A 282,500-nucleotide genomic window follows, 5' to 3' on the forward strand; every position below is an offset into this window, starting at 1 on the left:
GCGTCTCATTAAAACTCAGAGAAGCTGAAAAGCGCTGAATGCTGGAGGCCAGCGTCCAGGGAGGCGCTGCTGCGCATGTGCAGACTGGCTGACATTAGCGTCGCGTTCAGGACAGAAATAAAGTCTAATAAAGTCGTTTGGCCAGAATGGGCTTTAGGGTCAGTGTAGAGCAGATAGTCCACCTGACGGCTGGGGGTAGGAACCGTTAGCTTAGTGAGGGTTATGTGGTGCCCTATGTAGTGCGCAGGGGGCACTGAGCTACTTGAAAGGGAAGGGAAAGCACACGTTATAGCAGTCACCTAGCAGAACACACACACACACACACACACACACACACACTTTCTCTCTCTCTCACTAGTGAACAGGGCTAGTGGGCATCCATCTCAGCCTTCAGTGCAGTTGGGGGCTCGGTTCCTTGGTCAAGGGCACCTCTGAATCCCTACTTCCTGCCAGTCCAGGGGGTCAGATCGTCACCTTTCCAGGCCCAAACCCGCTTTTTCACATAATATAATTCTGGCAGGTGTACTTTATGTTGTGTCCAAATATTTTGATGAAGCGAGGTTACGAGGATACGAGGTTTTTGCTCGGCAACGACAATATGCACTTTCTGTATGTAGATTCTAGAAGATCTCGTTGCATATTTTTTGACGCTGACGCCTTTTTCTGGCTCTCTTTCCACAGCTGTTGGGACGTTTCGGGCACTGAGAGGTGCTGCCCTCTTCTCTCCCTTGACCCAGACTAGGCTGCCCCTTTATGGTCCAGCTGCTGCCGCCCCAGCTCCATGGCAGCAGGCCCGCTCGTCCAGCTTCTTCAACAAACGTAAGCAGCTCCCACTGGATCGGTTAGAGTTACTGAGAGGGAACAGTTCTCTTCACCCAATAAACAGCCAGTTAAGCGTTGCTAAGTGATGCATACTTAGCAACAGCATGGACTTTTTCCATTTGGCTCAAGCCTGCATCATATGGGGTCTAGTCTACACATATCCCCTGTCCACACATATCCCAAACAATCAGGTTTCTAGACCTGGAGTACTATCCCAGAAAACTCACTGAATCTGCTCATGAGCTGCTCATGATCCAAGCCATCAGACCTCATTTGTTAAACATGGTGGAGGTAGTGTTATGGCCTCCAGTGAAACTGCTTGGCTTGTACTTATTGATGATGTAGCTGCTGAAAAAGCCACATGGTGAGTTAGGAAGTGTACAGGGTTCTACTATCTACTCCAATTTGCTGCCAGTAATTCCTTGTCCTACTATTATATAGTAATGTACAGTAGAGCTGGGCAATATGTCTGACGTCTGCAGGCTGGTGCGTGGGAGCCGGGTTCGCGGCGCTTCCTCCAGGCGCGTTGGTTGCACGGTGATGTTGCATCAGTGGCGGCAGTTCGAAACATGAGCGGCTTGGCGGCTGCATTGTGTCGGAGTGGGGGCGGCCTTCGTTAGTCCGGCCTTACTGGTGTCGGGGGAATTGTGTGCGATGGAGGGGGGAGTATGTACGGGTTTGGGGGAGAAATGGGTGTAAAATCGGATAAAATTTATAAAAAAAAAAAAAAACAAACAAAAAAAAATGATCAACTGCACTTTCAGTACAAACAGCGTAATTAAGTCTTTGTTTTTTTATACAAGTGGAAATTTCATCTTGATTACCAGAAATTGTTCATTTGTTCAATATCTCTTATATTTAATCTTTATTGCCATTGCAGTTTGTTTGTTTGTTTGTTTATTGATGTGTGCACTTGTGCAAGGGTGCTCTGATGTTTTGGTTTTTGGGACTTGTTTTGGTGTCTACATTAATTCTTCAGTGGAATTTTATTTTATATTTATATAAATATATATATATTTATACTATTTTTCAACCCCCCATTCTTGTTTTGTCCTGATAGCTGATTTTTAAAAACTATTATTATTATTATTGTATATAAAATATTATAAATATATATAATATGTATGTTTTTATATATATAATGTTATATATCAATTATTATTATTATTATTATTTATATTTGTTTTTTTTTAATGTTTTTTACATTCATTGTCTTTAAATATAAGAAGATAAAGGGCCGGTGTCTTGGACGGGGCTGCGGCTTGTCCTCTTACTTTGGACGCTGACCTCCGGTGTAGACCATGTTCAACTGCACAGAGAAAAAGGAAATGTCAGTGTTTTCTAAACGACACACACACACACACACACACACACACACACACACACACACACACACACAGTATCGCGTGCGGTTCCGGCAGCATATGGCCGCCGCTGCTGCTGCAGCACCGAGAGGCTGAATTATGCTTGAAGTGACGTTTCTAAAACGGGATCTTCCTTCTGTTTAAGTGCTTTTGCTGCTAACAGCGTAGAGGCTTCTCGTTTTGCAAAGCCCTGCTCTTGCGTTCACTGCAGCGTGATGCCATAATGTCTTTGGAGGATTGCCTCGGTTCATAATATATTCAGGCTGGTGGTGGTGAAGTCGTGCTGCAGATGCTTTTGTTAAGCCAGTTATACAAGGATGTGCTCCTCATCTGAGAGCTCGGTTCTTCCCAATAGCCTTTTGAGCTCGAGTAGCCCCCCCCCCCTCCCAAAAACAAAAACATTTTTGCTATGCAGCTAATGAAGTGATGCTTGTGTTTAGATACATATTACTGTTTAGACCGTAACTGCTGTAACTTGCTGCACTTAAGGTGGACCACTGTAAATACAGTCATTTGATATTTCTGTTTTACTGTGATTCAAAACGTAGAACCCCTCCCCACATGTCTTACTACCTTAAATGCCTATGATCAGAATCCGGTGCTCCACATCAGCTCTAGATGCTCAGAACATGGTTCGATGCGTATGAGTCTGAGGACGAATGTTTGGATGTGTTAAAGACCCAGATTTAATCTTAGTGGCGTCCAATTATTTTCTTCCTTTGACCTTTAAACCCTGTACAGAGGCCTACACTTCAGTTCTTCACCCTCATAACGCTCAATGAATTCAGTTCTAACTACATTACTCTCATATTGAACCTCATATGCAAAGGCCCTAAAATAGAACCCTGCGGGACTCCACAAAACAGTGCTATAGTGCAACCCAGTAGTTTCTGCATTAATAGCAGGATTCATAACAGAATAGGAACCCCAGAGTTCAAAAGGTTAACGTATTGGGAAGAACGTAGTGGGTGACACCAGGACCTTCCTCATGGCAGGCTAGGGTTCGATTCCTTGACAGTAGGAGTTATGTAAGCTAGTATGTGACATGTGCAAATGCCTATAATCGGAATCCGGTGCTCCACATCAGCTCTAGATGCTCAGAACATGGTTCGATGCGTATGAGTCTGAGGACGGATGTTCGGATGTGGGCAGATGGGCAACGACAGCAGCCAGAAGACCCCGTCAGGCTCTGCTTCTGTCAGCCAAGACCAGAAAGCTGAGGCTACAGTGGCTCAGCACAGGTTCACTGGACTACTGAATCTCCCTGAGTCAGAATTTGGCACCAACAGCATTGACCCAAGACTCCATGGACCCAACTTGTCTTGTATTGACAGTCCAGGCTAATGGAGGTGATGTAATGGTGTGGGGAAGGTTTTCTGGGCACGCTTTGGACCCCGTCAATACTGATCGATTATGCCTGTGTGAGTACTGTTGCTGACCATACCCATTCCTTTAGGACCACAGTCTGTCATCTTCTACCAGCTACGTCCACAAAGCCGACGTCATCTCAGACTGGTTTCATGAACAAGAGTTCAGTGGCCTTACCAGTTACCAGATCTGCATCCAATGGGACGGAAGATTCCTGGCCATTTTATCAGAAACACCTTTTACAGACTGTAGCTCATCTGGTGATGCACAGTTTACCAGCCTTCCCCATACTGTCCATGAATAACCAGTAGCGGTGGTCCATTGTCAGCACAGCAGTGACTCTGACATGCTGGTGGTGATTTATATATACACTATGTAGTGTCCACATACTTTTATATTTATATATATATATATTTCCTATTATATATTATATATTTCCTGATGTGATCAGGTCAACGTGGTGCAGAACCTCAAAGGAATGTTTCCAGCATCTTGTGGAATCCGTAATGTGAAGAATTGAGGCTCTTTTGGGAGGGGAGAGAGGCACTACCACTACCAGTACGAGTGCAGTGTTCCTAATAAAGTGCTTGGGGAGTGGATGATGTTGTGTGTCTGTGAGCGCAGTGTTTGGGATGCCGGCGCTGTCAGATAGAATTATGATATTTCTTTTTACTGCTTTTGTTGGGATCTGATGCTTCATTAGGCCTGCCAGGCCCTTCCGTCTCTTTTAATTAAGTTCTAATTAAATCAGAACAACATCAAACAACTCCCAACATCCCACAACACACACACACACACACACACACACACACACACACACACAAACATTCCTCTCCAGCAAGGGGACTGTGGTGGTAGGGGTGGTGGGGTAGGCGTAGGGTTAAGGGTAGGGCTAAGGGGTGGTAGGGGTGATGGGGTAGGGTTAAGGGTGATAGGGGTGGTGGTGGGGGGCAGGGGCCTATGGCAATAACAAACTGAACCATTCTGAGAGTAAATGCACTGTTTTTAATCTGAACACACACATACAGGACTAGGCTGCAGTGGAAGTGTGTGTGTGTGTGTTTGTGTATGTTAGAACGGATAGAAACAGATTATGAACAATTATGATACTCACTGGCCATTTTATCAGAAACATCTTCCGTTATAGCTGCACATGTTGATGCACACTGGTGATGCACAGTTTACCAGCCTTTCTCCATCCTGTCCATGAATAACAAGGGACCACCAAACCACTAATCAGTAGTGGTGGTCCTTTGTCAGCACAGCAGTGATCCTGACATGCTGGTGGTGATTTATATATACTATGTAGTGTCCACATACTTTTTTTAGATCTATATATCTGGCTATTGGTGAAGGGCTAGATGATGACTATGGTGGAGGTGGGGAAGGGGGGCAAGCTTCTTTCTGTTCCACCTTAAAAGGCTCCAGTAGTTCCATTCTGGTGCTGGTGCAGATTTTATAATGTAACTACTGCTCCTTTTAAGGTGGATCGGAAGGTTTGCAGAAGAAGCGCCTAACCTCCACCTTATGGATAGTTTATTGTGTGCAGTTTATTTTATAATTGTCTGTGTGTCCAGTTACTTTTGGCCCCCTAAGAATTGAGTTCCTATGCAGCTAGATCTGATGGCTGTAGTTCTGCTTGGTTTTAGGCTACTTTACCTTTTTAATGATCGTTGATGGACGTTCAGTGCCTTTGTGTGGTGCTTTACCTTGCGCTGAGTCGTGTAATCAGCAGCGTACGGGAACGTTGGACATATTGAGTCGAAAATAATGCTGGAAAATACTGATCAAAAATGAATGGTGCTGGTGCAGATCAAGCAGGTCATTGGATTCAGTTGCCTGGTCAGATTGAAATCTGTGTTTTAGGCCAAAATTACAAAGCCATTTGTTGTGTAATAAGTACCTGTGAGGGAGCTTTCAGAGACGCGTCTGGTTCTGTTCACCACCGCTGTTCTCAGTTGTACTCGGCAAGTTTCTCTGGAACTGAGTATTAGTATTTCACCCAAACTCACTCTGAATGACTTTCAAATGATTATAATTTAAGACCACTTTGGAATAAAAGTGACGATTCTTTTGAAGCCGGTCGTTTAATGAACTTGTCATGAAGGCCCCATGAACCCCCTTGTGTAACCGACTGCATATTTCTATGTTTTACAGTGACCGCTGACGAGCTGTGGTGTGGCGTGGTCGCCGACACCGGCAGCGGTGCCAGAAAGGGCAGAGGGAAACGAACCAAGCGCAAGCTGAAGAAGGACCTCAACCGTGGCCAGCTGCTGGGAGAAGGTGCGATCACCCCTCAGTCCACCTCTCGAACTCTTCTCCTTCTCCTTTTCTATTCAGGACCTCTAGAAACCGTTCCCTCTTCCAAAACGACTCCAGACGTGTTCATTCACCCCCAAAATCCAGAGCCTTTCCACCCTGTGGTACAAATACAGCAGATCGATCATCCAATCCATCTTTTAGAGGACCATTGCCCCCCCAGCAGCATTGAGCTGTGGAGCAGTGGAAGACCTGTGTTCTCTGGAATGATGATGGTGATGGTGCTCCATCCAATGTAATCAAAATGCCCTTGGCACTGAATGCAATCAAATCCCCATAGCAATTCTCCAGAATCTAGTAGAAAGCCTTTTTCCCTGGACAGTAGAAATTGATGCCTCCAACAAAAGCAGGACAAACAACTTTTAATACCCTTAATTTTGGACAAAACTATAAGAGAGATGAGGCGTCCTAATACTTTCAGCACAATGACGCAATACTGGACGGCCAATCAGAACAGAGCTCACTTATGGTCTTAATTTATGACCGTATTTGGAATATAAAGGACCACCAATGATGTATGAGGACGTCAAAGGTGAATATCAAATGCAAAAATCAAACAGCATCTTAAAGCGTTTACAAAATCATCCCAGTCTTTAAAAAAAATCTAAAATGAATATGAATATTTTTCATATTTTTGTGAATAAATTTGAAAATAAAAGATTTCATACATTTATTAAAATATACAATTAAGAATTTATATTCTTTTTCTTTTTTTTTCTTCTGCCCTGTTTATTCACTTCCAGCTCCCACCCACTAGTTAGGACTTCCCCATCACCGTGGCCTGTATTTCCAGAGACGATTTGGGTGTTAGCAATGTTAGCTTCCTAAATGCAGCGCTGACCTGCGCATGTGCTAACATGTTTCCCCTGCCTTTTTTCAGGTATTGGTGGTTATCTGTGGCCTGGGCTGAATATTCCGATTGTGAGGGATGGGGTCTTCCGGCCTTTCTCTAAGCGTGGAGAGCAGGAGCAGCAGGAGATGAGGGCAGAGCTTGTGCGGTCGAGGGACGAGTGGGACAAGAAGAGGAAGATGAAAAAAACGAGGGAGAGGGGCTGGACAGGCAACTCCTGGGGTGGGATCAGCCTGGGACCCCCAGACCCAGGCCCTAATGGAGGTGTGTCTCTCTCTCGCTCTCTCTCTATACGTGCATCAAAGCTGCTAAACACTTCACAGTCGCTGTCTTAGTTCTGCGCACACACACACACACACACACACACCAATCTTCCTTTAATATGCGGTCGCAGGACCGGCTGTTTATCTCTTTCTTCCGCTGCGCTCCACGGGTCTGTGACGATTAGATTCCCCGCTTCCCGATTGGCCGGCAGCAGCAGGCCAGGCATCTGGTCGTCATGGTGATGGATTGCTCGGCAGCTCTGCAGATCGGATCCTAAATCACTCAAAGACCGGCCCTAACCCGTCCTCGCCCCCGGGTCGCCGCAGAGGCGCTCTCCTACTTAAATCCGGGAAATGTTCCTGTCTTATCCCATCCGGAGTCAAACACCTGCCATGAGTTACCGCGGCAACAGCGGAGCCTTTAGTCCAGGCCTGATCTTACGGCAGCAAGATTCACAATCTGTCTGTTTTGTGCGGACAATGATCCCGGGATGTCTGTGTCCATGGTGATGATTATTTGTTGTTGTGTAGAACTAATTAGACAAACGTAGAAATGTGTTCTGATGTTTCTGATGTTTTCTCCTTTTCAGAAAAGTATGAGGACTTCGACTCCCGTGTTCTTCAGGTGAGCGCCCAGACATCCACGTCCTTCTCACAGCCCCTCCTTCATCACAGTTGCATTTAGCTGCATTTTGGTGCGTGGAAACAAGCTGCAATACACCAGTTCCTCTTTAAAGGTACCGTAGAACGCAGAACTGTGTTTATCTAAGGTCCGGTACATGGACAACCTCAAACTTTGCTGTTCCTGTAAAAGAACATCCAGCAGAACTAAAAAAAAAAACCCACAACAACAAAAAAAACACAGCTGGTAAACAGGCCAATTCCAAAACCCCCAAACTGTTGCATCACAGTCTTGACACCCCCACAATTTACATAAGCCACGCCCACTCTCAAAAGCTCTCCAAGCTGCCGAAACAGCTAAACACCACAACCACTTCAGGAGAATATAGCAGTGTTGATCCTGTAGAAACCAGGCCCTGTGACCCCCGTGGCTTTTACTGTGCCAGTGTCTGCAGGAGAGAAGCTCAAACTCTGCACGCGACAAAGCTAAAGCCTTGGGGAGCAAATGAGGGTCCGTGCTAGGCTAAAAGCTAGCGCTTGTTGAAACTAGCTTCTCTCCATCGTCCGCTCCCACGAATACCAGAATTTTTTTCTTGTGGAAAGCCAAACCCAGGGAATCTAGTGGGGGCAGGGGCGGCCCCGATTTGACCTCATATGCATGTCATTTGCATAAAATGTGCTATACTACTTGAAGGGGTTACAATAGGGACCCAATAAAAAGAAAGCAGTGTCAGTGAAATTTGCATGCACTCATTTGTTGCTGTGTCTAGTGTGTGTGTGTGTGTGTGTGTGTGTGTGTGTGTGTGTGTGTGTGTCTCTTTCCTAACACCTGCAAGCTTATTACACCGATAACTTTGAAGGTTTCCAGAACCTCCAAATATTTGGTTCCAGGAAGAAGCGCCTGGTTTGATGTGCAAGTGTGTGTATGTATTTTACTGTGTGTGTGAGAGCGAGAGTATAAGTGTGTTCGTCCCAGCTGCAGCAGCTAGATCAAAGTTTCTGCACCTCGGGCTGAACTCTCAGAGGAGAGGCAGTGTGAGGGCATGGTGCAGTAGAAACACTTTACCAACCCAGTTGCAAGGTTCCCGCAACACTAGCGTGACTCCCGTTGTCCCATGTGAACAAATCTGGCAGAAGCTTGACACTGAACGCCCAGACTGGAATTAAACGGGAGTCTACTTCTTAGCACGAGTCTTCCGAAGCTTGGGTCAGTGAAGCCTAAGTAATTAAGTTGATGTAGATTAAGCAGCACAATGAAGTAGTGATGAACAGAGGGTAATATTTATTCAGAAACAGCCTTGGGAATATGAAACGTTTCATGTTGAATGCAGTAACGCTTCATTTCCAGATGTGCCATTAAGCTAATCCTAATGTAAGAGCCGGCCGTACTACACTGGAGGCCGATGTCTCTTCTGCTCAGACGATGAGAATAGTGTCGGGTGATGAGAGTGCTGTGTTTCACATAGTAGCTTATGCTTTACTCGATAAAGCAACTCCACGTAGCATTTTAACCTTAAAATACTAGCTTCAGAGTCATTGTGATGCTCCACTGACTTGCGATGTGGAGAATAGCGTAGTTGCCGGTATGCTGCATTGTGTAAATTTGATAAAGCGGACAGGAGAACACGTACGCTTTTCAGTGACGCTTCCGTATCTCTCAGCTTGTCCAGAAAAACATGTTCTGGAAGGGTGGCTCAAAGTGTGACTTGCACGTCCTGTCTGTAGAGGGAGTTTCTGTAGTGTTGCTTTAAATTGAGCTTCATATGTGGGCTCACGTTAGCTTGAGCTTGAGGAGTATTTCGGTTCTTAGCTTGAGTTTCGAGGATTACCCTACCTGTTCGCTTCGGATTTTCGTTGCGTTTCATGTGTCAACCTTCCTTACTTGTTGTTCTTGAGCTCTTAGAGTCTTTGATGGCTCCTTTTCTGACAGTATTCTTTACGAAAACGAATCGTATAGCTTGCCGATAGGGAGCCATGTTCTTGAACGCAACGGAAAACCACCTGAAGCTTCATTTAATGAAATCGTTAACCAGCCTGACCATGTTTAAATGTGCAACAACTAGCTAGGATTCAAGCCTGTATCCTTTGTATTGCTCTTTTATCCTCACTTGATTACCCCCCCCCCCCCCCCTTTATTTATTTATTTAATTAATTAATTATTCTTCCCTTGTTTCACAAGCTTCATCTTTCCACTTTCTCGCCTCCTTTCGATTTCCATAAAGCGCTGTCTGGCAGAGGAATTGCTGGTTTCACTAGCCAAAGCAATTTTTAGCGACTCGTCCAGCCAGGAGTTACGCTAACGGAGGAGGCAAGTGAACCAACAAAAGTTGAGCGAGTTCTTTAAGGGGCTGTAATAATAGTCATTCGCCGCCTCACTTTCCACTCTCGCGCTCCCTCACGCTCTCCCTTTCCCCCCTGGCTCATTGACTGATGTCGTCAGTGCCTTTTGGCAACCGCGAAAGAATCCAACTTGACAGCCCCTTCGCCCAGTGAGGGATGAGCCTCTGCGCATTAGCGAGACTCTGAAGAGTGGACAGATGAGCAGGAGTCAGGGAGGGGGCAATTAAGGTGTCAGCTGCCTTTGAGACACAATGAACTGTGGGGGTCTCGCTGTTCAGAAGCAAAGGGGGAGGGTATCAATTTTGTGAGTGTTGGTTTCAGACCCGGTATCATTTGAAGTGGCAGCTTTATTAGTATCATTCACTGTAGATAATACAGCGTAGTATTACACACATACCGACACACACACACACACACACGTATGCTTGTAGTAAATGACAGAAAGTGCTGCTTACGACTGAGGTTAAGTGATCCCATCCACTTATAAAGGCCCGTTAATTAAATCAAAAGTTTCCTGGAAGCTGCGGACGCTCCCCCAAGGACATGGCTTTGCTGCCAAGCCTGAGACAGGTCCAGAGAGAGGGTGGTAGAGTAAGAGAGAGAGAGCGTGAATGGAAGTGAAACAAGTGCTTGTGCTAAAGAAGAGAGTGAGCTGGAGCTTGACAGAAAGCCTGATAGATGGAAAGAGGCACCATAACACCGAACAAGGGGGGGGGTTTACACGTGTGGGCCAGTATTAAGCTATTAAGCGCTAATTACAGTAATAAATATCCTTTTATTAGCCATATTTTTTGCTGATTTTCGAAAAAATAAAATTTGGCAATAGAGGTGGCACAACAGTCTAAGCGTTGGGTCTTGCATCGGTGGAATGTATGCTTTCATCTCCGGTGATGCCACAGCCATCCATGAACGGGAGGCCCAGAGAGCCGGACTGGCCTTGCTTCCTTGCTCTCTGGGTGGGTGGGATGGTCAGTCGTCTCCCGGCTCACTCGGCTGGATGCTAGCCAGGGCAGGCATCTGTTAGCTTTCAGCCAGTTAGCATTCTCCTTCGAGGCTGTATGTAGTTTTGTGTCATCGCTGTCCAATGAAAAACATGTATCTCCATGGTTTTCACTGGACAGCAGCGATATGGATGTACAGTATGTGTAGTGTAGTGTTGTAGGTAGGTAGCTAGACTTTCCTTTTCATGAAATTGGTGCCACCCACTGGTACTCAAAAATGGGATTGGTTGATTCCACCAGCACTTCCCAATTATGCTTGTGGTTACGATGGCCTGTATGGCCTTCGGTTCTGCGCCTGAAGTCCTAACCAGTGGGAAAGCTATGGAATAAGTCTATGGAATAAGAGGCAGGGGCTTACCTTACCCTCCCAGTGCCAGGTTCATTGCTAGTGCCTAGAGGGAGGGGTTAATTAGAAACACCAAATCGGTAGAAATAGTCTACAATTCGATAAACAAATTAAAAACAGATGATTAGAGGTTAACATTTACATTGATTTTACTTCAGATTTATTGGCCTCAAGCCTTAAACAAAGCTACATATCCTGCTCTGAACTCTCAGTGCTGTTACAGTGTGCAGGGCAGGTGCTGCTCGCTGCTGGTGCTAGGATGTGGCTGGATAAACAAGCGGCTAGGCCGTATTATTACCCAATCACAACATTTGTTAGCCTAACATGTAATTATCTTTTGAATAAAAGGGAATAGTCGCACTTCACCCCATCCTTGGGCGAAAGAGGCTCTAAGTGCTTGGCGTGTGAGATGAAACACTCCACGGCAGGCCTGTTATTACCACGCAAGGTAGATTTAGCACTTGGATAGGGAAGATTCTTGCCAGGGTGGGGTTATACAGCCGCGTCCGTTCTAGCATTAAGTTCGGCTCTGGAATTTGGGCACGAAACCACTACCGGAAAGCATGGCACCAATTCAGATCTTGGGGTTGGGGTTGGGAAGCATGTTCTCTGTGGATTCTGACCACATTTGGATGCGGATGCTTTCGGGTAGGAGGTTGGGAAGGTTATTAGGTCAAACAATGTTGGCCTACTGGTGTTCTCATTGGCCTACTGGTGTTGGCATTGGCCTACTGGTTGTTTGAATGGGCCTACTGGTGTTCGCATTGTCCTACTGGTTGTTTGAATGGGCCTACTGGTGTTCGCATTGTCCTACTGGTTGTTTGAATGGGCCTACTGGTGTTCGCATTGTCCTACTGGTTGTTTGAATGGGCCTACTGGTGTTCGCATTGTCCTACTGGTTGTTTGAATGGGCCTACTGGTTGTTTGAATGGGCCTACTGGTTGTTCAAATGGGCCTACTGGTTGTTCAAATGGGCCTACTGGTTGTTCATATGGGCCTACTGGTGTTTTGCATTGGCCTACTAGGTGTTTGAATCGGCCTACTGGTGTTTTGCATTGGCCTACTGGTGTTTTTGATCCGGCCTACTGGTGTTTTTGATCCGGCCTACTGGTGTTTTTGATCCGGCCTACTGGTGTTTTGCATCGCCCTGCTGGTTGTTCGAATGGGCCTGCTGGTTGTTCGAATGGGCCTACTGGGTGTTCGAATGGGCCGACTGGGTGTTTGCATGGGCCTACTGGGTGTTTGCATGGAGGTGTGTACTTTTGGGCCTAGCTGTGGTCTGAAGGCAAGAGAAACCTGGCTTGGGACTGAAAGGTCCTCTGGCCCCCCCCAAATACTTTTCAGGCACGGAGGAGGCTGCCCCCTACTCCCAAAACAGATGTTGAATTCCGTCATTCTGCTGTGCAATCTGTGGTTGAAGAAGTGCTGCCGTTTCTTGCGACTCGGACAGTCCTAAATCGTGGGGAGACCACAGAGATGTGTGGGCTGCTTGTGTACAGAGACCATCAGCCTTGCTTGAATCTCCTCTACAACGCTGCACAGTAGAAATGTGCGCTTCCGTTATACAGCTCTACGGTTTTCCAGTCACGCAGATGCTTTCAGATCCACTTTTAGCTCCAAATAATGTCTCCCTGTACACCCCCCCCCCCACCCCCCCCCCCCCAAACACTCCCCCCATCCTTCCCCTTCTCTCTTTCTCCTTGGGAACTCTTCCTGATAGCTTTTTGTTTGCTTAATTAGCCTCCGCAATTAGATTTCTGGTTTTGCTGTCGCAGGCATTCTCTTTTCAAATGCTCGTGCCCTGCTTTTCTGCATTTGTCGGCATGCTGTTTGTTTAGTGTGTGTGTGTGTGTGTGTGTGTGTGTAGATTTGTGTGTGTTGGGGGGTGAAGTGAAGTGAGCTGAGCGGAAGCAGCATATCTGTGTTATTGTCTTCCTCTGTGTGAGCCTCGGCAGTTAAGATGGAAACGGCTACGGCAACAGCAATAAAACATGAAAGCAGCTTAACGACTTGGCCAACTTAATTACCAGGCAAGTTGACTCTCTCTATCTTCCTTCCTTCCCTCCCTCCGTTCGCCCGTCCCTCCCTCCCTGCTTGTGGAATCGGCTCGTTCTCTAAATGGAAATCTGCGCCGAACTTTCCGGTAATGGTTTCGCTCGTAGATTCCGTAATCGCAGACCACCGTTGATTAGGATGAATGAAGGGTGAGCCGATATTAATGCAAGGATTGATCAAGGCAGGAACGGACCGGCTGTCCAGCACCACCACCACCACCCTAACCCTGGAAGTGCAAAATCTTACCTTGCGCTGCATAATAACAGGCCTACTGTGGAATGTTTAATCCCGCATACACAAGCGCTTTCAGAGGCTCTTTCGCCTTTAGGAAGGAGGCGAATTGCCATCATTCCCATGTATTCCGAAGATAATTACACGTTAGCCTAACGAACGCTGTGATTGGCTAATAATACAGCCAAGCCACCACGCCACTAATAAGCAGATGTTTTATGTTTGTTTGAAATCTAGTTAGCAAGGAAATAAGGGCTTATCTGAGAGTGTTGGCGTCTTCTGGTGAGCTTGTGTATTTCGTAACGCCAGTCTGAACAGATGGCCGCTTCGTGCCGGTGTCGCACCCGCAGTCTGCAAGTGGGAGTCGACAATTTTATTATTATTATTATTATTATTATTTGTATTATTTACTCCAGCCACGTTTCCTTACAAACTTTACGAGGAACTGTCCATGGTGATGACTTGCATGTGAGTATCAGTGTGTTGCTATGAGCTTGTCGGTCATCACATTCCAGAACCAGGGCCTTTAGACATGCCTTTGACCCCTCTGTTGTGGCTGGAACGGTCTTCCCTCTTCTGAGAAGGCTTTCCACACGATGTCGGACTGTGACCATTCAGTCAAAAGGGCGTTTGTAAGGTCAGGTATTCTAGGTCATCCTGAAGGTCTTCAGTGGGGTTGAGGTCAAGAGTTTCCCCTTCTGTGATTGGTCCTACTCCTCCCATCATTTTTTCGGATGCCTCCCCTTCCGGTGATTGGTCCTAATCCCCACATCATTTGTTTTGAGACCTTCCCTTACTGCCGATTGGTCCTAATCTCTACATCATTTGTTCGGAGACCTCCCCCTTCCGGTGATTGGTCCTAATCCCCACATCATTTGTTTTGAGACCTTCCCTTACTGCCGATTGGTCCTAATCCCTACATCATTTGTTCTGAGACCTCCCCCTTCCGGTGATTGGTGCTTATCCCCACATTATTTATTATGAGGGAGTAGAACCAAATCACTGGAAGGAGGAGGTCTCGGAAGAAATAGTGTGGGGATGAGAACCAGTTTCTCATAAGGAGTTACTGACGATTGGTCCTCATCCCCACACTATATCTTCTGAGACCTCCCCCTTCCGGTGATTGGTCCTAATCTCTACATCATTTGTTCTGAGACCTCCCCTTACTGCTGATAGATCCTCATCCCCACCCTGTTTTTCGGAGACCCTCCCCCTTCCAGCAGTTACTCCTAATCCCCACGTTATTTCTTGAGACCTCCCCGTTTCGGTAATTGGTCGTAATCCAGACATTATTTCTTCGGAGACCTCCCCATATCGGTTGTTGGTACTTATCTCTCACTTGTTTGTTCCTTCTGCCACCTCCTTTTTGCGATTGGTACTAATACCCACATCTACGCTTAGGCCGGGATTTTTAGCTGGACCGGTCCTCGTAACTCTGCAGAAAAGTTTGTGAAGCTCTGCTGTCCCTCACTGATGGCTGAGGTCATATGGGAGCTAAGCGCATTGTCCTTGCTGAGGGCGGGAGGATGTAACATCAGGGTGACTGACATCACAAGGGGAAGAGACACGAAGCCTCGGTCACCTCCTGACACAGAGGCTAACAAGTCTCAGAGAGACAGGAGGGGAGAGTGAACGGGGAAGGGTGGGAAGGGTGTAGAGACGGGGGGGTAACGGAGAGAGTGACCTTGAGTGTGGTGTGGGTGAACGATCACGTAGCTCAGAGCCTTTGGAGATGTTCTGCCGGTCAGGCCTGGAATGATGGAATTTGCAGTTACACGCACACATGCTGGGGTCGGCAGCCTTTGCTACTGGTGGTGTCTGAACCCGACATGTGGTCACCGACACCCTCCAGCACCAACTCTCCTCCCTCTAAATCTTACATAACACCCCCCCCCCCCCAAAAAAAAATCTCTCCATCCGTTTCCGTCTCTTTCATCCCTCGCTTTTTACTCCACTCCATCGCATGCACTCGCGCCTCGTGTCTCCTTTTTTCCTCTCTCTCTCTCTCTCTCTCTCTCTCTCTTTTCTTTCTCTATTTCTTTCTGCTCTCACTCAGTCTGCCCTCTCCCCCTTCCCTCCTTTCTGCTCTCGCTCTTGTTCTTTCTTCTTTCTTTTCTATCCCCTTACTCACACACACACACTCTCTCTCTCTCTCTCTCTCTCTCTCTCTCTCTCTCTCACACTCTCTCTCTTTCTCTCTCTCTCTCTCTCTCGCACATTCACTCTTGCGCTCTCAACTGATCTAGCTCTCTATCTCTCTCTACTCTCTCTAGCACTCACAGTTTCTCTCAGTGGCTCATGGTCTCTCTCTCATTGTTTCTCTTTCTCTCTTTCTTTCTCTCTCTCTCTCTCTCTCTCTCTCTCTATCTCTTTCTTTCTCTCTCTCTCTCTCTCTCTCTCTCTCTTTGTTTCTCTCTCTCTCTCCTTTCTTTCTCTTTCTCTCTCTCCTTTCTTTCTTTCTCTCTCTTTCTTTCTCTCTCTCTGGCTACATCTTTCTTTCTCACTCTCTCTTGCTCTCGTACTTTCTCTATATCTCTCCTTCTCTGTCCCTCTAACTTGCTCTCACGCTCTTTCACTGTTCTCTAATCTCGCTTGCTCGCTCTTGCTCCCTCTCTCTCTCTCTCTCTGCTCTCTGTCCATTTCTCACAGCCTCTCACTCTCTGCCTATGTCTTTCTCGCTCGTTCTCTAGCTATTTCTCCTGCCCCCCCCCCCCCCCCCCCTCTCTGACCTGCTCTCTTGCTTTATCGTTTCAGGCCACATTTCTTTCTTTCTGCATTTGTTCTGTGTTCTCTTTCTTCGCTCTGTTTCTCTCGCGCTCGCTCTCGCGCTCTCCCAGGCTAACTCCTCCTCCTCCCCTCTGTATTTTAGAGTGTACAGGCTTTCCTCTGCAGGTAGTTTTCCTTTCACGATAACCTGAAGTGCCCAGTGTGAGGGTCTTGGTATCACTCACTCATGCTGGTGTTTAATAATGTATGGGAACAGACTCTCTACCATTGATTTACGTCCGTCTCTCTCTCTCTCTCTCTCTCTCTCTCTCTCTCTCTCTCTCTCGCACTGGCAGTGCATGCTATAGTCATCTAGTGGCTTTGGCTCTGCATTGCTGCCTATGCAGCAGACGTGGCTACTAAAGTGGACCTCAGAGGGTCATTAGCATTCCGATGCTAGATAATATCAAGCTAATGTAGCGAAATCTACAGCTCCAGTGCATCGGGAGAGTTTGGGGGGGGGGGGGTGTATGGGGGTCTGTTCTGCTGTGCTGCAGTGAAATCAAGACCGCTTAATACTGTGGCTGCGGAGGCCCGCTGTGTTTGTGTGTGTGTGTGTGTGTGTGTGTGTGTGTGTGTGTGTGTGTGTGTGTGTGTGTGTGTGTCTGCAGTACGAAAGCTGCACTGCTTAAGCAGCATGCGGCAGTCCTTTTTCTGTGGGGTCCTACTGCCCCCTGCTGGAGGCAAATGGCACCTACAGGCCCTCTGTGATCCTTTTGGGCTGAGGTTAACAATGACCTGCTTATGTTTACGTGTTTATTTACCTCGCTTTGATTGACAGGTGAAGACTGTGTTCAACATGACTGCCAAAGAAGGCAGGAAGAGATCAATCAGCTGCCTCGTAGCCGTGGGCAATGGGAACGGAGCTGCAGGTGAATGAGAACAAGTCTCACACACACACACACACACACACACTCTGAGTTCCAGCTTGACGCACCAAAAGCTCAGATTTGCATTGGGTCGCTCAGACCACTTCAGGAGGTGGTTTGAGACCCGCCTTTCAGCCACTGTACTCACTGTACACCAATGAGCCAAAACATTGGGACCAGCTGGCTACATCATGTTATACTAGCAGACCCTTCAAAGCATCATTCGAGCTATGTCATCACAGTCGCAAAACCTTGTATCTCCAAAACAGCAACTTTTACAACTTTAAAGTTGCTGTTTAAAAGTTAATGAGTTTTTTTTTCCCTTCTCCTGTAAAACTTGCTGTTTTGGAGATTTTTGAGTTTTTGCATCATCAGCGCTTTTTTTTTTTTTTTTTTTTTTTTTTGGCAGATACAAGGTTTTGGTGCGACTGTAATGACATTGCTCGAATGATGCTTTGAAGAGTCTTCAAGTCAGTGTTAAAATATTTGACTCTGCATCTATTTTTTGGAGCTTTTCCATTAGTCCGTTCTCCATGAACTTTCTGGACTATGTAAAGAATAACAGCCATATTCAAATCCAAAAGTGAAAATCTGCAAAATAGAGAGTGGCAATGATATATATATATATAGCATACTGCATGAAGATAAAGGGGGCAAACAAACTGAACATGTACAGGTTATTACTTATTAACAGCTTATTAGTTATTATTAGGCTGTGATTTACTGCCCGTAAGCATTCAGTGTTCAGCTCAGGCTGAGAAAGTGTGTGACTGATGGTGTTAATGACTGTGCGTTTGTGTTTGCCATGCTCTCCTACGCCCTCAGGATTCGCTTTAGGGAAAGCGGCAGACAGAACAACAGCCCTGAGGAAGGTGCGTATCCCTCTATGATCATACACACACTCAGGTTCTGTAGGTGGGGTTGACACGGCAAGCGAAGTACAACAGTGCCTGAAGTTCCAACCCATCTAGTTCCAAGATCGAGGCTGTTGTGGATGTATTGTCTAAATCTCCAGCTAGGCTTGATTGCTCTGCACTTCTTTATATATAATATATAGTTCATTTCTGATAAACCACACCCATTTCCTGGTTGTACCAAAAACACTGCTGACGGTGCAGCATCACCAGCCAACCAATGCACCTAGAGAGCAGCGCCACATACCCGGCCTCGACGCACCAGCCTGCAGACGCCAGTGATGGCTGGAGTGAGAGAGCGCCATCTACCCACCCTGGAGAGAGCAAGGCCAATTGCGCTCTCTTGTGGGCCTCGGCTGCTGATGGCTAGCAGCATGACCGGGATTCGAACCAGCGATCCTCTGATCCCCCCCCCCGAAAAACCTCTGTAAACAGTGCTGACCATCAGCAGCCGGAGCCTGAGTGAGTGCAACTGGCCTTGCTTGCTCTGGGTGGGTAGATGGCCCTCTCTCTCTCTCTCTCTCTCTCTCTCTCTCTCTCATCACATCTCTTCAGTATGGTGCTGCATGGGTGTCTAGTTGTCAGTACTCACCGTCTCTGATTAAAAGAAATTAATAATAAAAAAAAAGGTGCATTAACCTGCAAATGGGCCAAAGACCAACATCAGCATAATGTTTAAAGGTGATAAATAAGGTTTTAAATATTGTATGAATGTTTCATTTTTCTGTAAACACAAGAAAAATTGTTGAAATGTTTGGATTTCAGGCGAAGAACAGGGCAATCCACTATCTCCATTACATCGAGAGATACAACAACCACACCAGTAAGTAATCGTGTGTGTGTGTGTGTGTGTGTGTGTGTGTGTGTGTGTGCTTGGGCGTTGATGACTTCTGAGTTACTGGTTGCCTTGTTTCCCCCAAAGCAATGACACGCACACAACACTACCCCACTGATGAGTGTGTGTGTGTGTGTGTGTGTGTGTGTGTGTGTGTGTGTGTGTGTGTGTGTGTGTACTCTGTGTCAGTAACTGACTCCCTGTTTGCCCTGAAGCTGTTACACACAGACTACAGCACAAACACTGCATGTGTGTAGATATCTGTAATGCACACTCTCGCTTTCTTAGACGCAGATAATACACACACTCTCTGCAGGGGGGGTTGTGTGTGTGTGTGTGTTTGTGTGTGTGTGTGTGAGGCCGATCGCAATAAAGAGAAGTGGTTCTGTGGCCCAGGCTGAGGAAGGAGTGTGTTACCGGTCATTGAGGAGTCCACCGTTTTGTGGAGCGTTAGATCAAGAACGAGCCAGATTAGCTTCTTTGCCGCGTCGCACGTTCTTGCGCTCAAGAACCATAAGTACTATCTGTACTCCGTTCTCCCTCTGAGGGCCGTGTAGAACCCGTGTTGGATCTTTTGGTTCAGGCTTCTTATCTAGAACCTCTGAGCACAGAACGGCAGCAGCAGCCGGCAGCTACATGCTAACACACGCCCGAGGCGTAGCTCCATGCCTCTCTATCAGCACAAATCCATAAAAAACAAGATGAACTAGAGGCTTACGTTCATTTTCCCTTCGTACATCCAGATTTAAAGCCATTTCGTGAATTTATCGCTTGGTTTCGGCGAGCAACGCCTCATAAACTCACGGTTTTCAAGCTAAAAGCAAAGCTGTGAGGTGAAATGCGATGTGACTGGGCTAGCACCGCTAGCTGAGGTAAAAGCAGACCCTTAGCCTGGGTTTGTTTCTCATAAAGTTTAGATTGAGACTTTTTTGACTCATGGTGGACATTTTTAGCCACGTCTCGGCAGTTAATTGTAAGGCATTGACCAGGATCACTGTCTCCGATGGAGGCCGGTGTGTGTTAGCCTCTAGCCTGTAGCCGCTAAGAGCGTTGCTTCCTTATGAGGCTAATGTAGTTAACAAGTAGTGGAAGCTTCGTACGCTGATTTAAGTGATTCTACTTCAGCAATATAAAAAATGAGTACTTAATTACTTAATTGCTGAAATTGAATACTTGGTACTTTTTACTCAATTAGCAATTTTCAATAGGAAATAAACACTGTGGGGAAAAAAAAAAGTATTGGGACGCCTGCACATTCGTTGTTTCCTCTGAAATCAAGGGAGTTGATCCTGCTTTTGTAGGTGTAGCTGTCTCTACTTCCCTGGAAAGAAGGCTTTCTACTAGATTTTTAGAGTAGCATTGCTGTAAGGATTTGATTGCATCCAGATTGGATGCAATCAAAGCAGATTGAAAGCAGGTTGACACCATGCTGCCTAATGCCAGGCGAGTGCTAGGCGAGAGGTGTGAAGCCCACCCAGCATTGAGCTGTGGAGCAGTACAAGAACTGTGTTCTCTGGAATGATGGTTGGTGTCTGATCCAGTACTTTTGGGATGAGTTGGGGAGTTGGTGGATGAGGTGGGGTGGGGGTCATCCAACATCCTGACCTCACTAATGCTTTTGCTGTTGAATGTGATGAGATCCTCGCTGCTGCTCCAACAAAAGTAGGATACTTTTCTTGATTTTGGAAGAACAGTAAATGAGCAGGCGTCCCAATACTTTTTTTTTTTTAGTGTATGCTTTTGTCGGGCCATGCCAGCTTTTGTTAACTGCACTGGTATCTATGGAACTGGTCAAATGCATAGCTGAACACAGTTCTGCTCTGTGTTTGTCCTTTTTGGGGAACAGAAACCTAACAGAAACACCAAACTCTTAGTTTCAGGATATGATCAGATTGTGATGCCGGTGCTGAAATATGCGGCCGTTGCTGGAAAATACAGAAGTAATCTCTGGGAGAGAGTAAGAGCTCCTGTGTGATGGAGTGACGAGAGATGGGAGATGAGCGGAAGGAATGAAATTCCCTTCGTCGTTATATGCGCACAGGGGGGTTGGATAGCAGATTTGTACATTGTGTTTTCTGGCTGTGGCCGTGTTCAATTGATGCGTCTTCTTCACAGCGCAGCCCTGCCGAAAAATTCGAGCATTTCACTGCTTAGTAATTTGCTGTTTGCCTGATTTGTATGCACTTTAGGACTTGAGCCTTTTCCCGTGTGTATCCGGGCACTTGATTGTGTTGACTGCTGTTGTGTTAAAAAAAAATAATAATAATAATAATAATTAAAAAGAAAAAGCTGTACTCTTTTAACACTTGTGATTTGTGTCTCGTCTTTGTCCCGCCTCTAGTATACCACGACCTCACCTCCACCTTCAAAAAGACCACAATACGAATGAAGAAGCAAAATCAAGGTAAATGATCCATCCCGTACCAACAGATTGTCCTATTTCCGACCTCCTTAGTCTTTGTACCCCACGGCCTGTTTGACCATCAGAACCATGGAGGCTTAGTTATCCTGATGTACAGTATACGGACAAATGTTTGTGGACACCCCATTCTAGTGAACAACGCATTCAGCTCCTTATGTGCAAAGCTTGCCTAGGCCCTCTATGCCAACAGAATTTCTAGGACTTCCTAGAGCAGATAAACATGAACCTATTGGCCCCCTGCTTAATGCCAGGCGTGGGCTAGAGGGGTGTAACTGCAACAGACCTTCAGGAAGATTTAGCAGTTCTACTGTGCAGCGATAGTTACTTAGCGCACCTATGGAAAGGTCACCAGAAGAAAGTCTTTCCTGCTTCCTCACCACAAACTTCATATATTTAAATCAAATAAATAATACTAAACTTTGTCCTAACTGTTGTACAATCCTGTACCCCTCTCTCTCTCTAGGTTATGGTCTGCACTGCCACAGGGCTGTGATTACCATCTGCAGGCTGATTGGCATTAAGGACTTGTACGCCAAAGTGGAGGGGTCGGTCAACATGCTCAACATCACCAGAGCTCTGTTCCAGGGACTGGCCAAGCAGGTCAGATGTTGCTCCACCACCATGGAGACCCACATGTTCTCGACTAGTTCTTCACTGAGAAGGCGTCGCGGTGGTCCACACACAGTCCAACAAACACACCACACCAATCATAGAGCAGATCTGTCCCAGAACATTCCATTCGGTATTGCTCTGAGAATAGTTAATAGCACACTACCGTTGAGTGTTTCTGGTTTAACGCTCTAACGAGACCAAACCGGTGAACCGATGACCGAGTCATTGGCACCATCAAGGCTCGTCGATGTGATCCGTGGAGACCCCGCCACACAACTTACAGGACTTAAAGGATCTGCTGCTAACGGCTTGATGCCAGACACCACAGGACGCCTTCAGAGGTCTTGTGGAGGCCATGCCTCAACGCGGCAGAGCTCTTAAGGTGGCACCGGTGGGGGAGGGGCGGTGCCTACACAATATTAGTGTGGCTGGTAGTGTTAATGTTATGCTGGTAATAGTATGACCACAGTACGTGTTGTCTTGCTGGACGAAACCCAGCATGCTTTGTGTTCGGGATTTCAACCAGTTTCGCAATTCTAAACTGGCTGCCATTAACATGAAAAATCAATTTGCCTTCTTTTCAGCCAAACAGGATCCAAGTTTTCAAGGAATCCATCCAAAGCTAAATACCACTGTTGAGTTGAGATTGCATGCTGGAGATTGCCCACAGTGTAATCTCCTAGGATCTCATTATCGGCTCTCGCAATGGCCGACAAAATTCGGCAACCTGGCCGCTGTCTTTTGGCTCCTCTCTTCTGTCTGGTGTCTTTCGCTCAGCCTCCTCTCCCGAGAAGTGGCCTCCCTCTGTCCTGTAGTCGTCCTCAACTCAGCCCAGAGCTTAAAGTAATTGTCCAAGTCTGATGAGACCGAGCTCTGAGGTGGAGTTTCTGAAATATTCGTCAGGCTTGGGTCGGGTTCAGTTTTCACACGTCAGTTCAGCAGCAGCAGGCTTTGGCCTGCATTTACCCTAGCTTACATGCGTAATGGGGCATAGCATGTAGGGCATAGTGATGATAGGGTACGTTTTTAGGGCATAGTGAATAGGGGCAGTGCACGAATACGTACCCGGAGGAGTGGGCAGCTATCCGGAAAGGCCCGGGAAGCAATTGTGGGCTAGGTGCCATGCTCAAGGTTGGCTGTTGAGGGCGGAAAAGGCACTGTCCCTTCCTTCCCCCTGTCTCCACTGTCCGCTGATCCAGGGGATTGAACTGACAACCTTCCAGTCCCAAGCCGACTTCTCTCGCCATTAGGTTACGGCTGCCCCCATGGAGCTTTTCCACTATGTAACTTGAAGTTCACTGAAGTGACTAAATCTGACCCTGCTACGGCACCACTGAGCTAAAAGGGGAATCCTGGCAGCTTATTGGAGTCGGGTATTGAACTCACAACCTTCATCATGATCAATAAGCCTAATTTATAGTGTTGGTCACATCCAGCGCTTTTTGGGGTTCAGTTCTCAGTAGAAGAGGTGAGGAGTGGTGCTCAGAGACCATTAGGTTTGGTCCCCATCAGAGGCATCAGAGAGGGCCCTTTGCCCTCTCTGCTCCCCGGGGGCTGGAGTTGGCTGCCCACCGCTCTGGGTGTGTGTACTCACTGCCCCTAGTGCACTAGTGTGTGTCTGTGTGTGTTCACTACCACAGATGGGTTAAATGCGGAGGACCCATTTCGCTGTACAGTGTACAGTGACAAATATGTGCACCTTTACCTTTACCTTTTTTCAGTAGTACTGTCTAATATTACGTAGGTCCTTCTGGTCCCACCACAACAGATCTGACCATTCGAGGCGTGGACCCCACAAGACCTCGTCAGTGGATCACGTCAATAAGCTTTACGTACCCATTACCCTTCTTGGAGCACTTTTGGTGGGTCCTGACCAGGGCTGGTGTGGACCTGACCTGTTCAGGACGGGTTTGGACCAAAGTTAGTCCGGCTATATTTGAGTACAGACCACAATTTCAAGCCCACCTAAAGCTCCGTCTCATTCTCCGTTCTTGCCGCCTTTACCTAAAAGCCTTAGCTCTGTGCCGCACGTTTAGGCAAATTACATTTATTCTCCGTGACATTATGAAGCCGGAACGAGGAGACGGGCCAAATGGCCGTTTAGCGTGATTGGATTGTGGTGTGCATGAATATGCAAAAGCAGGAGGTAGAGAGCAGAGCGTGGTGTAGAGTCATTGTCAATCAGCCTCATTGTTGCATTCTTGTTAGCCTGGATCATTTGCATAATTGTCTATGAGAAACGAGGTGTTAACAACCCGGCTGATGTGTCGTTAAACGGACGGCTTCATGGCAGAGGAGCTGCTGTGCTGAAATCTCCTTAACCTTGACTTTTTGAAAGTATGGAGCCGTGTGCACTCTGGGGGGGGCGGGGGGGAGCAGACCTGAGCCTGCAGAATTTGGGTAAGAATCCCATCTGTGCCGGGTGCTGATTTGGAGTGGGCCGGGCTCAAGGACGACTTTACTCTGCACAGATCGGTGAGAAGCTGGTTAGCGTTTGCTTAGTTAGCAGCATAACTGTCTCAAATTCAAGTCTGGCGGACAGAAAACCCTGCGTATGAACACCTGATGACCCGAGCGACTGGTCACTACTGATGACCTCGGAAGAGCGACTTCTGAAAGGACAGAAAGCAGAATTTATAGAGGTTTTGGGCCTTGGGTACAGCTACAGCTACAGCTCCGCCGAGTATCAGACGGCCCAGTGCAGATGCTGTTGACTAACTGCTGAGCTACCAACACAAGTGTTGACCATAAACACAGTCGAGCGTCTGGTGTTGGTAGTAACTAGAACAATTCTGCTGTGTTTGGTCTTGTAGCCGACCGGCTGGCTGTCGAGGCTTAGCTAGGTTAGTTAGCAGACTACACACCACGACACAGGCCGTGTTCCAGCTAACTGATGCTAAGCTATGTTTTGCACTGTTTTCAGGCTCATATAGTAGACTGGCTCATCCAGGTTTGCTTGCTCTGCCTTTTTTGAAAGGAACTCATCAATGCTAAACCTGCAACGTCTGTTTTCAGTGAGCTCCTACAGCATATCGACATTTCATAAGTTTGAAATATCATGGTATACGGCCTTACCATTAAACCACCCAAGCCTTGGACAGCTGTTTACCTTCCGTTAAAAGTGACTTGCTGTGAAAATATATATATATATATATATTATATTTATATTATATTTCTTTCTTTTTTTCTCCCAAACAATAGCAATTTACAATAGCAATTTAGTAGTGTCCTACTACCACCACCATGCTTAACAGCTGGTGCAGTGCTCTTGGGGTTGGTAATGTATAACATGTAGTTAATGTCTGACCCCTTATTCTTTTCCGATCCGTAGGAGACTCATCAGTCCTTGGCCGATAGGAAGCAGCTGAATGTGGTGGAGTTCCGCGAGGAGCGAGGCCCGCTGCCCATCGTCGTGGCCAAGCCACAGCTGGGGGCCCGGGAGGAGCCGGAACCGGAGGACGAGGTGTCCAACGCGCGTCTGCACTGGGCCGACGTGCAGGCCGCTCAGGGCATGAAGCGCTCCGTGTGGGCCGGGGTCAAAAGGACAGTCTGGTGAATTTGCTTTAAACATACATCTCAACATCAAAGCCCAAACCCCATGACCGCGTGACTGGCCACAAGGCTCCCTGTGAAACGAGGAGTCTGACTGAGAGCTGAACGTGGAGCTGGGATAAGGAGGGTTGGAAAGGTGGCATTCCAGCCATTTCTGTCGTGCTCTACACTTCTCCAGTCTGCGCTGTGTGAAGGTTGCTTCTTGTTTATATTTGCTCATAGAACCATTGTGAATGATCTAGAACCGAATAAATGTCTTCAGTCTAGCTTCTGGATTTTTGTTGTTTTTATTGAACACTTAGTTTTTATGACCACGTCTCATAGAAACGAGCAGTGTGGTCAAGCTGGGGTTACACTACCCGATTCTAGCCCAGATTCTCAGTCTATGGTGGTTGGCTCTAGTCGGCGAGAGAGTCGAGTAGTGTGTGAGGGGCGCAGACTCTGATTTTTGGCCTCCTGGTCGGGTTCAGACCAGTTGCAGCACATCAGACATTTTTTTTTTATTGTAATCTAGCAAGTCGATCTGAACAGTAGGATCTCATCAATAGCCAATAAAACCTGAACACAAAAAGTGCTCATTTGAATTTTACTTCTCCCCATTAAAGAATGCAGCAGCTGCTCTAGCTCTGGCGCTGGTGCGTGTCCGATTCTGCAGCATCATTTCAAATGGAAATTCGTAGATGAAACCAACATCTACCCTGTACGTGGAATAGCCTAATATACTAGTATGTGCTGTGCTGCTCCCCTCCAACTCCCTCTGCAGTCTATACAGACCATCATAACACTGTCTTCCTACCCAACCACCCACTCAAAGTCAAAACCACCCTTTTGTCAAAATACACAATTATATATATATATATATATATATATATATATATATATATATAATTTAAATATTTATATATATACACACACACACACACACATATATATATATATATATATATATATATATATAGATATATATAGATAGATATATATATATAGATATATATAGATAGATATATATATATATATATATATATATATACACACACACACACAAATCCATACACATGTGTACAAATATATATATATATATATTTGCACACATGTGTGTGTATATATATATTGGAGGAAATTGAAATTTCCTAAATTGAATTGTGAAAAATATGAAAATGTTACATAAACAAAAAACTATATACATACTAAAAAGTCCCCCCCCCCCCCATTTTATCTCACCCGCGCCCTCGCTGCAGTTCCTTCTTGTGCCAGTAGGGGGGTGCGCCCTTCCTCTGCACTCAGGCATCTTTTACATAAATCTACAGTATTAGTGTGTGTGTGTGTGTGTGTGTGTGTGTGTGTGCGTGCGCGCGCGCGCTTGTGCACGTGTTCACTCAACAAGGTGTGTCTCTCCGTAGACGTCTGAACAAAAAGCAAACCCTGCAGGAAAGCAACAGTGTTCAGATGACCCGACATGTCCTCGTGCACAAATGCACCCTGAACGCACGTCCACGCATCTGCTTCCACGCATCCTGCTGGTCACTGTCTTCATAATGTAACACACAGCCCCTCCTAACCAGGGTCTCGTGAACAGCTTCTGAGGAGGTACAATTGGTTACCTAATCCGCTGCCGAATTGCGCAATTTACCCTGTGTGTGTGTGTGTGTGTGTGTGTGTGTCCATGCTGAATTAGTAATGGGACAGCCCTATTATTATAGGATCAGAAGTCCCGATAGATTCAATTATTATATCAATTATTAACGCGCGCGCGCGCGTGTTGGTGAGGGTCTGCAGCGCGGGGTTACAGCCTCCCAGAGGTCCCTCAGAAAGAAGCTCCGGTACAGGAGCAGGGGGTCCCTCACAGCTCCCTGCCCACCTGTTAGAAAGTGTAATTGTAATGTAATGTAATTAAAGTGACGTAATCTGATTACTTTCAGTTCCTCTTGAATTACTCAGTGTTTTAAAGCTATTTATTCAATTCAATAATTCAATAATTCATTTCAATTGAAGACGAGAGATAAACGATCCACGTGACCCCGCCCTGCGCCTCTACACCCCCATAATCTTCTGTTCTCAGGAAGCACATTCATTATTATTTATTAATTTAAAATCCACTATATTATTACAACCATTTTACTGAGGCACGTGCCCCAGAACAATCACTGTGGTGAGAGAGAATGTAAATTATTATTCATTTATTCTTATTCTTATTATTGTTATTATTATTATTATTATTATTATTATTATTATTATTAATCAATAAGTAAAGTTATTACTAACCATGATCGTGAATAGGACAAACACAACTAAGGTCTCTCTAAATGTTGATGTGTCCCACTAAAATCACTGTGATAAAGTCAACTTAATAATAATAATAATAATAATAATAATAATATTGATAATAATAACTAGTAAATGTACTACTCTTGTTAATGGGGAACAGGGCAGACTCAACTAAGGTCTCAGTCAGGGGTAACGACAGATCTAATTATTGGGCATGTAACATTTACTGTGGTTAAAAAGTCATGTATTATTATTATTATTATTATTATTATTATTATTCAAGAGTAGTGGTAATAATAATAATAATAATAATAATAATAATAATAAACACTCATATTATTACTAACCAGACTAGGACAGACACAACTAAGGTCTCAGTAAAGTGTTGCTGTGCCTCACTAAAATCAGTGTGGTGAAAAAGAAAATTATATAATAATACTAATAGTAATACTAGTTACAATAATAATAATAATAATGATGATGATGATGATGATGATTATAACTAGTAATATTATTAGTAACCATGATCGTGAGTAGGGCAGACACAGGTCTCAGTAAAATACTGCTGTGATAAAAAAAAAGTCCTGGATTGCTGAGCAGAACTACAGGAATCCACAGCGTTCACTACAGGCACTACATTTCCCAGGATGCCGCAGCGTCTTTATAAAGGCTCGAGCTGCTCCGCGCTTTCAGTCCGAGTGTGTTTGGGTGTTGGAGCGGAGTGATGGACTTTCATAAGTCTTTAAGAGAAATTCAGCGACTCAGCAGAGAAGGTAAAGATGCTCACAGCTGTGTGTTTTGGTGAAAGTCTCTTATATAACCGTAAAACCCACCAAACACACACATTAGACCCTGAAGCGAAGCCCCCCGGTACTCTAGCGGAGCAGCAGCAGCTCCGTTAGCACAGGCTGTGTTTATGCTACACACAAGAACACAAGCTAAAGAAATCCCTGCATTATTAGTATTATTAATACAGTATTACTAGTATTATTAGTAGTATTAATATTATTATTAATATCCAGTCTTAATACATACAGCTACCTCTCTGCCTCCAGTTCTGACTCTCTCAGTGCTTGTCTGGGAAAACCACCACACCTGTGTTACAACTGAACAGGTAGACCAGTAAAACCAGGAGACCCATCCTGTGCTGGTCAAGAGCCAGTCTGGTCAACCAGCTTAGCAGCCAGAAAGGGAAATGTCTTGAGAAACATCTGTCTGAATACTGTGCAGATGTGCAGATGATGTTGCCATGGGAACACGAGAAGGTGATCAAAAGCATGGTCTTCTTAGACCTCTTTACGTAGGTAAAATGTCCAGGTTACAGCTTCCCCAACCTTGTGTTACCTGCTGTGTGCTGTAGGTCAGGTGTTAATTCTGTATAAAAAAAATGGAATATTGATTATTTGACAATCGATCAAATTAATGGTGAACTCCCAGATGCTGACGAAGGTGAGTGTTGCCACTGAAGAACCACTTTTGGTTCCTTAAATTAACCATTTTTCTAATCGAGAACCTTCACTTTGGCATTGCTTAAAGAATTGAATGTAGATAATTCCATATTAATTATATATATATATATATATATATATATATATATATATATATATATATATATATATATATAAACAGGGCTAAGGCTACACGTCCAATGTGTGATCGACATTTGCTTGACGTTAAAACCCCTGGGAACCTGAGCTAATCTGTCTTAACAAACATCTGTATGCTGTATTTCACCAGAACTGCTCTCCTCTCCCTGTGGAATGGCTGGTCCTAAAAAAAGGGGGGAGCTACAAGGCTACCTGGCCGTAAGCCGTGGCAGCCCGGCGTGCCCCGTCGTCCCTCACATCCGGAGGCTTCACCATGGAGTTCAGCGTCTGGGTGGAGAGGAGGTCCCGACGCAGAACCGCAGCCGGGGAGATCTGCCAAACCCGCCACCCACCCGTAACTCCCTGTAAGGGCATAGCACGTAGCCGGCCGCCGAAGTGGAGAAGCGGGGAGGCGATGGGCAGCCTGGACAAGTGGACCAGGACGATGGATGCAATTATTGAGCCAAGATGACCACCCTTGTCAAGTTAACGGTAAACTCCTAGACGTTGACGCTTCTATTTTGCTCTGCGCTCTTCAAAACAAAGGTGTTATCTGCACTGTCCACAGAAGACCGCCGCCTGGACCAATCAGCCACAAGTGAGAAATAATTCCTATAAAACGACTCCATGCTTTTAATATCAGCTCAACTTCTGATCCCACAAAACACACACAAGCGCGGCACACGCCCTCCTAAAGTGTACACAGCTTTTATTAAAACGTGTTCCTCATGCTTCAGTGTGCGATACCTCGAGCGTACAAAAAAAGCTGATTTCTTTCGGATACAAAGGAGTGGAGTTTTACCTGCTTACCGTTTAAAAGTAAAGAATTCCTCATTTCAAAAGATTCGATTTGCACAAATATACAGAATTCAAGCGCGTTAGAAAGGGAAACTTGAGTTATTCGATAATCAGGCTCTGATTCGTAGAACATCTTGGACGTGATTGCTTTTACAGACGTGCCTACAACTACAAATCTGGGGCAGTGGTGGGAGAGAAAAGGAATCGACTCCTCAGCGAGCCTTCAAGAATGAGCCCTCGCTGTTCATCCTGTCCGGCTCTCTGCGTCATCTTTTCCCGTGCGGTTAAGTGTGCTATTTCTTTCTGTGGATTGTTCATTCTCTCTTCTTCTTCTTCTCCTTCTTCTGCTGGTTCCAGCGCTCAGAAGTTTTTCCATCGTACTGCAGACAGAATGCAGTGAATGAAGTACAGCAGTGTGACCACGTAGGAGAACACCTGCAGAAGCAGAAGGGGAAAGGGTGAGAACCACTTCAGTGCTTTATTAAGGGGTATTTCAGTCTTTGCTAAACGCTAGCTAGCTTGTCTCTGGGGCAGCGGCAGCTCAGTGGTTAGCGCACCAGGCTGGCAGGGTTGTGGGTTCGATAGCCGTGCTCTACAAGCTGTTGGGCGCTGTTGGGCTCTTAAGCAAGGCCCTTCACCCTCTCTGTTCCCTGGCTGCCCACCGCTCCGGTCGCTGTATGTGGTTGCTCACATTGCAATGTCACTTTTCGGCAATATCGTGCAGCCCCAGCTACAGTGTTCACTGGCATATAATGGCATGTAATGCAGCTTCAGTGACCCATGTAGTCCTAATCAGTAAGGGACGCACCGATCCGGCTTTTTCAGTTTCGATACAATACATAAACTTTACATATCGGTCGATACCCAATAACAATGCTGAATTAATTAACCATATCTCTCACCATGTGAGAGAGACTTAAGGCATCAGGACTCACTTAAACATTACTTTATATAATATAACAAATTAACACACATATATAAATGTGCTAAATTGCCATTTCTCATTTATTTATTTGCACATTTAGTGCAGTCTCACACCAACAAATTAAAGTGAAAGGATCAGTTCCATGGATCTGCCTAATTATCCGATACCCATTGTTAATATCCGGCCGATATTTGATCCTGTGGCCCAGCCGCTGTTGTTCTTGTGTCCTCCGGAGACGAAGATGAGGAGCCAGAGGAAAAAATGGACACAAACATCATCCAGTGGAGGCCACCAAGATCCACGCCAGGCCTCCAAACACCTACAGCAAAGGATCAGTTCCATGGATCTGCCTAATTATCCGATACCCAATGTTAATATCGGTCCGAAATTTGATCCTAATATCGGATCGGTGCATCCCTACTAATCAGTTGTTGTTGAAATGGTGGCCAAATTGTATATTTCCAAATGTGTTCCAGATGATCAAAAAAATGTCCAGCAGATCAGTCCTTCCTATTAAACAGACGAGTCTATACTAGGCTGTGGTTTACATGTACAGTAATCTCGTAGTGAAGTTTGTAGGCTGTATATCAAAGCTTGAATAGGCTGTAGATTCATATGTTTGTGAGTCTCAATTTTCTATTATATAATAATACTATTATGATTATTATTATTATTATTATTATTATTCAAGATCATGCTTATACAAGATCAATTGTCATTTTTGGGGAAAATGAGCAATTGCACAGAGCAACCTCATAAGGCGCAGTCCCAGCAGTCCTTGATTGTGCCTCAAATACAACACCTCAAATACCTCAAAGTTTATATAAATATATATATTTGCAGTATACTTTCCACATATGGGCTGTATATACTGGGAGGTAGAGGGTTTGTGAATAGTCTGTAATAAGCCTAGGTCTTCTTATACAGTCTGCTGAATCGTTTAAGCTTCCAGAGATCACAAGACAGACCCTTTTTATGCTGTGTGTGTGTGTGTGTGTGCTTGCTCCTGCTATTTGGATGCTCACCACTGCAGCGATGTCGATTCGGTAGTATCTTAAGCGGTCAACTTCTGAGACGAGGGTGCTGTTCTTCATGTCCAGCGTTACCGTGGCGAGAGGGACTGAGGCACTGAGGTAGAAAATAGCCGCCAGCAGGTGATACACAAAGTCCTGTACACACACACACACACACACACACACACACACTATTCCGTCACACACAGAGACGTCAGTGCACTGTAAAATGCTAAACTGATTGAGCACTTTATTAGGAACACTTACTGAATCATGTTCAGTTTTCAAATCAGCCAATCACTTTGGAGCTTCGCAAGGTATACAGTTATGCAGCTATGGGCCCTCAGCTTCAGCTGATGTTTACATCAACCATCAGGAGATAAAAAAAAAAAGTGACCCCAGTGTTATTTGTGGGTTTTTTTTTTTTTTAGCATGGCCTGATTGATTGTGCTGGTTTGAGGATTTTGAGACCTGCTGATCTCTTGGGATTTTTAGGACAACAGTCTCAAGAGTTTACTCGGAATGGTCGAATAAAGACGACACACCCAGTGAGCGGCAGATCTGCAGATGGACACGCCTTGTTGATGACAGAGGTCAACAGAGAATGGCCAGACTGGTCCTAGCTAATAGAAAGGCTAAAGTGGCTCAGATTACAATCACAACAGCAGAAGACCATGTCAGGTTCTGCTTCTGTCCGCCAAGAACAGAAAGCTGAGGCTGCTGTAGTCAGCTATTTAAGCATCGTCACCAACCATGCGCATCCCTTCATGACCACAACTGACCCATCTTCAACCAGCAGCTACTTCCAGCACGATGATGCACCACGTCACAAAGCAAATGCTGCCTAAAAGCTGTTTCATTAACGCGACAACGAGTTCTTCAGTGTTCTTCAACGGCCTTCTCATGACCTGATCCAATAGAGTCCAATAGAACACCTTTGGGATGTGGTAGAACGGCAATACGGCTAAAAGCTAGCAGTAGACTGTTTGCGCTGCGGCTCGCAGAAGCCCGTGGAGTGTCTGAAAGGCTAAAAGCTAATGCTAGGCCTACCAGAGAAGGGAGAAGGTCCAATCTGGTGCTAGGCTAAAAGCTAAGCCAATCGACCGACTACAATTTTTTAAAGCTGGCTAACCACAACGTGCCAGAACAGTGGTAAGCTAATCATGGGCCCGCCAACAAGGAAAATTGGGCATTTTTTGATTCTGAGGTCAAATAACAGGGTGGTAAATAGGCTTCTGAACATTTCTGACCACAACCACAAACCTAGTCACAAACTTAGTATTTAGACACCAAAAATAACTTAAATTCTCCATAATCCCAATTCTATTGCATATTATATATTATATATTATTATTATTATTATTATTATTATTATTATAATGGCACTCTGACTCATTCACTGAGTTGCCAGCTAACACACACACACAGTCTCTCGCTCACCGCTGTGGCCCAGCCGCTGTTGTTCTTGTGTCCTCCGGAGACGAAGATGAGGAGCCAGAGGAAGGTCATGATGAAGCAAAAAATGGACACAAACATCACCCAGCCCTGTGGGTTCTCCGGCTTCACGTGAGTGGAGGCCACCAAGATCCACACCAGGCCTCCAAACACCTGCAACACACACACACACACACACGCTGAATCTAGACTAGGATAACGTCACTGTCACACAAAACCCTTGTATCTCCTAAATAGAAAGTAGTAAGTCATTTTGGAGCATTTCTATTGGTCCAGTCATCAGCACATGTTCAGGAATGTTCCTCAGGAAATCACTAGCATGTTAGCTTGTGGCTATTATGTTGTATCATGACTAGCTTCTGGCCAGTGTGTTAGATCCTGACTAGCATGTTAGCTTGTGGCTATTATGTTGTATCATGACTAGCTTCTGACCAATGTGTAAGATCATGACTAGCATGTTAGCTTGTGGCTATTATGTTGAATCATGACTAGCTTTAGACCAGTGTGTAAGATCATGACTAGCATGTTAGCTATTATGTTGCATTTCCATCCAGGGTGGGCTATCCTTATACCGAACACCTCCAGTCAAGCCCACACCCCCCTAAACATGTCCACACAGTCTCCAAACAGATTATAGGATATATACGTTATGTGAATGTATTCTTAGTGGCGGTGGATTACTCTCCCAAACCCAGCTGCCCACCTTCAAACCCGCTGTTTTCCGCATTCCCACACACCTGGTTAAACATTAGCAGCGTGTTAGCATGTTAGCCTTTCGTGAACCCAATCAGCCGTGCAGGAGAAAAGCTGCTTAGCGCTTAGAAAGGCTCTCAGGAAGCTTCCAGTGGGCCTGGATTTCAGTCGTACAGCTGTTCTATCAGCACTGTTTCATGAGCCCCGTTTAAAAAGATATACCATCATCCTCTCTGTCTGTGTTTTTGTTTTTTTCTGGTTCTTTATTTATTAATTTAATATATTTTTAATTATCGTTTTTGTAGATTAACTCTGAAACTGCTGAGAAATGTCAGCTTTCACTTTCTCGCTCTCTCTCTCCCTCTCTGCTCTTACGTCTCTCATTATACTCTTACCTCTCTCTCTCTCTCTCTCTCTCCCTCTCTGCTCTTACGTCTCTCATTATACTCTTACCCCCCTCTCTCTCTCTCTCTCTCTCTCTCTCTCTCTCTCTCGCTGCTTTCTCACCTCTCTCTCTCTCTCTCTCTCTCCCTCTCTGCTCTTACGTCTCTCATTATACTCTTACCCCCCTCTCTCTCTCTCTCTCTCTCTCTCTCTCTCTCTGCTCTTACGTCTCTCATTATACTCTTACCCCTCTCTCTCTCTCTCTCTCTCTCTCTCTCTCTCTCTATGGTCTTACCTCTCCCTCTCTGCTCTTACGTCTCTCATTATACTCTTACCCCTCTCTCTCTCTCTCTCTCTCTCTGCTTTCTCACCTTCTGCTTACTTCTCCCTTTTTCTCTCTCTCTGCTCTTAATTCTCCCTCTCTCTCTTTATATTCTCTCTCTTTACCCTCTCTCTTTATGCTCTTACCTCTCTCTCTCCCTCCCTCTCTCTTTCTGCTTTCTCGCCTCTCTGCTCTTACTTTTCTTATCCTCTTCTCTCTCTCTCTTTCTCTCTCTCCCTCTCTTTCTTTCTCAGCTCTCCCTCACTCTCTCTGCTTATTGGCCACAATTTTCAGGAGCAGCTTCTCTCTCTCTCTCTCTCTCTCTCTCTCTCTCTCTCTCTCTCTCTCTCTCTGCCTCACTCCCTTTATTTATGCTCCCTTTTCTTTTCTTTTTTTATGCTTCCTTTTCTTTCTCTCTCTCTCTCTCTCTCCCTCCCTCTCTTTCTGCTCTCTCTCTATCTCTCTATCCTCCCTCTTTCTGCTCTCTCTCTCTCTCTCTCTCCCTTCATCTCTGCCTCACTCCCTTTATTTATGCTCTTCCTTTTCTTTCTCTCTCTCCTCTCTCTCTCTCTATCTCTCTCTCTATCTCTCTCTGCTCTTACGTCTCTCATTATACTCTTACCCCTCTCTCTCTCTCTCTCTCTCTCTCTCTCTCTCTATCTCTCTCTCCTCCCTCTCTTTCTGCTCTCTCTCTCTCTCTCTCTCTCTCTCTCTCTCTCTCTGCCTCTCCCCCTTTTCTCTCTCACCTTGCAGATCAGATGGTGGGATAGTGATATACGCCCTGAGCAACGGGCAGCTAAATAAATACAGGCGATTCCTGCAAACACCACCAGCATCCAACCTAAAGGTCATTTAGGCAGCGAGGTTACGCTTCCACCTGCTTTTCTCAGCTACGTCACAACAAACACTGATTAAGCTCTTCAGCCTCCGTCCTCCTTCCTGTCTTTTCTTTCACAGCGTTGTTTTATTGTGGTCTACAGTGGTTCTGGACTAACAGCTGAGTCAGAAACCCTTACCCATCTCATTAACCTGAGGGTGAAAGGCTCCAGCCGCGGAGGCGACGGGCCGAGACCAGTGGGGTCAGATCACCTGGACCAGCTACGCGTGACCAGCCAGCTACTCCGCGGGCTGCTGGGTGAAGCAGCCCTGGCCGACCCAGAAGGTCAGCGTCTTACAGAGGACAGTGCTGGACTGTCCTCAGGGCACAGTAATGTGACCCACGCGCCCGAGCTCCCTTTTTTAGGAGTTATTTATTTTTTGTAAACAGCCAGTAAATAAAGAACAGGTTAAGCTGCTCCTCATTAAGGGGACAGTTAATGACGTGTCTATAGGTCGAGGCTGAACACAGCGGGTTGGAAAGCCTGTAGAGAATAATTCTGTTAGTGTTAAATGTGCTGCATTCTACAGTAACCTGGAGCTCTTTGTTTATCAGGTTAATAATAGTAATACAGTATAATAATACTGCATTCCTACAGTAACTGTTTGTTATGTAGTGTATTTACCTGGTTTAACAGGTGAGTAATATTAATAATAACAGTAATTGTACTGGATGTCTGGAGTAAAATGTTATTTCTGTTGTCTTTTTCAGTTTAACAGGTAAAAAACATTAATATATTGATAATAAAAGTATTAAACTATTATTTCTAAACTGTCATTTTTTTAATTTAACAGGTAGAAAATATTAATATATCAATAATAAAAGTATTGAACTATTCTAAACTGTCTTTCTCAGTTTAACAGGTAGAAAAAATAATATATAAATAAAAGTATTAAACTATTTTTTTTAAACTGTCTTTCTTAATTTAACAGGTAGAAAATATTAATATATCCTTAATAATAATAATAAACTATTATTTCTAACCTGTCTTTCTTAATTTAACAGGTAGAAAATATGAATATATCCTTAATAATAATAATAAACTATTATTTCTAACCTGTCTTTCTTAATTTAACAGGTAGAAAATATGAATATATGATAATAAAAGTAATGAACTATTATTTCTGAACTGTGTTTCTCAGTTTAGCAGGTAGAACATTTAGGAAAACAGTTCTTCCTGTACTGTCTTTCTAAGATCAACAAGTTATTTTTATTACTATTATTAATACTGTATTTTTGGAAGTCACTGCTGATTTTGTAGTGTCTTTCTCAAGTAAACAGGTCAGCAATATTATTTTTTATTTTTATTATTAGTTTATTATTAATTATTAGTTTAGGATAGGAACAATAAACCTTTTATGGAGTGAACTCCTTATATTATGTTTTACCCAGTTGAACAGGTGGAAAATATTAATAATGATACTGTAAATTCTATAGATTAAGTTGCTATTGCTGTACTATCATGATCAGTTTACCAGGTAGAAAATATTAAATATATCAGTAATAACATTATTAATACTGGCTTATTAAAGGTAACTTATTTCTAAACTGTCTATCAGTTGGACATGTCATATAGTGTGTATATATATCATAGTAGTGAAAATACTGTATTGTATGAGTCACTGCTATTTCTGTAATGTTTAGCAGGTGGCTAATAATAATTGAATTACTGTATTTCTAGCATAAACACCTACTGTAGACTGTAGTGTCTCTCATATTAACAATATTAATCATAATAGCAAAAATACACCATTTATGCAGTAGACTAGTCAGTAATATCAATAACAGTAATAAGGTAGACAATATTAATATATGAAGTATAACATATTAATACTGCATTTCTAGAGTTAACAAAATTTGTGTAGTGTCTTTCTTAGTTTAACAGGTGACTGATATTAATAATAGTAATACTATATTTCTAGAGTACCCTGCTGCTTCTGTAGTGTCTTAACAGGTTAACAATATTAATAATGATTAATTAATCATGTTTAACAGGTGAGTAATGTTATTAACAACAGGAATAAACTGTTCTTCTAGAGTAACCTTACATTTTACAGTCAAATCAGTAGTAATAATGCTTTATAAATAATAACTGGAATTTCTGTAGTGTCTGCAGAGTTTAACAAGTGGGAAATATTAGTAATTTAATAATAATAATTCAACAGTTGCGCTTCTACAACAACCTGATTTTGTTTTCTTAGTTTATTTTGTATTTTTAATATTTCTTTAGCTTATTTTTGTACTGTTTAACAGATAAGTAATTTAGTCATTAGTATTAGTAGTGAGTATTTCTATTAATCTTAGTAATAACACTATTTCTAAAGTTAGTTGTTATGTTAGTAGCGCATTATGATTAAGTGAGTAACTATTATAATAATATAATAATTATAATAGTAATAATGCACCTTTTCTAAACTATTTACACACTGCTTTTCTCAAACCCAAGGTCACCTCACAGCTGACTGAAGAACAGGATAGAAGTCTGACCACAAAACAACAACTAGGATCTCTCCAGCAACCCGAACCCCCTGCTGCATACACACACACACACGGGTCCCGTTATCTCACCAGCTCAGGCAGGTAGAAGATGTCTGGGGCGGTAGTGCATATCCCCACCCCGCTGGGCAGGTTCCCCATTGTCTGCGCCGTTGCCGCTGCCATGTTCGCCCCGTCCGCTATGTGCTGCCGCAGTGAAGCTAACGGAGCTGCAGGTGCGTCTTTTCAGTGTGCAGGACCTGACTAACCTGCTCTGACTCCGCCAGGTTCTCTCTCTTTCGCTGGACACACCCTGTCAATAACAGTCCCCCGCGCGCATGGCCGCTTCCTAGGGCCGCGTGAAAACCGAGACCATGCTGGCCCGGGGCGGAGGCGTGGCCTGTTGTGGTGAAGGTGGTAACATTTAAAGCCGGGCCAGCTTACAGTGATGCAGTGACTGAGTACAGAGCATTTTTGGAGTTCTCCTAACTCAACAGGGTGAACAGTACCCATTGAGTTGAGCCTCAAAAAATATTAGTAATTGAGCTGCAGCTGAAACTGACAGAACTGATTGGGTGAGATGTTTAGTCTGTGGCCCCTCGCCGTTCGCTTTTTTACTGTTTACTCCCCCCATGTGATGCTCTCCTGTTGTCAGACTCCTGACCAGCCTCAAGAGCTTCTCAGGGCTCTAGACCGGCCCTACGATCTAACTGCTGCGCATCATGGGTTAGGAGGTCAATAGTTCAAATGCAAACAAGGCCTCATCACTCAGCATTGTCAAAAGCCTCAAAAGTCTGGATTGGGGATAGTCATGTGATGGGGCAGTTCTAACTGCGAATGGGAGTAAACAGTAAATAAATCGAAGGGGAGGAGCCACAGACTAAACATCTTAAACAATAGAGGGTATGGACATGACATCACAGGTGGCAAGAGTCTATCCTCTGAATGGGTGTAATTTGAGCGTCAGTTAGCTGGACGTTCTTGGCTACACATCAGTGTTCATGGACCATGGGTTCTTTGGTAATTTGGCTGAATCGCTGATGAGTCCAACTGCCTTTAATGTGAGCAGATAATCGCTTGTGTTGAGTTAACTCAGACAGAGTACTGAAGAAATGTATGAAGGCAAGGTGTGTTTTTGGTGCATTATTTTAAATAATGAGCTAGCCAGGATATGATGTACAGTGTTTTGGGGGAAACACAGGCTTATGGTATCTTTGTAAGCATTTAGCCTACATCCTGTCACAGCTTCAGTTGTTGCATCTCCAAACTCTATAGCCTCTATTCACTCAGCAGCTGAGGCAATACATTCCTCAGGCCTCCATGGGGCGTAGAATTGCACACATTGTCTAGAATAAGGAACATGTGCTAGCCTTTACCCTGCCACCACCTGTTGCAATGTTTAATGGTAAGTAGGTGTATTTTGTCAGATACCTCAGCCTGCTGCTATTATGATCTATGTAACTACATCGATCTCCTCATCGATCTCCTCTCTTGACGCCCACTGTTTTAAGGAGCTTTCAGAAAAGGAGAACTACCGAAGGGTAGTTAGAAGTATAGATTAGGGTAGAAATTCATCTTGTCTCGCTAGATATTCCTCAAAGTACAGCTCCGGAAAAATTAAGAGACCACCCTACGTTATCAGTTTCTCTGGTTTTACTATTTATAAGCAATGTGTTTAAAGAAATGAACATTTGCATTGTATTTAATAAACCATGGACAACATTTTAAACATTTTCTTTTGCCATTTAGAGCATTTATTTATTTATTTGCAGAAATGACAACTTCTCAAATAATGCAAAGAAATTATTATAAAAATTATAATGCAAAGAAGTTCAAAATTAAACAACACAGCACTAATAACTAAGAACTTTGAGAGCGTTCAAAAATCACTATGGTGAAATAACCTTGGCAGGCTCTGTTGGGTGGTCTTTTAATTTTTTCCCAGAGCTGTACGTCAAACTTTGGGTTTCTTAAAAAGGTCACAACGTAAGGTTTCCTTCTTATGACCCTTCTGAGATTGTTTGTCTGCAGGCAGTGCTGCACAGTCGAATAATGGACCACTACTCTTGACCCTAGAAGCTAAACCTCCCTACAGTTTCTTGCCAAATGGTTGGATTTGCCTTTCTTACCAGCATATAAGCGGTTCTCACTGAGAGTTTTCTTGTCCTTCCAGCCAGGCGTCGTGGGCACTGTTTTCTTTCCTTTCAGACCTTTTGACAGTTGCTTTGTAGAGCCCATTGTCAGAGAATTTGTGACGCTAGGAAATTTAATTGAGCTGATGCTTCCTATGAGCAGTATTTGATATTCCTCAGGTGCCGACACTGGTTATCTTTCCCCAACAACTCGATTGTTGAAGACTTAGAGGGTACCATTTCAATGTAAACCCCAGGAATTCAATGCTCTTCAGAAATAGTCCTCATGTAAGGTTGCCTGGTCTGATCTAGTGTATACCTTATAGTCCACCCACTATATGCCACCACTTCATCAGTTATAATTATAGAAGGCTGCAAAATTGTGCATTTCAATATCATACATGTGGCTCTGAATGGTTCGACATCTTTATGAATATGGGTTGTAGGTACAAATCTTGCCTTCCTGGATGTTCCTTTTGTTTTGTTTTTTATCCAAATACCTGAAATTCTTTGGCTGCTCAGATCAGTCAGGGCCTTTTATTGATGGACTGACCCAGAACTGTGGTTTTGGCATGTGTAAAGTGTGGGAAACAAGTAGTAGTAGTATTGCTCTTCTTCAACCCAACAATTAGTCAAACAAGGTCAAATAAATGTATAAAATATATTTATTTAACCTATAGTCCCCCCGATCATCCATACAAAAACCCCAATGGTTTCAGTTGAACCATTGTTTTGTGTCTAGTCTAAGTTTTAATTGTAAAGCCATGACATATTTACAGGCCTTTAATCAGAAAAAAAACGCTAGTGGGCCAAGAGGAAACTCTAAAAATCCACAATAGACCTAAAGATGTGTAGGAAAAAAAGCATCAATCCACACACGGCTATGAGATAAGTGCGCTAAGATGTTTGAGAAGGTCCAAGGAGTCTCCAACCTCTATGTAGATTCTCAGTATAGCTGTTATTTGTTTTTGGTTGTTGTTTTTTTAAGATGACCGTGGTTGCCAGATTATCCTTTGGGGCACATTTGCTGATTGCTTTAGGTCGAAGCTGGGGATAGCTGGCATGTTTTGTTCTTGTTTGCTGGCTGGTTTGGAGCACTGGGACGTTCATAAGGATTTCCACCGGAGCGCGGACAGGATGGCGTGGATGAAGTACAGCAGCGTGGCCATGAAAGCCATCACCTAGACATACAGCACAGCAGAGGAACATGCAGGTAAGCATTGCAGGTAAGACATACATGCATACACCCAGTCTAACTTGCCCACTGTCTACTTTACTGCAGAATGAGAAGAAGGTATATCTCACCACAGCAGCAATGTCCTCTTGATAGATCTTGAAAAGGTCAGCAGCGGGGCTGAGGTTATAAAGCGCCCTTATGCCGATGGTGACATTGGCCAAAAGTACTGACGCACTCAAATAGAAGACCACCGCGATGAAGTGATATGCAGCGTCCTGAGAGAGGGGTACATAAAAGTATTCAGAACATTATAACTACCCCTGGTTTGGAATAAACCTTGGACGTCACGGATGCTACGTGATGCCATCTTTATTTTTGTGCTACTAAAGGTTTAGGGCCGTCAGGGTCATCAGAGAAGAGACCTGTCTTTAAATTGGTGTAAGATGAATTACCAGGCCGGGCCAAACGCCGCTCTGGTTCCCACCGCAAACAAAAATGAGGAACCAGATAGTTGTGAAGACGAAGCAGAAGATGGACACGAACATCACCCAGCCTTGAGGATTTTCGATGAACACTCGTGTGGAAGCCACCAGAGTCCATACCAACCCACCGAATATCTGTAAGAGAGCAACAAATACAACAAATCAAGATCCAAAGAAGACACAAAGCCGACTACTGACCCCAGAAACATTAAAACTACTAACTTACAACATGCAGAATCTATTCAAGGACACTATTAGTCTACGTGTACCTACAGCTACATCAACCATTGGTCAAACTATCTAGGGCCCACCTTCTTACCCCCACTATTGGTCTTTACACGCCTGCATCTTTATCAACTGTTTGTAAAACTGCTTACGTCCTGCGCTCTTACCCCCACTTTTGGTCTTTACTTACCTGCATCTATATCAACCATTGGTCAAAGTACTTAGGTCCCACCTTCTCACCACCACTATTGGTCTACAGGTGCCTGCATCTACATCAGCCATTGGTCAAACTACTTACGTCAGGCCTTCTTACCATTACTATTGGTCTACATATACCTACAGCTACATCAGCCATTGGTCAAACTACTTACGTCAGGCCTTCTTATCGTTACTATTGGTCTACATGTACCTACAGCTTCATCAGCCATTGGTCAAACTACTTACGCCAGGCCTTCTTACCGTTACTATTGGTCTACATATACCTACAGCTACATCAGCCATTGGTCAAACTACTTACGTCATGCCTTCTTATCGTTCCTATTGGTCGTCACACACCTGCACCTATATCAACTGCTGGTAAAACAGCTAACGTCCAGCCCTCTTACCCCCACTATTGGTCTACATGTACCTGCATGTACATCAGCCATTGGTCAAACTGCTTCTCACCTCAGTTGATTGACCACAATTACCTACAATTTAACCACAAATGTATATAAAAACACATCAGCCTGGCTTTACCTGATTTTATGCATTTATTAATTTGTTTTACATTGGCATGAAAATACATAAATGTTTTGTAGAAGGTGGTAACCTTTATTTATTTATTTATTTATTTATTTGAACTCCCTCATACATACTCTTACTGCCACATTCCTACAACTTAGGCCTCATTGAAGCCCCCCCAGCCACAACCTCCTAACCACAATGAACGCCAGTGTGTCCCCAGTGTCTTTTAAAAAATGTCTTTTGAAAACCACAATTATATGCATAAACATACTTGGCCGAATTCTGATTCTGTTCATTTGCATAATTCATTTGCACAGTTTACATGATTACAAAGTGAGCTAGAACAGTCGGGTTAAGGGAATATTTGTGTTTTAGGGTACATGTTTCATGAAAGTCAATATTCCAACTTTGTCCCAGTGCTCGGCACACACACACACACACACACACACACGGTTACCTCACTAAATTGTGTACAATTGGGAACAATGAAAGGGATTCTGATAGCTTTAGCACGTACTAATGTTACCGCACACACACGAGTCCGTGCCTCCACCTTCCACAAATAGCGAGTCACAGGAAAATGGACCTTCTTTTCTTTCTTTTTCACGTGTGATACAAGAACAAAATCCGTGACTGAAACAGTCAACAGTCTAATCAGATCCTGATATGACCGGCTAGTGAAACGTCCATCCTCTATCAGTTCTGGCCTATTGGTTAGCAACAGCTGCAACAGTTGACACGCCTTTATTTCATAATAGCACCTTTAAACTTGAATCACGAACAACGTGAAGCTCAAATGTGTTGTTACATAATGTACTTATAGATTGTAATCCGTATCATGTCCAGATCATTTGTGTGGAAAAGTTAGATCCCGGTTGATATCATTCCAAAAAATTGACATAACAGTCGATTTAGTGTTTGGCTTAAACAATATATATGTCTTACATCTCATACTGTAATTCATTTGTATTAATTCATATGTAATATACAGTATGTAATATATATGTTCTTTTGCTAAAACATATTTTTTGTAAATTTCTGAAAATCTAAAAGTTTTTTTTTACATTTAAAAAAATCATGATAAATGGACCAATAGAAATGCTCTGAAATTACTGGAATCTTTATCCTTTGACTTCCATTGAAAAGTTTTTCCATCTTCTGAATGGTTTATAGTTCTGTGTATGTGTGTTAACTTTAATATTACTTTATATATATATATATATATATATATATATATATGAGAGAGAGAGAAGCACACATATATATAATGTGTGTGTATGTATATATATGTGTGTATATATATATATATATATATATATATATATATATATATATATATATATATATACATATATATACACATACATACACACATATACATTATATATGTGTGCTTCTCTCAACAACGTCAACTTTAACCTGCCTGCCACTGTTTCATAATCAAACACGATGTGCCAATCCATCAGAAGGAGACGTTAAAAACGATTTGGTCATTCTGTTTCTAATAGATTTACCATTCTGTGAATTACACAGCAAAATTGACAATTTCCTCCAGATTCATCAAACTTTAATTTCACTTTAGAAAGTTATATTTCAAATGTTTTTAGTGCAGCACGTTAGGTTACCTGATAACCTGACAATGCATTAAATATGAATCATAACATGATAAGTGACTGTGGTCAATCGTACAGCATAAATATGAAATATGCTGTAAAATTCTATGAATAAATATGATTATAAATATAAATTAAGTTGAAAACACTTAAAAACTGTCAGTCTCAGTTTAAATGAACACATCGATCTGAAACTACAGTCATGTTCAAAAGTTTGGGTACCCCAACCACAGCTCCTCTGAAGAACCCATGAACACGTTTTACTGCACCCGTACATTGGTGCATTTGATCAGTTTAGCCTATTGGGGGGGGGGGGAAATAAACAACAACACAAAAAAGAGACCAGTTCTCAGACCCAGATTTAGACTAAACCACATTTCCAAAGCTGACTCACCGCTGACCGAGCAAGTTCGTCTAAGACCAGGGTCTAATGCATGTCCTGCCAGGCTATGGCACATTTAATAATGTAAGATTTAGCATATAAACAGAAATTGCACTGAAAAATGTGCGGAAAAGAAGGCGCAGAGAATGAGCAGAGCAGGTTATTTGAGCGAAGGTGTCCACAAATGCCAAAAAGTCTACAAATAAAATAAAAATAGTGATTGAGGGCTCTCTACTATCAGAAAGGGACTAAGCACAAGTACTTCAGATACGTCCAATCAGCCTCGCCACACCCAGGCTGATTTCTAACAGGTGTGTCCAAACATTTGACCACTACTTGCAATGAAATGCTGGAAAAAGGCCTGATTTACTGGTCTCCTAATCCATAGAAGTTCAACTTTAAGAACCTCCACGTCCACTCAAATGTGGCACCCCCCACCCCACCCCACCCCTCCCTGCACTGACCCTGGCCCAATAGTGTCCAGCAAGCTGGTAGAGAAGATGCCTCAGCGGAGCGTAAACCCTGTAGGCATCTCCTGGGTTGTTTACTTACAAACTCCGGTATGAAGAGGATGTCGGGCAGGGTGGTGAACACACTGCAGCCAGTGGGCAGCCCACTACCGGTCACCGAGGAGGCCATAATCCTGTCTGTGTGCCTATATATGTGTGTGTGTATGTGTGGGTTGATGGCACTCGGCGTGACTGCTCGTCCGAAAAATGAGCGCGGAGGTGAGCGGGGGTTTCTTTTTAAAGTGTGTTCCTCTCCCTGTTTCCACCCCTTTGGCTCTCTTTTGTTATCTGTAGTGGAGAAGGGGATGGACTGGTTGGATGAGAACTGTGCTTCATGACATGTTTGCACAATAACGGGAAAGTGGAGTGTATGAGTGTATGAGTGTGCGCCTATGCGCGCCCTGACAAGGTGTGTCAAGTGTCAAGTTGAGGAGGAGGTCAATGTTTAACAGGTGAGCTCTGAAGTGCCCTGCCTTCCCTACTACCCCACGTTACGAGCTGATGTGAATCTTTGTGTGTTTCCCCACTTAAGGCCGAAAAAAGCACTCCCCCGGGGCGTCTCGCATGGTAATCAGGAGGAATCATGGACAACAGCAAGGTAATGCGTAATCCCAGTGACCCTTGAGAGGCCTTTTCTGACCACGCCCTGAGATTCCTTTCTGACCACTTCTGGCAGGTTATGGAGTGTTTGGAAGGCCGATTGTGCTCCCTCAGGCTCCGGCTGCCGATGGCAGGCAGCGTGACCTGGGATTCGAACTGGGTCGTAGTGGGAGCACCCTAGACATGCTGTTTCTGTTACTGTCCCTTTAAGACATAGGTGATGTACACTATATGGACAAAAGTATTGGGACATATGCTCATTCATTGTTTCTTCTGAAATCAAGGATATTAAAAGGGTTGGAGGAACTGTCTCTACTGTCCAGGGAAGAAGGCTGCATTCAGCGACGAGAGTGTTGGTGAGGTCAGGATGTTGGATGATCAACACCACACCTCATCCCAGCAGTACTGTATGGAGCACCATTCATCATTTTAGAGAACACCGTAGTTCCTATCCCACGCCCGGCATTAGGCACGCAGGGTACCAAAAGGTTCATGTTTATTCTATTGGCTATACTTCCCTCAGGAACTAGACAAGCTGTGTGTGAATGTGTCATCAATGGGTACAATTTAAAGTTAATGAATGCATTCGATAGAAAGGGTGTCCACAAACTTTTGGATATATAGTGTATGTAAATGACCTGTAGCCTGAATAGATGTTTCTGACCTCTGTTCTGATTGGCTGCTGCAGCTTAAACAGGCAGATTTAGGGCCTATGCAATGTGTTTGAGAATGAGAACTTTGCCATAGATAAATCACTTAGTTCCTTAAAGAACCTCTCAATGGTAAATGAGATGTGTGAGCGTGGAGAACCTTTTGAAAGGTGTAAGTAATGAAGTGGAGTAATGAAGATCCCTCAAATTGAGGTAGAGCATTTATGTGATGTGACTTTCAGACTTTTGAGACTTGTTGCCATGTTTCTCTGCAGTGTAGCCAGGAATTAACAGGACAAGCTATCATTATAGCCTTCGCTCTGAAAGAATAGAGGCCGAATCAGTGCTGAAACAGGACACCAGTGACTGTAACAGGAGGATATTTACAGTTTTAAGAGCCTTTAAATGTATCCATCTTGTAACTTTCATTTTGTTGACCCAGGCATGAAATGCTTTTAGCCCTTTACAGTCGGCCGTAAAGCTCCCCCCTGCTGTAATTTCGCCTTTTGTTGATTTTTAACCAACATACATTTCGATCCAGTATGTATTACCAACTTTTTTGGACTTTTGGCTCTTTGGGTGCAGGTGGGACCTTGAGATCACAATTTTGTTTCACCCCTGTACCACATGTGATGCGAATGACAATAAAGTCTCCTTTATCCTTAAAAAAAGAAAAGAAAACATTTTGAACCAGTATGTATTACCTCTGTAAGTCTCATGGATGCAATATCGAGTTGAACAGAATTAAAAACGGCGTCAGGTGGTGCATCACTAATGTAAGCTACTCTAAACTGACTTAGGCCTATTTTGCACCAGTATGTATTACCTGTGTAGGCTTCATGAAAGTTAGAACATGACATGATTTAAAAGGGCTAAAGGGCAACACATGCTGATGTAACTTCTGTTTCAGTTTTGTCTCTGGCATGAAAAGATTTTAATTGCATATTCTGGACCATTAGTTGAAAATTAGTGATGCACCACCTTTTTTAAAATCTGTCCAACTTGATCTTGCATCCATGAGACCTACAGAGGAAGTACATACTGGTCAAAATTGTGTTACTGTATTAAAATTGTGTTACAAAACAGAAACGAAAGTTACACCAGTGTGGTGCAGCAACTGTAGCTCTTTTTAAATCTGTTCAGGGTATTACTTTAATAAACCCTACACAGGAAATACATACTGGTTGAAAATGTGCTATTAAAAGCCTTTTTAGCCTGAGTCAGTTTAGAGTAGCTTACATTAAGGATGCACCACCTGAAGCTGTTTTTAAATCTGTTCCACTTGATATTGCATCCATGAGGCTTGTGCATGTAATACATACTGGTCCAAAATATGTTGTTTAAGAATTTTAAACTTGATTCATCAAAAAGAAAGCTGGCACCCCTGCACTTCTTTTAAAATCATTATCAGGTTATGTTAATAGTAAGTTCGTAAAGCCTTATGGACGTACTATTAACATAACCTGATGGTTTTAAAAGAAGCTTAAAATGTACCCCTGTTGTAATAACGCATTTGGATCAGTTTGTATTTCCCCTACAGGCCTCATGGATGCAATATGAAGTTGAACAGATTTGTAAAAAGTCTACCAATGGTGCATCACTAATGTAACTTTTCTGTTATGTTGGGGTTTTTACCCAGACATAAAAGGATTTCATCGCATATTTTGCACCAGTATGTATTACCTGTGTAAGCTTCAGGTAAGTAATAACATGAACTCATTTAAAGAAGGCTACAGTTAAAACAACTCTGATGTATCATTTGTTTCAGTTTTGTCTCTGGCATTAAAGGATTTTAATAGCATATTTTGGACCAGTATGTATTACCTGTCTACGCTTTATGGACGTACTATTAACATAACCTGATGATGATTTTAAAAGAAGTTAAGGTGTACCAGGTTAAAATGCACCCCTGCTGTAACTTTCGTTTTGTTGAATCAAGTTTGAAATGCTTAAATAACATATTTTGGACCAGTATGTATTTCCTGCACAAGCCTCATGGATGCAATAACAAGTTGAACAGATTTAGAAATGGCTGCAGATGAAGTTTCCCTAATGTGACCTAATTTTACTCAAGAAAATTCTGTAACATACATTTTGGGGCTTTATACCCCAAATAAACATATGTTTATGCAGATGTTATGTTTATGCAGATAAACATAAACCCTTTTGGTACCATGTCTGCCTAATGCCAGGCATGGGCTAGAGGGTATAAAGCCCCCTTGTGAGACTTACAGCGGTAATACATACTGGTTCAAAATGTTTTCTTTTCTTTTTTTTTAAGGATAAAGGAGACTTTATTGTCATTTGCATCACATGTGGTACAGGGGTGGAACGAAATTGTGATCTCAAGGTCCCAGTTACACCCAAAGAGCCAAAAGTAAAAAGCTGCTAATACATACTGGATCAAAATGTATGTTGGTTAAAAATCAACAAAAGGCGAAATTACAGCAGGGGTGTGTTTTATGGCCGACTGTAAAAGGCTAAAAGCATTTCATGCTTCGGTCAACAAAATGAAAGTAACAAGGTGGATACATTTTAACATACATTTTTCATACAGTATGTATTTCCTGTGGAAGTTTCATGGAAATATTAACGTTATGTATTTTCTGCAAAAGCCTCATAGATGTAAAAACTAGTTGAACAGATTTAAAAATGGCTGCAGATGATTTATTTTTGATGTACTCCATTTCCTTTTTTATTTTACTCAAGTATGAAAGGCCAGTATGACCAGTATGATCCACTGTAACTTTCATTTTTGTTGACTCGAGAATGAAATTCTTTAACGTATATTTTGAACCAGTATGTATTACCTGAGTAAGTTTCATGGAAGTCACACTATTGAAAAGCCCCGCCCTGAAAAAGTCCTGGCCATGTCCTCTGCCTCACACATCCCACTGTTCCTTGCTTCCCCTTTGAAAATTTGCATCTTGTTTGCTTCAACAACATCCTCCTTCTTTGTTTATTCATTACTCTTGTACCTTCCCTGAGTTCCAAGTACAGATGAACTAACATGCTTGTGTTCACAGGAACCATTTCTGTGTGTGTGTGTGTGTGTGTGTGTGTGTGTGAACAATTTCATGGCCAAGTCATTCTTGAGTCCAAACTGAAGTGAAACCGAGTCGGGCCAAGTCAAATGATCGTAAGTCTGAGTCAAGCTTGAGTCCAAGTGCAGGTGAAACGGAGTCAGGGCCAAATCCAAATGACTAGTCGAGACCAAGTGTAAATCAAAGCGAGACGGAGTCAGAGTTGAGTCTAAATTAGAGTCAGATATAGTTAAGACCAAGTCCAAATGAAACTGAGTCAAGTCCGGCTCCAAATGAGAATGAGTCGTGTCCGAATCCGAATGAGAATGAGTCAAGTCAGAGTCCAAACGAATGTAAGACAGTCAAGTCTGAGTCCAAATCAGAGTACGACGTAAATCAAAGCAAGACTGAGTCAGAGTTGAGTCTAAATTAGAGTCAGACATAGTTAAGACCAAGTCCAAATCAAACGAGTCTGAGTCAAGTCCGGCTCCAAATGAGAATGAGTCGTGTCAAGTCCAAATCAATGTCTTACTTTTCTCCACTGACAAACATGAAATATCTAGTTTGTTGTCGCCCATCTATCACCATATTATAATTGCACGCATTATAATTGCACACGCCTTCTAGCGAATCCCAGACGAGTCCGAGTCAATAAGGAAAAGAAATTGAGTCGGGGCTCCATAGCCTATGTTGGTTTGCAATCCACAGACACTTTTGGACATTATGGAGCTCAGAATGGCTACGTGTGTGTGTGTGTGTGTGTGTGTGTGTATGTAGCTGTAAAAGCAGCCGAACAGACATGGTTTGCAATAGTAAAGCAGTTAAAAAACCCTGACTGGATTTAGTGGATTTAGTGCAGAAAACCAGCACCACCAGTTCTGTCGTGTATCAGGAGCACGCCTCGAGTTCTCGCGATGCTCCTTTTCTGTTTTCCTGCCACTACTGCAGTACTAGCGCAGGCACAGTCAAGCCTAGGTTTCACTGACGAGACTTTAAGGACCTATGTGTCTCTTTTCGGTTCCACTCCACTGCTCTTACGGATCAACCAGTTAACTACCTAAAAGTCTAACAGCTCCCCTCCCTGCTCTGGGCTGACGTTCGTTGGCCTGACTGGTTCTTGGAGAAACACTCCTTAGCACAAGGAGTAGTAGGATGGATCTTGTGTCTCGTGACATCACACACACACACACACACATACACACACAGAGACCGTCAACCTGTTGCTCATAGGAACGCTCTAACATTGCCATGCCCTAGACAATGCCTGTTTGTTTCTGCAGGCTCCAGTTACCCACAGCAACGTGTGATACAAATTTAAAGAGAGCTTTGTCTCGCTTTTAAGTTTCTGCTCATGGCAAATGTTCAGCCGCCCGGCTCTCGCAGGTCTCGGTGTTGGATGCACACGGTCCACGAGGGTTTCCTGGATTCCACAACAGAGCCAACAGGGCTGTTGACTAGCTTGGGGTTGGCAGACATGTCAGATCTGTGCCTGGGGTTGCATAATCAAAGGTACAGGTGGCGCAGTTGGGCTTAATTCTGGTTTGGGTTCATTCGGTTCAGTCGATTGGGGAACTGATGGATTCCAAAGCAGGTCAAATTATGATCCAGAAAAGTTGGGCCATCCACATCTTGAATTGGTTCTGACTCCAGGCCAATGGATCCCAAAGCAGGTCAAGATATCATCCAGCAGAGTTGGGCCATCCACCTCTTAAATTGGTTGTGACCCCAAAACTGATGGATCCCAAAGCAGGTCAAATTATGATCCAGAAAACCTGGTCCATCCACATCTTGAATTGGTTCTGACTCCAGGCCGATGGATCCCAAAGCAGGTCAAGATATCATCCAGCAGAGTTGGGCCATCCACCTCTTAAATTGGTTCTGACTCCAAAACTGATGGATCCCAAAGCAGCTCAAGTTATCATCCAGCAGAGTTGGGCCATCCACATCTTAAATTGGTTGTGACTCCAAAACTAATGGATCCCAAAGCAGGTCAAATTATGATCCAGAAAACCTGGTCCATCCACCTCTTGAATTGGTTCTGACTCCAGGCCAATGGATCCCAAAGCAGGTCACATTATCATCCAGCAGAGTTGGTCCATCCAGCTCTTGAATTGGTTCTGACTCCAGGCCAATGGATCCCAAAGCAGGTCACATTATCATCCAGCAGAGTTGGTCCATCCACCTCTTGAATTGGTTGTGACTCCAAAACTGAGTGGATCCCAAAGCAGGTCACATTATCATCCAGCGGAGTTGGTCCATCCACCTCTTGAATTGGTTCTGACTCCAAAACTGATGGATCCCAAAGCAGGTCACATTATCATCCAGCAGAGTTGGTCCATCCACCTCTTGCATTGGTTCTGACGCCAAACCCTGGACTGTTTCTAGTCCACTCACCTCCTTGGGCTGAAGAATACCCATTCAGACAGAACCTTCAACAGGCCTTTTGCTCTTCAACAGTTTCGCCCACAAATCTGGAGGTGACTGTGGCCTCTGTAGGCCTCTTTATGTACCAAACATAGCCATCAACCCAACATCTCCCCTTCTGACTGCCTTCCTCCGCCTGGAACTGTGCCTCTTACCTTGAAGCATTGTTCCCACAGGACTCACAGATCTGATTCCACATCATTGATCAAGCCCCTCAGCAGTCAGTAGAGTTGTAATTGTGCATGCGAATATAATAAACCACATTTGACACCATGGGTAGTGCCAGAGGGTGTAGAACATGTGCTAACATGGCTGGTTGACGAACAGGTTGATGGTGAAGAAAGTACACCGTTCCCAATGCTCTCCCTTCCACCTCCATGTTACCGATATAACAGATTAGCCTTCGGTGTAGCTTAAATCCCTCTGGGGCCCCTAGCTACCGCCCACCTTAACCTCACAAGTCCCGTCTAGGCACCCATGTGCAGCATACAACCCCTCCTGGTCCCATCACTGACCCAGGTGGGGATCCAACATTGAAACCCATGGGGATAACTTTCTTCTTCCCAGTTGGGCTACCCAAACAGACCCCACAAGGGCGTGTTATCTGGACATGGGTAGAAGAGACTGTGAGGTTGACCATTTGAGAGTAGTCTCTGGGATGTCGGACAGTAAATTTACAGTCTGTTCTGGATCCGTGATGGATCCGTGTCTGATCCATGGCAGATCCACCACCCAACTGACAGGAGTTAAGAGATCTGCTGCTTCATAGGACTTGTATTGTAGCATTAACTGGTTACGGTGGCATGCAGAGGACCACCAGTATATTAGGCTGGTAGTCTTCATGGTTTGGCTCAGAGATCCACAATGAGACATCAGACAGTACCACTCAACAATTTGGACACACCTGGTTGAATGTGTGCTGATCATTATCTTGAAATATCCTAATAGGTTGACCATATTTAAATTTTCAAAAAAGAGACACTGGGGACATACGGGTGTCCACTGCAGTTAGGTTGTCGTGGCTGGGGCAGTTTCAGGTAGGCCTGAATTGTAGGGTCGTGGCAGTGTGTGTCTGTGTTGTACGTTAGTATTTAAACATCTACTGATTTAGCATTCCTTGTGTCCCCAGTGTCCTCTTCTGTCCTCTGTAAAGTCTCATACGTGGATGATAAGTCTCAACGTAAAAAAAAAAAAAGGTTTCACAGACCCTGGATTAGACATTGATTGAGCTCTAAGGTCAGTTTGGAGGCCATTGTTCAGTGTTTCTTGGCGACTGTGTGTTGAGAAGAAGACACAGGACACTTTGCATTTGTCTCGGCTTCCTTAGCTCTGGAGCTCTGGATCTACATCCAAACCTTTAACACACTTGTCATTATGTGCCTGAACGTAGCCTGATGTTATACTGACCTGTGCATTCTCTTTCTTTAAGGACTTCTTGTCCCTTTCTTTTTCATTGTCTCTCATTCTGTCCCATTCTGATCTGTCGTCTCACTTTCTGTTCATTCTCTTTCTTTCTAATCTTGTCCTATTCTGTCTCATTCTTTGCCAAACCTTTTTATGTTGTCCCATTTGTTGTCTTTTTTCCTGTTCTGTCCTATTCTGTCCTGTTGTGTCTCATTCATTTGAATTTAGTCCCGTTTTGTTATACTGTCTCACGTTGTTGTCCCTTCCTGCCTCATTCGGTCTTATTCTGCCCCTGATGTCCCTTTCTTTCCCATGATCTCTCATTCTGATCTGTAGTCTCTCTTTCTGTCCACTCTCTCATTCTTTCCCATCTTCAGATGTTGTCCCATTCTGTCTCATCCTGACCTGTTCGTTCTCATTTTGTCTCCTGTCTCATTGTTTCGGATTTTATCCCATTCTGTCTCATTCTGTCCCTTGCGGTCCCTTTCTGTCTCATTATGATCTGTTGTCACTCTTTCTGTCCAGCCTCGCTCATTCTATCTCATCTTCAGATTTTGTCCCGTGCTGTCACATTCTAAAGTATTATGTCTCATTGCCTCAGTCTCATTGACCCATTCTGTCCTATTCGTCCTCAGGTTCTCCAATTCTGTCTCAGTCTGACCTGTTCTCTCTCATTTTCTTATTCTGACCCATTTTGTGTAGTCCCTCATTTTATTCTATTTTGTTTCATTTTGTTTCATTCTGTCCTGTTCTGTTGCATTCTGTCCCTGTTTGATTGTGTCATTTTGTCCCTTCCGGTCTCATTCTGTTGCCATCTGTTCAATTTTGTCTCATTCTATTCAGTTTACTTTCATTCTAATCCAGCTTCTTCCCTTCCCTGTGTGTGTGTGTGTGTGTGTGTGTGTGTGTCTTCCTTGGCGTCCAACTCTTTTCTGTCACCACAGCAGCAGGCCACCTGGGCAGGTTGTCTTACTGGCTCCGGTTTCCCGCGCCTCTCAGAAACACGAGCCCCCCTGGAATCCCTCCCCTTTTACACGGGTTCTGCCCGAGACACTCAAAATGCGTCGGCTAACATAACTACGACTCTCGAACACACATTCGCACCCTAATACCGATGTCCTACATCAGCAGAGTAGCAACCGGCCAGGTCCAAACAGACCACATCACTGTCATACAATACGGAGACTGTCCAGCACTTGTTGTTGTTGTTGTTGTTGTTGTTTACACACTCTCTACTGTAGGAAACTGATAGCAGATATGACCTGTTTGACTGTCTAAGTGTGCTGGCAAGCTGATAAGATCACTCGCTGATTATGGTGTAGTTGGGCAAGTTGCTCCTGCATCTCACACACACACACACACAGGTGATGGATATTGTGATCATTCATTAGGCAGGCTATAGGCTGCGCACCCTTAAGTATTATGTCGTATTATGTCGTGAAAGGCCTCAGAAATACCATTTTTTTGGAATTACATGGAGATTTGATACTTTATGTTCTTTGTTCTAGGATGGGCTGTTTGGTTTCTGGGAAGGAGCGCCGTGGAATGGGTAGGGCTGGAATTCTATCGGGCAGTTTCTAAAGCAGGAATGCTGCTGGGCTGGTTTCTCTTTTTATTTCCCCATAAACAGTGCAGACAGCAGGGATAGCTGTTTCCAGGTCAAAACTGAAAACTCATTCTTCCACTGTCCTCTGTTTACTGCTTATCTCTTCCTTTCTCACCCCCCCACCCCCAATCCCCATCCCATTTTATTCTAGACAACTGATTCTACCGTTTGACCTCATCCTGGACGAGTCTAGTTCACGATGTTCCATTCTCCTCAGCTCTGTCATTCGGTTAATGGTATTTCTAAGTTTGAAACACAGGATACTTGAATGTCCTCGAGTTTTCAACATTTTCAGTAAGGGAGCAATGTTTTCCCCTCATATTTGTAGTGGATTTTTCCCACCGTTTAGTCATTTGCGATTTCCGCCCACTAGCTTAGACTCCCCATCACACAATGCCACCAGTGCTGGACAGGTGAAAGCTAGCTTGGGACTGTTGGTGATGGATGGATTACTGAATGCATGGATGATTAGATGGATGGGTGGATGGATAACTGAATGGATGGATGGATGATTAGATGGATGGATTGCTGAATGGATGATTACATGGATGGATGGATTGCTGAATGAATGGATAGATGGATTACTGAATGGATGGATGGATGATTAGATGGATGGATGGATGGATGGATGGATGATTATATGGATGGATGGATGATTATATGGATGGATTGCTGAATGGATGGATGGATTACTGAATGGATGGATGATTAGATGGATGGATGGATGGATTACTGAATGGATGGATGGATGATTAGATGGATGGATGGATGGATTACTGAATGGATGAATGGATGATTAGATGGATGGATTACTGAATGGATTGATGGATGATTATATGGATGGATTACTGAATGGATGGATGATTAGATGGATGGATGGATGGATTACTGAATGGATGGATGGATGATTAGATGGATGGATGGATGGATTGATGAATGGATGATTAGATGGATGGATTACTGAATGGATTGATGGATGATTATATGGATGGATTACTGAATGGATGGATGATTAGATGGATGGATGGATGGATTACTGAATGGATGATTAGATGGATGGATTACTGAATGGATTGATGGATGATTATATGGATGGATTACTGAATGGATGGATGATTAGATGGATGGGTTACTGAATGGATGGATGGATGATTATATGGATGGATTACTGAACGGATGGATGATTAGATGGATGGGTGGATGATTAGACAGATAAAAGGATGGATGGATGGATGAATAGATGAATAACTGAATGGATGGATGATTAGACAGATAAATGGATGGATATATGGCTGGATTGATGAATAAATGGATGGATGAATAGAGGGACACATGAATGAAAAGAGGGTGGATGGATGAATAAATGGATGGATAAATAAAGGGGTGCATGGAGGAATAGATGGATGCTTGGATGGATGGATGGGTGAATGCATGGATGAATTAACAGATGGATTGATGAGTAGATGAATGACTGGATGGATAAATACATGATGAATAGATAGATAAATAGACAGACGGACGGGCATTCATCCCCACACTGTTTAGCTGCCAGTGGAACTGGTTCACTGCACAAAGTGGATGGAATAATGAAGAAGGAGAACTACCTCAGAATTCTTCAGCATTGCCTCAAACCCTCAGCTACACGGTTGAAACTTGACACAACTGGGTTGTCCAACAGGACAGTGACCCTAAACACACATCAAAGGTGGTGGCACAATGGACAGAGCAGGCTAACATAAGGCTTTTGGAATGGCCTTCACAAAGTCCTGACCTCAGTCAGGAGAGTCTTGCTCTCCACCTGTTTAAAGTTTTGCCGTGCCACAGTTGTAGTTATACCTATTGGGCTTGGAATTGCTTTATCCCCTTAGCACTGCATGCTCCGTACTGGACCCTGTTCACACCTACTATTTCTGACAGGCAATGGGAACCAGGAGATGCCATGTCTACATTGCAAATTTAGACATGGAATAACTTTGAATATGGTCTCCTTATGCTACCCAACCTTCTACCGAACAAAGGAAAGACGTTCACAATGGCCTAGAATCACAACCTCCTTATGGCGCTTTTCCACGGTCAAGTGCAAAGCAAATATTATGGCCTCAGCCTTTGTCTCACAATATAATCTCAACACGCCCATGGCTTAAAGGTGTTTTCTTTGGTCCTGGAGTTCCTTTTTAAGGAATAAACCTGATGGACATTTTCAAAAAAGCTTTTATTAGCCACAGTTCCAGTCACTGGGGTCAGGAGACTCAAATGTAGTCCATCAGTGTCCCAGAAACCAAAGAATATTTGTTTTTTCTGAAGTTTGCTTCGTTATTTTTGCGTTGCTCGCTAAACAAAAACAGCCTGGCCAGCTCAGGTTGGTCAAGCTGATTTAGTTTGGTTGACCAGCAGAGGATATGATACCATTTTCAATGTCATAGTTGTCATCTGCCCAAGCTAGTTAACCAGCATGACCAGCTAATCCATCAAACTGAAAAGAAAACTGGTTAAGAGCTAAACTGGCCAACAAGCTTAACCAGCTGATTGACCAGCACTGGGTATCCTTTCCTTTACTGGGTAACCATTGACCATCGAATACCAGCTGAAACACACCAAAACCCAGTCATCTGGCTACATTAGCCTTGTTGCACCTCCCTGCTGGACAATTCAGATGTTCATTTCATTTCGGGTACATCTGGATTTTTCAGCAAGGTGGTGCAACAAGGCTAATGTAGCCAGATGACTGGGTGTTGATGTGTTGCCATTTAGCTTTTCTAACTCAAAAATTAAACCTTGTATTTTTTTTTTTAATAAATCAAAACTGAATCTTCATAAAGTACCTTTTAACCGAAAAACGTTCAAACTACTCTCGTGAACATGTGTGTTTGTTCTATGCAAAAAAAAAAAAAAAAAAAAAAAAACTCAACCCCGTAACGTTTAGCCAGTTTCTTGCTAAAAATTGGCTACATGTATGACAGGGCTAAACGTTACGGGGTTGAGTTTTTTTTTTTTTTTTTTTTTTTATACGCACAAAAATGAGTAGAATTTAAAAAGGCTGAGTATTTGAATGTAGCTACCGTGGGCTAAGACCTCAGTATGAGGCAGTTCATGGACGCTTATACCAAATGGTCAAAATCGAGCAAACGGGGCTCTCAAATTATCACACGCTTCCCTCGCTGCGCTGTTAGCGTTGCTTGTTTACTTCTTGTGACTAACTATCTGAGGTGATTTGGAGACCCCCCCCCCCAATTAAAAATCCTTCCTGCTTATCCAGGTATATTGATTTTTACAATAGTGCACAAATGAACACGGGTATTAGTCACTGTGCTTAAGTCTTAACGCCGTAGTCAGGAACCGTTAGAGCCGATATACCTGTTCTGGGGACTACAACGGCAGCAGCTATGTGGTAATAATGCTTGAGGACTGCACCCATTGAGACACTGTGTATGTAGTCCGTGATTACCAGGAGCAGGTTTAGGATGACACAGGCGGCATTGGGCAATCCCAAATTGCATCCGAGTACAAAAGTACCAGTTAAGCCACTGTGTGTTTCTGATCTCACTCTTTACGATATGCGAGGGTGTGTATGGGTGTCCTTAAGTTGGCTGAATTCATGCATCACCACACGCCTTTGTCGCTTGATGTCACTCCTTGGGATCTTGCGAGGCGAGGCCTGTGAGTTAATGGACGGTGCATGCTGTGCTTTATAGAAATGGAATGTGAGGGAGTGTGCCCAGAAGGTGTGTGCCCAAAAGAGGGAGGACAGAAAGACGTCGGAGGGAGGTGTAGCAGGAGACGTAGGCGTGGCATTGGGACGGGAGGAGTACCTGTTAAAAATAGGCCGCTATTTAAACGGTCACTTCAGTGTTGTTATTACAAAGGGAAGCGAGCACTCCTGTGACACACCGGCGCTCACACCCACATCATGGTTGAATGTAACATTACATTGCATTTTTTTTTATTTCCCCTTGAGTTAGCAAACAACACCAGTCCATAAACTGCAGGAGCACTGATCTGTGCCTTGATAAGCTGAGTCACATCCTCCTCACGTCCCAATTCTACTCTATCAGTGAAGACATGTTTTGTAATGAGGCTAATGTGGCTAACAAGCAATTAAAGCTATTGGCCTCCAGGTAGCATCATGCAAAACTGCATATGCCCATATGATACAATTCTATGAACCTTAACACCCTGGTTGTTCACCAGCATAGGGTGGGTGGGCAGCTTGGTGGCACCACAGGTAGTGCATGTGTCCCACAGAGGTCCAGGGCCTTGGGGTTGTGAGTTCAGTTCCCATTCCAGTCACTATTGCTGAGGAGCTTGGTGTGTTCTCCTCTTGTCTTCATGTGGATTTAATGGATGGATGGATGGATGGTTTAGCAGCTAGTTAGTATTACCAGCTTTGCTGCATACATTAGCTTTTGACCAGCATAGGGTATGACCAACTGGTTGATGTTGATGGATTTGATGGCATTTCTCAAAATATCTTTTTTTTGGGGTCTCATTTCAGATCAGGGGTGGCTTGGTGGCAACACAGGTAGAGCACATGTCACAAGCAGCATCTGGGACCTGGGGTTGTGAGTTCCATTCCCATTCCAGTGACTACTGCCAAGGAGCTTGGGGTGTTCGCCTCCTTTCTGCATGGGTTTTCCTCCAAGGAGGTATTCCTACCCTGCATGATGACCACCACCAGGAAGGGGAGGAACACGAGGAAGGGGAGGATGGACTACCAGCACTTTTGACCAGCCTAAGGTATGACACGACCAATGGTGCATTCTCTGCTTGTCTGCATGTGTTTCACCCAGGTAATACACACATCAGGTGAACTGGCTGTTTAATAATTTAATATGGCAACTTCCACCTGGTGCTGGGACGGAGATGAAAATGTGACCCTTTATTATGATCATAATATAAAAATAAAATCTGATGGCTTTAAGGTGGAGCACCTAAGTACTAAGAACTAAGACTAGTCAGACTTTGAATCTCTTCTCCTGGCTGGTTAGGCCCAGTGTTGAGAGTGGACCGGGGCACAGTTGGTCTTCCATGATCTGATTGATCAGTCTGTTACTGAGCTTGGAGGTAACTCTTCAGCGCCAGGCAGAGGTTAGGAGGTCATAGGTGACCTGAGAGATATCAAAGGCTTTGTGTGTGTGGTTTGGGGACAGCATGGTTTCCTTGGTGACCTTGTGATCAGGGCTGTAGATGAGACGAGCGCGTTGGTTCTCCGTGTTCTCGTCGGCCCAGAGAGGCCCCGGCATCTCGGCTGAGTAAAGCAACGGGAACACGCTGCTCATGTACACACTCTCAAACAGCTTCTTCATTACTGCGATGTCCTTCTGCAACACACACACACACACACACACACACACACACACAATGTTAGTGGTTTTGTGTGTATGTGTGTGTGTGTGTGTGAGATGAGTGTGCTAAGAGTGCTATGGTATCTGAAGTGATTCCTATATTTTGACAAGTGCTAGTTGCTAGGTAGTTAAGTGCTATTCACTAGGTGGGTGCTATGGTATCACAAATAGTTGCTATAATGTTGTCAAGTGGTTGCTAGGGAATTGCTATAGTATTTCCAGTTGTTTTGTATGGTGTAACTTGGTGGTTGCTACGATACTGCTAGATGGGTGCATATAGTGTTGCTTGGTCATTGCTATGGTATTTCAGGTGGTTTCTATGGTGTTGCTTAGTGTTTTGCAATACGGTTTCTATAAGATGGTTCATATGGTGTTCCGAATAGTTGCTATGATGTTGTCAAGTGGTTGCAAGGTGGTTGATATGGTGCTGCTAGGGAATTGCTATGGCATGTTCAGATGTTCTGTATGGTGTCGCTTAGTGGTTGTTACAGAGTTGCTAAGAGATTGCTAGATGGGCAAGTATGGTGTTGTTTGGTCATTGCTATGGCATTTCAGGTGGTTCCTATGTGATTGCTAGGTGGTTCATATGGTACTCCAGATGGTTGAAATGATGTTGCTAGGTGGTTGCTATTGTGATGCTAGATGGTGCTATCAGAAGATAGCACAAGATACTGCTTTGGAATGTGCATCCATAGTTTGGGCCATACGACAATGTGTACACACACGTGTACACACACACACACACACACACACACACACACACACACACACACACTACTACCTTCTCAGACCTCCTCAGGTTGTTTTCTGACTCCACCCACAATTTCTGGAAAATCACAGAGAAATCCGCAAAAATTAATGAATCTTTTCATAAAACCACTTCTTCAATTTTATGTGCGTGTGCACGTGCAAAAGCCTCACTCTGAACGCGTCCATCAGGTCAGGCTGATCTAGAACCTCAGGGAAAGTAGCTAGAACCGCATTGCAGATAAGATCTGGAAGAGAACATGGGACATCCACCAGTCACAAACAAGAATCTCTACAGCCCTGCATGCAAGGAGTTCAACCCACACTCTTAAAAATAAGGGGGCTGCAAAGGAGCCAAGCCACGAAAGAACCACTTTTTGTGGTTCTCTAAAGAACCAGGCTTATAAAAAAACTTGTGAAGAACCTTTAAATTGGTTTAAAGTGTGGTTCTTTAACAATCAAATTCATCAATTTTTGCTTTGTATTAATAATAATATTGTTTTATACACATGCATTATTCAAAAGTTTGGGTACCCCAAGAGATCTGAGCTTTTTAATGACTTCCCAAGATTTCAGACCCTATTTAGCTTGTTAGGGCTGTGGTGTGTTCACAGTCCTCATTAGTAAAGACCAGGCGCTGCAAATCTCAAAACTTTTAACCTCGTCCCAATAATCAGCAGCCGTGGGCTCCCCTAAGTAGCTGCCTCTGAACTTTACAATAACTGATGTAGCTGTAAAACAGGAATATCTGGAGGTCAAGTTAAGGTCTGGACTAGCAAGAAAACAAGATCCTAGGATCACAAGGAAGACAAACCAGAACCCCTGATTCACCATAAAAAGACCTTCAGGTGCACTGTTCTACTGTGCAGTGATACCTGCACACGTATGGGCGCCTTAAACCTGTGGCGTGCATGTAGGTGTGTTTTGCGTACATACCCGCGTTCTGCATGGTGACCCGATCCAAAAGCAGCGCATCTGCAAGCACCTGTCGATACAGCGCTAGCAGGTGGACTGTGGACAGACAGCCTGTTAGAGTATCGGGCAGCAAGCTGAAGGGAAACACAAATACACAGAAAATTAGGATCCACGCCAGTTAAAAAAAAAGTTTCACCCATTTTTTATTTGGCAGATCCAATTTAGCCTGTATCATTCGGATACACTATACGGACAAAAGTATTGGGACACCTGGGGAGTTAAAGAAGGAGTTTATTCTGCTTTTGTTGGAGTAACTGCCTCTTCTGTCCAGGGAGGAAGGCTTTCTACTAGATTTTGGAGGAGCACTGCAGTGAGGATTTGATTGCATTCAGTAACAACAACATTAGTGAGGTCAGGCTGTTGGATGATCACCACCCCACCCCACTGCATCATCCCCAACTAATCCCAAAAGTACTTGATGGAGTACCGCCCATCATTCCAGAGAGCACAGTTCCTCCACTGCTCCACAGCTCAGTGCTGCTGGGGGGCTTTATACCCCTCTAGCCCACGCCTGGCATTAGGCATGTTGATCTGCTCTAGAGAGTCCTATTCTATTGGCAGTATTTCTCTACAGGGAGGTTTAGTGTTGACACTGCCCCCAATGCACCTGATGCAGCTCAACAGCTAATTAACAAGGCAGGGTGTTAGAGCAGGGGGTCCTCCAGGACCGGAGAGCCTAGTGTGGTTTCATGGTCTACATACTTGAGCTGTTCTCTTGTACGTGTGCTTGGGGACTTGAGCTTGACGATGAGTTTGGGTAGCTTCCTGGACATCAGCATCTGCTGAAGCACACCAGTGCTCGTGCCTGGAGCAGAAAAAGAAAATCAGATGCACAGCTGGTAACTCGAGCTCAATCTGTAGGCCAGATTCATTAACACCACTGTCAGATTTGGTGCTCCACTGACTGAGAATGGCATCTCGGTCATTCCCACTCTGGGCCGTGGAACTTTAGTGACGAGAACCGCCTCAGTCTACAAGCTTCTTTACTTTCAGATTCCACTTCTGAAACGCTTAGCTTGTCAACAAATGCATGTGTACAGATGTCCATGAAAGGGAGATCAAGGTGAATTGCACTCCCCAACTATAGGAGGAGCCCAATTCTCACATATTGCTGCTTTAACAGAAGAATAACTGGTGTGTTTTACTGCTGGCTTAAATTTGTACAGCAATCATAATTTGCATGTGCTGTTAGTGACCTGTAAGCAACACCGTCTTGCAAAAAAAAAAAAAAATGTACATGGATGAACCTGATCAATTTAATGATCTTTTCTATGTTGTTTTCAAACATGTTTGGTCAAGCAGGCAAGTCTTGATGCACGTACACACACATATATATATATATATATAAAAATAAGACAACTCCGCATTTAAACTGCCTGTATATCTGGATGCTTTTGCTTTCACTTTCATCGTCTGGCCACAGTGAATAGACTTCTTACATTTGATACCATGTTAATATTGTTTGTTTAACAAATCAGTAGTACTTCTTTCATTAGAATTCATAGAGTTTCTGAGATTTTCTGTCCATTTTGGCTCCAAAACAGGCAGAGTATTGGTCATTAATAGGCATGAGCTCATTACCATGTTGATTTTGACTGCCTGTTATTATTGTAAATTGTAGAAACACTGTGACAGTTTCATGAACCGGGCTATTTATGTTGTTTTGTGTCCGTCTGTAATGAGCAAAACTACACCCTGTGATCGTTTTGAGCATGTCTGATTATAATTATGCGCATAATTTTGCCATATCACTGACCCATAGTGTGCACTCTTAGATTACCTCTTCTAGTAGATGTGGCATCTACATCAGCTTCACCCTCATATGGAGTCCCTCCATGGACTGCGATTTCTTGGGTTCTGTACATACACAAACACACAGCTGTAAGTTTCACGATCATTCAGAGGTGTGGAAACCGTGAATATCATTTTTTTCAATCTGGCACAGTCACAGGGTGTGCAGGAGGGCATGTACCGTAGAGGAATAGGCGCTCCATTTTCATCAAAAAGCTTCAGGAAGGCCCATCCACAACTCAGATCACCTCTTTCTCCTGTGGACTGATAGATAACTCTGCTTTAAAACGGAAATCGGATATTAAACAGATTCAAGATTTCCTGTAGTGTACACAACGTGTGCCCAAAGCCCAGAGTCCCTCGTCTCAGAGTTTACATTTCACGTCAGATTTAAAAAAAAAAAAAATCTGCTATACTACGACACGGTAGACAAACCCGTTCGCATTATGCCAAGACTGAAAAAAGGTTTAACACGGCTGATTTCAGTTCATTCGCGCCATCACCAGTATACACTACTAACGCATTACTGCCGCCCATGGGATATACGTTGAACTGCAGCAACATCTGCAGCACACCTTAAATAATGGTCACTTATGTTACTACAGTTTTGTAGGGTGGCTTTGAGACATATTTACAAACACCAAGGAGTTTTACAGAGCCTGTAAAATTCTGCCCAGGTCATAAATGGCAGATCATGCAGTCATATGCAAAAATAAGTGGACAAATCCTCAACAAGGGACACAGATCTGCCCATTTAATGCATTACGTTTTATTTGCTACTTATATAACATTTTCCAACATGCTGAATTCAGCAAATAATGAAAATGAGCTTTAAATATTTGCACAATTTTTTTTTGCTGTCGAGGATTTGTTCAGCAGCAGCAGGGTTAGATCATCAGCAATTTGATCTCACCACAGATTAGATTAGGTTAATGCATGAGAGATGCTACACTTTGCTTTGCACTACAGTTTTGACTAGCTGAGCCTCACGTGGACGACCAACGTTAAAAGGCAAGTATGCAAATATGACCCTTGACGTAATTGCCTTGCCTTTTACCCAAGTAAACACTGACACAAGGTTTGCTGTGTCACACTTAGCCAGCATTTGCATGCATGAGAGAGAGAGAGAAAGAGAGAGAGAGAGAGAGAATATGTTGCACAGCAATTCCAATGCTAATGTGTGAACACTGCGGTCTGAATAATTACATTTCGGATGTAGGTGATGCCCAGCTCAAACAGAATGCCCAGATCAGGAGAGTCTGAATCACAGCGTATAAAACAATCTCCATCCAGCAGACAGGGCAGCATACTGCTCATCTGAAAAAAGGAGAGGAGGAGCGTTACACATTAAACACACACAGTACAACAGCACTCTACTAATCTGAGCATGAGAATATACACTATGAATATGTTTTGTCTGTACCTAAGGTTATTAATTATGTATATACATACACACGAGCGTTCGTGTGGTCAGGATGTTGGATGATCACCACCCCACCTCATCGTCCCCAACGCATCCCATCTGAATGCTGCTGAGGGGGCTTTATACCCCCATTGCTGCCATTAGTGGCAATAGGTTCTATTGGCAGTGGTTCTCTACAGGGATTAGAGATTGTGAGTATGTGTGCATTTGCACATCTGTGTCAGCAATGTGTGCAAATTAAAAGTAACTGAATGCATTCATTAGAAGGGGTGTCCACAAACATTTGGAAATATAGTGTAGGAGCCCTTTAATTGATGCTGCTTGCACATTTTTCAGTGGAAGCCAAAGTGAAAGGACCCAATTCCAGGTCATTTAGGAGCATTTCTATTGGTCCGTTCGTTATGAAATTTATATATTGTAGTTGTAGTTGAATATTGTAGTTACAATATTAATATTATTTGTTATTATAATCTCAAACCAGTTAAACCATCATATTTCATATTTATTACATATAAAGTGACATATTTCTAAACATTTGTTTTTGGTTTACTACTTAAACTAATTCAATATTTAATTATAAGTTTGAATAAATGAGTAAATAATAACTGGTGGGTGTGTGTTTAATCGTATGCGTGTAACAGCCATACCCTTGGGGAGAAGCTCCATGTTTTTGGACTGTTTGGGCTGTACGTGGCTCTGACTGTGTGTATATTACTCAAGACCTGAAAGAGAAAACAGACAGACACAAAACCCTCGGTTACTTCATCTCTTCAGGTATTAACTTTAGCTAACCCAAAACAACTAGCCAATCTTCGTGAGCCTCGGCTTTCCGTCCTCGGCAGTGGGAACCGATGGAGCCTTAAGAGAGGTTTTCTGTAAGAGTCCCTGTCAGCTCTGACAATCTGGCCATTCTTTACTGATCAAGAAATGACATTGTAGACTTGTCTTGGGGTCCCAGAGGCCTGGTTTGAGATGCACTCATCTTTAATTAACTGACATTAAAAGGCTTATCATTTGTTGTTGCGGCAGCTATTCTGATGCGGGAGAATTTAATTGGAAAAATGAGATCAACTGTAAACAGGTGTATCAGCACAGCGGTTTCAAATCAATACACCAGTAGGCAGTGTATTAAACAACCAGGCAGTGTATTAAACAACCCGGCAGTGTACTAAACAGTCAGGCAGTGTATTAAACAACCAGGCAGTGTATTAAACAACCAGGCAGTGTATTAAACAACCCGGCAGTGTATTAAACAGTCAGACAGTGTATTAAACAACCAGGCAGTGTATTAAACAACCCGGCAGTGTATTAAACAGTCAGACAGTGTATTAAACAACCCGGCAGTGTATTAAACAACCAGGCAGTGTATTAAACAACCCGGCAGTGTATTAAACAGTCAGACAGTGTATTAAACAACCCGGCAGTGTATTAAACAACCCGGCAGTGTATTAAACAGTCAGACAGTGTATTAAACAACCCGGCAGTGTATTAAACAACCCGGCAGTGTATTAAACAGTCAGACAGTGTATTAAACAACCCGGCAGTGTATTAAACAGTCAGACAGTGTATTAAACAACCCGGCAGTGTATTAAACAACCCGGCAGTGTATTAAACAGTCAGACAGTGTATTAAACAACCAGGCAGTGTATTAAACAGTCAGACAGTGTATTAAACAACCCGGCAGTGTATTAAACAGTCAGACAGTGTATTAAACAACCCGGCAGTGTATTAAACAACCCGGCAGTGTATTAAACAGTCAGACAGTGTATTAAACAACCAGGCAGTGTATTAAACAGTCAGGCAGTGTATTAAACAGTCAGGCAGTGTATTAAACAGTCAGACAGTGTATTAAACAACCAGGCAGTGTATTAAACAACCCGGCAGTGTATTAAACAGTCAGACAGTGTATTAAACAACCAGGCAGTGTATTAAACAGTCAGACAGTGGATTAAACAGTCAGGCAGTGGATTAAACAGTCAGGCAGTGGATTAAACAGTCAGGCAGTGTTTTAAACAACCCGGCAGTGTATTAAACAACCCGGCAGTGGATTAAACAACCCGGCAGTGGATTAAACAACCCGGCAGTGGATTAAACAACCCGGCAGTGTATTAAACAACCCGGCAGTGTATTAAACAACCAAGCAGTGTATTAAACAACCCGGCAGTGGATTAAACAGTCAGGCAGTGTATTAAACAGTCAGGCAGTGGATTGAACAGTCAGGCAGTGTATTAAACAACCAGGCAGTGTATTAAACAACCAGGCAGTGTATTAAACAGTCAGGCAGTGTTTAAATTTAAATTAGGACGTTTATGTAATAATAGTAAGTGTATGATTTCGGTTGGGGTTAAAATAAAAGCATATTTACCACCCTGTTATGTGGGAAAAAAAGTCTCTGTAGTTTTTTTTTACTATTTCGCCAACGTGAGTTTTGGCCAGTGGGTGGAGTTTATGTAAATTTTGGAGGGGGTGACAAGACTTTTGTGACTACTTTTGTTTTGTTGTTTTTTTTTTTTTTTTACTAAAACAGCCTCCAGCCTTTGACAGAGTATCTCAAAATTCTGACCAATATTTGCACGATGATGACTCTAAATGATCACTAAATGTCATGTTGACATTTTGTCTTGACATTTTCCTGATATTTTATATGAGTATGTCGAAATACGGAAAACAAATTTTTGCATCGTTTCTCAAATTGTTTTTACAAATAATAATAATAATAATGATTATTATTATGATGATGATGATGATGATGATGATGATAATAATAATAATAATTATAAGTAGAAGAAAAGGAAGAAGCTCTGGTCTTGGTTCAACTGGAACGTCTTTTTAAGGAGGAACATCAGTGTTTGAGGTTCACGGTTTGTCACTACCTTAGACCAAATGATTCAACCATGTAAAAAAGAGAATACAGTTTTACACTCTATGACACTTTCAAAAGTCATGACATGTGCAAGTTAAAGCACATGGATGTTATGAGACATGGCCTGGAAGAACTGAGCCCACCATTAGAACAAACTACAATAGTGGGATGTGGCCACAATACAGGGTTCTAGGCCATGCTTGACCATTCAAGCATATCTATGTACACACTGCGATAAGAACGATGCAGTTGGGCAACCCTAGTTCAAACATTTGCGCCTGAATGCATCCAGTGATAAAGCTTGAGTGGCTTGACTGAAGTCCTTCTTTTAAAAGATGGTAGCTGGATGAATATAAGGAAGTACAGAAGTACCGATACCATCTAATTACTGCAGGTATGTGTTTGTGTTTGTGTTTGTGTTACCTCAGTTCCATTAAAAGCGCAGAGGCGGACGTGCCTGCTCAGAACCTGTAGGCCCACCCCGGGAGGGGGGATCATCCTACAGCTCCACAGAGTCAGGGTTAAACACACTCGGGACGAGCGAGAGTGAACCTGTTCAACAGAAGCAGTCAGAACAGTGAACGTGCACAATCGCAGTCCATGCTGCTGTAATTACGCCGCTATGGCTGCTTATATAGACCAGGAGGAAACCGTGTGGGTTGTGGTTAAGTACCTTGCCGGTGTCTGGGTCCATGTGGAGGTCTTTAAAGCAGAGCTCTGATTGGCTGAGTTTGGGCTGAATGAAATGACTAGCTCTGTATGAAGCACCTGCACAATAAACACACATTTGTTAAAAGGAGCAACTGAGTATTTTTCAAACTTCTTGTAGCGTCTGAAGCCTTTTTTTCCCTTTCTCCCTTGTTTCTGGCAGCGGTAGGTCATCATTTTAGTTCAGAATAAATATTTTAAAAAAATATGGGAATATGGCTCTTAAAAAAACAAAAACAAAGCAACAATAACATGAAAATAATTGAAGAAAATACAAAATTATGTTGTTATTTTTACTTTTACAGCACTAATTTTTTAAAAGAAAGTTATTAATTTAAGCTATTAAATCATAATTTGTATTTTCACAGAAAGTCTAAATTAAGAAAATTTTGTCTCTAAAAAAAAGGAAGAAAAATTTTCATTTTTATTTAATATTTATTTATGTTAACATAATAAAGTAGTGTTTTGACATTTGACACAATTTAAAGAAAAGAACTATATTGGGGTACTCAGACAAAATGTCAAAATATTTAGTGCTCATTTTGAGGTACATTTATAGAGTCATCATTTGATGTTCATTTTTGAGGTTCATTTGGAGTCATAATTGTGAAATGTGAAATTTTCTTGACCTTTTGACCCAAAGTCTCAAAATAGTAACTTATTTCTCACAATGTGACGTAGTAGTATCTCAAAATTCTGACTAATATTCACACAATTATGACTCTGTACCTCAAAATTACCTTTAAATTTAACATAAATTTGGTTTGTAAAGTTTGACATAATTTAGTCATAATTATGAGACAATTCTCCAACAGTAAGGTCATTATTTTGAGCTACCATGTCAAATTGCGAGATAAGTTATAATATGGGACATTGTGTCAAAAGGTCAAGAAAATCCGTATTATTCTGAAATATTGGGTCAATTGTTTTGGGGTCATAAGTCTTTGTAAAAACATTTTTTTAATAAAAAAAAACATGTACACACTGCTCCCAGAAGCAGAAGCAGGGATGCCAAAAATGCCCCTTGTACGGGACAGTTGTTCACTAAAAACAATTATTCTTAAAAAAAATACATTTAAAATTAAATTCTTAAATTTCCCCCAAATGTAGCTCTTCACCCAGGACATGATTTTCAAGCATTTGTGGGGGTGAGAGGGAAAACTATAGACATCCGAAACTGTTCTACATGGATTACAGTTCCGTAAATATCCCTCAAATTCAGCTTGAGCAGAACGAGTCCAATCTGCATTGCTAATGTTGTGTCTATTTGAGTCCATCGCTAGAGGATGACCTGTGACCTGTGACCCAGTCCATTTATCCACGAGCTTCAGTTGACATATACCACAAGCGAGTCCGGGTGTGTGTGCGGCTCATCCGTAGTACACTGTAAATAGTGGCAGTGGCGAGGACAAATGGCAATCCTCGCATTCAGTGCACAGGATGCAGGTGAAGAGGGCTGTAAACTGAGTGGGATGGGAAGCCATGACGGAAAGTAGCAGAGCCAGCAGACACGGACTTCTGCCTCTCTGCAAATTTCTAAGGCAAAGCATGACTTCATTTCCAAAAGTTAATTAAAATAACAAACAAAAAAAGCCTTCAGCTTGCAGCGACCTCTTTAGGTCGTCCATTGTGGATTTGGAGGTGTGTATAGGGTCATTGTCCAGCTGTAGAAGCTCATCCTCTACAGATGCTGGGATGGTGTTCGCTTGCTCCCAGAATTTGCTGGTGTTTATTTGCCTCCATTCTTCCCTCTACCAGTGAAATGTCCCCTGTGCCACTGGCTGCAGCACAAACCCAAAGTGCTTAACAGTTGGAAAGATCTTCTTTTCATGAAATTCTGCAGCATTTGTACTGCACAAAAAGCTGTATTTCAACCTCATAAGTCCAGAGGACTTGTTTCCGAAACTCATCAGGCTTGTTCGACGTCCCTCTGAAAACTTTGGACGCTGAACTTTGTGGCGAGGATGCATGGAAGGCGACTCTGGCGACTCTGGCGACTTCTTTACGCAAGCCATATTAGTGCAGGTACAGCACCACTCCAGAGTCTGCTAACCTTCCTAAAGGAAGGGCTCCGATTTGCCTTTCTGGCAATCCTACGAGCAGTCCTTTTGGAAAGGTTTCTTGGTCTTCCAGACCTCAACTTGATCTCCATCGTTCCTATTAGCTGACATTGACCAACTGAGGAAATAGCCACCTGAATCTACTTTGCTTTGTTTTGGGTTTGAGTTCTAGTTGATGGCTGAAATCGCACAAAATTGACACTTTTTTTTAATTATGCCTTTAATAAAAATGGATTATACATTTGATTAGGTGCCCATGACCTTGGTTTCCATGGAAAAGAAGCATCCTTATATAGTTTTACTTGGATTTATCTGACGGACACATTCTGTGATTACGCCATAAAAGTAAGAAATGAAAAACTGGGAAATGAGGAACTGACTTGGCATTTTTTGGACATTTTTGGGCTGCTGTGTTACTAAATTTAACTTTAATCAAATTTTAGTTGATGCTTGGCATAAGATACGGTGCAATCTCAGTGCCACTGTAAGTATTCCCACACTGCAAAGTCTTCTCCTACTTTATGGGCGTTGATTATTTCAATGTTCTCTTTTATTTACAGACACACAAATGTGGTTTCGACTGAAAGCTTCAGCTGCTGGTTTTGTTTGCAGTGAATAAACTGCATATAAGTGGCCTTGATAATCACTGGCTGACAGCTCTTTATCGATGTCCAAATCGGCTTTTGTTTCCAGGTCCTTGCAGTGCCAGCTCGCCGGTTTTGTCAACGTGAGGCATGTCGGTGCAGGACTGCCGTGTCAGCCGCGACAAGCACGTGCAATATCAGTCACTCGGCCCGGTGCACGTTTTATCAGAGGAGGAAAGTGGAGTGACAGGATGGAAAACACTTAACCCAGGACTTCCCCTTAGCTCAAATGTAGCCGATCAGCTACGACATCTGACTTTTGCCTAAATCATCATCATCATCATCATCATCATCACGCGCTTGCCTCAAACCTTGACCACAGATTTGCTTATGTGGTTTCAGGCACCGCAGGTCATCTAACATCAGTACCTGACCTCACTAACGCTCTCATGGCTGAATCCTAGTATAATAATTTCTCGTAGCGACGTTCCAATATCTAGTGTAAAGCCTCCTCAGAAGAGTGGAGGCTGTTTCTGCAGCGAACGGTGCACAAAGACCCCTATTCATATGTTGGATCGGATGAGCAGGCGTCTACAAACTTTTGGACATACTGTGTAGGTAACAGTGAGTGTGTTTACATGAACACCGGTAATACAACCACTATCAGATTTCGGCAGTTATGTAGAACAGCATCCTTAGATTTCCTAGATCGGATACAAGCAGTTAGTTGAGACCCCCGCCCCGACACAAGCATCAGTACTGACCTTCCTCCAGCAGTTTGGACAAGGTTGAGGGTCTGAAGCCTGGGGGGATGGCTCCCATTGCAGACAGCACATCCGTAGCATCAATCTATAGATGGACACACATTAGCTCGGTCATACCTGAGAGCAAGCACTACTCAATTATTCTGGTGGCTGGTTCACCACACATTATTAATCTATATGGACAAAAGTATTGGGACACCTGCTCATTCACTGTATGTTTATTCTGCTGTTGTTGGAGTAACAGTAACTGCCTCTGCTGTCCAGGGAAGAAGGCTTTCTACTAGATTTTGGAGGATTGCATTCAGCGACAAGAGTGTTAGTGAGGTCAGGGTGTTGGATGATCACCACCCCACCTCATCTCCGACTCTCCCAACTCATCCCAAAGGTATTGGGTGGCGCACCAACCATCATTCCAGTTCTGCTGTGTCTGCTATTGATCAGTTAGGTCTATATTTATTGTTTGGCCATTATCTTAGTTCTGATTTATTACAGTGCTGTGAAAACGCATTTCCCACTTTACAACTGTCTCAATATTCCCCGTTTCTTCTGTTTTTGCATATTTGTCACATTTAAATGTTTCAGATCGACATTTTAAAAAATTATATTTTTAATATAAGCTAAAAACAACAGACAACATTTAAAGAACTGCAAACCTCGTGCCCCTGGATTTCTGGTATAACATTCTGTGGACTGAGGAGTCACGGGTCTAACATGAGTCCCGTTACATCTGGCGTAAAGCTAACACTACATGCCACCAAACGAACACCATACCAACAGTCAAACATGGCGGTGGTAGTGTGATGGTCTAGGGGGCTGCTTTGCTTCCTAACTGGACTAACTGGAAGATTTGTCATAACTGATAATATAATTTTATGAATTCTGAAAATCCTGAAGCAGAATATCTGCCTGTCAGTTTGTGACCAAAAGCTCAAGTGCAGTTGGGTTACGCAGCAGGACAATGACCTCAAGTACACAAGCAAATCCACCTCTGAATGGCTTGAATGCACGTTGATGCAATTTGGATAAATATGAAGGGCTCTGAATGGATCAGCGGTCTAATGCGCTGACACTATAGCCCAAGGGTCATAAGTTTGAATACCGAGCCTCGTTGTTTTCCCATCAGCAGCCGGAGTCTGACAGAACACAATTGGACAAGCTCTCTCCGGGCTGGTAGACTGCACTCTTTGCCCTTGTCAATATAGCTGTTAGCTGGTGGGGCGGATGAGGTGATTTGAAAGAGGCAGTGATTGGCTTTGCATGTATTGGAAGAGACATGTGTTAAGTCCTTGTTAGTGTGGGGAGTATCGCTAGTGCTATGGGTGGGTTAAATGGCAGTACCAAACTGGGGCATATACCTTTTCACAGCACTGGTAAACTGCTCAATTAGTATTTGTTTTACAATATTACAAGACACCCATGTCTCTTTGTCTATACATGTGATAACGGGTGTAATGATGCATACCGTACCTCAGTAATGGCCTTTCGGACGGTATCCCAATTGTGTAATGCCCTAAGACAAAGGAACTCGGGTTAGCACAGACAGTTGTTTAGGATGTACTGTAGCTACCAGCCATTCAAACAACTGCTGCTAGTTAACTCTTTAGACAGGTAAACAACAGCAAATGCATGAAAAGCATTAATATCATCAGAATTGTAGAGATTTAAAAGTATAAAATTATTCATTGTAATATTGGGAAACCAGGGAAGTAATGTAACAGTCTGCACTGGTAAAGGCCGAGCTTGTTTTGTGTTAAAGTCGCCATCTGGTGGACGAAGAGAGCATCTCACCTCGGTTTGCCTTCTGCAATCTCATTTCCATCCCCCTGCTCGTCATCACTATCCTCTTCCTCGCTCTCCTGCCCCCGCTCATGTTGGGAAATCACCTGATGAGACAGACAAGCACCTGAAGCTTCAACCCACTGCCATCGACCTAAGAAAGCCTAAATAAAGGCCTCGTTACTAGAAGCACCAATGCTGGTATTGGTCTCATTTCACTGTGGACAAACCTTCAGGTAGTTTCTGGGCACCAGGCCTCTGTTTCCCTTTGAGTCTTGGGCAAGCCACCATCCGTCCTCATTCTTCTGAAGGATTCTCAGAACAGCCCCTTTCTGCAGTGGCACGACACACAACACACATCAAGCTAATCATCAATAACTTTATAGTGAACCTTCATTAACCTATGGTCACCAGGCCTGATGGTGGGCTAGAGGGGTGTAATGCCCCCCCCCCCCCCTGCTGGGCTGTGGAGCAGTGGAACTGTGTGCTCTGAAATGATGGTGCTATATCCTGCACTTTAAGGATGAGTATCAGTACTCTGGAGACCCTTGTCCTGCAGAGTTTAGCTCCAACCCTACTCTTGAAGACCTTCAGAGGAATCTGAACATCAGAGCCAGGTGTGCTGGAGCCCATCTCCAGGACCAGGAAAGAACAGCCCTGCTTTACGGGCTTTGGACCATGGCCTCAGTGTGTGATTATGGTCTGGGAGGAGAATGTATGAGTGCCTGCTTTGAGCTAGAAGGCCAGACCACCCTCTTTGATAAATGTCTCAGTTATGGCTGAGAGATGGTACCATGGTACTATCATCAAGGGTCAAGGACCTGTGGACCAAACAACCTTCTGGCAAGTACTTTACTTCACCAATAATACATATACTTTTACATATAGTTTTAATTGGCAGAAGCAGAAACACTTTATCTTTATCGCTATATCCAAAAGTTTGTGGACACCCCTTCTAATGGATGCATTGATTCAGCTATTTTAGGTAGCACTCATTGCTGACTAGTCTCTGTAGAGACGTAGAGCCAACAGAGGGGTATAAAGTAGAGCTGTGTTCCCTGGAATGATAAACGGTGACCCATCCAATACTTCTGGAATGAGCTGGGGAGTTGGGGATGATGAGGTGGAGTGGTGATCACCATCATCATCATCATCACCATCACCATCATCATCAACATCCTGACCTCACTAATGCTCTTGTTACTGAATGTAATCATATCCTCAGAGCAGTGAGTAGGAAGCCTTCTTCCCTGGACAGTAGAGACAGTTACTCCAACAAAAGCAGGATCATTTGGGTGTCCCAATACTTTTGTAAGTAGGTTTTTTGCTTACCTGTACAGTAAGATCTCCTTCCTCCTCTCCAGTGAAGGCACTGAGAGCCACGTAGGACCCATCACCCTTCTTAGTTGCATTGTCTGCAGCTTCATCAGCTTCAGCATCATCTTCATCTTTGGTTTTATCATCATGACCATCACCTTCCTCACACTCCTCCTCACTGTCATCCTCTTCCTCACTGACTTCCTCAGCGCTGTCCTCCTCGGCCTCCTCTGAGCTGGGCCCGGCATCCCTGCGCACACACAGAGAAGTGTAATGAACAGCAGTGAACTTCAGCTCCACTGTGGAGAGTTCAGGTCCAGCACCCCTGAATGCCTTTGATTAGCCCTTGATTAGCTGGATCGGGTGAGCTAGGTTAGGGTTGGAGCTAAACGCAACAGGGTGGTAGACCATCAGGGATTAGCCTCGGGCTTAGATGCTTTAGGGAAACCCAGCCTAGACCTGACCCAGACTGAAGTAGTCTTTGTAAAACTACACAAAAGGGGGCTCCTAAATGAATGCTCATGGCTTCAGCTCTCCATGAACCTCCACACCCCCCAAAATTACTGCTAATGCAGCGACAAGCTCAACATGCTTGGAGGAGAACACTAATCGCCAATTCTGTTACATAAGCTAACAGACACCTACAGTGGCGAGCATCGTGCTGAGTGGTGAGGGGGGTGATGTAGGGTCAATTACGCTTGCTGGGACCATGAGTCCCGGCCATGGATAGCTATGGCAGTTTGTAATGTAGAGTCATATACAGTACTTGTCCTGAGGCTGGAGCTGCAGCTCCAGAGCTTTCAGCCGGTCCTCAAGAGTCCTGAGACGCTCCTCTTCGTGTCTTTTACGCTGGTCGTAGTTCCCTATTGGTGCTGACTCGTCCGCCTCGAGAGAGAGAGAGAGAGAGAGAAAGTAAGAGCGTCTCTCAAACTTACAGCAGAGTCTTTTCTGGCGTATTGCGAAAGTGCAGAGAAATATTACTTTTGTTAATTTCTTGAGCCTCCCCAAAGTCTCCGTCACCACGTTCTGCAGGTCCGAGCACCTGTGAAGAAGAGTCAACCCAAAGTAAAAATCAGTAGCAAGTCTAATAACGCCAACAGCGATGGACGATGATGGGGAATCCAACCCCCTGTACCTCTGCAGTGTCTCCGTTCTGTCAGATTCGCCCAGTCTGTTCACGTCCCGCACCAAAGCGTCTACCTGCAGCACAGGGAGGACCATTAAAAGAGCCCGTTCTTCTGAAGGTAGTGTTCACCCTGCCATCCGTACACTCCATATGTGGAAGCTAAGCTGCAGAAATAGCCCATGTCACATTACATATATCTCTGCCTGTTGAGCCTACAGTAATTTAGCCTTTGCACAGTGTGGATACCAGCAGGGTCATTATGATTTTTCTGTTTTGGAAGATCTTTATTGTTTTGTAATAAATGTTTTTGTTATTGATTATTAAATTTCCCTCAGTAAATATATTGTTATAACAATATGATGTAATAATAATGATGATAAAATAACAAGCTAACAAGGCTAATAATAATAATTAATAATTGTTTTTATTATTATTTTTATTATTATTATTACCCAAACTAATCCTCATTAACCATTTAGTGAAGCATTAATTCACATTTGGAAAAGTCTTTCCAACAAGCTTATTTCAATTAATCTTATGCAAGTTAGCTAGCGCTCATGTTGTGCCATTTCGTGCGTCCCCCGCGTCTCCTGCATCCCAAGGACCCATTAGTAAGCTATAGTGGCTGCCTGATTTTAGTAAGCTAGTGCTAGCAAATCTGCAACAGATTAGACTCGCGCTTAGTATTACATTAAACCCTGTATTACGTGCAGTGCTAACGCTATTATGCTTTATATGCTATTATACTTTACACGTCCGAAAAAACGGAATAGGGTCCTCAGAATCAACCAATGACAACCAGGGGGTGCAGGATTCGCCGGGCTACGCGAAATGACACCACAGCGGCGCAAATAACAGAAGACCGGCTACAAACCCCCTTTTTAATGTCGTCTGTTTCCTTTTGCACCGTTTGCAGAGGTCCCTTCTTCCTCGGTGCCATCTTTTCGCCTCCTTCCTCACACGGCTGCCGTCGCGTTTACTCACATACCTGCTCAGTGCCGCGTTAAATGAGCGCTGCTCGGCTCAGGAATGAAGCCCAGGCTGCTCTACGAAGGACGCTGTTAGACGGTTGCCTATAGCGATGACCGGCTCGTCGATTCTTTTGAACCGATTCTTCTTCTTTTTTTGAACCGAAACGTTTGGTGGTCTCTCTGCCATGGTTTTAAGCCATCGTTACAGGCTAGTGATTTTTTAAGAAGTGAGATTATCATTTTTTACACGATTTAAAATCCTTTTATTCATTATTTTCTATGCTGTTTCAGTCACAAAATCGATTGAATCGGATGTTTGATTCACTGAAACGATTCACTTAATGAGCTGAGGGCCCTGAGTCGACATCTAGCTAAGCTAGCTAGCTAAATCTAGCTACAACCAAAATATTCTTGTTTTTTAAGTAGTGGTGTTAATAGATTTAAACGTTTATTGCCGCTAATCACAACGATATTCTCTGATTCATTCTGATTAATCACAAATTAAAAATTAGCACGCTGTTGAAATTTTGGGCGGGAGAACGAATAAATGTGTGGGGTACCTAATAAACTGTCTTGCTTTTTTTTTTTTTTTTATCTAATTGTAGTTTGGAGAACTTTAGCTCACCACAGGATGAGCAGCTGTGTGTGTGTGTGTGTGTGTGTGTATACACACACACACACACACACACACACACACACACACACACACATACACACACACACACATACATATATATGTAAAAGAACGAGTTAGTTATGAGATTTCGGCTTAAATAAAGTGTAATCTACCCTCTGAGCTCAACAGTAGCGATTCTGTGTTTTCTTCGCTAAATAAAAGCGCTAATACGTCGCTAGGCTCTGTAGAGGCCCTACGGGAGAAAGTTGGGGCCAAACTTGGTTAGATGATTAATTTCCGTTAAAAAAGGTAAACGCGTTAACGTTAACAGCACTAATTTTAATACAGCCCTAATTCTCTATATACAGAACATATAGATTAGCTAGCACATTGGATCTCCCTCAGTGCATAACAGTGCCCATTAGTGCCCATTATTGGTAACTGACCATATTTGGGGGGTCATCCACTAGATGACAGGCCTTAGTAGGCCTTACATTAGTCAAACCAGGGCCGGCCCTAAGCAGATCTTCATTTGGGGCCCCCCCATACCACCACCTCAGCACCAGATGCTTCATTATTTCATAGGGAGTGAGATATTGCGCAATACGCTGAAGCTCCCGGGCCTTTATCCACCACCCAAGTGGCAGCAGAACAGCAGAAATTGATTATACTAGTATCAGTGTGAACTATAAAATGAATTAGCATAAAAATCACTTTTATCTGTGTAATACCATTTTGTTTTGTTATTCAATGTTGTTTTTAATATATATATTTTTTGTCATGATATCTTGGTGCTCCCACTGGTGGCGTTGGGGCCCTAAGCAGTGGCGTAATGAGCACTATGTAAGTGCTAACATATTATATGATTCTTTATATTAAACTATATTAAAAACATTTGCAGTGTAATCAGCATGTTACCCGAACACAAAGCTACAAAGCTACCTTCACTGCAGACCTAGACTTGAACCTTTGTCCAGAAAGCCACAGGTCACAGTGGTGACTCAGCACCGAGCCAGCGAGTGTTTGTGGGTTCGGGGTTCGATACCTGGGCTCGGAAAGCGGCCACTGTTGATCCCTTGAGCAAGGCCCTTCACCCTCTCTGCTCCCTGGGTACCACAGCGATGGCTGCCCACCACTCCGGGCATGTGTGTTCACTGTCCACTGTGGGTGTGTTCACTGTATGGATGGGTTACAAGGTGGAGGTCAACGCTAATGGTGAAGTGTGCTGAGTATTTTGTTAATACAGCATTTTCCAGAGGGACGAGCATCCCATTTGGTCCTCCTAGATTTACCCCTATTTTACCATTATCAGCCTTACATGTAAACCCTCAAGACATGCGGAAGGTCACTGGTCAGCTGACGAGCTTCTCTATAGCACATCACATTAAACCTGTCGCATTGCATTTGCTAGTACAATTTTAGTGAATATGTGAGCATCAATCCGGAGCAATGATATCCAACCCTGGGCGCGTTAACACTCAAATGCAGGCCGGACGCCCACAAACCATGCATACGTTAGCTCACGGCCATGCTGGTCAGGTCGATGAACATGAACACTGGTGGACCAAATAAAACCGTCGGTCCTGATTAGCATCCGCTCAATAGAACACAACAGCAGGAGTTTGGCTTAGCAAAATAGCTTCTTTTATTCCAATGGGATGGTACACGCACATGTGCAGCGAAAGTATGGCTTATAACAAATAATTAATAACACAAAAAAGCACCCACAGTAAATATAAATTCCATAAAAAAGTCTGCATGACATCCCTGCAGCATCTGCATAGTGTCCAAACATCTCAGGAGGGACCAGAGGAAAGGCAGAGTTGCTGAAGGTGACCTCTTATAAAGAGTCCAGTCCATCAGAGGGGTCAGAGGAGGCCTCAGCAGGGCGAGAATACCCCCCCGATTTCAGTTGGCCTAAAATGAAAAACAGAAGTATGAATATTCCAGTCAGAAAGAAAAGGAGCTAAACGAGGACTTTGAGTAGAAGAGCTGAGCAAGCGTGGGTAGATAGCCACCAGTTACAGTCACTCAATTCTATGTAGCCTAGTTTTCGTAGATTGCACTTTCGCTATTATTATATATATGTTACAGCATTATTTTTAAGGCCGTACACTTTTAAAATTGATCCTTTGGTGGCTACTTTTACTTTTACTCCACCTTGAGTGGTGATTCTTGCAACTGTTATAGCATGCTGGGTTTACTTTAAGAACCAAAAAGATCCCAAAAATGGGATATTTAAGGGCTGAACACTTCTCGAGTTGATCTTTTAGTGGTTACTTTTACTTTTACTCCACCTTGAGTGGTGATTTCCTACAACTGTTCTAACTAGCTGGGTTTAAGACAGTTCTTCTTAATGTTAGGATCCAAAAGGATCCCAAAATGGGATCTTTACGGCCGAACACTTCTTGAGTTGATCCTTTGATGGCTACCTTTACTTCACCTTGAGTGGTTATTTCCCACAACGGTTATAGCATGCTGAGTTTACACTAAGCCAGTTCTGTAAGTGGTGGAACGTGGGTCATTTTATGAACCAAAAGGATCCCAAAAATGGGATCTCTGAACACTTCTAAAGTTGATCCTTTGCTGGCTACTTTTCCTTTACTCCACCTTGAGTGGTGATTTCTTACAGCTGTTATAGCATGCTGGGTTTTCTGTAAGACAGTTCTGTAGGTGGTGGAACGTGGGACGCTTCATTTTAGGAACCAAATGGATCCCAAATTCGGGATCTTTAAGGCCGAACACTTCTTAAGTTGATCCTTTGGTGGCAACTTTTACTGTTACTCCACCTTGAGTGGTGATTTCTTACAACTGTCATGGCCAAGGGTGTTTTTTAATGCTACTTTTAGGCTCTGTAGTTAAAGTTAGCTACCTTTACAGTTCTCTAACAGTGTCAACTCCCAGCCTACAGTAACCAGGATCACAGCTGTGCTCCGATCTATAAACCTGTACAGCTCGTTTAGTAAGTTAACCTGTGGACTTGGATCATAATTGGGACACAGCCCGAACTTTTACCGGCTGTGATCTGACCTGACCTGTCCTGACCTGTCCTGAGCCCTAGGTCACGACAGGTCCAGCTTCTTCTGCGTCTCCGCCAGTTTCTCCTGGAGCCGCTTTTTCCGCCAGTCCAGAAACCTCCTCCGCATCCTGTTGGCCTGCCAGCCTGCGAGGAAGCCCGTGGCGAACGACACCAGAATGGCGACCTGTAACGTCCTCTCCGACACGTCGGCCATGTTCACCTCCGCAGCGGCACGCCAGAAATCAACCGTGCACCAGCGCGTGCGTGTGTGTGTGTGTGTGTGTAGCTGTGGCCGAGTCCCAAACGCCTTCTTCTCTGCCGTGTAGCGCACTAAAAGAGGCCGTGGAAGCCATTAAGCTGCTTCGTGCCTTGTTCTAGTGCACTAGAGAGGGAGCACGGAGCCGTTTGGGACGCGGCCAGCGTGCGGCGCTACGTAATTACGGGGACTACGGGACGCCTTGAGGTTCAAAGCTCGCAATCGCGAACAGATACATAAATGTAAAAACGCTGCAAATGAATTAGATGGAAATTAAATGAATTATATCGTATAATTAAAACACATTAAGCGCGAGAGCAAATACTGCACCTTATTTTTTATTGCTTATGGTCAGATACTGTACTGTACAGTGACCTTCCCCACATTTAGGACTACCCAACACGCCTGTAGTTAGAATCAGGTGCAGGACATCAGCTGCAGATGGTGGGAGCATGGTTAGAGGGGGGGGGGGGTGTCTGAGCAGCCTCCTGGAGATACTAATAGTCTAGAGGTTAAAGGGTCAGAAGCTTCAGGGTCAGTCAGATATTGCCCATATCGGCCATCTATATAAAGTTTAGGTGTGTGGTTGAGGGTCCCGGAGAGCCCCGTCACACTTGCGCATAATAATTGTATTATAATAATAATAATAATAAATGCATATTAAACACTATATGGACAAAAGTATTGGGACATGGGCTCGTTCATTGTTTCTTCTAAAATCAAGGGTATTAAAAAGTTCTGATCCTGCTTTTGTTGGAGGCTTTCCACTAGATTTTGGAGGAGCGTTGCTGTGCTGGGGGGCTGTAGGACCCTCTAGCCTGCTCCTGGCATTAGGCATGGTGCCAATAGGTTGATGGGACAGTGGTGGCTCAGCGGTTAGAGCTCTGGGCTGTTGATGACAGGGTTGCGGGCTCGATACCCAGGCTCAGCAAGCTGGTTCTGTTGGGCTCTTGAGCAAGGCCCTTCACCCTCTCTGCTCCCCACCGTTCTGGGTGTGTGTGTGCTCACTGCCCCTAGGCAGTACTTCTCAGCATGGACTAGACAAGCGTGGTGTGTATGTGCATTTGCACATCAGTGTCAGCATATCTTAAGTATATCAAAATGAATTCAAGTATTTATAAAAAATATATCGTATATAATATAGTAACGTTATATTTATGTGGCTCGAGAAACGGTTAGTGACATAATTTAATAATTAAATAATGTTTTAAATCATTTAATCACTATATGATGTCAGTAACCATTTCTTTATATGTAGTTTATTAATAATAAAATAAAATTAATGATAAAAATAATGTTATATTTATGTGGCTCGAGAAACGGTTAGTGACATAATTTAATAATTAAATAATGTATTAAATAATTTAATCACTATATGATGTCACTAACCATTTCTTTATATGTAGTTTATTAATAATAAAATAAAATTAATGATAAAAATAATGTTATATTTATGTGGCTCGAGAAACGGTTAGTGACATAATTTAATAATTAAATAATGTATTAAATAATTTAATCACTATATAATGTCACTAACCATTTCTTTATATATAGTTTATTAATAATAAAATAAAATTAATAATAAAAATAACGTTATATTTATGTGGCTCGAGAAACGGTTAGTGACATAATTTAATAATTAAATAATGTATTAAATAATTTAATCACTATATGATGTCACTAACCATTTCTTTATATGTAGTTTATTAATAATAAAATAAAATTAATAATAAAAATAACGTTATATTTATGTGGCTCGAGAAACGGTTAGTGACATCATGTCTCGAGCCACATAAATACGACGTTATTTTTATCATTAATTTTATTTTATCATTAATAAACTATTAATATTAATAATATTATATGAATATTATATGAATATTATATTATATGACTCAGCATTGGCTGCTTTTAGGACTTCTTGGGCGGTATTTCGGGGAGCCGCTGAACTCCTCGCCGAGTTTGGGAGTCAGGCGCCGCTCCCGAGTTGCTACGCAACCGCCATGTTCAGAGCGGCGCGTGCGCGCGGCGCATGCTGGGAGGATCCGCGCGCTGCTGATTCAGAGCCGGAGCGGAGGAGAAGAGGAGGCAGGAGAAAATGGTGCAGCGGGCAGCGGGGGCAGAGAGCGCAGCGGAATGATGCTCCTGCAGCAAGCCTCCAGCTTCCAGACCCTGCAACGACGACTGCAGAACAGGTCGGCAGCTGTGTTTTACCTTTACCACCTTCCCTCTCTGTGCGCGTATATATATATATATATATATATGAGTGTGTGCGCGCGCGTGTGTCCGCCTGGGTGATGTCTTTATTAGCGGTGATGTTAGCCTACGTGTGTGTGTGTGTGTGTGTGTGTGTGTGTTGGCAGCCTGTCAATAGGGATGCTGCACCGGACTGGACCGCAGGTGCATGATGTTCCTTATTTAATTTTCTGGCCACAGGATCCGTCCGGTTTAGGGCTCTGTTTTGACTGTAGTCGGTCACATTTGTCCAAAAATAAAAATAATGCGTACATTATTAATGCTGGATAAAAAATAATTTACATACATGCAACATAATGCGGTCATACGTCAGAAGTTGGTTGGAAACCAGCGGCTCTTTGGGATTTGTAGTTTTCAATCTCGCGACGCGCGGCGCTTCACTTGCTTGTCCGTCCTCTTCCCGGACTACCTTTCCCACAGTGCCTCTCGCTCAGCGCTCCGGCGTTAGAGGGGGGGGCGACGTGACTTGTGTCGATTGTTTGACATTGAGCCAATGAGCGACGATCGCACGCCCTTTTTTTCTTTTTTCAGCGCCTCCCATTGGACCGCGGCGCGTTATGGGCGGGGAGTGGCCGGCTCAGACAGCCCATCACTAGGGCAACGCCCATATTTGTGGCTCTCGCGCTGGGCTCCAGCTGCAGTGCGGACAAAACTGTAACGGCTGATGGGGGCAGTTTAACGTTGTTGAAACACCAATGTTGCGCACTGATTTGCGCAGTCGCTCATCGTTGTTGTGCACGATTCTTGACTGCGCACGGGTGTCGTGTATATGATCTGCTTCATGCTTTGAGAAAAAGCTCTGTAGGAGTGTTAGGACGTTAGCTAGCTTCGTAATAAAATACAAAAAACACCCGTTAGCATGAACTAGGGTTAGGATATGTTATACTAAACTAACCAGTAGTTCAATTTTAATAGATGTTACTTGGGATAACCGTTTTTAGGACTTTTACGAAGGAAGATTTAGGCTGGCATTCCCTCATTTAAAGTGAGCTGCCTTATTTTCCACCGCTTCTCCGGCAAGCGGTGGCCTCGGCGGCTGCGATTGGCTAGTAGTTCTCACTCACAAGCAGTCCACCAATAGGAAGCGGGATGCTACGCGCCAATCCTAGCGCATGGGGCGGGGCTTGCCGGAATACGTGTGGGAAAACAAAAAACCGCTCACTGACATCCACACTCCTAAATGAAGGTGACAGGCAGAAGAAAATAAGCAATAAATACAGTATTAGGGGTTATTTTTTAGGCCTAATGCAATGTTAAATGAGCTCCTTAATTTATAATATATTTTAAAAATATTTAAACTTTAAATGAAGGTAATTGTAAAAAAAAAAAAATAGTTATTTCTATTCAAATACACTTTTAACATTTTTATTTAATTAAAGCAGCACGGTTTCTATCGTTTCTTCAGTCACTTAAGTATAGAACTGCAGCCTCTCACGCCTGTCTGCCTGATACTCGATTACGGGACCTGGTTTCCTGCCTGTCATTTAGAGAGATGGAGAGGATAGTCGTGGAGGTGTAGCCTGCTCAGACATGGGCCGCAGCGGCCCAGCCCTTGGCTCTCGCTTGCTGATATCTGATACCTAACAGACATCACACAAAGAGGACAGAAACTGGAGGAAGGGGGGGGGGGTGAGGAGGGATGCTGGAGCTAATGCACCCATAAGCTAAGCTACATCTGCAGATGCATAAAAGTGGTTGATCCACTGAGCTTGAACGTCTGGCTCTCTTTGGACTTCAGGAACTCAGCCTTTTTGATCCTTTTCCAGTACATTTATAAAAAGCCTACTGTATGACTGGGAATCCCTTGAATGGGAGTCCCTTTTTCTGGCCTGCTGAGTGTGAGTGAATAAAGCTTTTCTCCTCAGGAAGGACAGTAAATCGGTCAGTTCCAGTTCAGATCAGTTCATATGCATTACCACAGCGAGCCTCCTGTATGTACTCCTGTATAGAAATGCCTCCTACAGCCGTTGGTCACTTAGAACCCCCTTATTGTCCCCTGGCGTACGCCGTGGTCACACTGGACATTTGCAGTTGAGTCCACCTTGCAAAATGGGTGTGACCCAGGCTGGTGATGCCTCATTTTGGTGCAGTTAGCAAGGTCCCTTAACAGTGGCCGCCCTAGTATATCAGCGTAGTGCGCTTTTCAGTCCTAGAAGTCCAAGATTACAGCGTTGTTAGCGATGTTTTTTGCAAGAATAACGTTTCAATGCATTTCAGAGAGTGGAAATGAGCGACACGTGGAGGTGGCCCAAATTGAGGGGCCCAAACGTTTTATCACTCTATGCTCCTGAGGGGACCTTGCTGGACTGCTCCTGGCTGACTGTGTATATTGTAGTGTCTCGTTTAGGTCTTTTAGGTGTTTGTTTATGTCTAGTGGAGAAGAAATGGTGAAAATTTGTTCTTAGATGCTGATAAAGTTAGCATTTCGGCGGTTAGGGATCTTTAGGCTGTTCCTCCTAAGTCAAAAAGCTAGGGTAGTTGGTCGAGGATGTGAATTTGTGTGTTAGAATTTACCAAAGTTCATCTCAGATCTCCTCAGGTTAGTACTTTTTGATTCCCAACGGCTAGGACCTTCCCAGCCTCTTTCAGGCCCATAACTCAGGAACAGGGTACGCCACCACGGCACTCTACAAACAGTAGCCCAGTGTTCTTAGTAAGGATGTGCCGAGTGCTGAGTATTGGTCAATACCAATCTGATGCGATCATTGGGCCCTATCTTACACCCTGCTCAAGGCACGTCACGTCTCAACACCCCGGCTCTTTTTTTACGCCTTCCGCCTGGGTTGTTTAAACAGCAACGCTGCTTGCGAATATATCTACGCCGATGGGCGTGGTGGTCTCGAAATGAGGGGTGTTCAGGTCAATTTCTGGCGTATTGCTTCTATCTTGGCGACGGAAAACACAGGAGGAGCACCACTGACTGAAAACAACCTAGGCAGACGTCAACAGTCAGACGTTCGTTGCTATATCGGCAGTGAATTGTCAACACAGGCACGTGCAGCCCGACACTCGTACACCCCCTACTGAAATAGCAATTCGCCAAAAGTCAGACTGACCGCATCTGGCTCTTAAAGGGGGCGGCAGGAGACACGCTGATTGGTTTATTGTTAAACGTCACGCCCAAGCACACCCATGATTAATTAAGAGACTTCAAGCCACGCTAGGCCAACTTTTCCCGTTGTTACGATGGCAAAGACACACCAAAAGATCGCTAGAATAGGGCCCTGTGTGTTTCTGAAACATCGCTGACCTCCCTGACCATTCGGCTCCCAGTTACTAATGAACGCTGCAGTCCAACCATGCGTCTCTGCCATGACTTCGCTCCTAGACAGCCATAATTAAAGAGTAACGAGGTGTTGGGAATGTATTTCCACACATGGTTTGGGTTTTAGGTGGTGTGGGCAGAAACAGTGCTCGAGCACAGTGGTAAAAACAAAGGATCGGGCTTAAACTAGTCCATACCTAGTTCTGAAGGTAACATTGATGTTCTGATAGCGTTGTTGATGTTTCGGCTTCGTCGTTCTTGCTCACTCATGGTGCTGGTTGTCCATACATGGTTATTAGTTGTAGTTATTTTCAGCAGGCTTGTGTCTTCAAACCTGGGCGCTAAGTTGTGCTAATGTCTGGTGGTAGCTGCTAGGCTAGGCAGAATCTCTCAGCCAATCACAATGCAGCGTCAGAACGTACGGTGGTGTAATTCAGCGTGATTGATCAGTTTCACACCACAGAGCTGATCTTGGCAAGCCCTTCGAGCTTCGAGTACGGCTCGGCTTGACTGGCTATCCTTTAAGATCCACGGAAGACGAGCATCCAGGCTTTTTTTCTTCTCCTGGGTGTCCGATCGGCGGAGTCGCTCGCTGTCTTCAAACCCGGACTGAAGACCCTCCTCTTCCCGAGAATACTTGGGTGATGTGTAGAGTATTTAGAGTATCGTGGTCTCCATACTGACTTCTGTATTTAGTAGTATCTAAGGTTAGAGGGATCTTCTGGATCCTTGCCAATACAAACTAGCTAAGGGTATTTCCTGAGTGAACAGTGAAGCACTTTTGCAAGTTGCTCTGGAGAAGAGCGTCTGATAAAGGCCGTAAATGTAAAATGCAGTGACACTGACCTGTGGTGGACCCCACAAAGTGTCCAGCCAGTGCAAAGTACAAAGTAGGGGCTTCTCCTAAAGCGAATGACGAGCGTACTCCAGAATCAGCCGGGCCAAACCCAACTGCTGAGGACGAGAGATTTGAAGATCAGAGAGAAACACACAGGAACATGAGAGTGAAACCCTGCCTCTGATGTGTTCGGGGAGCGACGCCAAACGCAGTTAATTATTTAGATGACTAAATATTTGCCCGTGGCATTTCGCTCAGATGAAAATCTGCATATCAGACCGCTCTATTCTAGCCTCAATCTGCTCCAAACGCAGCGCATAATGAATGCAAATTAGTCGCAGCCTGAACGGAATCAAGCAACCAGATGTGTCTGCTGACGTAACCCCTGGTCCAGGCCGTGGGACCTGCAAAGTCATTAAAGGAGGCCTAGAGGAACGGTTCAGCGCCAGAATCAAATGAGTACGATTGATCACTGACCCCAGATACAGTCGATCAATTAAGAGATGTTTGATATTTCATATGTGCTTATTTAATTTAGAATAGGAGATGCTAGGCTAATGATGCTAACAAACACTGGACTTGGGCTGTCACCAATCTCCCATTTTACAAAAGGCCTACAGATCTCCATTTGTTTGGAGTAGACGAAGTGACGATGTGACTCACTTACTTAGTCTATAAACACAAAAAAATAGTATAAACCATAAACACAACTTTAATGATTAAATATGCTAAAGCCAAGCTGTTTTTTAAGACTTTTGAAGCGTATAAATGAAGATATTAACATGTATTTCAAGTGAGATGAGATTGGTGACAATCCAAGTCTTAGACCTATATATATATATATATAAATTGGTCTTAGAAATGCCTGTTTCTTGTGAGTACAATTACATATCTCTGTCCATTCATTCTACCACAATTAAATACCCCCGCCCATTTATATTGCTATTCTCAGGAGTGTTTCAGCTCTTTTTGAATGAGATGTAGCCAATCAGAACAGAGCTCATATGTCTTATATTTCTCTTAAAGGCGAAGTAACAGAAACAGTCTGTCTAATTCCATTACATTTATTTACATAAAACCATGAGTTAGTTAGTATCCACATTGAATTATTCGGTAACTACTATAAATCATTCAGTATCCACTATGAATTATTCAAGATCTACTATGAATGATTCAGTATCCACTATGAATTATACAGTAACTACTATGAATTATTCAGGATCCGCTATGACTTATTCAGGATCCACTATGAATTATTCAGGATCTACCATGAATTATTCAGGATCTACTATGACTTATTCAGGATCCACTATGAATTATACATTAACCACTATGAATTATACATTAACCACTATAAATCATTCACTAGCCACTATGAATTATTTTATACATACTATGAATTGTTCAGTATCCACAATTAATCCACTCTGAACTTTTTCAGTAACTATTATCAATTATTTAGTATCCATGCAGTTATTCAGGCTCCACTGCGTTATTCAGTATGAATTCTGACCATTTATTTTGGTACATAAAACTATGCAAACGTAATAAGTGGACCTCAAGGCAAGAAGGTGGGATTTGGGCCTTTCAAAGCCCAAGAGCTGCACCTGTAAGCCCGGCGCTATTACTCTGACTGCACTGTGTCAAATAGATCATGTTCTTCTTCTTACGCAACAGCCTAAAATAAGCCGTTCACCCGTCTCCCCTTAGTCACTTCATGCGTGGCTTTTTCAGTGGTTCCTGTGGGTTGCTGTCCTACGGAGAGGTGACTCATCTCCTGTGCGGTGGCTACGCACATAGGCGAAACATTCGCACCACTTTTAATTGCAAATTCTCGATTGACGCAAGTACAGCAATGGTCGGAATATACAGGTCAACCCTAATAAACCTTAAACCTAGGCTTATCTTTAAGCTTCAATTTTAAGACCTTTTATTCAGGATCCGCTATGAGTTTTTCAGTATCCGCTATGAGTTATTCAGGATCCGCTATGAGTTATTCAGCATCCACTATGAGTTATTCAGCATCCGCTATGAGTTATTCAGTATCCGCTATGAGTTTTTCAGTATCCGCTATGAGTTATTCAGGATCCGCTATGAGTTATTCAGCATCCACTATGAGTTATTCAGCATCCGCTATGAGTTATTCAGTATCCGCTATGAGTTATTCAGTATCTGCTATGAGTTATTCAGTATCCGCTATGAGTTATTCAGTATCTGCTATGAGTTATTCAGTATCTGATGAGTTATTTAGTATATACTATGAGTTATTCAGCATCCACTATGAGTTATTCAGCATCCGCTATGAGTTATTCAGTATCTGCTATGAGTTATTCAGTATCTGCTGAGTTATTTAGTATATACTATGAGTTATTCGGTATCCACTATGAGTTATTCGGTATCCACTATGAGTTATTCGGTATCCGCTATGAGTTTTTCCGTATCCGCTATGAGTTTTTCAGTATCCGCTATGAGTTATTCAGTATCCGCTATGAGTTTTTCAGTATCCGCTATGAGTTATTCAGTATCCGCTATGAGTTATTCAGTATCCACTATGAAGTATTAGGTATCCACTATGTGTGATTCGGTATCCACTATGAGTTATTCAGTATCCACTATGAGTTTTTCAGTATCTGCTATGAGTTATTCAAAATCTAGTGAGGTATTCGGTATCCACTATGCATTATTCAGTAAGTACTGTGAATTATTTACTATACGCTATGATTGTATTCCGTATTCACTATGATTTATTTTGCATCCACTATGAATTATTCAGGAGCTACTATGAGTTATTCAGTATCCACACTGAATTATTTAGAAACTACTATGGATACTTATTCAACATCTACTCTGAACTCCTTAGTATTCACTGAGGAGTATCCACAATGAATTTGTCAGTAACTAGTATGAATTATTCAGTAAGTACTATGAATTATTCAGTATCCACTATGAGTTATTTAGTATCCACTATGAGTTATTCAGGAGCTACTATGAAATATTCAACATCTACTCTGAATACTCTATTCAGTATCCCCAATAATTCACTGTAATTCCCTGTATCCACTATGAATTACTCAGTAACTATTGTGATTATATTCAGTGTCCACTATGAGTTATTTAGTATCCACTCTGAATTATTCAGTAACTACTATGAATTATTCCGTATCCAAGTTCTTGCCTGCTATGAATGATTCAGTATCTACTATTAATTATTCTGTATTCTGTAGCCATTCAGGATTCACAGCGATTTATTAAGATTATTCAGTATCCATTCTGAATGGTTCAGTACCTTCCGTCATTGTTCAGTATCTGCTGTGTATCATTGTTTATTTTCATTATTCATCATTACTGAAGTGTACATGTAGGTATTACTCAGTGTATGATACTGTACATGGTCAAAAAGCGGTCCAGGCTGAAACAGCGAGGCAAGCTTCTCGCTCTATCTGAAAGGCTCTGCATGGTTAATGTCTATTTCTATTATTAGGGCTTGTTTTAAACTGAATAATCAATTTATCTATAACCGCCCTAAGCTTAGTCCATTATTAATAGAACCGAACGCTACATGCAGTGATCAGTACTGCCGAAACGGAGCAGCCCTGCTCTCTCTCTCTCGCTTGGCTCTTCATGCTGTCCTGTACGTCCTTCCATTTTATCTCAGTCCTGGCCCTTTGCCACCCCTTTGCAGGGGAAGGGCTTTCGCTCCCTGATGTAGCAGAACGCCTCGACACTCTGACATCACTTCTGTTACTGAGCAGGTTCTCAATCCCAGACTGGAATGTCCCATTTATGGTTTCAACCAGGGATGTCCCGATCCCCAGATTTTTTCTCCCACTGATCTGATCCTCTCACCTTAATCCTAAGTATCGACTAAGACTGATCTGATCTGATCTTTGTGTTTCTGTAAATGGTACAGCTAAACACTTTAGGTAAGATAAGCTTCTAATTATTAATAATTAATTCGCCTCCCTGTTCCTTTAAAACACTGCAGTCAGATCTGGTCATGTGTGTGTGTGTGTGTGTGTGTGAGAGAGAGAACATAGTGCTACACACTCTCTACACTGACATCTGTAATGCCTCCAGCCAAAGCACTACAGTAGAACCACATATGTTCTGTGCTCCACTGTATAGTAGTGTCTAACTGCCGTGCCTAGAGGATGCCAGAGAGCGCTCTGCTAGGACACAGCGGTAAAAACAAAGGAGCAGAACTGGATGTAGCTTAGGGATGTTTTTAGTAATCGCATACCAGAATCGGTCATCGCAGTCGGATGCAGGCCAAAATGACCACCCCGAGACCCTTGAGAGGAGGTGGTCTCGACCCATTCCCCAACAAACTCTGGAGCGGTTCGTTTGTGGTTAGAAAATGATCTGACCTCATTTACATTTACATTTACGGCATTTAGCAGACGCTCGTATCCAGAGCGACTTACAAGGTTACTCGTATTACAGAGGAGGGTCAGTGTAGTGTTAGGAGTCTTGCCCAAGGACTATTATTATTGGTGTAGTGCTGCATAGTCACCCAGACCGGGAATCAAACCCCAGTCTCCCACATGGTGTGGCAGCTCACTGGCAGGTATCTGTGGCAGGTATCTGTTGCGCCACACCAACCATCTCGATCTGACCTCGATCTGATTTAACTATTAGGGGGAATAAATTGCTACCATAGTCAGGTGTTTACCTGGTCTTAGGCCTGTCATGACAACTGTATTATGTATTATGGTCATTTTAACTTGTGAACTCCCCCAATCACTAGCAGTGCCCCAACACTAGGAGGGTGAAGAAGCCTGTGTGCTTGACAGCATCACGCTAGGAGTGACGTGGGCAGGAAATGTCCCACTGTCAACCCACCACTTGAGGAAGCAAGGCCGATTGTGCTCTCTCTGACTCCGGCTGCTGATGGCAAGCATGCCGCATGTTTTTAAATGCTGGATTTTTAACACCTGCTAGTCTTCTACAGACCTTGGTTATGAAAGAGGTAAAGCTTGAGAGGAGAACCATGCCTGAAGCTCCTCCTTCTTCAAATCTAACGTCCTATACATTTACATCCAGGTCCCGAGACAACGTTTTCGCAGCCCATCTTTTCCCTGTTAATCCCATCTTTCCGCGCCGCCTACATTCATCAAGGCAGGGTTGGCCTTCTAGCTCAATGCAGAAGCCATCCTGGACTCCAGCCCAAGCCCCCAGAGTTCCCTCTCACACTACACCCATGTGTTGAAGGCGTAGTCCGAACCTGCATGCTGTCTCCATACTGTGCTCATTGTCGCAGGGACTGTATATATGTCTTTTCATGTACAAATTGATGTGAACTAGTATGTGTTTTGTGTTTGTTCACAGGTGAATGGCAGGCTTGGGTAAAGAGCTGGCCAGCCAATGCAGTGCGTAGGGCCTGGAGTCCACGTCGACGAAAACATGAACGGGGCAGGGGAGCAGGTCGACATCCTGCCCCCCAACTGCATGGTCAAAGAGAGATGGAAAGTGGTGAGTGTTTATGTGCTCCTGCCCAACACTAGCAGCTAGTGTTTTAGGCCCTGAAAACTGATGCAACTTTGCCCTGATCTGATATTCATGGGAAGGCAAAAGTATTGGGACACTTGCATATTACACCTACAGCTTTTAAGGCAGCCCATTCTAAATCCATAGGCATTAATATGGAGTTGGTCCCCCTTTGCTCTAAGCGCTAACAGCAGCAGGTCTGGAGCTGGACTGGTCTGACAGACACTCGGTGGCTGAGCTGCTCTCTGTGGTTCCTCCTAAATGCTTCCACCAGCTGACTCCTATTACATACAGAACCAACCTGGAGTTCAGTGAGATCTTTAGAACCTCCCGTTCTTTCACTGATGTGAGTAAAGCCAGACTGCATTGCTAGGCTAGGGGCTTGATTACACACACCTGTGACAATGGGACTGATATAAAGACCTGAATTCAGTGATTAAGAGGTGTGTCCAAATACTTTTGTCCATATAGCGTATAATCAAGACAGACTAGTCCCTTCAACTCTAGGTTAAAAAGTTCCAGCTGTTGGGACACAACTGATCATGTCGCATTGGGAAATCCTCCAGCATCCCCCTTGTGGGGCGTCCACACATCTCCAGCCTGTCCAAGTCACAGACTCCACAAGACGTCCGAAGGCGTCCTCTAGTATCTGGCACCAAGATGTTAGCAGCAGATCCTGTGTCCAAGTCCTTTGTGGTGGGGCCTCCATGGATCACATCAGTAAGCCTCAGGAACTCAGGACCCTGTTGCCAGCATGCTAGTATGCTTTCGTTGGAGCACTTTTGGAGATGCTCAGACCCACTCACCTAGGCGCCCCAGCTTGGTTCTTGCCAAAAGTGGCTCAGATTCGTCCCCTCACTTTTAAGAACTGACTGTTCACTTGCTGCCTAATATGTAGGTCCCACCTTGACAGATGTCTCAGGAGAATCCATATGTGATAGCAGATCCTTTCCAATTTCTAAACCTTCTTCTTCTTCTTCTTCTTTTTTTTTTGGCGTCTGCAGTGCCCCTCCCAAATGAATAGTGCCAAATTGGGTCCTATCCAGTTTCTAGACGTTCCACCTTGAAAGTGTGTCAGATGTCCTTTAGGCCGGTTTCTGTGGGCGACATCTCTGGGCAGAGGCCTTCTGCTTTTGAACGAAGGGAGGACGTTCCTCTGATGAATGTGTAGCGTTAGCCGGCATCGTGGCTGCAAATGTAAGGGCTGTTTGGCACAAGCGCTTTACTATGCCCAGCCCAGTGCCTCTGACCCTGTTTTCTGTGGAGCTGGAAGCTGTTAGCTACTCAGTGGGACTTGTTTGGTGTGAATTATGTCCAGGACGCTGCTTCTGAGACATCGTCGTTTGCATGTTCATGACATCAGCATCCATGGCAGCAGACGCCATGACGTGGCACTTTGATATTTATGGGTTGAGAAAGATGCCGATAAGGGTGGGGGAGAACTGAAGTGTGGGCTTATGTTCATCAGGTCTGGGAGAAGACCTAAACTGTGACCCTCGGATGCTCAGGAACATCCGAAGAACCGCTGACAAGCACAGGCTTGTCATGAACTGTCAAAGCTGCTGGAACACCAGTGTCACAATCTACAGTCCAGCAAGTTTTCCATTGCCATGAACTGGGAGGCCGCTGTCCAAGAAAGCAGCCCTGCCCCTAAATCGACAAGGAAGGAAGGTCTTATGGTCAGATGAGACATAGATTGAGTTGTTTGAGGGATCGCAAGTATGCTGCACCCACCATGACGTGGCGCTTTGATATTTATGGCTTGAGAAAGATGCCCATCCGCCTAGCATGGCTAATACGTGCTGCGGTTAAATATTTATGAGGCCATGAGCGTGGTTCATAACCACTCAAGTGTTTATGGCAGGGCTTCTGGGGATGTACAACCCTGCAGAGTTCAGTCCGAAGCCAGAATCGGCACGCCTGGGTCTAATGCCTCGAAGGAGAGGAAGGCTATGAGCAAGTGTGTCAGATTAGGAAAATTCCAGAGGCTTTCATAACAGGGTTGGGCACTATGGGACTGTGGGCTACGGGAGTACTGCCCGATTTATTTTCAGAGTATTCGTCTAATATTCAAGTATAATAATGAATAATTCTCTTAAAATGCTGCAGTAAAATGACTGTAAATTAATGTATTTTTAGTAGGGATGTGTTTTTATATGGGCCATATGTCGACAGTTTTATTTATGGATTTAAATATATAACAATCTGATGATGCCAAAACATAAGAAATGATCAAATGTAGACATTTGATCTACATCCAGTTGGATTAACCACAGCTAAATATTCCTGTAGGTGTATAAATGCAGTAAAGTAAATAACACGCTGATGTGTTAGCATCAATTACTTAATTTTGTGGCGTCCCACAGGGTTCAATTTTAGGTTCTGTGTTGATTATGAGCGTCCTGCAGTTAAGATCCAAACTGTGACCCTTAGAGGAAACATCCAAGGGGGAAGATCCAAAGAACCCTACTGCACAGGCCTGTCTTGACCTGGATTATGGTCTACAGTCAAGCCATCGCCATCACTTTCATTTCCCATCGCCATGGACTGAGAGGCTGCTGTCCAAGAAAGCACCCCCTTCCCCAAATTGACGACTGGACACAGAAGAAGCCTTCTGGAGGAAGGTTTTATGGTCAGATGAGATATAGATTGAGTTGTTTGGCCACAGGGATCAGAGTAAAGGTGAGGCATTCCACCTTAAGAACGCTACATCAGCTGTTAAACATGGTGGTGGTAGCAGCATCGTGCTCTGAGGCTGTTTAGCTGCCGGTGGATGGAATAAGTCTCTCAGAGTCTCAGAACCAGAACCATCAGTCTCAGAACCATCAGCTCCACTGGATTTGGACACAACCGGGTGTTTCAACAGGACGGTGACCCCAAACAGAGTGGCTCTTGATTGAGGTGTGTCTCTGTTATTATGGAGTGTGAGTCATTATAACCTATATTACTATGGGAGGAGGTGGCTTATCGGCATGGATGGGTACTGATGTCAGGCTGGTTTCAGCAGGAAATGCCGGATCGAATATCAGAAGGCAAAACGGCATGAATCCGATCCGATCTGTAACAAATCTAGCCTGAGACAGCACATACACACACACACACACTCACTCTGTTGTTAGCAGTGTGTTTCCTGTAGAGTGAGTAGTTTCAGCCTGATCACCTACTTTCAGCACATCTCCAGCTGAAAGCTCAGGAGTTCTTCAGGAAAGGATATCAGATTGGAATGCGTATCAGACAGCATTCCAGATTTCGGTTTCTGTAGAAGAGGACCGCTCTGTCATTTTGGCTCTGTCTGATGTTGGCTACTGCTCACTGACACTGCTCACAAAGGACCATAAAGTGGCTCGCTGTGCAAACCCAATTTTCAAACAGGCTATTTAACATTACTTAGAGCTCAGATTCAGGGCTCTGGCCTGCCCGGCACGTTTAAGTGGACACCCTGGAGCTCTGAGAGGACTAGTTAATGAGCTCTGAAGCTCTAAAATGGGCAGGGTATGGTGCCTCCAGGACCAGGGTTTAAAAAAACCACTGATTTAGAGCACAGCTAACTAGCTCCGGTTTTCAGAGTGTTGTGGAGCTCCACATCCAAAGACGATGAGGACCTGCGTCTGTGGTTGAAGGTGCTACATTTAGAACGTCCACCCCAGCGTCCAGACATGTGCTCTTACCATTTTGTGGAGGGGAATTTGTGGCCTGGCTATTTGTGATACTTTCAGGTAAGATTACTAATTTTGCCAAATGGCTCACTGGCAACCGAGCCATTTCTCTGGGTAAGGATGTTCTGGTGCTGGTTTCTCCTCCACACAATGGGAAGAGCAGGCCCCCATTGGAAAATGATGAGGTTTGATGTGTGTGGTTTCTTGTGTGTGTGTGTGTGTGTGTGTAGCTGAAGAAGATCGGAGGTGGCGGATTCGGGGAGATCTACGAGGCGCTGGACTTGCTGACCAGAGAAAATGTGGCGTTGAAGGTGGAGTCGGCACAGCAACCCAAACAAGTACTGAAGATGGAGGTAGCTGTGCTGAAGAAACTGCAGGGTGAGTGTATGACTGTGTATCAGATACACTCGTTTATTTCTAGTAAGTAAAAAAAGTGTATGCACTACAGTTCCCACAATACCGTGCAAATTCCCATGCACCAGGCTTTACTTGCACTGGGTTCCGCATTGCGTTCATCAGTCTTGCTCCACCCGCATGGGCCGCATGCACCACACCGCGGAGGTTCACGTACACGTACACGTACAGTTCCAGTGTTTTGGGCTTCTGGGCTCCCCCTAGAGGTGCGGAGTGCAATTCACTTTTACTCCATTGCTGACAATACAGTACGGGTTTGAGTGCCCCCCTCGTGGACAGCTGTGCACATGCATTTGTTGACAAGCTGAGAGATGCAGAGGCAGCAAAAGTTCCCCAGTGCAGTCGCAGCAGCGTTCTGACCCGACCTGGGAGTGGGAATAACCGAGACGCCATTCTCCCTGTTACTGGTATGGTAACATTGCTACATAATGTTGCTTTACATGGGCGGGGCTAAGTCGGCCTAGTTTCCGTATGCGCATCAGCTGAATTACTATGTTTTCGAGGCAGGGTTTTATGTTATGTCAGGACCTTATTATTCCCAAAAATTCCGGAATTCCATGATCCTACAGCCGTAAAGGAGTGAGAGAGAGAGCGAGCGAGCGGGAGAGAGATTTGCACTACAGTGTTGCCATAGAGCTCATTAGTGATTAATAATGTGCCACTGTACACACCAGCAAGCACAGCGAGGGCTAATGCCCAGCAACTCCCCCACCCGAACTCTCTCTCACACACACACACACACACACACACACACACACAACATAAACATAAATAAACCACCGCGGTGTTAATGTTAATGGTCAGTAAACACACACACGCACGCACACTATGACAGGCACAAATAAGCACAGCGAGGGAGCTTTCAGTTCAGCCTCATGTGCAGCTGTGTGCAGCACTGACTCAGTTAAAATGGGGCACACACACACATATACACACACACACACACACACACACACACAAACACTGGTGTTGCCATTTTCATGCCTTATTTTCGTGCTTGCTGTGTGAGTGTGTGAAGACTAATAGACATGAAGGACTGGAGAAAGAAGGAGGGGTTGTGTGTGTGTGTGTGTGTGTATGTGGGTGTGTGTGTAACCTTCATGGAGGACACAGTGGAGCTTCCTTGATGTGGTGCACACCTCTCTCTGCAGTGGGAGTTGAGTGGTGGGGGGGGGTTGGGGGATTTGGGGGGGGTTGCTGCTTACTCAGCCGTTTGTGCTGTGGTGGTCCTGAAAGGGTTGGGTCCTCTAATGCTCATCACTGGTCATCTTTTCCTCACACAGGGAAGAACCACGTGTGTAAGTTCATCGGTTGCGGGAGGAACGAGAAGTTCAACTATGTGGTCATGCAGCTGCAGGTACAGCCCAGAATCCTGATTGTGTGTGTGTGTGTGTGTGTGTGTCCACATAAGTTACCATAGTTACCAGCCCGACGCCTCTCCACTTCGGCGGCGAAGACTAGGGCCGGGTGTGGGTGGGTGGCGAAAAGTGAGGGACGATGGGGCAAGCTTTAGCTTTAGCTCTCCATGTTTGCTCAGACTCGAAGAGAGGGCGGAGCCACGTTAGCCTTGTGATTGGTCAGGGGTATGCCGACGTAAACCTAACCCACTTCTAGGACCGCCCCTTCCACATGGAGTGGAGAGCAGTACTGGTGAAATCCAGCAGACATTCAAATTTAGGTTTCCAGGGGCTTTAATGAGTTGAATCAGGTGTGCTGAATTAGGGATGCGCTGGGACAGGGACAGGTACTGGGAAGGGGACTGGGATTGGGAACCCCTGATCTATGTGTCTCTGCTGGGGTGTAAATCTCACGATTCAAATTGATGATACTTTTTTAGGAAATAATTCAGTGTTTCTCATTTTTAATCAGTTTTTAATCAATTTTGATCCATCTGTTTATCGACACTATAATTGGACAAAAGTATTGGGACACCTGCTCAATCACTGTTTCTTCTGAAGTCAAGGCTATTAAGAAAGAGTTTATCCTGTCTCTACTGTCCAGAGGAGGCTTTCTACTAGATTTTGGCTCACAGCATTGCTCTGAGGATTTGATTGCATTCCTCAACAAGGAATGTTAGTGATGGTCAGGATGTTGGATGATCATCGCCCCACCTCATCATCCCCAACTCTTCCATCTTAACTCTTCTCATATATTGAATGGAGCACCATCCACCATTCCAGAGAACACTGTTAGTTCCACTGCTCCACAGCTCAATGCTGGGGGCTTTGCACCCCTCTAGCCCACGCTTACATTAGGCTATATATATGTTATTGTTTTCCTGCGCTGGAGAGTCCTAATCTATCGGCAATACCTCTCTCTACAGTGACTACACAAGCTGTTGGCACACCTGAGTCAGCAATGGGTGCAACTTTAAAAAAAAGAAGCTAAACGCATTCATTAGGAGGGGTGTCCACAAATATTTGGACATATAGAGTATGTTCATCTATCTGTCTATCTATCTATCTATCTATCTGTCTGTATTAACTGTCTGTCTCGCTGCTTTCCCTTAGGGGAGGAACCTGGCAGATTTGAGGAGGAGTCAGCCTCGGGGGACCTTCTCCATGAGCACGACTCTGCGTCTGGGCAAACAGATCCTGGAGTCCATTGAGGCCATTCACTCCGTGGGCTTTCTCCACCGAGACATTAAACCTGTACGCTTTTCTCATCTCTTTATTAATACTGTCACCCTTCTGCGTCTAGCAGCCTCTGAAGATCTGTTTCCTTGAGTTTTATACTACGGACCAAATGCTTTTGGAAGGGTTTACCTGTGACCCGTGCTGTAATTGTCGGGCAAACAGCTTAACGACCTGGGCTTGGGCAGTTACACTGTAGGACAATAATGGCGAAGAGCCCTTTGACCAGGCAGAGAACCACTGAAGCATCCAAATATGGTTCTTTGAGGTGGCATGCTTCTATGTAGAACCGCTGCCTTTGCTAAAGAACCCTGGAAGAACCCCCCTTTTAATTTAAAGAGTGTAGATACCAGCTGCTTGAGAAAGTAGGCAGGGATTTTGTTTGTAGGCCATCTGTGACATCCGTAAAGGTGAGTCCCTGCAGGTAGGATGGGTCATGTGTTCAGTCTGAACCTGAAAGCCTCAATAAACCCCTTAGATGTCAATAATCGGGCTTCTGAGTGGAGCAGCAGTCTAAGCGCTAGGAAGCTTATCATTGGGAGATACCACAGCCAATCCGTGGCAAGGGGCGGAGGCTGTGTAGGGCATGCAAGAGGCACTGCATGACCAACTGTGAATTCTCTGGAAAATGACCTGCTCAAATCACGCATGGGCTCACTCGGACATTACCCAGACTTTTGTAGGGGTACTAGGGGGCTGGCAGGAGAAGGTTCGCGCCTGTCTGGCTGATGTGACAGAACTGGCAGTTAGTGTTCTCCTCCAAGCGTAATGAACTGTCCAATGATGCTACATTAGAGCCAGTGTGACTCAGAGGAAGCACATGCTGACCTTCACCCTCCCAGCACTGGCCTCGTATGATCGAGGAGTTCTAACCAATGGGTGGAAAGTGGAAATGACTAAATTAGAGACAACTGAAAAGGAAGTGCTGTGTTTTAGTGGGCGAGGCCCTTCAGTGTTGGGTAACAGTGAATATCTACCTTCTCCGCAGTCGAACTTCGCCATGGGTCGGCTGCCGTCCACCTACAGGAAGTGTTACATGCTGGACTTCGGCCTGGCTCGACAGTACACCAACACCAACGGGGAGGTGCGGCCAGTAAGTATCCCAAGCTCATCTTTTTAGGACTTCGGGCTTTGTGCTGCGAACTGAAGATGCTTCGTAAGACTGGCCGGGGTGATTAGATGTAGCGTAGGGAAAGCAAATAGGACAGCGCATATCCTTGCATATCCTGCTAATAAGTAAAAAGTAGTGAAATCGGTGACAGTGTAGGTCCAGTGTTTGTTAGCAATGTTAGCCTAACATCTCGTGCTCTAAACTACCAAAGCAAACTTCAGATTTCAAAAGCGTCCTGGCTGATGGGTTGCGCCTGGGGTCAGCGGTCAATCATGTTTATTTGACTTTTCACCAAACCTTCGCTTTAATGGCAGGGCCAGTCCTGTCAGGTAAGGGCTACACCGGTCCATATGGACAGGAACTCTCTCTTTCAAGACTGGTCTGGTCCTTACCTGCTAGCGCTAAAGCTGTTATTACGTCAAGGACATGCGTAACCAAGTATGTAAAAATAAATTATACATGGGTAATTTCGTCTAGTGAGCTCATCGTTTTTTTTATACGTTTACAGTATAAGATACAGATCCACATTGTGGAGGGGTGGCTGGAGGGTCGATAGATGTGAATTTCCATGTGTAATAGAAGTAGATTATGCTTGTGTGTGTCTGAGTAATTCATTTAAGGGTCTCGGCATAGTAGAAGCGTTTTTATTATTTTTGCTGACTCAGCTGGCTCGTATTGATTTGAGCCAGGTCAGCATTGCAGGCGCCCACGAAGTTTTGCGCATGAACACGCAAACACACACACACACACACAATAATGAATACTCTTGGGAGTTCTCTAGCACATACACACTCGCGCCCACACAAGCACAGTTATACATTTAAATAGGCCTGTATGTGCATTTCCATTAAAATGCCAAGACCGGTTATGGATATGGAAGCCAAGGGTTATATTTATCTACCGTAACAAAATACACAACAACGTTAGCTAGCCTGTTCAGTTGCTTCACTTCGTCAATGAGTAGGGTTCGTAGGGACATCCTGATCCGAGTCAGGCCAATCCAGGCATAGTTTTGTGGATCGGGTATCGACTATATTAAAAAAATGTTTTGGTTAAGGCTAACAATCAAGCAAGGTGAATAGTCACTGATTAGCAGACATGCTAATCGTGGACTACTAGCCTTCGTCCGTTAGCAAGCAAGCCATCTGAACGTCTGAAGGCTCATTTACAGTCCCGTTACATATGAAAATGAATACGTCACTGCCCACATACTTCTATGCATCCTTTATGTCCACTAGAGGGCAGTGCGGAGTCTGACGTTTCGTCGTAATGTCGTAATGTTTCGCTTGAACTATGGGCTCCACGATTTCCCGTGTTACTGCTCCGTTCCATCCATACCTGTGTGCTAACACAGCGCTAATATGGACGAAATGAACGCAGGGTACGATTGTTTACGTATGAAAACAGAAATATCGGATTCGATGGGTTTCCGATTTCTACTCCGGTTGCTTTAAGTGACAAGAAATCTGTATCAGGTCGTCATAGCACTGAGAAACAGCATGAAACTGTAGCTAGACATTGCTAGAACACTTTTACTAACATACGATTTTATTTATTCATATCATTTAATACATTTTTTGACTTGTTTTGTGTTGTTCTGTTCTGTTGAATAATTTGCTTTAACCTTTAAGTCGTATTTCTTTATTAAAGACCCAGTCTGGATACGTTATTTGGCTTTTGTCCCCCCAGACAGAATCCAGCTTGGTCATTGTTTTGACTGCATTTGTATATAATAATAACCGTCTTGATTGGGCCTTTAAGTAGAATACACATTTGAATCCATTCCATCCTTAATGATCACAGTCGGGTCTTATTTCCGGACCTGTTTTCATATGTTGTGCATTGTTTTGTGTTTTACAGTTTACAACATTTTTTTCTTATGTTTTGCAGTTCCTTTTTGGCCTTTATGTTGGAAGCGCATGCTTTTCCCCGTAAGATGCTTGTCCCCATTACCATAGCGAGAGTCATATTGTGAGTGTTTAACCTGCTTTCTTCTGTAATGAGAAGCTTAAACCAGGCATCCTGGTATTCCCTACTCTTGAGTGCTGTACGGCCTTGACTTAAGACCTTTTACTCCTCCAGCCTGGACACCTGTACACCTGTCCCTTTCTTCTAGTCCAGTTATGAGCCTTTAATATTGTTCCTTTCACTCTTAGTAATTGCAAGCATATCAGAAAATGAACAGTAGGGCCCCGGGGTGGTCCAGCGGTCCTGTCACTGTGATCAGAGGATCGCTGGTTCGTATCCCGATCACACTGCTAATTGGCCTTGCTGTCTCTAGGGTGGGTAGATGGCGGTATCCTCCCACATCACTTTCTAGTGCAGCACTGACTGTCACTGGCGTCTGCTAGCCGGTGCGTCAGAGCCGGGTATACAGCGCTTCCCTGCAGGCAAGTTGGTTGATTGCCTGGTGACGTCGCATCGGCGGCAGTTCGATAAGGAGGTGTGGCTGACTGCACACGTGTCGGAGGGGGCGTGTGTTGGTCTCGCCCTCATTAGTGTCGGGGGTGTTGCATGTGATGGGGGGGGGGGGGGGTACGTACGAGTTGGGTAATTGGTGATCTAAATTGGGGAGAAATTGGATGCATCTGCACATTTCTTAAGGTTATCATGGACTTTATTATATATTATATGTTGTCTATGTTGTGTATCTGTAGTGTATCTCTATTCTATAGTTTAATAAAATAAATAAATAATAATATTAATAATCATTTCAATGCGATTATTTTAACTAAGGTTTGTCACGGTAGGTCTCGAAGGTCTTCCATGTGAAGTTCTTCTTACTACAAGTACATAAGATACACAACCCACAATGCTAGTCCTTCACATGTTATACCCTTAGCCCTTGAATTACATCTCAGATATTTATCAGTTTATTACTGTTTTATGTTTATTAGCTAGAACCTGATTTCTGTTGTTGTGTCGAAGCTGTTAATTGTATCTTTTTCAGCCAAGAACGGTGGCAGGTTTTCGTGGAACGGTGCGATATGCTTCTGTCAACGCTCACAAAAACAAAGTGAGTAGAACCTCAGTCCTAATGATATAATAATCTGTAAGCACGGCCACACACTCTTAATGTACTGTATTACCTGTAATGTACATTTTGAAATGTGACACTAAAATAATATTAAAATGATGAAAAAATGACAACTAGCATCCGTCTATCATCCCAGATTTGATTTTACATTGAAAATATGAAACAAAAATTAATTTTCATTTCCAGTTTAGTTGAGAATGCAAATAGAGAAGTCTGGATTTGTGGCTTTAAATCAGCTTAAAACCAATGAAAACTAAGAAAACTAAATAAACAAATGAAAATGAAAAAAAGTAACGTTTATTAACAAGGATAATATAATGAATTAATTAAAAGTTAATGAGATTGAAGATTAAGAAAAATAAAATAATAATAATTACAATGAAAAGACAAAGAAAACAAAATAAGGCAGAATACATTAAAATAAACTTGCAAAGATGAATTAACAAAATAGAAATGATTTAGAAGAGTAAAAATGAAAAAGTAAAATTCAATAACAAGGAAATAAATAATAAACAACATTCAATTAAACAATAAAGGAATTAAAATTAAATAAGCAAATTAAAAGTTTGAGTTTAAATGTAAGTAAACTAAAGTAATTGATAATGAAACAAGATCAAACAGAACTAAAAATATGAAATAATGACAAATTAATTAATAAATGAATCATAAAATACTTTAAGATTAAGTAAAGCAGTTACAGGATGAGCATACATAAATAATACACCTATTTAAAAATAAAAAATAACACATCTACGCATGCGCTGCAACATTTATACATGCCACCTTTGACCTTTTCATTTTTCTGTAGTGGTAAATTAACCCAGGAAACATAAAAAAAATAGAAAATCAACAATAAATCAATTTGACCAGGAGTGCCTGAACGTCCCCACACGTCTGCTCACGAACACTGTCAGGAGTTATTTTGCAGATAGGTGCAACATTCTTGGACAAATTGCTGAATAAGAAACTATTAACGTTTCTGGTTTTCGCAGGAAATGGGTCGTCATGACGATTTGTGGTCCTTGTTCTACATGCTGGTGGAGTTTACTGTCGGACAGTTACCATGGCGGAAGATCAAGGACAAGGTGAGGCGGCATCCAGGTTTTGCTATACTGCCGAGAGATGACCCGTCAGAGCTGGGTGGGCGGGGCGATGCAGACAGATGTAAGCATGAGTTGATTTCTCCATTTTTCGACAGGAGCAAGTGGGCCAGATTAAGGAGCGCTACGAGCACAAAATGCTGCTGAAACACATGCCCTCGGAGTTTTATATCTTCCTGGACCACGTGCTTGGCCTCGACTACTATACCAAACCTGATTACCAGGTAAACCAGCCTCACGGGGGGCGGGGTTATAGACTTATAGATTATACACTTCATTATTTTCTGATACAGCTATCCAATACCTGTAGCTATGTCACACTGCTCAAACACCATAGGAGGAATCACATGACAGTCACAGGGTGTGAGGGTCTGATTTCTTACAGGATCAGATTGGATTAGTTCCTTTTTTCCCTCCGATATCCGATCCAGCTTTTTCATCGGATGCCTGCTCAATACATGATACACATTTTTTCTTTACCCATTTTCCACTCAACCCATACATATTCTCCCCATCACATGCAATGCTCCCGCCACTGGGAGGGTGAAGGCCGACACATGTGCAGCCAGCCACCACCTCTTTTTTTCTTATTTGATGTCTGGGGCAGGCAACCCACGCGCTCAGAGGAAAGCGCAGTGTACCCAGCTCTGATGCCTCGGCCAGCAGACATTCCCCCTCTTGCCGGCCATCATTGCACTGTGGGGGGGCACTGTGCACTGAGTGCTGTGGGGAGAAAGTGAGCATCCACCCACCCTGGAGAGAGCCAGGGAAACCATGCTCCTTTTTGGGCTCCGTCTGCCCATAGCTAGCAGCATGACCAGGATTCAGACTAGCAATGCTCTGGTCATAGTGACACCCCCCTATTCGGCCCGGAGTGAAACACAGTATTAAGAAGGATAGATGATGGATGGTGGAAGCGGGAGGTTGTACATGACATTGTTGGCTATTATTATTATTATAAGGGCATGGTGATGTCATCAAGGATCAACCTAAATGCTCAGTAAATGCTTTCTATGGTACCTCTCTTCATTTCTCTTTGCAGTTGCTGATGGGAGTATTTGAGAACAGTATGAAGGAGAGAGAGATAACGGAGAATGAGCCGTTTGACTGGGAGAAAGCAGGAACCGATTCCTTATCCTCAAACAGCACCGCCACACCTCCTCAGCAGAACACACGGCAGACTGCAGCCATAGTCGGGTGAGCACAGAAACGCACACCTACGCCATTATCTCTGCGGGAGATTGAGCTGTTTAATGCGGTCGCTGGATACTGCTATGCCTACATCTGATTTCCCTAAAGGCAAGCCCCACATTATTTGTAGTCACAGTTTCTGAAACCAACACAGGGTCAAAAATATATAGCCCCCATATGCCCACTTAGAGCTTACCAGGACCAAGGCCTCTTAACTTGTGGTAAGTGATCATGATTGGCTACAGCTGGTGGCTCTTTAAACACACCAACAGAAATACATACTAAAGTAACACTCCATACGCTATTTGTTTGTGGACCCCTTTAACTTGAAGTTGCATCCATTGCTGACATGAATGTGCAAATGCACACACACACACACAGCTTGGCTAGTCCCTGTAGAGAAGTCCGGCCATACCATCAGACTCTCTGAAGCAGATATACATGAACCTATTAGAACCATGCCTCCTAATGCCAGGCGTAGGCTAGAGGGGTGTAAAGCACCCCCGCACCCCCCAACTTTTGAGCTGAGTTGGGGAGTTGGGGATGATGAGGTGGGGTGGTGATCATCATCCAACATCCTGACCTCGCTTATGCTCTTGTTGCTGGATTTAGTTCACATCCTTAATCCTCACAGCAATGCTCTTCCACAATCTAGTAGAAAGCCTTCTTCCCTGGACAGTAGAGAAAGTTACTCCAACAAAAAAGCAGGATACACTCTCTTTACAAATCCTCTTGATTTCAAAAGAAACAGCAGGTGTCCCAATACTTTTGTCCATATGATGTATAGACAACAGCTTTTTGGCAACACCTGTAGCAAAGTACTGGTTTGGGAATTTTAACATACCCACATACAAAACTCAGATCACCTCCAGCCAGCCAATGTCCAGCCAAGAGCCACACTTAATTAAGAAACATCAGCGTAATCCACTTAAAGTCTGAGAGCCTCTCTCTTCGTCTTTTAAATGAAACGAAGCGTCTGTTTTCGACCTTCCTCCAGCTGCTTTCCTTCTTGATCCGTGGCCAAACGTACGAGTTAGCCAAGCTTAATTACCCCATTCACATGCAGGGGAGGTTTTCTCTCCTGTCGGCTCGTCTAGGGGAAAGATATTTATCGGAGACGTGACCTACGTTTGCCAGGAAAAAAAAAAGAATGAATTGTATTATTAGACGTATAAATAAAAATAAATAAATAAATATGAATAAAAATACATGCATATTATTTATTTATTATTATAAGAGGAAGTGTGTTATTATTTTCCGGGCAGTTATTGCCCTCACTGACTAAAATTCAGGGGTATTTCATTTGCAGTTTAACAAAAAGAGAGCAAAATATACAAACCAGCATTTAGCAACCACCTGGGAAACCATAGAAACCAGCTAGGAACACCATTGCAAACCAGTTAGCAACCACCCATCAACCCCATAGCAAACATTTCAGATACCATAGCTTTTGCCTATCAACCACCTGACCTAAGCAACTTTATAGAAATTACTTAGCAACCCCATAGCAACCATCTGGGAAACCATAGAAACCACCTAGAAACACCATTGCAAACGAGTTAACAACTACGTATTTACCCCATAGCAAACACTTAGGATAGCATAGCAACTGCCTATCAAGCACCTGACAACCCCTAAGCAACTCCATAGAAACTACTTAGCAACCCCATAGCAATCACCTCAGATACCATTGCAACTGCCTTGCAGCCACCTAGCACTGCCATAGTAATCACTCAGCAACACCATAGCAACCACCTGGGAAACCAAAGAAACCACCTAGAAACTCAATTGCAAACGCCTGGGATAGCATAGCAACTGCCTATCAAGCACCTGACAACCCCTAAGCAACTCCATAGAAACTACTTAGCAACCCCTTAGCAATCACCTCAGATACCATTGCAACTGCCTTGCAGCCACCTAGCAACGCCATAGCAAACCACCTAGCACACATCTACCAGCCCCATAACAACCACCTGAGATACCATAGCAACTGGCTTGCAGCCACCCCATTGCAACCACCTTGCAACACCATAGCAACCACCTGAGATACCACAGAAACCACCCAGAAACACCATTGCAAACCAGTTAGCAATCACCTATCAAACCCATAGCAACCGCCTGGGATATCATAGCAACAGGCCTATCAACCACCTAACAACCCCTCAGCAACTTCATAGAAACCACTTAGCAACAGCATAGCAATCACCTGGGATAGCATATCAATCTCCTAGCCACCCCTATAGCTACCACCTAGCAACAATATAGCAACCACCTGGATACCACAGAAACCACCTAGAAACAACATTGTAAACCAGTTAGCCACCACATACCAACCCCTTAACATCCACCTGGGATACAAAAGCAACTCTCTGTCAACCACCTAGCAACCCCTAAGCAACTCCATTGAAACCACTTGGCAGCCACCTGGAATATCATACTCCTTAGCACCTGGCACGCCATAGCAACTGCTTAGGGACCACCTAGCAAATATCTATCAACCCCATAGCAACTGCCTGAGATGCCATAGCAATTGCCCTGCAGCCACCTAGCAACATCATAGCAACCCCAAAGCAATATATAGTTTTTTTTTAAGGGTTATAGATTGCAGTGACCAAAGGATGGTGCTTGTAGAAGCAGTGACTGTGCGTATCTATCTAATGCTGAACAGTCTACTGACCAGAAATGTCCAGAAACTGACCACTGATGAATGGAGTAGAGATCAACCATGATTTCCAACCATGTTTTAACCATTAATGTCTGAATACTGTGCCATATTTGACAGCATGTGCTAGGTTGTGCAGAATCAGGTTTGTTGGACCTGCTACAGTTTGTTGGCTCGGGCCCGGAGTTCGGTTGCGCCTGACTAGCTGAATTGTGTTTAATTGATTGGCTATTGATTCTGCTGCTCAGGGTGGTGAATGTGACCCCTGTTCCTGGTGAGCTGCCACGGGAGAACACCGACGACGTTCTGCAGGACGAGCACTTGAGCGACCAGGAAAACGCCCCACCCGTCCTGTTACCCATCAGGCCTTGTGAGGCTGCTCTGGCGGCCCCTGGTGGGGAGGCGTGGGATGACACCGACTTCAACCGCAACAAACTCAGGATCAGCATCAGTAAGGTACGGATTTGGCCTGGCTGACAGGAAAACACTCCTCTATAGGATGTGCAGGTGTTTCAACAGCTTTCTCAAACTTACTAAAAATATCTTAATGTACGATATTACCCAAAATATCACTTAAAGTGGAAATATTAGCAAAAAAAACAAACAAAAAGACTTGGATAGAAACTCATTATGTTACTATTAGGCTTTTGTTTTTATCACATTATATTTATTTCACTTGTTGTGCTGTCAGTTTCTTGTATTTGAGGAGAAATTTGTTACATAATTGAAATAAATTTTAGTCACTTTTTTGCTGATTCCAGTTCTCAACCCAGTTATCTTTATTTTCTCTGCTATTTGACAGTAAATTATTACTATTATACATTTTTAACATTCTAAAAGGAATATTCAGCTCTTTTCTGAACAAAAAGTACATGTAAGATATTATTTATATATTTAGAACAATGTAATTAAATCTAATTTAAATAAAGCTTATTATTTTAATGAGGTTTGGGTCCAGTATTCTATCTCTCTCAACCACATGCTCTATCTAAAACTCGGGGCTGCTATACATTGTTAGTTAATCAGTTTTTAGGATATATTAGTCCTTGCAGTACAAATATAATAACTATAATCATCCTGATCCTGTCCACACTTTTAGATTTTCATGTAATCCAATAATAGTCTAAATCTATTTTGATTAAAATAAAGTTGGCCAATCGTTAACAAGTGTCAAGTCAATTTTACAAGTTATTAAAAAAATAAAATAAATAAATTATATATATATGTATATTTGGCTGCTTTTAAAGTTTGCTGTCTCTCTCAGACCCAGGTAACAGCAGAAGAGGAGGAGCCAGCAGGAGTGGTGCGGCCCGTCTCCCCAAGAGGCGGAGAAGCAGAATCCCCTGGGGCTCAAGGCCGACCCCTCAGGTACCGCCGAGTCAACAGTCCCGAATCCGACCGAGGATCTGGGGCAGACGGGAGGGGAGAGTGCTGTGACAAACGGTGAGTAGTGTGTGTGTGTGTGTGTGTGTTGTGTGTAAGTTTCTCACCTTGCTGATTTTTGGTGTCATTTAAAGACTCAGTACATTTAACATCATTTTGGGAAAAGGAACATGACACATTTACTATTCAGAATGACATTTTACATTACGCTCATAAGCAATGTAATTTCTAGAATGCTACAGAAATCAAGCGGCACTTGATAGTTTTCAACACCACATCCTATAGCTGTGACCTCTGTATACTCTATTTTAATGAATAGTTCCTAACATCTGCAGTTTATGTTTATTATTTCATTCTAACTGTACATGTGAGGTCCTGTTTATACAGTTTTAAAAGTTACATTAATGCTATAAAAGCATTAAAAGCATTAAAATATATATATAATTCTTTTAATAGTACCAACAGATGTTTTCCAGCTGTTTTCCTAATCAAAAAAGCTTTCTTTCCAGTTTCTTTTCTGTTTGTTTTACCAGTTTTAAACACAGTAGCATAGGACATTTGCTGTTAGGCTTTAATATACTGCAAATGCAGCAACACCGTATTTGTCAACAGTGTAAAACTGTTGTAAAGAAAAAGTTATTTTTTTTAAGTACTTATTTTACTCCATGTTCATTTAAACTACAGAAATATTAAATGTTGATGCACGAGTAGAAGCTGAAGCTATAGTACTGCCCACAGATCTCCTTTTTGAGACCCCACATTTATCATAAATAAAGGCAGTATAAAAACAGTGCTCATCATTTGTGATCCACTGGCTTCATAATGGCGCATAGTGCTTATAGTGCTTGGTCCCTGACGATTGCCATTGCAATGTAATTTGAAGACGTTCCATAGAAATCAATGCTTTTACATCAGTTTTAGATGAAGACTCAATATTAGCCGATTGTATTTTACTTATTTTACTCCATGTTTATTTAAGCTACAGAAATGTTAAATGTTGATGCACAAGTAGAAGAGCACAGTTGTAATGTAAACTGTAAAATGTAAATCTATAGTACTGCCAGTATAATAACTAACCAGATAATATGTACAGATTTAAGTTACACATTTCAGTGATCATGTTAAAATAACCCAAGCACAGGATTCTAGTAGTACATAGTACAGTAATACAGTTCTATGCTCAGTGGAATTTGGTCATTGTTGCATTGTATTTGTTAGAAATAAACATTTGACAAAGCATATGAGCATATGAGAGGGTCTACTGAGAGCAGAGAATTCTCAAAAGTCTCAAAACGTTTTTTTACAGGTCAGTCAGAGCTAAAATATCCTTAAAAAAAATGTAAAAAGAAAGTCGGATTTCACTCACGTTGAGGTTAGAGCTTTACTTTCTTAAATTTGGACTTGGACGTCTTTCTAATTGTGTGTAAAACATTTGTGAATTTATGTAAATGACCTTTGTTAGCAACCAAGGCAGTCGGCTAATATTGAGTTTTCATCTAAAACTGATGTAAAACACATTGATTTCTGAATCATCGGAATCATCGGGGACCAAGCACTATAAGCACTATGCTCCATTATGGAGCCAGAGGATCACAAATGATGAGCACTGTTTTTATACTGCCTTTATTTATGATAAATCTGGGGTCTCAAAAAGGAGATCTGTGGGCATGATATGTGTTTGCTTAGTTGGGAAATTCAAACATTTCTATAGCCATTACCCTCATATTTTGACCTCTAGAATAAGCGCACCAGAATAGACCAGAATTTTCCATTTCATTTTCTTCTAAAAATTATATATTGTTTTATAATAAACAACCATGGCACACGGAAAACACACTACGGACAATAACGAAAATATTTCTTTTTAACTCACACATACACTCACATACAGATAAATATGTACATATGTATACATATATATATATATATATATATATATATATATATATATATATATATATATATATATATATATATACACACACACACACACGCACTATTTCATCTCTGTATATATATTTGTATTTTGTTTTTTGTTTTTTTGCTTATATTTCTATATTTTCATATTTTTATATTTTATTCTTTAACTTAAATGTAACTTATTCTATTTTTATTGTTTTATTTTTATTTTATTTTTCTTTTGCACTTTACTTCATTAAGTTAAGGTTTAGTTAAGTTTAAATGTAGATTTTTATTGTATAGCTTGATGTGGGCAGACTGTCATAAAAGCATTTCACTGCAAGTTATACTGTGTATGACTATGTATGTGACAAATAAAATTTGATTTGATTTGATTTGAAGACATTGTCATTTGGTTTATACATCATATTTGAATAGAATGAGTCTCTGTAGACAGATTATTCTTTCTGAGAGTGTTACAGTGATGCATTTCCTTTTAAAGTCAGGGTTTCTAATCTCGCGGATAAAGCAGCAGCACTCAGTGTTCTTTTCTTTTTTCCTGTCTTGACAGTTCCCGTCTGGACATGCTGGGCTCCCCCTCCCGGCACGTGTACTCCTCCCAGCCGGCCCAAATGCTCTCGCTGGATGCTGGCCAGGTGGACCGCCACGCCGGAGGACGCCACGACGTGTCGGGTGACGGGGACCAGGAGGCCCACAGCAACGCCTTCATCCGCTCGGTGCCCCTGGCGGAGGAGGAGGATTTTGACAGCAGGGAGTGGGTCATCATCGACAAGGAGACGGAGCTGAGGGACTTCCACCCAGGAGCGGAGCCAACCACGTCCGGAACCACAGACGAAGAGCCAGAGGAGCTGCGCCCCCTGGAGGAGCATGAGGAGAGGAGGCGGCGAGGGGGAGGCGCAGAGGCTGTGGTCCGACCCAAAACTCAGCGCGGGATGATGGGATTGGCCGGGGACGATGGGGCAGGGCCAAGCCCCGCCCATTCGCCCGGTCACGCGCTACCACATACCAGCCCACACAGGAGGGAGTCTGAGCCATTAGGCCCACACAGACAGGTAAGAGCTCACCTTGGTGTGGGTCTGTGTCTTGGGGGGGTTGGGTGGGGGCGGTGATGGCATGCAATCTTTCAATCTCTAAAGTAATAGTTTGGCAACAACTTTCGCTAATTGGCGGCGTGTTCTGTGTTTTGAGGGCTGCCCCTTTAGTTTCAGTGTAGATAATGTAGCTAGCAAGTAAAACTGCACAGAATTGACGCACCATACCCCTTTTTCCCTTTCCGATACCGATACCTGATTCTCAAATATATTTCGGTACTGAGTAGTGATACTGATTACACCTCTGTCTAACCTAACAACTCAATATGGACCTATTTATTCTCAAATTCATACTGTTACGACCTAGTACACTAAAAACCACCCCGTCACGCTGTCTCAGGTTCTACTTGAGAAACGGCCAATGGGACAAGGTTGAACCTCACTGTCCCGTGATAGTGCAATCAATAAATTTTAATAACAAAGAGCCTGATTAGTCCTACAGGGCAGTTTTTCAAATCTGTAAGCATGTCAAAATATCATGGTAAACAATGTGAAAATTTATTTTTTTTAATATTGGGATATACATACATTTTTACCATATCTCCCAGCCCTGTGATTAGTTCAGACACCTCTGAAAATACTGATGTTACAGATTTTTGCAGTGGACATTTCTGTAGCGGCCAGTAACGGTACTGTATTACTGTACATTCCAAGCCATGCACGCTTGTACAAGTCTGTCTGGTAAACCTGTGGTAAGCGTGCAGTGCTAATTGGAGGGATATAAGGGTCTATTACTTGTTAGCAACATTAGCTTTGTAACAGTACAAGCTGGGTTCTGTGCCAAACTATTGCTTTATTTCCTTCCCTTTTTCATTCGTCACCGAAGAGACGTGGGACTGCTTGTGAATGAATGTGTCGACGAATAGGTTTGAGCCTCAGTTGAAGGATTTATTTATTTATATTTATTTATGTTTATTTCTTTATTTATTTGGTGACCTTCACCAGTTTTCTCGGTTTTCCATTTGTCCGTTTCTAATTGCTCACTTAAAAGCTTTGCAGCCAAAGGCTTTTAAGAGGTCTTCTGTGTTCCAAATGTTCTGTAGCCCAGACCCAACTTGAAAATCTATGTTCACCCTCCAACATAGATTTGATTGGTTTTTCTCTGGTGTTGGCATGACTGTCCGAAGTGTCGTTTCTTGGATATTTACGCATCTATGTGGACTTGACTGGTGCTCATAGATGGCATTCTGTTTTATCTGTAGGGAAGGATATGAAGTTACACTAGACCAGGGGTGCCCAAATGTGGGGTTGCAATGTGTAGTGGCAAAGTTTGTTGTGGACTGAAGGCCGGAAGGCAAAATCATTTTAAGTAAAGAAGTTATTTTTAAGGCTTTGCAGTAAATTTGGTTACTGAAACATTCAAAATGTAAAATTTAATAACTTTACAAAGACTTTACAAAAAGGCACTAGATTTAAAAAATTGGACAAAAGTGGAAAACATGTTTAATAAACAATGGTGGGTAATATGATGCTATTTTATCATTATTGTGATAATTTTTAGATATTGTCAAATACTTGGAGAATGCTGATTACTGGCTTGTTTTATTACCAAGTAGGACTGGGCAAAATGAAAATATTTTATTGTATAGTGATAATTTTTTTAGTTATTGTGATACACAGTATGTTTTTCTAAGCATCGTCAGTGCTTAACAAACACTGATCAGCTGGACGTTTCATTACTGTCATGACTGGCTAGATCAGACAATGACGGGTGAACACTTGCAGGGACGGTGCGATGCAAGACTGCTTTAATAGCAACAAAAGCAGAGGTAAACACAAGAAAACGCAGCAATACAGGGATAATGAATAACCAAAATACAAACGTGAAGCCTGTGGACCGCGGCTTGGGACCACCCCCGGGGTGGGCGCGGCGACGCAGACCTGAAAATTACGTTCATAGTCTGTCGTTACTGATGTATTTAGTCTGTAATTACATGTTTAATGAGATATATTGTAAATCATAAAAAATGTCCTTAAATATTATAATATAGTAGTTTTGCCATATCACCCAGCCCTATAACCAATAGTATAGTGTAACTAGTGCTGGTCTCTTAAATGTACCACAGCAGTTCTTTCATTCTTGAATAATTCTTCAATAAAAATCATTGTACTAAGGCTTCCTGGCAGCATGTTGCCAGAACGAGGGCGTTTTGCCTGTGTCAAAATATCATTAAACAACAAAAGCCCAGAGTCATAAAACTCTGGTAACTGCGCTGTTCTACTGTGCGGCACAGCATTTAAGTCCTATTCGTAAGGTAAACCTTTACCTCAGAAACAGCCAATCAAAATCAACATGTTAAAGCGCTCATTCATATTAGTTAAACCTCAACCATTCAGTTTTGTTTGCTTTTGATTGTTGAGGTGAGTAGGATCTCCATGGAGGAATCCAAAAAGATCTCTGAGGCCTATAGAGAGACGGTAGTAGATGGAGATGGGTCTGGGAAGTGATTTAAAAAAGGTCTCAGAACAATTAGTAATCAGACGTGTCACTATAAAATAATTTACGAGTGAAACAACTGCCAACATGGCCCAGTTAGGCCGCTGGATGTGCGAAGTTCTCTCCAATCACTGCATTTACAGTGTTGTCTCCTACTGTAAATGCGGATCCATATAAAGTTTTCACTCAGTCTGAGCTTTTGCTTCCTTTGTTTGAGCATTGAAGTGTATAGGGTTCTGTTGCCTGTGCGGTTTGCTTGTAGACGTACTGTACTGTGGCAGAGGTCTTTAGGGGATGTGAACCTGTGTGCAAGGTGCCTGTAGACTTGTATATGCTGAAGTGTATGTGTGTGTGTGTGTGTGTGTGTGTGTGTTTGAGTGAATATTTGAGGAAGAGTGAATGCGGTTATTTTTAGCCTCGTCTCACTGCGTGATTGTGTGTGATTGGTTGCATGACCGTGCGGATGCTCGGCCTCACTCTCTCCACAATTCACAGGCCAGGGTTATTTGCACATTCCATAGTCACACAGATGTCTGTCTGTGCAGCTCAGCTCCGTCCAAACATCAAGTGCATACTCACCTTCTCCCTCACCTATAAGCAGAGCAGGTCAATATGTGTAGGTGAGGCCTGTCCTCATCACTGGGACAGCAGATCTACATTCTGTACAACCCATCTGACACTCATTACCTAATACAGCAACTCGCTTGTACATCTGATGTGTGTGTGTTTTTTTTTATTGCCGTGTTATAGATCCGGAACACACATACACACATAAATATATATATATATATTTTTATATTTAGATATTTCTAGATCTATAAGCACACTTTTTTGGTGCGCGTTTTCCCCCCGCCTGATCCCTCCGCTCTTATTGGTCTCTTTCAGTTGGAGGAGGACAGGCCACACCCACCACACTCTTTCCCGAGGCCCGCCCATTTGAGAAGACTGGCGTCGTATGTGTTCTCCTCCTCCACCATGGAGACGGAACCCTTCCCCCACGACCCCGCCCTCGGCGGGCCGGCCATTCAGCGCAGCCGCTCGGCCGAGAGCAGCCCCGCCCACCGCCACCACGCCCACCGCAGACACATGCCTGTCTTGGCGGGCAACCCCAGAGCGCGGCACTCCGTCCTCAACCTCTCGCGGCTACACATTCAGCAAATGTTGGCTAAGTTCATGAACAAGACGTGATCCTTGCGTCCGTACGCAGCAGTGCGCACACACACACACACACAAACACACACACACACACATATATATATATATATATATATATATATATATATATATATATATATATATACACAAACACATACACACTCTCACACACACACAGTCCAGCTTTAAAGAAGGGAAATCCACTGCTTTACTCAAGGCAAAGATTTTTATCACAGTTTGTGCAATAAACTTGGCCTGTGATTGTGAGCTGTGAGAGTGCGAGTGTGTGTGTGTGTGTGTGTGTGTGTGTGTGTGTGTGTGTGTGTGTGTGTGTATGTTAATGTGTGTGGGAATCCAGAGTCAGAAGACCATCTGTTCCCTGGATACAAGGCCACCGTCAGCTGTGAGGAGAACGCAGAGAAGATGATGTATAAACCCACAGAGACGCTGTACAATTGTATTTCACCTCCTTTGTAGATGTTTTTAACTCTTTTCAACTGGACCGTTTTAAAGAGTACACACACTCGGTCCGATTGAGCAGCGGACCAAACTGCATCTCACTTGTCATGGAGATACTAGGACTATTCTAAATCTTTGACTATTCTAAATAAGTCTTTGGTCTTTGACCTCTTCACCACCACCACAACCACTTCCACCACCATCAGAACCACCAGTATCACCACCAAACTAGGAGGATTGTACATCAGGGTTCTTCAGAACCTGATCTGAAGAACCCTGATGTACACAATTGCTGTCCTGCAAAATTGTATCCCCAAAATTGCAAACCTTCTTAACTTTCTATGGGAGTCCATGCAAAATGGCTTTGATTCCAAGCCATTTTGGAGCATTTCTATTGGTCTGCTCATTCATGGACTTTGGACACAATATAAAGAACGACTCCCAAAAGTTACAGAGGAGTTTTTTGTGCGACAGCGACGATAAGAACGAGTTTTTGGAAGCTTCTAGTGATTGTACAATACAGTGGTTCTCAGACGGTCCACATTTTTTGCTTAAGCCTAGCCCCCAACGCATAGAGACCACCACCACCACCAGGGTAACATGGGCTAGTTCTCTCTAATACAAAGCACTGAAAGCTTTTGAAGTATTATCAGCGCCCCCTTGTGGAGTGAGCAAGTGAGTGAGTGAGTAAATGAGTTCCACGCCAGGGCCTGGATGTGCTTTGTGTCTAAAAATGTGGGCTGCCTAGAAGCGCAGAGAATCACTGGCTCAGCATATAGTACGGTATTATGAATGTCAAGCAAACATGGCCAAATCGCTAGTATTTTTAATCTTCAGTAATATCCAAGATATGCAGTGCAGTATCCATGTATCCTTGGTCGGAAAGATGGAGAAGGAATGAGGAAGAGGAAAACTGGGAAAACTGAGAGAGAGGAGTGTGCTTGTCTGGGTGTCAGGGTGGGCGATAATGCACAGTTATATGGCAATCAGATCATATCAGTATTGCCACATAATAATAATCACTTAATGTATAGACATCAGACCGTTCTAGCTGTCAGGTTGAATTCAGGCTAATGTAGGCTAACCCTAACCTACAGTTTTAACTCTTTTTAAGTCTAACTTTAGCTTATAGTCTAGTACTTTTTAGTTTTATGCACTAACTGCCGAATGTTCTGTTGGGGGGTGAAATCGGATTGGGAATATGCGGTTGGGCTTCACATTGGCTGAAACTCCAGGCTAACTAAGACTAACTAATTGCTAACAAATTTAACACAAAGTGTGTTTTAGCGGCCTAAAATTCGGCCTCTTTTCACTGACTTGACGCCGCTTGGGGTTGCCATGTTGGGTAAAATGCCACAGATTAGCATTTTTCCCTACTTAGCCGGGGTTCCCGAGTGATTTAGCTGTGTAAAGTCACACGATTCACAACGTATCACTTATACGACCAAATGGTGTAAGTATATCAGTCATATATTTGCGGTATATCGCCCACCCCTCCACTGTGTGTATGTGTGTGTGTGCGCACGAGTGTGTCGATGTCTGTATTATTTGTACCATGTTGCTGGAGGACAGCAGAAGGACAGTGTTTGCACACTAAGCTGTTCTCCCAGCCCAGCTCTCGTGCATCATTGTAACGACCCCAGCGGCAATTACCCAAACCCCCCCCCCTCCCCAAACCTGTCCATTTCCAGCGTCCACTGCAGGCACAACGGATGACTTTCCTAAGCGGGTGTGACAGAACGTGAATGAACAGGCCGCTACATATGGGCTAGCCAGCATTTCACGGACCTGTCCGTCACCACGAGAGACAGGGACGGACAGTATCGCACATCATACGGCAGTGTAGTGCCAGCGCAAATGCCTGGGCTGATGCAGGACGGTTGACAGTGGCTGCTAGGATGGCGTACATATGGAGTTCAGTGGCATTTTCAATACCTCATATGTAGTAATAACTTAATAGCAGGTGTCAGCTGAGGAAGGTGCTAGAGCTAGAGCCCCATGGAAAGACTGGTATGTGTGTGTGTGTGTAGATGTTATGTTGAGGGCTGCTAGAGCGTCACTACAAGAACTCGTCTTCCTTGATAAGAATTGCTTTAGTTGCTGCAAAGCTTGATTTGCTTATTATTATAATTTCGTTTGCATTTGTAAATGCTGTCCCTGCTCCCGTCCCCTGAGACATATGCATTCACTTGTGTGCTTTTAATGAAATGCATTACTTAGCTTTCTAGGAATTTGACTGCACAGGGAATTGCGTACTGTATACAATGATGAGCCAGATCATTATGACCACCTGCCTAATGCTCTGTTTGCAAAACTCACAAAAAGCTCATTCCACAGGGCCTCTGAAGGTGCCCGTAGGTATCCGACACATGGTGGATTGGATTGGACCGCTGTGGATTGCGTGAATCGCACAGATACTCATTAAGGCTGAGCTCTTCATCAGGTCCCTCAAACCATTCCTGAACAATGTGATGTGTGCGTGCGAGTGGCAGGCCGCATTTTCCGGCTGATAGAAGCCACTGCCATCGGGAATATACCAATACCATCGCCATGAAGGGGTTTGCTTGACTTGATGATGTTTCTGTTGATGACCTGCGTCATACTGAGAGCCAATCGAATGACCGAACCCAGGTTTTCCCAGCAGATCATTACCCTGAGCGTCACGCTCCCTCCATCCGCAGCTGCCCACAGTGCATCCTGGTGCCGTGACTTCCCCAGGTAAATGGCACAGGACTCAATGGACCAGACAGCTTTCTGCCGTTGCGCCACTTGCGACGCTCCTGTGTCCATTGTTGACGCTTTCAGAAGCGGACAGGGGTTAGCATAGGCACTCTGACCGGTCTGCGGCTACATGGCAGGGAGCGCTGCCCTGTGTGTTACGACACGTTCCGGGACGTTCTGTCTGCTACTGGCAGACATACATGCCAGTGCCATAACACTGCCTCCACCATGTTTAACAGATGGTGTGGTATTGCTTCAGATCATGAACCCATTCTTTCTTCTATTCCATACTCCATATTTAATTTTAATTCAAGTTCATCTCGGGCTCATCTGTCCAATGAATCTTGTTCCGGAACTGGGAAGGCTCTTTCTTTTAAGGTGGTTTCTGTCAGTCCAGTCTGATGTCTCTCATGTCTTGACGTATGGACCTCATCTTTGCAAGCTCTGTTGCGACAAGATAATCAGTCAATGCAGTTCCCTTAATGAGCGAGTGGTCGTAATGTTCTGGCTCGTCAGTGTATGTGCCCGTGGCGAAAGCAGACTTGTCTGAAGCAGTTAGGGTAATAGCTAGTAATAATTATAATAAGCTGGTTCTGTTGAGGTTCTTGCGAGACTTTACAGAAAGTCTTTACAGAAATGCTGCTTAAACTCAACGGCTGTTGTAGGAAAGGAGTGAACGTGAACATATGGAATCCATATATCACATGGTGTATCAAAGGGCAATAGATGTGAAGGCAATAGTTCAAAGCGTTCCTCGAAAGACTACGTGTCCTGTCGCGTGAGGGGAATATGCACATTCGCGTACTTGACTGCATTTTTCCACTGAGCAAATGATTGTACATTTTTTTCGGCTGAGGCATTTCATCGTACATGAACATTTAAGCTGCGCTTCAGCTCACAGAAGATATCTGCGTCCATATCTGTGGATCAGAACTGACTTTATTAGTGATTTGAGGGATCACTCAGCACCGGTTCAAGGCCCAGACTCGAGCCGGTACTGCAATCCGAGACGTTAGCTCGTGTGAGTGGACAAGGATCAAGCCTGGACTGGTCATTAACGAAGCATTCGGACCACATGGTGTTATTTGGTGCTGCAGTTATCATTAACAATGCGTTTGACTTCTATAAGGGAGGTACAGTGAACCTAGGATGACTCTAGGATGTTCCTCTGACACTCACAAAGTCATTCGGTTCGGTTTGGTATGAAACTGATCATTGTAGACAGGCTCACCATCTCACATTTCTTCACCATGGTGCTGAATGGAGCTAGGGGCCGCCACCATGACTGCAACACAGATATACCCATTTCATTTACCATGCAAAACCAACAGTGATGCCATCAGCAGCCGGAGCCAGAGAGAGCACAATTGGTCTTGCTCTCTCTGGGTGGGTAGATAGCTCTCTCTCTCTGTCTCTCTCTCCCCACATCACTTCACGGTGATGCTGGACAATATGGGCGTCTGGGCGTATCAGAGCAGGGTACCCAGCGCTTTCCACTAAACGCTTTGGATGCCTGGTGACGTTGCATCAGCGGCAGTTAGAGAAGAGGTGGTGGCTGGTTGGGCATGTTACGGAGGAGGCATGTGTCCGTCCTCACCCTCCCAGTGTCGGGAGCATCACATGTGATAGGGGGAGAGTACTAAGGAGAGTGGGTTGGGTAATTGGCTTTCTAAAACTTGTGGGGAAAATTATATATGTCAAATTTAATACTAACATAAAATGAATAAAATAAAAATTTTATTTAAATTTAAAATTTAAATAAATATTAAAATTTAGCTTGACACAAAGTATAAGTCAAAGCAGCTTTGGCTTCGTTAGGTAGGTTTTTTTTTACACGTCTAATAAACGCCACAACAGGAATCTCGTTATTAACACAAAAAAGAAGAAAATAATTAGGCTAAAAAAAAAAACATTAAGCTTTTTTTTTTTTTGCATATTTTTATACATTTTATTTTAAATAAATAATAAATAGGAAACACTAGTGAGCCTACACACATCTCCAGAGTTTTACATTAGTGGCAAAATATTGAAAAAATATTGGTAAAAAATGGGTAAAATTACTTTCCTTATGTACTAATTTGCTTTACAACATGTACCTCTCCACCATGCATTAAAAAAGTACATTTTAGGGCAGAACCTCCTAAAACCTTCCAAAACGTATGTTTTTATTCACCACCACTGTGAACTCTGAATTCTGACAGATCACTTTCTACCAAACCCACTTTGAATGACTTTTTAATTTTTGAATTATGTAGAAATTAGTGGATTCACATTCACACTGCTTCACTTGTCCAACTCTGAGTATTTTGGAATGCATTAGTTTACAGCAGTTTCGATTCACAACTGTGTTTATATTGCACCTTTCATGATTTACAATACGTTTCCATGCGTTTCATACGTGGGAGTCCGATTACTCTACCCGTCCCATCCGTCACTTTGTGCGATGGCAGCCAGTGTGCCATCTGTTAGCTGATATAACAGAATGGGTGGTTAGTGTTCTCCTCCAAGCGTGTTCAGCTGTCCACAGTTTGAAAAGTTGCAGTGGCGCTTAATTAAGGGAAAATCGAGAAAGGAAATATTCCTTATGTGGAGGACAATATTATAAAGTAAAAAATACAGTTCAAAACACATTAGAGAACTATTTTGCAACGTATATATTAATATATATTGTAGGTTTACAAAATATACAATATAAGAAAAATGAAATGATCAAGAAATATGTGTATAAAAATAAAAGTAAATCAGACTGTATTGCCTTTCATTCAGTTGTATTAAATTAAATAGTAAAAACTACATTTTTGATTAAATATGAAAAAGTCATATGAATTAAATTTATTAAATAAATTGTAGCTACAGTAGCTTGAAAACTTTAGAAATTATTTTAATGATAAAAATAGAATTATATATTCAAATATTGTAAACACAAAAGTGTGATATGTTTGCTTATTAAATGGCAAATAAAAAATGTGATTTGAGCTGTGTTTTTTTAAGCAGTAAAAAAAAAAAAGGATGCCTGATAAACACTAGGGATTAGTAGTTTTTCAGGCGTTCAGAGATGTATGAAGGTGCTTTGGAAATCTCTCACTCGCTGCTTTTAGTGTTTTCAATGCAGTTTACACCAATCTACTGTTTACATTGTAAATCACAAGCATGGCTTATTTCTGTTAAACATGGTGATGGTAGTTTGGAGAGAATAAGGTATATAAGAAATCCATTATGTGAGTGCAGCATGTAGCCTGCTGTACAAGAAGGCTGAGGGTAACCCCTCAGCAAAACGTCTTCCTAAAGGCTTGGGTGTGCTTCGTTCGCGGGGTCCATTTTCAAGTGATTTATTTATTTATTTATTTATTTATTTATTTGCTTTTTTGTGTAAAGGATTGTGCTTGTTCGAGCCAGAAAGGCTGGCACATCAGGGGTATAGATGTGACGGCGGACACCACCGACATCCGAGACGAAGACTCGGATTCAGCTGAAGCATGTACAGTTATCTAGTGTTTATTCAGAGAACGGTGTGCTCATATTTTTGTTTCATTCTGTTTCGAATCATCTGGACAGTCAAAAGAAATAAACCTGCCCAGTACTTTTCCCCCTCACTGAATGAAAAGTTGGAACTTTTCATCAGTTCATCAGCTACTGTTCATCAGTGAGCTCATGAAAACATGGTGTGATAACCTGAAGGAAATTTGGGCAGTTAATGAAGTGTAGCTGCCCTGTTTCTTAACTGGGACTTAAAGCGGAATTCCAAAAACGTCAAAATTGTTGATCCTTTAAACATAACATTTAAATTTAAAAAAAATATAAAATAAAATAAAAAGTTCATTTATAAATTTATTAAATTTTCTATTTTTTTTTTAATAGAAAACTTACACTGGTGGGGATGGGAACCAGGGGGTTGCCATGTTTACAACACACGTATATCCATTTTATTTACTATCCAAAACCACAAAATGAGTATTAATACATGAAGCTGTTAAAGCTGGTAAAATAGTCATACATGCAAAAAAAAATGCAGCACGACACTGCTTGTATCCTTCCACCATATTTTTATATATATATAAATATTCAAAATAAGGCCAAACCTTTTCAAAACTGTGGTAAAACAGTGCCCCCCGCATTAGACCCTCTAATCATAACCTGTCTTATTTCTATGAGGGTGTTTTGGGAGGCGTTAAACTCGTCTAGACGTCTGGTTCCATTCACCACCACTGTATACAAATTTTTCGCTGCAAGTTTCTCTAGAATGGAGCATTTCACAGCAAAGTTCTCTGAAGGACTTTCTTCACACCGTAACCGATTAATTTTAGAGACAGTTTTAAAGCTCAGTGGAATTCCCCTTTAAGGGTGTGGCAGGATGAAGGCGTGTGGTCTGTAAATACGTGTCGGTGAATATTCTCACTGTAAATTTCCATAATGTCTCATATTGTCACATAATCCTTCACCTTCTTCTCGAGCGCTTTTGAAACTGCCCCACCTCACTGTTGTGGAACCCGCACTCCACTCGGCTCCTAGAAGTACCAAGCCATCTCCCCTAGAGCTTGTCTTAGGCCTTCGGGTATTAGGGGCGCTAAGCCAGAGCTGTCCAGTGACGGCCCTGGAGGGTCCGAGCACAGAGGGGCTTTAGTGTTTCTTCTGTCACACACTTTTCACAAAGAGAAAAAAAGATGAGCGTGATTTATGATTTATGATTTATGATTCATCACTGAACACAGATTCAGTCACACAAGACATGTTTGGTATCTGACGCCTGGGCGTCTTCTTGTAGGGGAACATGCTGATGTTTAGGTTAGGCAGAGAGACACTGGGCTAATGTTTGGTTTAGGGAGAGAGATGCTAGGCTAATGTGAACGGAAGATGCTAGGTTAACGTTTAGTTTCTAATGGAAGATGATCGGCTAACGGTTAGTCTAGACCAGGAGATACTGAGCTCAGGTTTAGTTTATAACTGAGCAAGTTTATAACTTGGAAAGGGTTTAAATCAGAATGGGAGATACTGAGCTAAGGTTTAGTTTAGTTAGAGAGATACTGAGCTAAGGTTTAGTTTAGTTAGAGAGATACTGAGCTAAGGTTTAGTCTATAACTTAGAAAGGGTTTAAATCAGAATAGGAGATACTGAGCTAAGGTTTAGTCTATAACTTGGAAAGGGTTTAAATCAGAATGGGAGATACTGAGCTAAGGTTTAGTCTAACTTAGAAAGGGTTTAAATCAGAATGGGAGATACTGAGCTAAGGTTTAGTATATAACTTGGAAAGGGTTTAAATCAGAATAGGAGATCCTGAGCTAAGGTTTAGTCTATAACTTGGAAAGGGTTTAAATCAGAATGGGAGATACTGAGCTAAGGTTTAGTCTATAACTTAGAAAGGGTTTAAATCAGAATGGGAGATACTGAGCTAAGGTTTAGTCTATAACTTGGAAAGGGTTTAAATCAGAATGGGAGATACTGAGCTAAGGTTTAGTCTATAACTTGGAAAGGGTTTAAATCAGAATGGGAGATACTGAGCTAAGGTTTAGTCTATAACTTGGAAAGGGTTTAAATCAGAATGGGAGATACTGAGCTAAGGTTTAGTCTATAACTTGGAAAGGGTTTAAATCAGAATGGGAGATACTGAGCTAAGGTTTAGTCTATAACTTAGAAAGGGTTTAAATCAGAATGGGAGATACTGAGCTAAGGTTTAGTCTATAACTTGGAAAGGGTTTAAATCAGAATGGGAGATACTGAGCTAAGGTTTAGTCTATACCTTAGAAAGGGTTTAAATCAGAATGGGAGATACCGAGCTAAGGTTTAGTCTATAACTTGGAAAGGGTTTAAATCAGAATGGGAGATACTGAGCTAAGGTTTAGTTTAGTTAGAGAGATACTGAGCTAAGGTTTAGTTTAGTTAGAGAGATACTGAGCTAAGGTTTAGTTTATAACTTGGAAAGGGTTTAATTTTGAATGGGAGATCCTGAGCTAAGGTTTAGTTTAGTTAGAGAGATACTGAGCTAAGGTTTAGTCTATAACTTGGAAAGGGTTTAAATCAGAATAGGAGATACTTTAGGTTTAGTTAAGAACGGGAGATGCTAGGCTACCATTTAGTTTAGTTAAAGAGATACTGAGCTAAGGTTTAGTTTAGTTAGAGAGATACTGAGCTAAGGTTTAGTTTAGTTGGAGAGATACTGAGCTAAGGTTTAGTTTAGTTAGAGAGATACTGAGCTAAGGTTTAGTTTAGTTGGAGAGATACTGAGCTAAGGTTTAGTTTAGTTAGAGAGATACTGAGCTAAGGTTTAGTTTAGTTAAAGAGATACTGAGCTAAGGTTTAGTTTAGTTAGAGAGATACTGAGCTAAGGTTTAGTTTAGTTGGAGAGATACTGAGCTAAGGTTTAGTTTAGTTAGAGAGATACTGAGCTAAGGTTTAGTTTAGTTGGAGAGATACTAAGCTAAGGTTTAGTTTAGTTAGAGAGATACTGAGCTAAGGTTTAGTTTAGTTATAGAGATACTGAGCTAAGGTTTAGTTTAGTTGGAGAGATACTGAGCTAAGGTTTAGTTTAGTTAGAGAGATACTGAGCTAAGGTTTAGTTTAGTTGGAGAGATACTGAGCTAAGGTTTAGTTTAGTTAGAGAGATACTGAGCTAAGGTTTAGTTTAGTTAGAGAGATACTGAGCTAAGGTTTAGTTTAGTTGGAGAGATACTGAGCTAAGGTTTAGTTTAGTTAGAGAGATACTGAGCTAAGGTTTAGTTTAGTTAGAGAGATACTGAGCTAAGGTTTAGTTTAGTTGGAGAGATACTGAGCTAAGGTTTAGTTTAGTTAGAGAGATACTGAGCCAAGGTTTAGTTTAGTTAGAGAGATACTGAGCTAAGGTTTAGTTTAGTTAAAGAGATACTGAGCTAAGGTTTAGTTTAGTTGGAGAGATACTGAGCTAAGGTTTAGTTTAGTTAGAGAGATACTGAGCTAAGGTTTAGTTTAGTTAGAGAGATACTGAGCTAAGGTTTAGTCTATAACTTGGAAAGGGTTTAAATCAGAATGGGAGATACTGAGCTAAGGTTTAGTCTATAACTTAGAAAGGGTTTAAATCAGAATGGGAGATACTGAGCTAAGGTTTAGTCTATAACTTGGAAAGGGTTTAAATCAGAATGGGAGATACTGAGCTAAGGTTTAGTCTATAACTTAGAAAGGGTTTAAATCAGAATGGGAGATACTGAGCTAAGGTTTAGTCTATAACTTGGAAAGGGTTTAAATCAGAATGGGAGATACTGAGCTAAGGTCTAGTCTATAACTTGGAAAGGGTTTAAATCAGAATGGGAGATACTGAGCTAAGGTTTAGTCTATAACTTGGAAAGGGTTTAAATCAGAATGGGAGATACTGAGCTAAGGTTTAGTCTATAACTTAGAAAGGGTTTAAATCAGAATGGGAGATACTGAGCTAAGGTTTAGTCTATAACTTGGAAAGGGTTTAAATCAGAATGGGAGATACTGAGCTTAGGTTTAGTCTATAACTTAGAAAGGGTTTAAATCAGAATGGGAGATACTGAGCTAAGGTTTAGTCTATAACTTGGAAAGGGTTTAAATCAGAATGGGAGATACTGAGCTAAGGTTTAGTCTATAACTTGGAAAGGGTTTAAATCAGAATGGGAGATACTGAGCTAAGGTTTAGTCTATAACTTAGAAAGGGTTTAAATCAGAATGGGAGATACTGAGCTAAGGTTTAGTCTATAACTTGGAAAGGGTTTAAATCAGAATGGGAGATACTGAGCTTAGGTTTAGTCTATAACTTAGAAAGGGTTTAAATCAGAATGGGAGATACTGAGCTAAGGTTTAGTCTATAACTTGGAAAGGGTTTAAATCAGAATGGGAGATACTGAGCTAAGGTTTAGTCTATAACTTGGAAAGGGTTTAAATCAGAATGGGAGATACTGAGCTAAGGTTTAGTCTATAACTTAGAAAGGGTTTAAATCAGAATGGGAGATACTGAGCTAAGGTTTAGTCTATAACTTGGAAAGGGTTTAAATCAGAATGGGAGATACTGAGCTAAGGTTTAGTCTATAACTTGGAAAGGGTTTAAATCAAAATGGGAGATACTGAGCTAAGGTCTAGTCTATAACTTGGAAAGGGTTTAAATCAGAATGGGAGATACTGAGCTAAGGTTTAGTCTATAACTTGGAAAGGGTTTAAATCAGAATGGGAGATACTGAGCTAAGGTTTAGTCTATAACTTAGAAAGGGTTTAAATCAGAATGGGAGATACTGAGCTAAGGTTTAGTCTATAACTTGGAAAGGATTTAAATCAGAATGGGAGATACTGAGCTAAGGTTTAGTCTATACCTTAGAAAGGGTTTAAATCAGAATGGGAGATACCGAGCTAAGGTTTAGTCTGTAACTTGGAAAGGGTTTAAATCAGAATGGGAGATACCGAGCTAAGGTTTAGTCTATAACTTAGAAAGGGTTTAAATCAGAATGGGAGATACTGAGCTAAGGTTTAGTCTATACCTTAGAAAGGGTTTAAATCAGAATGGGAGATACCGAGCTAAGGTTTAGTCTATAACTTGGAAAGGGTTTAAATCAGAATGGGAGATACTGAGCTAAGGTTTAGTTTAGTTGGAGAGATACTGAGCTAAGGTTTAGTTTAGTTAGAGAGATACTGAGCTAAGGTTTAGTCTATAACTTGGCAAGGGTTTAATTTTGAATGGGAGATCCTGAGCTAAGGTTTAGTCTATAACGGGAGATGCTAGCCTAATGTTTAGTTTATTAAGAAAGAAACTGAGCTTAGGTTTAGTTATGGTTCCGTATGGAATGGGAGATGTTCAGCTAATGTTTAGTCTAGAAAATACTGGAAAATACTGAGCTGAGGTTTAGTTTAAAACGAGAGATCATTTGGCGAGCGTTGCCAACAAACACAGAACTCGGACTATGACCATTACCTTCTCCACAAATACATGCCTAAAACTAGTCCACCAAAGTCCTCAGTTTCGTAGCTTTATCGTTACTCCAGTTGCAGCTAGCTAGCGAGACATCTTGACATCCAGCATCCCTTTATGGTTCAGCTGGAAAGCAGAGTAGCACGACGTAGCTTTTCTGAAGCAAATTCGTTAAGATTTTGGCGTGTATTTAGAGAACGGAAATTGGTGACAGTCTGAGTACAGGGTTTGTTAGCACTGTTAGCCTAGCGGAGCACAAAATGGATACGAAACATGTATTGGCTAACTGGCTGCACCTGGGGTCAGTGATGAATGTTCAAAAACTGAAAGAAAGGATGATTCCACAGAAACTAGTCCTTTAATAAGTCCAACCAGGTGTGTTTGCAGAAGGTAAAAGCTGGACGCCGCTGTGCTGAGGCTCTTCAGGACTGATTACGACTACGTACGGTTCTAAGAATGATCTAGAACCAATGATCGGAACAAAAACTGGATCCGCAGAGAATCCAGGTGTGTTCCAGGTGCTACTGGCATTCAGTGACGTTTAATACAGAGAAATATTGAATAGCAAACTGTATATCTACACAATAAAATTTAATGAGGTAAAAATTGAATACAGAGAAATATTACATAAAGAAATATAAATGACTATATCTATAAACTTGTATCACAAATATGTATCACAACTTTTATTGATATCAGCATTTAAATATAGATTTCAACTATTAAATGTAATTAGTATAATTGAAACGTCACACTGGCTGTGACTCAACCTGATGGGCGCTGTGAAACATTTGGGCAGAGCTGAACCCCCGACCCGTCCCATCTGTGAACGTAGGCTTTAGGGTTGCCAAGCCGAGAGAGCCTTTTCAAGCATAACTGGGTGTGTTTTTATAATGCAATAACGACTGTATGATACACTTGTAATATGACGCATGTATTTTAAGCTTTTGTAATAAAACCAGACTCTTCAGACAACGTTGGACGCGCTGCTAGACGAACTCATCGCAACGTCCTGCTTGCTTCGTCTGCTTTCTCGCTGTAAATACACGCTGGCTAAGCACTGTCTTTGAGGCTACACTTGAACTCACAAAACGGGCTAATTTATTTATTGTTTGTTTGTTTGTTTGTTTTGTTTTCTAAAGAACTAAAAAAGGGAGAGAAAATACTACACTGTAAAAATGAAAAGACTGTGGTGCCTTTTTAAACATGTATGTCATCCTTTTAAAGACAATCCTGCGAAGCTTATGTACAACCAAAACGCTAATTAAATGATCTGAAGAATTACGTGAGCCATGTCTGTCCTCACTTGACGTTCTATTTTGACGTTATTTTGCAATACCGTTGTAATTTTTGTTCCTTGTCCTTGTATCTCGGAAGTCGGAGCCGGGAATGACATCATATCCGAGCTCACGAGTGTCCCAAACATGCCGACAATTGCAAAAAACAGTTAGCTAAAAACTTTGCCGTGTACCATAACTGGTTTGACAATCCTTGACCAGTGTTTTGTGGTGAATCTAATCAGAATATGTCCCACTTTTTATGTCCCAGTCGTAGAATTGTTAGTATTGTCCCAGATTTACATTGTTAGCACTGTCCCAAGTTAGCATTGTTAGTGATACCAGTACTAATATTTTCCATTAAATTATTCACTATCTGTTACAAATGAGTCAGGAACTACTTCAAATGGTTTAGTTTAAATGACTGATAGTTATTTGGTAATAAAAAATAAATAAATAAATAAAAAATATATATATAGTCAATAGCCTCCATAGAATTTCCAGTAACTTCCACCAATTTCTATCCATATATTTGATTATTTTACAGTATTACAATATACAATATATTACAATAAATTATTACATAACTGATAATTGTTTGACTACTATTACTATACTAATTATTCAGTACCTTCCATAAATCATCCAATAACTTTAAATAACTTAACAATTGATAGTTATTTGGTAAGTACTATAAATTATACAGTATTTAGTTACTACCATAAATTCTTCAATAACTGCACATTAGTCAGTACCTACCATAAATCATCCAGTAACTACTATACAATTTTCAACAATCAGTAATTACTATAATTGAGTTATTTGGTAATTACTATATTTTTTTCAATAAGTAATATTTATTTGATAACTACTATTATTGATAGTTATTTGGTAGTTACTATGATTTTTTCAACAATCAGGTTATTTGGTAATTACTATAATTAATAGTTATTTGATAACTGCTATAATTGATAGTTATTTGGTAATTACTATATTTTTTTCAATAAGTAATAGTTATTTGATAACTACTGTAATTGATAGCTATTTGGTAATTACTATACATTTCTCAACAATCAATAGTTATTTGGTAATTACTATAATATTTATATTTATTTGATAACTTCTATAATTGATAGTTATTTGGTAACTATATTAAGTATATTGTAATTGGAGATGACTATTCAGTTCAGTTTCAGTATTTTGTGTATTATTAATTAGTGTAATTGAAATTAGTGTAATTAAAAATCTTCTAATAGATCAATTTTCAGCACATAAAGAGTGGACATTATTTGAATAACTGCCCCATCATTCAGCTTTGTGGAGGACTGGTATTTTAGTGTTTGTCGACTAAAGTAAGTCATACAGTGTTTTACACCACAGCAGTTTGCCTGTGCAGATCAAATGAATGTCTGGATGCTTTTTGAGGGGGTTGAGGTGAGTGAAGGGGAAACGGAGCTGTTCCTTTAACCTCCTCGAAGTACAGCGTTTCATCTTTCACTCAGCGAAGGTGAGTCATTCATCACTGCTGAACGAATCTCTGTAATACAAATCCGTCTTTCCTGCTCTCTTCTGTGCAGGAGTCAGCAGAGGTGGTCGTCTCCCAGACGAGGCCGAAGCGGGTGGACTTTCTGTCGGGTGTGCTGATGTTTGACCCGCTCAGAGAGGTGGGCGGAGGGGGGTCCGGCAGCGACGGAAGCCCACGCAGCAGCGACGGAAGCCCTGAGGGCGCTGCCTCCACTCTTCTGGCGCCACCACACCGAGACCCCGACCAAGAAGAGGGTTCCCGCACCCTGGTGCTTGTCTCTGCTGGCAATGGGGCCGGCTCCCCCGGAAATGGTTTGGTTTCCCCCTGCGACGGGCAGGGCACCCTAGCGGCACTAACACCGCAGGGCGAGCGCCCGGCACCGGACGAATCGGAGCCCGGGACCCTTTCGTCCGTTCTCAAATCCGAGCCCAGGCCCATCATCATGACAACCGTCGCCGTGATCACTGGCGGCACCTCCTCCTCGCCTCCATTCACCAAAGTCGAGCGCACCTTCGTGCACATCGCAGAGACGTCACACCTGAATGTCATGACGGCCAGGCACCAGCTTCCCGGGCTGGACGAAGAACCATCGCTGGAGCGAGAGCGTAGAGTATCAGAAAGAGAGGAGGAGAGGAAGGAGGAGGAGGAGGAGGAGGAGGAGGAGGATGAAGGAGCAGAGGAGAGGAAAGAAGAGAGTGAAAGGGAGGAAAAAGAAAGTGGTGAGGAGGCTGTGCCACAAATTGTGGTTGAGAGTCAGGCAGAAGATGGTGAAGAGAGAGAGGAGGAGGAGGAGGAGGTTGATGAAGAAGAGGTCGAGCCACAGAAAGAGAGCGAAACGAAGGGAGAGGAAGACATCTTGGTTCACGGTGTGGAGAGGGAGCAGAGGGACGATCTGGAGGAGAAGGAAAGAGGAGAACAAGAGGAAGGAGAAGACAAGGGCAGCCCTGCTGAGTCGCCTGACCAGAAGGAGCCCTCAGTCCCTGAGCGCGAAGCCGGTCACGTCATGGAGGTCCAAACTGAAGGTGAAGTGAAGGATTCTGCAGTAGTGAAGCAAGCTGAAGAGCCGGGTCAGGATCAGGAGCAGACAGGACCTACACTGAGAAGTGATGCAAAGCAGGAGATCCCGCCGGAACCTTTGCCCCGCCCACAGAGGCGGAGTCGCATCCCGGTGCTCATGTCAGAAGAGGAGACGGGTTCAGACCGGTCGTCTCAAAACAGCCAAGACCAGTCACAGCGGGCCCGCAAAAGCCGGCGCCCGCACTTGGCTCGCCTCGTCCTTGAACGGAAGCAGTCCCGCTTGCGCCCCCATTCCACCTCCTCGCCGTCCCCCACCCTGTCGACAACCGCCTCAGAGGATGACACGCACCAATCAGACGACTCAGCCAAAGCGAGGGGAGCTGACGGACGAATGAGGAGCCGGATCCCACGGCCAGCTACGCCTATTAAGAAGCTTTCCGAGCAGATAGGGGCCGGGAATGTCCCTCGAACTCAGAGATCCGTCTCTTTCATCCAGCCCAGGTGGGTGAAGAGGTTAAATTAATTGCATTCTTAATGAAAACCTGTTGATTATCGTTGAAGAATCGGTGGATCAGCTTGACAGAGGTGGAACCCGAATGGTCTTCTGCTGCTGTAGCTAATCCACCGCAAGTTTGGACGTGTTGTTGTGTGCCCAGAGGTGCTTCCTCTTAATAGTTATCTAACGCTAAGGTTCGAATCCCGGGCATACTGTTAGCCATCGGCAGCCGAGGCCCTGAGGGAGCACAATTGGCCTTGCTCTCTCCAGGGTGGGTAGATGGCACTCTCGCCCCACATCCCTTCGTTACGATGCTGGCATTCACTGGCTGGTGCGTTGGAACCGGGTATGCGGTGCTTCTCGATGGGTAGGAGGGGGTTAAGTAGAGGTTAGGTAATTGAGGGGGGGGGGTCTGATAATTTTTCTTAGCATCATCTAGGATGTTCTTATTCTTAACTAATATGGGTTTGGAGCAATTAACCATTCATAACTGGTGGCCATCTTGGTCCAGAGTAGTGGTCAGCTTGGGAAGCTCCCATTACCTGTTCTACATTAGCCTCGTAAGTCCTGTGTAAAACCACAAACAAGCTACAAACAAACTTTACATTGAGAGGAGGAGGGATTATGTAAATTAGCTTCATTTAAATGCTCTAACATTTCTGTTTCTCTCTCTCAGCTCCGTCAGCTCCGGGATACAGAAGTCCGCCAGCGAGCACGCCAGTATCCATCAGCAGCAGCCGAGACCTCAGCTCCGCCCCTCCAAAACACTACCTCCCCGCCCCTCTGTGTCAGGCCCCACCCCTTCACCAGCCAGTCGGACAGCTCCGCGCAGTCTCTCCCGGCCGGCTGTTTCTCAAAGTCCCCGTAGCGTAAGCACCTCCCCACGCAGTTACTCCACCTCCCGCACAGATAGCCCCTCCCCCCAGCGCCTCCGTCGGCAGCAGGCCCAGCAACAGCAGCAGCAGCAGATGCGCCACCCGCTTCCAACCCCGCAGCAGCCAAAACCCAAACCTCAGGACTCGGGCCACAAGAAGAGCAAGACACAGCCGACAGCCACGCCCCAGAAGGGCAAGAGAGATTCATCCGAGACGAAGTCCAAAGGCAGATAATTACTGTAAAAGCCTCCTCCTTCTCCTCGTCTACGGGCATTACATCTTCTCCTCCATCACTCCATCTTCCCGCCAGCTTCATTGTTAAACGCCAGCCAGGCCACGATACTCGCTCACCAATTCAGCCGTATGCCGTTCAGATCTGTTGTTTTTTCATGACCAAATAACGCGGACGGACGTGTTCGACTGTAACAGCTGCTTAAATACCTCCCAAGAGGATTTTCCAACACACACACACTCATACACACACACACACAAACCACAACGCTACAACGTGTACGAGAAACAGAACTGAACATACTGATGGAGTGTGTCGGACAGTAGAACACACCTCACATGCCTTAATGAAGCCTGCAGCGTGATTATAGTTCCACAGTCACAACGAAAGCTTCCAGCAGACACACTGCAAAAGCTGCATCCTACACTGTAGAAGCTGATCAACTTAAAAACAGGTCTTTAATTGATCACAGTTTTTTAATTAGCTCACACACACACACTCTCTCTCTCTATCACACACACGACACACCTGTAGAGCTTGTGTTCACTGGGCTACTTCAAAAGTTTGGTGATAACTCGAAGAAACTGATTTTTAAGTTGATCCAACTTATTCGTTTGACCCCCTCCCCCAATGCAGAACCTCCAGTAAGGAGCAGAGGAACACCATCTTTTTCGAATTATCGCAAATATCATATCAGTATCGTTATCTGGCGCCGGTTCTCTTTCTACAGCTCCACACGCTTTCTTCTGTGAGATCCAGTTTGATGTTACAACTCTAGCTGCAAACATGACATGGTTTCGGGAAGCCTTTATTTTAAGGAACACCAAATGAAGGTTTTTATAAAGGTCTTGGTCTTTTAACCTTTATTAGTCCAGAATTGGAGGTCTGTAATAGTCTGTTATGTGAAAATCACTGATTAGTTTCATTAATGCACAATAAACCCCTTATTAGCACCCTGTTATGCTAGTCACTGCAGTGCATTAGTAGTGCCAGCAGTTGCCAGTGCCAGGTTTATTGCTTGACACTGACTAATCACTTCTTAATTAAGCTAAACAGATCTTTTTCTGTGGGGTTTGGTGAATTTTACTGGAACAGGCTCAACATCTCAACCTGCATTAATGAAAGTACAGGTAATCTAGAAGCCTCCGAGTCCCATAGCAAATCCTATAACAGTTTCTAGAACAATTTCTATTTAGCACAACTTATTTATTTTGTTCTGGAGATATTTGAGTTTAGATGGAAGATAATTCACTTACATAAGGAAGAAGAACGTCTAATATCATTGGGACGTTGCCGGTTCGATCCCTGGTAATGCCATATCCTTCGCTGGCTGGGAGTCCCAGGGAGCACAGGCCTCACTCTCTCTCTGGGTGAGGCTAAAAAATGGGAAATTAGTTAGTCGGTTACGTATTTACATCAAAACTTCAATTTAGCCCATTTTTTAAGACTCTAATTAGTGATAACCAAACCCCAGAAGTCACTCAAAGCTATCTAGAACGTCTAGAAATTCAGTGTTTACCAGCTGTATGGTATTAAAGTGTCAATTTAGACAGTTGTTTATTGTGTATTACTGCAACTGGCAAGGCAACTATTGGTTGCTGGTTTTCACATGATAGATCTAGTTGTGTTCTGATTCATGTCCTGATGTAAACTTAAGGCAAAGTAAATAAATGCTCTAGAAGTGTCTGATTTGGACTGAACTAAGTAAGACCTCAAAAACCCTCAACACGTGTCCCTTAAAATCAAGGTTTTCTACTTCTACCCTTGCTACAAAAGCAATGGGACCTTCTCACAAATCACTTCTTAATTAAGCTAAACGAATCCTTTTCTGCAGAGTTTTGTGAATTTTGCTTGAACAGGCTATACCTCAACCTGCATTAATGAAAGAACAGGTCATCTAGACCCACAACCTCAAGCCACAGAGTCCCATAACAATTCCTATAACCGTTTTAAACGAAGCGCTTTACAAACAAGCCAGAGACCATATGCGAGTTATTGGATTTACAGCGGAAACAACAACTGTTAAGCACAAGTTATTCCTTTTTCTGGAGATGTTTGAGATTAGATATTTGAGATTAGATGTTTGAGATTAAAAATTTGAGATTAGATTTAAGATAATCCATTTACGCAAGGAAGAACAACGTCTAATATCGTTAGAAGATCGCCGGGTTGTTCCCTGGTAATGCCAGATCGGGGAGCACAGTTGGCCTCTCAATGGCCACTTTCTCTGGATGGGTAGGATGGTAAAGGAGTACACTTTTAAAAAAAGAGGTGCTAGCAAGGGTTCTTTGAATGATGCCACAAAAGAACCACGCTTGTGAAAAGTTTTTTTTTTATTGATGAAGCTCAAACCAACAGTTTCCGTCAAAAGAAAGGTTCCTTAAGCTTTTAAAAGGTTCAGATCTTTGCTACATCACTAATAAACATTTCATTATGGAACCAAAACACATTATTCTATGACTTCGCTCAAAGAACCTGTGTAGAACTTCTGTTTAAGAGTATATACATATATACTCTATATGTATGCACATCAGTCATATCAGATTACGACCAGCCCTGGTTTGGAATGAACTCGGCCCACTCTATTAGCTCCAATGGAGCACTGTGTAGTTTTATAATTCCAGACTATAATGGCCAGGACCCCACAGGACTGACCACCATAGAGCAGGGAGTATTTGGGTGGTGGGTCATTCTCAGCACTGCAGTGACACCGACTGACATGGTGGTGGTGCGAGTGGATCAGACACAGCAGTGCTGCTGGAGTTTTTAAACACTGTGTCCACTCACTCTTCTCTGCGGTTGGACGAGGGGGTCGGCACATTATTAAGGAAGGAGGTCTGGTTCTCGAATGTGTCATGAAGATGGACGGATGTATGTAACATCCTTCTTATGTAAAATGCTTCTTAGACCAATTTCTAAACAATCAGATTTGAATCTGGTTTAAATGAGTGCGTTCACACCTGTTCACACCTGGATCAGCCCTAAGCAGGTATATAACCCTGATTCTTGAGAATTATCGAGAAATGGCCAGATGTAAACAGGGTCAAGAGTGTGTCCGCTCACTCTTCTCACTGGACCTGCTCAACATACACTACTGACCCATCACCACCACCACTGCAGTGTTGAGAATGACCCACCAATAACACCTGCACCCGTGTCCGCGTCCTGACCACTGAAGAACAAACAGGGTAAAAGGAGGCTATAGAACTACACAGTGCTCCTACAGTGGCTCTAATATTCTGATATGACCGTGTGTGTATAGATACTTGCCAGACTAATATTTGCAGCTAGATAATATCAGTATTTGTACCCAAAAAAGCTGTCCAGGAAGCTGTCCGTCAAATTGTAGGAACTGGCGCACATCCCCATCACCCCGAACCAAGATGCCTCAATGCACTGGCGCATCTTGTTGTTCATCCCTTCCACCGCTCATTTTACCAAGCCCCGCCCTTCATCCGGATGCCTCCATCTGATTGGTCGGCTCGTTATCGACCAATCAGGCCTATTCATTACTGTGACCAGCACTACCCTGTTGGCATGCCTTTGGATATGCTCATTTTGCTGTGTTTCTATAACCGTCTCTTGAAAATATGTAGATAATATAATAAGTACTTTTCAAGACAAAATTTCTATTTATTTTTGTTCTGTATGGAGGATCAAACGGATGTGATATAAAAACGAGAAAATAGTGTTACTTACTTTTCTTAGTTTTAGTTTTAGTTTTATGTACACTGCGCTCATTACACATCAGTCGGAAGGTACCGGTAGGGCCAGCAAGCACGGAAACAGAATAATTAGCCTACGGAAAAGCCTGCTGTTTACGACGGAACTAGATTAGGGTGAGGGACCCGGATACGAAAATAATACTGAGCGACTGAAATTCTTACGTCATACTCTCTAAAAAGATGACCCCGGTTACGTCTGGTCATATTAAGGAATGTAACCTAGCGATGGATGTCGATATTAAGCAAATGCATAAATACAGTAGGCCACAATGATCTACATAGTATTGACAAGGTGTTCTTTGGCAGCCCTTTTCGGTGCTATATAGTGGATAGTTATAATGGAGTTTCCATTATAATAGCGAACCCTTTAAACGTTCAAGGGGTTCTATATTGAACCATTGCATTTACTAAAGCCTGAAGAAGCCCTTTATTTAAGGGTGTAGGCACAGTTACATACCCTTATATAGGTATGTAATGGTGCCTACACCCTTAAATAAAGGGCTTCTTCTTTTTATATACACCGATCAGCCAAACCATTAGAACCACCTGCCTAATATCGTGTAGGCCCCCATCGTGCCACCAATACAGCTCTGTCTCACAAGAGTTCATGGAACCAAGACAACCAAGACCCTTTTTTCCACACCTCCAACAGTCTGTTGTCACGCCTTCTGCCTGCCTCGTTTAAATAGTAACAGTGCTTGTGAATATCTCTATGCCGGTGGGCATGGTGGTCTTGAAATGGGGTGTGTTCAGGTGTTGCTATCTTGGCAAAGGCCGAAACAGTGGCTGAAAACAGCCTAGGCAGACGCCAACAGTCACATGTTCGTGTTCGTTGCTATTCCGATGTGCGTACACGCCCACTTTACACCACTGAAATAGCAATCCGCCAAAGTCAGACCACTCCTGGCTCTTAAAGGGAACGGCGAGAGACATTCTGATTGAGACGTAGTACATGACTTTTGTGTCACTTTTCCCACCGTTACAATAGCAAAGACATACTGACGCCCCCTAAATCAAGCTGTGCAGTGCGCAGTTGGCGGCTCGCCAAAAGATCGCTAAAATAGGGCCCAAGATATTAGCAGTAGAACCTGAATTTGGTTAACGATAATCATTTGTCTGCGTATACATTATCGTCCAGGCTTACCTGCTAGTCGAATGTGTCTCCGGTGCCTCGGACTAAAATCTGATTGCTGGAGAATATGCAAATGACACATTTCTTATGAAGGCTAAATAGAGCTTAACGTGTGCATTGGCTTAGCGGTTGGACGAGGGGGCCGGCACGTTGTTAAGGAAGGAGGTCTGGTTCTCGAATGTGGCATAAGGATGGGCGGATGTATGTAACATCGGACTAAAATGCATCTTAGACCAATTTCTGAACAATCAGATTTTAATCTGGTTTAAATGAGTGCGTTCACACCTGGATCAGCAGGTATATAATCTCACGAATTCTCAAGAAATGGCCAGATGTATACGGGGTCAGAAAGTCGACCTTAGATATTCTAGATTCATTACGATGTGCACAGCGCCCCCATGTGTTCCACACTGTTATAATTCCAGTGCCAGCCTGTGAAGTGTAGCCCGACACGGCTGCGAGTTCTTGTCCCAGTTTACCGAATAATTCAACATGCTTGTTCTGATCTATGGTGGTCTTCTGCCCTGTGACGCACTGCAACGCAACGCAAAGTGTCCCACAATATTGTCCCCACTTTGGAACTTAACGGCACAACCAGTCTAAACCAGTTCTCTCTGACGAACGTCGCCATTTGTTTGCTGAGGTGTGTGTGTGTGTATACATGCATATATGTACACAATATAATACCTAAATTTGGGGGGGGGGTTGCTTCTCATTTGGATGGTTCTCTGCAGAACAGTTAGTTGCATGCCTTGTGATACGAGCGTAACGCAAACGAGTTCCACGGTGTTCCAGAGTTGTGTTGTGTTGGTGGAACGTTCCCGTGGCCGGGAACGCAAGAGGACCGGCGGCTGGATGGATTGGAGAAATAGGCCGAAGCGCTTCAGAACACGGAGAAAGCAGCAGGACAACACAAGTCGTTCTTGTTTTCATCCCCGAGTATTGCCCTCTCTTTTTGTGGTTCCAACAAAAAAGGAGAGAACCTTGCATGACCGTGAGTTTCGTAACAGAACCATGATTGACCTAATGCTTATCTGAAGTAACGACCTTTCTGACCGGTTATCCAAATGATCAGCGATTGCCAATCAATAAACAGAAGCCACATGAGTGCTATGACGGATGTGTCGTGTCTGTTTTGTCGTTTATTCCTCGGCTCATTCTTGGAGTGTTGATTGTTGTATGCTAATGACCACTGCACTCATTGGCTGTCTCAAAACAGGGGGAAAAGGGATGCGGGAACAGTAAACAGTGGTGAATTTTGGCAGTTGACAGCAGTCATAAAGCTCCAAGTGGTCCCGAGGAGGATTGGGAAGTGGGAAGTGCTGCTTTGCCATCAGCAGCCGGAGTCAGAGAGAGCAGAACTGGCCTTGCTCTATCAGGGGTGGGTTGACGGCCCTTCCTCCCCACGTCACTCCTAGTGTGATGTTGGTCAGCAAAGGCGTCTGTTAGCTGCTGCATCGGAGCTGGGGAGCTGCCTAGCAATGCTGCATCAGCGACAGTTTGAAAAAAGAGGCGGTGGCTGACTTCACATGTGTCGGAGGAGGCATGTGCTAGTCTTCATTCTCCTGGTGTTGGGGTATTGCTAGTGATAAGGGGAGTTCACATGAACAGGGATTGGGGAATTGGCCCATTGGTTAGAAATGGCGTAACATTTAAAACAAATTATAAATATATATATATTTATTTTTTTTTATTAATTTTTTCCCCACTTTTTCACAAAATCTGAATCTGGCAGTTCTTTTTTACCTTGTGTCCAAATGTCCTGATGAATGGATCAATAGAAATTATCCAAAATGACTTGAAAAGTGAAAGTTATATATATATATATATATGTTTTGTTTTTTTTCATTGAAAGTTATATATTTTTTTGCGTGACGGTGACGATATTCTTTAGTAAAAACAGACTTAAACACTGTCTCTAAATATTACATTAAATTAAATATTACATTACATTATATGGAACTAATGTTGAAATTGCTTTCATAACCAGCAGTAAATCTATCAACTCAGTCAAACTCAAATTTAACAAAAAATCATAAAAAAAAAAAATTATGTAAAATTTCTAATTGAACATAACCAGAGCAAAATGTGTCTTAAATTCTGTTAACTTGCTATATAGTTAAAATAAGTTAAATAAACTCTCTCTCTCTCTCTCTCTCTATATATATATATATATATATATATATATATACATATATACACATATATTAGGTCAAATTCTCATTCTCTAGCATAAAACTGGTTACAAACACAGGGAATGTGTTATTAGCCATTTATGGTGTAATAACTTTACAGAAATAAAGGTAAAATAAAGCTATTTGTTTTCAGATTTCAGGTGCTCTTCACCATCACTATAAATCTATTATGATATATTAAATCTATCAAATTTCTTAAATAAATTTGTTATGGTTGAAAATGTAAGTTGGAAAGACGTCCCGCAGATTCGCTTCAGAAAAGTAAGAATTCCAGTACGGCTTTGTTTGGACTTAAGCTCTTCAATTTTATTGACCTCCACAGAACGAATTGGACAATAACAGTCTGTCGGAGTGGGTAATGTGAACCGGTGTGGAAACCGCAGGCTGTCCTGTAATACTTACATCTTCCTAAGTTCCTGAGGAAATTTCTAAACAAATCTAGTAGGCTCTCATTCTTCTTCTCTGACCCTCACTGAGGTGTTCCAGTTATTAGTAACACATTAACAAGATCCAGGTCCAACATCCACACACAGCCTCTCCTTATCAATGCTGAGCTTCCTTTCCTTTCGCAGTTCTGTACTTTGGGGCCTATGGAGGACGATGATCACTACTAAATTGGGATGATCAATAAACTCGGGCAGAGAGGTTTGATAGGTGAAGGTGCTTTTTAGGGAAATGTGCTGACTAAGTGTTTCTGATAGAAAGTAGGCGTCACCATGATCTAATCTGTAAAATCTGAAACCACCAGTGAACCTACACTAGGTTTACGCTGATAATGGTCTACTGTAAAAATAAATAAATAAACATTTTTATTATACTATATTACATATGTATATATATATATATATATATATATAATTATTAACAATATGTTTAAATTAAAATAATCTTGTTTACTACCTAAATGTAAAAAGAAATTAATTAGATAAAAAATGAACATCTTAAAACATGTGTTACATTCTGTTAATTTACTATTATTTTATAATACAATCAACATATAAAGTAAAAAACACCAAAACAATATAAAGTAGTAACTCAAAGTTTTGCTCAGGGACTATTTTTCTGACCACGCCTTGCACGTAACCCTCCGCCATTATTATATTACAATTATTATTTATTTTAAATATGTATTTTAGCCCAAATTCTCATTTAAAAACCAGCAAAAAACTGATTACAAGCACAGGAAATAGTTTAATTAATCATTTGTAGTGTAATAACTTAATATATATTTAAAAATATATATTTTTAAATATTAAAATATATATTTTTTTATAAAGCTCGAGCTTTCATTTTAACCATTAAATTAAGCAGATAATTAGGAAAAATAGTGTAATTAGTTGTAAATGTTTAAACTTAAATCTCCCACATGTAGAACTGAAGGAAGGACCGTCTCTTAGCCTGAGTTTGGTCTGTTTTGGGTTCTGGTAGGTTCCCCAGTCATTTTCCTTTGGCTGTGTCAGAATAACAGTAGTCAGTAAGAAGGCTAAGAGGGCTAAAAAGGCTTCTAGCTGGTCGGGGTGAAGTGCTAATGGTGAATTCCCGCAGCGATAATGAGCAGTGTGTGTTTTTACAGCACTGGAAGGTCTGAGGGGATCTGCCTGCCTGCCTCTGTTTCCCACCCGTATTCGCACCTGACGGAAAACGGGTGGGTGTAAATACACTCGCTAATCCCGTTTGGTATGCTAATCACAGCATGGCGCACTGCTACAGTTTGTTAAACAGCCATTTAAGACTCTAATCCCACAGTATTTCCATCCTCCTGCTCATAAACACGCGTTTTAACGCTATTATTTGCTCGTTTTTGCTGTAAAATGCGTTAAAGACGAGGCAGAGTGTCCTACATCTGAATATGCAAATCTCTCGAAGTTGATTGGTTCAAGGCTTGGACGAGACGTTCAGTCTGGACTCCAGAGGCTCTGTTGAGAGTATGGAGGTCTAGACAACAGCTCTGCAGAGCAGGTTAGTGGGAGCAACCTGGGATCCTGACCTCCTGAACTTGAACTTTAAGAGTAATCTGAAGGATTGTGCCACTGCAGGTGAGTCTATTCTCTCTAATCTCTCTCTATTCAATCTCTTTTAAGGGAAAGTGCAATTCATAGACCTGTCAACTAAACCTGTGTGCAGCGTATGGTCTAAATTATGAAGTATAATTGATAAATTGATGCTGCTGAATCAAGGGAATATCAATTCCTGGCACGTGCCAGGTCATACTATAAGAGCCTTGCTCCTGATGCACTCTCAATAATGAAGGTGCATCAAATGATTTTCGGATTCATTTCATAAAAGAACCACTTTTGGTTCCATAAAATGGCAAAAGTTTGTGGACACCCCTTCAGCTACTTTAAATTGCACCCATTGCTGACGCATAGTTTGTCTAGTCCCTGTAGAGAAGTACTGCCACTAGAATAGGACTCCATCCAATACTTCTGGGATGAGTTAGGGATGATGACGAGGTGGGGTGGTGATCATCCAACATCCTGACCTCACTAACGTTTTTGTCTTTTGTCGCTGAATGCAATCAAATCCTCACAGCAATGCTCCTCCAAAATCTAGTAAAAAAAGACTTTTGGAGGTCTTTTAAGGTGCTTTGAGGAACCTCCAAAAGTTCTCAAGCTCAAGGTTCTTACACTTTTGGCAGTGTGGACAGTAGAGATGGTGACTCCAGCAAAAGCAGGAAAACTATTTTTAATACCCTTGATTTTAGAAGAAATGCATGTGTGCATGTGGCCCAATACTTTTGTCAATACTTGGCTGAAAATGGAGTGCCTTTTTAAGTGCTTCTCTACTAAAGTTTCATCACAATAAAGACTAGACCTTTTTATCAAGTACTTAAAGACGCTCTGCCTTTTCAGGCTGCAGTGTGGACTGGACTGAACCGACCCTCCGTTCCTGTGTCCTGAATACGTGTTACAGCCCATCACAGCCCCTGAGGGCGTCACATATCTTAAATCTTCACTAAAGCTGGAAGAACAGGCTGTGCCAAAGGGGTAAGGCCCAAGACAAGCAAGGGTAGAGTGGAAAAACACTTCCCCCCTTTTGATCTAGTTAATAGAAGCAACTTCAGCAGTTTTATCAGCTTTAGCCTCTGAATGTGTTTCTATAGACACCGTAGTCCACTGCTTTCAGATGTCTTGATTCGGTGGTCAAAGGTGGAACTGTTTGCAAGCCCTGCCAAATCACTCCACAGCTGCTCCCAGCAGTACGCTTTACCTCCCGTGATCTAATGTCTTATGTGACATTACCAACTTGCACTTCAGACTTGTTTAGTTATTAATGGTAAAATCAGTAACTACTCTAAATCCTTTGGTACCTACAATTAAAAAAGGGCTAATGTGATGAATTGACAATTAAATTGGGGGAGGAATAGAAGTATGGATTCACACACAGATCCTTGCAGTTGAGTCAACGCAGGGTGAAGGATCAGGACAAGAAAACATTACATGCTGGTTTCTGTTCTCCAGAAAATATTGTTCTTCAAAATGGCATAAAAACGCCTTATTAATTTTGGGATACTGATGGTTCACTGATTTACAGAAGTGGTTTAAAAAAGAATATATATATATATATATATATATATTTTTTTTTTTTATAATTTGTTATAATTAGTTTATTTTTATATTTAAAAAAGAGTTTTTTAAGAAAGTGAAGAGACCCTAGAGCTGAACTTTGCAGAACACCATAGATTATAGTTATTTTCTTTTAGAATTGAAATGAAGTGTTTGTTGATTTTACCTGAAAAGACAAAAATAATATGTTCATATAGGTGTTCACCTATAAGCTCACCTAGAACTGAACATTATGGGACACCATAGCATGTTTTGGAACAAATTTTGATAGATAGGAGATCCAACATCTATATTCTTAATAAATAATCTCTGAGTTCCAGATGTCCAATGTATAGATGTTTAAATTGCTTGGCTCCTTGCTTGATTTTGCAGCAAAGTATAAAAACAACATTTTTATCTGGGTGTTCTAAGTTATAAGCAAATTTCCCATTTATAAAAGGTTTTTGGAGAAAGTGGAGGGACCCTAGAGCTGAACCTTGCGGGACACCATGCATCGCTTACTCAATTAGAGAACATTAAATATTCTTCAAGATAAAAGGTCCAAGAACTTTATTCTTAGTAAAACATCTCTGACTGCTAGATGTCGAGTGCATAGTTTTAAAAGTAAAGAGGCCCTAGAGCTGAACCTTGCAGTACACCATATGTATTTTGCTTATTTAGAGAACATCAAATATTCTGCAAGATTAAAGGTCCAAGCACTTCTTCTTATTAAAGAATCTCTGAATGCCAGACGTCTAGTGTATAGTTTTTGAGTTGCTTGATTTTACCGAAACACAAAAAGATTATTACAGAAGCCAAAAAGATTATTAATGTGTTAAGTAACATATATTACATTTATAAACAATTCTTGGAGAAAGTAAAGAGAACTTAGAGAACATCCGATATTCTGCAAGATTAAAGGTCGAAGAACTTCACTACAAGAAAGTAAAGGGGGCCTAGAGCTGAACCTTGCGGGACACCATGTATAACTTACTCATTTAGAGAACATCAAATATTCTGCAAGATTAAAGGTCCAAGAACTTGCCAGACGTCTAGTGAATAGTATTTGATTTGCTGGATTTTACCGAAACCAAAAAGATTATTAATGTGGGTGTTATATGTAACAGATATTACATTTATAAACAATTTTTGGAGAAAGTAAAGAAACCCTAGAGCTGAACCTTGCTGTACACCATATATCGCTCATTTAGAGAACATCTAATATTCTGCAAGATTAAAGGTCCAAGAACATCATTCTTATAACAGAATCTCTGAATGCCAGTGATATCCAGTGTATAGTTTTTGAATTGCTTGACCCCTTTGCTCAGTTTTCCAGAAACAGCCAAGTAAGAATATGATTGTAGGTGTTATAAGTAACAGATATCACATTTACCAACCTTGCTGTACACCATATATGGCTCATATAGAGTACATCTAATATTCAGCAAGATAAAAGATCCCATGATTAACCCATTTATGGTTCTCCAGATGTTCTCCAGTATACAGATGTTTTTTTTTTTGATTGACTAACTTTGATTTTTTACAGGAAAGCATGAGGTTTGAGAACGTTTTGGCTGAGACAGATGGGTTGGGGCGCTACCAGATTGCCATAGTTGCTCTGCTGGTGTTTCCACGCATCACCCTCCCAGGTCACTTTCTGCTGAACAACTTCATCGCCGCCATCCCCTCCCACCACTGCGACTTCAGCTCTCTGGACGCTTATGGTGTTTTTGAGAACCTGACTCAGCAGCAGAGACTGACTGTCAGTATCCCGCGACATGAAGATGGAACCTTCTCATCCTGCCACATGTTCTCAGAAGCTCAGTTCCACCTGTTGACCAACTCCTCCAACTCTACAGAGCTTCCTGTGGTCCAGTGCCAGGGTGGATGGGAGTATGACCACAGTACATTTAAATCAACTTTGGCCACCCAGGTAGTATGTGGGGTTTTTCAGGGTGGGATTGAGCACCTGTATGCTGTATTGTCTGTCCTTCATGTGCCTATCTCATTCATTTCTCTCCAGTTTGATCTGGTTTGTGACTCCAAGGGACTTAACAAAGCCTCGGCCACCATATTCTTCACTGGCGTCATGTTTGGGGCTGTGTTCTTCGGTATAATGAGTGACAAGTAAGAAAAATTCCAGCACTACTGAAATAGGTCCTTAGATTGAACTGCTGTTTGTGTCAGGCACTGATTTCTGATCTGCCAACTAGACAACCTCTAACAGTGCTGTCAGTTTTACCTTCAGTTTTACCTTCAACATCATGGATGTCACTTTCGGTCTGGTTGGAGGATCCCATCCGCTGTGTCCTTCCTGGGGGATTTGTGGCACTTTCCTATAGCTGCCAACTGCATGTGACATCATAAGAATAACCAACATGTGAATAAGATGAATTGATCACCCATTGAAACCTTTGGCCATTCCAAAAGCTTCGGTTTGTGTCTCTTCAGGTAGTCCAGGGTAGATTTTGCTGGTATTGTGTCGAATTTCTGTGGAATTGTGTCAAATTTGCCAGTGCCACTGGCAGCAGCACAACCCCAAAGCATGACAGATCCACCGTCCTGCTTAACAGTTGGCGAGGTGTTCTTTTCATGAGTTTACTTTTCAGAAGTGCTAGGCAGCTGCTTAGAGGAGCCCATGGTTGCTAATTGTTGGGACACGGTTAGAGGAGTCTTTGACTTTCTTAACCAATGACTGCGAAGACCTCATAGCCCTAACCCTAAGCTAATTAAGGTAAGCAACAGTGCCAGTCTAAAAGGCTCTCAGTAAAGTAACATATGTGTGTGTGTGTTTGTGTGTGCAGGTATGGCCGCAAGAGCATGTTGTTGGTCTCCTATGTCTCGTCTATAGTCTTCAGCGTGGCCAGTGCCTTCTCTACGAGCTTCTTCATGTTTGCACCATTCCGCTTTCTGACTGGATTCAGCCTGGCTGGAATCAGCATAATCTCCATCGTCCTCAGTGAGTCGACCTTACTTTGCCTTCACACCGCCTACTTCTACTTCCTGTAGATGGCTTGGTTTTATATAGCACTGTCATTACAGGAGAACCCATTTTTAGTGCTATAATAATGTTGATTAGGGTTTCATAGAGAACATCCTTTACATACTATACCGATGTTTGTTGTAGGTATTGAGTGGGTGGACATCAAGCACCGCACCGCTATCGGTGTGATCGGTAGCATGTCCTGGACGGTAGGCAACATGCTGCTGGCTGGCATCGCTTATCTGGTCACTGACTGGAGAATGCTGGTCATCACGGTTACCTCTCCCCTCTTGCTCGCTTTAGCCACCTGGTGGTAAGGAACTGCCATTGCACAAATTCAGACCTGAAACCCTACTAGCTTGCTTGTGTGCATCTAGAAACTGTGGCCACCTGGCTGGATGTTTTTGAGTGGTAGACCCACTCTCCACTTTGCAATAACACAGAGGGGTCAAAACTCTAGCAACTAGCTAATATCTGATCTACACAGGTTCTGTGGTTGGAAAGTGGGCCGTTTATATGGTTTTGCTTCTCTTGCAGGTGGATTCCTGAGTCTGCACGGTGGCTGATAGTCAATGGGCAGACAGATCGTGCTTATTCGTACCTGCAGAAGTGTGCCAGCATAAATGGCAAAGAAGAGTTCACCTCCAAAGTCAAACTGGAGGTGTGTAAAAACCCACCTTTCATTGACGGTAGTGATCTCCAGCAGGTGTCCTTAGGTCAGTTACATATCTCTCTCTTCCAGAACCTGGCCACCATTGCAGCAGTAGATAACCTTGGGCACAGTTACACCTACTTCGACCTAATCAAAACCCCTCACTTAAGGAGGTTGACCATCATCACTGGCATTGTGTGGTAAGTGTTGTCGCACCTGTATAGGATATTCTCACCATTCAGGTTGAGGAAAGGTTCTCCTCCCTGTGATTTTGGTCCATAGAGCCTGAACAGCCATAGCTAGGGAAGACCTGCATTGACCACCTCTGATCCTTACTGCACCACTGCAGCCCAGAAAGGGATGGGCTCTCCTTTGGAGACTTGGTTCCTCCCGGTCACATCTCAGCATATTGATTCCCCTTCTCGACTGCAGAGGTCGCTATTGCCACTAAATTAGGTCTGTTGTCACACTTGGGTCCTGTTGCCATTAAGCATCCTGTATGTAGACATGTAGTGGGGTTGAGTCTTGGTTATTCTAAGCAGGTCTTCCTTTAGAGAGTTTTTCCTTTGAGTCTTAATTCTCAGTGGTTCTTCTTCATGCTTTTAGAGAGTTCTTCGTTTTGGCTCAGGGTTCCTTTAAGTGGTTCTTCTTAAAGCTCATAGAGAGTTTATCCTTTTGAGTCTCGATTCTCAGTGGTTCTTTATGCTTTTAGAGAGTTGTTTGAGACTTGATTCCTCTCGATGGTTCTTTTTATGATCTTAGAGAGTTTTTCTTTAGAGTCTTGGTTCTGAGTGGTTCTTTGGGCTTTTAGAGAGTTTTTTTATCTTGGTTCCTCTCAATGGTTCTTTTTATGGTCATCGAGAGTTTTTCCTCAGTTTTGGCTCATGGTTCCTTTAAGTGGTTCTCCTTAAAGCTCGTAGAGAGTTCCTTTGAGTCTTAGTTCCTCGCAATGGTTCTTCTTAATGTTCGTAGAGAGTCTTGATTCTCAGTGTTTTTTCTTATGCTTTTAGCTTTTTCTTTTAAGGTTTGGGTTCTTCTAAGTGGTTCCTTCTTGTGCTCTTAGAGAGTTTACCCTTTTGATTCTTGATTCTCAGTGGTTCGTCTTTATGCTATTAGAGCTTGTACTTTTGAGTTTTGGTCCCTCTCAGTGGTTCTTCCTCAGGCATAAAGAGTTTCAAGACTTGGTTCCTCTCGATGGTTCTTCTTAATGCTATTTCCAGTTTTTCCAATTGATTCTTGGTTCTTCTCAGTGGTTCTCCTCATGCTCCAGTGTTTTTGGTAAGAAATAGAACAAATGAACAAGAGCCTCATCATCGACTTGTCTATCAAGCTCTTCTTGCTCTCCTGTAGGTACGGTGTGGCCTCCACATACTACGGCATCAGTTTGAACATCACAGGTTTCGGCCTGGACCCCTACCTGACCCACTTCATCTACTCCGCCATAGAGCTGCCGGCCAAAATCGCAATCTTCTTCAGCCTGAACAAGATTGGCCGAAGACCCAACCAAGTGGGCACGCTGTTACTGACTGGAATCTGCATCGTCATCAACATTCTTGTGCCTAAAGGTGTAATTTTGATGCTTTTTTAATTTGAGGATCAAAAAGGTTCATATTGGGGTTGGGTTTTTTGAAGCACAGGAGCATTTACCAACAGTCATACACCATCCAGTGGAAGACTGTGTGTGTGTGTGTATGTGTGTGTGTGTGTGTGTTTGTGTGTGTGTGTGTGTGTTTCTGTGTTCAGAATACTGGACATGCCGCACAGTTGTGGCAGTGTTGGGTAAAGGACTGTCTGAAGCTTCCTTCACCACTGTGTTCCTGTACACCACCGAGCTCTACCCTACAGTCTTACGGTGAGTTCATACAACAACACTAAACAAACGGTGCTAATTAGAGTCTCAGTGCTAATTAGGTAACTTCAGTCACCTAATTAGCACAACATGGGTTAATCAGATATTCAGAATTTGAGTCATTTTCAGGAATGGGTGGATTTCGTCAAGACGAAACCTTGGCAGTCATTCAACTCCCATTCAACAACCATTCAGCTTCATTATGTTCAGAAATGTTACGGGGTGGAACATGGCGGGGTTGAAGGTCCTGTGTTGAAATGGCTAATTCCTTTCCATGCTAGCTAACACGGTTGTACAAAAGAGTATTAGATATTTCTGTACTTGGAGCTGTGCCAAATGTTTTTATGTGAAAGGATATGTGTGTTATTCAAAGTAGAAGCAGGGTTGAAACAATTATTATAATTTTATATTATAAAGTGCCAAATACTACTAATGTGTAAACTGTACATATATAGTACTGTATATCATCACTGTCAAACTGTCCAAAATCTAGCAGTTTTTGGGTCCAATTGGGTCCAATTTCATGATGAATGGACCAATAGAAATGCTTGGAACAAAATTACATTGACTTCCATTCAAATTTAAGAAGGTTTTAAGAAGACAGCCTTAAACAAGGTGATAGATAACCACAACTTTACGTTTTTGGCAAAGGCCTCCGTCATCTGCCCAGGTCATTAGACATTAGATATTTCTGTACTTGGAACTATGCCAAATGTTTTTATGTGAAAATTGATGTGTGTTATTTGAGGTAGAAGCAGGGTTGAAATAAATAGGGAAGATAATCTTACCTATATTTGAAGCAAACATGGTCTCAAAAAGATTTGATGATGTCACTTCCTCAAATTTTTGTCTTTTTAGAGATGACAGCGTTACGGGGTTGGATGTGGGACCGAGGGACAGCGGAAAATGCAGCATTGTTTAGAATGATATATATAGAATTATATTTTAGGCAAAATTATATTTTATTCTATTTTAATTCTAGCAAAAGATAAACAAGTAAAGACCAAAAAATGTAAAATATGTTTAATTTATGAATTTATGTTTTTAGCATTACATACTAAAGTTACATACTAATGTTAATCAGTAGTGCAGAATGTCAGAGTCACTTATTGGTTGGGTGACTGCTGTGCTCTTCTCTCTTCTCTGGCCGGTGCAGGCAGAACGGCATGGGCTACAGCAGCTTTGTAGCACGGCTGGGCGCCTCGATCTCTCCTCTCATCATGTTGCTAGAGGACGTGTGGCTCCTCCTCCCTCAGGTGGTCTTTGGCACAATGGCCATCGTCTCCGGCCTGGTGGCCTGCCTCCTTCGGGAAACCAACAACACTCGACTGCCTGAGACCATCGAGGACATCGAGCAGACGAGGTCACACAGTAATCAGATTGAGCCATTAGATAAATAGATAGCTCTCAATAATGCATGACTTCAGTTTATTTACAGAGCCTGACATGGCAGACCGCCGGCAATAAGCTCACACACGTCTATGCTGTTGTTTGTGTCCCTGCAGAAAGAAATCCGTCGCCACGCAGGAGCAGACTGATATCCCACTGAAAACAGCAGACCCGTAGACCCATAGCACCCACATGCCCACACATGGCTCAATTTACACATCAACTTTCTGTGTGTTAATAAGAATGTGTTCATATACCTCAAATATCCCCACAAAATGAAAAATGATCAACACTGCTTGAGAAAATACAGATTTTTTTGCCAATTAGCCCAATTATTATTTTTTTTTTTTATTAAAGTGCCAAATACTAGTAATGTGTAAACTGTACATATATAGTACTGTATATCATCACTGTCAAACAGTCCAAAATCTGGTCTTTTTGGGTCCAATTGGGTCCGATTTCATGATGAATGGACCAATAGAAATGCTTGGAACAAAATTACATTGAATTCCATTCAAATTTAAGAAGGTTTTAAGAAGACAGCCTTAAATAAGCCTGGCTCCTGGGCCACCAGTGGTACCACACTGGAGGCGGTGAGGACGACGGAGTGGAAAAACCAATAACGCCACATATAGTAAATAAAGGTCTTTTAAGGGCAGATGGAAGCTATTGATTGGTGGAGTTATCAGTGACAGGCATTCGAGACTCCTTGTGGTAGCTAGGACTCCCCATAATCCTCATCGCCAGCAGAGCTGAGAAGGTGAAGGCTAGCGCGTCCTTAAATCCAGCCAAACTGGATTTAACGTGACTGGAACTCAGCACGCTTGGAGGAGAGCACTAACTGCTAGCTTTGCCACGTCGGCTAGCAAACCCCCGCAGTGGGTAGCATTATGCTGAGTGTTGGGAGAACAGGAGGGCCATCCTACCCACTTTGAGGACAGTCATGCTTTCAATGGCTGCTGGCTACAGATTGTTGTGGCTTTCTGACGCTTAGACAGTTGCGCCACCTAGAGACCCCTTGGGAGAATATTGAGTGAAACCTGAATGTATACACACAATACTGTTAGTCTAGAGGAAAGGACTTCCACTTTCCAGTTCTGGACCCCATTAACGCCTGGTCATTTCATGTGACTAGTATCTGGTAAAATTTTAGCCACATGCTTTTACACTGGGTAGTCAAATCTGATTGCCGTGTGGGACGGAATATGCAAATTCGCTCATTTCAAGGTAGTTATTGCTGGTGTTTGGGTTGTACTGGGCGGGGTGTTGGTTGGTCGGATGTGTTTACACCTCCTGACGTGGTTTGAGAGGCTTGGGTACTCTGGAAACTCTTTTAGTGTCCTGTAATGTTCTTCATGCTCGGCACCACTTTGCTCTTTAACACTTCAAGTTAAATATTTCTGTTCATTTCTTTCAAGGCCGGGTCACAGAGAACCTCTCTGGAAAAAGATTAACACGCAAAATCACAGAAGGAGGCATATTTGCACTCGTTTCAGCTGGTTACATCAGCTCTGGGCTCTGCAGATGCCAGTTCCGTGGTTCGATAATAATGCAAGTTCAGGTGTACAGTGGAGAAAAAAAGTATTTAGTCAGTCACCAATTGTGCAAGTTCTCCCACTTAAAAAGATGAGAGAGGTCTGTAATTGACATCATAGGTAGACCTCAACTATGAGAGACACAATGAGGAAAAAACTCTGAAAATCACATTGTCTGATTTTTAAAGAATTTATTTGCAAATAATGCTGGAAAATAAGTATCTGGTCACCTACAAACAAGCAAGATTTCTGGCTGTCACAGACCTGTAACTTCTTCTTTAAGAGGCTTCTCTGTCCTCCACTCATTACCTGTATTAATGGCACCTGTTTGAACTCGTTAACAGTATAAAAGACACCTGCCCACAACCTCAAACAGTCACACTCCAAACTCCACTATGGTGAAGACCAAAGAGCTGTCAAAGGACACCAAAAAACAAAACTGTAGACCTGCACCAGGCTGGGAAGACTGAATCTGCAATAGGCAAGCAGCTTGGAGTGAAGAAATCTACTGTGGAGCAATAATCAGAAAATGGGAGACCTACAAGACCACTGCTAATCTCCCTCCATCAGGGGCTCCACGCAAGATCTCAGGCCGTGGAGTCAAAATGATCACAAGAACGGTGAGCAAAAATCCCACAACCACACGGGGGGACCTAGTGAATGACCTGCAGAAAGCTGGGACCAACGTTACAAAGGCTACCGTCAGTAACACACTACGCCGCCAGGGACTCAGATCTTGCAGTGCCAGGCGTGTTCCCCTGCTTAAGCCAGTACATATCCGGTCCGTCTGAAGTTTGCTAGAGAGCATTTGGATGTTCCGGAAGAGTATTGGGAGAATGTCTTATGGTCAGATGAAACCAAAGTAGAACTGTTTGTGTTTGGAGGAGAGTGAATGCTGAGTAGCATCCAAAGAACACCATACCAACTGTGCAGCATGGGGGTGGCAACATCATGCTTTGGGGCTGTTTCTCTGCAAAGGGACTAGGACGACTGGTCCGTGTACATGAAAGAATGAATGGGGTCATGTATTGTGAGATTTTGAGTGCAAACCTCCTTCCATCAGCAAGAGCATTGAAGATGAAACGTGGCTGGGTCTTTCAGCATGACAATGAACCCAAGCACACTGCCAGGACAACAAAGGAGTGGCTTGGTCAGAAGCTTTTCAAGGTCCTTGAGTGGCCTAGCCAGTCTCCAGATCTCAACCCTATAGAAAACTTTTGGAGGGAGTTGAAAGTCTGTGTTGCCTGCCGACAGCCCCAAAACATCACTGCTCTAGAGGAGATCTGCATGGAGGAATGGGCCAACATACCAGCAACGGTGTGTGCCAACCTTGTGAAGACTTACAGAAAACGTTTGACCTCTTTCATTGCCAACGAAGGATATATAACAAAGTATTGAGATGAACTTTTCTTATTGACCAAATACTTATTTTCCAGCATTATTTGCAAATAAATTCTTTAAAAATCAGACAATGTGATTTTCAGAATTTTTTGTCTCTCATAGTTGAGGTCTACCTATGATGTCAATTACAGGCCTCTCTTATCTTTTTAAGTGGGAGAACTTGCACAATTGGTGACTGACTAAATATTTTTTTCCCCACTGTATTTGCACTGCTGGGATGGAGCGGTTCATGCAGATATTCGTAGCACTTTATTTTTAGCCTACCCAGTCGGAGATACGGGTCTGTACCTTTACCTGTACCAAATATAACATTTTCTGCTCTGTCAAATAGTGCTGTGAATGCGTATGAGATGTTAATGAACATTAGAAATGTGCCTGAATGAGTGACGAATAAGCAGTCATGCAAGTGGACTACATAGAGTCCGCAGCACCCTCGGAAACGTCCTCCTTGCACAACATTCATTCTCAAACTGGCTTTTCAGAGCGTTGCAGCCCTTTCCCTTCACCACTTGTCCTTTTCATTTAAAAAATAAGACTAGACGCCCTTCTTGCCCCAGGATCCAGGCACCAGGATGAAGTTTGAGGACCTGTTGGTCGAGGTTGGGGGTTTTGGACGCTTCCAAATTACGCTCATTCTCATGCTGGTGATTCCGCGGGTCACCCTGCCGTTCCACTTCCTGCTGAACAACTTTATTGCTGTCATCCCGGCCCACCACTGCGACTCCAGCTCTCTGGACGCTTATGGTGTTTTTGAGAACCTGACTCAGCAGCAGAGACTGACGGTCAGTATCCCGCGACATGAAGATGGAACCTTCTCTTCCTGTCACATGTTCTCAGAAGCTCGGTTCCACCTGCTGACCAACTCATCCAACTCTACAGAGCTTCCTGAGGTCCAGTGCCAGGATGGATGGGAGTATGACCACAGCCAATTTAAGTCGACCTTGGCTACTGAGGTAATTCTTTCTCTGAATTAGTCATTTGATAGTCAACTCTTTGGGCTAGAAGCCTGTCGACACACATTCAGTTGTTTGTTCATGCAATTATCTAATCCGCCAATCGCGGCAGGGCAGCAGCTTCAGGTAAGGAATCAGAATGGGGGACAAATGGGGTTTCCAGTTTGAGTATTTCCAGAACTGCTGATCTCTAGAGATACTCCGAATGGTGCAATAAAGACCAATCGTCCAGTAAGGAGCAGTAGTGCAGATGGTAATGCCTTGTTAATGAGTGAGGTCAGGCTACAGTAATTCAGATGACCACTGTGGTGAGCAAACAAGCTTCTTAGATATAACAACACTGCCTCCAACCTTGAGGTGGACAAGCTACAACAGCAGAAGACCACATCAGGCTCCACTTCTGTCCGCCAAGACCAGAAAGCTGAGGCTGCAGTGGCTCGGCACAGGCTTGCCAAAGCTGGACAGCTGTGGACTGGTCGAATCGTAGCATGGTCAGGTCTGGATTTCTGCCTCAGCTTTCTGTTCTTGGCAGAAAGACAGAAGTGGAACCTGATGTTTGACACCAACAGTGCGAACCCATGGGCCTGGAACCTGCCTTGTGTGAACAGCCCAGGCTGGTGGAAGTGCTGCCCCATACTTTAATCCAGCACTAGCTACTCTGGCATATATTTTTGTCTGCTTGACCAAATCTGAATAAAAGACAGCTCCAGTATCTTCTACCTACCAACCGATCCTTTCCCTTCGTCCTCAGTGGGACCTGGTGTGTGATAAGAAGAGCATGAATAAAGCCACTGCCACCATCTTCTTCAGTGGGGTGATGGTTGGAGCTGCGATATTTGGCAGCCTGAGTGACAGGTGAGGTCCTTGATACTTTTTTGACACAATGTGATATTATCCAGTACCTGATGAGGCCTACATTATCTACAGCGCCTAGAAAGTTCCTAGAGCTCCTCGTAGCCCCCCCAAGAACTAGCAATTCTGCCAACTCTTGGAGGGTCTCCTCCGATGTGGCATTTCTGGGCCGAAGGATGAAGAAAGAAGCACTGCCGATTGTGCTCTCTTTGACTCCGGCCACTGATGGCAAAGCGGCACGGCTCGGGATTCGAACCTTGTGCCTCCCAGGCCATAGTGGTAGCACGGTAGAACCCTGAGCCACTTGGAGCCCGGAAGCCAATAGTTAGATAGTTAAGATCTTCTCAAACCCAAAGATTCCCTTCAAATGAATCAACTTTTGTGAGCATTCTCCATTGCTTTGTCCTCTTCAGATTTGGCAGGAGGCGTATGCTGATGGTGTCCTTCATCTCGACCACATTCTTCGCTGTCACAAGTGCCTTCTCTACTTCCTACGCCATGTTTGCTGTTATGAGGTTCTTCACCGGAATGGGAATCACCGGCATTAGCATCATCTCCATTGTCCTCTGTGAGTGATCTTCTACCTCTACAGAGGACACAGGATTGAGGATACCCTGGTAATCCTACTCTAAGTTCAGTGGTATCTCCAGACTAGTAGGGTATTTGTCATCTTTTCAACGCAGGCGTGGAGTGGTCAGACATCAAGCACAGGACCATTATGGGTGTGATGATAAGCCTTGATTGGTCCATCTCCACCATGATACTGCCGTGCATCGCTTACCTTGTCAATGACTGGAGGTTATTGGTTGTCGTGGTGACCTCTCCCTTGGCATTGGCTATAATCGTTTGGTGGTAAGATGACTGCCTGCCATTCTTTTTCATTGTTTTCAATTTCTGGAAACGTTCAGTTGAACGGGAAATGTGAACTCCTTCCCTGTAGGTGGGTCCCAGAGTCCGCAAGGTGGCTAATAGCCAATGGCAGACTGGAGGAGGCCCATCACTACCTTACTAAGTGTGCCTCAGTTAATCACCGAGAGAAAAGTCTGGAAAACATCAAGCCCCAGGTAACGGAATAATCCATGCCTCGTTCCATGAGATAAACCAAGTCATTCAGATGCGGATTCTTAGTGGTGGTGATGGTGGTGATAGGAGCCAGACATTAATTAACACCACCCATCACCAAACACCTAAACAGAGCCCAAACAAACATGGCTAGAAGCCCAAGTGGCGCTTCTTAGGGAACTACCAACTGAACACAGTGTTCAACAGTCCGGTAGATTATTAGCCCTTGTGCTTGCCTCCTTGCCAGAGTCCTTAGCCCAGTTCACACCTTGAATCCACCAATAACATGCATCCACCCTCCAGGGTGATCCAATGATAAGTGGCCAGCGCAAAGCACACGTTTATAGGTGAACTGGGTACATTTACATTACATTTACATTTATGGCATTTAGCTGACGCTCTTATCCAGAGCGACTTACAAGGTAACTCATATTACAGAGGTGGATCAGTGTAGTGTTAGGAGTCTTGCCCAAGGACTCTTATTGGTGTAGCGCAGCATAGTCACCCAGACCGGGAATCGAACCCCAGCCTCCCACATGGTGTGGTAGCTCAGTGGTAGGTAGTGGTGTTATCTGTTGCGCCACACCAACCACCAATCTCTCTGACCACATTGGGGACTTGGCAGAGCTAAATAAATAGGGCTGGATCACCAGGCTGTGGTGAGGTCAGGGCCACAGCTCCACCTAGAGTTTTTTGCACTACAGTGACGTTATGTAAAAATTCTATATATTTGGGGTATCATATTCCCTTATAATACAAATAAATGTAAAATAAATGCAATATAAATACAATTAATACAAATATATGTCAGATAAATTGATCTTAAATATATAATTTGGGGCTAGAACCTTCTCCAAACTATCTATGACTCTCCATGGTGGAGCTTTTTGGAGCCGTACAAGACGCCTGACTACTAAATAATTGGTTAACCGTGAGTTTAGTGACAGAAAAACGAAAGGTTTGACATTTTGATCATATTTGATGTACATTTCTTTTATAAGGTCTTGCTTGTCCTCTGACAATTTGACTTTTCAGACCCTCGCCAAAGTTATTGTCACAGAAGAAGACAGAAAGTACACGTACCTGGATTTACTGAGAACTCCTAGACTGAGGAGGCTGGCTGTGCTCACCGGCATCACCTGGTACGCCCAGAGCTCCATAGCTGAGTGATATCTAATGAAACCCGGCATGGCCGTAAGTATTGACTCTTTTCCTGGCTTTGAATCTGCAGGTTTGGCGTAGCGTTCACGTACTACGGAATCAGTTTAAACGTCGATGGGTTCGGCCTTAACCTCTACCTGACCCAGTTCATCTACGGTACCATAGAGATGCCGGCAAAGCTGCTGATCTACCTGAGTCTGCAAAAGCTGGGCCGCAGGTACAGTCAGGTGGGCACGCTGATCCTGACGGGGGTGTGCATAGCCATCGCCATTATGATCCCTAAAGGTGAGCAGCTGATTCTAAACGGTATGTTGTTGTTATGTTTCGGGCTTGTTTTGCTTTTAACCCTTTTTTATATGAAAAAAGAAGAAATTAATCAGTTCCTCTTAACCCCTTAACACTCCAAGGCTTATTACACGCTAAGCCGTATTACTCAGTAACTACAGGGACTTCTGTACAAACTGCTGCAGCAGTAGAACTCAGTGCTCCATCCAATACTTTTGGGATGAGTTGTTGGATGGAGTTGGGGATTAGGTGGGGTGGTGATCATCATCTGACATCTTGACCTCACAGCAATGCTTCTCCACAATCTCATAGAAAGCCTTCTTCTCTGGATATTAGAGAGACAGTTAAGCAGGAGAAACTCTAAAAAAACAATAATTAAGCAGGTGTCCCAATATTTTTGTCCCTATAGTGTATACTAACAAGCAACAGTTACGGTAACAAAAGCCTTTTTTTTTTGAGAAGGCGGGAGTCTCTAATAAACTGGCGAGGTTGTTAATGTGCATCTGAGCAAGTCGGTTCTTGGACCTTATCCTGATATGTCTGGCGTTTTACCTTTACCTGTTTCTGTGTCTATTTCCAGACAACTGGCTTCCTCGCACGGCTGTAGCAGTGATGGGAAAAGGGTTTTCCGAGGCTTCTTTTACGTCAGTGTTTCTTTACACCACTGAACTCTACCCGACAGTCATACGGTGAGCTGCCAGCCCCTGTCTCAGACTCCCCCTCCACACTGTAGTCCACACTGTAGAGCACAGTAGTCAGGTAATAATTACCGCAGCATAAGTAACGAGTATCAGGATTTCTCACCTTCAGCGCCTTCTTTGTGTTGTAATTATTGTCCTGTGGGTTGCGAGGATTGCTTAGTCATGTGTGGTCAGCAGATTCAAATTTTATGGACATTTTCCATGGGTTGTTGGATGTTTGCATTTCCACGCCTTGGATTTCATTCCTGTTTGAAGCTCCATCACTCCAGACAACAAGTCCCACTGCTCTACTTTTGGCTGTCCGACTGGGTCAGCATGCTAATTAGTAGGGCTGTTTGGATAGTTTTGGACATACACCAATCGGCCATAACATTACATTGAATAACACTGGTAACACTGGAATCTAGCATGTGATGGCCAGACCGCTGGGTCAGAACATCTCCACGGCCATGGACGCCTAAGGCTCATCAATTGATGCAATCAATCAGTGGAGGCCCTTATCTCCACCTCACAACTTACAGGGCTTTCTCAAATAACCTGCTGCTAACGTCTTGGTGCCACACACCACAGAGCACCTTTAGAGATCTTGTGGAGTCCATCGCTCGATGGGTCAGACCTGTCATGGAGGCACAGGTGGGCCTAGACAATATTAGGCAGGTGGTTTTAACCTTATGGCTGATCTGATTTCATGATTAATGTGGACATGATGTACACCAGAGTTCCCCAGTTCCCCAAATGTGATTACCAAATGTTCTGATCACAGGCAGAACGGGCTGGGCTTTTGCTCTTGTCTGGCCCGGGTGGGTGTTTCCGTGGCACCGCTGGTGAGCCTCCTAAAAGAGACGTGGACCCCTCTGCCACAAGTCCTGTTCTGTTCCGTAGCCATCCTCGCAGGCCTCCTTGCGCTGCTCCTCCCCGAGACCCTCAATGTCCGGCTGCCGGAAACCATTGAGGATGTTGAGCAGACAAGGTGAATTTCGAGTCATGTCAATCATGTGCATCATGTTTATCACCTTTTAAAGCTAAGTGTATCATATTTGATACATATTTGAGCTTATTTTAAGTAAAGAGTATTAAATTAAGTAGTGTTTCATAAAAATAATATATAACCAATTAATTAACTAAATAAATAATACAAAATAATTAATTACATAAACAGGAAAATTATAATTATTTAAAATAATAATAATAATAATAATAATAATGTATTTTATATTATTGTCTCTCTTCCCCCTGGTGGATTATCTGTGTACTGCACGCACCAGAAAAATACATACAAATTTACATACAAAAGTAAAAAAAAAAAAATGAAAGGTTTTATTTTTATCCTTATTATTTTTAAGGAGAACAATTTATTTTGTTCTGTATATTCAGCTTGTTTAAACAGTCTGTCATGAGCAGTAATTTCCTGACGTATTTACAAAATAAAAGTCATTATAAAAGTATTTAGTATTAAATTTTATTTAATTACTTTTTAAATAATTGGTCAGAAAGTAAAAAAAAATCTCAAATTTTAAAGAATCAGATTTTTGGCAGGAATTATTTGATGGTTCAAGCTTTAAATGGTTAACCCCTTGCTATATGGTCGACATGCTATATGAAGCATATATGGCTATATAAAGTAAAGTACAGGTACCTTAAACAGTGAGAAAGTACTTATAGTTCTAAGGTGTTTTACTCAGCAACTCAGCAGCTACAGGGACTTCTGTACAAACTGCTGGGGCTATTCCTTAGTAACAGAAGTTAGTAATAACACTTTGGGGCCGCCGGCGGGACATAACCTCATATCTGATTTTTTCCTTTTCTTAGGAAAAGATCCATCTGCATTCCAGATCATCTGAAAGAACTGCAAGCGGACGCTGTTCCTTTAGGATCAGACGCAATAGCAATGAAATGACCCAATAACGTGTTATTACAATTACAGCATCCCATAATCATGTAACAGAGGGCCTAATTCTGCTAGTAGTGATTTGAAAGCTGTGTACACTGGATGTACAGTCCTGCAACTTTCTCTAAATGTGTCGTTTCTAACAAATAAACCCTGATCTGTTCAGAGAAGTTTTCCGCTCATTGCTCTTGCTGAATCACGGTTGCAGTACACATCAAGCAATTCAATTACAATTGTTTTTTTACCATCAAAGATTTACAGCCAGATTAGATATTTCTGACCAGTCATTTCATGAGACCTCTTCCGACCTTTGGCATATAAGAAATTAGCATTTCTGACATTTGATTGAGCCGGAGTTGGAGAAGAGGGTAAAACAAGGTGCGAGCCAGAGGACGGTTTCAGACAAGACCTGAATTGTCAGCAGCGAAAGTCCAAGACCGACACTTTCCAAGAAGATACGCGCCGTTGGGCTCAGCTTTGCAGGACAATAGGAACATGAAGTTTGAGGATCTTCTAGCAGAGATCAATGGCTTTGGAAGGTTCCAAAAGCTGGTCATGTTTCTCAGCTTCATTGGGCGATTCACCCTTCCCTGTCACTTCCTGCTGAACAACTACATCGGCGCCATCCCGTCCCACCACTGTGACATCGGCTTTCTGGACGATGACAAGGTTTTTAGGAATTTGACTCGGGAGCAGAAACTCAATGTCAGTATTCCAAGACAAGATGATGGTTCGCCGGCTTCCTGTCACATGTTCGCTGAACCTCAGTTCCAGCTTCTGGGCAGTGAATCGAACTTCACCGATGCTCCGCTCATTGAGTGCCCAAACGGGTGGATATTTGACAACAGCACCTTCCTTACGACTCTTTCCACACAGGTAACGCTTGTATATGTATATATTTTGTGGGCAGTGGTGGCTCAGCAGTTAGAGCGCCGGGTTATCGATAACAGGGTTGTGGGTTCGATTCCTGGGCTTGGCAAGCTGCCACTGTTGGGCCCTTGAGCAAGGCCCTTTACCCTCTCTGCTCCCCGGGCGCTGGAGTTGGCTGCCCACCGCTCTAAGTGTGTGTGTGTACTCACTGCCCCTAGTTCACTAGTGCGTGTGTGAGTGTGTGTTCACTACCACAGATGGGTTAAATGCGGAGGACCCATTTCGCTGTACTGTGCACACTGTACAGTGACAAATACATGCACCTATTTTATCCATACGTCTTAATGAGTGTTGGACTAAATCTCCTAAATTCAACTAAACCATCAGAGCATGGATGTTCACACAGTTTCCAGGTTTTCAGGATCGGTGCTTGGGCCCCTAAAATGGCTGCAAATAAGCTGTATGTTGAAACTGAACATAATTAAGAAAGTTTAACAGAACAGAACTGAATAACCTCTCGCTCTTTTTCCCGCAGTGGGATCTGGTGTGTGACAGGAGAGAGATGAACAAAGCAGTAGCGACCATCTTCTTCGTTGGAGTGATGTTGGGAGCAGCTTTATTTGGCAGCTTAAGTGACAGGTGGAATTCAGTACTGAATGATGCTGAGTGTCATTTACAGCACATCTACAGAACAGTTCTTGCATTTTATAGTGTAATGAGTCACTGTCTCCATACTATAATAAATATAGCAACCAAAATCTAAAAAAAACAAAAATAGCTTTATTTTTGGTGCAAATCTGTACAATTACAAGTTTACACAATTTCTTAATTACACAATTAATCAAGTTATAATTGGTTTTAAGAAGTTGCTAAAACTGAAGCTACATCAAGTCTTTATTTAAGGTGGTTTAATATATATATATATATATATATATATATATATATATATAGCAAATATAGCAAACTAAAGATATACATTTATAAGTAGAATCAAGGGTTTAAGAGAAGTGTGTGGGCATTGGATATATATATATATATATATATATATATATATATATATATATATATATAGAGCAAACTAAAGATATACATCTATAAGTAGAATCAAGGGTTTAAGAGAAGTGTGTGGGCATTGGGGATGTGTATGTATATATATATATATATATATATATATATATATATATATATATAAATAGAGCAAACTAAAGATATACGTTTTTATTAGTAGAATGAAGGGTTTAAAAGAAGTGTGTGGGTATTGGGGAGGAGCACTGGGGGTTCCCCCATGATGTCTCATGATTTTTTGTTTAGAATAATAAATAAAAAAACATATTGTTTTAAATAAATTAATTACATTAATAATTTTTAAATATTTAATAGATAACTGCTTGTAAAAACTTTGCAAAAGCACAGTTCTACCAACTCCATTCTTATTCTGTTATCTAGGAAGTTTCGTTTGGCAACAAATTCATGAACTACCAAATGACCAATCTAGTATCTGGTAATCAGCCCAATAGGGAGCTCTCCCACTGCGTAGGCCTTCACTCTCAGAACTGAAGGCCTAACAAGTCAGATTACCAAACCACCAACCCAGCGAGAAACTGGCAGACGGAGCAACCAGTGACGTTCTGATTTCCAGTGAGGGTGATCCAATTTTGTTTAAAAATCTCACACTACACCTTCTGGAAATCCCAGGATGTGAATTTGAGAGGGATGGAAACATTTTTATCTGGTTTCAGATAAAAGGTAAAATCAAAAAATAGCAATAGCAGTTAGCACTCTTGTACAGTTGTTTTTTGACCCAGCTTTAGATTGCATTTTTGAATTTTTAACATGCAAATATGAACATTGTGCTAGCACTATTAATAAACGCTTTAGATGAAGTAAAAATCCATGGTAGAAAAGCAAATCTCCTACAGTGCAATTTTTCACCCTGTGTTACCCTGCTCCACAGATACGGCCGTAAGACGATGCTCCTGGTTTCGTACGTCTCGGGGATGATCTTTGCAGTGGCCAGTGTTTTCTCCACCTCTTTCATCATGTTTGCAGTGTTGAGGTTCTTCACTGGCCTTGGCATCACCGGCATCGTCATTGTCTCCAGTGTGCTCAGTGAGAATTGCTTCTACATAACATTTTGGGTATTTTTCTTCCAATTAAGCCATTTCCATTTCCCACCCTCTAGTTAGAACCCCCTCTATCGCATGATGTGCTTGCTCACTGACTCATGATACAAGCCACATGTGCCACTGATGTGGCATTGCCGGAGGGAAGCTCTGAGTCCTAACACACATTCAACATTGATGTGGGGGTGAGCCCTCTTCCAACCTGGAGGGCCCAGGGACAATTGTGCTATTTCAGGCTCCGGCTGCTGATGGCAAAGCAGCACTTCCGACCACCGGGCCACAGTGGCAGCACATTGGACTCATTAGAGTTTCTCCCAATTTGGTACTGCCAATTTACCCATCCATTTGTAGCTGCCCTCCCGACACTCCTGACATTTCCGGATAGGTCTCAGCATCCCTGACCTATTAACGTATTTGAAGGTATGTGTTTGTATTAAAGCAACAGTATGTAAGAATTGGCTCTTATCCTACAGTTGGGAGGGGTCATTTGCCCTTTGAGACACTTCTGAAGAGCACACTTTTCTGGACAAGCTGAGGGTTGCAGAACCGTCGCTGAAAGTGAAAGAAACATGTGGACTCGCTTTCGTGCAAATATGACTCTGGTTACGCAGTGTTACACAGTTGCTTTCTAAAAGGCAGTAAATCAAAGCGATATATGTAATATTTATTTGTGTCTGTGGCTCTGTTTTTTTTCACAGTTGTAGAGTGGGTGGACATTAAGAGCAGAAAGCTGGTCGGGATGATCGATAGCTTGAGCTGGTCCTTTGGCTACATCATGCTTCCTATCATGGCATATGGAGTGAGAGAATGGAAGTGGCTCACAATCCTGGCTACCTCACCTCTCATTATTGCTATAATCACCTGGAGGTGTGAGCTTTTCAAATGTAACATTCAAGCTAACCTTTATATGGTCGATGTCATGCAAAATCCTTGGATCTCCAATATGAACTTTACAAGTGAAGGAAAAAACCTTCTTAGCTTTCAAATGGAAGTCAATGTAAAAAGTTTTTTTTGGTTCGTTATATTGAAATTTGGACACAATGGAAAGAACAACAGCTAGATTAAATTTATGTAAAAAAAAACAAAGGTTTTTGCATGATAGCAACAGTGTGATGCATCTGCAGCACATCATTAGATCATAATTACAACGCCTTCCTTAGTTAAATGTAAATGGCATCCGGCTGGGACATTGCAGGGGCATTGCCCATCCCAAACAGCCTAATGCCATAGTCATAGTTACCGCCTACTCTCTTAAAAACGAAGGTGCTTTAACCGGTTCTTTGAGCGATGCCATATAAGAACCACTCTTGCTTTTACAAGCTTTTAACAATGCTCCTGATATATACATGCAAAGCCAGCCACCGCCTCTTTTTAAACTGCCATCACCGGGCAGCCAACACGCTCTGAGGAAAGCGCCAGGTACCAGCTCCACCACACCAGCTAACAGATGCCTTTGCCGGCCAACGTTGCATCACAGAGAGAAAGCTCAGCCAGTTGTGCTCTCTCAGACTCCGGCTGCTGATGGCAAACTGGCATGGCTTGGGATTCAAACTCACAACCACCAACCTCTTCTTTTTGATTTGTTGCTAGTGCAACATCATTGGACGGATGAGTGTGAGTGTAAAGAACCTTATAGAGGTCTAAAAACCTTCATTTTATGTAAAGGTTCTTTACCAATCTGAAGGTTGTTCACGCTCATGGCATCGCTCAAAGAACCATTTGAAGCACCCTCGCCATAAATATTCTCTTTAATATGTTGGATATGTATGATCGCAACTGGATCCTGACTCAGTATGTCATGACTTTCTCTGGCAGGTGGGTTCCAGAGTCTGCTCGGTGGTTAATAGCCAACGGGAAGATCGAGAAAGCTCATTTTTACCTAGAGCGATGCGCCATCATGAACAAGACGAAAGGAGCCACCTCCAGCTTGAAACCAGAGGTGAGCGAGTGTTTCAGTGGTTTTTCTGAGACTCGGGTTCGGCTGTAATGAGCCACTCGTTAAGTGAGCTCTTTCTCTTCTTTTCTGGGACAGGTTCTGTCTTGTATAGTGTCGGAAGGTGGAGGCAGGAAGTACTCGTATTTGGATCTGATGAGGACTCCCAAGATGAGGAGACTGGCTTTTCTGACCGGCATTACCTGGTGTGGGAAAACACTGAGATGTTCCCATGTGTTTAGATGAAAAGATCTGGCTGGCTGAGTGTCTAAATTGGGGGGGGTGAAAGAGAGTGGGGGAGATTTGGGTTTGGGTTATTCTCATGAAAAAATGTTAAAATATTAATTGTGGTCATTTTTTTTTAAAATTTATTTAATTTAAGCTAACCTTTATATGGTCACTGTCATGTAAAAACCTCAGATCTCCAATATGGCAACTTCACAGGAGAAGGAAAAAACCTTCTTAGCATTCAATGGAAGTCAATTTTGATGAGTCATTTTGGATCATTTCTATTGGTCCATTCATTATTACATTTGGACAATGGAAAGAACAAGAGCCAGATTCAATCTATACCAAAAAAAGGTTTTAGCATGATAGCAACCATATAAAAGTTAGGTTAAATAAATAAATAAATCTATTTTATTTATGTATTTATTTATTTATTTTATTTTTATTTATTTATTTATTCTTTTATTATAATATTTTGCATTATTATTCTTTTACATTTTGGTGTAAGCAGAAACAGGTATACTGACATATTGCTGTAATGAGAATTATGGCAAAATGCCCCTACGGAAATTCAAATAGAAAATGTATAGCAATGTAAAAAAAATACAGCTTATCCATCAAGTTGTATTAAACCTATGTTTACATTTTAGGCATTTGGCCTACGCTCTTACCCAGAGCTGTTCACATTTGTATGCATGTTACACAGGTAGGAGAGTGTAAAAGTAGGAGTCTAACCCAAGGTGTAACGTGGTGTCGGGCAATCAAACCCCACTCTGCCCTGAGGAAGGTGGTTTTGTTAGCCACTACACTACACCAACCTCCAGCCAATGTCTTCTATCACTGTGTCATAGCTTACATGTTAGCCTGGGCCTAGTGGGTTGGCTTGTAGCCATAAAAGCATAGTTTTGTTGTTTTGATTTTTAAATATGGAAATATTAACATATTCATTTGGAAACATTAACATAAGGCTCAATAATAGACACTGATTTTTGCTGCAGTAAGAATTTTTGAGAATTGTTAACCTTCTAGCTGCTCGCTGTCTTAGAGGAGCCCCAATTGATCTACTGAATTCTACAAAATGATGATTTAAGATTATATATATATATATTTTGAATATGGATTGAGGGCGATCTGAGAGAATGACCCTGATGTTAGCTGCACCAACGTGCAATTTGGTCTTTTCAGATTCAATCTGAAGAGCATTTAAGCTTTTTTGCAAATGCTCATTAACTACAGGCTAATCCTATAACCGCAAGCTAATCGTTACAATCTGACGTCTGAATGGACGTCGGGATCGGATAATGGCTGACGCTCTTATCCAGACCGACTCACATTTGAATCTTGTTAGACAGCTAGGAGAAAGTAGAGTCATAAGTCTGGCTCAGGGACTCTTATTGGTGTGGTGTGGTGTGCTTACCTGGCTGGGGAATTGAACCCTAGCCTGTCACGGGTATAAGAAGTCCTGTCACCCACCACGTGTAACAGCAATGTGTGGTTGCTAACAGTGAATCCATGTAGAATTTAATCAACAGAAGAGAAGGACATTGCAGTGCTAATGCTAGTCCTGCTAGTTATGTTAAAATCATTGAGGAAACTAAGACCTAACTGATCCCAGTTGAGGCAATGCTGAGGTTAGCCATGTCTAAACACGGCCTACTGCCTCTGCCTTCCCTTCTGACTGAACGGATAAACTAATAAAAGAGATAGAAAGACTACACACACACACACACACACACACACACACTCAGGAGACTATATTATCATTTTTCTGTAATTCTTATGTTTACGGTTGGCAAGTTAGCTAGTGTGCTAATCGCTAAGTCTGCCTAGTCTGCCACAGGAAAGAAAGTATTGTTAGCCACTATGTGTAACAGCAATGTATGGTTGCTAACAGTGAATCTGTGTAGAATTGAAGCAACCGGTTCAAACAACGGAAAAACATTGGCGTGCTAATGCTAGTGATGCTAGTTTTGTTAAATATACTGAGGTAACGGACATAATTAATGGTCCCAGTCTGAAAAAAATGAATGGATTCACATAGATGACATTGTGATTGGCTTGTTTTGGGGTTTTTCGCTATATAGAATACCACAAAGTTCTATATAGTACTAAAAATGGCTTCTTTGGCCCCTTTTGGAGCGATTTAGAATCATTTATTTATCTATAAGATGGTTTCTATCAAACCTAATAACATGTTTTCCAGATGAAGGACCACTTAAGCGTCCAGAACCATTGCCTATACCACAGAACCGTTCTACTCCACCCACTAGTATGTTAGCCTCCATGTTAATGTTAGACTACCTCTTTGGATCACAATATTTATGTCCAATTTATTGTCTGTCAGACATCGCCACTGGTCAAATGAGAAGTTTAGATACTTAGATCCCTTTGCTGTGGGGAATACACATTTAATCTAGAACATATTTCATTAGATTTATCTGAAATAAATGCCCTGCATGTTCTTCTCGATTCTCAGGTATGGGGTTGCCTCTACCTACTATGGCATCAGCTTCAATATCAAAAGCTTTGGCTTGAACCTTTACCTCAACCAGTTCCTGTATGGATTTGTGGAGATACCTGCTAAATTCCTCATATACCACCTGCTCGATCGTATCGGACGCCGGAGAACTGAAGCCGGGGCGCTGCTGTTGGCCAGCTGCAGTCTGATTGTGAACGTATTCATTCCCAAAGGTGAGCTCACGGCTTCCAGAAGTTCAAACGCTGTGGTCCGTAAGCCGCAGTCACACTAGGCTAGCGGCAGCGAATTTTCGTAAGTGAAATTTTTGACCTTTTTGACACAAGGGTTCTTGTCCACAGCTGATAGCGGGCCTGCTAACCTCAGCTCAGCTCTGAAGCCCAGGCCAAAGCTGAGGAAATGCTAATGTTGGCCAAACTTCTAAGCGCAACCGTTTCTTCCAGCTGATGTTAAATAAATAAAGAAATTAAGGAAAAAGAGAGACACTCCATAAACTGTCCACCATGATAATCGCTAAATTACCATCAGCCACCAGTAGGGGGCCTGGCCAGCACAGTGGGAAAGCTGGTGGAGCTGGAGCAAAGAACTCCAAGCCCCAGAAGCCCAAGTGGTAATCAATGCTGACCAGACCCACCTGTGTGGCACGGTATAAATACACCCAGCCAAACACACTTCCCTGTCGCACCTTTGTAGAGGGGCGAATGGTAACAGTGGGTCTAAGTTGTGAACAGTCAGAAAAAAAACAAATAATGGAAGAGCTGGAAAAGAAAGAGTTTAAGTTGTGAACAGTGAAGAAAAGCCAAAGTTTAAAAAGACTGTTCGAGTTGTGAACAGTGAAGAAAAGCCAAAGTTAAAAGAAAGAGTTTAAGTTGTGAACAGTGAAGAAAAGCCAAAGTTTAAAAAGACTGTTCGAGTTGTGAACAGTGAAGAAAAGCCAAAGTTTAAAAAGACTGTTCGAGTTGTGAACAGTGAAGAAAAGCCAAAGTTAAAAGAGAGAGTTTAAGTTGTGAACAGTGAAGAACAGCTGAAGTTAAAAGAAAGAGTTTAAGTTGTGAACAGTGAAGAAAAGCCAAAGTTTAAAAAGACTGTTCAAGTTGTGAACAGTGAAGAAAAGCCAAAGTTTAAAAAGACTGTTCGAGTTGTGAACAGTGAAGAAAAGCCAAAGTTAAAAGAGAGAGTTTAAGTTGTGAACAGTGAAGAACAGCTGAAGTTAAAGAAAGAGTTTAAGTTGTGAACAGTGAAGAAAAGCCAAAGTTTAAAAAGACTGTTTGAGTTGTGAACAGTGAAGAAAAGCTGAACAGCTGAAAAGAGTTTGTTTTAATCAGTGGTGTAAAGGAAAACTAGGGGGAAAAAAAGAAAATGGTTTGAGTTAAAAGGGGTTAGCTGGTCCTTTGTTTGGGTACACCCCACTCCTCGTGTTCCCTTTGTTTGTTTTCCCGCCATGTTTTTCTATATAGCTTTTAAACAGTGTGTATACTGCCACCTCTCCTAGCTGTGGTGATGCAGTGGAAACGCACTGGGCTCCTAATTCCAGGGTTGGGAGTTTAAGCCCCACCACAGCCACCAAGTACTCCCCAGTCTCACCAAGCACTTAAGACATTCACCATCTGTTACACGCACCATAAAATAATACCCCCCCCCCCCAGAAAGGGGTAGTATCATTAAATAAATAAATAAATAAATTAATTAACTGCACTTGAGTCCAAACCCCACACCGTAACACTTCTTGTTGACCAGGCTTCCAGTCCAGCCCCTGTCAAGTGTGAGCACAGCGTTATGTGTTTAATAGCTCGTAGGATTGTAGCAGCAGGTACTGAACGCTAACGTGCAAAAAACACGTCAACCGAAGATTTCTTTCTCTATGTTTCAGATCAGTGGATAGTCCGGTCAACGATCGGAGTGTTGGGCAAAGGCTTCGCCTCTATGGCCTTCTCAACACTCGTACTGTTCAGTACAGAACTGTACCCAACCGTCATCAGGTAACATGCCTTTCTAATGTCGGTGTCTCCTAAAGGAAACATGAGTTATGATCATGAGATATGCCCCATTTTACTTAACAGACAGAACGGAATGGGTTGGAACTCCTTCATGGGTCGAATGGGTGTGGCTATAGCTCCACTGATCCTCCTACTGGACGATGTGTGGGGTCACCTGTCCCAAGTGATTTTGTGTGCCATCGCGCTAATTGGTGGTCTGGTCGCCTATCAACTCCCCGAAACAAAGGGCAAGTGCCTGCCTGAGACTATAGAGGACATAGAAGGGAGCAGGTGAGATCTCGCTAATGCCACGTTCTGTACATACGCTATATGGACAAAAATATTGGGACATGAAGCTCAGTCATCGTTTCTTCCAAAATCAAGGGTGTAAAAAAATTGCTTATTATTGGAGATTTTGGAGAAGCATTGCTGTGAGGGTTTGATTGTATTCAGCGGCAAGAGTGGTAGTGAGGTCAGGATGTTGGATGCTTGCCCAACCCCATCCCCAACCCTGGTCCTGCACATTTTTAGTTGCGCTCTATTGAAAGGTATCCTCTCAGAGTGAGGAGAGCAGTTAACTAGCTGAAGAGATTGTCTTCGGAGATACCCAAAGTCATGCTAGCGGCCAGTCTAGCATTTTAGCTTTTAGCCTTTTTCGCTTTGCATCCATATTCTCCTGACTTAGCTGCTGCTGTGTTTAGCCTTGAAAAAGCTTTCTCTAGTGGGCGGGGTTATGTAAAATTTTGGGGTGTATTTATAAGGAGTCAAAACTGTGATGTAACAGTTTTGGGGTTTTGGAATTGGCTCGTTTTACAGCTCTGTTTTTGGTTCTGCTGGATGTTCAGCAGTTGAGGTTCACGTTTACTCCCTTCTGAATACGGATCTCTCATTCAACCATTCCAAGGAAAATGCAGTTCAATATACATAAGGACATACTAGGACACATTGCAAGACATTAATCCAAGTAATTTTGGACTGTTTCTTCATGTTTTCACAATGTAAACTGCAGCTGGTGCCTTCAAACAGTCTAAACTATGAATGAGGAAAACGTCCTCATTCTGTTACCTGGGTGGCAATCAGTCTGATGTTCTTTAATTTTAGGAAGGACCAAGACGAAACCCTATCCCAGAAGAAGGCAAGTGAAGAAAGCAGGTGGACAGCAGAAGATGAAAAGACACAAATATCATCCCTGATATGATTTATGTATATGTAAACAATTACCTGTTTCCCCTATTGTGTGGTAGAATCCCCTTTTTTTTTTATATATACGTTCAATTACTACTTCAGTTAATACTGAGGAATTATTCAGACTCATTAAGCTATTTCAATTATTAATACTCAGAATACTGAATTACAAAATGATAGGAATTTGATTTAAATTGGATTTTTCAAATGTTTTGATTACTTCTCGAGTTTACTTTGACGGTAGGAGAATTATGTGTATAGAAGTATCTTCTAGCCTTCAGGCCCAACCCAACAGTCAAGTTCTAGTTGTATTTAATAGTCTGTTTGGCTGTTGGTTTGTGATGTGGTGATAATTAGTGTTTGACCAATTTCAATAAAGAGAAAAAGAAAAAATATGAACGTGTTTTGTGATTATGGCATAAATACAGCTAAAGGATAAGGGTGCACGTATTCGTCACTGTACAGTGTGGACTGTACAGCGAAATGTGTCCTCCGCATTTAACCCATCTGGTAGTGAACACACTCACACACACACACGTGTTAGGGGCAGTGAGTACACACACACACCCAGAGCGGTGGGCAGCCAACTCCAGCGCCCGGGGAGCAGAGAGGGTAAAGGGCCTTGCTCAAGGGCCCAACAGTGGCAGCTTGCCGAGCCCGGGAATCGAACCCACAACCCTGTTATCGATATCCCGGCGCTCTAACCGCTGAGCCACCACTGCCCCTACAAAGCTGCTGTCAGACATGTATACATTATTCTGGGGACACCTTTATGTGAAATAAACACTCATCAGACCAAACATCTCAACACCACCTCAGTGATGGAGCAACATCTGAACATCAAGAGACTGAATTCAGCTGTTCTTCACTGTATTCTCACAGTCGGAGTTCAGAGCTGTAGATGTTCACCTGAGAAATCACAGATCATCTCAACATCCTTAACCAGCTGCTGTAGGCCCGCTGCTGACACCAGTCTGGAACTGGAATTAAGAGGCCAGAGTGAGAGGTATAATTAGGTTTGGGGTTGAGGTTAAGGTAAGGGTTAGGAACCCTAGCTTCCGGCCACATGTTCTCAGAACCTCAGTTGCACCTGCTTTCAGCTACTTTAAGTTGTAGCCATTGCTGATACAGATGTGTGAATGCACATGCGTGCACACACACATCTTGTCTAGTTCACATAGAGAAGTACTGCCAATAGAATAGGACTCTCTGGAGCTGATAAACACAAACCAATTGGCACCATGCGGCCTAATGCCAGGCGTGGGCTAGAAAAGTATAAAGCCCTCCCCACCATTGAGCTGTGGAGCAGTGGTACTACGTTCTCTGGAATGATGGTGGGTTCTTCATCCAATACTTATGGGATGAGTTGATGATGAGGGATGATGAGGTGGGGTGGTGGTGAACTATCAAATCCTCACAGCAAAGCCTTCATCCCTGGACAGTAGAGACTTAATTTCAGAAGAAACCATGAAAGAGCAGGTGTCTCAATACTTTTTGTCCTCCTGGTCAGCATCTTCTCCTGGCTGTATCTGAAACCTGTACAGATGGGAGACTAGTTCAGTGGTATTCTCCGTATTATTGTGGGAACTAATGGCATGTTATCTGGGGACCTTTCACCAGGACGTTTTGGCCATGTTCAAGATTTCACTGATGTATCCATGCAAATCTGCAGTCTTAGTAAAAAGAGGGTACCACTGGACTGCTAAATTCCTCATATACCACCTGCTCGATCAGACGCCGGAGAACCTAATTTTGGGGCGCTGCTATTGGCCCGCTGTAGTCTGATCGTGAACGTAATCGTTCCCAACGATGAGCTCATGACTTCATGAAGGTCGAACGCTGTGGTCTGTAAGCCGCAGTCACACTAATTACATTTATTTCAATGGCTTTCAGAACGTCCACAACCAATAGCAGGTCTGCGCCGGCTGTGGCTGCACTAACCCACGAACCATCAGCCCAGCATTGAAGACCCAAAACTGAGGGGTTGTCCATCCAATACTTATGGGATGAGTTGGGGATGATGATGATGATGAGGTGGGGTGGTGATCATCTAACATCCTGACCTCACTAATGTTCTTATCACATAATGCAATCAAATCCTCACAACCTGGACAGTAAAGACAGTTACTCCAACAAAAGCCCTAGATTTCAGAAGAAACCATGAAAGAGGAGGTGTCCCAATACTTTTTGTCCATGTAGTACCATGTCTAATGCAATGTGCTGTCGCCTGTATCACGGTTATGCAAGCACATTTGTCACTGAACACTCACTGTGTTGATGTTAAAACACTCACTGTGTTGATTGACACTGGCAAATCTGCTGTGTAACGGTTTTACTGTTTATTGTCATGATGATGGGCTTCCCATTCAGGCTCTACACGGGCATGTCATGTGGGGACCTTTCACCAGGGTTTTGGGGCCTAGTCTCCCATCTGTCCATGTTTCAGATATGGTCGGAGGAGGACGCTCCTGGTCTCGCTCCTGGTCTTGAGAATGGGCTTTGGCCACGGTCACCAACGTCTTGAGGTTTTTCACCGGCTTCAGTATCACTGGCATTGTCGTCATCATCTCTACTATACTCAGTATGGACTCAGCACCTTTTCCTTGACTGTATGAGCACTGACGTTCCCCTTTTTGTAATGATGAATAAGCAATAGTGTAAAACTTTCTCCAACCAGATGTAGAGTGGGTGGACATTTGCTAAGAAGAGTAGAACCTTCTAACCTTCCAACCACGCTGGACCTTCTAATATAGGTGGGTTCCAAAAACCTGGAAAGTGTGCTTATCTAGATATGACTTACACAAAGCAGCTGTGAAATTTCAACCACCCAGTTAGTACCCAGTCAACTTTGACCGTATCAGGGTGAGCACTGTCCTGTTAATTATTCATGATGCCATTTGTAGGGTTATGAATGAAGGAACATGCCCAAGCGATAAAAAACAACGCCGTCCTGATCCGTCACAGTCCCAGGCGCTGTGCTCCAGCAAGCCAAGGTTACAGACCGCGAGCAAAAATGAGGTTTGAAGATGTTCTCCTGCAGGTCGATGGTTTCGGAACCTTCCAGAAGACTGTCCTCCTCAACAACTTCGTGGCCCGCTTTAGCCTGGTCAGCCACTTTCTTCTGAATATATTCATTGCCGTCATTCCGTCCCACCACTGTGATATCAGCTCTCTGGACGCTTATGGTGGTTTTGGGAATCTGACTCAAGAGGAGAGACTGACCGTCAGTATCCCGCAACATGAAGACGGAACCTTCTCTTCCTGCCACATGTTCTCAGAACCTCAGTTGCACCTGCTGACCAACCGGTCTGATCCTACGGAGGTCCCTGTGGTCCAGTGCCAGAACGGATGGGTCTTTGACAACAGCACCTTTACCAGCTCTCTGGCCACACAGGTAACCCCTGCCGTTCCGTCCGGACTGGTCAGCTGTTCCTATTTTCGACTGGTAGACTGAAGGCTCTACCTGTGTTTGGTCACTTGTGCACTGTAGTCATGTTGTCCATTGCTCTCTCCAACCCTCAGTGGGACCTGGTATGTGAAAAGTCTGGGATGAACAAAGTTGTGGCGACCATCTTCTTCATCGGGGTGATGTTTGGAGCAGCTGCGTTCGGCAGCCTAAGCGCCATGTATGTGCTTTAAGAATCACAGAAATTACAGTATTGCAATATTACAGGAGTCCTTGTTTTCTCATGCACCACCGAGTCTGACGTGATTCATTAACTAGTTACACAGCGTGTCCAAATGTTTGTAGACACCCATTGTAATGAATAGAATAGGACACTGAAAAAGGTAAACATGAACCTGCTGGCACCATGCATAATAATGATCCATCCAGCCAGGAGCCCCATCCTTCAAGAGGGTCGACTGGGTGGTGATCATCTAACACCCTGGTCTTGTCGCAGAATGCAATGAATGAATAAAAAAATACAAGCCCCAGCCAAAACGCTCATATAGGCGCTCCCATAGGTGAAACGTGGGCCAGGGGGGTTCCGGGTGGGCATGAGCTTGGAGTGGGTTGATGCATGGGAGCCAGCTGGGCTTCCCAAATGAGCCCCATTGTTAATGCCAACCTTAATCTCACATAGGTCCCATCTAGTGACCCCCTCCAAGTGCAGTGTACAACTGAGATGGGGCCCATGTTCAACCCCTCCTGGTTCTCAGTTGGGCTACCCATACAGGCCCCACAGTGGCATGTTATCTGGGGATGTTTCACCAGGGCTTTGGGGCCTAGCCAGTTGTCTACAGCAAGAACTGTCATGATATTTATGATAAGAATTCACTGATGTTTCCATGCAAATCTGCAATCTTAGTGAAGAAAGTACCACTGGATTAGTCTCTCCCATCTGTCCGTGTTTCAGATATGGACGGAGAAGGATGCTCCTGGTCTCATACGTCTTAGGGATGGGCTTTGCGCTAACCAGCGTCTTCTCCACCTCTTTCATCATGTTGGCAGTCTTGAGGTTCTTCACCGGCTTCAGTATCACTGGCATTGTCATCATCTCTACTATACTCAGTATGGACTCGGCACCTTTTCCTTGACTGTATGAGCACTGACGTTCCCCTTTTTGTAATGATGAATAAGCAATAGTGTAAAATTTTCTCCAACCAGATGTAGAGTGGGTGGACATTGAGCACCGGAAGATGGTGGCTGTGATTGACAGCCTGTCATGGACCTCTGGGACCATGTGCTTCTCACTCATTGCCTACTGCATCAGAGAGTGGCGATGGCTGACTGTGGCCGTGACTTTACCAATTGCCGTTTCCATTGTATCCTGGTGGTAAGTGCTAATCAGCAGGTCTCGCATAACTAACACAAGGCCGTCTGCATTGTAGACTGTATTTAAGCCATTTGAATCCCTCAGGCATACCACCTACATTTCCAGCTTAGGTTCAAAAAGTCCCTGGACTGGACTGATCTTGCAATGATCTTGCAAAGGGTTTATGGAGAAAACCACTGCAAAGTTGTTTTTTTTTGGATGAGGTCAACTTAATTTAAAACTAAAAGGAACTGTGGTCTAACACCCCCGTTTGACTACAGAAGACCATTCAGGAAGATTGAGCCATGGTGGTGCACTGTTCTACTGTGCGGCGACACCTGCCCAAACATGGCCTTCATAGAAATTAGCGTCACCAGAATTTCCAAAAGAACTCAAATCTAAACACGCCTGATGCATTCTGACCATGCAGGGCCCCAAACTTTTGACCCCTGACCTGCAATCATTAAAACTACCTAGAATGAAATGAATGACTCTTGTAGGTGGATTCCAGAGTCTGCTCGGTGGCTAATGGCTAACGGGAACATGGAAAAAGCCCATTACTACCTTCAGAAATGCGCTACAATGAATCGCAGAAAGGAAATCCTCTCCAGCATCAAACCTGAGGTGAGCGAGAGAGAGAGAGAGAGATGGGTAGACTTTTATCTTCCTGAAAGGACAGAAAATATCAAATCTGGCAGGATGACGTTTATCTGTTGATCTCCATCCATGTAGGAACTCTCCAACATTGTGTCAGTGACAGAAGATAGGAAACGGAAATACTCGTATCTGGATCTGGTGAGGACTCCTAGGATGAGGAGGCTGGCCCTGCTGACTGGTATCACCTGGTGTGTTTTCTTTTCCATATATGTGGTTCATTCAAAATCCAGAATCTCCACAAGGCACTTGATGCAAGTCCAAGTCTCGAGTCTCTAGTGGAGAATTTAGAGTTGGTCTCCTTAATAGCTGCAGCCATCGCCTTGTACGAAGGTGAACCCCAATAATAAAAAAAAAACTGTCCAGCGTGTCATCAAATTATGAGCATCTATGACAAATTATGAGAGAATTTCTTTATATTAAAAAAAACCTTAAGCCTAACAGCCAGAACTGAAGCGCTTAGGCAGTAAATACAGTCTTTAAAATATAGCTATGGGGCAAGACACCATGACACTGTACAGCAGGTAAGCTAGCTCTGCTGGTTTCAGATGGTCTAAGCTGGTCTTGATGGTCAAGGTGGTTGAAAAGCTAGTAATCCAGGCAAACATGCACCCTCTCTGATAGCTAGGACTAGTTTGATCAGGCAAGTCATAGGGGTGGCCCTGACTGGTCATGCTGGTCATGCTGGTGGATCAGCTAGACCATCTGGTCAAGAGGTAATACTCAACCAGTTTGACCAGGCTGGCTTTTTTATTTTATTTTAGCAGGCCTACTAAAACCTAAGCTAGATTGCCTGTCATGCTAGCTAGTGTTAGCATACAGCGTCTGGTAAAGCCTGCTGCTAGCTAGCTATCTTTGCTGTATTAGGAAAGAGCCGATCCTGCTTTTGTTGGAGTAACTCTCGTCCCTACTTCCCAGAGAAGAAGGCTTTCTGGAAGAGTTGCATTGCTGTGAGGATCTGATTGCATTCAGCAATTGCATTCAATCCTCACAGCAAGTTAGTAGAGGGGTAAGGAGGCTGAATGATCACCACCCCACCCCATCCCAATACTCCCCAATAGGTTCATGTTAATGGGTGCAGCTTACTGTAGCTGGATGCATTTTTTGGAAGGGGTGTCCACAAACATTTGGACAGTGTACTCCACAGTCACAATGCAAGTATTACTCTGCTTACGTTCACCTCTCAGCTTGTCCAGAAATACATGTGAAAATGGTGAACTTTCAGAGGTGGCTCAAAGTGTGAATTATACATCCTGACTGCAGAGGGAGCCCAAGAGCTAGGAATGCCAATTCTCGCATAATGCAGCTTTAAAATGTTGTATTTTCTTACCTGTAGGTTTTGTGTCGCCACCGTTTCCTATGGAATTGGATTCAATATTGGAAGTTTCGGCCTGAACCTGTACCTGACCCAGTTTGTGTACGGAGCCATCGAAATTCCTACTAAACTCTGCGGGTACTACCTGCTTGACAAGATCGGCAGACGGACCACAGTGGTTGGATCTCTGCTATTGTCTGGTGGGAGTCTCATGGTGAACATCTTCATACCCAAAGGTGAGGTATTTATGGTCAGATATTTATATATCAAATCAATGGAAACAAATAGTTCAAATATCGGTGGTACAGTGATGCTACCCTCCGGCCGACCTCTTGAATAGCCACTGCTCTCTGTATGCCTCGCAGATCAGGCAGTGGTTAGGACCGTTATAGCAGTGCTGGGTCGAGGCTGTTCTTCTGCTGCCTTTATGACGATAGTGCTGTACAGCTCTGAACTCTACCCAACTGTCCTCAGGTAAGAAATCCTATGGGCTAATGCCAATGGAGGCCTCCAGAGTTTGGAACATGGTTGCAGGGACTCCTGTAGATTTAGCTATAAGAGCTTTAAGCTTCAGTGAGGTTGGGCATGGATGCTCAATGAGCTTTGTGCAGGCTATCCGAGTTCTTCCATATCCTGACCAGCTCACTTTCTGCAGGGTACTGCTATTCTCGACCAGCAAAAGGTCTTCACCAAACTGCTGCCATAAACTTGAATCGCACAGTTCCGTATTTCCTTAAGCCACCACTGGACCTAAGGGGGCCAAACCATAAAAAAGCAGGCCCAAACCCAATACTACTTCTACTGCCAACATGTGATGTGTAGCACTTCTATATGTTCAGTTGTTGCTTCTAGAAGTTTCCACTTTACAACACCAACAGTTACAGTTGGCTGGGGCAGCTCTATCATGGAAGGCTGATATTCCATGGCAAGTCAGTATGATCCATTTGGTCAGTTTGGTCAGATCATGTTAGGCTTTGGTGTCCACATACTTCTGACCACAAACTGTTTCTTTTCGGAGGCCTCTCCAGTCAAACATTACTTTGTTGTTAACAACACATTTTTTGAAGAATCATTTGTCCAGATAGGCTGTACCAACACACAGCTCTTGGCTGGACTACAAAAGTAATCAGAAACCTGATCAGTAATCAGAGTTCATCCAGCTAACGTCACGTAAGCTGCAGAGGGTTGTACCAGCCACAAATATCCAAGAATATCCAAGTGGCTTTGTATTTTTAAGATGCCAAATTTGGTGTAGAAATAGTAGGTGTGTGATGGAAAAATATTCAGATGCAGTTTTACAAGCCTATTTACCACCCTGTTATCTTACCTCGGAACAAAGCACACTGATCAGCTGTTTTAATTGGCTAGTTTTTGCTCTGCCATTGCTACGGCTCACCGCAGCGTAGCCTAGCATCGCCTTGCCTAGCTTAACCTAGCCTAACCTAGCATAGCTTTTAACTATAACAAAAAACCTTTTTGTAATTATTCCCGAAGTCGTCCTGGATGATGTTGTTGTCCTTTCTGCGTCCTCTCAATGTCCAATCCGCATGGTGTGCCGTTAGCTAGCCTAAGTGATCATAGGAGGGGTCTGGTAGCATTAGCTTTCAGCCTAGCACCTGGCTAGCTGGCTAACAGTAGCACCAAGGCAATCGAAACAATGTGGAATTTACATAAACGCTCCCTTATCGCCCTGCAGGCAGAACGGGATGGGCTATAACTCCTTCTTGGCTCGGCTGGGCGTGGCTATAGCTCCTCTGATCCTCCTACTGGACGAAGTGTGGGGGCACTTGTCCCAGGTGATTCTGTGTTCCGTGGCGCTGTTGGCTGGTCTGGTCGCCTATCAGCTGCCTGAGACACGTCACAGATGTCTGCCTGAGACTATAGAGGACATCGAGGGGGGTGAGAAAAGCCTCCGTGAGGTCACTTTAAAGTGAAGGACCATGTCACAGGTTATTTTTTTTTATAATACTTTTATATAATACAATATGGACGGTACTTCAGATTGTACATTAGACTGTAATGTCTATGATGTTTGAAAGTTAAATAAGGAAGCATTTCCTTTGATGTAAAGACATAAAAGCTATCAACCACAAATTGTGTTTTGAATGTATTTTTTTTTTCAATGAAAAGATGTTCATGATTTCATATGAAATAAATGACACAATGTCAAAAAAACGGCACCTCTGATTGGTTCTATGCTCAAGCCACTCATTTCCCACACATTTTAATGACCCCTCGTTCCTCACCGGACCTCCATAGACGCTACTACTAATGGTGCAAGTATTTATCAGTGAAATGTGGTATTAAACACACATACTAGAACTAGGGGCAGTAAGCACACACACACACACACAGAGAGAGAGAGAGAGAGTGGTGGGCAGCCAACTCCAACACCCAGGGAGCAGAGAGGGTGAAGGGCCTTGCTCAAGAGCCCCCACAGTGGCAGCTTGCCGAGCCCGGGCATCGAACCCACAACACTGTCCTCAGCCAGCGGGAGCTCTAACCGCTGAGCCACCACTGCCTACCACAATGCACCCCACCCTATTCAGCCTGGCCCAACCGGAACCTCACTCCCAGACAATTGACAGATTAGAGCAGCTTCAAGTTTGACACCAGGAGTTTCCATAGTAATAGCATTCCTAAATTCCCAGTTTTTTCACTTCCATCATCGCCTACAGAACTGGATTCAGTGTTGAAAGTTTCGGCCTGAACCTGTACTTAACTCAGCCATCGGTGGGTGCTACCTGCTTGACAAGCTTGGCAGACGGATGACAGTGGCTGGAGCTCTGCTATTGGTAGTGTTAGCCTCATACCCAAAAAGTAAGGCGCCAGCGTAGCATTCCAGCGGACCACAGCACTGCCGCTGGTTCGAATCCCGGGTCATGCAACCAGAGCCTAAGAGAGCACAACTGGCCTTGCTCTGTCCAGGTGGGTAGATGGCTCTTTCCTCTTACGCGGCGCTTTCCTCAGAGTGCGTTGGTTCCCTGGTGGCATTGCATTGTCTCAGTCCCCACCCTCCCTGACCTTTTGAATAGCCACTGCTCACAGATCAGGCAGTGGTTCAGAAAGTTGTTGTTCTACCGCCTGTTCTTCTACAGTTACACTGTTTAATGCTGCGTTGGGGGAGGGGGGGGGCTTTATACCCCTCTAGCCCGCGCCCGGCATTAGTCATGGTGCCCCTAGGTTCATGTTGATCTGCTCCAGAGAGTCCTGTTCTATTGACAACACCTCTACAGGACCTAGACAAAGTGTGCAAGTGCACTTGCCCATCTGTGTCAGCAATGGTTGCAACCTGAAGCCGCTGAAGGCATTCATTAGAAAGGGTGTCCATAAATATTTGGACATATAGTGTATGCTAATATGGTACACGGTAGGTCAGATTCAGTGAGTTAAAGACGTCCATCGGTGTTCGTACATCCAAAGAAATTCCTCTTTGCCAATCTAATTGTGTTGAGGTTCTAGATGTTACCTGAGAAGTAGCAGACACAGCGCTAATCTGTAGCTAATCAAGCATAAAGCACACATTAGGGACAGGGAGGACACTGTATATTTGTACATTATGTTTTATTCACCTACACATTAAGATACTCAGCTCAGGTCAGCATCTAGATGTGTAAAGAATAACTGACCTGTTTTACAGTGTGATACGTTTAAATAAGGGTGGGAGGGGGGGGGGGTGGTGGTGGTGATGGACTGCGTACAGGCATCTCAGTGTGTTCAGAGTATATCTGGTGGTGTGTGTGTGTGGGTGTGTGTGTGTGTGTGGAGCCATGCAGAACTTTTCCCTAGCTCTTACACTACCTAGCGTAATAGCCTACATGTGGAGATGGCAAATCCAGGACCCAGAAAGTAAAAATCCACCCCAGGATTGACCGCTCTCCTGCAGCTTGGCTTGGCTTAGCAGAAAGTATACATCTACGATGGTTGAGGTTCAGCTGGGCTGTAGCAGAGCCGCAGGGCAGTTGGACCAAAATCGTGGGGTGGCTTTGTTTTACTTTCTGGATCCCGGATTTGCCGTCTGTATTGAATGAATACTTTAAATACATACATAAACGTCATATGGCCAAAAAATACAAATACAAATAAAATCCTTTTCCATTTGTGGTTAATATTCAGTTGGGATTTCGTTCTCCATGTTGTCCTTCTCGTAGACGTAACAGCCTACCTCGCCGATGTTCACACCTTTTGGTCCAAACAGGTACCCGTAGCAGGGCACGTGACAATACGGTCGGCCTTCGTGCTGCAACAGACAGAGAAAATCTGTATTTATATGTATATATTTGTTATATTTGAAAAGTGACCGGGGATGGACCACAAACAGGGTGTTCTGGGCATGAGTCCAGGCTGACCTGGCCACTAGGGGGCCCTCAACCATCATAAATGTATACATTAGCAGGCCATGTCAACGTACCGGACTGCTCTTCACTGGCGTGCAATATATGACAGCAGTATAAGTCATTTCCATACACTTTCTGGACAAAAGTATTGGGACACCTGCTCATTCATTGTTTTATTCGAAATTTGAAGTCTCTCCTGCTTTTGTTGAAGTAAGTGTCTGAATGTGGAGGAGCATTGCTGTGAGAATTTGATTGAATTTATTAGTGAGGTCAGGATGTTGGATGATCACCATCACACTATCATCCCCAACTCTTCAACTCATCCCAAAAGTATCAGATGGAACACCATCAATCATTCCACAGAGGACACAGTTTCACTGCTCCTCGGCTCAATACCACTGTGGGGGGGTCTTTATACCCCTCTAGCCCAGACCTGGCATTAGGAAATATGGTGCCAGTAGGTTTTTGTTGATCTGCTCTAGATAGTCCTATTCTATTGGCAGTATTTCTCTACAGGGACTAGACAAGCTGTTTGTGTGTGTTTGTTTGCACACCAGTGTCAGCAATGAATGCGTTCATTAGAAGGGGTGTCCACAAACATTTGGCAGTATAGTGTACATCAGCCTTAAAGGCACAGCAACAGAAACAGCCAGAGGTCGTAAATACTCATTCCCATTGTAGTCGACGGTCTACTACGCTAATTAAACTGGGTGCAAAACATAAAAATGCATTGCTAAATTGGTGCAATACCTCAGCATGGCCACCAGAGGTCAGGGTTTTCTTGCATCTCTCACAGCGCAGACACGGCCTGTGCCAGTTACGGCCCAATGACGTCACCTTTTCAGCTGCAGGAGAGAGGTATGACATCATTAGCACACGGTTACAGCGGCAGATCACAGCACAACACATCTGTCTGCATTACAACAGATACCAAAACTCACTCAGTGTGTGTACATATATATATGTACAATATATATAATCACACTATTAACACAATACAGCTTTCTTAAACACTATATTGTTGTATTTCAAGCTGGGGCGGAACGATATAGAAAAGAAAAACAGATTATTGTCTGTAATGCATATTGCAATATAAAAATAAATAAATAAATAAGCAAAAACACCACATTTCACATTTTTTATTATACATTTATATATACATTTTGAAGTCAACAATCTGACGTCATGACATTAATAGACGCTTACCCTAAGGATCTTCCTAATTCCTCAAGCAATTATTTTTTTCCATCCAGACAAAATGAAATGGGTCGAGTCTCTATGAACTCTACAGACCATCAAAACAAACAATTCTAGGTGTTAACATCTGTCCAAACCCGCGTGGACGGCTTGAATCAACAGATTCTCCAATCGTGCTTGATTCAACCCGAGAAATAAAGCTTGATGGCCATTCAAGTGTTTAAGTCAATCCTGATGCCTTAAGTCTTTCCCACATGGTGAGGTTTTATTAATTCAATGGTTTCACCCAAAACGCAGAGTATCAGCATCATATCAGAACAAATAAAAGTCGGATATACATATATTATGGATGCACTGATCCAACTTATATATAGTGCATCCCTACTTCAAACATATGAATACATAAATTCATAAAGCAATTTTACTGTTTTAACTGTTTATTTATGTTTGTATGTCGGGCTCTAAATCGTCCCTCTTACTCTCACAACAATCAGTACTAACGCTCTCAAAAATGTGCAGCAAGCAGAAAAGACTGAACCTCAGACTCTGTTCCACCACAGAAACACACACACACACACACACACACACACCACAGGAATTCCTGAAATCTCTGATGCTCATATCGAATGTGACGGGGCACTTTCTGCACACTCACCAAAGTACACCACTTTTCCACAGCCTGGGCACAGAGACGTCTCCCCAGCAAACATCCGTGTTGGGGGGCTTGGCACTACAAACACACACACACACACAAGGAGACATAAATATATAGTTTTTACACTCTTATGTAACTTGTGTGTGTGTGTCTCTTCGTATCTTTATTAATCATTAACTATACCCTGTATGGGTACCCTATCGGGGTCAAGTGATGGGACCAGGAGGGGTTTACCCTTTACCCTGTCACCGGTTGACTTTAGTGGTAGTGGTACTGGCCACTGCATACCAGGAACACTCCACAAGACCGGCCTGATGCTGTGGAGATGTTCTGATCCAGCCGTCTAGAACAGATCACAGTTTGAACACCCTCTCTTACAGGCTACGACTACATCAGTCTGGCAACAGACAGCTCGGCAGGCCAGACCTCAGGGTCACCACACATCAACGCTTTCCCAGCGTGTTGTAACACTGTTGTAACATTCCTCAAAGCATTCCCAACATTTCTTCAGCCCTCGGTTCCCCAGCCTGTCGGAAAACGCCCATTAAGGGAAATCTCTCAGGAAGTGACCCAATCAAAGTGACCAATTAAAATTCCACTGTTTGCAGGACAAAAGGGGTCAGCTCTGCAGCTCCTCCTCCCAGTTTGTGGGTAGGCTTGTGTGTAGCTGGGTGGAGTGTGTGTGTGTGTGTGTGTGTGTGCATGTCGTGTACCATGATGTGAGCTGTGTACCTGAACTACATGTAAAAAACCCTATCAGTGTGTTCCTCGATAGGCCCGGACCTATAGATCTGCACTGGGGGGGTAAACGTATAGATGTGTGTGTGTGTGTGGGAGAGCATTCCCATTCTGGAAACCTTGCCTCTTGTGTGCATAAGGGTCACATGGTGTATGAAGTGTGACACTCTTTACTAAATATAACCTCCGATGATGCAAATGGAAAGCATGGCTCTGATTAAGGACCGGTACTGTGTTCAAACCACCTGCCTGATATTATGTAGGTCCACCTTGTGCTGCCAGTACGGCTCTGACCGGTCGAGGAATGGACTCCACATGACCTCTGAAGGTGTCCTGTGGTATCTGGCAGCAATTTATGGAAACCTCTAAGGCCTGTCCGCTGTGAGGTGGAGCCTCCATGGAGCTCATCAATGAGCCTAGGCCCTATCTTTTACCCCGTCACCGGTTCACTTTTGTGGTACTGGTACTGGTATTGAAACTACATGTAAAAAAACCCTATCGCTGTGTTCCTCTATAGGCTCAGACCTATAGATCTGCACTGGGGGGGGTAAACGTATAGATGTGCGTGTGTGTGTGTGTGTGTGTGGGAGAGCATTCCCACTCTGGAAACCTTGCCTCTGCTGTGCATAACTGTCACATCGTGTATAAGGTGTGACACTCTTTACTAAATATAATCTAATATATGGTGTATGAAAACCGGCCTGATGCTGTGGAGATGTTCTGATCCAGCCGTCTAGACGGATTCTTACGCTTGCCCATTTTTCTTGCTTCCAACACATTTTCACTTATGTAGATTCCATACCTTGTAGGAGCCACTGCAACCAGATAATCAATGATATTCATGCAAGTGGTTTTAATGTTATGGCGGCTTGGTGTGTATTGGTAGGCCCTTAGGTCAAAGTGACTTATGGCCTGTAAGCATGTGTGCCATGTTTGCTGAAGAAGCCGTCCTGTGGAGGAGGCTATTGTTGTAAGGAGGATGTGCAGTTCTGAATGCAATATCCTCTTTCTCCTTCAGCTCAAGCTCCTCCAGCCAGAAGAAGCTGAACGCTGCATTCCAGAGCGGTCATATAGTAATACGTGTGTGTGGGGGTGTGTGTGTGTGTGTGTGTGTGTTGCAGGCTGTGGGTGAAGGCATAGATGTGCACAGAAGTATACAGAGACACACACACTAATTTTCTGGTCCACTATAATTAAGGTCCAGTTTGTGAGGGTGTACCGCGCTACCTTTGGGTTGATGGTAATTGATGTGTGCGTTGGACCACGGCGTGGTGGGCGAGCCGTCTGAGGGGCTGTCGCAGGTCTTGTTGACTGGCGTCTGAGGAGGGGTTTCATAAATGTACGACCCTGCCCCACCGATATTCACACCTGCCAATGACAAGACAACGGAGCAGACAGAGGTATATCAGGTATAGAATGCATGTGTAAGTAAGTGTGTGTGTGTGTGTGTGTGTGTGTGTGTGTTATAATGAAGCTTATAAATATCAGACAGGTAATGATGATGATGATGATGATGTCATTTAAGTACATAATATATACATTATATGTAAATACAATATGTTCCATAAGTAACATATTAATAATAATAATTAAACAATAATGCTGATATTATATGAAGGTTAAATACCTATATACACATTATACATATATATAACGCACGCATGAGTATGTTTATAACTACCTATATAATAACAATTATAACCATATGTATATGTAAGTTTAGTACCTATATACTACTATTACTACTATTACTACTACTACTAATAATAATAATTACCCATTTGTATTATATGTTAAGTACCTATATGTGACATATTACCCATTTTAAATAAATATGTCAAAGTATTAACAGTATATAATAATAATAATAATAATAATAATAATCCGCCTATGTATTATATATGTAAATATCTGTACACAGTCTCCAGTCCCTTTCCACCCTCCTCTCTCTCCCGCTCTCCCTCCCTCCCCTTCTCGGCCTTTCTCTGTTAAGCAGGACAGCACTGTATAGTAAGTAAGGGCAATAGTAAGGGAAGTGCCTCCAGTTCTCTGAAGCTGAGCGGTGCCATGTACTCTCGAGAGGGAGTGATCCAATTAGTGTTGTAGATGAACGTACGAACAGCCTCTCCTTTTAGAACTGGCCCACTCTCATCTCCTCTCCCTCATCTTCCTCTCGCTCTCCCACAGACCCTCACACACAGGCTCATGAAGCTTAACGCTTTCCTCCTCAAGAAATAAAACGCTCTAGAATTCAAGCTGTTGTCTCTGTTGTTACTGTTGTCGTCGTCATGGTAATTATGGCTGTTTGTTTATCCTATTGTACATCATTAGAAGTCATGACTGGTTTAAAGGGGCAGTACATGAAAAACTATAAAAAAGTGAAGGTTTGGAAATAAAAGAGCTTAATTCAGTACTTAAACACAGCTTTCATTGGGAAAATGTCAATTTATTGGTTTTGTGATGTCATAGTTACAAAAATGTATTTCATTTTTATTTTTGTTGATATTGTTAAAAATATTGTTGCTTTAGCAACAACAGCTATGGCTAAGACTGTCTGCCGTAAAGGGAAAGTACACCGAATAAATGTGGCCATGTATTATACATAGTATCTATATGCTGCAACAACAGAAACAACAACAACAACAACAACAAATATGGAATTTCAGTCTTAAACAGTAAAAAATAAACATCTGGCTTAATTCTAAAGGATTAAGAGAGCTGTGAACCAAATAATTCGGACTTACTGAGACATCAACACTTACAAATGTCCTAAAAACGTCCTATACAAGATAAAAGTCAGGTATGGACCCTTTAATTTTTTGTACATGCAAACTCTACTGTCTGGTTAATGGTGTCAGTTGAATATATTATGAAAGAAAAAGCCTGAACTACTGAGGTGTTTATTTTTGTTTAGTGTTCCTATACACACACGCACGCGCACACACACACACACACACACACACACACACACTGCAACCTGAGAACTAAGGCTATCTGAATTTTCCGCAATTGGAAAATCATTTCTGAAACCAGTTTCAAACTGCTGAGAGTAAATGCACACACACACACACACACACATGCACGCACACACACAGTGGGGGTTCGATTTCCTCCCACCATTCAGTGGCTGAGTGCACTTGCTTAGCTCGAGGGGAAGTTGGGGAAGTTTCTGAGTCTGATTGATGAGGAATTCAGGTCAGTCATTCGCATCGTAACTCAGTTTCCACTCCTGGCTTTTACAGCCCATTTTCACACCACCATAACAAGCTTCCGGCCTGCCGGAATTCTCCTCCTCCTCTTCACTTTGAGGGTCCACTGTACATCTGCAGTAAATCCTCAGCTTGTCTGGATTTAACATTTAAACAAACAGCTAAAGTTTCATCCAATCTAATCTAATCTAATCTAATGGATGAATGTTATCAATTCTATTACCATCACTGACCAGCTGTCGGGAATGTCGGCATGTGAGTCATGTCCCAGGCAGATATGTAAATGACTACAGGTGTGGTCTGATTAGATAATGGGTTCTGAGGGACATCAGCAGCTCAGCTTAGCGGGTCTAGGCTCTCAAGGAAACACGCTTGGACCCCCCTGCAGCCCCCCTGTAGCCTAAATTAGGCAAAAATGAATTTTAGAATTTAATTTAATTGAATTATAGAATTCAGATTATGCAGAAGAGTAAATTGTGAAATTGTAACTAAAAACTGTGAATAAAAAAATCTGAATTATATTAAATTTCTTAATGCCTGCAAAACACCATAAGCTAGAAAGCTATCGGCCTCTCGAACATAACCACTGGTCCTAGACTGGACCCCAGAACCGCCACTGGTGATATATGCAGGATCCTGCGGCTACATGTTGCCTCTCATGGCAGGGCTTCCAGCTGGCATTTTTCAGCAGGATCAGACCCGGATAAGCGAGTTTACTAAACTTAAACCTTACCTTGACTTCAACCCCAAAACTAATCCTAATCCTAACCTTTACCCAATCATTAGGTATTCACCAACTCATTCACATCTGACAGAACGAGAGAACAGCCTGCACAGACTTAACCTTCGACATCTGGAAGTGCTGTCCTCACCTTTTGGTCCAAACAGGGTTCCGTAGCAGGGCTTGTGGCAGTACGGCAATCCATCATGCTGGTGAGGAGAAAAACAAATACATAATAAATAAATTAATATCAGCACTCTGAGATCTGTACTGTTACACAACCATAACCCCCTAACCCCCCTCGCTGCTCCGGGTATGGTACAGCACCCTGTGACCCTGTGCCCTGACCCCAGCTGAAAGTTGAAAAGTTCATTGTTATTTACTTTATTATTTTTATTTCAGTTTAGTCATGTCCAAATCCCACCCACTAGTTAAGCCTTAACCCACCCCCCCTCACACAATGCTACCAGTTAGCTGATGTCCTGTAACATCAGCTAACAGAGCTAACCTTTCAGTAATGGTGGGAGGGGGAGAGGGAGGGCCACCTTACCCATCCAGAGAGACTCCTACATCACTGGGATTAAACCTGATGATACAGCCTTGGCCTTAATGTATTAGCTTCAGATGCAGCTGACCACCCAAGACATGTTTAGAAATGGGAGAGGCTAGGCTAACGTTGCTAATAAACACCAGACTTAGACTAGACCCAAAACATCTCTCAACCCACTCTAAACACATCCAGATCGTAATAATCGTAAAGTATTTTCTTTACTAGAGCCTCGACTCTTGCAGCAACGTGGCGGTTTAGTCACCATTAGGGCGTTTTCATGGACCCGGGTTATTATACGGAAAAGACGTTCTCAAAATAATGTTGAAAAAATATATATATTTGAATATATCTTGTAACTTCAGGCTGAGAGAAATAAATTTGAGTAATGGGGGGAGAGGGAGGGCCATCCTACCCACCCAGAGAGACTCCCGGCCTTAGACGGCTGTGGCTGTGCCTATGCCTAAGCCTGTCAGAGTTTCAGATGCGGACCATGTTGTTATGGGAGGCAACGGGAGATGCTAGGCTAATGTTGCTAATAAACACCAGACCGTCAACCCACTCTAAGCACATCCAGATCTTATATTAACAAAGTATTTTCTTTATGTGAGCCTCGACTTTTGCAGCAACATGGCTGTTTTACCTGCCGTTAGGGCGATTTCACGGAGCTGTGGTCATCATCATCATACGGAAAAGAAATTCTCAAGAAAACAAACGTTGCGCAACGATCTCGTAACTCCAGGCTGAGAAAAGCTATGGATGCTTGATATTTTATGAGCTTTCCGATTTTCCGATTTTGAGCCAAGCTGACAACCCTGTTGTGTATGGTCTTATTTTCCGTATTTAAATTAATTAATTAATTTATTTCTACATTTTTGCCATGTCAGTTAAGAGTAAATGTGATGTGTCGCATATTCAGTTACATATATAATATGACGACAGCCATCATCATAGATGTCTAAGAGTTCATCTGGGAAAGCTCAGACAGAGCTGCAGGGGGGGGGGGGGGCTGCTGGGTGGGTTCGTGATAGTTTTTTTTTTTTTTTTTTGTTCACAGTCCTTTTGCTACTGAGCTTTTCTCCAAGGCCCAGACAGACTGAAACCCAACCCATACTTCCCTCACACACACATTCAGCCAAACCGAGGGATTTTTGACATTTTTTGCAAAGCGCTCCCATATGCTCCTCAGCACATTCCTGTCTATGAAAGGAAGAAAAGCAATATTTACACACTAAACAGTGAACGGCTGATGTGCTCAAAGCTCGCAAAGTTAGCTTGTGACCTCACCCTCTCTCCTACCTGAAGAATGCCATGTCTCTCTCTTTTCTGTCTCTCTCTCCCACACACACACACACACACACACACACACACACCTTCCTTAGTGCAAAGCTCTCATTCGCTGCCTCAAAGCCAAATAATTACAGGGTGGATAAAAGGGGCGTTTCCACGACTCTGGACTTATTCATACATGTGTTCAAACCCACAGGTAGTGTGTTTTTAAGGTGACAAGTAGACCCTCTTATCCATACATTAATACGGTTCCCTGGGGTCATACTGTCTGAAATGTGTATGACATGCTTTGGTCAAAATACCCCAAGTATCCATCACATTACTGCACCTTTTCACCCTGTCTAAACAGCCCTGCTCGTTCCTTTCAATGGTGATGGACCACTGCTTCCATCCAAGCATTTTCACATTTGTCCTCAGTTGCTAACTAACATTTACTTCACCTTGAGTTCACAACTCCGACTTTACTAATGATTATAGTCGTCAGGCTTGACGTCCTGAGATGATATCATGTATGCTCACCCATCTTAACCTTTAGATTTGTTGACACATGAAGATAACGGTACATAACAGTATATTTTGGTAATTTTGGTCATTCATAGAGTCCATGCTGTCCTCTCGTTGTGTCCTCTCAGCGCAATGTGCTGTTAGCAAGCTGAAAAGATTGTAGCCAGTTAGCTTTTAGCATCCAGCATCAACAACACCATGTGTTCAGGCTTTCTCTAGTGAGAAATTGCACTTTTTGGGGGTATAATGAGTCAAGACTGTGATGTAACAGTTTTGGGGTTTTGAAATTGGCCTGTTTTCCAGCTCTGTTTTGGTTCTGCTGGATCTTCTTTTAAAGGAGGAACAGCAGCGTTTAAGGTTGAAGGTTTCTCACATCCATATACTGAACTCTCCTTATTCAACTATGCCAAGAAAAACAGCTAACACACCGATACATGAAATCATTTATTGCATTAATATTCAGAATGATATTTATCTAGCTAACTAACATTTACTTCACCTTGAGTTCACAACTCCGACTTCACTAATGATTGTAGTCGCCAGACTTGACTTCCTGAGATGATATCGTGTATGCTCATCCATCTTCACCTTCAGATTTGTTGACACATGAAGATAACTCTGACCTTCAGTTTCCCATATTTTGGTAATTTCGGTCATTCAGAGTCCTGGAGTCTGGTCCTGTGTGCAATGCTAGCCGCAGAGTAAACAGACGTGCCAATAAAGACTTTGGTTCAGCTCGGCCTTTTCAACTGTTGCCGACGTGATACAGTCTTGGCGTGGAAAGGCTGTGCTGTTATCACAAATATCATGTGCGTTTTTAGCTTTGCTAGTGTGGTTGTTTAGATGGCGTTGTGCGGGGTGCTGGTGGGCGGGACGGTGTAGGACACAGGATGCTACGAGTGCTCTTGGGGCCCCCCTTCTGCTGAGGGAAGAGGGGTACCTCTGGGGACGGCGTGGCTCACTCTTTCCTGTGCGACCCTGCCCATCTGTGCCGTGTATGGTGCTGTCTGTGTGGATGTTTAACAATATTATCATGGTAAAATAGTGCTAAAACACGAAGGGAGGGTATGGAGATTGCACACGGCCTCATCTGGGGTAATTAACATGCCACTGGACAATTACTTGGCGGGCAGGAAGTTACATGAAGGATATGAGATCATACTTCAGTCGGGGTGATAAGTGTCGGAAGATTTGAACATTATTGGTTGTGTGTGTGTGTGTGTGTGTGTGTGTGTGTATAAATAAACTGTCCTGATTGGTATCTTTGTACATTTGAAGGCTTAAAAAGTGGACCAGCGTCGACTACAACCACGGCTCTCTGCTCCCCACTGGATCTCTTGCTCACAAAGGCATACTTGTCTTTATCTCTTGCCCTTATTTTAGGCCACGGGTCAGGCAGTTCACTCCAAGAGGGCAGTGCAAGCGGTCACAGGCAGTTTCGGTCAAATGTGACCATCAAACCAGGAGCCAATTAAATGCGTACATGGTTCTTTGCTTACTTTTAAACCCTCTTGTTTCTGGCTCTTTAAAGAACCTTTTACAATGGTTCTATACATACACTATATGCCCAAATGTTCGTGGACACCCTGTCTAAAGAATACATTCATCTTCTTTAAGGTTGCACCCATGCAAAAGCACAGATGAACACAGCTTGTCTAGTCCCTGTAGAAAAGAGAAGTACCGCCAATAGTATAGGACTCTCTGAAGCAGGCCTGGGCTAGAAGGGTATAAAGCCCCCAGCAGCATTGAGCTGTGTCCCCTGGAATAACGGTTGGTGCGCCATCTAATACTTTTGGAAGGGACGAGTTGGGATAAGCTGGGGTCTCGGTAAGGTGGTGATCATCCAACATCCTGACCTCTCTATGGTACAAAATTTAGTAGAAAGCTTTCTCTGGAAAGTAGAGACAGTTACTCAAAAAAAACCCCAAAAAAATAATTTGGAAGAAACAATGATTAAGCAGGTGTCCCAATACTTTTGTCCATATAGTGTAGCTCGAAAAGAGAAGAACCCACAAATTATACCATAGTTTTAATGCTGTTAGAAACACTGTAATTATTCCAAAGTCTTACTGGATAGTGCTGCTGTCCTCTCGTTGTGTCCTCTCAGCGCAATGTGCTGTTAGCAAGCTAAAGAGATTGTAGCCAGTTAGCTTTTAGCATCCAGCAACACCATGTTTTCCTCAAGTTGCCGATGAGGTTTCATCCGCTTTCACTAGTAAGAAAATGGAAATTTGGGGGAGGGCGGGGTGTAACGAGTCAAGACTGTGATGTAACAGTTTTGGGGTTTTGAAATTGGCCTGTTTTCCAGCTCTGTTTTGGTTCAGCAGCGTTTGGGGTTCACGTTTTGTCACATCCATGTACTGAACTCTCATTATTCACCGATAACACACTGATAAATCATTTATTGCATTAATATTCAGAATTATATTTGTCCTAATCTCTATTTTCTTAAACTGAGCATATTAAAGGCTTACTGTCCACATGAATGGCTTTGCATAACTTTTCTCAGGTGGCCTATAGGACTTTAGGACTATACATCACTTCACATAAACCGGAATGGAACGTTCCTCTGTTTCCTGCCAGTCCCCCACAAGGCCCTGACCTCCCATCTAAATACCCACTACCTGCCTTTGGAGAAAACACTGTCTTATTGTTCTAACTCTCTCACAGCCGTGTACCCCTTCCTTTAGCAAAAGCTAAAAATACAGAAGCCATTATCTTAATAGTTGAGTCTGTGATGCCAACCAGAACTAAAGGGCACTGAGGCAACAGGGGGAGAGCTGCATTTACCAGCGAACTCCACCCCACAAAAAACAACCTGTCCATTTATATCCACCTCAGCAACAAAAAGTACCGGCGCCTGAAGGGCTATCCTGCTTTTGTTGGAATAGCTGTCTCTACTGTCCAGGGAAGAAGGAAGGCTTTCTACTAGATTTTGGAGAAGAATTGATTCAGCGGTGATCACCACCCCACCTCATCCCAAAAGTATTGGATGGAGCACCACCATCATTCCAGAGAACACAGCTCCACTGCTCAATGCTGCTGATGGGCTTTATACCCCTATTATCCCACATCTGGCATTAGCTGGCATGGTGCCATTAGGTTCATTTTTCATCTGCTCTAGAGAGTCCTATTCTATTGGCAATATTTCTCTACTAGACACATCTGCACATCTGTGTCAGCAATTGATGCAACATAAAGGAGGTGAATGCATTCATTAGAAAGGATGTCCACAAACGTTTGGACATATAATGTATAATGAAAAGTGGAACATTTTGCTCAGGAGACATTTTCAATCCAAAATCCAGAAAAAAAACCTGTCTACTAAAAGTTTTATAATACTAGTTAGATTTTGGGGTCGAAACCCACATCTGCTAATTTACCACTGTTAGGCTCTTCAGCTCACCTCAGCTACTTAACCCATATTGTGTGCCTAGTGATTTTTGTGTTTTTCGGTTGGGCTTCAGTTGGGCGGGACACTTGTGGAAGAAGCTGACATACGAGACCTCTCAAACTAATCATGACAACAGCGTTCCGGGACGGTCAGGGAGTTCGACCCAAGTGCAAAAGCCCAGTCTTAAGTAATAAGTGTAAGGAACGTGATGTGGGTATTGTGACTGTCAATGTTTCTGTGCACTGTGGGATTTGATCCAGCAACCCTGGCAGTGGAGGGCCAACACCCTACTACTGCGCCACCAGCAAGCACAGGTGATGGGTGGAATTGCACCCCTTAGTGGGGCAGTGTTGGCTCAGCGGTTAGAGCGCCGGGCTATTGATAACAGGGTTGTGGGTTCGATTCCCGGGTGTGTGTTCACTACCACAGATGGGTTAAATGCAGAGGACACATTTCGCTGTACAGTGACAAATACCTTTACACCTTTTAGAATGATGAAAACGAAAAAAGGCGGAAAAACAAACAAAGTAGAAGCCAAGATGGTGTAGATCGCTGGTCTCCTAGAACCTTACTTGTTCATTTAGTGTATTGACTCCCTTAGCCCTACCCCGTTCCCTTGGCTAACAGTGCCTCAGCACCGTCGCCCTCTACTGCTCCACAGCCCTTCCCAATCACACAGCCCACCCCAACCAAGGCCTCTCTAACTACTAACTGACTACTACGTAAATACTTGTAAAAAGCTTGTTTGGACCCTAACGCTGCTTCGACGGTAGTCACCAAGCTACAAGACTTAACTTGAGCAAATGCTAGCGCCTCACCACTGTCAGTATGAATGGCTTTACCTTTGTGAGCCGATATCGCGCCCAGATTCAAAGGCCTCAAACTCCTGCCAGAAAACAAAAGCTTGTGAGACTCCTGCAGGGGTGGGGCTGTTTACGCCCCTGTCAAACACCCATTCGGTTCGGATCGGGCCCACCTTTAGGATACTTACTGTTGTAATATCCATCATTTTGTAAGTAATATGAGCGTGGAATTGATGTGCGAACCCACACGCAGCTGATGAAGTAATGAAATAACTAAGGGTGAAATAACATTGAAAGTGTGTGTGTGTGGGTTGTATGGGTGTGTGTGTGTGTGGATTGTGTTACTGGTACCCTGGCAGCGAATGAGGGCCGTCTTTGTCCTCTCTACAGTGAGGAGCTACAGTAGCGGCTTTATGAGGCTGTGGGCTGTGTGTCCGTGAGTGCGCTGGCTTTGAATGTACCAGATGTAACGGACAGCATTTTAGCCTAAAGATGACTGATTGTGCAGTGTAGCCTGGAATTTCACTGAGGTTACCAATATTATGATTTACATTTCCTGTTAAAAGAAACACAGTGGAGCCCTGAAAGAATCTCCTTCTTCCTCTCCTCCAGGCCAACTCACTCTCTCTCTCTCCCACTCGGTTCTTTCCATCTCCGTCTACACATTCCCATTCCAAAGCCCATGCAATGCCAGATTCTTACGCCGGCCGAACGATGCTTCGTGTTCATCTCTTTGCTTTTAAGCTTTGCCATTCGAAACATTTGAACCGGTGGTTCAAAGACTGGTTCATCGTCTCATTTCTTTCCTTTCCTAGCTGCTGGGAGAGGTCCACAAGGAGTGTGGGACAGCCTCATAGCTTACGTAATCGAGTCCCGAAAATAAGCAGTCGTTCTCCTGAAAATAAACAAGTTCAAGCTATTATTGAAGATCCCACCAACGCATTCCACCCAGCTTGCTTGCGTATTAACAGGCGAGGGGCAATTCTGGTAGGATCATATTATGGCCCTTATCCAGCTTTTTAGTTTGCTGTAATTAACCCACAGCAACTGGCAGCAGCAATTAAACATGCAATATGAGCACTTATCATGGTTAGAATGGTACGGCCTACTAGGTAAGACGAGAGTAGCTTGATGAAAAACATGAACATAACATTATATTAAATTTTAATTTCATAGTTGGCTCACAGATACTAGGTTAATCAATTCCTGCTGTTGGTTGCTAGTGGATATAGAGTAAGTGAACCCTTGATTAAATTACCTCAAAAAAAGATCATTGGCGCCCAGTAAAAATGACCCCAAGACTGACAGCCAACGATTTGAAGGCGTCATTGGTACAGGCTAACATTTGTGTTCATGAGTCTACAAAAAAAACCTTGAACAAGCAGGGTGTCTATGGCAGGACACCACGAAGTAAGCCACTGCTTACTGAAAAGAACATTGCTGCACGCCTGACATTTGCAAAAGAGCACACTGACACTCCACAACAGTACTGGCGAAATGTTTTGTGGACAGATGAAACTAAGATTTAACTATTTGGTAAGAACACGTAGTGCTACATCTGGCGTAAAAAAAGGCACTGCACATCAATATGAAAATATCATCCCAAAACGGAAGTATGGTAAAGTATGGTGGAGGGAACATCCTGATTTGGGCCTGCTTTGCTGCATCAGGGCTCAAGAAGTGTCTGTATGTCGGCTAATACACTGTATAAGTTGGGTTATGCAGCAGGACAATGACCCAAAACACTGGAGCAAGTCCACAAGGCCACACACATTTTTCAGAAGATATTTCTGAGGAGATCAGCCAGAAAATAAAGTGTCCCAATGTGGGACCCCTAACAACTGTGTAAAAGCCTGGCAAATCATAAAAACTACCCCATCAAAACAGAATCTAAAGATTCTCATCCAAGACAGAAAGTCTCCTAAGAGAAAGTCTCACAACAGTCTAAACCTTAATTTTTGGGTTTCTTGTCTCAAAACGCACTAAAAGGAGCCTTACACAGGTTTATACATGCTAACCAGTCAGAAATCTACTATTTATTGAAATTTGTAAGAATTTTAAAAGTTGTAAAACCACCAGCAAATAACATTCACTGCTGTTAGCATTCAGGCTACATTCTACTCTCCAGAATTAAAAAGCTAGGTTAGAGATTGGCCTGTACTGTTTTGACCTAAATCTGCTAACATTTATTGCCTAGATTCACCCAAGCCCCTCATAATTTAGTCAGGATGCTCACAGCTCACAGTAAAAACACTACGATTGGCTGGAGGGCTCATTCATACCCACACCCCCAGAGTCACCAGCCATGTTAAACAATTACCAAGCAAAGCAAACCGAGGCCAACAAAGTCCCTGAAACGAGTGCTGAGGAATGAAACCACTGAACAAGAAAATGCTTCCTAGCCCATCAAGCAGGACCATGAAACGTAGCGTGACGGCGAGAAAGAGGCGGTGGTGTGGGGGGGGGACTACAGGAGGAAGAGACAGGGCTCTCGGATCACAGAGGAGAAGGCATGCTTTTGTTCATGGGCGACCTGGAATCCAGCTCTGAGGCCTTAGTGGGATCCACTTCTGCAGCTCCGGACTGCATGTCTATGTTCTATATGGGTCACAGAGTGTGACACGCAGGGCACGGCAATCCCCGTTCTTTCACCTCAGGTCAGTCTTCAACTGACCGACTCGAGTTAACTCCTACTGAACTGTGGGTGTGACACTGCGGGTGTGGGATATGGAGACGTCGAATCGCCCATCTCAAATCACTGTCGCACACTGAGCGTGTGTAATGGGACCTGCTCGGCTGACCACACAGTGCGGCCGATCGATCACAGCACAGCAAAATTCAAAGTGCTGAGCGAACACCAGGGCTGGGAGGGTTCCTTAAAAGACCTACTCTGTACTCTGTAATCTCCATTAATGTAATCTGTGACTTAATCCGAAGGTTAAAGGCACTTTCAATTATAGTAAATGGAATTAAAAATGACTGTGACACTGAACTGGATTAAGCAGATAAGAAGAAAATGATGATGATGAGAGTCATGAGGACGATGATGATGATGATGGAATTAACAAGCTAAAAACACACTAACAGTGATGGTACTCATTTATGGGCATTACGCCACAAATATCGCTCAAATTTGTTGCTTAAAGCATTGCTAAAACTAAAAAGAAAAAGCAACATCAAGGTATACCAGTGCTGTATCATCTTAACCCAAATTGGATTACATGAAAAATGACCATTACTTTACAGTATTTTTGTTCTTTTCTGAATTAAATAATAAAAAATTGAATTAAAGCAGCAGTACTTAATATTTTTTGTGGAAAAGGGAGAAAATATTGAAATAAATGGTATCAATTTGCTTCTGCGATCCTCCCTGCCTTGTCTAATATATTAATTTACATATAATATATTATATATACTCAAAAAAAAAAAAGAGTGGTCTGGTAGGTCCACATTGCTGTGGATTTTGTAATGTAATATGCAACAGTTAGCTCAGGCCACACTCCCTTTCGTGTTCTATGGCTTTAACGTACCTGTGTTACAGTGTAGTACCGTACAGCTGTATTACCTGTATAGCAACTTAGCCGGTTAGCTTGCTAACAGATATCTGACTGAGTGGACACTATATATAGCTACTGGACTCCTGCTAACCAGCTGAACTCCCATAGTCAGTGTTTTATCTGTTGCTCAGTGAACGCCACTGCCCTATCGCTGCTATGTGCTCGGCAATCCGGCCCCTTTTTGAACAAGCCGAAGGCGACTGCTGCAGGAAAAACCTCCATAAGAGCATGAGGAAGAAACAATGAGAGGAACTAAAGCTCAACAGGAGGGTGCATCCTCCTCTGAACCGCATCGGATAATGGAATTAACGTACGAACAGTACAAGTGTATTAATGCTTCAAACCTGCGGTTCCCAGACCAAGCTTTGTGTTGGGAGGTCAAAATAAAATGTCTGTGGTGGGACGAGGCTTAGAAGGACAAAACAATATACAAATAAGTCTGGAAGTCTTCCAATCAAATTTTTACATAATAGCATATATATATATATAATGACTATTTTCTTAGCATTTTGACACGTTTTAAAATAATTACTTAGGTTTTCAGTATTTTGACTGACAATGTTGACATAATGTGAAATAATTACTTATGTTCTTTGTATTTAGATGTTATATTTGGGAGTAGTCACTTATTTTCTCAGTTTTTTGCCTGAATATTGTGAAAAATTATAGCTATTAGCATTTAGCCTTTAGTTTGGAAAATTACTGTCTCTTACTGTTTTTAAAATTTATGTTGACTTAATTTGTATATGTATATAATTAAATATGTATAATTTACTTAATATTGTGAAATAATTACTTTTTTTGTAATGTTGACTTAATATTAAGTAAAAAAATGATTGCTATTAGCATTTAGCCTTAAATAGTTTTTTTTTAATTTACTATTCTGAAATAACTGTTTTTGTTCTTTGAATTTAGATTTGATATTTTGGTATAGTTACTTATTTTCTGTTACTTATTTTTCTATTTTTGACTGACTGTGAAAAATAATGTTATTAGTATTTTGACTTAATTTGTAATAATAATTCTTTTCTTGGAAATTGACTTAATATTTTGAAATAGTTATGTTCTTAGCATTTTGGATATTAGAACATTTGTAGAATAATGTCTCTTTAATTTAATTTGTCAAAATATGTACATATTTTCTCAGTTTTTATAACAACCACTCATGTTCTCAATATTGTGACTTAATATGCCAAAATATAACTTATGTTCTCAGGATATTGACTTCTGTCATTAAACTTCTGCCATGTGTCTCATTAATTAGTTATTACATTTTGAAAGAAAGTAATTACTCATAAACAAATGAGGAAAAGGGGTTTTAGTCCTAGTTACTGGAGAGAGTGGTCTAGTTTGTTTTCCCTCTAAATCAGATGCTCTGTGTCTTTCCTGTGTCTAAACTATATGTGACTCAACCAGCTTTTTCATGATGCGGTCACTCACTAAGGCTTCCCCTCAGGTGCCTTACCTCAGCATGGCCTCCAGGAGACAGAATCTTATTACAGCGTTCACATTTCAAACAGAATCGGTGCCAGTTCTTCCCAAGAGAGCTCACCTTCTCCGCTACGACAGAGAGAGAGACACAGAGAGAGACAGACAGTATCACTTGAGGCTACATATCACTTGATCAGTGCTGAATGAGTGTAGGCAGTGTTGAAATATACAGGAGTAGAGTAGTACAAGGGAAGTCCTGCCATTCGACTCTCATGTAGCAGACAACTCCAGCCCAGCTTAAATGACCATAGTACGACTATACTGTTGCCTGAGCCAGCTGACCACAACAAGCAGTAGAATATCATTCAACTGGATGTGGCATTATATATTAATTCAACTAAACCCACTATTTGGACAAAAGTATTGGGACACCTGCTAATTCACTTCTCCAGACTTTCTTCACATCTTATCCACTGACTTTCGTAAAAATTTGCAGTGGCAAGAACATTATTTCAGATTTTTCACCCATTTCCTCCCCAATTTGGAACGCCAATTACCCAACCCCGTATGTAACCCCACCCCCCCAACCCCCTCTCCATCGACACTGGCGCACCAACACCGCCCCCCTCCGACACTTGCACAATCAAGCCTTCTGTTTTTCAAACTGCCACCGAGAGAGAGAGAGCGAGCGAGAGAGCGCCATCTACCCACCCTGGACAGAGCAAGGCCGATTGTGCTCTCTCTGGGCTTCGGCTGCTGATGGCTACCGGCATGACCAGGATTCGAACCTGCGCCTTAGCTACCTTAGCTACTTAGATAACAGAACTTCTGCAATAGATAAGCTGGGAATCCTTCCCATCCGAGGCTGCATATCTGAGACCTGGCCACTCCAGCAAGTCGGCTAGATGTGATTTATTTATTATTATTATTATTATTATCATCATCATCCGGGGGGGGGGTTCCCCCTCCTCCACTTTCCAACAGCTACAAACTCCGCACGGATGGGTGCAAGTATTCAAGATCTTCGCCAGTTCCGTAACAGCCGCTGAGCTCTGTGTGTTCATTAAAGTAATTATGATTATTGTTTTGCGATGACAGTTCACAAAGGCTGGGCTGTAATTACACACACACACACACACACACACACACACACGGATGTCAAGCATGCACAACTTGGCTCTGATGTTCGGATCTGCATGTTTGGTTTAACACAGTAATTACAGACACCCCTGTGCTAACACTGATGAGCTTGTGTGTGTGTGTGTGTGTGTGTGTGTGTGTGTGTGTGTGTGTGTGTACATTATCCCCACGAAACCCGTCAGTGTTGTCCGCTGCTCAGGCAAGCCTCTGTGTTCACGTCTGGTGCGTTCGTCTAGGTAAACAGTATTTAGGCCTATGTAGGAAGGCATCGCTAGGGAAAGAGTGTGTGTGTGTGTGTGTGTGTGTGTGTGTGTGTGTGTGTGTCTATGAGTGTGCTTGTGCTCAAGTGTGTGTTTCAGCTTCCCAAGACTGACAATTAAACCATGTGTTACATCATTACGCACCATGGCCCTACTTGGCAAAAGCTTCTTTTTTTCTCCTTACAAAACAAAACGAGGCCACACACACACACACACACACACACACACACACACACACAGAGCTACATTCATAAACAGATTCTAGTGAATGGAAACGTGAAGAAACTGATGCCTCTTATAAAAGCTACAGTGGGATGAAACCTCCGGGGACGCCCCTGGTCCAAATATACGCTACTAAGTCAGTAAAAGATGATCTGACTTCCAAAATGCTGAAAGTTCAATATATAAATTTTTTAATCCAGCCTTAAAATATTATTAATGATGGGTCCCCTGTAATGCTAAGTACTTGGTAACACCTCCTTTCTGTAGAGTCTTTCAGTTCCTGTTTGGTGAATTTTCGCCCTGCAAAAGGCTTCTAGTTCTGTGAGAGTCTTAGGCCATCTCAATGATGTTTGGGTCGGGGGACGATGAAGGCCATGGCAAAATCTTCACCTTGGAGGTGTGTTTCAGTTTGTGCACAGTAGAAACGTGCAGCACCACTGCGAAAGAGTCTGCAAACGCTTCCTAAAGGTCTTCCGAAGAGGTTGTTGTTATTAGCCTTCCTAGCGAGCCTCCGAGCGCTTCTCTCAGAAAGTCTCTCAGACCTTAGCGTGACCCCCAATGTTCCTGTTAACTGCCATTTCTTAATTACATTAAGCCGCCTTAAGCAGCCTACCTGAAAACACTTTGCTATCTTCTTCTAGTCTTCTCCTGCTTTGTGGGCATCAATTCTTCAAATTTTAGAGGAGCTCATGGCTGCATCACCTGCATCGCCTTTCCTCGCAATATCTCAGAACAAGCCAAAGCCCTAAACAAGCTTACTAAGATCTTAGGCCTTAAAAGTGATGTCTTAAGGTGCCCAGACTTTTGCACAGTGTCTCTTTCCTTTTTTCGAATTGCACAAATCTAAAATAATGCACTAATCTTGTGTCTCAACTTTAAAGATCAGCTCATCTTCTGCACACTTAACTATTCACAGAAATTCTGGATCAAATTTCTTAATGAAGAAATGCAAAGTTGCTGTTATTCAACTGATTTTCCATGGTTTTTGTTATTGGGCTTAAAAACGAATGGAAAACACGGGACTCGTTTGTTGATGGACTCATTTGTTGAAGTGTAATTCATTCTGTAATTCATTCTGTGCGAACCACAATCCATAACTCTCATCTTTTTAAAGCCCAAGCAGATTTCTGGAGTACGGTAATGGTACGGAGACATGTCTAAAGCCATCATCTCAAGCCTCTCACTGCATGCAATGCCTTAAAAGCGCATATCCACGACCTATGCAATACTATACGTCCCATAAATGTTTGCAGACACCCCTTCTAATGAATGCATTTGGCTACTTTAAGCTGCACCCATTGCTGACAGTGCAAATGCACGTGCACAGCTTGTCCACTCCCTGTAGAGATAGAGAAGCACTGCCAATGGAATAACAGGACTCCGTTCTGGAGCAGGTCTGCATGAACCTACTGGCACCATGCTGCCTAATGCCAGGCGTGGGCTAGAGGGGTATAAAGCCCCCCAGCAACTGTGTTATCTGGAATGATGGATGGTGGTGCTCCATCTAATAGTTTTGGGATACGTTGGGGAGTTAGGGATGAGGTGGTGGGGTGGTGATCATCCAACATCCTGACCATACCAGCACTCTTTGGCTCCTCCAAGATCTAGTGGACAGCCTTCCTCCCTGGACAGTACAGACAGAGCAGATGTCAGAATACTTGTGTGTGTGTGTGTATATGCTGTACCTTGGCCTCTGATGAGTCCAGGGGAATGTCAATAGTGCGAATGTGAAAGCAAACATGTGCTCAAGTGTGTATTTCAGCTTCCCAAAGACTCTTTAGGTTTTACATTTGATCAATTTGTCCAAATTAAACCATATTCTCAACCTTCAGATCCAACCCAACATGCCGACGATAAAAAAAAGACGAAGTGAGAAATGGAAAATGGTAAATTTGGTATATAGTAATGGTCACTGATTCCGGACGATGCTACTGACTTGCTTGAGTACCTTTTCTAACAGATGAGCTAACAGATCTTGTGTCCCTTAACTTAACAGCGATAAACCCAACTTTTCTGAGTGCGGTTCTTCTCAACACCTACGAGGAACATTGGCCAACCAAAGCTTATTAATATTATTTAGTCAGAAAGTGAAAAATGAACATGTGTAAAGACTTTTTGTGGAATAAAATGTGGAAAAATGTCTACAAAAACAGTCCAAACTTGGCTTGCGAGCCCAACGGGGCCATAAATCAGTAGAAATCCCAGCTGATCTTCTAGAAATGAAAAATTAGGACATAAACACCTTTTTATTTAACTTTAAAAAGCCGCGTAAGACCCGCCCCCGTCCATTCTGGCTGCTCTGATTGGTTCTTGAGACGTCAATCAAACAAGTGGCTCAGCCTAAAATTGTTTACAGTCAAGCTGATCTTCTAGAAATGAAAAATAAAGACATAAACATCTGCCCTGAATAACAAACCCATGGAGAACCTCATATGGCCAGAAAATTAGGCAATTTTACTTTGTACTGTTGGACATAAGAGACAATAGACCTTCACTATTGGTCAGTCCAAAGCAGTGACCAGCACATTCCTGAGGTGTCTTTGTCCACACACACACACACACACACAGGTTTGTATTCCTGTCTTTGTGGGGGATCCCAACTGCACTGCACATACCCCAACACTAATGTCCTCCTCGCTCTATTTACTTACACGTTGAAATGGGGGCCTAACAGATGTCCCCACAACGCTGCATGTGACCCTGCCTTCTGCCCATCTCTGGTTCCCATAAAGAGAGAAATACACGTTCAGACACACACTTTCCCAACTCGGACCTCCATTGAATACCAGCAGTACCAGCTTCATGGGAGGTAACTTTAATGGACTAATAACCTGAAAAGTCAGGACCTAAAGCATTGAGAGGACCTAAAACAGGGCTTTCCTCAAGTTTACTCTAAACCCCCGTGCTTTCCTAACGAAGCTGAAGTAACTGCTCGAACGATCCCGTTCCACCTTAAAAAGTCTAGCAGTTGAGTAGCGAGCGCAGCGCCGGCGCCGCACTGCCACCGCTGTACTTTTTAAGGTGGAACGGACAGTTTGAATAAGGTGCGAATTTCAGGTATTTTCGCTTACTCAAGCTGACCGAGCGGGTCCTACTAGCTAACTACCGTGTGTACTCACTACCACCACCTCCTCCCAGAGGAGCAGAGCCGTGAAACACACCGACAAACTCGGGACCGTTAAAATTACGGGACAGTTAGGCTAACTTGGCTAAGCCATAAACAACAACACGCTGCGGCCAGTAAACCAGTCATCTCACAGGCTGCAATGAAGTGAACTAATAGACCAATAAATGACATATTTTAGTCAGTTTATTATTTATAATAATTATTAATATTAGCTTTAACTATTAGTTTAACTGTCAGAAATGTCTGTCAACTTCACCTTGAATTTATTAAAAATTATAACTTGGATCAAATTTGAATTCTACTTCATTCTTGTCTGAATTTTCTCGATTTTTAAAAAACTCTTACCGAAAAACACCGGCTTCTCGCATCTTGGGCACTTGGAGGTCATTCTTGAGGATGGAGGGTCTGCCACGCAGGCTCAGGTTCGGCCAGTGCCGCGGCCACCCACTTCATTTAACTTTAAAGAGCCGCGTAAGACCCGCCCCCGCCCATTCTGGCTACTCTGATTGGTTCTTGAGACGTCAATCAAACAAGTAGCTCAGCCTAAAACTGTTTACAGACAGGCTACAGAGGCAAAGACACCTGAGCAGAGCACTGTTTCTACTTATTTTTCTTTATTTATCGCATATGATAAATATATGATAATGATGTGTGTTAACCTGGAACAGCTGACCAGGCACAGCTGAGTAAAACCACCTCTGGCTCATTTCTAGTTTCTTTTTTACATTTTATAATTGAGACACTTTAGCCTGTGCTCTATTAGTGCAGGAACTAAGACAAAATGTTTTATATGTACTGAAACAATAATCATGATAAATATGGGGTTTTAGTTTAAAATGTCCAATAAAATATTCTATTTTTATGTTTGCACCGTGCTGCCCTCTGGCGTTTACTTCCCAAACAACACATGACAAGGCCGTTCTCATCCATCCTTTAAATCGAGTTGGCTTTTTTTAAAGTGTGTAACACTACAGGACGAGGGCTGTTAGTGCAAATCTGTGAGATGTTAAAATGTATTAAGTTTACTTTAAGTGGGTGGAGGCAGTTTGACAGTGAGGTGAGATATGATGTCATTGGTTTGAATTATTTCGCCTCACCTATTGGAGGCTTGTAATGCAACAAAAACATTTGAAAATGTTTTATTTCTGGACTCTTTTACTGGATTTTTTTTCCTCATACGACTCTTACTACTGGATTTTCTACTAGGGTCCTATAAAACTCTGACTACTGGATTCCTACAACCTTTACTACTGGATTTTCTACTGGATTCACTAGAATTCTTACTACTGTATTCCTATAATTCTTACTACTGGATTCACTATAATTCTTACTACTGGATTTTCTACTGGATTCCTATAATTCTTACTACTGGATTCACTATAATTCTTACTACTGGATTTTCTACTGGATTCCTATAATTCTTACTACTGGATTCACTATAATTCTTACTACTGGATTTTCTACTGGATTCCTATAATTCTTACTACTGGATTTTCTACAGGATTCCTATAATTCTTACTACTGGATTCACTATAATTCTTACTACTGGATTTTCTACTGGATTCCTATAATTCTTACTACTGGATTCACTATAATTCTTACTACTGGATTTTCTACTGGATTCCTATAATTCTTACTACTGGATTTTCTACAGGATTCCTATAATTCTTACTACTGGATTTTTTACTGGATTCCTGTAATTCTTACTACTGGATTCCTATAATTCTTACTACTGGATTTTCTACTGGATTCCTATAATTCTTACTACTGGATTTTTTTTACTGGATTCACTATAATTCTTACTACTGGATTTTCTACTGGATTCCTATAATTCTTACTACTGGATTTTCTACTGGATTCCTGTAATTCTTATTACTGGATTCCTACAACCTTTACTACTGGATTCCTATAATTCTTACTACTGGATTTTCTACTGGATTCCTGTAATTCTTATTACTGGATTCCTACAACCTTTACTACTGGATTCCTATAATTCTTATTACTGGATTTTCTACTGAATTCCTATAATTCTTACTACTGAATTTTCTACTGGATTCCTATAATTCTTACAACTGGATTTTCTACTGGATTCCTATAATTCTTACAACTGGATTTTCTACTGGATTCCTATAATTCTTACTACTGAATTTTCTACTGGATTCCTATAATTCTTACAACTGGATTTTCTACTGGATTCCTCTAATTCTTACTACTGGATTCCTATAAGTCTTACAACTGGATTTTCTACTGGATTCCTATAATTCTTACTACTGAATTTTCTACTGGATTCCTATAATTCTTACAACTGGATTTTCTACTGGATTCCTCTAATTCTTACTACTGGATTCCTATAATTCTTACTACTGAATTTTCTACTGGATTCCTATAAGTCTTACCACTGGATTCCTATAATTCTTACTACTGGATTTTTCTACTGGATTCCTCTAACTACTGCATGTTCTACTGGATTCCTATTAGACACTTACTGTAAATGTAGACAATTAATATTATCCACTACAGGACATTACTTGAACCTGTTCTGCGCCCCTGGTCTAGTCACTGGCCTGCTGCACCCCCTGCTGGACACAAGCTGGAGTGACCACAGTCACTCTGGGGCTGTAACATTTCACTACTTTTATCTGCAGTGCAACCAAAAGGCCGTCCGTACAACACATGGAATATTGTACGTCAATAGGCAATAGATGCTAAAACATATACTCGGGAGACGTTTGCAGAAGAAAAAACACAGACACTTGTATAAAAGTCCTTATGTTCACATTTAAGGCAACAGTGGAAAGGCATTAAAAATACTGAGGCAACATTTCTGACACAAAGTCAATGAAAACAGTAAGTAAAATGTTTGCATTGAATAGTCAATAATACAAATGAATACATGATTTGTAATTTCCTCATTTTAATATTGTAGCTCCTGACCGTGGACGGGATTCTGTGACCTGATAGTTTGGGTCCATAAGGCACAAAAGACACATGGAGTGGTTCAAATCTCTGCTGTTTTAGCACCTAAAGAAACCGCCTTCACTAAAAGTTCACTTGTAATTCAACTGACGGCGCTAAGCAGCCGGTAATGGCATGTTATCATGTCACCAGTACTCCTACACCAGTCTTGGTGTGTCACAGCTCTGCAGTGTTTAGTGCTTCGACTGCTGTAAGTTTTAGAAAATGCTACAGGACAGAATAACTGCAGTGTAATAACAATACAACACAATGGCGCACTAACCTGTGACATCTGGAGAAAGCACTGCTTTAGCTCCATTAGCATACTTTTTAATGGCATTTGCTGGGATTAGCAAAAAGGTGCACCACATGTATGGCTAAATAAACGTAGTTCCTCATAAGAATGCTACTACGCCCCCAACTAGCCAACCTAATGGAAGGCCGGAGAAAGAACCCTAAAGGACACTGGATGCTTGACTGCTGTAGTGCAAAAACCTCTGGGATGGAGCTGAATTTTTATCTGACCTTTTGTTTCCACTCTTTGGACGAAGGTGAAGGAGATGGTTCGGAGTGAGTTCTGGCCACGATATTGAGCAGTGGCAGAAGAATGGACGGACTTGAAGCGAAGGCAGGTGGGAAGGACTACAAGGACACAGGCACGGAGTGTTCGACTACATTTCTGTTAGCAGGGAGTCTGACCTCATGGTCAGCTGTGTTCTGCAGAAGAATGGGACGAGGACTGAGTTGGGCTTCTATATTTTGGGTCTGTGGCTCCTGATTAGGTGCTGTGGCATGGCTCGGGATTCGAACTCGTGACCCTGGGGCAATAGTGGTAGCACACTGGACGGCTGAGCCACTCTGAGCCCCTTCTTTGACCTCTTTTTGAACTGCTGTCAATGTGGCATCGCCAGTAAAGCACTGGGTGCAGCGGTGGCCAACATCGCTTACCAGTAATAAGGGGCGAGAGCGGCATCTATCCTCCTGGAGAGAGCACGGCCAATTGTGCTCCCTCAGACTCTGGCCACTGATGGCAAAGCGGCATGGCTCGGGATTCGAACTTGCGACCCTGGAGTGCACTGGACCGCTGAGCCACTCAGAGACCCTTCTTAGAACTTTCTGCTATGCAACTGATGGAGTGAATTCGGTCATTGAATGTGTTGCATATTGTGCTGTAATCTGTCCAATTCTGCTGGCTGCGATCTTCTCCTGATTCCAGCTTAAGCAGAAGTTCTTAGAAGGAGGCAGGAGAAAACTCACCAGAGCCATTTATCACAGTGTCTGTAAAGCACTTCACGAAATGAAGCTCAGAGAAAAGCTCTTCTGGAGCATTTTTTCAGCGGTACACTCACAAGTGAGAGATATCACCATGTGTCTTGCACGAGGGAGAGAAATGAGGAGGGGGAGCCTTGCTCAACTCGCTGAGCAGTACATGCCACTACTTCACTGTATTTAACCATTTCGTGTGCTGTGTTAAACTAACGGTGGTCACGGTGACTGTCCGAACCCTGTGTGTGAACATCTGACTGTTGCAATTCTTCCCAAAATCACATTCTTTTTTTCAAAACCTTACGAACTACTTGATCGCATGATTTCCATATTAGCTCGTTTTGATATTAAAGGATTCTCTGACGCTTTGTTCACTCTTTGTCTAACCGGCTCCTGTACTGTTTGTGTGCCTGGATGATCTCTGTGACGACGGAGGGGTCGTCCAAAGTGGAGACATCTCCAAGGCTCTCTGTTTGCTGCATGGCAATCTTCCGGAGTATCCTCCTCATGATCTTCCCTGAGCGAGTCTTTGGAAGCCGCTTTACCACCTGAGACACAGACATACAATTTCAAATGTGTTACATCACGGTTTGTAAATACCAGCATTTATACTACAGTGTTACATGACTGTTTATAAATGCTAACTCCCATACTACTCGATCACATAACTGTTGGTAAATAATACATTTTATTGCTTCTACTGTATTACAGCATTTTCATAAATGAATAAATACTAACTTTTATACTACTGTATCATCTAACCATAAATACTAAGCTCTCTACTACATCACATCACTGTTTGTAAATACTAGTAAGGGTATATCACAAAATATTTCTGACAAAAACATATATATATCACAAAATTTTACATATTTGTACTTAAGCAAGTTAAATCCGCCAATCTTATTTGCTCACAATATTTATTATAATACAATATTTTCTGGACATGATTTTCAAATACTATTAATTTAAAAGTAAAAACTGACAAAAATCAGCATTCAGCAATAAAATGCATTATTTTTATTTAGAAATGTGCATAATATTTTACAAACAAAATTACATACAAATTTTACATAATATATAATAATAATAATAATAATACATGCATTTAATATCAACTGCTTTTATAAACCAAGTCTAACGGCACTCTGTAGTAATGCGCAAATAAAATATGAGGGAACTGAATATGATTCCAAAACAATATGGCTGTCCATAACAAAGTATGTAAAACTGCTTGTACTTACCAGAAAGTGGTCAGGCACGGCATATTTAGCAATTTTAGTGGCCACCAGGTGTCTCAGTTCCTTGATCACATGTTCCTGGTTCTCAGCTGTGTTCTCTTTCAACACCACAAAGGCAAATGCCACTAATAAGAGAAAGGGAACAATAATGTGTAACATTAGCCTTTAACACTTCCCATACAGAAATCCACACACACACACACACACATATATATATATATATATATATATATATATATATATATATATATATATATATATATACATATACACATATACATATACATATATATATATATATATATATATATATATATATATATACACACACATACAGAAACCTGATGTAAATATAATGCAAATATATATAAATGTTTGTCCATATATTTGCCATAAATCAGATTTCTGTATGGGTTCTAATAAGATATATGAAGGACATTGACTTTAACTCAGTATGCACCAATAAGCTACCCGTCCATGCCACTGTTTTGGTTGCACGTGGTGGACCAACGTCATACTACTAGGCAGGTGACCATAATATTTGTTCCTACCTCAAATGTACACTAGGTGGCTGAGGTAAAATTACTGTAATAGTAGTGTTCACTGTGTCAGCTCTTTCTCCTTACACTTAGAGCTGGGCAATATGACTATTTTATTGTATCGTGATAAATTTTGTTATCGTGGTACACTATGCTTTTATGAGTGTATCGTGGATATCGTCAGTGCTTAAAGAGCACTAATTAACAGCATGTTTCCTTACAAAGAGTGTAATGAGTCTTATTTAATGGCAAAATATTGTGATAAATATCGTATATAATAAAAAATGGCTTTAAATATCGTGATATAATGTTTTCCCCATAATTGCCCAGCTCTACTTACACTATTTTAACCTAAACAGTAAATTCTACTTCAATTCATAAAAAAAACACTTCCTATTCTCACAATAAAAAAAATCTCATGATTTGTGTGTTTTTAATGTTTAGCTTCTAAACTTCAGAGGTTGCTTTGGTCAGAAACAGTGCTGCGATATCTTACCTTCTCCCTTAACGTCATGAGAAATTCCAACAACTGCAGTTTCCGGAACATCTGGGTGTTCATCCTGCATAGGAAAACATCAAGCCATCAAAACATGCAATCCGCAATACACCGCGAGTGTTTACTCGTTTATTAAAGACTGTAAAGGAACATTATAAACTGCCGGCTCTCACCAGGGCGTCCTCTACCTCGGCTGTACCTAGCCGATGGCCACTGATGTTGATGACGTCATCCATCCGTCCAGTAATCTGGTAGTACCCTTCCTCAGAGCGATGTGCTCCATCGCCAGTAAAATAATGACCTGCAAACAAAGTTGAAAGTGGATCAAACTTATACTTATACACTTAAAGCAACTCTATGGAAAATGTGCAGCTCTTGCTCCTGGGCTCCCTCTACAGTTGGGAAGAGTGTAATTGGACCGGACAGTAGTACAGTTCCCGCGAGCACTGTCCCGCCCACTTCATCAAAGTTACATATTGCAGTAAGAGTGCTGAGCCGGGAGTAGCAATGACAGTGGTGCTATTCTTCCTATTACAGGTCGGTGGAGCATCACAGTCATTTTAAAGCTGCTATTCTAAGGTAAAAACTACATAGTGTTGCTTTAAACCATGAACTAAATCCTGCCTAACACAAATTGTGCTTTACTAACAACTGGCTCTCTGGTAACCCCCCTTTTTTACTCTCTCGCTCTCTGCAAGGGAATTGTGACTGATCAACTGCCATTTTAATACTAATAATTGAATTTAATAATCTAATTTAATACATTTTAATAGAACACTTCAATACATAACTCAATTCACACTGATTCCTCCATATCCTGTCATTTTGTGGAGCAAGTGAACCCTATAGCACCCAAAACATTCTTATTATCTTACTATATCTTAATAATACTGTAATAAACATTTATGGTTATACTGCCCGGCCCTACTTGTAAGCCATGTCTTGCAGCTCCAGTAAAAAATAAATAAATAAATAAACTGAAGCAGCAAACCTCTAAACGGGCCCATCCCTATCCCAGAATTCAGACTCTGATACCGAATGCCTCAACATTGCAGTATTAGTAGCAGAGAACTGCTGTCCTGTGGAATCAACCTACCAGGATAGGGTTTAAAGTATGCATCCACAAATCTCTGGTGGTCTCCGAATATGGTTTTTGCCATGCCAGGCCACGGCTTGCTGATGCACAGAGCTCCGCTGATATCATTCCCTGATAGCGTCTGCCCCTGTTGGCAAGAAAGTGAAGCGTGAAAAAAACTCAACTAGAATCCCAATGCTACTGTACAGCAGAGAGGTCAATCCACTCTGTGTCCAGACCACACCCACGTTCCAGTTCCTTCTGGCTAGCAACGCAATCTACAGTCAGCACTGCAAGACTTCAGTGGAGTGTGGATATGGGGTTACTTCGCCTGAGAGCTGGAACTGTTCCAGACTATATAGTGGCTTTTATGGCTGCGCTGGAAAGGGAGTACAAAAGGGCAATGCTGCCTCTTATAGCCAGCATTCCAATGGTGGACAAAGAGGTCTTTCAAGGAATTCAACCATTCAACGTTGATTGCGTGAATAACTTGATGTCAGGCAGGGATATGAATAATGACGTGATCTAGTTGCCTCTTCTTTTAGAAGATGTAGAATGACACATAGGCTAGATAACATCTAGATGACCCAGGATAATGTTCTGTGGACTGATGAGAGTCAAGACATGAGTCCTGTTACATCTGGCTTAAAACAAACACTGTATTCCACCACAGGAACAGCATACCAACAGTCAAACATGGTGGTGGTGGTAGTGTGTTGGTCTGGGCCTGCTTTGTTCCTGCAGGGCCTGGAAGACATGTCATAATTGATGGTCTTATGCCGAGTATCCTTAGGATTTCTGTCCATCAATTTGTGACCTAAAGCTCAAGCGCAGTTGGGTTATGCAGCAGGACAATGATCCAAAGTTCACAAGCAAATCGACCTCCGAATGGCTCAAAGGAGAAGGTTTTGGAGAGGCCAAGTCAAATGTTCTGACTCAAATCCCATTGAGATTTTGTAGCAACACCTGAAACGGGCAATTCCTGCCCAAAAAGCCTCCAATGTAGCCAAATAAAAAGTGGGCCCACATTCATGTAGATTTCTCCACAAAACATTAGATTTGGAGGGGCAAATACTTTTTCATTAGTGGCACATTTGCCATTTGACAATGTATTAATTAAAGTTCATAACCAGGTACCACCAGCTCCTATCCTCAGAGAAGTAAAGGAGGGGTTCAGACGCAACATTTGAAATCTAGGTGCAAACCGGCTAGCATTGTGCTAATGAGATTATTGCTGCTTTTCATGTCCCGGATTTTATTCAGCAGCCATTTTTAGTAAATAAACAGACTCAGTAAAGCAGGGATTACCTTCTCTCCCATCAAAGCAGGCTGGATACCAAAGAAAGGCCTCATGGCCATCGCAGGCAGGATCTCAGCCCCTTTCTCGGCTGGACGTGGGGCAATGCACACTCCACCCGTCTCTATGAGATAAAAAAAAGCCAGTTATACATCCAAATTTGTCACAACACTTGTGCCTCATTAAAAAGAGGACCCATGGTCATATCTAGATGAGCCTTAACTACTTAAACAAGCAATTCAGTAAAAAAATATATATATCAGTAATGCTAATGCTAATGCTAACAGTGAACAGTCACAGAACAGCATTATTTCTTAGCAACATTAGCAGGTCTGGCTGAACTATCTGAACTACTACTACTACTACTACAACCAGTTCACCTTACCTGTCTGCCACCAGGTGTCCACTAGGGGGCATCTTTTATCTCCCACCACGTTATAAAACCATTCCCAAGCTTCATGATTGATGGGTTCTCCCACTGAAACAGACAGAAGACAGTTCTATCAAAATCACAAGGTGCTGCCTAATTTCCAGGTAGAACCAATGTTTAGAGGCAACACAGTACCATCCTGATATGCCTGGCAGTAATACCATTGTTTGGTGTATATATTGTCATGTGGTGAAAACTGCTCAGCTTGATTTAACAATTTAGCGATTCAACAAGCCTATTTACCACCCTGAGAAAACCTTTCGAGGCTAAACGCAAAGAGAGTTTACAGTAAAGTAAAGAGTGAAAAGTCTTAAAGCTAACGTCTGACCAACTGGAGAACATTTAGCCACCTTTTTACCACCCTGTTACTTTAACCTCGAATGAAACACGACAGAAAACGCCTAAAACAGAGCTGGAAAACAGGCCAATTCCAAAACCCCAAAACTGTTACATCACAGTCTTGACTCATTTTATTTACATTGCCCCAAACCCCGTCCACTAGAGCAATCCTTTCGAGGCTAAACGCAATGGCTACTTTTTCACTAGAGAATGGAGCTAGCGCTGGAGCAGGCGCTGCTGCAGCCCTCTGTGTAGCCGAAAAAGAGTGGAAAGTCTTAAAGCTAATGTCAGGCCAACCGGGGAACATTCAGCAGCCTTTTTACCACCCTGTTATTTTACCTCGAATGCCATCCTCTCTTGGTTTTCTTGGCGCCCAGTCGGCAAGGTGTGCTGTTGGCTAGCTAAATAAATTGTAGTAGGGTCTGGAGGTGGCTTAACAAAGCTAGCCAAGCCTACAACCACACAGATATCTACAGCGACGTTTACCTCAGTCGAGCCTTCTCCGAGCGGAGAAGGAGTTAGCTTTTAGCCTAGCTTCCATATGCTCCCAAAGTATTCACTGCCATTAGCCTTGGAAGGCTTTAGGCTTTCTCTAGTGTCCTGGATGTATCTAAATGATGGGGTGTAAATATAAATGAGTCAACACCATTACATATATACTATATTCACTGTACCACACTAATCAATCAATCAATCAATCAAAATGATTTGACTTCAGAACCCAGGGAACGCAGCTGTTCTTTCACTAATTAACGCACAGGTATTCCTTGGTAATGACGTTCACACTAATAGACGCACTTTTCCAGGAGTCTCGGGTTTCCCCGGAGAGGGAACTTCTCAGACATACAAAAAAGGTGCCCATCTTTCCTCAGCTTCACTGGAAGGGGGCTTTCAGAGATCCCAAATGCAGTGGCCCTAGTGTGCCCTAGTTTCACTGGCACTGGATCGGGGATTTCTGTTGTTGACCTGACCTCCAAATCTGAGTCCAGACTCGTTGAAGCCCAAACAAAGCTTCGTCGGCCTGGCACTGATCAAAGACAAGTGATGCTGTGTGGAAGGAACTGCAGACTGCTTGCATAAGCACAGGACACGCTCTCATTAGCAGCAGCCTTTTTTCTAAATCTGCCTTGGTCTTTCAATGTGCCCTAGCATGGAAACCTATTTATCTTGGCATAGTTGAATAAGAAGAGTTCGGTACATGGAGGTGACAAACCGTGAACCTCAAATCATGCTGTTCCTCCTTCTGGCAAGACCCAAAACAGAGCTGGAAAACAGGCCAGTTCCAAAACCCTGAAACTGTTACATCACAGTCTTGACCACTAGAGAAACCCTTTCGAGTTCGAGGCTAAATGCAACGGCTACTTCAGGAGGCTAAAAAGGATAAAAAGGCTAAAAGCTAACACTAGCCTGACTACAGAATGGTGAAGGGCCATCTGGAGCTAGCGCTGCTGCTGCCGCAGCTATTCGCGCAGGGAAGCCGGGGGATCAGGAAGTCTAAAAACTAACACCAGGCCAACTGGAGAAGATAGAAGGGCTGAGTGGTTGCTAGGCTAACGGTTAGCCTTGTCAACCGGCTAGCTAAATTCACACCACGCCTAGAGGACAGTATGGGGTCAGCAACTCTATCTGCTAAGACTCTGGGATAATTACAAAAAAGTTAGTTCCTGTTACAATGCTAAGCTAATTTAGGCTAGGCTAGGCTAACCAGCCAATCAAAGCAGAGCTTATTATTATTTTTGTTTGTTTTTTTTGTTTTTTTCCCCATGAGCCCTCTGTAACGCAGTGTAACAGGGTGGTAAATGGACTTGTAACACATTGTATTCAGCATTTTATGGCACTTTTAAAGGGCTGGTGGCACAAATCCGTACCTGAGCCGAGAGTTTTGAGCGAGGACCTGTCGTACTTCTTCACCCAGCTCTCCTCATACTTCAGGAGCAGCCTGATAGCTGTAGGAGCTCCGTAGAACTGGTTAATCCTCAACCGCTCCACCATCTCCCAGTACCGACCTACACACACACACACACACACACACAAACACACACACATCACAGATCACAGATCACATAATACACATAATAACCTTACATGAATCTACACTATAAGCAGGTCTATGCCAGTAGTAACAATTGGGGAACCCTCTTCAAAAGGTTCTTCATAGAACCATCTAATCATTTAAGCACCCAAACAGTTCTCTGAGTAGCCCCTGCCTTTCCTAAGTGGAGTTATCAGGTGAACTGAATGCTGGGAGGACGAACATGCTTGAAGCCCCGCCTCCACCACCACCACCTCCTCCTCCTCCTCCTCTCAATCTAGTCCTATAAATTCTCACAATTAGCTTCAGTGTCACATGACAATTTCTGCGCCTCACCATCACCCCGTCTCATCCCGCATAGGGGCGGGGATGCAGAAAATGCCTGAACTCAGCCCCCAAGCCCCCCTCTTACCTTATCATATTGTGATGGCATGGTCAATATGGTAAAAATACTGTATCATAATTAAACCAGTCTAATTACACTGTTAGTAATGAAACCTGCAGCTGATCAGTGTTTTTTAAGCCCAATCAGTCTCCTTCATACGCTTAGAGAAGTATATTATATATATCATCATAAATTCATCATGATACGATAAATTATCGTCATATTGACCAGCCCTGCTTTCAACTGCTTTCAGCGGACAGGCGAGAAAACCCGCAAATGCTCATGTGCCCTGTCGAAGGAGCTGTATCTAAAGAGGATGCAGGTTAATGGCCTCTCCAAGAGGGTAATTAGCATTACAGTACTGCACACACTAGTAAAGCTTTGTCATTCATTATGGGCCGTAAACCAGAGATAACTCTCTATTCGGGTTAATGTGTCACTTTGGTGGCTTCACTGTTTCAGGAACCTGTAGTGAACCACTCAGCATTTAAGCTGGCCTTTAGAGCTGCACGATGCTGGACAAATCGGACATTGCGATAGCTCAAATAAATGACACTGGCCAGCCTCGGGCACAGCGGGCCTTTTCCGTGCCATTGTATCAAGCAGCAATGTCCTGCCACGTGACTGTAGGCCATGCCCTACATTCCTGTAGGTCATTCCTTTATTCATCTGAAGCGAGGTGAGGTGAGGTGAGGCAGAATGCTGGAGTTCTACCCAGCAAACCCGGCCGTAAGCCCTTAAGGAGACACTGGGATGTACCCAAAGGCAAACGGAGAAGGTAATTGGGCCCACTTTTTATGTCCCCCAGGTTAGAGCTGATAGCACTGTCCCAGGTTAGCACTGGTAGCTGTTGATTATAACGCATTATACAGTATTTTGCGCGTCCAAACACCATTAGAACACGTCCACAGATAACAGCTGGACGGCACTGTGAGTACGCCTGAATTAATGAGACACCCATAGATAGAAGAACTGCTGATAAACTGTATGATACTACCGCCTCTGCTACTGTTGACGTGCGGTTCGGCCAGCTTGGATTTTGAACTCTGGGTTTGGTGAGGTGCTCCCGACTTGTGGGGGCGTTCCAGTTGAAATGTCCTACTTAAAACTAGGAAATTCTGACCTCCCAGTCCCAGGGACGCAACATTTTTGCCCAAATAAATACATATAGCTTCACAAATACAGTACGGAAAAGCTGCTGATCTGGGCAGTAAGTGTTTATCTACTTAGTAAAACACTGATATTAGAATAAACACCAATAATAACACTCCGACAGAAAGTGGTGGTGGTGATTCTCCATCACTGTGTTCATCATTAGAACATCTCCAAAGTTCTCCTCATGGAGTTTAGTATTATTTAGAGTTCTCCTCAGATCAACACCTGGTTTGGTGGTAAATCAGGGCTTAATGATGGTAAATCAGGTGAGCTGCTGCTGCTGGAGGAAACCTGGAGGAACCGAGCTCTGTTCTTCAGACTAGCTCACAGACAAGACCTCACTACTTTCTTTCTTCAGAATGAGAAGCTCTTGTTTCTCCTTTTACTGGATTTATGTTCACCTGCATCTGATCTGAGGTGATCTGGAGCTTCTACAGGAAAAAAAACAACTTACTGCTAAGAGAACTATGACGTCTAGACGGTGTGTCTACTGTACATTAACACTGTACACACAAACACCACGCTCTCGGTCAGTAAACTCAGCACTTGTCTTTCACTGACAGGTCGCTACGACTCACTGAGCGTGAAAAATGGCCAGCCCATATAAAGGCTGAGGAGTGTCTGAAGGTGACTGATAAGGCCGATAAAGTGGGTGGACGCTAAGACCACTAACAGCCTGTAGCCTGATAAAACACGCCCATATCTCTCCACGAGGATAACAGAAAGGACATAATCAACACTAGCGGTGCGACAACACAGCTGTTCTGGGGTGAAAGTGTGAATTGTGAAAGATCTGGATCCTCAGGAGCTTCCTTGAGCTTACCCGACCTAGCGAGGCTACATGGCTACGTCCTCTCAAGCCACATGAAGCTACCGCTAACACAACATCACTGGACAGCTGAGCGTTAACTGCCAGTTCGCTTCCATCTGATAACTCTAGCTAGCATCACGCTGAGCCCAAAGGTGCTCAAAAGATGGCCATGTCATCACTAAGGATCAAACCTAATGATGGGGCCAACACTTAGACAGTTGCGCCACCCGGGAACCCCAATTTTAGGGTCGCCCTACATCTTGCTGAGAAAGTCTGCTGTATGGGTAAGACATCATACCTGGGTCAGGGTAGACAGGAGTGCTCTCGAACAGGACGGTGGTGGCCCCGTTGCACAGAGGCCCGTACACCACGTAACTGTGACCTGTGATCCAGCCGATGTCCGCCACGCAGCCGAAAACGTCCCCGGGAGAGTAGTCAAACACATACTGAAAGCAAATAGGTTACAGTGGAAAGTTAGAGGTGCAGGTTTATGCTGGTCAGCTGGCAGGACTGTGTTTGGTACGGGGAGATGTAGTGCAGATAGCCAGTGGTCAGCAGCAGCAGCAGCAGCAGCAGTCTGTGTCTAATCTCCTCCAGCCTGATTTAATGATCTCTGAGAGAGCCCAGTGGAGATTACATTGTTTGCTCGTGGACAAACTGTGAAGGAAGGCCTGTTGAGAGTGTACACAGTGCAGGTCAGCTGGCAAATAACACTCAGCTGATGTTTACATACACACACTCACGCTCAACCATACCCTTAGGCCCTTAAGGGCGCCTATATAAGGACAGCCCTTTTTATTAGTTGCCGCTCTCTAAACTCTCTAAACACTTCAGTTCAGTTCAAAATAACAGCCACTTTTCTTCATTAGCACAATGTAACTGCTCCATGAGGCCAGTCGCTTCTGGCTAAGGTCTGGACGGCTCCATAAAAAACTATAGCTTAAAAAAATAAATAAATAAAACATAAAATAATTTAAAAAAAAAGTAAGAGAGTCCGACTCGGTTGCGAAACAGAGTTTTAAAAGACCCAAGGTGTCAGATTTATGAGATCTGCATTAAAAATAAGATGGTTTGGTGTTTGAACTTGTGAAGGCATATGAAGCGCTACTGTAGATGATGGACCGCCAGAAGCGGCAAACCCACCGCAACTGTTGTCTGTTCATGTTTAACCCCTTAAACAGCCTATGGCCCGCAGGCAGCCCAAGTGTGTTACTGCAAACTTCTATTACAAGAGAATAGCCCCACTAGTTATTACAGAAGTCCCTGTAGTTACTGAGTAATACAGTGCAGTGCAATTTAGTGCAGGTGGTTCATCCGAACATGCTTGAAGCCCCGCCTCCTCCGAGTCCTATAAATTCTCACAATTATCTTCAATGTCACATGACAATTTCTGCGCCTCACCATCACCCAGTCTCATCCCGCATAGGGGCGGGGATCCAGCCCTATAGCTCGAATGCAGAAAATGCCTGAACTCAGCCCCCAAGCCTCCCCCTACCTTGCGGATGCGGCACTTCATACCTCCTGCACTACCAACACTGGCGGCCGTGTACTTTAACGGTGCTTCGTCCACAATAGCATCACTTGTGTGCGTAGTCATTATTAACCAGTCTTAATTAAGTACTGGTGGGGAAGCTTCGTGAATCTGTTGCTGTTCTTGTGGCTGATAAATACTCTCGCTATTAAAGCAATGTATTGGTCTGCCTGCTACCAGTGAGTTTCCAGTGAATACGTGACCAAGAGAAAATGTTAGGCTAAGGATCTAAGGCTAGATCTTTAGGGCTTTCACGTTTTACATGTGTGTGTTCGTGTGCTTTGGGCTTGATTGGATATAAGCCATATCTAATTACTCTATACAGCCATTATTTTAAGCTCTTTTCTTTACATGGACTTCGATAAAGGGGTAGACACGCCCCACTGCACTGCTGACCATTATGCTGACGCTCTTGTTTAAACCTACAGTTTTGCACTTAACATGTAAACCTTCAACATATCTGAAACATTTGAATCGAACAAAATAATCTACAGATTTATTGGTAGAAAAACAGTCGTTAGTAGTTGGAGCCCTACTGAAGTTACAAGCTAACTTCTGGGACCATGTTCTTTGGACAGATGAGACAGAAAGCACAGCGCTACGATTTGGAGGAAATCCCAACCGTGAAGCATGGTGGAGGGCTGCTTTGCTGCATCCAGACCTTGTGATAATTGAGAGCAGTGCTTTTCCATTTACCTAAAACTAGAACAGCTTGACTGTATTCAGAACACTAGAAAAGCACATTTCCTGAAGAAAATCCTGAGCGGCTGCACAGCTTATGCAATTCCCAGGTGGCTGCTAGGGCGTTACTAGGTGGTTGCTAGGTGTTTGCTGAGCTGTTTTATTTGCCTACTATTATAATAGTTGCACTGTATTCCTAAAACTAGAAAAAGGCCTTTATTGAGGAAAACGCAGTGATTGTGCAGCTTTAGCAGTTTCACAGGTGGCTGCTAGGGTGTTACTAGGTGGTTGCTAGGCACTGCAACAGCACTGCAGTGCTTTTCCATTTACCTAAAACTAGAACAGCTTGACTGTATTCAGAACACTAGAAAAGCACATTTCCTGAAGAAAATCCTGAGCGGCTGCACAGCTTATGCAATTCCCAGGTGGCTGCTAGGGCGTTACTAGGTGGTTACTAGGTGTTTGCTGAGCCGTTTTATTTGCCTACTATTATAATAGTTGCACTGTATTCCTAAAACTAGAAAAAGGCCTTTATTGATGAAAACGCAGTGATTGTGCAGCTTTAGCAGTTTCACGGGTGGCTGCTAAGTGTCAAATTTGATCGTTCTTAAATCCAAGATGCATACTCAGAACCGGCCGGACGCCATTGGACACCGTTATCCCACTTTTAAGATGAGTATATAGTGTATAGCTTTCCCTCACCCCATAGAAAGTGATACAATAGATCATTAGCCAAGAGATGTTTGGTGTCTGAAGTGTGCTTTTGATTTTTGCAATGCAGCCAAGAGGCTAATGTCGCTAACATAAAGTAATGAAGGCTTACAGGCCACTGATTAATCCACAGTGAGCTGTTAAGTCATCTCAGGCGTAGACTGTGGTCTCTAGCACTCATTGACACTGTAATTCATACAAATAGACAAACGTACGAATGCAAATCTGGCTTCAGACTCACTTCTATTGGTATTATTAGCTACATATTGTACAATGGTCCATTTGTTTTGGAGAAAATGACATTATTACTAATACTAGTACCATCGCTAGCACTAGCAATGATACAGCTGTTTCTGTCAGTGCACACAGTAACTATAGATCACTGCTTTTAATTATTTGTAGCTGAATCAGCACCAGATTTGACCAGATAAAACCTTCCCCACATTTCCAAACTGTGAGCGCAGGCAGCGTGACTAATATAGGCAAAAGTTGGCTTGTGGTTGCAAAGCTGAGGGATCTGCAGAAATCAGCATGTTGCGGAATAACCGCGTGGTGCTGAATCAGTGCAGTCTAGCATAGTGAACCAAACTGCTACATGGTCTCTATGGTCTGATGCACAAGACTTTAGCACATTAGCCTGCAATGGCTAGTGCACCTTAGTTAGTGGTATAACACAGGGAACTCTGAATACATGGGCTGGATGGGGGTGGGGGGTTGGGGTGGAGGTCCTTAAAGATGTAATGTAATGCAAGGATGCCAAGGTGTACATACTAGTCTTCTACAGCAGTTATCAGGTGGACGGTGATTACCTGGTGTGTGAGAGAGGCGTAGAGGAGGTAGCCGGCCTGTGTGTGCACGATGCCTTTAGGCTTTCCTGTGCTGCCTGAGGTGTAGAGCATAAAGAGCATATCCTCACTGTCCATGGGCTCTGGAGCGCACTCTGCAGACTCTCTGGACATGGCCTAGGGGTGCAGGAGAGAGAGAGAGAGAGAGAGAGAGAGAGAGAGAGAAGTGTTTGTTTATATATTCTTGTTAAATCATACGAGAGAAGCTGGAGAACTTGGGTCGGAGTTCTGGATGACCCCCCCAGACCCCCTTTAACGGAGGTAGGGCTAAGGGATTGGGCGGGGCAACAGGGAGTGGATCAGCTGAGAAAACTGCAAAAACTACAAATGCATAGGATGTTAGATTGGAAGGAGGCGGAGCTTAAGATCTGGCCCTCCTCACAGCCACTCTTGTTCAATAATAAAGTCTATTCATTTTAATTACATTTCAATTCAACTCAAGACTGCCCTGCTCACCTCCTCCAGGGACATGTCCAGTTTGCCCATGGGCACACTGTGGTCGGTCCTTTGAGCCACGAGGACGTGCTGCACTGTTGGGCAGCTCTTCACCGCAGTGTCCACCGTAGATTTCAGGTTGATGAGACGGCCGCCTCTCACACCCTGGTTACACGTGACCACCACTTTGCATTGGGCTGTGGTTGAGCATTAGTGTGTGTGTGTGTGTGTGTTTAGGGAGAGAACAAGGAGAGAGACAATGGATCAGACTGGTCCTGAACCGGTTCCTTATTATAATAAAGTATGGAACAGCTACTGAATCGTTATCAGACACACAGGCTGTTGCTAGGTGGTTGCTGTGCTGTTGGACTGTAGAAAATCCTGACTGCACAGCTTATGCAATTCCCAGGTGGCTGCTAGGGCGTTACTAGGTGGTTGCTAGGTGTTTGCTGAGCTGTTTTATTCGCCTACTATTATAATAGTTGCACTGTATTCCTAAAACTAGAAAAAGGCCTTTATTGATGAAAACGCAGTGATTGTGCAGCTTTAGCGGTTTCACAGGTGGCTACTAGGGTGTTACTAGGTGGTTGCTAGGCACTGCAACAGCACTGCAGTGCTTTTCCATTTACCTAAAACTAGAACAGTTTGACTGTATTCAGAACACTAGAAAAGCACATTTCCTGAAGTAAATCCTGACTGCACAGCTTATGCAATTCCCAGGTGGCTGCTAGGGCGTTACAAGGTGGTTGCTAGGTGTTTGCTGAGCTGTTTTATTCGCCTACTATTATAATAGTTGCACTGTATTCCTAAAACTAGAAAAAGGCCTTTATTGATGAAAACGCAGTGATTGTGCAGCTTTAGAGGTTTCACGGGTGGCTGCTAGGGTGCTAGTTGGTGGATGGCAGGCGGTTGCTGGACTGTTCCACTTTCCTAAACTTTGAACAGCTGGACTGTGACATGTAACATTTCCAGCACTGCCTGAAAAAACCTGCCGGGTAGTTGCTCGAGTGTCGCTAGGGTGTTACTAGGTGGTTGCTGTGCTGTTTGACTGAAGCTCTCACCAGTAACTAGTAGACCAGCAGTGAGCCAACAGCATGCGACTTACTAGTGGAAGATTTATCCAGGGTATCTGTATTTCAGCTGTCCTTGGGTTTACAGTCTGTTGCCCTTTTGACTTTTCCCACTACTGCCGGCGCTTATCTATCACACTACAGCAAATACTAACCGCAACAGCTTAATATCCAACTCCTGCTCACCGTAAAAAACAAAAACCTCCACTGTTATGTAAGCTAGCCAAGAAACATGGGGCCAGCCCAGAGCAGAAGTCATCTGGAAGTCATCATACACAGGCTCATGTGTGTATTCCTGCCTTTGTGGGGAATTTCCATTGCATATTTATTACTTTATAAACAGGGGTTGTCGCAGCTGGGGATGCACCGATCCAATACTAGGATCGGATATCAGGACCGTTATCCGATACTAGATTCACGGGACCTGATTCTCGCACCGGTATTCTAGGCTTCATAACTCAGCATGGTGCCCTCGACCGGTCATCCTCTCTCAGCAGGTAATCCAGCTCGTCTTCCATATAAGGAGAACCAAGAAGGGAGGAGCTGCAGACTTAAAATGATAGAATAAAAGTCCTGAGCCCAGACAAACTGTGTCGAGTTATTAAATTTAGCGACAAATAATTAGAAATTAGGTTCATTTATATCTGCTGTAATTTGTTATGGTACATTTTATAAAGTTGGTAAAGTAATGTTTAAGTCAATCCTGATGCCTTAAATCTCTACCACATGATTTATTAATTCAACAGTGGTATCGAATCGCTATTAGATATCGTCCGATACGTAAAAATAAATATATCGGTATCTGTATCGGAACAGAAAAGGATGGATCGGTGCATCCCTAGTCGCAGCATGTCAATATTGCTCAATTTTCAGAGTGTCCACATATGGAAACTAAGCTGCTCAATTGACTATTTTGATTATTTTAATGAACTGCTTTTGCGAGGTGTCAAAAACTTATTTATTCAGATGTCTGTCTATTCCACAGCCAATCAAAACAGGGGTCATTTACATATTATCACTTATGTTTTAAAGGCACAGTAACAAAAATAGCCTGTTTAATTCTGTTTAAGGACATACAGGTCCTTATATATTTTAAATATATAAGACAGAAATTGTATTATATTCCAATTAGGAAAATTCTATTTGCTCTTCTTTTAGTAGTTTTCATTACTGGACGAATAGTGTCTAAATTTTCAGGTTTTCCAGATTTTCTCAGGACACATTTCCTAGTGTACAGAGCCTGTGAATGTCTATGTAGAGTGCAGTGAGTTTAACACACACTCACACCTCAAGCTCACAGTTAAACATTCACACAGACATTTCCCCACTTCTACCCAGGACTGGAGCCCACAATGTGGCAACATGTGACAACTAGTCAAATTCAAGGCCTGCAGCTCTTCTGTGATATTTCTTATCTGCTGGAATGCAAGAAGGTCAGAAGGAAGAAATAGTTATCAACTAAAAACACCTTCACTAATTATCTAAGATGGCCTTGTGTGGACCACTGAAGTCATTTAAAGCTGATCTGGCATTGAGGACGTCTGTTCACTTACAAGTATTTTATGTCCCGGAAAGTACGGCATTATCTTGCAGAGGTGCTTGGTCCCCGTGATTGCTTCATTTCAACAGACTTGCAATGAATGATTGAAAATATCAAAACAAGAAGCTTATTGACATTAAAAACTATGTAATAGTCTAATATTTTACTATGTAATAGACTACATTTCAAACAGATCACTCCCTCCCCAGCCAATACAGGCCATTTATGCAAATCAGGCATCTTTATATTCACAATATGTGTTTAATTAACCTACAGCGCTTTAGCTCCACCCACAGTTAACTCATCAGTTAGTGTTTCAGCCAGTCTGCTTCTTATATTGGGTGCCTATACGAGGCGCGCAATCAGAAGAGGGGTCATTTGCATATTGATGCTGTCACACAAAACGTTGTGTTTCCAAAATGCCTACAAATTAATGTAAAAAGATTTATTTTTAATTGATTTTGGAACTTTTTTATTGGCCCATTCTTTGTAATTGAATCTGGCAGCTGTTCCTTATGTTGTATTACATTCTGTCAAAAAGTGAAGAATGGCAAATATGCAAAATACACGGTTGATATGGGACAGTCATATCTTAAATATCACTTGAATATCGCTAAAAAAATAAAAGGTTTGATTATAGGTTGGGAAAAGGCTGAAATAATTTAATTAATAAAAGATTTTTGTCATTAAAAAAAAATCTAACAGAAAATAATAAAAGTAAAAAATGGATATTGGCCCTTTAATTGTTTATTACTATTTAATTAATATTAAAAAAAATTTATATTTTAAAATGTGAAATTTGATGTTGGGAAATCTGAACCCTTTGATGCAGAACCTAAATAATCCTGTGTAATTATATTAATTCAATATGTAACAAACTATGTAACTGATAATAAGTTAAACTGAATGCATACCAAAACAATAATAATGATAATAATAAAGAGTTGACTCATTTAAATATTTGCCTTCTGTATGCAAATGACTGTTGGTTTCTTTGTTCTGAAGTTTTGTTTATGCCCCCAGCACCAGCCAGTGCCGTAGAAGATTAGGCCTAACCCCTGGGCAAGTTGAAATCTTGATTAGCTAAGCACCAACAGACTTCCTGTTCATGTTAATTACGCCACCCAGGAACAGCAGTCTTTTTTTGTACCTCCCTCGGTCAGCAGTCCAGGCTAAACTACTCCGCCCACACAGTCTGTGGAGTGTGTCCTGCCAGTGCTGGACTGCAGTCCTTGGGCCCATTACAGTCCTTTGGTGCACTCACCGTCCTGAATCCTTCCTGCCAGAGCCTCAGAGCTGAACCCAGCGAATACCACAGTGTGAACAGCTCCAATGCGCGCACACGCCAGCATGGTTGCCACTGCTATCGGGGACACTGGCATGTAGATGGCCACACGGTCGCCCTTCTGCACACCGAGACTCTTTAAGGTGTTGGCTAGCCGGCACGTCATCTCCAGCAGCTCTCTGTGAAGAGGACAACGAGAGGGGAAGTCATTTCAATAAACAAAACAACAGGTCTTAATACATACTGGGAAATGATTTAAGCACTAACGATATCCTCGATTATTTTGTTTTGATTGTGTATCACAATAACAGAATTCCACATGTTACGATAAAATATCCTCATATTGCCCAGCTCATATTGTTCTACTGTCTTTATTTAGATTTTTTTGTATTTTGAAATTTTATTTATTTATTTATTTTTAATTTTATATAACTACAGATCAAATAATCACCAATAAAGCAAACATTAGAAACAGAATCAGAAATAATTAATTTATCGCAGGAGGGACAATGCAGTAGTTACAGTTGTAACCGTTTGTGTAAGAATAAACAAGAATAAACAAATTAAAATAAACAAAAACAAATATAATCAATTTAGGACAAAGAGATACATTTTGAGAACCATAAAAACATGAAGCATGTACATATATAAATAGTATGAATATATATTTATATATAAAGTGGCATATAGGTAATAACTGTGATAATAAATATGCAGAATTATTATTATTATTACTATTAAACATACTAATGTTTGTAAATTTTCATCCTGATCTTCTCTAAAACAATATATAACTATGCTGAATAAACCAAATAGTACAAAAATACCAAAACAATAATTAACTAAACGTTAATGAAAAATAAAACAACACAGGGATCCAGGGCATGAGGGTGTTGGAACCCCTCATTTCAGCACAATCCCCAAGATCTTACTGCGGATAATGAGGATACACCACGCTCACTGTTTACCCGCTGTCACAGTTGTTTAATAATCTTATTCTGGCCCAGTTCTCTTCACTGTAGAGCCGCCGGGCAATAGGACAATATTTTATCATATCGTGCTAAATTCTGGTATCATGGTACACAATATGCTTTTATCAGCGTATCGTGGACATGGCACTAATTAACTGCACATTTCAATACACCGAGTGCAATCAGTCTTATTTAATCCAACTGAGTGAAGCATATTTTAAGTAAAAATTAGAGGACCCAGTATTTGGGAAGCAGTTTTTAAAACATTTACATTGTTAGTGCATCTTGTCTACATGACAAAATATTGCGATAAATATTGCGATATAATTTAAGTCTTTAAATATCGTGATATAAAAATAATTCCATATCGCCCAGCTCTACATCACTGCTACAGCTTTTTCCCCAGAGCTGTAGAGCTCCTAAACCACAGTGGACACCTCACACCCTAATCTATAAACCTAATCTATAAACCTAATCTATAACTGAACTGAGCTTCTAAATCTCACCAAACCAAACTGGACTTCACTGCAATGCAAAACTGATACATAACATGCAGAACATTTGCACTAGGATTATTACACAGCTGTACAGGTGTTAATTTTCTGTAAATGTATTATATTTATTTTTTTAATTATTTATTTTACAGCTCTTTATTATTTTAATTTAATAAAAAAATATATATTTCAACATTTTAATTGGAAGTTTATTGATGTAAACTTATTACTTTATTCTATTTATTGTTTGATGTTTTTTTCGCTCAGTGTAATACTGGTTAACAGTTTGTTAGTGTGTTACATGTCATACTTGCTTGTATGTATAACACACTTGGAGAAATAAAGAAATTCTGATTGTGATTCTGAATGAAAGCGCAGTCAGCAGATCCAGTAAGAGGCCGTGTAGTGAGTACACTGTGTACTGAAGCACAGCCACTGTTCCTCTCTGGGAACATTCAGAGTGATTCAGCTGTATCCGTTACAAAGCCATGCTCTGATGCACCACTTTCACTTTCGCGTGTCCCAACGTTCCAGCTTTCCCGCTGGCCTCGGGAAGCGAAATAGGACAATAAGCATGACCCTATCTGCACAACTGCCTAATGGCTTTCCCCACATTGTTTTCCACTTTAGGCTCTTGCTTGAACGGGTTCTCCATACGGGAGCACGGCCCTTTGAAGCGGTCTCCTGCTGATCTGATCTGACCCCATGTGACGCAGGGCATTGCAGCGCAGCTCAGTAAAAGCAGTGTGGTCAATTATTCACAGCCCTAAATAGCCCCTGGGCAGAGCCAAAAAGATGAAGAGGTGGCTTAACGCTGCCCGGCATGTTTTGTCAACAGGTGACAATTCCACAACAGCCTTTTCCTTTTTTTTGGGTGTAAATATTCGGCTTGTATCTCTAAAAAAAACCTCGAACCTCTGCCAAGAACACTGACTTTCCATTTCAAACGTCTGGAGATGACGACACACTCGTGCCAGAGGACGCAAGCATGAGTGAATTTGTGATCCAGCTCTGAAGTCACACTGTGTGTACAATTGTTTTCTGCAAGACTAATGTGAAATAATGTGGCTTACTTTAAACAAAAATATTCTTAGCAGACAAATCTTTAAAATGCCATAAATTAACTGTTTGTACTTAATAGATTTTTTTTATTATTCTTTTAATTTACTTGACATATAGTAATCTACATTTTTATTGTACTTTATATATTTTTTTAAGTCCATATTGAACACAATATGGTAAACCAACACTTTATTTATTTTATTTATGATGTTTATTTATTTAAAATTTTCCTAAAAGCTATACTTTTTTTAGTCAGTTTAAACAGAGCTCATACATCTAAAATGACCTTTTTCTGACCTCTGCTCATCCTTTAACTGGCTGTTTTTATTACTGTGCCTTTAAGACTGACTCAAGCCAGTCCAGCTTGAAACACTACTTCATACTACTGCAGCGTGGATGGGCGGCGCTGGACTGCTCTAGGCTGAATAGATGAATGTGAGTCAATGGTGAATTTTAAAGGGGCTGTTCTTGGCTGAGCTTGGAATTACACCATATTTGGTCTACAAAGATGGAAGACAAGTCTAGTACTGTTACTACTACTACTACTACCTCCACTGCTGCAATCAGGGCCGACAGGGGGATAACGTCCTAAAAGACCACTCCGGGGGTGCAACCTGCAACCCTGCACCATATAACTATGTCTGTAAAAATGACTATAGCTAATTTTCTCAATTTTATATATATGCCAGTGTCTGAGGATAAACACATACTATAAGCTCAGAGCTAATTGGTGGACTATGAGCTTTTATTAACGGTTAGGCTTAGGGTGAGTATCGAGCATGTATGCGAAGACAGTGCTCCTCTGACCTGTAGGTGACCCTCTCCTCGGTTCCTGGTTCATCCTTCTCCCAGATCAGCGCCACTCTGTCTGGATCCTTTGCAGCGTGCACATCCAGACAGTTCACTGCCGATCACATCATATCACACACACACACACACACACACACACACACACTATTATTATTATTTTTATTCTTATTTTTAAACTGCACTCGCAATATTCTCTATTCATATACTGATTTGTTTTCTTGGCCCTCAGCCCACCACAGACATCATGGTCCCTCCAAGACAAAAGGTTTGGCCACCCTTGCTTTAAAACCCTCTCCATCTCAGTAGCTACCAGCATAGCTACCAGCAAAAAAAAAAAAAAGCACATCTGGAAACCAGTTAAAACAGGGCCTTCTGACCGCAATGGGCAAAAAATATGGCTGGAGAAAAAGGGTGCAGGGTGTCATGTAAAGAACACCTTTCCAACTGTTATGCATGTGGGTGGGTCAAGCAATGCTTTGGGCTGCACTGCAGCCAGTGGCACAGGCAGCGTTGAGCACTGCACTGGTGGAAGGAGGCATGGATTCAATGAAACTCTGGAAGCAATCAAACATCACAACATCTGTATATATATTCAACACATGGGACTGTCTCAAGAGGCTTTACCAGGGTCCTTACAGTCCCCCATAACCTACACGTCATCGAACATCAGCAGGACGGCCCACGAACGGGCTGAAGGACTCTTAGCTAGTGCTACTACGAAGCACTGACCATGTCATCTTTACCTTTTTGCCTTTTGAAGATAATCAGATCATCTTCTAGGCTGACCAGGGGTGACCGGGGCTGACCAGGGCTGACCAGAGTTGAAGGTTGAAGGACCTACCGATGCTGAAGGTCTCATCTGGTCAGTAGTCTCAGCTAATTTTAAGGGCAGGAATGTAACTGACCATGTCATCTTTACCTTTTTGCCTTTTGAAGATAATCAGATCATCTTCTAGGCTGACCGGGGGTGACCGGGGCTGACCAGGGCTGACCAGAGTTGAAGGTTGAAGGACCTACCGATGCTGAAGGTCTCATCTGGTCAGTAGTCTCAGCCAATTTTAAGGGCAGGAATGTAACTGACCATGTCATCTTTACCTTTTTGCCTTTTGAAGATAATCAGATCATCTTCTAGGCTGACCAGGGGTGACCGGGGCTGACCAGGGCTGACCAGAGTTGAAGGTTGAAGGACCTACCGATGCTGAAGGTCTCATCTGGTCAGTAGTCTCAGCTAATTTTAAGGGCAGGAATGTAACTGACCATGTCATCTTTACCTTTTTGCCTTTTGAAGATAATCAGATCATCTTCTAGGCTGACCGGGGGTGACCGGGGCTGACCAGGGCTGACCAGAGTTGAAGGTTGAAGGACCTACCGATGCTGAAGGTCTCATCTGGTCAGTAGTCTCAGCCAATTTTAAGGGCAGGAATGTAACACAGGCCTAAGTTAGGGGCTACACCCTGTGTGTCCCACCCTAACCAGAGCCCACCCTCCTCTACAGCAGCACCGTTGAGTGAGTCGTAGAAGCCATGACTTCCTCACCAGAGACGTTGAGCTTCCCTCCGAGGAACCAGCTGACCCTCCCCGTCGCCAAGTCGCAGTCGCTGACCTGCTGGAAGGCTGTGCTCCAGGCCAGCCGCTCTCTGGCCACGGAGCCCCAGAAGGTCTCGGGCTCCTTCACGGACAGCTCGTATAACTCCTTGTACGACCTGCCAGCCAGCTGAGGGCTCAGCGCAGGAGAGATGCCGGAGAGACCGCGGCTGCAGCTCTGCGAGGAGAACCAGGGGCTTCTGTGGTGCCACTTCCTCCCCAGCAGCAGAGGCCTGGCTCTGTGGAGCAGCGGCAGGAGGAACGTGCTCGTCCGCGCCGCCATGTTTCACAACTCCATCTGTTTCTCAGCCGAAGCGTCTTAAACTTCTCCAGCAACTCAGCACTGCAGGACACGCCCACCCCGGAGGAGGTCCCGCCGAGGACACGCCCAGCAGCCCTGCGTCAGCTGTAAACAACTGCCGGGAGACACGCCCACAGCTGACACGTCTACAGTAAACAGCGGCACAAAGACACGCCCACTGTCTGAAACGGGGCATCCACAGACATATATATATTATTTTAATATATACATATAAATATCTACTTATCTATATTCATAAAGATTTATATTTTATATACAGTATATATATACTTTTTTTTTTTTAGAATATGTTCAATTCAGCAAATAAATAGAAATGAAAATCCATAATTTAATAATATTTAAATGAAAAAAAATACATTTATATTTATTTACTGTATTTATTTAGTATAAAATATACTAATAATACATGTATATCTGTCCATCTCTTTCTGTCTCTGTCTCTCTCTCTCTCTCTCTCTATATATATATATATATACACACACATATGTATTATAGACTATATATTAATTCTGTACATTTTAAACAGTGCAGTAGTGATTATATATATACTTATTTGTTTTTCAAAATATGTTCAATTCAGCAAATAAATAGAAATGAAAAATCCATAATTTAATAATATTTAAATGAAAAAAATATATATTTATTTGCTGTATTTGTTTAGTCTCTCTCTCTCTCTCTCTCTCTATATATATATATATATATATATACACACACACACACACATATATATTATGGACTATATATTAAATCTGTACATTTTAAAGAGTGCAATAGTAATTGTATACATACATACATACGTATATATATATATATATATATATATATATATATATATATATATAATCATATTAACAGTTTAGTTAATTTAGTTAATTAGTTTTGCTTTAGCATTAGCTTTAGTCATTCAGTCATTGATGTGATGTGAAATGATCCGTTGTACAGAAACTCACCAACTCTTTACCCTCTCTGCTCTCTGGGTGCCCACCACTCCGGGCATGTGTGCTCTCTGTCACTGTGTGTGTTTGATCATTAGTGTGTGTGTGTGTGTGTGTGTGTGTGTGTGTGTGTGTGTGTGTGTGTATATGTGTGTGTGTGTGTGTGTGTGTGCTAATGGTGAATATGGTTGTCTTGTCTTGTCAGTGGTAGCAATGTGGACCGTGAAAGCTTGAGCCTATTTATTTTATTTATCAAAAACCACCGGTAAACATACATACATACATGTGTCCTCTGGGTTTAATAGGTGAGGTTAAAATGGTGAAAAATATAATATTTTAATACATTTTATAATATTATTTTAATAATAAAAATATATATATTTTTAAATAAATAAATAATAATACATAGGCCAAAACTTTCTCAAACCTATCAACAGCTCAGGCGTCAGGCTGCGTATTTATCTTCATTATTTATAAAATATTATAAAATTAATATTAATAACAACAACAATATTGATGATAATAATAATATCATCAATAATAATAATAACATAATAATAATAATAATAATAATAATAATAATAATAATAACATAAATAATAATAATAATAATAACAATAATAATAATAATAATAATAAATTATGTTGCTATAGCTCGCGTGAACAACAGTAAATATAAATAAAAAATAAAGAGAGATAAATATGTGGGAGGTGAGCAGGGCGGAGTGGGCGTGTAGGGGGCGTGTCCTGCAGACACACACAACAGAAGGGGGCGGGTTTTACACGTTGCTAAATGACAGCCTGCTATTTCATAACCGTGGAGTTTTACACAGCAGATTAACGTCACTTACAATTACTGTCAGTTACGGGACGGGTGACGAAAATCCGTGACTTTTACAGCGTGTCCTTTTGTACATAGTGATTGTGCCATAGAGTGTTTGTAGAGGAAGACATCCGGTAGTGCCACCGTAGTTCATACAGGTCATATAAATATATTTTATAATGCTGTACAATATTGTATTTCATTATTCACGTTATTATAAACACATGATTTATTTACTATACTTACTATAAGTATATGTAAGTATTATAGTCTTTGTATGGGACGCTCAAACTAAAATAATAATATTAGATTGTACATTTACCAACTGTAATTTAATTATATTAATTATAATATGTAATTATATTAATATTAATTATGCAACTTGAAAAATGTCATGTTCTAGTTCTCATGACCCCCCCGTTAACCAAAAGAGCCCCCTCTACCCCCCTTCCTGTTTTTGAACCTGTGCTTCCACCTAGTGGTGATTCTCCAGAACTGCACCGCAGCTGTGCTTTTCTTCTGTGGGGTTCCTAATGGCCACAGAATAAAACACTGAGGTCACAAAATAATATATTAAAACCATTAGATAATATATTACTAACTTGGCCTCAATAGATTATCTGGTGGCCTCAAAATAACATCCTGTGGCCACAATATAGTACCTCATGACCTCAAAATATTATCAATTGGCCCTCAATATATTAGCTGGTGGCCTTAAAACATCAATATATTATCTTATGGCCTGAAATTATTATCTCATATCCTGAAAATATTATTATTATATGGTGGCCTTATATAATATAGTATCTTGTTGTCAATAAATGAACTTGTGACATTTATATATTATCTTGTGACCTCAACAACATATTAGGTGATAATAAAGTATTTTGTGGCTTCAGTATACCGCTTTGTATCTCATTGTATTATCTCATGGCCTCAAAATATCATCATGTGGCCTCAATATATTACCTTGTGCTATCTTGTGGCCTCAAAAACGCTATTTTCTGCCCTCATGGCCTGAATATATTATGATCCTGTGGCCTCAGTATGTTTTTATTTGGCCTTAATATATAATCTCGTGGCCGCTAGAAAGTTAATTTATGGCATAGAAATATATCATCTTGTGGCCACGCCTTGTTAAAAACAACTACTGTGTCACTTTAGGGCTTACGTAGCTGTGCTGGGTTAGGATTCAAGATTAAATCGAAGTATAAGATAAGATAAGATAAGATAGTCCTTTATTAGTCCCGCAGTGGGAAAATTCACAGTGTGACAGCAGAAAGGGATAGCAAGACACTCAGTTACAAAAATTTAGATAAATAATTTACACTATAAATAATTTACACTATAATATAATAGCAAATAAATATAATATAATATATATATAATATAATAGCAAATTAAATAAATAGTTTAAATATAATTAAAACATAAAAATATATATTAATAACGTAATAATATCATTATAAAATCCAGGCGATTATAAATAATTTAAATATAAATATTTACTATATACTATTTACTATACACTATAAATAATTTACACTATAATATAATAGCAAATAAATATAATATAATATATATATATGTATATATATAATATAATAGCAAATTAAATAAATAGTTTAAATATAATTAAAAAATAAAAATATATATTAATAATGTAATAATATCATTATAAAATCCAGGCGATTATAAATATTTTAAATATAAATATTTACTATATACTATTTACTATACACTATAAATAATTTACACTATAATATAATAGCAAATAAATATAATATAATATATATATATATTTATTTATTTATATATGTATGTATATATATAATATAATAGCAAATTAAATAAATAGTTTAAATATAATAAAAAATATATATATATATTAATAACGTAATAATATAATTATAAAATCCAGGCGATTATAAATAATTTAAATATAAATATTTACTATATACTATTTACTATACACTATAAATAATTTACACTATAATATAATAGCAAATAAATATAATATATATATATATTTATTTATTTATATATATATGTATATATATATAATATAATAGCAAATTAAATAAATAGTTTAAATATAATAAAAAAAAAATATATATATATATTAAAAACTATAAACTATAAACTATAAACTATTAACTATTAACTATATATAAAAAATCCAGGCGACCACGTGGCAGCAGAGCACCAATCGCAGCGACAGTGGGCGGAGCCACCGAGTCGTACACACACAGCAGACATGGCAAACGAGCGAGCGGAGCGGAGCAGCTGTGGGGTGTTTGTGTCCAAACGAGTCCACACAGACCTTCAAACTGAGGATGTTCACATCGTAATGGTCTGTTTGGGGTTGTAGGTTTCTATAAACTGCGGTTTGTGCAGAAAGGCTCTTAATTTCCCCTCAGGAAATGGTGCTAAACCGACTCCGCTGAGCTGTGCTCCTCTCCTCCCTTCAGCCTCAGCAGGAAAGCTGCCGCTTTCGACCACAGCTCGTAATTTACTAAAGGTGCGAGCCTGAAACCCCCTCGGTAAGTTCTGAAGACACCCCAACATCTTCATTATACTTTATGCAGGAGATAAGCCAGAGGATGGTAGTGCTAGCTGTTGCCCAGTCTCAGCAGTTCAACCCCAAAACAGCTGAGGTTCCTTCTCTGGACACTAAGGGCATCCACTGTAGTTCTACAGTAAGTTCCTCAGTACTTACTCAGTTCTGAAGACCCCTCAGCTTCATTACTTTCTATAGGAGATAAGCCAGAGGTTGGTAGTGCTAGTTGTCTTTTATAGCCTCAGTAATTAATGTCAATCCAAAAGTGTTCAAAACATGAAGATTCAGAGTCTAAACCAGCTGAAGTTCCTTCTCTGGACACTAAGTAGGTCTACAGTAAGTACCTCAGTACTGGAGTAAGTTCTGAAGGCACCCTGGTTTCTTCATATAGGAGATAAGCCAGAGGATGGTAGTGGTAGTGCTAGTGCCAGTTTCAGCAGTTCAACCCCAAAACATGAAGATTTAAGAGTCTAAACCAGCTGAGGTTCCTACTCTGGACACTAAGGGCATCCACTGTAGGTCTACAGTAAGTACCTCAGTACTGGAGTAAGTTCTGAAGGCACTTTAACTAATGGTCTGGAAAGCAGCCCTTGCTCAATCAGATGTAATGGCAGTGACTTTGAACTTTTCTGAGTATTTAGAGTCTAAACCAGCTAAAGTTGCTTCTCTGGACACTAAGTAGGTCTACAGTAAGTACCTCAGTACTGGAGTAAGTTCTGAAGGCACCTCAACTCATGGCCTGAAGAGCAGCCCTTGCTCAGTCAGATGCAATGGTGGCGAATTTGAACTTTTCTGAGTATTTAGAGTCTAAACCAGCTAAAGTTCCTTCTCTGGACACTAAGTAGGTCTACAGTAAGTACCTCAGTACTGGAGTAAGTTCTGAAGGCACCCTGGTTTCTTCATATAGGAGATAAGCCAGAGGATGGTAGTGCTAGTGCCAGTTTCAGCATTTCAACCCCAAAACATGAAGATTTAAGAGTCTAAACCAGCTGAAGTTCCTTCTCTGGACACTAAGGGCATCCACTGTAGATCTACAGTAAGTACCTCAGTACTTCAGTAAGTTCTGAAGACCCCTCAGCTTCATTACTTTCTATAGGAGATAAGCCAGAGGTTGGTAGTGCTAGTTGTCTTTTATAGCCTCAGTAATTCATGTCAATCCAAAAGTGTTCAAAACATGAAGATTCAGAGTCTAAACCAGCTGAAGTTTCTACTCTGGACACTAAGTAGGTCTACAGTAAGTACCTCAGTACTTCAGTAAGTTCTGAAGACACCTCAACTCATGGCCTGAAGAGCAGCGCTTGCTCAGTCAGATGTAATGGTGACGAATCTGAACTTTTTTGAGTATTTAGAGTCTAAACCAGCTGAAGTTCCTACTCTGGACACTAAGGGCATCCACTGTAGATCTACAGTAAGTACCTCAGTACTTCAGTAAGTTCTGAAGGCACCCTGGTTTCTTCATATAGGAGATAAGCTAGATGATGGTAGTGCTAGTGCCAGTTTCAGCAGTTCAACCCCAAAACATGAAGATTTAGAGTCTAAACCAGCTGAAGTTTCTACTCTGGACACTAAGGGCATCCACGGTAGTTCTACAGTAAGTTCCTCAGTACTTCAAGTTCTGAAGGCACCTCAACATCCTCATTATTTTATATAGGAGATAAGCCAGAGGTTGGTAGTGCTAGCTGTTGCCCAGACCTAGTCCTAGACCTATTTTTTTTGGGTAAATTTTGTATTCTCGCGTGGATGAAGAGATTTTATGTCACCAGTGATTTCTAGATACGAGTGGACTGGGCCTTAGTGTCGTCATGTCCTATTTGTATAATTAAGGCAAACCAGTTGTTTCTCAAAGGGCTGATGTGGAAGCCACTGGTCCTACACCATATGACCAACGTCTTCTCAAAGCATTGTTCCGAAGAGTGCAGTTAAAGAGAAACTCCAGCCATCAGTATATCAGTCGTGAACAGTGGTGCAGTGGTTCCACAGTAGTGAGAGGAGCTGTTGAAAAGCTACAGATACTGTGGGGTGGGTTTTTAGGAGGGACTGTTGAGCATTAGTGTAAAGCATGTTGGGTGTTGGAGTAAGAACATGACGAAGGACATGTGAAATGCTAGTTTCAGCCAGGAACGGCCCTTTAACGGTGCCGTTTTACTTTATATTTAAAGGTCGTCCTCTGAAGAAGGTGCGCTCATGCCTGCTAAGATGGAGTTGGCGGAGTTGCCGCGCTGGGAGATGACGGCCTACTGGTTTCTGTCCTTCGCCTCTCACCTGTACTCCTTCTATCAGCTCCACAGATTCTCCAAAGGTAGATTAGTCTTGGGTCGACATGCTACACACTTTTAAAACAAGCTTAAAGATTAAGGCTGCGTTAAATGTGTTCATGTAAAATAATAATAATAATAACTATCGGCCGGCTATCGGCCCACCCAGCAGCCCCGTCCGACTGTCGGCCCACCCACAGTGTTGGGCGAGGCTGTTAGTCTGTTCAGCCTACTCCAGTTAGGCTCCTGAAGTTCTAACAAGTGTTCCAGCCTGATCTGCTTTCTGAATGAGGCAAGTACAGCGCAGCCAATCCCAAAAGAGCTCATTTACATATGTCCGTCTTAAAGGCGCAGTAACAAAAACGACCTGATTCATTCCAAGGGTCAAATAGAGGTTGCTTAAAGGCGTGTAAAAATGTATGGCTGCGTTTTTTGCCACACGAAACCATACAAAAGTGGGTCAAATGCAGTGACCACAAGCTGTGACCCCTTTGTGTAGCCCTACTATAATCCCAGCACAGCCTGAACCCCGAGCATGACCCTGAAGAGGTTATTTTAAGATGTCAGGATCATATAAGACGGCCTTTTTCCCGTTTCTTCCTCAGTTTCTCTGCAGCAGTTCTCATGTCTCATAAATAAGCCAGTCCATGGTGTTACTGCGCCATGTCAAAGTCCATAAGCCATATGCCATTAATACTGACACGTTTCAGTGACACTCCACTGCCTGTGATTTGGGCCCAGTCTTCTGCAGTCCGGTCACAAAGCCGACGTGTGCAGCTTAGGATGAGGTTCTGCTGAGTCTGTCAGACTAATTTGAGTAAACTGGGCTTTGTTCCAACCCCAGGGAACTGCTCACAAGCACTTGCTTGCCCCCCTGTTGGCGTAAAATGGCCAATGGGATCTAATCAATTGATAGCCAGCCAGCTAACATTAGCGTAGTTAGACATGCTGGAAGTCTGGTCTAGGCCAGCACTCTCACCAATTTTTTTTTTTTGGCTGGACTGAGTCCAAATATTATTTCAAACTATGTTTAAATTTTTTTATTTGCTTGTCGAACTTTTTCTCCCAACTTGGCACTGCCAATTAATCCACATGTTCATAGCTCCCACTAGCACTAGCAATGGCCCCAAGACCAGGAGGGTAAGGACTTAACACCAAGTCCTCCGATACAAAGTCCTCCGACAGCTAACAGCTAGCTTAGAATCTGCAGAAATCCACAGGTGTTCGCGTCCCTCCTTTCACTGTGAGACGATGCGAGAAGACTTAGCGCTGTGTGTCTGAAAGGACGTGGAGCTGATCAAGAAGCTCTTCTTGAGAAAAGCCAAACAGACTAACGAAACAAAGAAGCTGCTGCTGTTCTCAGAGGGAAAAAACATGTTTACATCTCACATAGGCACCTATATGCACTAAATGTCCAAATTAAAAAAAAAAAAAAAAGTTTGTGGACACCCCTTCTAATAAATGCAGTCAGCTACTTTAAGCTGCACCCTTTGCTGGCACAGATGTAGATGTTTCCAATTGCCAATAGAATAGGACTCTCTGGAGCAGATCAACACGAACCTACTGGCACCTATACCTAATGGTAGGCGTGGGCTAGAGGGGCATAAACCTCCCCCCAGCAGCACTGAGCTGTGGAGCAGTGGAACTATTAGGAAGTTGGGGATGAGGTGGGGTGGTGATGATGAAACTAACAGGGGCTATGTTCGACATCAAGCTGTTTGACCTCTTTTTTTGAATAAAATCTGGCCATTAGGTGGCGCTGTTGCTCTGGCTTTGTTGTTGTATTGTCATTTTAGCCCCCCCCCCCCCCCCCTCGCTTGCTTATTGTATGTGTGGCGCAGATTCCAGCCTGCTGATGCACCATGCAGGAGAGCCTTCTGTCGAGGTGACGAGAGGTCCACCCTGAGGAACCAGAGAGAAAGAAAGAAAGAGAGAGAGAGACTGGCACCGCAATGCAGAGGGGCTACAAGAGAGGCAGAGACAGGGAGGACCTGTGGTGTAGCCGTGGGCTTTTCTGTGATTAGTCAGCATAACAAGCTTTGAACTGATCCAGCAACACACACACACACACACACACACACACACACACACACACACTCACTCACATCAAAAGTTTTCCTTCTTTTAAAATGTCTATGGTCTAGATATCTCAGGCCTTATTTGTTTCTTTTCTCAAAACTACACTATATGGACAAAAGTATTGGGACGCCTATAGGAGCTTTTGTGACATCCCTAGGTGTTAATATGGCATCTGTCCCCCTTTGCAGCTCTAACAGCAGGTTTGGAGTCAGCAGAGCATTGTTTACTTTTACACACTGTACACCTCAGCACCTGTGGACCCCTTACTGCTGTAAATACATGGTCTGACACTTGGGGGCTGAGTTGCTGCCCCTTAACACAGTAATACCACACACAGTTGGTCCACAGTGGAATATCTAGATGGGAAGAAACTTCATAAGCTGACATGTTGACCTTGGCTCTTGAGAACCATCCTTTCTTTCACTAATGTGTGGAAAGGCAGACTGCATGGCTAGGGGCTTGACCGAGGCCATGAGACTGAATGGAACGCCTGTATTAAAGGATTAAGAGATGTGTCCCAATACTTTTGTCCATATAGTGTAGTTTCGGACGTCTGTTTCCAATCCCCCGCCACTCTAAACAGTTCTGAGCCAGTAGGTTGCTGTCTAAGATTTTCCTTTAAGAGCTCCTATTGAAACTACGTTGGCTCTAATGAAGGTTTGAGCGCTGACCAGTGCTGACATCACAACAAGGGTTTTAAATTTGCGGGCACTGGATCTTCAAGATGGCACCAGTCACTAATATTTACAACTGGGCTTGTTTTCTTAAATATTGGTCATAAAACCCAGCCAATTCTTTAGCAAACACCATCCCGGCAGTGAAGCGTGGGGGTGGCAGCATCATGTTGTGAGCCAGCTGTTCCTTAGTGTGGTCTGGGCATCTTGTTTAAAGGTTTTTCAGCTTCATTTAACCCATTTGTGGCATTGAACACACACACACACACACACACACATCTGGAGTAGTGACGTTGGGGCCGGGTGACTTGTTCATAGGCATTTCAGCTATGACCAGATATGCCCTATTCTATGGGCAAATGGCAATACTTCTGTAGGGCGTCCACAAACTTTTTTTATTTTTATTTTGTTTATTTTTTGGACAGTTAGTCTCTGTTTGAGATGTAAACATGTTGAAGGCATCTTAAACAGAGGCGTGTGTGATGTGATGGCATATAAGAGTGCTTCAATTTTGTGTTTGTCTGATTGGCAGAACACGAGGAGCGTCTGGACGAGGAGGTGCAGCTGGAGAAGGGCTTCCTCATCTGGGGCTTCAGGAAGGTATGAGAACATGAAGTACGTTCCATTTCTATTCGTAAGCAAGGAGGACGTTTTGAAGATACGTATGTACGTACATAGAAATCATGTGTGTTCCTCAGCGAACACCATCCCAACAGTGAACCTTGGGGGTGGCAGTGTCCTGTTGTAGGGTTGTGGCTCCTCAGTGTAGACTACTGGCATCCTCTCTAGGTTCTTCACATTGTTGGAAAACCTCTGTGTAGAACCTTGGTGGTGGTTCCATATCAAAACTTTTAAAAATGAGTTCTGTCTAGCATTAAAAATAGATCCACTGTTGAGTCAAAGGTATTAGCGTGGCCTGGTCGTTGGGCTCGCCAGCATCATTACTGTGGCATTAGCGTGGCCTGGCTACCAGGCTTGACCAGCATCGTTACCACAGCATTAGCGCGGCCCGTCTAATGGGTTCATCCAGCATCGTTGCCGCGTAACTGGCTAACAGGCTCCTCCAGCATCGCTACTGCGGTGTTAGCACACTGGCTACCAGGCTCGTCCAGCACTGCTACCCAAGCAAAACACTGAACAAGGGAGGTGTTGAGTTTTTGGCCTCTGTGAAGTGATTATGTGGGTGATTAGAGTATGGGAGAAGGGAACGGTCTGGGCCTCATGTGTAACCCCAAGTATTAGGTGCAGGATTTGGTTTTGTTCCTGTCACAATGTATGAAAAATAAGAAAATATTAATGTATAAGATTAATATTATATATTATATATTATTAAAGATTTTATAAAACCTATTAATATATAATACCTATGAGAAATAAAAGAATATATGAGATTAAACCAATAGAAATACACGCAAATGACTTGGAAGGGTTTTTTTGTCCTACTGTAAAGCTGCTATTCTGGAGATACAAGGTTTTTGTGTGGCAGAAATGTGGAAGGATTTCGAGCAGATTTTGTTCGGTGTCTCTACAAATGACTCTATAAGCTTCACCTATACTGAAAAAGTTCAGTTGTTCTTGTGTTCTCGTCTCACAGTGAACATAGTGTTGCTGTATGTTGGTGTTTCTCTTTTCAGGATCCCACAGATTTTGAGTGGAGCTTCTGGAACGAGTGGGCGTGGCGCTCTCTTCTCTGGTCTCTGATTGGTCATGCTGTCGTATCTCGCCTGTCTTGTGTTTACCTACCTCAGGTAGTCAAGCTTTGATGTGGGTGTCCAGCATATCAGTTAAGATTCAGCCTTAATGTAGATGTAATTCTGTGTGTGTGTGTGTGTGTGTGTGTGTGTGTGTGTTACAGTGCAGAAAGGCCGTCCTCACACTCTATGGCGTGCTGGCCGCCTGGTGGCTTCTCGGCTCAAGGGGAGTTGCTCTTCTGATGCTCCACCTCAGCGCTTCATTGGCTGTTGCTCAGCTACGCAGTCCCGCCCTGTCTTGGGGTTGTACCCTCCTGCTGCTCTCCACTCTCCATATCCGCAGTTTGCAGGACATACAGGTGTGTGTTTGAGCTATTCAGCATGTGTGTGTTGTGGGTGCGTGTGAGTGCTATTGAATTATGATGCAGTGGCCAGATGTGTTTTTCGGGAGTTGCTTGCATCAGTCCGGCCCTCCAGGACCTGAATTGCCCACCCTTGCCGTAGAGTGTAATGGCCCTACTAAAAACAGTAATTCCAAACACAATGGAGTCCATCCTAATGATTAGGAAAGGGGGATTGGGAAGTAGAAGGTCGCTGGTTCAATTCCCTGGACCGGCAGAATTCGCCATTTACGAGCCTTGAGCAGGTCACATAACCCCCACTTGCTCTCTGGGTGCTGTGGTGAGGGGCTTCCAACCCCCCTCACTGTATGTGTGCTCGCTACCTCTTCTGACTTGGCCGGGATTCAAACTGACAACCTTCTGACTGTTTTTCTACAGTGACTGAGTTTATTACCCATCATTAAATCTAAAGCATTGCCTGGCACTCATTAAGAGCGGCTAATAAAGTCAAGCCTCGGCGTCCAGGGAATAAATCTTCCTCAAAAGACTGAGAGTAGAGTCGGAAGAGAAGGAAAAACAGCGAAAGATGTCTTTGTCCATGTCTATAGGTCACGTTGCCGACCGAACGGGCAGATCAGAGTCCACGGCATTTGAAAACCCAGTGGCGACATTCAATCAATCAGTCGGGCTAATGCGGGCCTCCTGTCCCCGTCTCGGAGGAAAAGGCAGAGTGATATTTAATCAATGCTTCTAGACTTCATGCAGAGCAGCGTAGCGTCCGCAGTGGAGAGCATTGCTTGCTATAGGCTGGTTCTTTAGTCAGTGTGTGAGGAGCAGGTCAGATAGGAGCTCGGCTGTGCGGCATCATCTGCAGTGCTGTGCTGAGAGAATGTAGATTGGACTGATACGGAGGAAACCGCATTGGACACACACCCCTCATCTTTCTCGCACGCACATACACCACACACTCTTTGTGCCACTCTGTCTTTTCATTGGTTTTTTATTGTGTCTCACAATGATGGTATGCATGTGTATATATACATATACACCCATTATATGAAAAAAAAAAAGTATTGGGACACACCTCTTAATCATTGAATTCAGGTGTTCCATTCAGTCCCATCGCCTTATGTGTATAAAATCAAGCCCCTAGCCATGCATTCTGCCTTTTTCCCACACATTAGTGAAAGAATGGGTGGTTCTAAAGAGCTCACTGAACTCCACCGCTGCAACAACAACAAGTCAGCTGGTAAAATTTCTTTCCTCTTAGATATTCCACCATCAGCTGAGCGAGGGGTGTTATTGAACAGGGGAAGCGTTGAGAAAACCACAGAGAGCAACGCTGTGTCCGGCAGTCTGATGCTGGACGAGTCTGGGTTTGGCAAACGCCAGGAGAACGTTACCTGCCTGACTGTGCTGTGCCAACTGTAGAGTTTGGTGGAGGAGGGATAATGCTATGGGGTTGTTTTTCAGGGGTTGGCCTGTAGGCCTCTTCAGCAGACAGCTGTACACTTACAACTTTGTGGAATCAGTTTGAGGAAGGCTCCTTTTCTCTTCCAGCATGACTGGCCATGCCCCAGTCCACAAAGCAAGCTCCTGATGTACATTTACATTTACGGCATTTAGCAGACGCTCTTATCCAGAGCGACTTACAAGGTTACTCGTATTACAGAGGAGGGCCAATGTAGTGTTCGGAGTCTTGCCCAATTACTCTTATTGTTGTAGCGCAGCACAGTCACCCAGACCGGGAATCGAACCCCAGTCTCTCACATGGTGTGGTAGCTCACGGGCAGGTAGTGGCGTTATCTGTTGCGCCACACCAACCACTAGACGTAGAAGAACTTGACTGGCACGCACAGAGCTCCGACCTCAACCCCATCGGTCACCTTTGGGATGAATTAGAACGGAGATTGCGAGCCAGGCTGTCTCATCCAACATCAGTGTCTGACCTCACAAATGCTCTTCTGGAAGAATGATGGGCAGAAATATCCCCCAGACCCAACCTCAAAGCCTCCCCCTTGCGATGTCACGTAAACCATTACTACAGCATCATAAATCTGCAGTAACTGGATCTCAGTCTCGGCGAGCCACTAGACGTACAATCTCTTAAAGTACAGCATTTAGTAAATGACCCTTTTTCTCCACTCGCTTTTTACAGGGAATCTCAGCCCACGCTAAAATAATGAAATGTACCACACACACCAATACACACCACGCATTCCCTCCTGAGCTTTCCAGCCAGCGATCAATCTCGACTTTGCCGCAACAGGACTTAACTTAACTACTCACTTAAAGGAGTGGTTTTCAGTGTTGAGCTTAGTTTTCCGCTTCTCCATCGGTATTGATTACAAATCACACGACAGAAAATGTAATCCATTGCACAATCCAACACAGAAACTATTTAATATTATTTACGTGAACTAAATATGGCTCCATTTCATTATTTTGAAATGATACTATGAGTTCAATTCCCTTGGTCCGGACCGAGCAAGAACAGGGTACGTTGATTTTTTGTACGATTTTATTTGTGTTCACACTGTTATGGGGTTCTGTTTATGGCCCTCATTCGCACTGGTGAGATCTCAGATCCACAATTTCAGGGTTCACCCCGTAACTTCTTTAGCCTTAGAGACTGTAGAGACAGTTACTCCAACAAAAGAAGAATGCTCTACTTTTTCAAATCCTTCATTTAGGAAGAAACAATGAGTGAGCAGCTGTCCCAATACTTTTGTCCAAATATGCTATAGGAAAAGCAGTGAAAATTGGCCCAGACTTTTACATGGATCATAAACGCTTGACAGCTGTCCTAGGAGATCTGTCAGGGAACAACAGACGGCCGTATCTGATCAGCGCATCCAGGTTGGAGACCTTCTTAAAATGTGTGTGTGTGTGTGTGTGTGCGAGAGATGGAGAGGCAGTGAGACCGAGCAAGCCAGCCCATGCATCAGAGAGATGGAGTGTGTGGGTGCTTATAAATGACCGTGAAGGGAGAGGGGGTGTACCTATGGATCAGTTTGAGTGACCGTTTCTCCTCTCTTCTCTTCCCCCTTTTCATTCCTCTCTACAGTCTCAGTTACGTGGCCTCAGATATGAACTCTGTTGGCGTCCTGACCGAGGGCTTTCTCTTGTCGACCAGTGCTTTTGAAGGCAGAAGGTGTTCAAGAGAACCACTCTGTACAATTGCGGTGAGCAGAAAAGCTTCACAGCATGTTTGAGCCTTGAGGCGGATGGGCTACAACCCTAGACCACCACGTCAGGTTCCACTTCTCTCAGCCAAGTACAGAAAGCTGAGGCTGCAGTGGCTCGGCACAGGCTCACTGGACAGACTGGACAGTTGAAGAGCGGTGAGAACGTAGCATCGTCGACATGGAACAGGATCTGAAAGGTTGTGGGACATCTTGTGGAATCCATGTAAGAGTCTGGGCTGTTTTTCACTGCTTTTTCAACAGCATATTTGGACAAAAGTATTGGGACGTGAGTAACTTTGTTAGAGTAACCGTCCCCACAGTCTTTAAGGCTTTTTACTCAGTTCATTAGGCATTGCTGTCAGGATTTGTTAGGATTAGTGAGGTCCAGCTGTTGGATGGTCCCCCCCCCCCCCCCCACCTCACCCCAACTCCTCCTCAAAGTACTGGATGAAGCACCATCCATCATTCCAGAGAACACAGTTCCTCCACTGCTCCACAGCTCAATGCTGCTGGGGGGGGGGGGGGGGGGGGGCTTTATAACCCTCTAGCCCACGCCTGGCATAAGGCATGATGCCAGACAAGCTGTGTGCAACTTAAAGTAGCTGAATGCATTCGTTAGAAGGGGTGTCCACAAACATTTGGACATATAGTACCCAGTGAGGTTCAGTATTTACTCTGAAGGGTTTTTTAAACTATACAAGAGGTTCCCCTGCATATGACCATGCCAGTTATGCATTCAAATGGTTCTTTGAGAAATCACAGGTTTATACAGAACCATTGCCGATACTAAAGGACCCTTGAGGAACTTCGATAATCGATAGCGGTGGTTAGTGAGACAGATTCATAGCCATACAAAGGGCTACAGAGTGCACCATGTGCCCTATTGCTTCTCCATCACCGTATTCAGAGCCCCTTCAGACACCAGACCAGACTTTTCAGGATCTCCTGAAATGACCGTGTAAAAGAACAAAGAGGGGAAGCAAGCAGCGTTAGCAGACAGCAGAAAATAATTGTGCTGTATCTTCCTTTTTTAGCCGAGCAGGTATTGCCTTCTTTCCTGGAGAGCTGATAAATAGGCCTGGAGAGCGGCTCTGCTGAAGTGATTTGCTCCACCGCTTAATGCCCGGTTCTGCCTGGGAGCACGCTTGGTGTATTGCACTAGATAAACTCAGCAGCATGGCTTGCAGTTTGGCGCTGGCTGGAAGATGACGCACGACAACCGCACTGATACCGAATGATGGAACAGAGACTCGAGGGACAGCTTTGTTGCATTTGCTGAAAAGCGTGTCCGTCTATGCATGCTTTGCCAATTCACCGTGCAACCACAAGCCGTGTTTTTCGTCACCCCTCTTCCTTTGCTCTTCTTCTTCTTCTTTCTCCTCCTCCTGTTTCTCTTTATCTCTCTCGCCCGCCGGCCTCCCAGCTCAGGTGTAATGCTAGTGATATGGTTAGCCCGGCGCTGACAGCACTATGATATATGAAGCAATAAAGAGGAATTTATGTTGGCAAAAGCAACCCAGCTCCTCACTGCAGCTCCCAGCAGTAGGACGGTGTCAGCTCTTCACTTTACAAGCGTAAATCACCGTCTACCTGCTGTAGCGGTCTCGTCTTTGGTCCTTTCGTTTTTTTTTGCCTACTCTGGAAATGATATCTGTTGACATGCAAACGTTTGGGAACCCCTGGTCACAGCTGTCCCGTGATCACAGCTGGGTTGCTTTTTTCAGTGTCATGTCAGACAAATTCATAATTCATAATTCCAGTCCCTTCCAGGCCAGTCTGACCCAGTCCGACCCAGCCTAGTCTGATCCCATCCAGTCTGAACTAATCCAGTCTATTCGAATCCAGTCTAGTCTGGTTAGGGATTTTTCAAAGGGACCTTATATACATTGGGAACTGTGGGAGGGGTAAGGCTGATGGTGAAGAAGATGAATTTAAGGAGGGGGGTGTGGGGGATGAAGGTGAGGGTGAAGAAGGGGAGTTTAAGTCGGAGTAGGATGAAGTTGAGCCTGGACTGGTGACACAAGGCGAGTTGGGTCTATAGCGTCTCAGACCAGTCTTGTCCTGATGGAGCCTGGGCCCACTGCATCCTCAGCTTTCTGTTCTTGGCTGACAGAAGTGGACCCAGGCATGACTCTCTGCTGTTTGTAGCCCGTCCGCCCGAAGGTTGGACATGTTTTGCATTCCGGAATGCTTTTCTGCTCAGCACAGTTGTGTATAGGTGAGGTATCTGAGATACCGTAGCCTTTCTAGGATGGCTTGTAATGATCTGTATAAAAGGGGTTAAGGAGTAAAAATAAAGTTCTGAATTGAATCTGTTGTGCTCTCTTCACAGCGAAACTGGTATGACTCCGACGAGAGCTACTACCTCTTGCTGTTCAGTATCGCAGTGTGCGCCCTTCGCTGTGTTAGCTTCAGTTTGGAGCTGTGTTGGAACCCCATGCTGGTTGGAGGACCAAGTCACCGCTGCTTTTCTCCACAGTTCCGAAAAATCCAGATGTTCATAACCCAACTGTACAATCTCAGCGCCTACAACTTCTACCACCCACTCTTCTACAACGGACCCATCCTTTGCTACAAAGACTTCAGCCGACAGGTTAGAAATACAGTATGGACATACCGTGCATATATATATATATATATATATATATATATATATATATATATATATATATATATATATATATATATATATAAATATACACACTGATGCTGAGCCTGTTGGATCTACATACCTGCATTGTTCACAATTAAAATATGATTCATATCTAAGTCACAATAACTGGCAAACACAAACTAACCAAATGGTTGCACTGATCATATCTAAATATGCCGGAAGTGCAGGATAGAAAAAGTAAGCGAATTCTCTAATTTAATAAGTTGTAGATCTCCCTTTAGCAAAAATCAATGTTCCATGTTGTTCTAAATAACATTTGAATATTATTAGGGTTGTCTGTTAATTTTGGACTGCATTTTGCATTGGGTCATTGTCTTGTTGCAGTACCCAACGCCTCTTCGCCTGTTCAGCTTGAGATCATGGGCTGCTGCCTTTACATTCTACTGTAAAATGTTTTGATACATCATTGATGCATTCTTTGAAATAATTCAGGCCCTAAGACACCAAAACAGCCCCAGACCACGATGCTCCCTCCACCATGCTTCACAATTGGGATGAGGTTTTGGTGTTGGATTGCCCATTGTGTTCTTGGTGTGAAGTGAAATGAACAAGATGCAGACTCCTGGGGAGAGTATTAACAGTCCTGAATTTGTTCTAGTCAGTTTAACCATATTTATGTCCAGCTAGGTTTTTTTTGCAATGCTTTTGTAGCTTTGCGTAGCTTCTTCTCTAACATGTCTTCTGAAGTCTGAGGCATGGTTCACACTAACCAGTCTTAGAAAGAACTGAGTTGTCTGTAACCAGATAAAGAACCCACAGTTTCACTTACAAGATTCACTTACTTTTTCTAGCCTACACTGTGACTTATGATAACGATCAGACCACACTTTATTAGGAATCAGTGCAGAAATCCAGGTACTTGCAAAGGGTATCATTTAATCCATGAATCTCCACGAATGCTTGGAGATTTTTTTTTTATTGTTTGGGTAAACTGAGAGCAGGATGGTAACATAGGGGTGTGTGTGATGGGTTTAGACCAAGGGGCAAGTGCAGATTGATGCTGACTCAGACTGCAAGCAGGGAGGCACAGTAGTGCTGAGTTCAGTAGTGTGAAAAGCCTCGCTGCACACACACACACACACACACACACACACACACACACACACACACACACACACACACACACACACACTCAAGCCAGTATAGGGCATTATAATAGGTCTTCAGTCTCTGCTGTCCTCTCTACCCCCACCCCGACCCCTCCTTTTACAGATGGAGCAGCCAGTGTGTAAGGTGTCAGCAGCATGGGTTTTGGGCAGGACGCTGCGTGTGTGTTTGTGGTGGTGCTTGGCTGAGCTCATGATACACCTCATGTACATGCACGCCATCCAGAACAACGAGACCTACCTCAACATCCTCTCGCCCTGGGCACTGGGTAAGTGTGCGAGAGTGTGTGAGTGTAAAAGAAGTCCATTTGGAATTAATGATTCCCCACATAATAATCAATAGAGCCCGACTATCCCATCCCAGTCCGTCACTACACATCAATAACAGATACTGTTCCACAATCGGACCAGTCAGAGTTCCTGCACCCTGATCGATCTGAGTGTGTGTTGTTTTATTAGGTTTATTAATTGCAGCTGTTTGTGTCACGTTTCAATGCGTGCATTCATTTTATACAGGCGACACATTCAATACGTTCAATATATTGAGCTGACCCAATGGAGTTCATTTTCAGTAAAGCATTTGTTAGCCACCAGACCCAAACACACTTCCATTGTGTTTAATTGTGAAATATTGTACACACATGAAGTGTTGTCCCCTATATTTCATCTCTGACCGTATTCTATATAAGAGGTCAGTGTATGGAGCCGACACGGCAAAGTTCAGTAGTCATGGAAGTCCCCGCCATTCTGTGCCTAAGCATCCTTAATGGCCATTGGACAGCAGTACAACAGAATTCAACCTCTGCATTTGCCACATGAACACACACACACACACTCTCACTAGTGATTAGGGCATTGAAAACACACACCGGAGCAGTGGACAGCCTCCTCAGTGCCTGTGGAGCAATTGGAGGTTCGAGATCTTGCTCAAGGGGAGCTCAGCCTTGGATGCCCGTCTTAGGAATCAAACCAACGACCTCCTCGGTGCCACTTATCTTACCTTTATGGCCAAATAACCCAGCTTAGAGAGCTGACGTCAGAGCACTAGCCGAGTCTGTAGCTTAGCGAACCCGGGTATCGAACCTGCAGCCCTGCGACAACCCTATGAGCCAGCACTCTAGACACTGAGCCACCACAGCTCCCCCAATGATGATGCCATATAAACACTGCCGTAGGGATATTGTTGCTAGAATAGCTGTGGTGTTCCCAGCCTTTCAGGGGGCACTCTCAGAACGTACGTCTCTGCTGCTGGTCCTTTAGACTGTGCTGTAAACTCAGTACGGCAGTCCGAAATGCTTGGTCTGGGAGAAGGGGGTCAGTCCACCAGCTTTTGGTCTCAACTGCACACTCATGTTGCGGACCATTTTCACTTAATTCCTATAGACTGGAAAGGACTGGAACCACGGCTTCCTTGCTTTCATGCGGCCGTTGGTTTGAGCTGATGATCTAGGACTCTCCAGTTGCAGTCTACAGAAATGGCAGTCATCTTTGTCAGACCTTGGACTCCTTGGACTGTGCGTGGGTCAATCCTAAGCGTGCTGTCAATCAAACTCTTTTTATGTGGGTGCAGAGAGATGGTACAAGCTGTAGCCAATCATGATCACTATCAGGAAGATACGAGGTCCCAGCCTAGGCGACTTAAAAAACATTTTGGAACTTTCTACACCACTGAATTAATAATATATATATATATATAAACATACACACTGTGATGAGTGTAATAAATCATACCTCATGTCTGAGAGGGCCTCATTTCTGTTCCATCGATTTGTAAAAGTTGCTGATATCCAATATGTCATCAGGGCTGCAAGGGAAATAAAAGCACTCACTCTCTGACACTGCAGGAGCACAGGGGACAGTAGTGTGTGTGTGTGTGTGTGTGTGTGTGTGTGTGTGTGTGTGTAGGGAGGTGAGGTAGTGGGAAAGTGCACAAGGGAAGACTGTGTGTCCGTGTGTGGAGCTATAGGATGGTTATTAGTGTTCAGTACCTGTGTCTCATGTGAAAAGGATTCTTGGCAGCAGCTCTCAGAGATATGAAGAGGCTCTTAGCTCCATGCCGGCAGAATACAGAAAATGCACTGGGGCATATGTTTACTGCCCAGCATTCATTGGAGACACTCTTTTTGTGGGGGTGGGGTGGGGTGGGGGGGGGGTGTGACCAGAATGACCAGAATGACCAGGCAAAGACGTAAAAAGCAACTGGCTACAACTCCTAGTTTGCTGTGCAGTCGTTGCCAACTGTGGAGTTACTGTGGAGTTACTAAAGAGTTTTAGACTTAGAGGTTTTGCAGGATTGCATACTTGCTCCAAGCTCGGGATTTGAGAGCATTCTAGATTATAAGACCTGGTTCTGCAGTTTCTTGAAGCTTGGGATTGGGAGTTGAAGCTTGGGATTCACATACCTTCTAGATTTCCTTCTAGAAAACCTGGTCCTAGAGGTTCTGCAGCATTGGAGACTTGAAGGTAGGGATTCACATACCTTCTAGATTTCAAAACCTGGTCCTAGAGGTTCTGCAGTATTAGAGACTGTAATCTTGGCTGCTTTCTAGAGATTGAGGCCTGGTTCTAGGGTTTGTACAGCATTATATCTTGAAGCTGATGATTCTTGAGCTTTTAAGGTTTCAGACCTGGTTCCAGAGCATTTTACACTTTAGTTAGTGGACTCTAGAGCATTCTTGAGTTTAAGGCCTGGTGCTAGGGATTTTAAGATGAACCCATAATTAAAGGTGAGGTGATGGTAGACGCCTACATCAGCACATGCTTCTCAGAATCCAGGGAAGTCTGTTTGTGTCGGTGAAGTCCCTGTGTGTTCCAGCTTCCAGCGTGCCGGAGGACTCTATACACCTGGAGTTACAGCAGAATCAGCCTCCCTCTGCCTCGGACTGCAGTCTGTCTTATTAATAATCCAGTAGTGTGTGTGTGTGTGCGTGTGTTGGTAGCTGTAGCCTCTGGAGGTGCACTGTATGCATATGGGACACTTTAGGCTTTTATGAGAGGTGATGGATGGATGCGAGTGACCAGATGGAGGAATGCAGCGGTCAGGTTGCTCCTGTCCAACTTTCCACACGTTTTCTTCCTGGAGTTTCTTCCCTCATTCTTCACTTCATCTCCTCCATGCTTCACACACACACACACACACACACACACAGACTTTCATGCTCTTACGTTATCTCTCTTATGCTCGCGCTCTAGCTTTCTCCCATCCCCTCCTCCCCCTCTTTATCCCTCTTTTCTAACAGTGTGAAATGCAGCCCTCCAACACACACCAGCACAGACCACCCAGATCTCCCTTCTCTCTCTCTCTCTCGCTCGCTCTCTCTCTCTCGCTCTCCCTTTTCTCTCTCTCTCTCGCTCTCTCTCGCTCGCTCTCTCTCTCTCGCTCTCCCTTTTCTCTCTCTCTCTCGCTCTCCCTTTTCTCGCTCTCTCTCTCTGGCTCTCTCTCGCTCTCCCTTTGCTCTCTCTCTCTCTCTCTCTCTCTCTTTTCTCTCTCTCGCTCTCTCTCTCTCGCTCTCCCTTTTCTCGCTCTCTCTCTCTGGCTCTCTCTGGCTCTCCCTTTGCTCTCTCTCTCTCTCTCTCTTTTCTCTCTCTCTCTTTTCTCTCTCTCGCTCTCCTCTCTCTCGCTCTCGCTTTTCTCTCTCTCTCTCTCGCTCTCCCTTTTCTCTCTCGCTCTCCCTTTTCTCTCTCGCTCTCCCTTTTCTCTCTCTCTCGCTCTCCTTTCGCTCTCCCTTTTCTCTCTCTCTCTCGCTCTCCCTTTTCTCTCTCTCTCGCTCTCCTTTCGCTCTCCCTTTTCTCTCTCTCTCTCGCTCTCCTTTCTCTCTCCCTTTTCTCTCTTGCTCTCTCGCTCTCTCTCTCTCTCTCGCTCTCCCTTTTCTCTCTCTCTCTCACTCTCCTTTCTCTCTCCCTTTTCTCTCGCGCTCTCTCTCTCTCCCTTTACTCTCGCGCTCGCTCTCTCTCGCTCTCCCTTTTCTCTCTCTCTCCCTCCCTTCTCTCTCCCTTTTCTTTCTCGCTCTCGCTCTCTCTTCCTTCTCTCTCGCGCTTCTTCCCTCTCCCCCATCTCTCTTTCGGCCTCCTCTCCTCTCTCTATTCTCCCTCTCATCCTCACACTCTCTCTTGATTTCCCTCTGCTTTCACTCTATTGCCCTCTCTCTCTTTATCGCTCTGTTGCTCTCTCGCTCTCTTTCCCGCTTTTCTCTGTCTCTCTCCTCACTCTCTCTCCCTCTTTTTCTCGGGCCGACGGTCTCTCTCGCTTTCTCTCTTTTGTTTGCGTTCTTGCTCATTTCTATTTTCTCCTTCTCTCACTCCCTATTTTCTCTCTCTCTCCTGCTCTCACCCTTTCTCTCGCTTTTCTCATTCTCCCTCTCTCTCTCTCTCTCTGGTGTAGGTGGTCTGGCCCTGGCAGTGGTTCAGTTCTTCTATGTGAAGTATCTGGTGTTGTTTGGCGTGGCGTCCCTTCTGGTCACTGTGGATGGGCTTGAGGCGCCACCCCTGCCCCGCTGTGTGAGCATCATGTACAGCTTCCGAGGGATGTGGAGGTGAGGCGCGCACACACACACAAATACACACACACACACACACACACACACACACACACACACACACACACACACACACACACAACCCCAGTATTAGTCACAACACTCAGTCACCGACCACTTTACTGCTCAAAACTGTTGTCCAGACATCACCGCCCATGGTGGCCTGCAGGGGGCAGCTCTGCACTGTGTTCACAGTCATCCTTTACAGTAGATAGACCCAGGAGCCCCAAGCTCCCCCCCCCCCCACGCATACACGCACATACATTCCCCTGCAGATAAATACAAGACAGCCGCATCTAAAATTCATGCTGCGTCTTAACTATTTTATATCAGCTCGGTCGTAAATAGCTGCAGCGCTCGTGCTGCTGTGTCGTGTTGGTTAAGTGCGCGCTCACTCAGACTTTCAGCAGGCGGCTGGGCTGGGCTGGGCTGTGCTCGCTGGCCTGGGCTCGGCTCGGCTCGACTCTGCTCTGCTCTCCCGTGAGGAATTATAAAACATGCTCATACATGCTCCGCTCCTCCGGCCTGATTGAGTTTTTGCACTAAAAGCCTGACATAATTCAAGCTGCGCGGCCAGAGACATAGCAGCTTTCCAGGCAACGGGGGTTCTCCAGCATTCTAGATTAGAAGACCTGGCTCAAGGAATCTGGAGCGTTGTAGATGATGATGATGATGATCTAGGGTTTGATCTAGACTTTTTAAGACCTTGCGCTAGGGGTTCTAGAGAATTATGGATATTAAGGAGGCCCAGAGCATTCAAGAGTTTTAGACCTGGTTCTAAAGCTGCTGCAGCATTAGAGGCCTTAATCAAGGGATTAAGATAAGGGATTAATTGGTTCCAGAGGTACTGCAAGCATTTTAGAGTTTGTGGCCTGGTTCATGAGCTTTCTACAGTATTAAAGACTTCTTTTAAAGCCCCCCAAGACTGAAGACCTTTGAGCCCTGGTCCATGAAGTTCTGCAGCATTGTAGAATGTAATCTAGATAGGGCTGCTCTGATGTTTTAAGACCTGGTTCAGCAGTTATACACTTTATGTTAAGGTCCAGAGCATTCGAGAATGTTAGACCTGGTTCTAGGACTTCTCCAGCTTTAGAGACCCTAATCTCGACAGCATTCATGAATGTTAGACCTGGTTCTAGGATTTCTCCAGCTTTAGAGACCTTAACTTCGACAGCATTCGTGAATTTTAGACCTGGTTCTAGGACTTCTCCAGCTTTAGAGACCTTAATCTCGACAGCATTCGTGAATTTTAGACCTGGTTCTAGGACTTCTCCAGCTTTAGAGACCCTAATCTCGACAGCATTCATGAATTTTAGACCTGGTTCTAGGATTACTCCAGCTTTAGAGACCTTAACTTCGACAGCATTCGTGAATTTTAGACCTGGTTCTAGGACTTCTCCAGCTTTAGAGACCCTAATCTCGACAGCATTCGTGAATTTTAGACCTGGTTCTTGGACTTCTCCAGCTTTAGAGACCCTAATCTCAACAGCTTTCGTGAATTTTAGACCTGGTTCTTGGACTTCTCCAGCTTTAGAGACCTTAATCTCGACAGCATTCGTGAATTTTAGACCTGGTTCTAGGACTTCTCCAGCTTTAGAGACCCTAATCTCGACAGCATTCGTGAATTTTAGACCTGGTTCTTGGACTTCTCCAGCTTTAGAGACCCTAATCTCGACAGCTTTTGTGAATTTTAGACCTGGTTCTTGGACTTCTCCAGCTTTAGAGACCTTAATCTCGACAGCATTCGTGAATTTTAGACCTGGTTCTAGGATTTCTCCAGCTTTAGAGACCTTAATTTCTTTGCCGGAGCAGTGAAACAGCACTGCGCTGTCTGGGCGGCAACACGCATAATTCGCTTTCATGCTTTCAGAGCTTCCTAATGAGCTAGAGCAGGTGTGCTGGAGCAGGAGAACGCTGGGAACTGCTACTCTGCAGCATCATGGATCAAAAGAGTTCAGTCTTGCGAACATCTCCTGCATGCCCACACAGCACCAGTCAAAAGTTTGGAGCCACCTACCGGAAAAATATGTTTACTTTGTTTTTTACAGCTTTAGAATCATAGTGAAGACGTCGAAACCGTGAGCTGCAGACAATATTGGCCTTAGAGGGAGACCATGCAGCTCTATTATGGGCTAATTCGAGAAATAACACCTCTCTTTCTGTTGTCTTTCGTTGGCATGAGCCTCAAGAACATTAGCCTTATTATAAAGTAACATGCAGAGCCAGAAAAACTCCTCATGACTCAAATATCCTCAGCCCCCGTACAATTGGAAAGTTGCTTAATGAGACGGGACATCCTAGATGTGTGGGACAATTGTTGTCAATCTTGCTGGTCTGGAGGAAAATAAGGTCTGGAGTGATGGATCAGGTTGGGTGGTGTCTGCTTTTTTGGTTTTTGTACCATCTCAAAATATTATCGAGATGTTACCTCAAATTGAAATTAACTATTTATTAATATGAATCTGTCAGTCTGACAACAGCTGCAGACGTTAAACTGCTCCGATCCAGGAGAGGTTGGCTGGTATGCTAGCATGACGTTAGCTCAGTTAGCAGGAACACAATTCTCAGTGGTTTTGGATATGTAGCCCACTCGCTAGGTAAGCATTTGCTTGGCTAGTTCTGCTACCGCTCCACTAAGTATCAGGCAGCCCAGTACAGCTGCTATTGGCTAACTGCTGAGCTACCGGCACAAGTGTTGGCAATATAAGGGAGGGAGTGAAGTCAAGCGACTGGTGTTGGGAGTAGGCTAGTTCTGAGTGTTTGGACTCCTAGCCAGCCGGCTGTCTAGGCTTAGGTAAGTTAGCCAGCAGGCTAAACATCACAGCACAGGAGGATAAAGCCTCATATCTGAGAGCACAGAGTCGAGGGAATAGTCTTAGGAGTGTTTTACGCTGTTTTCAGGCTAATTTAGTAGACTGGCTCATCCAGGTTTGCTTGCTCTGCCTTTTAGTCGAACTCGGCCCGGCTAAACTCGCAGCTATGGTGGGCTTGTTTTTTCCCCTCCCACCTGTTTTCAGGGCGTGATATCAGCTAACCAATGAGCTCCCATAGCAGTATATTCCTTATACCACCCAACCCTTGTGATGGACTGTTCTAAGTCTGGCTCTAGACCTGAGATAATGTTGGAACTAGATAATTAATATGGATGTAAATGATTGATGCTCTTTTGTTCTCTTTCCAATGCCACTTGTTTTTTTTTAGGTCAACATTCCCATTGTACAATCATTCCAGTACATAAGATCTGCTGTCCAGTCAAAAATGGACAGACTTGTCCAGAAAAAGAGCCGAAATCAATATATTGATTTCCAAACCTCTGTAGAATCAGAATGAAAAGCTGCTTATCTGGGTTTAAGTGTTTATTTGCTCAGGAAAACACTAATATTAAAATATTAGAATGCACTACTACACGTTCCTACAAAACCTAGGGGTTCTCCATCACTTCACATGATGTTCATCATTAGAACATCTCCAAAGTTCTCCACATGGAGTCTAGTATTATTTAGAGTTCTCCTCAGATCAACACCTGGTTTGGTGGTAAATCAGGACTTAATAATGGTAAATCAGGTGATCTGCTGCTGATGGAGTTGAACACATCCTCCACGATCTGCTGGCTGGACTGGGGGGCGTCCAGGAAAAACCTGGAGGAACCGAGCTCTGTTCTTCACACTAGCTCACCAACAAGATCTCACTACTTTATTTATGAAACTGTGGAGGAACCTCCTTAGGGCCATTGAGGAACCCTCCCGAAAAAGTTTGAAGGTTTGAAATTGTGAAAGATTCTTGGGTTCAGTTTTAAACTGAATAACCTCCAAACGTTCCTCAAGGATCTTCTACTTTGAACAGTGTAGAGATCTTGATAGATTTGTAAATCCCTCATGTTAGTGTGCCCTTAAGCAAAACCACAAACCTTGTGGACTTAAGGACCGGCCGCGATTGTTGTCCATGGTGTTTGTTTACTTCCCGCGGCGCTCTTGTTCTTCTTTCAGCGTTCTGTTTACATGCACATATGGGTAGGAGAGGACAGAGTGTGTGAAAGAGAGAGAGCAAGAGCGAGAGAGACTGAGAGATAAAGGGCTGTTGTACAGACGAGTAGCTGACTTGGCAGTCTTGGATGTAGCAGATACAGCAGGGTACTGAAGCGCTACTGTAGTTTCACTGTCTGTCAAGCATATTAAAACTCTCGCTCAGGTTTCCCATGTCTCCTTCTCTTTCTTCTTCCTTCTCTCATATCTCTCTTCCTTCTATGTCTCCGGACACACTCCTTTGCATGAGCCAAGAGGAGATCTCTCTTCACGCAGCGGCACTACAGAAAGGAAACAACACTGAAATGATGGTTGCTCTAAAGTTGAGAGCGAGATTTCTGTAATCTGAAGTTCTTGCTGCTTGTTAATAAATGACGAGAAACTTTGTAACCCACTATTTGAAGGTGAAAGAACAGTAGGAGATGTATGGTGGTGGAGAATACCACTAAAGGAAACAGTAGGAGAAGAATAGAGGCGGAGAAGACCACTGATAGATAACAGTCAGAGAAGTGTGATGGTGGAGAATACCAGTCACGGAAACGGTAGGAGAAGCATGGTGGTGGAGAACACCACTAAAGGAAACATTAGGAGAAGCATGGTGGTGGAGAACACCACTAAAGGAAACAGTAGGAGAAGCATGGTGGTGGAGAATACCAGTCACGGAAACGGTAGGAGAAGCATGGTGGTGGAGAATACCAGTCACGGAAACGGTAGGAGAAGCATGGTGGTGGAAAACACCACTAAAGGAAACAGTAGGAGAAGCATGGCGGTGGAGAATACCAGTCACGGAAATGGTAGGAGAAGCATGGCGGTGGAGAATACCAGTCACGGAAACGGTAGGAGAAGCATGGCGGTGGAGAATACCAGTCACGGAAACGGTAGGAGAAGCATGGCGGTGGAGAATACCAGTCACGGAAACGGTAGGAGAAGCATGGCGGTGGAGAATACCAGCCACGGAAACGGTAGCGGAAGTATGGTGGTGGAGAATACCAGCCACAGAAATACCAGGATACCAGGCACGGAAGCGGTAGGAGAAGCATGGCGGTGGAGAATACCAGCCACGGAGGCGGTAGGAGAAGCGTGGCGGTGGAGAATACCAGCCACGGAGGCGGTAGGAGAAGCGTGACGGTGGAGAATACCAGCCACGGAAACGGTAGGAGAAGCATGGTGGTGGAGAATACCAGTCACGTGAATGGTAGGAGAAGCATGGTGGTGGAGAATACCAGTCACGGAAACGGTAGCGGAAGTATGGTGGTGGAGAATACCAGTCACGGAAACGGTAGCGGAAGAATGGCGGTGGAGAATACCAGCCACAGAAATAACAGGATACCAGTCATGGGAATGGTAGGAGAAGCATGGTGGTGGAGAATACCAGTCACAGAAACGGTAGCGGAAGCATGGTGGTGGAGAATACCAGCCAAGGAAGCGGTAGGAGAAGCATGACGGTGGAGAATACCAGCCACGGAGGCAGTAGGAGAAGCGTGACGGTGGAGAATACCAGCCACGGAGGCAGTAGGAGAAGCGTGACGGTGGAGAATACCAGCCACGGAGGCGGTAGGAGAAGCGTGACGGTGGAGAATACCAGCCACGGAGGCGGTAGGAGAAGCGTGACGGTGGAGAATACCAGCCACGGAGGCGGTAGGAGAAGCGTGACGGTGGAGAATACCAGCCACGGAGGCGGTAGGAGAAGCGTGACTGTGGAGAATACCAGTCACGGAAACGGTAGGAGAAGCATGGTGGTGGAGAATACCAGCCACGGAAACGGTAGGAGAAGCATGGTGGTGGAGAATACCAGCCACGGAAACGGTAGGAGAAGCATGGTGGTGGAGAATACCAGTCATGTGAATGGTAGGAGAAGCATGGTGGTGGAGAATACCAGTCACGGAAACGGTAGCGGAAGTATGGTTGTGGAGAATACCAGCCACAGAAATACCAGGATACCAGGCTGGTGGTGGAGAATACCAGCCACAGAAATACCAGGATACCAGGCACGGAAGCGGTAGGAGAAGCATGGCGGTGGAGAATACCAGTCACGGAAGCGGTAGGAGAAGCGTGACGGTGGAGAATACCAGTCACGGAAGCGGTAGGAGAAGCGTGACGGTGGAGAATACCAGTCACGGAAGCGGTAGGAGAAGCGGGACGGTGGAGAATAAGGTCAAGGGAAAGAAGCAGCAGCAAAAGTTTGGGCATCCTTCATGGTCATCCTTCCTTTTGTAGGATGCTTAGAGTCCTTCAATGCTTAAATGGGGAATTTCCACTCATTCTTCCTGGCAAATAACTTCTAGTTCTGTGGGATTCTTGGACCGTTTCCTTCACGATTTGCTCATTCTTGCTTCTACCAGTAAGGTGTTCCCTGTGCCACTGGCTGCAACACAAGCCCAAAGCTTGTGCGATATCCCCCAGTGCTTAACAGTTGGAAAGATGTTCTATTCATGCAAGTTCACACCATTTTTCTCCAGACGTACCTTTGCTGATTGTGGCCTGAAGGTTCTATTTTAGCTTCATCAGCTCACAGGAAACACCAGGCTTGTTTAGATGTTCATTACCAGGGTTTACTGGTCAGCCGTTAATCCTGTTAGTCATCATTTCAGCTACTCCTCAAGGAGAGCTAATCTACGCTCTGAATACTGTTTTATCAGTAGGAAATCTGTGTTTTTGGGTATATATGCATGCATGTATGTATGTGTGTGTGTGGGAGGTGAGTAGCCAGTTTTCCGTGTCCTGGTTTCATTGGGCGAGCAGATGGAAGGTGACTGGCTGATCTGAATATGCTGTTCATTTAGCCCCAGACCAATCTGCTCGGTCTGGCCCATCGCTGTCTAATGAGACACATGCACAAACAAATCAGGAATTTGCAAATTGGCATGTTTACACACACTGTGATATGGTTGGTTCTCTTAGCAAGGAACCATAGAATTTGAAGCATAGATTTAAAAACAGCAAGCTTCAGGTCTTTTTCTCTACACTATATGGACAGAAGTATTGGGACACCTGCTCATTCATTGTTTTTTTCTGAAATCAAGGTTTTTTAACAATTCTATGCTGCTTTGGTTGGAGTAACTCTCTGCGTAAGTCTCTGCTGTCCTGGGCAGAAGGCTTTCTACTAGATCAAGACAAGAGCAGTGTTAGTGAGGTCAGGATGTTGGATGCTCAACTCTCCACCTCATCGTCCCAACTCCCCAACTCATCCCAACACCATCCATCATTCCAGAGAACACCGTTCCACTGCTCCACAGCTCAATTCTGCTGGGGGACTTTACCCCCCCCCTGTAGTCCAGGCCTGGCATTAGGCATGGAGCCAGTAGGTGCCAACATGGATCTCTGCTCCAGAGAGTTCTATTCTAATGGCTGTACTTCTCTGCAGGGACTGGGCAAGCTATGTGTGAGCGTTGCCACATATGTGTCAGCAATGGGTGAAACCTAAAGTAGCCGAATGCGTTCATTAGAAGGGGTGTCCATAAACATTTGGACGTAGAGCGTAACAATTCTGACTGAAATGCTCGTGTCTGTTGTTCACAGGGGTCTGTGGGCAGCTTGCACACTTTCTCTCTTTTTCATGCTCTTCAGTACAGGCATGGCGTTCTGCTGTGAACTGGAGCTTCTTTCGACATGCATGCATATTTAAAACTCTGTATATCCTTAATCTCAGGCCTTAATACGCAATGTAAACCCGCTGATGTATATTTATTTAGCTAAGACGGCCGGGCGGGATCCTCTCTCAAAAAATGGACTCTCTGATAGCCACTTCTATTTGACCTTTACATTTTGAGAGTCGCATCTCGCTGCTAATCAAATGCCGGGTGAAATGGACTATTCCGAAATGGATGCTAACCTCCGTAAGCAGGGGCGGAATTTGAAAGTGTCATTAACCCTGGATGTGGCCCTGTGGATAATCACAGACTTTTACAAGCTGGAGAACCCCTAGAGCTTCGTGGAATGGTATGAGCTGTCGTACTTTCCAAGACTCCCAGTCCCACTGTACATCAGTATAGTGTGGTAGATCGCCGTGTATGCCAATTGTGCAGGGGGTACCCTTGTAGTATGGTGGAGGGTAAGCATGTACTGAACAAAGAACACGTTTAGTACAGCTAGCAGGTCTAATTGCAGTCAGTCTTAGAACAAACGAGGGGTTGATTAGGCCCTCTGGCAGTCAGAAGGAGGTCTCACTTTACAGGGGACATTACAGGGGAGGTGTCCGAACCAGTTGCAGATCTCAGAACAAATAATAACTGCAGTCAGGGGGAGGTCTCAGAACATATTTTGCTGTGCTGGGACCAGTCAGGACCAAAGGAAGGCAAAGTGGTGATTAAGACCAATCACAGGCAGGTTTGAGAACAAAAGAGGTTATTAGGACCCATATTAGATGGAGGCCTGTGAACAAATGCTAGTAATTAGTAATTAGGACCAATCACAGTCAGGAGATGGTCTTCAAGGAATATGTCTCCAAACAAACGAAGTGATAATTGGTGCCACTGGCAGTCAGGAGGAGGTTTTAAAACAAATTAAGCCTTGGTTGGACCAATCACAGGCAGGGGGAGGTCTCAGAACAAGCCAACAGATTAAGCCTGGGTTGGACCAGTCACATCCAGGTTTGGTCTCAGGACAAATGATTGACGCTTATGTCCAATCACTGTCTGGGCGGAGGTCTCAGAACAAACAAGGTGGTGATTTGGACCAATCACAGTCAGAGGGAGGTCTCAGAACAAAATATGCAGGGATCGGTCTAATTGCAGTTAAAACAAGGCTGTGGTTAGGACCTGTCCCATTCAAGGGGAGGTCTCGGAACAAGCGAGGTGTTGGATAGAACCAGTTATAGCCAATTATTTGACTTATGTCCAATCGCAGTCTAGGGGAGGTCTCAGAACAAACAAGGTGGTGATTAGGACCAATCCCAGTCAGGGAGAGGTCTCCAAGATGGTGATTTGGACCATTTACAGTCAAGGGGAGGTCTCAAAAAAAGGTCTCAGAACAAACGAGGTCATGGCTACTTCCACTGACTGTGTAAAGGAGGTCTCGGAACAAACCGAGCAGCCAGTCGCTGTCAGGACGCTCTCGGACCTATTGAGATGTTGAATAGGACCAGTTGCAGTCTGGGGGAAGTTTTAGAACCAATAAAGTGTTGACTAATCACTAAACAAAGGAGGTGATGAATTGGGCCAATGGCAGTCAGGAGGAGGCCTTTAAGCCTCGGTTGGACCAATCACAGGCAGGAGGAGGTCTCAGAACAAGCAAGGTGTTTGTTAGAACCAAATTTCCCAGCCAAATTATTTGAGGGCTACGTCCAGATGGGGGTTGACTAAGACCAATCACTGAACAAAGGAGGTGATGAATTGGGCCAATGGCAGTCAAAGGAAGGTCTCAAAACCAACGAAGAAGTGATTAGAACCAATTGGAAGGTACCAAGTCATGGCGTGATCCTCACAACACAATCGGGGTTGTAGGCACCTTCATCTCAATGCAACCTTGTAAGGTACTGACTTATGAGACAGCATATGCAGCAAGGCACTGAGGCACACAGCCATGGACACAGCCATGGTGTTGATTAGGATCAGTCGCGTTCAGGTGGAGTTCTGAGAACAAAAAAAAACGCTTGATGATTAAGATCAATGCCAGTCAGCAGGAAGTCTCAAAATAAACAAGGAGTTGATTAGGACCAATTGCAGATAGGAGGAGGTCTCAGAACAAATGAGATCAAAGGTGATTAGGGCCAGTAGCAGTCAGGGGGAGGGTCCCGAACAAAAGAAGTGGCCCCATTAACAACAGGGCAGGTTTTTATTTAGGATTATTCAAATGAAGCAGGGCCTCTTTGCCACTGCATTTCTCGTGCAGGTTACATCAGCTTTTTTTTGCCTGCTTGTTTTTGATTCACCCCAAATTAATTTGACCAATTTGCACAGCATCACCACCGGCCTTCCACATGTTTTGTCATAACGAGGAAATAGCCAGTCACTGTGGAAACCACAGGTCCCTGCCGAGTCTCCAATGCATTAAATGAGAATGTACTGAGCCCGGGTTTGGTCCATGTAGATCCCACAACCCCCCCGACTGAGCCTTTAGCACAGACAGTGTGCGGCACAGCTGGGATTTGAACCTTAAAGCTCACCATCGCAGTGCTTTTCTCAGCACTGCCAGTATTTCTTAATGACTGGCAGCCAGTGTAGGAAAGAAAATCAGGCTCTCGTACCAAAGGTCCTGAAGGATCTCCTGCGTTTCAGCCGATGAAATGCTTTCCAGCGGTTCCTGGATTTTTACATTTTATTTCCCAATTTGAATAGCCAATTACCCAACCTGCACATATTCTCCGCCTTTAACATCCAATGGGAGGGTGAAGCCCGACACGCCTTTTTCCGAACCGTCGCCGATGCAACATCACCGAGCAACCGGGGCGCTCAGAGGAAAGCCCTGTATACCCTCACGCCCTGGAGAGACCAAGGCCAATTGTGCTCTCTCAGGGCCCTGGCTGCCTGTGGCCAATGTCATGACTGGGATTTGAGCAAGCAATCTTCAGGTCATAGTGACGGCAGCTTATTCCGCTGGTCCCCTCAGGAGGTGGGGGGGGGTACCAGACCATGCTTATCGTCATCTTTCACATCTACCTGCAGATTTTCACAGGGCGGGGAAGGTTAGGGCGATTCTATAGGCATGTGACTGACGGGGGGCCCCCAAACAATGTGTTAATTGAGCATTTTGGCAGAATTGTTATAGTGGTGGGGTCCAGTATAATATCTTTTCATGGGGCCTCAAATCACTGGCAGCTCCCCAGACTGTCAGATGGATTCTTCTATTGATACCAAAGGTTTTTGGTTTTACTGTTATTTCTGCTGGACACAAGGACCCTTTGCCTCACTCTGGAGCTCTGGAATTATAATAGTAATTGATAGTTGCAACTACCACCACCATGTTTATACTGTGCTTTAGCCTGGCTAGCCCTTGAGAATGATCTGTCTAGTAGCTGACAACATTTTTTGCAGATACCGTGGCCATTATGACGCCCCTAAAGACCACCGTAGGCTTATTCTATATACCCGAACCTATATAAACCATCCATGTTGCTTTTTCCCCCGTGCTGTTTTGTTCCCAGCTCCCTCATCCATTCTTTATATGTTCTCAGAAGGCCTCCAGTCACTGCAATCCCGCACATTTGTCTCCATCAGCTACTCCATCGGCTTCCTTTCCTGCTCTTAGGCAGATATTCATGTACATTGGCCAGCCTATGGCTTTATTCTCTCTCTGGGACTTGATGTGTTGTTTTCACTCACATGCAATTAGCTACAGGGCTATTAAAGCTCCAATTTAGGACTGCTGAAACAGCACCGCTGCTGCCCTGGGACTAGCTCAGCGTCTGCTAACAGGGATCACGGAAGACGTGCACGCTGTACAGTTGTTGTTGTTGTTGTTTCGTCGAAATTATCTGCGGTTGCATTCCTGTAATGATTTGGAAACATCTGCCAACGCCGACCCAGCGCCGTCCTTCCTAATTGGCCTTTTTTTTACACAGTTACTGGGAAAGCTCTAAAAACGAGCCAGGAATGATTTGAAGGCACGGGTAGCCACTCAGAGCTCTTCCACTGTTTTCGTTTTGCCTTTGCCGCCATACGCCACCACACGTGACCTGAAGGCGGTCTGTGTGCTAGAGCTGGGAGCCGAGGGAGGCTGCAGAGCCTGAACGCTGGCTTAAAGGCTCGTAGCATTTGATGCTGAGCCAGTAATGTCGAGCTGTAACTGCTGAGGTAATTCCCTTCACCATTAGAGAAGCTGGCAAGCTTAGACTGTCATAAAGTACGCAGGTCAATAATGGGCGTAGTTGACCCTTCAGTTCTGTACAGATTGCCTGGAAGTAGGCCTGCCGTGATTAGTCGGCAATGTCCAGGTCCTAAAAAACGAAGTTGGCATGGATTTGTATTGTTGTGTTAATGTTTATGTGATGTTAACAGAGAGTGTTACATTAAATATAAGAAGATCTGATAAAACACACTGCCTCACATCTGATCAGACCTGTCCGAGAACTGTCCGGTTTAGGTCTGATCAAGGATAAAAAAAGGTTCTGTCCCCCTTCTTGCCGGTCTGGGGGATTTAAACCAGCCACCTACCGGTTCCCAAGCCCACTTCTCAGACTATTAGGCCATGGCTTTCTTAGTAAGGAACCATGGCAGCTTATTCAATCCAGTTCAGTTTTATTTCTATAGGCTTTTTACAACAAATGTCGACACAAAGCAGCTTTACAGAGATCTGGGTCCGAACCTCTTTTTAGAAAAAAAAAAAGATAGTGGCAACAGTGGCAAGGAAAAATGTCCTCAGGTCGAGAGGAAAAAACCTTGAGAGGAACCAAGACTCAAAAGGGGAACCCGTCCTCCTCAGGTCGACATTGGATGTTAATAAAAAGCAAAACAGGAATAAAAACCAACAATAAAACAAAACTGAATTAAGAAAAATAAAAAGGTAAACGCAGAGTCCTGCAGTGAGGTGACAGGACAGTGGGCAGGAGGGTAGTGGAGAGCCAGGTCAGGGGGAACCAGCTTCAACTGTTCTTTGGATTGGTGGGACACATTTTAGTGATCAGCCTATATAGATACCTTTAGAAATGGTTCTATAAAGGTCCAAATCCACTTCCTGTCAGTCCAGGGGATCCAACCCCCTAACCCCACTTTCTGCTGGTCCGGGGGAAACGAACCAGCCACCCACTGGTTCCCAAGCCCACTTCTCTGACTGTTAGGCCACAGTTTCCTTAGTCCCACGGCAGCTTAAACTGTTCTTTGGCTGAGGAACGGGTACCTCTGATTGGAGGGACAGATGATGATGGTCTTCTAAAGGTTTCTATGAAGATGGGTCTTCATAGAAACCTTTAGAAATGGTTCTAGATCCACTTCCTGTCAGTGCAGGGGATGCAACCGCCATAGGAATTAACCAGCAACCTTTTCTTTTCCAAGCCCACTTCTCTAACTTTTAGGCCATGGCTTCCTCTCTGTGGAACCATGGCTGGTTAAATGGTTCTTTGCCTGATAAAAGGATGTGTTTATATCTGATTGGTGAGATATACATTTTGGAGACGGGACTGATGCTGTGGTTCAGGGGGTCCAACCTTTAACCCCACTTGGTGCTGTTTCAGGGGCAACTCCCAAAGCCCACTTCTCTGATTAGAGCTTCCTCAGTATAAAACACTGGCAGCTTAAACAGTTCTTCAGCTGATTTAGGAGTTCTGCAGATTGCTGGGGCAACTTCTGTAGATGTTTACCATGATCCTATATAGGACCAAGAAAAGTTCCTCTACTATTAAAGGAGCATTCCATGGGTTCTAAGGCTAGCGATATCTGAGGTCTTTTTTTTCTGTACTGCTTAGGTTCACAACCAGCACCCCTGTCATTTGAACCCACAGAAAATAAGGGATATCTGAAGCTCCCCTGAAGCTTCTTCCTTCCATGAAATGATGAACTCCACCAGGGGTACCCTCAGCGTTTGGTTGATCTCGTGTCAAAAAAAATAGCATTACTGTAGGAAAAAAAAAAAATCACTCGCCGTCCCTCAGCTTCTCTACCTCTATCACTCCCCCTTCTTGTTCTCACTGACTCTCTTTCACCCTCCTCAAAAAAAAGAACAATGCTCCGTAATCAGACTTCTGTGGATGAGCCCGAAAGGTCATCCCACATCTTCACAACTCCAGATATTCCTTCCTTGGTAGGGTCTCTCCATCCCGCTCCACTCGTTCTCATCAGTGCGCTGTAAATCTCTCTCTCTCTCTCTCTCTCTCTCTCTCTCTCTCTCTCTCTTTCTGTCTCGCACTCTCTCGCTCGCTCTCTTGGCTCGTTCAGTGTATTAAGGGTAAGCTATTGATTTCCTGTCACAGACTGAGGAATACAGGAAGATGGATGGGTCGGTTTCTGCGTTTCACGTTCTAACACAAGGGACTCAGAATGAGCTACGCTCTCTCGCACACAAAGGGTTGCGCTGTGGAAAAGTCTCTGAAGTCTCAGGCTCCGCCCACACATCTGGATATTTTTAAAAATCATATATATATATATATATACACATACACACACACACACACTATTCTGCCATTTTTATAGTGGTGTCCAAAAACATAGTACACTCTAACAGTCCCACAATGCATCACAACAAGTTTTTTGGTTTGAACATCCGACTGTTTATGCGACCAGTGTTGCCACATTGGGGCAGTTTCCTGCCAAATAGGATGGAATTTTGCAAGACTGACATCAGGGCCCTTTACCAGGACCTGAAGGATCACTGTGCTGCACGTCTCACTGCCTAAATATCAAGACTTGGATGTGCCTGAAGTTGCTGAGGAGCTTCGACTGGTTGCTGGTACTGGTTAACCTAGCAGAGAGTGTGTAGTGCTGCAGTACAGCTGTGCACAGTTCTGCTGCTGGATTAGGGAACTATACTTCTTCCATCACTTGTGAGTGTAATCTTATTTATTATGTTTCTGATTACATGGGGTCATGTGACCATACCTTAAACATTTAAATTTGTGCCACCAAATAATCTGTATATTAAAATTGTGTTGAAATGAATAAAAACATGCAAATAAACAAATGGAAATGTCCTTATCAGCAGTTTATTGTGAGGCCATGTAGGTTTGGTTTACTGTTATTGGAGGGCTGAACTCCAGTCAGCTCGATTTTCATGCATGTGAGTGGATTTTAAAAGACGATTTGGTTGGAAACCACTGTAGTAATCTGGCAACCCTCTATGGCTATATAGTGATCTGGTTTGTCCAGGGCACTGTGTAGGAGTTGCATAGGACATTGTCTTGAAAAATGCTATGGAAACCTGCTGCTTGAACACAATGAGGGAATGTTGATGCTAATGATATGTGCTACAGTTTTGCTTCAGCTTCATGCTGTATTTCCATAGAAATAGAAAATGCCATTTTCCGTATTTTCAGCTGGCTTGAGGCCAGGACTTTGGGGTGGCCGTTCCACAAGCCTAATGTTAGCCTGAGGTAGTCCTCCTCCTTCATTATTCCGTCTCCTTTGGGCAATGTACCAGGTCCACTGAAAGCAAAACTGCCTCAGAGCACGACACTCCCACCACCATGCTTAACAGTTGGGACAGTGCTCTTGGGGTTGAGTGCCTCACTTTTCCTCCGCCAAACATCTTTGTCTCATCTGACCAAAAACTTTCATGAGGGACGGTTCATGTAACTGTCCAACTCCGGCCTGTTGAATCGGGTGTGCCAGAGCAGGGAAACCCCTAAACTGTGAAGTGCTGTGGCCTTCTGGGGGCTGCACTTTTGACTCCTATTACTTTAAACGCTGGCTTCAGACCTGCTGTCACTTCTCCCAGTCCCAGCCAAAGCCATTAAAGAAGAGAAGCCCGAACTGGCACAATCCCCTCGACGCGGTGACAGTAGCAGTGGATACCACGCTTCCCCCCCCCTCCGAGATTAATTAAAGCAGTTCTGTCAAGCGGTTCCGTCAAGCGTCTCCTGCGCCGGGCCCTTTTTTGCTTTCGCAGGTGTAGAAGTGGCTCATGTCATTAAGTGCGGTAGGCTATTCTCGGCTGAACAGATCCGTTTCCAGCAGGGGCCTTTATGGCTTTACGCTGTAGTGTAAACAGGACCGGAGTTACTAGCGACTAGAGACTGGAGGCATCAGGGTAGTAATTGAACCTTGTGCTGGAGGACTGAAGGGTCTAAGGTTGCAGTAATGACTGCTGATTTGCCCTTGAGCAAACGGTCGGTCATACTCCCACCAATCAGGGCTTGTCTTTACGTCGACGGTTTTGTCCTTTATAATGATGATTACCCTCTAAAACTTTCTAGGTCAGCGGCTTCAGCTTGTGTAAATAAGGACTGATCCCCGGTCTGTAGGACTGCCTCTTAGTCTCCTGTTTCATTCTTTATCACTTTTACTAAAATGCCATTTTTGATTATTTATTATTTTTTTAAACATTTTTTAGTATTAAATATTTTTATTATTGTTTTAATAAAAATTTTTTTTTTTTGTTGCCATGATAGGATCTATACAGAGTTTTCTATCCACCAGTATACAGTCTGTAGCTCCACCATATATAGACTGGTAATAACAGCGTGTTAAATTAAAGGTGCACTAGAACAGAAAACTGTATTTACCTTAGCATACTTAAATAATAAGAGTTTGGCCCCACACACTGACCTGTGGAGAGAAGGTGCTAGCCAGGTGCTAGGCTAATAGCAAAATACAGCACAAGCGAGAGAGGCAGCATGGTACACAGTCAGCCGGGAGGTGGAATTAGATGGTGATTATCTTTTCTTTTGAGGTTTTTAGTAGTTTTGATGGCATGTTAGCTATAAGAGTGTTTGTAAAACTGCTTAACTGAAATGGAGGACCGTTTACAACCACGGCTATTGCATTATGACAAAAACTCATTGTGGCAACAGTCAAGTCAGATTAATTATTTCATTTAAATTCAATATTTTATTTGTTTGGGTTTCTGAAAATGTCTGATTTCACCAGTTCTTTCTTTTTTCTTTCAGACACTTTGACGTGGGACTCTACAGATGGCTCATCAGGTACGTCTTCTCATTTTCTGTTGGGCCGCGTTACATGCAGACATGCATGGGCGTCAGTAGACTGTTTGTAGACATTTGCCGCATTCACATAAACCCACAGACAGTTTCTGTGCAGAAACATTTTAGAGACCCTAACCAAGATCTGATTACTGCTAGCTTTGAAGATGGCACTGCAGATGCCTTCTTAAAACGCCTTGGGGTTTTTGTTAATGCCACTAACTGTGCATCAAACTCAAGATGCTCAAAATACCTTTGTACCGTCTAAGCTCCGGACGGTTGAGGCTGAAGTCGACAGTCCAACCCATGTCGGTGCATTAACACCACCTGTCTAATATTGAGAAGCGCCCCCTTGTGTTGCCAATACAGCTCTGAGACCTCTCAAGACCTCTGAAGGTAGGTGTCCTGCGGTGTTTGGCACCAGTAAGTTGTGAGGTAGGGCCTCCACAACCCATGACCCTGTTGCTCCTTCATCGGTTGTCCTTCCTTGGAGCACTTTTGGTAGGTACTGACCAATGCATACCAGGAACCGCCCACATGACCTACCTACCTGATGTTTTGGAGATGTTCTGACCCGGACGTCCCAACTCTTGAAACCAGATAATCAGTTCTTCACTTCCCTTGTCAGTGGTTTTAACACTATGGCTGATGGTTTCCGTCTTGCAGGTGTGTTTGGTGTACGCGCACACTCCCACAAACCCCAAAACACTCACAGCCGATGTCCCGGTGCTGTAATTATATACATACATGGGCACACAGCTAAACACACACTCATTCAATCATTCTTAGAGAACGTCAGCGCCTTGTCCATTAGCCGATTGCTCGCGGCCACCGTTGCTTTTCTTCTGTAAATAAATCATCTCCCGTCCTCCAACGGACAGGGCCGGGCGGCGAAGCCCAGCTGGACGGACGTTTTTCGCGTTTTTTATCTCCCTTATTCCGAGCGAACGGCCTTTAGTGGACCCCAGTATGCTAAATCAGAAGGAGAAGCCCTTGGCCGGCTAACAAAGGCCTGTGCGAGACGGAGCGCCTCATTGCCTGCATTTCCTGACACCCCATATTCATATTCTAATGGCTTCTCGTGTCCTCTGGAGTGGCCATTGTTGCATATTCAGAAGACGAGCGTGCAGGTTCACGTCCACTCGTCAGGTTTTGGGCCGCGGACCGGCCAACCGCCCCATCCCCCTCCCCCCCTCGCCAAAATGGGCTCCTCCGCTGACAAAGGGTGTTTGATCAGGGCTTGGATTTGCATGTGTTTAGCATGGTGAAGATGATGTTCATCCACCTCTCCACGCCCATAACGCTGGAATGGCGCCAGTGGACGTGAATATGCGCATACGAAAGGACGGCATAGTGCCAGATGTGGAGCACTTTTGTTGCACGCTGCGGTTCTCGGTGTGTCGGGGGGGTGATTGGATAGAATCAGGGCCTCTATTCACCAAGGGCACAGTATACAATACACAAGATCACACAATGTATTGTCGAATACGTTTGCATTAGAGGCCCTGGGTACATGTAGGGGACATTTAGAGGTCTAAGAGTCCTTATTTAAGAGCTGGACAATAAGCTGCACATTCAAACAATGAATCGAGAGATTTCTAGTCGCCCCTTGTGCAATTTTTCGCTCGGCCAGACACGGTTTCTCTGGGAGCTGGTCAGATTTCCTCAGATCGAGAGGGAAAACCTTAAGAGGAACCAAGACTCAAAAGAGGAACCAATCCAACTGCCTTTGAGCAGAAAATCACTTGTTCCATTCCCGGTTTGGCCGTTTTCCCTAATAAACGCTGCAGCTGCAGAATATTTTGCCACTCCGTCTGACTAAAGGGGCGCCTCCCAGCGGGAACGTGACGTCAGTGCCTACCCTCAATAGCCGAGGATTGTAATATGGCTTGAAGGAGAGGGAAATCAGATAATGTTAGAGGTGTTACTGACAGACTTTGACGTTGTAAAACTTGGTGTGCCGATGTCTTGGAGACTGCAGGCAGTTTTCCATTGTAATGTTCTGCTCCTGGCTGTTATTGAGTTGTGGAGTGCAGCCTGCTCGGATCCCGGATAAGAAAGGAAAGGAGATACCTACTCATATAAGCACTCTCGTACCTAGACTGCTTATTCTCATAGAGATTGATTCCAACTTCAGGCTCTCGCTCGCTCGCTCGCTCGCTCCCTCTCCCTCTTTCTGTACAATTGTTATTGCTTTTCGAGCATTCTGATCACATTGGGTATCCGAGTGTAAGTCTCTTATATCATCTTATCACACATTGAATTTATCCGTGTGCTGATGGGGTAGCTGCTTCACTCTTTCAGAATCCTCGCTGCTGATCGCCGCTGAACACTTTAAATCCGGGCGTTTATTAAAAACCTATAAATAAAGTGTGGAGTCAAAGACGGAGTCATATCCATTCCTAGATCAGCTCTGAGTTTCCTGAAAGAGAATGGGTAACGGTGCGAAGGCAGCCAGAGGCAAATGCTGAGCCTGAGCTGTTTATTACAAATTGTTAGTAATTCAGTTCAGAGTAATTGTCGGTTCATAGCAGGGGTCTAATAAAAAAAAAAAATTAAAAAAAAACAGGAAACCTGGACAAAAGGACTAGGAAACAATAACTTAAGGGACTTGCAGACAATAAACCTGAGACACTACTAGGAAACAAACATCCAGGAACACGGGGAACTAGAAAGCAAGCATCGAGGAACATGGAGACTTCAGAAATAACAAGAAGGAACAAGAAGAAGCATGTGGAACGTGCAAACAACGCATCAAGAATAGAGGGAATTAAAAAGCAATGAAAAAGAGGTAACCAGAACCATAGAAACTAAGATACAAACATTCCAAGGAACCAATTAATTCGCAAACAAGGAATCAAGAATCAGTCCAGAATATTGAGAAGTAGAGAACCAGGAACGTGAAGCTAAGAAAAAGCTAAGAAATCAAGGAACAATGAAACAAAGAAACCAAGAACATAGAAATAGAACATAGAAAAAAACAAGAAAATATGGAACCATAAACTGTAGAAACTCAAGGGAGCAATGAACCAAGGAGACAAGGGACCCGAAATGAAACTAGGGAGCAATGAACTAAGAACCCCGGGAACCAGGAAACAAGGAACGATAAACTCACGGAACTAGAACAATGAACCCAGGATGCAAGGAACTAGGGACTCAAGGGGGAACAATAAACTCAAGGAACTATAAGGAACTAGGAACTCAAGGAACTATAGGGAACAATGAATTCAAGGAACTGTAGGAAAAAGTGAACTCAAGGAAATATAGGGAACAATGAACAAAGAACCCAGTAAACCAGAAAACAAGGAACTTGGAACTCAAGGAACTATAGGGAACTAGGAACTCAAGGAACTATAGGGAACTAGGAACTCAAGGAACTATAGGGAACTAGGAACTCAAGGAACTATAGGGAACAATGAACCAAGAACCCAGTACCAAAAAAAAAAAAAAAGAAGTTGGAACTATAGGGAACTAGGGAGTCAAGGAACTATAGGGAACAATGAACCAAGGACCCAGGACAACAAGAAAACAAAGAACTTGGAACTCAATGAACTATAGGAAACTATGAACTCAAGGAACTAGTAATTCTGGGCACTATAGGGAACTAGGAATTCTGGGAACTATGGGGAACTAGGAACTCAAGGATCTATGGGGAACTAGGAACTCAAGGAACTATAAGGAACTAGGAATTCTGGGCACTATAGGGAACTAGGAATTCTGGGCACTATAGGGAACTAGGAATTCTGGGCACTATAGGGAACTAGGAACTCAAGGAACTATGGGGAACTATGAATGCAATGAACTATGAGGAACAATGAACCAAGATCCCAGGAAACCAGAAAACTAGGAACTCAAGGAACTCTAGGGAACAATGAACCAAGTACCCTGGAAACCAGAATCCAAAGGAACTATGAACTTACAAAACTTAAGAACTTCTTAATAAATCAAGAACCCAGGAAACAAGGAACTAAGAACTCTAGGAACTATATGGAGCAGTGAACCAAGAACATAGGAAAGTAGAAAACAAGAAACCAGGAACTCAAGGAGTTCTGGGGAGCAATGAACCAAGAACACAAGCGACAATGTTCGTCATTTTTCAAGTGGTTTTGGGTCGCATGGTAAAGGTTGTTGGTTACGAAAGTTCTTACAGTCCAAGAACCTTTGAGAGATACTTTCTTTAGAAATTCAAAACTCTGCTAATAATGCATGAACACTGAATCTGTACTGTTACCCTTATCTGTACCAGATGCTAGCACTTCGTCAGTTTGTGGTAATTTTCCGGTCTTGGTATTCCGGTTGCCTCCCATTTCCCAAAAACACACGGTAGGTGGATCAGTTGGGCTAAATTTAAGTGTGGTGCTTCAATGAGCATGGAGCCCAGGTACAGTTCCCTGATCTGTTCCATTCCTCAGCTTAAGCAAATCCATTTGGAGATGGAGGAAGCAGCTGCTGCACGTTTTCCTGTGGAGAGGTAGAAAACCTTGTAATCCATGCCCTCGAGATTGTGTGTAGTATTCCATTACGCCCATCTTGGACTGCTGCCATGATTTATTCTGGCCTCTGTAATTACCTTAACCTGTTGCTGGAAGTTAATAGTGAATGCCTCCGCTACCGTGTTCTTATCTAACATCCTGTGTATTTCTCCCACAATCAATACTCCAATACTAATCTCATAGGGCTTTCCTTTCATGAGGCATTCCTCTATTGTGATTCTACTCAGTGTGTTCTCCATTTCTTCTTAGGGAGGTTTTTCTTTTGAGTCTTGGTTCTTCTCACTGCTTCTTCATGTTCTTGGGGTTCTCTTTCTAAGTCTCTGACCATCGTAGTGGTCCTTCTTCATGCTCTTAATGAGATTTTCCTATCCTTGGTTCCTCTTTAGGATTCTTCCTCATACTCTTGGAGATGTTCCTTTCGAATCTTGGTTGCTCTCAGAGGGTATTCAGACTCTGGATCGGTTTCACCCTTGGTGCAGTTTGTTTGGGCTGGTGTCAATACAATAATCGCTTTCTGATGTAGACCAAAACAACCACCCTAAGACACCTGAGAGGAGCAGTTAGTTTGTGGTGAGAACATGATCCGACCTCGATCAAGAGTCTTGACTCCGGTCAATGGTTCTTCATGTTCTTAGAGCTTCTCCTTTTGAGTCTTGGTTCCTCTCAATGGTTCTTCATGTTCTTTGAGCTTTTCCTTTTAAGTCTTGGTTTCTTTCAGTGCTTCTTCGCGTTCTTAGAGCTTCTTCTTCTGAGTCCTGGTTCATCTCGGTGCTTCTTGATGTTCTTGGAACTTCTTTCTGCCATTGTCCCTCACCATTTGGACCTGCATTTCTGGGGAACTGCTTTGGGTTGTACTTTTGGGAATATTTGAGTTAGACTATATTCATGAAAATTTTAGTTAATAGACTTCTTTTGGGAATATGAGTTAATACACTACATTTGGGACTATGTGGGTGAATAGACTACATTTCGGAATATTAGTTAGTAGGCTACCTTTGGGACTATGTGGTCTTATGCTGCATTTGGGACTATGTGGGTGAATAGACTACATTTAGGAATATTAGTTAGTAGGCTACCTTTGGGACTATGTGGGTGAATAGGCTACATTCGGGAATATTTGAGTTAATAGACTTCTTTCGGGAATATTTGAGTTAATAGACTTCTTTCGGGAATATTTGAGTTAATACACTACATTTGGGAATGTTTGAGTTAGTGGGCTACTTTCGGGAATAATTGAGTTAGTGGGCTACATTTGAGAATATGTGGTCTCAGGCTACATTTAGGACTATGTGGGTGAATAGACTTCATTCGGGACTGTTTGAGTTAATGGACTACATTAGGGAATATTTGAGTTAGTGGGCTTCTTTCAGAAATATTTGAGTTAGTAGACTACTTTCGGGACTATGTGGTCTCATGCTGCATTTGGGACTATGTGGTCTCATAGTCCTGATTGTAGCCTAGTTCAGTTAATTAGTGTGTGTATATGTGCTCTGAGGCCACATTTGGAAGCATTTGGACTGATGGACAACATTTGGTCCGAGACTGAATTTAGGACTACTTCCTGACTAATAGACTATTTGAGCTGACAGGCTTCATTTGGCACCGTTTAGACTGATTAAACCTTCAGCGCTGCTGCTCACTACTTAATTCACTCAATTAGACTGGGCTACTTCTCTTAATCTTCACTCACACGTGATTGGTGTGGCACAACAGATAACACCACTACCTGCCACTGAGCTACCACACCGTTTGGGAGACTGGGGTTCGATTCCCGGGCTGGGTGACTATGCTGCGCTACACCAAGAAGAGTCCTTGGGCAAGACTCCTAACACTACACTGACCCTCCTCTGTAATATGAGTAACCCTGTAAGTCGCTCTGGATAAGAGCGTCTACTAAATGCCATAAATGTAAATGTAAATGTATTACAGCCTTTCACGTGATGCAGAGAGACTGTCCTTTTTCTATTTTCAAGATGACACAACCAGTCCATCGTTTAGGCCGTTGCTACACCAAGGCCAGATACGGGGGAGTTCCTGAAAAATCAGATTTGCTGTGCAAGACCAGTTACACACTTCATTTCTTGGCGTCTGAATAAGCTGTGTGTGTGTGACGGCCTTAAACCAGGCGGCGACACTGGAATTATGTCCCTCTTTGTTAAACCACACACATCCCCTTTTCTCCGTCTCGCTTCCAACAATTTCTCACATCTTTATCTCGCTTTCATCCGGCCCTCGTGCATCTCTTCCATTTACTCCCACCTCTCTTTCTCACACACACATACAAAGACCCCCCCCCACACACACACACACACACACACACCGCACTCATCCATGTTCAAACCTTCATGATTTAAGAGCGTCGATTCCCCTCTTCTCTATTTCTGATCCTGATAAAGTGTGTGCTGATAGTGTTGGTGCGCGCCACACCGAGCTGATCTTCATAACAAGAGTGTGTGTGTTGTGTGTGTGTGTGTGTGTGTGTGTGTGTGTGTGTGTGTTGTGTGTGTTAAAGTGCCACTGGAGTGGTCTTAATGTGCTTTTAAATGTGCCTTAATTGTGCTCGGCGGAGTTTGGAGTGTGGAGGTGTGAGAGGTTCCGTCTGACTCACTGTCGCTCTTAAAGAATCTTCATACACACACACACACACACACACACACACACAGACACACACACAGTAATGAATCCGCCGCATTCATCAGTGCCTGCCCTCCTCCACTGTCCTTGTATTGTGAGTCTAAAGCGGCTCGTACCGTCTCATCACACGGCTATTGAAAAGTGTTCACGACAATCAAAGCTGAGACCCGATCAGTGCTCGCTTATGTAAGACGCTTTTTACAGCTCACGCCAACCTCTGGTCCTGGTCAGGTGGCTGGAATGACTGAAATCAGTCACCAGCATCTAGGAACTAGGGATTGTCTCAGCTCATACTCTACAGCGCCGCATTCTGGTTGCTCCTATTTCACTTACTTGGAGTAAAATGTGCACTATATGTCCAATTATTTGTGGACACCCCGTCCAATGAATGCATTCACTCACACAGCTCGTCTAGTCCCTGTACAAAAGAAGTATTGGCAATTGAATAGGGCTCTCTGGAGCAGGTAAACAATGACCTGTTGTCTCAATGCCTGTATTTCCCCACCAGCATTAAGCTGTGGAGCAGTGGAAGAACTGCGCTCTCTGGGATGATGAGATGTTCTCTGGGATGCGTTGGGAATGAGGTGAAGTGGTGATCATCCAACATACAGATCCTCACAGCGATGCTCCAGGATCTACTAGGTCTTCTTTCTCCATGGACAGTAGAGACAGTTCCTACTGAACAAAAGCAGGACAAACTCTGATTGAGCAGGTGTCCAAATTCTTTTGTCCATGTAATGTCTTTGCATCAACTTGATTAGAACTTGATTAGAACCTATTAGAACGTTGTTTTTTGTAAAACTAGACCACGAATCTTGCGCTCTAATAAAGGGTATGCATTCACGGCATGTTCCCGCTGGGACGGCTGCAGCGTTTATTAGGTGAAAGCGCCAAACCGGGAATAACGCAAGCGATTATCTGCTCAGGTTAAAGGCAATTGGACTCAACAGCAATCCAGCCACATTACCAAAGATCCACTGGACCATGGACAGCAACGTGTAGCCAGGAAGAGGATAAAGCCTCATATCTGAGAGCACCGAGTTGTCCACTGTTTTCAGGCTCATTTAGTAGCCTGGCTCATCCAGGATTGTTTGCAATCCATTGAACGCTAATGCTGCCACTCCCCGTCTGCGGGAGCCTAGCCTGTTCCCACCGGCTCTAACTCTAAACAGCGACTGCATAGTAGATCACACGGTTCCATTCACAAACAGCAGCAAACAACCTGCAGTCTCTGTGGTTTGGACCCTTAAATATAAGCTGGATTTATGTCGGCTGAGTGTCATTCCAGGCCCCAGAAAGAGCCCAGCTGCCATCATCCCTCACACGGGGATTTACCATCACCTTGCAGTTGTTGTTGGTCTTCCTTCACGGCCTGCGTTTGTGAAAGCTTTGTGCTGCGGGCTTTGTGGTGGTGTTGTAGAGGAGGGGGGGGCTGATCCACACTCCGCTTGCACTAATCCCCCTAAACCCTCGCCTAACACTCACTCAATACCTCAGCTTAATGCTGCCTTTACTCCACTCTTTACTCTCATTCACACACAACTTCTTCTTCTCTTTATCTTCCAGCTCTGGCTTTTCCTCCAGCCTCTCCTGTTCAACACCCCCCGCCTTGATCATCAGCTCCATTCCCGATAACCTCATAATCAATCCAGCCAGTCAATAACGTAATCAGCAAACCCATTAGTCAGCACGATTGGATCTGGCCGAATTAGCCAGCACTCACATCACGCTGGTGAGAAGAACCCCCCGGTTAATGAGAGCTCAACCCTTAAGCTCCTTTCATACATGCACGTTCGCCCCAGAGACGCAGGACGGCGTTCAAACCTGTAGGAGAACCAGTAATAGTAACATTCCCAGGACGTTACACAAGCCGATACAGCAACACGGCTCCAGAAGAAGCAAATCTT

At 43.2% G+C, this 282,500-nt stretch overlaps 13 protein-coding genes across 18 annotated transcripts in view; 7 read left to right on the forward strand and 6 right to left on the reverse strand.

Moving 5' to 3' along the window:
• mrps5 (mitochondrial ribosomal protein S5) overlaps positions 1-25,816 on the forward strand; it is a 26,003-nt gene extending 187 nt beyond the window's left edge. The window contains exons 2-11 of the mRNA XM_072690548.1: positions 682-819; positions 5,712-5,837; positions 6,754-6,987; positions 7,577-7,611; positions 17,128-17,218; positions 18,041-18,087; positions 18,895-18,952; positions 21,306-21,368; positions 21,850-21,986; positions 25,330-25,816. Of these exons, the coding sequence (XP_072546649.1) occupies positions 682-819; positions 5,712-5,837; positions 6,754-6,987; positions 7,577-7,611; positions 17,128-17,218; positions 18,041-18,087; positions 18,895-18,952; positions 21,306-21,368; positions 21,850-21,986; positions 25,330-25,554 (1,154 nt within the window). The 3' untranslated portion in view covers positions 25,555-25,816. The remainder of the gene's footprint in view (positions 1-681; positions 820-5,711; positions 5,838-6,753; positions 6,988-7,576; positions 7,612-17,127; positions 17,219-18,040; positions 18,088-18,894; positions 18,953-21,305; positions 21,369-21,849; positions 21,987-25,329) is intronic.
• Positions 25,817-30,559: 4,743 nt separating this feature from the next.
• On the reverse strand, positions 30,560-38,529 carry LOC140564871 (myelin and lymphocyte protein-like). Its single transcript, XM_072690549.1, has 4 exons — positions 38,437-38,529; positions 33,578-33,745; positions 32,150-32,293; positions 30,560-30,634 (listed from the first exon to the last, which is right to left on the reverse strand). The coding sequence occupies exons 1-4, from the start codon at positions 38,527-38,529 to the stop codon at positions 30,560-30,562; spliced, it is 480 nt and encodes a 159-aa protein (XP_072546650.1).
• A 3,052-nt stretch (positions 38,530-41,581) lies between these two features.
• On the reverse strand, positions 41,582-45,719 carry LOC140563946 (myelin and lymphocyte protein-like). The gene is made up of 4 exons (XM_072688901.1): positions 45,633-45,719; positions 42,105-42,269; positions 41,781-41,927; positions 41,582-41,656 (listed from the first exon to the last, which is right to left on the reverse strand). The coding sequence occupies exons 1-4, from the start codon at positions 45,717-45,719 to the stop codon at positions 41,582-41,584; spliced, it is 474 nt and encodes a 157-aa protein (XP_072545002.1).
• Positions 45,720-60,107: 14,388 nt separating this feature from the next.
• Positions 60,108-77,812, reverse strand: nphp1 (nephronophthisis 1). Its single transcript, XM_072690551.1, has 20 exons — positions 77,647-77,812; positions 76,782-76,846; positions 76,628-76,688; positions 76,413-76,531; positions 75,662-75,896; positions 74,560-74,661; positions 74,342-74,436; positions 74,021-74,063; positions 72,554-72,638; positions 69,111-69,205; positions 68,861-68,989; positions 66,222-66,296; positions 65,358-65,468; positions 64,333-64,415; positions 64,141-64,217; positions 63,063-63,165; positions 62,322-62,434; positions 61,560-61,633; positions 61,420-61,464; positions 60,108-60,614 (listed from the first exon to the last, which is right to left on the reverse strand). The coding sequence occupies exons 1-20, from the start codon at positions 77,710-77,712 to the stop codon at positions 60,366-60,368; spliced, it is 2,025 nt and encodes a 674-aa protein (XP_072546652.1). The 5' UTR covers positions 77,713-77,812; the 3' UTR covers positions 60,108-60,365.
• A 2,168-nt stretch (positions 77,813-79,980) lies between these two features.
• On the reverse strand, positions 79,981-81,737 carry LOC140564873 (mitoregulin). Of its 5 annotated transcripts, none has more exons than XR_011980549.1 (2): positions 81,369-81,737; positions 79,981-80,276 (listed from the first exon to the last, which is right to left on the reverse strand). XR_011980549.1 is itself a non-coding variant. In XM_072690555.1 (2 exons), the coding sequence occupies exon 1, from the start codon at positions 81,590-81,592 to the stop codon at positions 81,422-81,424; it is 171 nt and encodes a 56-aa protein (XP_072546656.1). In that variant the 5' UTR covers positions 81,593-81,737; the 3' UTR covers positions 79,981-80,276; positions 81,405-81,421. The 5 variants fall into 5 exon arrangements, 4 of the variants coding, with proteins under 4 accessions (XP_072546656.1, XP_072546654.1, XP_072546655.1 ...); XM_072690555.1 differs by having other exon boundaries at positions 81,405-81,737; XM_072690553.1 differs by having other exon boundaries at positions 81,395-81,737.
• Positions 81,738-83,700: 1,963 nt separating this feature from the next.
• Positions 83,701-138,938, forward strand: ttbk1b (tau tubulin kinase 1b). The gene is made up of 15 exons (XM_072689995.1): positions 83,701-83,829; positions 93,322-93,465; positions 97,367-97,514; positions 98,834-98,907; positions 100,061-100,201; positions 101,172-101,276; positions 104,245-104,310; positions 105,324-105,416; positions 105,530-105,655; positions 106,474-106,628; positions 109,533-109,740; positions 110,549-110,727; positions 113,138-113,639; positions 132,192-133,657; positions 134,329-138,938. The coding sequence occupies exons 2-15, from the start codon at positions 93,358-93,360 to the stop codon at positions 134,759-134,761; spliced, it is 3,804 nt and encodes a 1,267-aa protein (XP_072546096.1). The 5' UTR covers positions 83,701-83,829; positions 93,322-93,357; the 3' UTR covers positions 134,762-138,938.
• Positions 138,939-143,595: 4,657 nt separating this feature from the next.
• Positions 143,596-152,555, forward strand: LOC140564874 (solute carrier family 22 member 7-like). The gene is made up of 12 exons (XM_072690556.1): positions 143,596-143,847; positions 144,664-144,798; positions 146,903-147,289; positions 147,380-147,483; positions 148,161-148,315; positions 148,484-148,652; positions 148,877-149,000; positions 149,082-149,191; positions 150,342-150,556; positions 150,735-150,843; positions 151,997-152,203; positions 152,346-152,555. Exons 3-12 carry the CDS (start codon positions 146,909-146,911, stop codon positions 152,404-152,406), a joined length of 1,635 nt encoding a protein of 544 aa, XP_072546657.1. The 5' UTR covers positions 143,596-143,847; positions 144,664-144,798; positions 146,903-146,908; the 3' UTR covers positions 152,407-152,555.
• Positions 152,556-155,314: 2,759 nt separating this feature from the next.
• LOC140564481 (solute carrier family 22 member 7-like) lies at positions 155,315-162,237 on the forward strand. The gene is made up of 10 exons (XM_072689997.1): positions 155,315-156,118; positions 156,870-156,973; positions 157,384-157,538; positions 157,654-157,822; positions 157,911-158,034; positions 159,068-159,174; positions 159,264-159,478; positions 160,059-160,167; positions 160,943-161,149; positions 161,989-162,237. The coding sequence occupies exons 1-10, from the start codon at positions 155,738-155,740 to the stop codon at positions 162,074-162,076; spliced, it is 1,659 nt and encodes a 552-aa protein (XP_072546098.1). The 5' UTR covers positions 155,315-155,737; the 3' UTR covers positions 162,077-162,237.
• Positions 162,238-162,325: 88 nt separating this feature from the next.
• On the forward strand, positions 162,326-173,232 carry LOC140564480 (solute carrier family 22 member 7-like). The gene is made up of 10 exons (XM_072689996.1): positions 162,326-162,943; positions 163,473-163,576; positions 164,892-165,046; positions 165,759-165,927; positions 166,876-166,999; positions 167,093-167,199; positions 169,698-169,912; positions 171,568-171,676; positions 171,758-171,964; positions 172,775-173,232. Exons 1-10 carry the CDS (start codon positions 162,563-162,565, stop codon positions 172,869-172,871), a joined length of 1,668 nt encoding a protein of 555 aa, XP_072546097.1. The 5' UTR covers positions 162,326-162,562; the 3' UTR covers positions 172,872-173,232.
• Positions 173,233-175,871: 2,639 nt separating this feature from the next.
• LOC140564875 (solute carrier family 22 member 7-like) lies at positions 175,872-181,518 on the forward strand. Its single transcript, XM_072690557.1, has 9 exons — positions 175,872-176,252; positions 176,381-176,484; positions 177,217-177,371; positions 177,468-177,636; positions 178,116-178,239; positions 178,348-178,460; positions 179,606-179,820; positions 179,950-180,058; positions 181,281-181,518. The coding sequence occupies exons 1-9, from the start codon at positions 175,872-175,874 to the stop codon at positions 181,516-181,518; spliced, it is 1,608 nt and encodes a 535-aa protein (XP_072546658.1).
• Positions 181,519-183,133: 1,615 nt separating this feature from the next.
• On the reverse strand, positions 183,134-207,146 carry crip3 (cysteine-rich protein 3). Its single transcript, XM_072689998.1, has 7 exons — positions 207,062-207,146; positions 202,002-202,096; positions 190,593-190,650; positions 187,739-187,879; positions 185,774-185,848; positions 184,672-184,766; positions 183,134-183,824 (listed from the first exon to the last, which is right to left on the reverse strand). Exons 1-7 carry the CDS (start codon positions 207,102-207,104, stop codon positions 183,690-183,692), a joined length of 642 nt encoding a protein of 213 aa, XP_072546099.1. The 5' UTR covers positions 207,105-207,146; the 3' UTR covers positions 183,134-183,689.
• A 2,323-nt stretch (positions 207,147-209,469) lies between these two features.
• On the reverse strand, positions 209,470-234,103 carry acss1 (acyl-CoA synthetase short chain family member 1). Its single transcript, XM_072689999.1, has 14 exons — positions 233,709-234,103; positions 232,170-232,266; positions 228,815-229,014; positions 224,962-225,137; positions 224,470-224,622; positions 221,036-221,183; positions 218,223-218,360; positions 215,971-216,063; positions 215,597-215,709; positions 214,310-214,436; positions 213,387-213,514; positions 213,214-213,277; positions 212,182-212,303; positions 209,470-211,485 (listed from the first exon to the last, which is right to left on the reverse strand). The coding sequence occupies exons 1-14, from the start codon at positions 234,037-234,039 to the stop codon at positions 211,309-211,311; spliced, it is 2,067 nt and encodes a 688-aa protein (XP_072546100.1). The 5' UTR covers positions 234,040-234,103; the 3' UTR covers positions 209,470-211,308.
• Positions 234,104-237,958: 3,855 nt separating this feature from the next.
• Positions 237,959-282,500, forward strand: part of hhat (hedgehog acyltransferase) — a 53,189-nt gene continuing 8,647 nt past the window's right edge. Inside the window, exons 1-9 of one of the 2 annotated variants that reach the window (XM_072690000.1) lie at positions 237,959-238,379; positions 240,556-240,695; positions 243,937-244,004; positions 245,039-245,152; positions 245,260-245,454; positions 250,957-251,217; positions 252,511-252,673; positions 256,786-256,936; positions 273,434-273,469. In XM_072690000.1, coding sequence (XP_072546101.1) covers positions 240,581-240,695; positions 243,937-244,004; positions 245,039-245,152; positions 245,260-245,454; positions 250,957-251,217; positions 252,511-252,673; positions 256,786-256,936; positions 273,434-273,469 — 1,103 coding nt within the window. In that variant the 5' untranslated portion in view covers positions 237,959-238,379; positions 240,556-240,580. Of the gene's footprint in view, positions 238,380-238,515; positions 238,536-240,555; positions 240,696-243,936; positions 244,005-245,038; positions 245,153-245,259; positions 245,455-250,956; positions 251,218-252,510; positions 252,674-256,785; positions 256,937-273,433; positions 273,470-282,500 lie in introns of those variants that run through there. The other variant, XM_072690001.1, reaches the window with a different exon arrangement.

The sequence above is a fragment of the Salminus brasiliensis genome, chromosome 10 (genome assembly GCF_030463535.1).
Source record: "Salminus brasiliensis chromosome 10, fSalBra1.hap2, whole genome shotgun sequence".
Classification (NCBI taxonomy): Eukaryota; Metazoa; Chordata; class Actinopteri; order Characiformes; family Bryconidae; genus Salminus; species Salminus brasiliensis.

Coding starts and splice junctions, on each gene's coding strand:
- LOC140564871 (XM_072690549.1), bottom strand. CDS start 38,529: ATGGCAGCGGCAACGGCGCAGACAATGGGGAACCTGCCCAGCGGGGTG. Junction 32,294..33,577: donor ACAGCGGCTGGGCCACAGCG/GTGAGCGAGAGA, acceptor GTGTGTGTACAG/GACTTTGTGTATCACCTGCT. Junction 30,635..32,149: donor GAATCGACATCGCTGCAGTG/GTGAGCATCCAA, acceptor CTGCTTCTGCAG/GTGTTCTCCTACGTGGTCAC.
- LOC140563946 (XM_072688901.1), bottom strand. CDS start 45,719: ATGGCCTCCTCGGTGACCGGTAGTGGGCTGCCCACTGGCTGCAGTGTG. Junction 41,928..42,104: donor GCGGCGTTTGGCCCGGCCTG/GTAATTCATCTT, acceptor CCCCTCTCTCAG/GACGCTGCATATCACTTCAT. Junction 41,657..41,780: donor AAGAGGACATTGCTGCTGTG/GTGAGATATACC, acceptor CTGTATGTCTAG/GTGATGGCTTTCATGGCCAC.
- nphp1 (XM_072690551.1), bottom strand. CDS start 77,712: ATGGCACCGAGGAAGAAGGGACCTCTGCAAACGGTGCAAAAGGAAACA. Junction 76,532..76,627: donor GGCTCAAGAAATTAACAAAA/GTAATATTTCTC, acceptor CTCTCTCTCGAG/GCGGACGAGTCAGCACCAAT. Junction 60,615..61,419: donor ACCTGAGGAGGTCTGAGAAG/GTAGTAGTGTGT, acceptor TGTGTGTTGCAG/AAGGACATCGCAGTAATGAA.
- LOC140564873 (XM_072690555.1), bottom strand. CDS start 81,592: ATGGCCGACGTGTCGGAGAGGACGTTACAGGTCGCCATTCTGGTGTCG.
- ttbk1b (XM_072689995.1), top strand. CDS start 93,358: ATGCAGTGCGTAGGGCCTGGAGTCCACGTCGACGAAAACATGAACGGG. Junction 97,515..98,833: donor TGTGCTGAAGAAACTGCAGG/GTGAGTGTATGA, acceptor TTCCTCACACAG/GGAAGAACCACGTGTGTAAG. Junction 104,311..105,323: donor TCAACGCTCACAAAAACAAA/GTGAGTAGAACC, acceptor TGGTTTTCGCAG/GAAATGGGTCGTCATGACGA.
- LOC140564874 (XM_072690556.1), top strand. CDS start 146,909: ATGAGGTTTGAGAACGTTTTGGCTGAGACAGATGGGTTGGGGCGCTAC. Junction 148,653..148,876: donor CTCGCTTTAGCCACCTGGTG/GTAAGGAACTGC, acceptor CTTCTCTTGCAG/GTGGATTCCTGAGTCTGCAC. Junction 150,557..150,734: donor CAACATTCTTGTGCCTAAAG/GTGTAATTTTGA, acceptor TTCTGTGTTCAG/AATACTGGACATGCCGCACA.
- LOC140564481 (XM_072689997.1), top strand. CDS start 155,738: ATGAAGTTTGAGGACCTGTTGGTCGAGGTTGGGGGTTTTGGACGCTTC. Junction 159,175..159,263: donor GTGCTCACCGGCATCACCTG/GTACGCCCAGAG, acceptor TTGAATCTGCAG/GTTTGGCGTAGCGTTCACGT. Junction 160,168..160,942: donor CTCTACCCGACAGTCATACG/GTGAGCTGCCAG, acceptor TTCTGATCACAG/GCAGAACGGGCTGGGCTTTT.
- LOC140564480 (XM_072689996.1), top strand. CDS start 162,563: ATGAAGTTTGAGGATCTTCTAGCAGAGATCAATGGCTTTGGAAGGTTC. Junction 165,928..166,875: donor ATTGCTATAATCACCTGGAG/GTGTGAGCTTTT, acceptor TTTCTCTGGCAG/GTGGGTTCCAGAGTCTGCTC. Junction 171,965..172,774: donor GAGGACATAGAAGGGAGCAG/GTGAGATCTCGC, acceptor CTTTAATTTTAG/GAAGGACCAAGACGAAACCC.
- LOC140564875 (XM_072690557.1), top strand. CDS start 175,872: ATGAGGTTTGAAGATGTTCTCCTGCAGGTCGATGGTTTCGGAACCTTC. Junction 176,253..176,380: donor CCAGCTCTCTGGCCACACAG/GTAACCCCTGCC, acceptor TCCAACCCTCAG/TGGGACCTGGTATGTGAAAA. Junction 177,637..178,115: donor GTTTCCATTGTATCCTGGTG/GTAAGTGCTAAT, acceptor TGACTCTTGTAG/GTGGATTCCAGAGTCTGCTC.
- crip3 (XM_072689998.1), bottom strand. CDS start 207,104: ATGACCTCCAAGTGCCCAAGATGCGAGAAGCCGGTGTTTTTCG. Junction 202,097..207,061: donor CGAGAAGCCGGTGTTTTTCG/GTAAGAGTTTTT, acceptor TCTCTGTCGTAG/CGGAGAAGGTGAGCTCTCTT. Junction 187,880..190,592: donor AACCCTGTTTGGACCAAAAG/GTGAGGACAGCA, acceptor TGTCATTGGCAG/GTGTGAATATCGGTGGGGCA.
- acss1 (XM_072689999.1), bottom strand. CDS start 234,039: ATGGCGGCGCGGACGAGCACGTTCCTCCTGCCGCTGCTCCACAGAGCC. Junction 221,184..224,469: donor ACGCCTCTCTCACACACCAG/GTAATCACCGTC, acceptor ATTTGCTTTCAG/TATGTGTTTGACTACTCTCC. Junction 216,064..218,222: donor GCTCAAAACTCTCGGCTCAG/GTACGGATTTGT, acceptor TGTCTGTTTCAG/TGGGAGAACCCATCAATCAT.